The sequence below is a fragment of the Alligator mississippiensis genome, chromosome 3 (assembly GCF_030867095.1).
Source record: "Alligator mississippiensis isolate rAllMis1 chromosome 3, rAllMis1, whole genome shotgun sequence".
NCBI classification, from domain to species: Eukaryota; Metazoa; Chordata; order Crocodylia; family Alligatoridae; genus Alligator; species Alligator mississippiensis.
The window spans coordinates 126,360,512-126,608,810 of record NC_081826.1 but is presented as its reverse complement, the minus strand read 5'-3'; the positions used below and the strand labels follow the sequence as shown (position 1 = coordinate 126,608,810).

Here is a 248,299-nt window from a genome sequence, read left to right as displayed (position 1 = left end):
AGGCCATAATTTCTTTCTCTGTTCTCTTCCCTTGCCTACCCAGATGGATTTAAGCAATATGGAATAGATTGGCAAAGCTGGCATTAAGTTATCTGCCCCACCTTCTTTAATCATAAACTGTAAAGTAGGGCCAATCTTTTCAAAGATGTAATATGTGCTTTGCAATTTTATTAACTTCATAAACCAGAATTCCCTCTCAATCATTTCCCAGTGATCTATGAGATTGTAGGTGACAATTACTAGAGATCTCTATTCTGGACAATTCCCCCTTGCACATCCTCTATCTGTCTACCCTCTCAGACCAATCTAGGTAAAGTGGGAATTGGAGCAGCCACTGCTTCCCATGTCTTCCCCAGAGCAAAATCTCCCCGATCTGGAGAAGGCATGGAGACCAGGGCAGAGGGGGCAGGTGCAGGCTAAATGCCTATACTGTTCCTTCTTCTGGAAAAATTTTAGCTGTGGGAACATCTCAGAAATGTCCACTGCTGGAAATGAATGCATTTTCAAGCCTTAGTTACAATATGCTGTCATTAGCACTGGTAGAGGATACAGATGCTCCCTTCCCCCTCCCCTCCTTGACTGACTGATCTGCTCTTACTATGACTAGAGACCACTGATGGTCTCTGGTCTTGGGCTGCCTGCAAGTCCCACTGGTAGGCAAGCAGCCCCAGCAGTTTTTCCTCAGGGCTTCTGTGGGGCTTTTCCTTGGGGTCCTGCAGCCAATAAATTGGCTTTTGCTTGTGTTTTTAATTGCAGGGAAGGAACTTCTCACCATGACTGTCAGAGCATGGGTAAGAGCCTATCCTCTAGCACCCCTGACAGCACTGTGGGGGGGCCCTGGCCTAGACCAAAACACCAGGAAGGGGGGCAGTTACATGGCCAGCAGAGCTAGAGTTCTTCCAGTGGCATCACCCTATTTGATCTAACTGGATCAGCAAGACTGAGCAAGGAGCCGCGTGCCTTTCCAGGGAGCCAGCCACTCCCTCTCGCTTCCTCCCTCCCTCTTGAATGTGGGAGCTTGAGGGATGCTGGTGGGCAGGAATACCTGTCCAAACATTACATTTGTGGTGGATATGCCATTTTGGGAAAACATCTGCCATTTTATTTTATCCCATGACAAACAGTTTAAAGAGTTAGGTCACTGTTGCAGGAAACTGGCATATGGATCACAAGAAAAGTAACGTTTGCCAGGATCCACCCTGTATTTTCTTTTTCCCCTGTACTATCTTGAGTGCGACCTGAAGAATATTCTGCATTTGAAAGGTTGTGTAACTCTATCCCAGCTAAACAGTTGGTCCAATAAAAAAATACAGCCCTAAGAAATACTTGCCTCACAAATAATTTCTGCACCATCACAGCTACAACATCACTCTTACACTTCCAATTCATGACAGATTCCTTGTCTTTAACTCCCCTAATATCCTGGTTGCAGTTTGTCTGTCAGCTTTTCCATTACAAGTACCAGTTCATGTACTTGGCAGCTATAATTCCCATAAAGTGGCAAGTTCTTGCAGAGAGGATGACAAAGGCCACACTAGTGAAAACTTGCTATGGCTCTTAAGTGCCAAAAAAGCAAATATTTTCTTTTTGACCTTCTCTATCTTTGCCCCTTCTTTAGAATTTACCTCTGATTAAAACGAAAAAAGATGTCTTTACAAGCACATATGTTATATTGTCTTTTATGTGGGTATGTATATATCCACATTAATAACCCTAAATTCATCTATATAATGAAGGAATGAGGCCGTGGAGCATCAATAACATGTATTTGGAACCATATGGCATAGGAAATCAAAATCGCCCTATTTAGTCCTGTTACAGTTAGCTTTCAGTATGTACAATTCAGTGTCCACAGATCTTTGATTCAGAATGTGCATTCTGGTCTAGGCCTGCATATTGCAGTGGATCCCAAAGAGAGCATTACATTTTATTTCCATGCAAGGCTAGCTACCCCACCTTTGAGAGGGTATCTTGACAGACAGCGATGTCTTCTTCCCAGTCCATCAGTTTTACTTCTGAAGCAGCAATAGTTGATAATATTCTTAAAAAGCATTGCGCAAGGTGAGGAATATTGTCATTTTCAATTTTTGCACCTGAGATCTTCCATAGAGTGATTACTTAGGCTGTTTTCTATTCTGATTCTCTGGATTGTTAAGTGTTTCACCTTATTCTGGGGCCATTGGTGTTTGACTTTCAACTACCACAGATATCAACTGAGTTTAAAAAAAAAAAAAAAGTGTTTGTACAGAATCTACAAATACTGACATCAGTGTCAGCATTGGTAGAAGGTGCAGAACTCTAGAGCTCTTGGTTCTAAGAAATTGGGGGGGGAAAATATCTTTTGCGATTTCTTAGTTGGTCTAATAAAAGGCATCATCTCTGAACCAAAAGTTCTAGAGTTTTTTTCATTTCTTTTTGGTCTCAGACTACCACAGCTACCAAATACATCCCTGAAACTTGGTGAAAGGTGTACATTTTTGTCTTTCCACCTTTTAAAACATGTTTATTCCATGCTTACACAACATCTGACAAAGTAGGTCACCTACAAAATCTTAACATGTTTCTGAATGAGTTAGTCTCTAAGGTGCCGCCCTGCCTTCTGTCTGATTCTAGACTAACATGCCTAACTGCCTTTCTTTGTGCCTAAGTAAATAAACATTGGAGAGGGACAATTCATCTTGTCACTTACAAGAGAAAATGGTTTGATAATGGATTTTTCCCTTTACTGACATTTAAGCAGCAATCTCTACCTGCCTTATTCTTTTAATGCAGGGGTAGGCAACCCCCGGCATGTGCGCCAGCGAATGGCATGCAAAAGCATTTTTCTTGGCACACGTGCCTCATGGCAGATAGCAGGGGAGCCGCAAGGGACCTGATCCTTGTTGTGACAGTGCAGCTCCAGCTCCTTCCCTGCCATCCACCTTCCACATGTGCATCTGCATATGCACTTGCCACCGGCAACAAGCCAGACCGGGACTCCTTAGATCCTGGTGGAGCTGCTTGCAGCCTCTCTGCTACCTGCTGTGAGCTGCCCAAGCTCTATGGCAGGCAGCAGGGGGCTGCCCAGAGTCTGGCCCAGCTTTGACAGGCAACTGGGAGGCTGCAAGCAGCTGCACTGGGGTCTGCGGAGCCCTGGCCCAGCTCATTGCTGGTGGTGAGTTCACATGTGCCTTGGGGTAGGTGGCAAGGAAGGGGCCAGGGCTGTGCTCTCACAGCAAGGATCAGGCCCCTTGTGGCTCACCTGCTGTCTGCCTCTGGCATACCAACATTTTACAAGCCAAGGTTGTGGACGTTGCTGTTAATGTGCTTTTAATGTGTTAATGTGCTTTTTTAAATTAATTTTTCTTCCTCGCTTTCTTCTTTCCAATTATTCTGTCTTCTAGCTTCATTTTCTACTGTTGCCTCCATGCTTCTGTTTCATTTTCTCGATTTTTTTTTTTTCTTTTCTTTCTTTTTTATGCTATATAGTTGGTCCGATAAAGGTTATCGCCAAAAAAACCTTTGCTTCTCTCAAAATTCCTAGCCCACTACACCTACAGCAGTACTCCAACCCATTCTCTTATAAGGCAGAAAAAAGGAAAAAGATAAACAGGGAAATCTCTGTATTGTTTTATCCTTCAGCTTTATTTCAAAGTGAAAGATTTTGTTTTTCTTTTTCCTATTGCTATATTTTTTTCCTTCTTTTTCTATTGAACTACAAGCTGTGAACAGAAAACTAGAAAAAAGAAAACTATTTTGTTTTGGTTTGTGTTAACTTTTTTTCTTTCAGAGTTGCAGGGCAAACAGGTACTTGAAATCTGCTCCTAGTCATTAATTAACAGCAGCAAATGTAATGCTGCTGATTTGTTTTTCTACCCACTTCTATTCTATACAGGCTGTTAGTGGTATCAATTGTTGCAGAGTGGAAACAGGTAAATGAGAATTGTAAGCAGCTCTTGCTGTTGTTGTATATAATACCAATACTAGTACTGCATTGGGAGGGAACTGTTTACAGTACAGTCCCTGGCTTCCTACCTCTTCGTGTTTAGGTTCCCGGTTGGAGGAGGGTGAGTAAATAAGCTGTAAGAGTCTCTGAATCAATTCCCACTTCAATTAGGTAGAAGCAGCTTCTAGTCAGTGGATACTGATCCCTGCCATGCAATCTTCAGTAACCAAGATCCATGTTGTATAACTGGAACTAGGAATAAGTATGTTCTTGCCAGCTCTCTAGGTATTAAACTGTTGCTACAAGGAAAAGGAAGGAAATTTAACGCTTGTCAAAAACCTGAGTGAACAAAGCCAGCTGAATCTTTTTTTGGAAAAAAGACTTTTTGCGAACTTGGCAAACAACTGGGAGAAATAGTAGTACTAGTGCTTCCAAGATTTCCAAAATATCTAACTGCAAAGACCGCGGAACATTTGGAGAGGCTGGCATGAAACCACATGGAGAATGAGTAGTAACCAGTTCCAGAGACACAGGAAAATACATTCTAGTAGGACAAGGGTGGCAATCTCCAGCCCACCAATTAATCCTATCCTGGCCCAGCCCTGGCTGCAGCAGAGCAGAGTGACATGAGACACAGCCCTCCCTCCTTAGGCTCTCAGTGGTGGCTGACGGGCCAGATAGGATCAATTGGTACACCCAAGCCCTCAACAGCTCACCAAAACTCATGAAGTGGCCCTTCAGTTCAAATAATTGCCCACCCCTGTAGTAGAAGCATGAGGACAACTGGTGGTTTCTAGGCAATTTGGAAATTTTAAGAGTACAGTAATACACACAAGAATGTCAGCTGGAAAAGGCAGGTTTTCTTTACAAAAAAAACAAAACAACTATTTGATGCGACCACAGACTTTTGAGATCAATCATAGGATTTCTTAGAGATGTTTTATTGAACCAACTGCATAGCTAGAATAGAGTTACAGGCTTTTTTGAATGCAAGTTCTTTTTCAAGTCTGAGGAATAGAACTCAGCACAGTACAGTAAAAAAAGAAAACAATTGGAAGAGGTAGGAAAAAGCAATTTCCAGAGGTAGCAGACAAACAATTAGACGAAGAAAAGAAGTTGAGTACTGGAAGATCAAGGCCTGTCAAAAGGCAGAAGAAGCCATTCTTTCCTTCCATGCATAAGAATAATTCAGGATCGGGTCAGTTTCTTATGTTCTATAAAAACCAACATCAGTGTTGAGCCTTTGGTTTTTAGTGTCCAGCCAGCTTGTGCATTTTTGTTCCCGTATTTGCCCTGCCCTTTAAAGATGTTAGGTGTATTTGCCTTGAGCACAAAGATAGTGAGGTCAGAGAGGGAATGGTGGTTCTGTGAGAAATGTGCTCCTAACAGTTTGTGTGTGCATGTTCTTTATAATTTTTTTCTGTGAGAATTCCTTTGGGTGCATAGTTGTGTTTAGTTTTAGCTATGTAGTTGCCATGAAGGTATAGTGCTTTGGATCAGATATCACATGTGTAGGAACCATGGATTTTACTGGCTTTGTTATGGGGTTGTTGATTGTAGTAACAGTCAAGATGTGTTAGTTATCAGGTTAAGCATTTCTTGCTGTAACACGGTGAATATTAATCCTGTTCCTAAAGAGGGTTTGCCAAGGTGAGGTGAGTGATCAGGTGGGGAATGCGGGTCAAAGACGGGGCAAGGGCAGTTTAGCACAGGGACTTGGTCTGGGAGCACACCAGGAAGCAATCACAGTGTAGTGATCACACCAGTGGCTGGTGGGGATAGATAAAACAGACTAGGAAAGGAGCAGTTCTTTGCCCCCTGGGGCACTTCAAGAGAAGAGAGATGCAGCCAGTAAAAGCAGCAAAGGAAAGGAGGAACCATGGAGAGTCGGCAAGAAGGAAACGCTGTGTTGGGGCTTACTAGGTGAAGTAGACCATGGTGAGACTCACTCTGCAGGAGGTTAGAAAAAGTTTTACTTAACTTCATAGACTTCTGAGGGCATCATGCTTCCTTGCGGAGGGGTGTCACGCTGACCTACAAAGGAGAAAATTAGGGCTTATAGGCTGCATGCCTAACAGGAAAACCAAGGGAGCAGGAGAGATGTGAATGTGAGTCTGGTTGTTTAATTACTGGCTGCCAGAGGCTTGTGGGAAGCACCATAATAAATCTTCACTCTTACCTTCCAAGTGGGATGAGTGATTAACCTATATCTCATTGCAGAATTAATTTTCTCAATTTTTCATCACATTAAGGTACGGCAGGAAAGTCCCCAGGGAGAGATTTTGTTAATCTCCCTGAACCCCCGCCACACTTGCCAATGCAAGGCTGTGTGTCCCACTTGATATCTGTTGAACTGTGGGGAGTTTGCTTCTGATGGTAAGTTGGGCACAGTTAGGAAGTTGTTTGAAAGCCAGGAACCTCTGACGGGGAATATTTCTCTCAAGATCTGGTCTTTGTTGAGTCTTGGATATAGTTGTTCAATGATTCTTCTGACCGGTTCCAATGTAGGGTGTTGGGTGACAACCAGAAGTGTGGTCAAGGGTGGGTAGAGGGGTTCCCTTTTTGCATTGTAGCAGCTTACTGCAAGGCATTTGGATAGCTCTTTCAAATGTATGATCTGTTTCTCTACTGGAGTCTTGTTGTATAAAAGAAGATTTTAGGTTGGCTTAGATGGGCAGTCATGGGTGTTCTCTTCAAAGTAGATGCAGTGGTATCTGGGAGGCCTTACAGCTTATTTGGTGAGCTTGGGGTGATTGTTGGTCTTGTAGAAATAAGGATGGTGGTTCATGAGTTTTTTGTATATGGTGGTTTGTAAGGTTCTATCCTGGATGTAGACTGTGGTATTTAGAAAGCTGATGGAAGTTTGATCAAGGGGTCATTAGTTGTTAAACCTGTGGTGAAAGTCAGTGAGCAAGTCCAGGTATTCAGTCCAGGTGATGAAAATACCAGCTATGTAACACAGGCATAGTTTAGGTTTGATTCAGTTTTTTCCAGTTCTGAGCAATGTGGATATGAATTTGCTAGCAAAAGTCTAGGACCTGTCAGTTTTTGAGATGGTCACCCTGAGGCATGTTTTCCAAAGTTCTGATTAAAACAGCAATATTGTGATGAGTTTAACAAATGTTGACCATTTGCTTTCTGTATGAATAGTTGCATGAATAATGTAATAGGCAAAAGTAAGTCCCAGTAGAAACAGACTGTAAATCACGGGAAGTCAAATTATAGAAATTATTCTCCAAAAGCAGTCCCAGGACTTCAAAAAATGAGCATGAAGTTGCAGAAGTGTTCTTAAATGTGAAAAAGAAGAAGCAAGAACAGGGGGCTGAAGTAAATAATACAGTATTTATTCATATACTACATGCATCTTTCCTATTCCTTCCCCCCCCCCCCCCGCACCCAATTGGGGTGTGTGTCTTAAGCAAGGAAGCTGATTTTTTGTCCAGCATAGAAGCATGCCACTTTGATTCCTGCTTTACCAGGTAGCAGCAGTATTTCTATTCAAGCAGCTGAGGGAGTCAGTTGACTTAAAACTCTCTGTTTTTTATTCCACAAGTGTTAACAATCATCTCTCCTTATATATATATAATATGCATTAGTGAAGCATCAAGACCATTATATATGTGGCTATATATATAATGGTCTTGATGCTCCACTAGTGAAACTAACCTTTCTTCAGTAATTTTGTTGTCTGCTGGCTGCACCTGGACTCTTCTGTTCCACAGTCTGGGAGACTCTTGAGCTGTTTTCAAAATCAGAGATTCACCCAAGGAGACCAGTCTTCATCAGCAGCTAGGGATCCAGCTTTTAGTTAGGGGGAAAGAGGATAAATGAGCTGAAGATTCTAATCTGCCCCTGCTCTGTGCAACCATAACTCTAGAAAAACCTTTTCTTTTCTTCATTCTGCCTTCCCAAAAGCAGTGTGTATGTCTTATTTGGGGTCAAGTCGTATGCAAGGAAGTATGGTATTAAAATACGACCCATATCTGTAACAAGTTGATAGTACCCAGGTAAGTGACAGGGGCCAGGCCAGACTTAGGAACAGGGGGGCGGCACGGGTACCTACAGTACACCTCAAATGCCTCTACACAAATGCTCAAAGCATGGGGAATAAGCAGGAGGAACTTGCCCTCCTGCTAGGTAGCAGAAACCCAGACCTAGTGGGGTCACGGAAACCTGGTGGGATTCTACCCAAAACTGGGCAGTGGACATCGAGGGATTCAGGCTGTACAGGCGAGACAGAGCAGGGAAAAAGTGGGGGAGGGTGTAGTGCTATATGTCAAAGAGCAATACACGTCCTCAATGATCAGGATGGGGTCAGAGGAGGAGCAAAATGAGGCGCTCTGGGTAAGAATGTAAGGGGGGCGTGGGGAAAGGGACTTGATAGTGGGCATCTACTACCGACCACCTCACCAGGGGGACAAGCTGGACCTGCAATTCTCAGGTCAGCTCACGGAGGCTGTTAAGTCAAGGGATGTGGTTGTCATGGGTGACCTAAACTACGTAGGTTCCTAGCCCAGGGTACAGGACCTCCACCTAACCCAGGAGGTGCATAGTCCCAGCAGAGGAAATGCCTTGCTGGACTTACTTCTTGCCACAGGCGATGACCTGGTGAGGGGTCTGCGGGTACTCGACCACCTGGGCGACAGTGATCATCACCTGCTGGAATTTACTATCCAGCGCAAGGTGGTGAAAGCAAGCAGTAATGCAAAAGTCCTCGACTTCAATGAACTAAGATTAGTAGGAGAGGCATTGGGGTCTCGGAGCTTCAATGAGATGGGAGTCCAAGATGGGTGGTTGTTCCTCAAGAAGATGATCCTCCAAGCTCAAAGGCAGTCAGTCCCAATGCGCACCAAGGTGGCAGGTGTACTAGGAAGCCCCCGTGGCTCAGCAAAGGCATCCAGGGATGCCTGAAGGCAAAAAAGGAAGCATACAAACAGTGGAAGCAAGGGGCTATCACCAAGGAGAATTACACCTCCGTTGCTCGGGACTGCAGGGAGGCAGTGGTCAGGCCACAGTTGGAGTACTATGTCCAGTTCTGGGTGCCACACTTCAAGAGGGATGTGGCTAGCACTGAGAGGGTCCAGGGGCAGTGGGGCAGGCCCTACGAGGAGAGGCTAAAGGGCCTGAACCTGTTCAGCCTCCACAAGAGAAGGCTGAGAGGGAATCTGGTGGCTGTTTACAAACTCACCAAGGGGGACCAGTGGAAATTGGGGGAGGCTGTGTTCCCCTGGGCACCACTGGGGGTTACTAGGAATAATGGCCACAAATTGTTAGAGGGAAGGTTCAAGCTGGACATCGGGAGACATTACAGCTAGGGCTGCCATGCTCTGGAATGGGTTCCCAAGTGAGGTGGTGCTCTCTCCTACCTTGGGGGTCCTCAAGAGAAGGGTGGACAGATATTTGGCTGGGGTGATATGACCCCAGCACCTGTTCCTGCCCGAGGTAGGGGGTCAGACCTGATAATCTGTCTAGGTCCCTTCTGACCCTAAGTACTATGATACTGTGGAGCTCAATCAACACTGTCATGCCCCAGCTTTGAGCAGCTTGAGAAAAGTAAATCTAGATGGCTGAAATTACAGCATAAAATAATGGGATCATTACATTTTTCTAGTGGCTGGATTCTGTACTAAGGATATCCTGAAATTTCACACAGCATGAGGTTCTGAGATGCTAAATATAATCCATATTGCCTCTATGGATATTTAAATGTGTAAGAAGAAAGCCCATATTGTCCTATTATGCGAGAAATACAGGAATCATAATGACAAAAATGCACAGAAACTATAAGAGATTCCAGATCACTCATGGTCCAGGTTTGAGTCCTATCTAAATTGAATGAGTAAGATCACTTTTCATTAATAGACTGCTATTTGCTTTCTTTACAATTGAACTGTTACTGAAGATTATAAAATAACAGAAGCATATTGCAGATTACATTTTCCTCACTATCAGATTCCAAGTGAACTAAATAAATGTTATGGTGCATCATTTATGACCATCTTACTTTGGAAATTTTCTTTGAGATATCTGTTCCAACATATTATGCCAAACCCTTACTGTAGTCGGCCGCATGATTTTGGTAGACAAGTCAAAACAAGCAGCAAAGCACTTGATTTATTAAGGATTTCCAGTTCAGAGACTTAGGGCATGAAGAATAAAGTAATTTCCAACTTCTAACAGGCTTTTACTTAAACACGCTTACCCCAATGTACTTACAAAAGAGCTACATGACCAAACAAGCTGAGCATCCCTGTGCTAGGACCACCATCTTTTATTTTATTGCTACCTTGTGTTCTGCTTGCCTGTTGTATCTTATACTTGGATTGTAAGTGGTTTGGGAAGGTGCCATGTTTTTGTTTTATAACTATATAATTCTTGGGATCCAGAGAGGGTGGCAAAGACTGCTCTGGCTAATTCAGTCTTACATAGCATACAAAGTTAGTTTTCAAAAATAAAACTATTTACAACCTGCCATACCAAAGTCATATTATAGCCACCCTTACATATTAGTCAGACAGCAGGTAGAAACATCTAAATAAAAGTAGTTGCTACTCATCTTTAGGACTGTGAAGAATAGTCTGTAGATACCCTAAAGACTCAAAAACAAGAAGGTAAATCAAAAGCACCCAGCATTTGTTATTTTCTTTTTTAATTTCATGATTGTTAACTGATCTTGTGACTTTTGGTGCTGAACTCATGCCGCTGAGCATTTAGGGCTGGCAGCACTGCCTTAACCTCTTTCCCAAAAGTCTTCAGTATTTTTTATTAGTTGGTTATATTAGTTGCAGTTATTATTTTTGGTTTCTGTTCTGTCTGAATTCTTGGCAGTAGCACTGTATCACTATTCTTCCCACAGAGATTGGGGACCAGGAAAGGCAGCCAATGAAAATTGCTAATGAGGACTGAAAATCTATATACCAGGGATTTGTCTACCATTAACTCCAGCAAGGGTCAAAAGTCCACATTTAGAAAAACAGATATAAGATTTTTGTAGACTTGATCTATTTCATGTGAACAGGACAATGAAACAAGGATGAGACTTATTAGTACTCCTGTATATTGCACTGTAGATATTACAGTGAAAAGAAGGAATGACTGCAAAGGTGGGGGAAGTACAGAGCCATTTGGAAAAGCAAGAACTAGGGAGTTGCTCTGTAGCAGTTGCTGTTGCCTTTTGTTGTTTTCTTGCAGTTGGTGGGATCTGGCTGGATCCACGCTGTAGCCTTTTGGAGGAGAAAGAGAACATTTGTTCCCTATTTATTTTAATTTTTTTGGTCCTATCAGTAACATATTGAAGAGGGAGAATAGGTAGACGCATCAGCAAATCTTTCATTTTCCTACTTGCATTCTTAAGGATCTTTTCCTTCCCCTAGAGAACAGATTGATCCAAAACTTCCCATATGTATTGGGTTCTATTACAGGAGGATTTGTTTATCAAGAAATATAGGATATTTGAACTGGTGACTACTTCACTTCCCCAATACATCACTCCATGCTCTTATTTAGTATCAATATAATCCCTTAAAATTTGCCAGCTGTTTGTGCTCACTAAAAACAACATATTTGTTTACATGTTCTTCAATCTGCATTATCTTTTTTTGTTGTTTGGGGGGTTTTTTTGCAAGACTCAGGTTCATAATTTAAATGCACAGATTTAAAGAGAAATTGAAGTTTGGTGTCTCATTTAAATTCTTGATTGTAGCAAGCCTTTTCATAGTCTTTTGTGAGATTCCCATTAATAAGCTAAAGCAGAGGTTGTAGCTGGGCAGTTGTACAATGCCCAGGGCACCCCTGACTGCCACGATGAGGATTGCAGGTGCCCTGGTTACCACCTAGGGTGACCTCCCATTCCTAATTGGGTCCTGGAATGGGAACCTCAAGTCCTGGTCCCAGGTTACAGAACTCCGGGACAGCATTTATCCTGGATTCACAGAAAACAGCAGGTTTCCTCTTACAGGCTGGCAGCATTCCAACCTGCAAGTGGCTACTGGGAGTGGGACGCATAGGGTGCTGCATGCATGTGCGTGCCCACACGTGCAGGTGGCTGAAACAGTCTATGGTGGGGGGGAGGTGTAGAAGAAGACAGGAGAGGGAGTGGAGCAGGGGCTGGGGTGCTGTCCAGCCAGGGTGGAGCATGGGGCTGGTGTACAGAGTGGGGCAGAGCCCCCAGATTTGTGCATGCTGTGGGGACAGATGCAGGCTGCCCACTGAAGGCTCGGGGCTCCCTGCCCTGCTGCCTTACACCCAGGGCCCCAGGCTGGCTATGCTGCCATGGAGAGGTGCCCCCTGCCTGTTCGGCAGCGGTGGGGGTGGTGGCAATGTGGAGTTGTACCCCCTGTTGCTGCTGGATGGGGGGCATAGCCCGTGCGAGGCTCCCAGAGGAAAGGCAGCAGAGTGGGGAGCCCTGAGCCTGCAGCAGGCAGCCTGCATCCACCCCTGCCCTGGCCTGTGGTCCAGCCATTGTGGTGGGGGGAGAGGAGGGGAAGGCAGGCATGTGTCCTGCCTTTCTCTTTTGAAAAGGTGGTCACCCTATTACTGTGCCCCTCCCTGCTTAGGTACACTACTGAGCTAAAGAAATAAAGACCATGGGTGTCAAACTCAATTCAGTAGGCAGGCCATATTTATTGCCAGTATCAAGGGGATTAATTAAGAGGTCTTGAGCCACTCTACTACAGCTGCTGCTGCCACTCACCCCCATCGCTGAGTGCCTCATTAGTGACTGAGAGTACGTTCAGAGTGATTAAGTATAATAAGTTCAGCAGTGAGAAAAGGGCCAGGGAAAGGTGGGGGTGAGAGCACCCCTGCTTTTACCAGCTGCTCCATTAAACCACTGGGTGTTGACTAAGCTGACACAGCAGCTCCAGCATCCATGGCAAGAAATTATGACACCAGGGTCATAAGACCTTGGAAAACATGGCAGGCCCAATGACCTACCTCCATGGGCTATATAAGAGGTGAATACGTAAGTGGCTAGATTATCATGCCTAACAGTAGGCATTAATAGCTTGATATCTAGCTAGGAGGAGGTATGTATTAAGGTTCTCCAGGGATCTGTCCTGGGTCTGGTATTGTTTAATATTTTCATTAAAGAGTTGCACAGTTCACAAATTTGCAGATTACATCAAGTTGGGTGGAATTGCAGACACTTTGAAAGTTAAGATTAAGATTCAGAATGACCTTGGTATACTGTACAAACGGACCACAGTTCATTGAATGAAATTCAGCAAGTGCAACTGTGAAGATTGTTGGACTGGCACAATCACATGCACAAATACAGACTAGGGAATGACTGACTAGGCTGCAGTGCAGTAGAAAAGTACCTAGGGGTTACAGAGAACCACAAACTGAATATGAGCCAACAGTATGCTTATGTTGTAAAAAAACCCCAAAAAAACAAAACAAAACAAAAAACCCCAATGCCTTATTGGGCTGTGTTTAATACAAGCATCATTTGCAAGTCAGGGAAATGATTCTTCCACTCTATTCCACACTGATGAGGCCTCACCTGGGGTACTGTGTCCAGTTTTGGGCACTGCATTGCAGGAAGCATGTGGATTAGGTTTTGGTAACCTACGGCCCATGGAACCACTGGATCCAGCCTTTGGAGCTGGGGTTTCAACAGTGTCCAGCTTTGTGCATGCCATGCTACTGTTAGGCAGCAGGAAGCTTGTTCTAGGCTGCAGTTAGGTGGCAGAAAGAAGCAGCAAAGACACCAATGGCTGGGTTGTAGCACTGGCCTACTGCTAGGGAATATTGTTGACCACTGATCTGGACAAATTAGCCCAGGACAGAGTTGCAAAAAATTATTAGAGGTCTGGAAAACATAATCCCAGTTCTTTCAGCCCTTCCTCATAAATTATTTAGTCTGGAGAAGATAACATTCAAATACCTGAAGCATGTATATGAAGGGTATGGTGATAGTCTGTTCTATTCTCTGCCCTGTGGCAACAGAGAAAACAATGGTCTTAAATTGGAGCAAGAGAAATTTAGGTTGGATGTTAAGAATTTGCCCACTATGAGGATTTTGGACAGGATGCCCAGAGAGGTTGTGAAATCTCCATCCTTGGAAGTGTTTAAGAGCAGATTAGAGAAATTTGACTGAGATGGTTTAGTGAAGGAATGATTTTGCCTTGAGTAAGAGGATGGACTTGTTGACCTATTGAAGTCCCTTCTAGCCCTGTTGTTCTATGATCCTCTTTATGTATCGCCTTTGACATTGGAGTTTAATTGCAGGGAACACATGCCATTGGTTTTACCTATTTTACAATCTTACTACATGCTACTATTAATAATTTAATTAAACATATCTATATACAGATGAGGAGAGGCTGGCAGGAAAGAGATTTCTGGTCTTTCACTGACCTCATTCATGCAGAATGTAGAGAGGTTTCACTTATTTATTAACATATGCTTTATATGCTATTTCCCTCCTTATTGCAATGGAAATGACTCTGTTTACATGCTACCACACACATCTTCCCAAAAATTCGCCTTCCAAAGTTGGAGTGCATGTTCTAAGCAGGGAAGCTGATGCCTGTGCTGGAACGGAAGCAGAGATTCATAGATGTTAGGGTCGGAAGGGACCTCAACAGATCATCGAGTCTGACCCCCCTGCATAAGCAGGAAAGAGTGCTGGGTCTAGATGACCCCAGCTAGATGCTCATCTAACCTCCTCTTAAAGACCCCCAGGGTAGGGGAGAGCACCACCTCCCTTGGGAGCCCATTCCAGACCTTGGCCACTCGAACTGTAAAGAAGTTCTTCCTAATGTCCAATCTAAATCTGCTCTCTGCTAGAGAGGCATTAGAATGGCTGTCGGGAGCTGTGGTTCCTTCCCAGCCAGCACGCAGCAGGGGTAGAGTCCATTCTTCAGCATTGGAACTAGATTTTTAACTCTCTCACAGCCACTGCTCAATTGGAAGTAGGTTTTGGCCAAGCAGACAAAAATTGCTGCTAATTCAGCAGTAACTGTGAGCTGCTCAGCTAAAAGCCAGAGCCTCCAGAGAAAGGCAAGCAATGCTGAAGAGTAAACTCTTCCCCTGTTCCATGTGGTCAGCATTCAGCCTTGCCTCTAGAAAAAGGTTTATGTCTTTGCTCTGCAGTCCCAAAATACAGTATGTGTCTTATTTCAGGGAGTGTGGTGTGCAAGAAAATATGGCATATAGGTTGGTTTGCTTTTAGGCCATCATGTTCTAGGTGCTCTATGAAGGCCAGATAGGAATGACAGAATGTATTTCTGCCAGACTTCCCAAGTAAGAACTCCTAAGATGTGGGTTAAAACCTACAAACATATATCTTTAACTTGTGGGGATCACACTTTTGGATGCAAGTTTTATAAAGTGCGTCCTCCTGACAATACAGAGTTTTCATTTTGCTGGAGTTTAACTGCAGACACATTTTCCTATCCACATGTGGATCTCACGTAAGCATTACACTTATGCATATGAGTTTTGACATTATTTTGTGAAGGATGGAAATGTGTTTTATCACATACTGCTGACACTTGATCCAGTGAAGTTACATTTTTTTTGTAATGAGACCATTCTGCAACTGAACTGCCACTCCAGCATCAGTCCAGTGGCGGCCTGAGACCATTCTGCAACTGAAAGTCCAGTAGCAGCTGTATAATTTCCATCCATAATTCTCTGGGGACATCCACCTAAGAAAAGTGTAATTTTTGAGTGCATCTTCTTTGACTCCCCCACCTCACTCCCTCAGTTAGTTTGGTTTGATCATGTTGAATGTTGCAGAATGTCCAGGGATAAAGAAAATACATGTCCGTCTTCCATTCATCAACAGCAGACAATCTATTCCACTTGAATTGGTTTCTGACCAATTCATATTCTATCCTGAATCTCCAGTGAGCAAAGCAAATAGTGTCATCATTGTTTAATTAAGCTTCCTTGAAATCTCAAGTAAAAACCGCTTTATTTTTGTTTCCAGATTCTTTCTGAGCCTTGTGATTTCTTCCCTGTGTATCATAACTAATTAATTCCTCCCATTAAAAGCTTTGTCATCACTTTGGCAGTTCTCATCTTAATTATTGGTATTTCCTCCTCTCTATTGCTTCCTTATAGCTTTATCTATGCTCTATTCTACTCTAGATTAATTCCTGGATTCTTCCTTAATTCTTCACCTTCCACTCTAAGCCCTTCTCGTATCTCAGCACTGACTTCTCATCTTTTAGTTCATGGGTCAGATTCCACACCCTCACTGAAAAACTTAATAATCCCTGCCCGCAGCTCTGCTCCAGTTTCCTCCTACTCTCTACTCCTAATCTCTTCACCATCGTTACATGCTTTTGCACTCCCTGTTGCACCATGTGTTTCAGTTCTTATTTAATTGTAATCTCTTTGCAGCTGAGGCCTTGCACTGTGTATGTTATAAAGTACTGTGTGTAATTTAAAAATAAATGTATATTAATAATATGAGAATCCAAGGGAGGTTCTAAATTATGAAATAATAATTATATCCTTTGCTGAGTGAGATATGTTGGAAGCAGACTTGTTTATACTAAATAAGTTCCTAGGGCAAAGCCTAGGAAGCATTTAACCCTGATTGTCTGGGCAGTTCTGTTTTTGTTCAACTCTTGAGAAATCAACACTGTAAACAAGGCCCTTTTGTTTACAGGAGTAGTTACTAAAAGCTCTATGTTGTTTTTCTCACTTAATAATCAGCCAGTAGAGGTCTACATGCTCCATAGCATAGTCCCTGATTTGCAGAAATGCTGAGCAGCATTCCCTCCATCTGACAGCAAGGGGCTCTCAGCACCTCTGGTAGGTGTCCCAACAGCCCCCCACTGTTGCCAAAGATATAAAATTACCATTCCTGGAAACAGGGTCCCAGTTCTGACTCTACGTGACACCCACAAGGAGCCAGACCAGCCTTGAAATGAGAAGAAACAATGGATAGCAGCATCGTTTAATTGCATGTTATTTTTGCCCCAGATCCATTGGTTGCAAGCATTTTCAAGGAGATTTTGCTTGATGGCAGGAGCTGTTCTTCATGGGGATAAGGCTGGAGAGTGGTGGTTCTCCAGCAGGGGCACTTTGACAGGTCCTGCGGCTCATGGCAGGTGTCAGGTTGGCAGGGGCAGATCTGGAGGGTTGTAGTGATGCAACTGCACCTCCTTTTGAGTGTAGATCTACTGCAAGTTTAAAACCAACTGACTGGCAGTGGCAACAACACTTCAAGAGGGAATCGCCTGAGTTCGTGGCTCTTTGCAATCTACCCGATTCCTTCTAAACTCTTCAACAACTCCCTTTTCCTTCATATTGTTTTCCCCCAAAATGGGTTTAATGTTACGCTAATCAAGCAATTCTTTTTTCTGCAATTCTGCTCTTTGCTGCTCCTTTCACAGCCCCGCAGCCTGATTTTTAACTCCAGATAAAACCATTGCTTCAGGGGTGGAAACATTAATTCTGGTGACCATCAACCCAGGTGTGAGAATCGTTTCTCAGTGGCGCACTGGATGCAGTGCCAGGGGGTCCGGGATGGCTGGCTTTCATTTCAGGATAGACAGTGAAGGATGGTTGAGTGTGAGCAGGGCTAAAGCGAAGCACTTCTGGGTCAGGTTTTGCACCCGGGGGGGGGGGGGGTTGTGTTTCTGCACCCAATAAAGGTTGTAGCTTCCGCTAGGGTTTGGTGTGGGGGCGGGATCTGAGACTGACTTTCCCCCCGGCCTCTCGGTGAAGCTTCTAGCTTCTTTTTACGTGGAGAAAAATGTGCGGTGGAGGGCGGCTGCACCCCTCTGTCTTGGACCTGCCCCTGCAGGCGCGACCTGGATACTACAGCCCTTGTCGCGCGGGCGGTATAGTGTCGTCTCGGAGCTCCCCGCTAGGGGGCGCCCCCTTCCCCGCCGCGCAGCAGAGCGGCCTAGCTTGGCGCTTCCCCCCTCCAGCACAGCTGTAAACACGCCCGCGGCCCAATCGGCGGGCATCTGCCACGGCGCTGGCCAATCCCCGCGCGGGCTCGCCTCCCGGCACGGCCGACCAATGGCTTCGCTCGTCCGCGCGTCGCGGACCAATCGGGAGGCCACGGCACTGCTATCCCCCCCCTTCCCTCTGCCCTTTCCCCAGGCCGCGACTGACTCCTGCCAGTCGCCTGCGCAGCTCTCCGGGCGTGAACCCGCTGTCGCCGCGCGCTGCACCCCGCGGGCGCCGGCACCGCCCCGCCCGCGCCATGCTTCTGCTGCTGGCGGCCGCGCTGCTTGTGGCCTTCGTGCTGCTACTCTACATGGTGTCGCCGCTCATCAGCCCCAAGCCGCTCAAGTTGCCCGGCGCCCACGTCGTGGTGAGCAGAGGGCTGGAGAGGGGGAGGTTTGCGGGGGTATAGCCGTTCGCGATGACGTATGTGAGAGGGGAGGGGTGCGCGGACTGTTCCATTGGCTAGGGGTAGGGGGTCGTGGTGACGTATGTGAGGGGAGAGGGCTCGCGGTGTGTTCCATTCGCGCGGGGGGGGGTCGTGATGACGTATGTGAGGTTCTGGGGTGATGTATGTTGGGGGAGGGGGGCACACAGTGTTCCATGCGGGGAGGGTGGTCGTGGTGACGTGGGGGGGGGGGGGTTCTGAGGTGATGGGGAGGGGGCATGTGGAGTGTTACATTTGTGGGGGGGTCATGCTGTCATGGGGTGGGCACGCAGAGTGTTCCATTTGCTCAGGGTGGGGGGCAAGGGTATCCCAAGAGGGAAAGCTGAGGGGCAGGAGGTGTAGGAACAGGTCTTCCAGCAGCAAAGGGACCTGTCACTTCTGTGTTCTCCGCCTTGTCCAGGGGTGAGGACTGGGGATCTTATGGCTCCTAGGAACAAAAGAAGCTCTAGTAACAATGCCCCTTGGTACCAGGCTCCTGCTGTGGCTGCCCGGCTGCAGGGTGTTCCCTAGGGAAGAGCCCCATTGCCTCTCTGATGCTTCTGCCCCTCTTTAAGGTGGCAAGCAGCCAAAGGGGCCCACAGCTCTTGCCTGGTGCCTCTCCTTTTCAGACCCCTAACAGTACTGAACCCTGACTGGCGTCCCTGTAAAGGCCGCCCTGTGTCAGGACAGGGTTTCAGAACTGTGACCAGGTTCTTGCCATTAGTCATTGCTCTGAGGCAGCCTTCCAGTAGACTCTGAAAGCCACAGCAGTGGTATCAGTCCCTCAGCTGGGTGCTGCTGCTCCCTGGCACGCCTTTGGAGCCTTTCAAGGATGGCCCAGGGTGCCACGCAGTGTTAGCACCCTTAGGGCCCTGCTACATGTTATGCTGTGAGCTGCACACAAGTTGATCAGTGTCAGTGCTAGCTTGAGTTTGGAGTAGTTGCACGTTCAGGTCAGCAGGGGCCTGGAGGAATGAAAGGTAAGATCTCTGCCCTGCTCATTTCAGGCTTCTCCCCACGGCTCCCCTGGTGTGTGTCTGTGTCCCCTCTCCCTTGCTTAGTTGTGACTGCCTGCACTCTCTGTCCCAGGGGAGCAGGCCTGCCTGGCCCCTGCTGCTGAGCTGGTGCTCTCCTGGGATGAGCCTGGCCCAGGGAGTGGCAGTGAAGTGACAGCCAGGCAGGCAGGTTAACCCTTCCCTGCCTGCTCCCCCATGACATCATGGGCAGCCACAAGTAAGCAGGGAGGCAGTGAGCTGGGATTTGGGGAGAGCAGGGGGCAGCAGTGGGCCAAATCTGGGCCAGCAGGGGAGGAGGGTGGGGAATGGTTACACTAAGGTGTAGCTTAGAGTGCCCACAGCTTTGTAATACGTATTGGGTGGGACAAATAATCCTGCCCTACAGCGGCATAACTTTAAGCTGCCTAACAAATGCTTAAAACCAATTGCAAGCATTCATGTGTGAACAGTCCAGGTTTTAAGAGCACCAGGAGCCACCCAAAATTGCCACGTGACAATGTTTGTACATTTAAGTGTGCAAACATGATTATACATAAGGTAAATCCAGAGACTTCATGTAGAGATGCATAGTGTTAAAAATGTTCTGATCTGTTATCTTTCTGAGCACTTTGCAACAGAAAAATTGCTGTATAATTTTTCTGTAGTCAAACATCAAGTGAAAAGTAAGAGCTGGCAGCTGGAGTCTGAAGTCTAAAAAGGATGAGAACCACTGCCCTATATTGTACTTGACAGAGATGTCTGCTGCTCAAGGCACCAAAATTTGTCAAGTGCCATAGTACTATGGAGCTGCTACCTTGTTAAGCAACCACAGATACTGTGTCCAGTTGAACGAACAGATCATCCAAGCACATTTCAGTAATACCTTAGTAACAGTACATATAATTCCAGGATTCATTACTAGTTCCTTTGCTAATGTAGATCCTTTGGATCCTATAATAATTGTATACTGGACACCTTATTATACATGTTCATTTACGCTTACAACATCGCTCCCCAAGGCAAATCTTGCTGCCATTTGGAGTAAGGTGAAACAACTTCAGTACACAAAGCTCCACCTCGGTGCCTCCAAAAGTTAGGTGCAACAGCCTCTTACCTCAACCATAAGGTTGCCAAGGAACTGTTCACTGGCACATCTTGTGGTCAGAAGCTCTGAAATGAGGTCAGTCCAGTGATCTTGGGTTCATAGACGGTGAGGCTGGAAAGGACCTTGGAAGATCGAGTCCAGCTCCCTGCCCCAGGGGCAGGAAGTCAGCTGGTGTCAAAGGATCTCAGCAAGATAAACATCCAAATGTCTCTTAAAGGAGTCCAGAGTAGGTGTTTGCACCACATCTGGAGGCAGTCTGTTCCAGGCCCTGGGGGCTCGGACAGTAAAGCAGTTCTTCCTTATATCCAGCCTGAAACAATCTTGGAGGAGTTTGTGACTGTTTGACCTTGTCATCCCTTGGGGCACTCTGGTGAACAGGCGTTCCCCCAGATCCTGATGTACACCCCTTATAGGCAGCTGCCAGGTGCCCCCCGGGTATAAACTTTGATAGAAACTTTTACTTAAACATTCATTTGAAAAAGGCATGCACAAAAATAAAAGCAAGGACTAACTTTATTTGAAAACTGAAAGGCACAAGTTAGGTGTTAATGTACCTACACTTCTTAGAACTACTCTGGAACTGATATTCTCAGCTGCTGAAAACTATGCACAGTTCTGGACCAGGAGCAATTAACTGGGTGTACAGCCTAATGCCATGCTGAGAGAATCTTAGCTGGAATATTAATCATCACTCATTCACTGGTTTCCCACTCTGTTACATTGTCCCACCCAAAATATGCAGTGACAGAATTCATGCATTCATCTAAGCCGTGGCCAGCCTCAATTTACCAATGCGCAAGACTCCCTAGAACTCTCTGAAGATATGCCTCATATCTCAGTAATCATTTTGGGAGTGGGGTAAAGCTCTTAAAGCTTTTTAATTTAATCGTGAGGTATGCTGCCAAGAATTCTGGGATCATGGTCATGTACCAGACAAACACCTGATTGCCAGGCCGTGAAAGAACTTCATGTAGCAAGCTACTCTAGAAATAGTGGTTGAACAATATCAGTTGCAGATATCTGATATCTCTGGAAGATGAAAGAATGGACAGTATGACTGCAGGCATCAGTCACAAACTGGGCCACAATGAAAATTGCTGCTGTTTTTGACAAGTTTGCCAAAAATGCACTTGGACTTGCACTAAAATGTTTCTGAAATTCTTCTGGTTCACCAGTCTGGATTTTGTCATTTGAATGTTGGTGATCACCTCTCTTGCTATGCAAAAGAAGAAAAAAGAATTCCTAGCTCCGCATACGGTTGGAACAGAACTCTGCAGTTCTGACTCTGAATTCTTTTTTGTTTCTATGCCTGGGATACAGGGAAAGCCTCTCTGTAAAATCAAGGAATTTTACATGTTGATAGAAGCAGGTGAGGTGGCAGTACAAGCCATCAGGTAGAGCAGTAGGTCCGTTGATTGCCAAAGCAATGGTAGGTAGAGCAAGCAGCAGGACCTAGAGTAGGTCCTTTGATCGCCAAAGCAGTGTGTTTCTATCCTGGACCTTCTGCTAATTAGCTCTACACATCCTTTTTTTCCTTTTTGTAATACTGAAGATATTTAGTGCTTTTAGGATCCCAAGATGGAAAGCACTACATTAGAGCTAATTGTTTAATTTTTAAGTCTGAGAGCGAAGTTGGATGGAAGCAGCTTTCCTGTTAATGAACCTCAAAGTTCTCTTTCACAATTCTGTTTAAACAAACAAAAAAAAGGTAATAGAAGAAATGGGGGGGTCTAACCATTTTGACAAAAGCTTAGGAAAACTGAAAAAGCTGAAGTTGTGACACACATTTTACAGCTTATGATGAGGACAAAAAGTTCTACTGAGTTCAGACACTTTTTTAAATTCATTTTTTCTATTTATTCTGAGTGACCAGAAATACTAAGAACTTAAAAAATGTATATCTTGGTTTCTTCTAAGAATTATAGCTGCTTAATTCAGCCTGTTATATAGTTTAAAAATTACTATGACAAGAGGTAAATATAGACAAGGAGTGCAAAGAAACAAAGAGATTTTGTTGGCTAGAGATTCTGTTGGTCTAGTGATTTGCACACCAGCAACCTAACCACTGTCAGTTGGACTTTGTTTGCTTGGGTTGTTTGTTTGTTTTTTAAGCCCTTGGTTTCAAGGAAATTTGAACAATATGTCCCTATGAAGAAGATTTTTCAGACTACTTACAGGAAGGTCCTCCTAATCTTAAGGTGCAGCATGGGGAAAAAGCACAGGGTTTTTTAGTTGTTTGGGGTTTTTTGTTTTTGTTTTTTTTTTTTAAACAAACATGCAGGTAAAGGAGGCTGGTATCATGGGCTGATCAGCAGGAGGGTCTTTTTGATACTGATTAAGAGACATGGCTGAGGTTGTGAAATGCCTTGGAAGTAAAGGTGGGTAACTTGTTGGATGCAAGCAAGAAGAGGGTGTAGTGGAGCAGTGCAGAGAGATGTCAAAATTAAATGCTGGGGTAACTTTGCAGCATCATTCTGAGGGTGCAGACACAACAATTGAACTGCTTCAAAATGTCACTGGTTGTGAACTGGTTTACAGTTGTGAAGTTCTGTGGTGGTAACATCAAAGGGCTGAAAGGTGAACATCAGGAGGGATGGGTAAGTTTGGACCCATGCTTTTTGGCTCCTAGGAGCTTGGGGTGCAGAATGAGGTGCTGTGGCTAATAAGGAATGAGGATGCAGCTGACTTGGTAAAACAGCTTTAAGTAAAAAGCAGTACAAGGAAGCTTATTGATTTTTTTCTTTTTTTTTCTTTCTTGTAAGTTGGGAGTAGACCTCTATCTACAGACCAATGGCAGTTGGGGGTGGGGTGCAGAATGATACAGTGAGAGATTCCCAGAGGACTGACCAGACCCATGTCACCAAAAGCTTGATATCCAGTCATAATGGTGAACAGGTTCAAAATAATAATAATGCTTCTCTGCAGAGATGGCATTCATCAACAGTCCTGCATAGCTGATCAGAGGAGTGCTGCCCATTGAAATAAGCTGCAGCAGGAGCTGGAGCACATCAGTGGTCCCACACCGCTGTTTGCTGTGGCTCTGCATACCCCTGACTTGTGAATAAAACCTAATCTTTCCAAGGGGTAGCCCTGCAAAAAAAAATGTCTGGTTTTGCGCAAGCTGGTGGTGGTGTCTCCAATGATTTAAAAAAGACAAATGAGGAATGATTAAAGATGTTAGTTATGTTGATTCTTGACCTGTGGACTTGGCTTCTCTGAGATATCAGACAAGCAAAAGTTTTCAGTTTAGACGGAAGGAGAAAGGTCTGAGGCAGGTAGAGAGGTGTTGGTTGAATTTGTATTTACCTATGAAATTATATAGAATTCAGGGATAGAGGAGACATGACCAAGGCCAGATTGCTGGAGCACCTAATCAGACAGCTTGGAGGAAGAAGGAATCATTCAAAGGATACCCTGAAAAAACTGATTAGAAAGCTGGGAAGGAGAGAATGCTTGACTGCCAAAGACACGTAGTCGGTTATCAATCTGCCAGTTCAATTCAGTATTAAAAAGGTATTTTGAATTACAGGCATTACGATATAGAAAGGCAGCTTCTATTTTGTACCAAGATTTCCTATGTACTGTTGTCTTCACATGGAAACTTTTTTTATATCAATTTATGTAGTTCAGTCGTGGCACAAGTGAGTTTGACCAAATGCATATGCAGGTACATAAGGGACAAGCAAGAATATCATCCTGGAAGGAAGTGGCTTTTTTGGAAACGACTAAAGATCATAAATATGTTAAGATTTTTGTCAAGGTTGCAATAATAAATATTGTGTATTATGTATTTGTACAACTTGTGAAGTATTTTTAGCTCATATTGTATTATATAGTCAATATTTCTCATACTGAATTCTGCTGTGCATTTTTATTTTCATTATTGCATGAAGTATCATTCTGAAAACTTTGGTTTTCAGGATTTGAGGGATGAGAATTATGAATGACTGAAACTGCTGCTTGACGTGTGGTTTGTTTTTTTTGTTTTGTTTTTGTTGCTTGTTTTTAGGTAACTGGGGGTTCCAGTGGAATTGGAAAATGTGTTGCTATTGAATGCTATAAGCAGGGTGCATTTATAACTCTCATTGCAAGAAATGAGGTATGTTATACAAGTTTACTAAAAAAAAAAAAAAAAAGTGTCCTGAAGCCATTAAAGTACAACTATGATTTTTTTATTTTTTTTTTAAAAGACAGTAATTAGTCATATTGTGTTTCTGGCAAACACTCGCTAAAATCCATTACTATTTCTTTGTCCAAGCAATCTGGTTTAGTATCTTAAAAATGTTGACTACCTCCCCACATGCACACACTTTTCTTGTTGCAGCTCTTGCTTTTAAGAGTGACATCTTTTCTTAGTGGGTGATGTCTTTCTTTCTTTTCCCCCATTGAAAAGGTTTTGCTGCCTTTATGTCTTATGGAATGTACATTGCTCTTATTCATCAGAGATGGTCCTGGTGCAGCCTTGAGAATGACATTCACTTTATTAATTATCTGCTTGCAGGGTTAATAGCAGAGTCCAAAAGATAGGATCTTCAGTTTCTTTATTGCCTCATACAATATAGAATATATATCAATATAGAACAAACAGTATCATTTGTTCTGTGCTGCCTTGTACACTTAATACATCTTAGATTTAAAACATAAGAACCTAGAATTCTGAGAATGCTGTCAGGCCTTTTAATCATCACTCCATTATAAGAAAATATGAGAATTATGGTTAGTTTTTTGTTTTGTTGGGTTTTTTTTGCTTGTTGAAGCTAGCCAAATTTTTCATCAAAACACTTTAATGCAAAAAATCTTTCAGAAAGTTTTTCATTTTGGTTACAACTACCCAGCTTTCCCCACTGTATTTTTTTTTTTTTTCAGTTCCATTTGGCAGATTTTTAACCAAAATATTCACTTATTGTGGAAGTGTAAACAAATTTCTCAAGGAGGCAAATGGCATTTTTCAACCAACAGTTGTGCCTGGTAATCTGTATATAATTGAAAAAGTCCCTTTTACAGTCGTGAATACAGTTTACTAATTCTTACAGTGCTAAGATAGTTGCATAAAGTAAATAAAATTTAAAAAACAGAAAAACTGCCCCAATTTGGGGGCAAGCTGAGTGTGTACAATTACTGCAAGTGTTCAGCAGAATAATTTAGAGAATAGTATATAAACAATTTTATACAAATCAGCATTAGCTCCCTAAAGTCTTCCTGTCTGTTACTGAATAAAATATTAATTGACATGTTTGTTCTTAGTCCTAACAGCATAGTAAGGGCTTGAATGCTGGCATTAAGCCTCTAGAGAGTGTAAAAATCTAATGTTGTGACTTCTGAGAGCTTAATGAAGCTAACAGTTTTGATTTATAATTTTGTCCATGTCAATACACTAACAAGATATAGCCAGTTTAAAGACAGACTTTTTACAAAACTAAAATAGCTATCCTCAGCTTCCTGAAGCTTTTTAAATGTTGTTATAATATGAAAGAATAATGCTTGAACTATGGTATTAATTTCAGAACAAGCTGTTGCAGACAAAGAAAGAGATAGAAAAATACTCTGTAAATGACAAACAGGTAAGATTGTTGCTACCACTAGCTACTCAAATGTTAGTGTCTGTCCTACATATAATTACACTTTTAAAAGGAAAACTCTTTGGGTCATGAAATATTAATTTTACAAATTTGAAAGACACTTTACCCGGCTAGATGCAAGTTCAGGCTTTTCGCATCTTTGTTATCATTTTAACTATACAGAGCTCTACGTTCCACAAATGGAAGGGGTTTTTTTGGTGTAAACATGTTCTGAGTGAGTCATGTATTGTTATGGCTTATGATAAATATAGAACCCTGATTCTGGATCTTGACACTTAAGTACAGGAAGAGCTAGTATCTTTTTCTTTTGCAAATCCATTCTTTAAATTGTTTTAAAATTAAATCATTAGCGGAATCATCAATTTGGGAATAGAAATAACTTAATGTTCTTTTCCATGAAATGATTCAGTACAGGCTGTGAGTACATAGTTAAGTCCATTCCTGTTCAGCAAATCACTGAAGCAGATGTTTAAATTAAGCATCTGAAGCAATGGTACAGGTTGAACCTCTAAACACTTCCTTTAGTGTTCTGTTCAATAGGAATGTATTTAAGCTTAAATGCTTTTACTCAGTCTTAGGCAGACAGGGTTCTTTGGGTGAATCTGATATCTTTAATTAGACCAACTAAATAGTTGGAGAACAATATTTAAGCAAGCTTTAACCTTCCTGACAGCTGACTTCCCAGGTACTTCTCCACTATTCATCCCCCTTCTCTCCCCCCCACCCAGCCTATCTCTTACCCATTGACTCCTCATTCTCCATTTTCACTGACTGCCTGTCTTGTATGCATACCAGCCCAGGGTCTGGCTTTTTTACTTTTCATTCCATCCAGGAAGAGCACACACCAACTGCTGAAGCTTCCTTAGCCTGACGAAGGGTTTTTGAACCTGAAAGCTTGCCTGAATATTGTTTTCCAACTATGTAGTTGGTCTAATAAAAGATATCAGATTCACCCAAAGAACCTTGTCTGCCTATGTCCTTAGACCCAACACAGCTACAACCTACACCCCTTTACTCAGTCTTGGGGCTTCAGAAGTGTTTTTAGAGCTTCCTGCCTTTTTCAGTGTAAACCAAATAAAATTACTGTGTTCAAAATGCACAGAACTCTTCCAAATAGAGAATTCTAAAAATTATTTCCATTCTTTTTCCTTTTTATTGTAATAATGAATGAAAAATAGCAGAAGAATCGGTGTGGTGGAGTTGGTTACTTCCCCTCGCTTGTGCCTAGAATTGCTATTAATGACTGGCAGGATTTTTTTATTTATTTATTTATTTTTTATGCTGGTAAATCCTCATTTACTGGCATCTATGCTAGCTGTAAAGCACTGCTTCTGTCCACAAGCGAATTAGTTGACAAGCTGGGTATTAAGTAGAAAAGAAGCAGTAAAGCTCACAAATAGAGGTGGGATTGATGCTACCATCTGATATTAAGGTTACCCAATACCATTTCCAATAACTTTTTCTCATTTATAACTTTGTCATAATCTCATAACTTTTGGGCATTCATTCCTCAGAAGAATTTTGAATTAAGGCACATATATTTTCCCATGGTTTTGTTGTGTCAAAATTCTGGCAATCTTTTCTTTGATGTTCTAATGCCCCCTTTCTTTGGATCAAAACTTGATTGGGGTGAAGCCTCTGTGTCAGGGATGTCCTCATGAAAAGCTATCAAAATTCAGTCCAGTCTAATTTATAGGTCTCTCTTATTTTCCCTCTCTTTAAGGCAGGTAGCACATGCTTACAGAGACTTGTTAGAACTTTGCTGCTAAAATCTTTGACTGTACCATCCTTAGTAGGCATCCTGCAGCTCAGGACTGAGTAGGACATTAATTGCTACCTCAGGCAGTGGTGGGATTGGGCTCTAGAACTAAGAGCAGATAGCTTACCTCCCCTATACTCAGTGCTGCTTTGGCTGGGGGCTAGGCAGTGTATTGAAAGAATGATTTAAGTGTAAAGGAAACAAGGGATGAATCTGGTGAGAACAGGAAGCTTGAGACCAGCAGTTTGGGACTTGGTTTAAGGGGGAACACTAGGACTCATTGGAAGCTAGCATAGTAAGAAAGGGAGGAGGCCTGGCAAGAAACAATGTAAAGTAGATCTGTGGCTGACTGGTGGTAGGGCAAGAATCAGGGAAGCAAAGATTGCATGGAAAGAATAGTATTTTCTCATCTAAAGCTATCACAGTGCAGGGTGACTGATTAGGATTGAATGGGCAGAATGAATTCTGGCATTTCCTTGCTTTTCCTGGCATAATTAACACAACTTTTTCATTTATTTTCAATGTACAGAGCCCTAAACAGGTAATGTGTGCTAAAGGGAATAAAATCTATAGAGAGCTCACAATGTGGGACTTTTTCCAGTTACTTCAGTGGGAGTTAGATTGCACCTTTTAAAGCAGAAGAAGCTTCATTAGTGAACAAATGCAATTTGACCCTCTTTTAGAGGAAAGCTGAGGGGAACTATTAGGGACAGTTTAGAGGATTTATGGTGTCATTTCTTCTGGCTCCTGCTTAATAAAAGGAATTACCCATATTCTCTGGAAGGTAACATTAATGATCCAGGGAAAAAGGAACTCTTAATGATTTAGTGATGGAAGTAGAGACCTGCATATACTATCTGATTGTCTTATCAGAGGTAAAGAATAGCTTTGGCAGCTGCTGACTAAAGTGACTCATGTTGCAGGCAACTAACCAATTGTTTAGATAAGTAATCTTGCTCTGAAGTGTCTGCTGTTGCTCTGAGGTTTCAGTTGTTGCAACCCTCTGACTGATCTGCCCTCTGTATTCAACTAAGACAACATATTCTTCTTTTAATAGTAGGTTCCCCCCGCCAAATTCTAAAATGTAATAAAATTGATTCATCAACTCCAAGAAAGTAGAACTGAAGAGAACATAAGTTCAAAGCTAAGCCTGGCATCTGTACAGGTAAACCTGTAAGGATATTCAACCTTTCTATTTCCCCTGCTGTTGTAGTCCATGCTTGTCTTCTATGATCATACCATAAGGCTGGATTTTGGAGGGTTAGCAAGAGGATATTTTGGACTGCAACTTCTAGATTTTTTTTTTTTTTATTATAAAATATACTTGTTTGTATATCTGTAAGTCTCAATTGCTTCTTGTTGTGGAATGAAGACCCACTGTTTGTGCCAGGGTGGGTAATATCCAAAGCTTGAATAGTCTTGCAACTCACTTACCTAAATACCCTACAAATGTGGGAGCTTCTCAGTCTGCAGTTGGCTCATCTTGCAGTTATTTTTATAAAATTTAGTACAGATAGTGTTTTATAAACAAACTAGTTAATCATCTGAGGCCTTGTGAGAGAGTTTCAGTATTTGAAAAATGAAGATATGTACTTAAGGCACTTAGTTGTGAGTGTTTTGTAACCAAACAATCCATTCCTCTGACCCATTTGTAAAAACATAGGCATTAGGCATTGCCTCTTTTGCACCTTTACTTGTCCATCTTGTTCATGTGCCAACTGTAACAGTGCCTTTGGGAGAATCTCTGGGCAGTTATCCTTACTGTCTCCCCCATAAAATGTTCAGAAGCCCATCTAGTGTCACTGCAATTTGTGGGACTGCTGAGAAGGACTAGTTAACCTGACAAACAGGATTGGCTATCAGCTTCTGTTTATACAGCAAACAAGTGTTACAACCTTACCATAGGCGGATAATCTTACTACCTAGGCTTCTGGAAAATTTGGCAAATAGTTACCTGCCACAGTTCCTTTGTATTTTATGCATCATAATGGCAGTAAAATTCATATTGAAACTTCATTTGAGAGAGTACTTTAAGTGACTTGACCAGAGCCACAAATTAGCAATTGGAATGCTAACAAGAATGCAGGAACAACTAGTCGTTGTCATTTGCTGGAAACCCTGTCGGTGTCAGGAAAAATTGAGTAAATCTTCAACTTCAGCCATTGGTTACTATACATTTTACGGATTCAGAATCATTGTAGAAGTTTTCTTTCTTTTAGACCTAAAACTAGTGTTCATACTCCTATGAATTCCCAATATGAAACCATGTGCTTCATGGTTCCAAAAGATTAAAGGTCAACCATATTGTGAAATTACTTTTTGCATCTGTTATGTGAAGAGATCCTCATATCTTAAATATGTCACAACTGTAGCATTAGTTACTCATGGAAATGTTTTCAATTCTATCAGTTGCAGCTTTCCAAATGAAGCCCAATAAAGACTTAACCTGTTTTATAAAAATAGTACCAAACTTTTACATGAGTAATGTCCTATTGTCAGAACAATCTGTTGAAAAGAATAGCATAGAGAGACTATGGCACTAGTATAGAATTAAGTAAAATAGTGTTTGTTATTTAAGACACTTTTTTACTTGTAATAGTAGTATAATCGTAAATTTCTGAAATAAGGTTCTGCCTTTATATGTGAATAAACCTGACCTCTCAGTAACCCAGTAAGGTGGGTATTGTCCTCATCTTGCATTTGGAAGCATGTGAGGCACACGCAGACCACAGAAAGTGCCTTCTTCATCTGCTGAAAAGATTTGTTCTTTAAAATCTTCTAAAGAGTTGGACTTGATTCTTATTCTGCTGAATGTTACAGCCCCTCTTCTTTTCATTAGGTTGTGCTTTGTATATCTGTTGATGTGTCTAAAGACTACGGACATGTGGAGAACGTCCTAAAACAAGTAAGGAAGTAATCCAATTCATTTATGTTCAGAAAGCACTTTCTCATGCTACAAGTGTGTAGTAGAAATAGTTTCTTGTAAATATTAACATTTGACTTGCCACATCATAGGAAAAACACTTTCCTACCTATTAATATAGATCAGGGTTGCCCAACCGGTGGCCCACAGACTGTATGTGGCCACCAAACAGTTAGCTTGTGCCCTGCAAGCTCCCAGCGCAGCTGCCACTGCTGCTCCCCCTCCTGATTTGCTACTGCTATGGCCACCAGGTTCTTTGGGTTCCTTTAGCTTCTGCTTACTGCTCCTGTTCCTGGGGGTGGGCCAGTGTAGCAGGAGAGGGTGGGATGCATGTGCTGCTTGAGACAGGGGAGACATTTGGCCCTTGCATGGTGTACAAAAAAGACAGGTACTAGGCTGCCAACATTGTGGGTGGACATGTGGCCAGGAGGGGGGGAGGGAGCCATGTTGTTTGTACCATGTGAGAAGACTAGGGTGCCCACATGGCAGGGGAGAGCCCTGGCACTGCCTGCATGGAAAGCATCCCTCAGTCTGCAACACATCCCTCATGAAGCCTCCAGAATTGTGGCCTGTGCGGCTTGTGGTCCCCATCTGCCTGGAAGTTGAACAGCCCTAATACAGATAATGTTTTTCCCTTCTTAGGCTCAGGAGAAATTGGGACCAGTTGACATGCTTGTTAACTGTGCTGGAACATCAATTACAGGAAAATTTGAAGATCTTGAAATGAATTGTTTTGAAGTAAGTTTACCACATTCCCTTACTTCTATCGGATAAATATCCTGAAGTCCTTGCAGACTTGCTAAAATTGTATTAGTATTTCATGAAAACTCTTAAAACCTTTTTCATGAGGTCAATTCTACTGTGAACTCAATATATAAATTGAAAAAATAGTGTGCGCCTTATAAACAAAAGACAGTCATGGGCTTGAAAAATTTCCTAGAAGATATCTTCCATATTTTGAATAAAAAAGAAACTACTACAGGAGAGCTGAGAAATATGGAAAATTTTTAGTAGCTTATGGTCAAGTATTTTGGGTATAAAATACAGCTAAGTTGGTAAAATAATACTCTTTTCTGTTTGTCATACATGTTTGGGTTTTATTTAGAGCTCTACAAAAGTGTTAGATAGCCTGTCTTCCTGACTGTTCACATTTTGATCTGTTGGGTATCTTGCAGGATACTTTCTCTTGGCAGCTAATCAGTTGTAGTTTATGGTTGTGTGTGGATTGGACTCTAGTTAAGGGCACCACTAAGTTAGTTGTATACTGGCAAGAAGTCCTTAGCCAAGGAAATGACTGATTGTCCTCAGTCACGGGGACTGTTTCCATGTGAAGATGGAAAAGCATTGATAGGCAAGATTTGATTTCATCCGATTGATCAAAGCATTCATTGTCTTTCAGCTGAGGGGTGCTTGTTTACAGGTGAAAAGCACCTAGAATAGAGTACTCGGATTAAGTTCTTTTAAGAATGTATTTCTTAAAACTGTACAGTATATTAAGGAGTAGGATTTGGGTTCATTTAAGTCAATGCGAGTCTTTCCATTAACTTTAATTAATACTTAGTATAAAAACCTGAAGTGCCTAAACTGGTTCATCAGCAGGCTTCTTGCCTTAAAGCTGTAAGTATATTGTGCAAAGTGTGGTCCATGTTGTTATTATCAACAAGAAATCTAACAGTCTGTCAACACAAGTTGAATTCTCCACACTGTAAAACCAGCAACAGCTTTCCATGGTGCCAGACAGGCAGCAGAATAGATTGCCATCTCACTTAGGTACAAGAAGGTACCATTTCAGTTTACTATAGGCAAATACTTGAACTTGAAATCTATATTTAGCTTACTGTCAGTCTTCCTTTCTGTGTGGAGGAAAGGTTGGACTTCTGTTTTATTTGGAAGTTGTATATATATTGGTGGGGGGGAGGTTGTTTTGTTTTTGTTTGTTTTCCCTTTTCAGGGAGTTAAACTGTATTATTGAACTTTACAAGTACTTGCGGTCAATTCCTGCAACTTGTGTTGAAGGCTTCAGACACTGACACCTGCTGTGTTCCTGCTATGCTGAATGGGTGAAGAGTTTTCCTGGTGGGGTGGGGATGGGACTTCCCACCTAGTGTGCTGTATACTGCAGCTTTATAATGTCTTACTGTTGTGGGGTGTACAACTCATGAAAGTAGCTAGTTGACCAGTGTATTCACTACCAAACAAATAAATATAACACAAATAATCATGCCAGATTTTCTAAGATAACCTCTGTTTTTGGGTCAATGTTCCCAGTGACTCCCTGACTTTCAGACTAGGTAATGTCCTGCAGCATCTACTAAAAAGGCTGTCTAAAATGTGGCCATAGGCTAATTCTCAGCCTGGAAGTGGTGTAGCTGTGCCCGGGCTAATTTGTTCTACTCTTAGTAGAGCTAATTACTACAGCTATTTTCATGCTGTTCTGAAGTGTAGAGCTATTAGCATGCCAGTTTTTTGCACTACTTTTGCTATAGTAGCTGGAGCAGATGTTAATTACTCCTAGCTGCTGGTTTGTTGCATTTTGCCCCCCAAAGCAATAATTTAAAATTGTTAGCCTGTTCCTGCTCTGTTTGTCCTTATAATCTGTACTTGTTCAGTACACTAGTCTCATAACTAGGAACCTACTTAAATCAAGGTGAGAGAGGGTTTTTAATAACTCACAGCACACACATCCGATTTCAAGGACATTTCCTGATGGCCCCACTCCTTGGTGCTGATTGGTGGAGATGCCCTGGCAGGGGGAGGAGGGATGAGGGGGTAGCTGCTATTGTCTGCTGTCCTTTGTGCCACCCAGCCAGCTGGTGCCTTCCCCTTGTGGCAGTGAAAAATGCTGGCTCCCCAGAGTCTTGTTGTTGTTGATTCTGTGAAATCTGTTAAACTGTGAATTGAGTAAGCTGCTACCTGTAACACAAAATTGTAATTGAATTATAGATTATGAAAGGTCACGTTTTTTTCTTCTGTAGAGGGGAGACAGACAAAAAACTTTGCCCTACCCTGCCAGTAACTGGATGATATCCAAAATGTAAATCATCAGACTTCTGACTCTTGTTTTGAAACATGTAAAACTGTGTGTGACTTTACTTTTAATTCCTCACTGTATGTTTGCATATAACCAAATGCTTAATAGTTCTATACACCAGGGGTTGGCAGCCTATGACAAACAGGCCAGATCCAGCTGGTGGAGCCATAGATTTGGCAGCAGGGGTCTCTGCTGGTACTGTGGCCACAGTCAGGTGACATTTGTTCCACTAGAGAGGGGGTTTTGCTGCAAAGTGGCAGGAATGGCAGCCAGCTCCTAATGCCTGCTCTCCTTCAACCTGAGCTGGGTTATTCTGACTGCTCGCCAGAAAACATTGGCAACCCCTGCTCTACACAGTTGCAGAAAGGGTTTTTCTATATTAAGGTTCAGTAATTGAAAGACAGTAAACTTTCTTTTTCTTTCTGAAAGAGAGCATTTTATTTCAAGGTATTTAGTATGGTAAGTGGCATTAGATAATTTATATTGAAATATTCATGCTTGAGGTAGGCATCTTGACCACAAACTGTCCTAAGGTTTAGAATAGAATACAGTTTTATCTTCCCTAGAGCAACTGAAAGAATTAATCACAAGTCTTTTAAGAGTTATGATTTGACAGATTTTAAATATGGATTTTGAGAAATGTCTGTTTGACAAATAGTATATAATTTATGCAGAACTTAATGGCCATCAACTACCTGGGTAGCGTTTACCCAAGCCATGCAGTAATTCCTACCATGAAGGAAAGAAGGATGGGAAGGATTGTGTTTGTATCATCTCAAGCAGGACAGCTGGGGCTGTTTGGTTACACAGCTTATTCTCCAACAAAGTTTGCTCTTCGAGGATTGGCTGAAGCCCTGCAAATGGAGGTATGACTCTATTTCTCATATATGGTGGCTTAAGGAAAAACATTGTATCCCTTGCATGCTTGTGTATGCTATCACGTACTATATTACAAAAATGCTTCTATATAATAGAACCAATTAATAGGGCTTTGCATAACAGCAGTATTCGATTCAGATTCAGAGATTCGACTGCCGAATCTCCTCTGAATCAAACACGTGGTGGCAGGGGCATGGCAGTGGCAAGCAGAGCCCCATCCTATGCCTGCTCCCCCAAGGCTGCTCTGCCCAGCCCCAGCATGCCGGAACATTTTTTTTTAAAGCCCTGCACTCATCAGCTGCAGCAGCAGCAATTGGGCCTCTGGGGGCTTGTGGCAGAGCCCCCCTGTACAACACAGGATAGCAGGGATTGCCTCCCCTGCCTGGCACTGGTGCAGCAGCTGTCAAATTGTGCAGGTGCCACGCACTGTCCTGGAGCTGGAGTGGCTCCAGCAGTCGCCCAGAGCCCAGCAGCACTCAGCCTGAGTGGTCCCAGCTCCCGGACAGTTCATGGAGCCGCGCTGCACCTGCACGATGCAGCAGCTGCCGCATGGGTGCCAGGCAGGGGGAGCCAATCCCTGCTGCCTCGTGCTGCACGGGGGGGCTCTGCCACAAGCCCCGAGAGGCCCCGATTGCTGCTGCTGCAGCCAGTGAGTACAGGGTTTGTTTTTTGTTTTGGGGTTTTTTGGGGGGGGACAGGGGGTTGCCCCAGAATGCTGGGGCCAGGTAGGCGAACCATGGGGGGGGGGGCAGGGCAGGTGTCTCCCCACCATGGTCCCCTCCCGCCCCGCCCCCCCCCCCCCCCCCCTTACTCACCGGCACAGAGCCCGAGTCCAGCTCCCTGCAGCAGCAAGTGGGGACCGCCCAAATCTCCAAATAATTTCAGAGGCTTCCGATTCAATTCATACCTTTTAATGGGTCTTCGGATTCAGAGAATCCCCTCCAAATCAAATAGGCTACCAAAGCTTCGCATAGCCCTACCAATCAAGAACAAAGTGATAGTATTTAAAAAATGACATGTCATTTTCATTTCACAACTCTTCTGACAAATCCTAAGTATACTTCAGGACTGAAAGACACTTCAGAGGTCCATGTTTGTCAGTAACTTTTGGATGAAGTGTTTATCTTAGAAGTAAAAAAAAAAAAACTTTTCTAGTTGGTACTCCTGCAAATTATCAGTCAAGTTATCTTCTTTCTGTTTTATGCATCATTGCTGATAACAAACAGTAGTGTTCTATTAGATCTTTAGTGGGATCTAATTGCTCTTTTATAGGTTGCCTAAATTTAACTGAATGAAATTTCAATAAAGAATTCTGACAAATGGGAAGGAGTAGAATTGGTTCATTCTTAGACTCAAGAAGCCCACACAGCCTGAAGTAAAACAGTGAAAACTTTTTTTTTGAAAGTGGCTGTGATTATGAACAAGAAGAATCTGTTGAATTAAGAGAGACCTTTCTAATATAGTTGTTTCTAGTGCAGTTTGTTTTTTAGAGTGGTATTCTCTCAAGTCTGTGAAAGGTGTCAACTTGTAGTAAACCATAATGTGTCTCTTGCTTTAAGTTTGGGTCAGGCCCAGTGGTAAACAGTTAAAAGGATTTGAGAGAAGAGGGAAAAGCAGTCATGATAAGTATATCCTAATAGGCACCCAAGTAAAATGCATTTACAAGTTTAACAATTTCATCTAATTACATTTAAAATATAATGTATTTTCCTTTTGATTTATAGATCAGCGATTCTCAAGCAAGGTGCAGCAGCACCCTGGCTGCCATGAGATCTTTTCAAGGGTGCTGCAGGGTGCCATGAAATGTTATTACTGTTAGGTGTGCAAACATGATTTATACGGTAGTCCCAGAGGTTTCAAACTGGAATTCATAGTGTTACAAATGATCTGCCCTGTTGTGGACTTTGAGTTCTTTGCAACAGAAGAATTGCTCTATTATTTTTTCTGTAGTCAAAAACAAATGAAAATTAAGAGCTTTCATTTTCTGAGCAGTGTCTCGAGTTTTAACGAGGTTGAGAACCACTGCTAGACCTTTGTTCCCATGGTTAGGAGTGCTGTAGAGATGGGGTATACTCTTTATATAGGTAGGGCGTTTTTGCACATGTTCCGGAGGAGGCACTTCAATTAGAGCGGCTCTAAGAGCCACTATAATGAAAGCAACAGGAGCATCTCATGTATCAGCATCCCCATGCTTCAAAATGGCAGCAGGGACACTAGCTAAAGCTCGTCAAATGACCTTTAGTTAAAGTGCCCCCACCACCACCTTGAAGTGGGGATGCTGATACGTGACAGGCTGTTTGAGCGTAGTAATTACCATGCTCCAGCAGACTCGATTAATTGAGATTTGCTTCATTGTGCTGTAAAATTACTGTGTATCGAAGCAGCCTCCTGGCTTGTGTACAGGCACCCCTAGTGACTGGGGTATGTGAGGGGGATGCCTCTCTCCACTCCATCTGTCTGTCTAATGGCACCTGAAGGCTGTTGGCTCAGACTTCTTGAACATAAGGTTAGTCATTTGATTTCTTAGGTGGCCAATGATTTTTGCTCACGTCTAATTCTCTACTCTTTGAGCATCTGAAAGTTAGATGGTTCATCATGTGGATTAATACACAATACATAAGAGGAATAAAATTTATGAAAGGTATTTTTTTTTGTACTCTAATGTTGCTTCTGAGTTCTCATACTTTGGATGTGAGTTTTGAATCCTTGAGCTTATTTGTATTGAGGTAGTTTATCATAAATTGGTACCTTACTGTGTGTACTGTACAAACATCTAAAAAGCTAATCCTTGCTCGGGATTCTTTCTTCTTTCTTTCTCCCTTCCACATTTTTTGTTTTGGGCATAATGTTTTCCCAGTTTTCATTTTCTTGTGATTTCTATCAGTTGTTTTTTTTGTTTTGTTTTTTTAACCCTTCAGATGGCATTCACCAGTCCCTTTTACTAACAAACCTCAACCTTGAATTCGTTTGTACTGACTTCTTCAACCTCTACTTTTTAACATCTTTGCCATCAGTAAATGTTTATTCTTACCTTTAATAATTTAAATTTGTGCTTGCCATAGATTTTGAAATGGTAGTAGGACAGGGGTTCAGCTATGTTGCGAATTGCTCATATCGTTTTTATCTTGAAATAATTTAAGAATTAGGAATCGGGGCCAGGGAAGGGGGAGTTATGTTGTTCCTGCACTTTGATGCTCCCTACTTTGCATTTAGCAAGAATTTTAACTATTGTATTTTGGAATGAAAGACTTTAAAGACCAGTTATATAAGTTTCTTTTGCAAATCAGATATTTATTATGCTTCCTCATGAAAATTTAGCTTTATTCCTGAAAACACTGTCTGTAAGATTACTCGGGTATTTGCAGATTTGTAATGGTGGGGGGTTAATATCTTATTTGTACAACAGAAACTCTTATAAATATGTGACTGCTTTAAAATGTCTTTTGTTTAAAAGTGTTTGTTTTTGGTTTTTTGAACAAAATACAGGTAAAGCCTTATAACATCTACATAACAGTTGCCTATCCTCCTGACACTGACACACCTGGCTTTGCAGAAGAAAGTAAAACTAAGGTAATTTTAATTCTTAAAGAATCTTGTACACATCCATAAGGTTTGTCACTTAAAATTGTATGGTCCACTATATTCACTGACACGTTTCTGAGATTAGTATGCTAGAAATGTTTAACATTGAGTACAGTATACTATTTAACTTCATCAAAAATTGATCAGTGCAAATGCTCAGTTTGGTTCAGTGTACAGTTTGAATCTTTTGAGACCTAGAATCATAGGGAATTAGGGTTGGAAGGGACTTCAGGAGGTCATCTAGTCCAACCTCCCACTCAAAGCAGGACCATCCCCAACTATATCATCTTAGCCAAGGCGTTGTCTACCTGGGTCTTAAAAACCTACAAGGATGGAGATTCCACAACTTCTAGATAACCTGTTTTAGTGTTTTACTACCCTACTAGTGAGTTTTTTCCTAATACCTAACCTTAACTTCCCTTGCTACAACTTGAAACCATTGCTCCTTGTTCTGTCATCTGCCACCACTAAAAACATTCTAGCTTTATCCTCTTTGGAGACCCCTTCAGGTAGTTGAAGGCAGCTATTAAATCCTGTCTCAGTCTTCTCTTCTCCAAACTAAATAAGACCAGTTCCCTCAGTCTTTTGTCTCAAAACATAACCCCTGGCCCCCTAAACATTTTTGTTGTTCTCTGCAGGACACTCCAATTTGTCTACATCCTTTCTGTAGTGGGGGGCCCAAAACTGGACACGGTACTCCAGATGTGGCCTCACCATAGCCAAATAGACGGGAAGAATCACTTTCCTCAATCTGCTGGGTTACTAATGCAGCCCAGTATACTTTTAACCTTCTTTGCAACAAGGGCGCATTGGCTTATATTCAGATATTGTCCACTGTAACCCCCAGGTCCTTTTCTGCAGAGCTGCTGCTCAGCCACTTGGTCCCCAGCCTCCACCATTGCCTAAGATTTGTTGTATCCTAAGTGAAGGTCTTTGCACTTGTCCTTATTGAACTTCATGAGAATTCTTTTAATCCAATCCTCCTATTTGCCTAGGTCTTTGAATCCCAGCCCTGCCCTCAAGCATATAGTTTTCTAGAGTTGGAAGGGACCTGGTAGATCATCGGGTCTGCTACTTCCCTGCCCCTTCTCCCTCCCTCCCTCCCTCCCTCCCTCCCTCCCTTCCTCTCGCCCTGCCAGCTTGGTGTCATCTGGAAACTTGCTAAGGGTGCACTCCATCCTATCTTCCAGATTGCTGAGGAAGATACTGAACAAAACTGGCCTCAAGACCAAACCGTGGGGTACTCCACATGATACTGGCTATCAATTAGACAACGAACCATAGATTACTAATTTTGAGTCCGATGATCTATAGCCAGTTTTCTATCCACCTTACAGTCCATTTATCCAACCCATATTTAGCTTGCTTACAAGAATGTTGTGGAAGATTTGCATCAAAGGTCTTGCTGAACTCAGGTGTGGCTGATCATTTTGTAGTTGTCCAGTTCCTCCTCCTTCCTTTTCCTAAAGATGAGCACAATATTTTCCCGTTTCCAGTTGTCTGGGACCCTCCTAATCGCCATGAGTTTTCAAAGATGATGACCAGTTCTTCAGTTGCATCAGCCAACTCCCTCGGCTCCCTTGGGTGAATCATGTTTGGCCCCATGACTTATACTTGTCCAACTTTTTCTAATTAGTCCCTAACCTGTTCCTTGGCTATTGTTAGGTGCTCACCTCCTCCCCAAACTGTGCTTCCAGGTGCAGTAGTCTGGGAGCTGACCTTGCCAGGGAAGACTGAAGTTAAAAAGGCACTGAGTACTTCAACCTAGTGGCTAAACATTTTTCTCTACAAAGTCTATTAGTAGAGAGACACACTTCTTTACAAAGTGGTGCTGGAAATGTTGTGCAGAAAGATCAGTATTAACAGCTAAATGTATCTAAATTTCTTTGCTGTTGGTTTAACAGCAAAAAGTATTGTTTTAGGGGTTTTTTTTAAGTAGCTTTTGATTAAAACAAACCGAATTTTATTTTGCCCTTAGTTACAAACGTGAACCTCTGACATCTAACTACTTTATGTGGCTATAATGGAAGGCAGAATATGGCCATAGTCCAATATTAAAATAGGCTGGAAACTCTCTTGCATTAAGTGTCTGCCATACTAATGCTACGCTATCGCTTTCCAAAAGTGTACAGCAAATAGGGGCTTTAAAATCCCAGAAAATAATACAGGATTAATAGCTTCTTAAATAGCTGATCAGCACAGGTCACCAAACAAATTGTAATTTTTTTTAAAAGCTACAACATGACTGGAGCTCATGTTCATATTCCAGTATGAACTGAATATTTAGAAAATGAGATCCCCTTTTATAACAGTGTAGTGAACCAGAAACTCGATATCCAAATTGTTTAACCTTTTTTAGAGCAGTTATAATGTTACATCTAAGGGCAGCATGTTACATGTGAAAGGAAATTCCATTTAGTGTTGAATTTCTTTTTTTCTTTTTCCTCTCTATTTTTATAAAGGATTCAGAAGTGATGTACAACACAATTCCTGTGTAATAAGAATATTCTTGTTTAGTCACTTTCTTGAGGCAGTTGACATATATTTAATCCCAAATGCCTTTCCCCAACACAAAATACTAAAAGGGGAGACTGAGAATCTGATTTGCAAAAAATTTATTTGCAGTTTATAAATTCTAGTTGCCTCTTGTTTGGCACCTGTTGTCTTTATTTTTCCTCATTTAACAAAGTAGTAATAAACCAAATGAGGAGATTCAGTGGAATTTTATTTAGTAAACAGGGTTTCTGAAGTATTGTTAATTAGAAGAAATCTAAACAGTTAAGAATTGGTTTTATTTAAGCAAATCTTAAAAATTTTCATGTGGCTTCTTCCCTTCAAAATTAGGTCAGTATGCTATATAATCTTTGCTTACATTCTGCTTGGGGTTGTAGAGTGAGCATCACAGTTCTTTGGTTATTGTTCGGTATAATAAAGACAAAGTGTGAGTGGTCCTGGATATCTTAAAGTTGAAGGGAATAGTTAGAATCCCCCACCATCTCATGTTTAATAATTAAAAGTATTATTTAGATGACAGTTCTCACACCATAGCTGTGATGGAGGCCTAGCATGCTAGATGCTCTATGAATGTGAGTTTGATGTTCAGACCTTGGGATTCATGTTCAAACTGATTAAACATGATAATGAAGTATTAGAATTATTTTCATAATAAAACTTTTCCATAATGTTAGATGCTCACAACTGTCTAAAACACTTACCTTGTGCTTAATATCAGACTAAAGTTATTTTGGCTTTTATGGTATTTGACCACAGCCCCTTTCTACATCTATGGGTAAGAAGAAGAGAGCATATTTTGGCAGGATTTAGTGAAAATGGTTGAAGGCTGCAAATAGGTGTGGAAAGGCCGATTTCTAGTCTTGGATTGAGAGGGAGGTAGAACTGAGTGTTTGCAATGGCGGGGGGGAGAGAGAGAATCTATAATTAATTGACATGGACATATATCTATCTATCTATCTATCTATCTATCTATATCTATTAATTATTACTTGTATATTATATATTGTATTTTGTCTGATATATCATAATTATACATCATTAATTATATATAATTAATTATATATCAAATTTTAATAGTGTGACTTGATAATCTATACATATAATATATAGATAAAGCCACATTATTAAAAAATAATAATCAGTATTAGTGATCTATATCAGCAAACAGAAAATCTTGATTTTAATTTTCCAATGTATTTGTACTTCATTTATTTTCCTAATGAAGGTTTTTCATCAGCTGGCCAAACATGTGGACTTGTAATCAAATAGCCTCGAAAATAAGAGACGGATTGTATTCCATCTATTAGGTGCCTAAGCGGGCTTTGACTATGTGGGATCATATTCCCCATTCCCTGCTCAAGTCCCTGAAAGAACAATTTATGTAAAAGTTAGATGGGTTGTCCTCCTACTCAGTTTTTTTTTTTTTTGTTTATATGTTTGTTTTATCTTGTTTTGCTTTTTGGTGGGGCAGTGGGGAGGGCAGAGGGAGGTTGTGACTTCAGTTTTAAGCTTAAGATGATAGCTGCTTAATTTTTTTACATGGGCTTAAGCACAGGGTGTTACAGTGTCATGGTTAGGCATCTAGGTCCACTTTGGCATCTAATAGGTGGAATAGGATTTCCCCCTACATTTGGTGCTACTATTTTTTTTCTTAAACTGAAAGATACACTGCATCCATGCATTTATGAAGCTTACCATATATTCATATTTTAAATTTATGCAGGGAAAAACAAATACTGAATAATGTTTCTTATTTCTAGATAAATGTTTACCAGGCAGTCATAGGCCACTCCTTGCAACCTGGCCACCTACCGTGGCTACAGATCTCTGCCCTCCTCCCCACCCTCGGCCATAGAAAGGCTGAAAATTTTGAAGCACTGTAGGAACCAGAAAGGAAGGGCTGGGCAGTCAGCAGATGCTATGGAGGAAATAGACTGTGACAATCAGTCAGACATGGGGCTGCAGCAAGCTGTTGATTTCCCAGCCTGTCACAAGTTGTATCCAATCTCTTCACTGACCAGATTCTGCCTGCAGGCTGTGGATTGACAATGCTTGGTTTACTGAGTGCCAGGATCCATTTGGACTGAGATTTAAATTTCAGAAATGTACAACAGCAAATTCCAGTTGTTTGTTTGCAACAGATCTGTTGGATCAAAAATTATCTAAATCATGGGGGCTCAGCCTTTTGGCCCCGTGGGCCAGATGAGTGATTTGAGGTCAGTCTGCTGGCTGGATGGAGCCTAGCACTGCCCTCTGCCTGGTCCCACGTGCTGGGACTGGGCCCCTGAAGGTCTGGCACAAACCCTGCAAGCTGGGATTGGGCATTCAATCCAGCATGCAGGGCCCAGGGCTTCCCTTGGGTCTGGAAATTTGGCTGCAGGAGAGGGGTACCACCACAGGCCAGGGATGGAGCGCCTCTGATCTAAATAAGAGACTTGAAGTTTATATATTCCTTAAGGCATTCAAATAGAACATCAGCTGCTGCAATTTGTAATGTCGTCTTATGGGGCAGTAGAGACGGCTTATATTAATTCACTTAAGCCTTCAGCAGGCAAATTTCATGTCACAACGAATAATGGTAACTTCAGTATTTTTGCTTCCTGTGTGCTGTCAGTATAAATAATACTTATTTTCTACTACAGCCTCTAGAGACCAAACTAATTTCGGAAACGTCATCTGTGTGCCAAGCAGAACAGGTGGCCAGAATTATTGTCAAAGATGCCATAGTAAGTTAATTAATTAATTAAAATCTTTGGGAGGGGAATGGAATATGAAGGGGGTTCATGAAAAGCCTGTAGAAAGGTTTAATGGGACAACTAAATATAAATATAATCTATGTGGCATTTTACTTTTTTATTTTTCTAGGAATGTGAATATATATTTTTCCCATTAAACAATAAATACTCCAGAAACAATCTTTCACTTAATCCCCTGGAGCTAGTGTGTACCTGGAGTTCCTACTCATAAAATAGCACTTAAACGATACAGCTGTGTCATGTTAGAAAAAGGGTCTGACCTAAATTATGACGTGTTCTAAAAATGGAAATCCTGATGTCTTGTCATGCATCAAACATAATACAAGGAAATTGGCCTAATCCATCCCATGAAGAGTTTCCTGAATCATTCATTTATCTATTTTAGTTCAATGACTTTTTATCTGACTCTTAAGACAAGGTATTCTAGCTTGTTTTGAAAACTTGAGTGCCTGTTTTGTGAATGATAATACAAAAAATACTGGCATAGTAGCCATCAGCTTTTCCAGAATCTCTTCAGTCCCTGGGACACCTTGTGCCGTCTTCATATTTAAAGAAAAAAATGGGCATCACTGGGGACGGTGTCAAACAGCAATTACTGGCAAAGGTGTCATGAAAATGCTTCTTTATGTTTGCTTGCAGCCACTTAAACAATTAAACAAATATGAAATTAATATATTCATAAGGTCTGGGAACTTCAATCCCAAGAGTAATTATTTTCTAATACTAGATATAAGCCATTTTGCTCTATCTTAAAGCTTGATATGTAAACCTAGAGATGGTGTTTTAACTGTGGGTTTTTGTAAGTGTTTGCCAACATACTTTATGATTTTGCTAAACTTTCGGATAAGTGTGAATCCTGTGGCCAGAAAAATTAAACAGCTATCTTTTTTTAGGGTGGAGGGGAAAATATTTGCACTCTGTCACATTTAAACTGTTATGCATGAGAGTTATCCAGAAAAACTTCAGTAAAAAAGATAGAATGTTCCATTAACCAGTTTCCATTTTTTTTTGTATAAAGAGGAATCTTAATCATTCCGTTACAGTTCTCTCTTTAGTAATGCTGTCTGACCCAATCTTACTATTCTGTTGGATGGGAGATTTTTTTTCATGCAAATGAAATAACACCGTTCTCAATGTGTCATTCATATAATCAAATTGCATCCAGTATTTATAGATAGGGTGGACACACGCTTGAAAAGCCTGAATCTTCTAGCTGTGTTCTACGTGATCAATTTGACGTTGTAATAGTTACTGTAATACCACTTAAAGGCTGTGCCCTGGAGCTGGGAAGGGATGGGGGACATAAGTCTGTTTTACTGGTGCGCATTTTAAAAGGTAGCCTTGCCTTTGGTAACTTATCCTTAGATCTTTTTTCAGACTTCCCTGAGATGGCCTATGCACTTTGGGATCTTGTGTTCTTCTTTGTTTTTCTTTTTATGCCCCGTTTGCCCACCTCTAGTTATGCTACTGCGTGTGCCCAAAACTTGCACATCAAGAACTTCTGTACTTCTTGATGCTGCACCCAGACTGTCTCTTGCCACACTTTCTGGACAACCTGTGTTCCCAGGAGGTTTTACCACCATTTCCCCCTCCCCCTGCCTACACTATGCCTTCCAAAAACCACCAGGTATATATTTTAGTCTTAAATAATCTGGCAAAGTTAGAGAATTCCAGTGCTATCTTTCTAAAGTATGTTTACAAGCAGAGAAAAACAACTTGAATAATTGTGATTATGAGGATTTCTTTACTACGTGTAAACTTGCTCTGCTTCCAAGACAGCATTGGATTCTCCTACCTTCATTGAGTTTTGTTTTGAACAAATCTGTGTGCACTTGAGCAGACGTTTCTCTTTAGACTAATTGATTAGTTCACTGAATTTGAGAACTTTTTCTATAATAATCCTTTTGTTGTGCTACAGTATAGCACAGTGCAGTCTCAGCAAGAACAAAATAAAATAAGCCTGTTTTGTATTGATAACACTTTTTCTTAAAGCATAACTTGGCATAATGCATAACTTCCTGAATTTATTTTTTTCCCCTCCCACCCAGCAAGGGAATTTTAACAGTTACATTGGTTCAGATGGTTACATGCTGTCAATACTGACCAGTGGAATGTCACCAGTAACTTCCATTACTGAAGGGCTTCAGCAGGTAAGATATAGAGAAGCTGTGATTTTTCTTTACCTGTATTTATTTACTAGGAGAGAATAGTCTGTATTTTCAGAATACTTTTAAACATTTTCTTCTACCTTGTCAGAATAATAGCTATTTATATATAAAGAATATGTAGCACAGGGAAATACTTCCTTACCCCTCAAAGCCACAAGTTGGTACCACAGCTAAGTTTAGCACTTGGATGGTTTTAAGCTGTTTTTGCTACTTACTCTCCAACCATTATGTACAATGATGATGATGTCATGAGTCTTCAGTAAACTTCTATGTTAACTTTTTTTTCCATTTGTATTGCTTGCTTGCCTGCAACAGCACTGTATTATATACAAGTTATTACAAAGGGCATGTTGAATAAACTGAAAGCTGTCTTTCTCTGTACTTGCAGATGGTTTGCATGGGCATTTTTCGCATCGTTGGTTTGTTTTACCTAGGAAGTTTTGATAGCATAGTTCGTCGCTGCATGATACAAAGGGAAAAATCTGAAAGCACAGATAAAACTGAATAACTTTCCTTGAATCAGAAGGTCACATAATATTGGACAGCTTGCTGCTAAATTGGACTCAATTTCTCACCTGAAGACTTTAGAATAAAGGCATTTGGATATGTGATGGATGAGTTCGTGTGAAAAGCAAATGAAAGAAAACAAAAGTACAACCCCAGAAAATGCCAAACTATGCAAAAATATGAAAGAGAACTAGATTTTAAAGATTTTTTTTTTTTCCAGTGGTTTGAATTGCAGTAATGTTTGAGGTTTGTTCAAGAAGAGTAGAATTTCATAGTGAGGTATTGCTGGTAATTCTGGACAAATACTTAGGTTTTCTTATTTTGGTGGTGCTTACAGGTAAGAATGAATACCATGACATACTCAACTGAAGAAGTTTTGAACTCCCCTTGCTAACTTGGTTTAGTTTGTGAACAGACTTCCAAGACCACATTTTAATTTGAATGATAACTTTTTCTCAGTGACAGTAAATCTGTAGATCTGTCTGTCAATAATGGCTTCTTTTGCTATATTCATCGTGCACCATTATGATGGGTATGTGAACCTTAAATGGTGGAAATTCTTGTATGATCCAAGCCTTCTCAGTGTGGGAGTAATTAAGAGGTATGCTATACTGATGCATACTCTCTAAAGGGAGATGAAGAACCCATTTCCTACAGAGAAATGCTAGGAGATGCAATTTTTTCTGACTTTCTGATGTATAGCTTCTTAAAAATAGAAAATCAAATCATTAGTACATAAGTGTTTTAAAATGGCCGTGAAAGTCATAATTGTTTGAATACTTATAATCTTCTAATTTATTCCCTTTCCTTTTGTTTTGCCAGTTTTGCTCTGGAGAGGAAGGTAGCTTCCGATGCTGCCATTGTGCACATTTTTAAAAAGACTGCAAACAGTGAGCCAAATGACAATAGAATTGGTTGTAATTAAAGTGTAAAAATAGCAGATACTCTTCCAGTAGCAGGAATGTAGCTTTCACAGTGTCAAAGTGGTATTCTAGGTTAATTGTTATTCCTGGATAGGAATACACTTTTTTTTTTTTTAGGATGGCAAGGTCTGGTTTAAAAGTACACTCTCTCTCTCTGTTTTAGCTGTTGCTATATGCACATTGTAATGAGTCAGGTTTGTTCTACATCTGTACCAGAGGACAGTGAACACAACAGTATCTTCTAACAATTTAGTTTCCAACATTGAAAATGCTTGGTTTATAACAATGATGGTATAAAAAGGGTGCAGTATATACTGTTCATTTAATGGACAATTACAGTAAGTGCCTATGACGAGTCTTTTTGCAAAAGCTGCATCCTTCATATTTGTTAGCACTGCTACATCTTAGATGTCAGGTTTTCCATGATCAATCAGAAGTCTTAATTTAAAACTGCTAGTAAAATTTGGTATTTGCACTTGACAAGAATTGGTTTTCTAACCAGATATTTGACAAAATTGCTGATCTTTTTAATGAGAAAAAGAGCATTTGCATAATTCTAAACCCTCTTCCTAAAGAATTGTTTAATGGGATGCTGTAGGATAACTTTGTATTTTGATCCTTTATTGTGGAAGAACTTCAAAATGTAACTGCAAAGCTTTTCCTCCACCCAGTGTAATTGATGCATTTTTACTTTTGGGTTTTTGGGTTTTTTTGCACTGGCACAGTTCATTTTACAAGGTTCATTTTACAAATACATAGGAGAAAATTCACACTGTCCGGCAAAACATTTAAAACCATTTCACTCTCCTTGGGATGTAGATTAGGTTTTGTGAGATGTTTACAAAGCCTAAAGTTTGGGTCCCTGCCAACTAGTGTCTCCTAAATAAATATGTTTGAAGTTGTGCATGCCTCTAATCATATGATTAGTTTTGAGAATAGTAGGTGTTGTTGCATTTCTAAACATCTGAGTTTCTTACAGCAGAATAATCTATTCTGCATGTACATTAACTATTTTATGCTGCTTAATACAGACTGCATATTACAAAGCATTTAGGATAACCTCTGCAATTGATGTCTCCATGGTTATTCAAAGCCAACACAGCTATGCTGTTAGGATCCTATGATCTCTCTTATTAATGTGTAGGTTTCAGATATGAATCAAATGCATGATTTATAGAAATGTTTTTAAGCCAATTACTGACTTGGTGAGTTAATGTTTTCTATCAGAACTAAAGTGCATGTGATTTGCATCAGAAGCATAAATGCCAAGTTTTTTAAATAACTAGAGAGCCCAAGTGCCTCAGTTTCTCAATGCTGAACTTGACATAGTAAAGAATACTTATTTTTCTAAAGAAAGTGCTGAGAGCAAATTTAAAGTTTCTCAAGCTGGGCACCCTTGACTAACTAGTTACTTTGTAAATCTTGGGTATAAATGATGAATTATGAGGCAGAGGTGTTTTAAGAAGTAAGATACTATTGGATGAATTTGATACTATGATCCACTCATGCAGAGGCTTAAGCTTATATGTAACACTGCATATTCAGTAAAGCTTCTTACTGTATGGAAGTCTCTATAGATTGGATCTTCTGGCTATTGTAGTTGCTTGAACCAAGTTTAAAAAAAAAAAAAAAAGCCCTCAACATCTAAGGGTTACTTTTTTTGCTGGTGCAAACTACTGCACTTGGTTTACTTACTAATTGACAGACTTTACATGCATTAGTATTATGACATTTTGTAATTGAATGCAGTAATTGGTTACAGCAGGGGTGTCAAACAGATGACCCTTAGGTGGAATTCAGCCCATCGAGCCAGGTCTCCTGGTCCACAGACTTTGTCCCAATCCTGGCTGTGATAAGGGACCTTCCTGGCGCAGCAGCCAGCCACACACCCAGGTAACAGCCACTGGGCACAAGCCCAGTATTGTGGTTGGTTCCTGTGTCAGCAGCCAAGCACCCATGATACCAGGCTTCTTTCTACAGTGCTGAGGCTTGTGGCCAGGTGATTGATTGTAGCTGTGGGAAGAAGCAGCAGTGCCAGACTTCCCACGGTGCTGCTGGGGCTTCTGCTTGGCTGCCAGGCACATGAGTGAAAATAGTAGCAGTGGAGCTCCAGCAGCACTACAGCTTGTTCCTGTGGCAGTAGCAAAGTACCTAGGATGCCAGGGTCTTTCTCCACTGGGTCCCTGATGTGGCACCTGCTCTAGCCAATGTGGCGTCTTGTCCTAGACCAGTCCTGGACCAACCAGAGTGGGCACTATGTGTACTGGATCTCATGTGTGGGGCGAGGGGAATACATGGGCCTGACCCAGCCCACAGGGCTGGTCCCACACCATTCATCCAGCCTGTGGACTGGTCCCAAACTGCTCATCTGGCCTGTGGGGCCAGATGACTTTTATACCCCTGGGTTACAAGAATCTAAAATGTTTTAACCCAAATTTCTGTTCAAGTTACTGTAACAAATACTAACCTACACATTTTTAAGGTGGGAGGGAGCTGAAAACAAGAATACTATGCAAACTTGCCTACAGATTCTTATTTGCAGCTAAATTTAATAAAGAAACCTGAATCTAAAAACTTCAGTAGTGAAATTGATCTGTGAAGAATCAAACAAACCTTTTACCACCTTTTGTCAAATGACCATAATTTAATCACTAGTGCCATAACTAGTCAACATCATATGCCTTTTTTTGATCAGTTTTCAACTTGGTTTAGGTTTGAGAGTTGAACCAAAAATGTTTCTCTTCCATTCCATGTAGCTTCTAATTACTGTTTTAAATACAGACTTAATCATAACATTACACAAGCTATACTTTTCTGTAGGGTGTTTATGTGCAATTTAAGTAATTTAATATTTTACTAAAATATAATTGAACTGTAAGGTGGTTTGCTGTGAAAAACTCTAGGCACTTTTAAATGTTAACAATGTATAGGATTATTTTTAAAACATTCCATCTTGTGCTTGTTCATAAGTACTTTTTGTGCTGAAACTGTAAACTAATTTTCATATTTTGTATTTCTCAAAATAAATGGAGGACCAAGAAAGCATATCATTGTGATTTGGGGTTTTTTTGTATTTCCTTCCCCCCCCCCCCCCCCCAAGGAATGTTCACGTTAACGCATGGGCTGACAACCTTATATTTTGGGAGGTGAGGGTTGAGCCTCGGACTAGAAGTAGCCAGCCCCAGCCCTGCACAGGCCTGGTAGCTTCCATGGTACATCATCAGCAAGGGGGTTTTCCCTGCACCCCGGCTGAAGCCGCACAGCTGGGAACTGCTTCCGCACAACTGCTGCTGCTTCCAGCACCCTCTGCTCCCTGGCTGCAGTATGAACCCAGCTTCCAGCTGAAGGAGCTTCAGTGGGGCCAAGCTGGGCAGCTGGAAACTGCTCCTATGTTGCTGCCTCTTCTACCCCTTTGCAAGCCCAAAGCATACCTGCATGCACATGTGAACACACACTCACACAGGATGGGTAGAAGTGGCAGCAGCATGGAAGTAGCTTCCAGCTGCCCAGCATGGGTACCTCTGGTTCCATGGGCTGGATGCAGTGGCTTTGCAGGCCACACACAGCTGACCCCTGCCTTAAGCTGTGAGAGAAATTACCTTTTCATGTAACAGTAAAAGCATTGCGCAAGTGAAACTTAAAAGGCTGTTCACTATACAGATTTTTTTCAGTACATTTGCATGCTGTTTATTGTACCAAGTTCACATTTTTCATATGTTAAATGGATTCTAGGAGCAAATTTTGATTAAAAACTTAGATAAGTTGTTGCAATGAATGTCTCAGGAAATATGGAGAAGAAATAGCTTTCATGTTACCAATTTTATTATATAATGTGTACCTTCTCAACATTGCTAAAACATTCTATAGGCCCCACAATTGGAGAAACCATTTTGCAGGGGTATAAGTGTCTTTTTTTTTAATCCCAGTAATTTTATAGGATCTGATTCATGCTAGTGGAGCTGAACGCTGGACTAGGACAATCCTTTGAGTACAGGTAGTCCTCAGACTTGACACAATTGGTTCCTGAAAACCATGTTGTAAGTCAAACACTGGGGCAGGGGGGTGCAGGACGAAGGAACAGCTTGTCTGGGGGGAGGGGAGGCGGCTCCCGCTGCTGCACACTGCTGGTCTGGGGGGGGGGGGCACAGGGTGTGTGCCCCTGGATCTGCGGGGCAGGTGCGGCTGAGGCTGTGCCATGCTGCCCTCTGGGCAGGCCCTGGGAGTGGGGGCTAGGCCATGCCACTGCTGGTCCAGCTGGTGCAGGACAGAGCTGCTGCGCTACCTCCGGACAAATGGTGCACAGCAGCAGGAGCCACCGCACCCCCCCCCCACCCCCGCAGCCATGGCTGGGTCAGTGGTGGCAGGCCTAGCCCCTGCTCCCAGCGCCACCGTGCCCTCCCAGAGTGCAATGCAGTGCAGCCCCAGCCTCACTCGCCCTGTGTAGATCCAGGGGCACATGCTCCCCCCTCCCCCCCACCGTGCCCTCCCAGACCCACAGCATGAAGTGGTGGGAGCTGCTCCATTCCTTCCCACACCTCTCAAACGAGCTGCGCCTTCATCCCACTACCCCCCTACTCCAGCTGGGTAGCACTTGCCCCAGCCTGAGTCCTTCTGCTGCTGGGGCATTGATTTGCCTCCTCCCCTTCCACCACGACAGACTTACCAGCTGGATGCAGCTGTATTGAGCGGCGTAAAGTTGAAACCTGTGTCAGAACCTCAAAACAGTGTCCATTAATAAAGGTTGTAAATGCCGTTCGTCAGAACTCAGTCGTAAGTCAAGGACTCCCTGTATCATCAAGCCAGCTGATACTTGCAAAGCATTGGGTACTCTTGACTTTTCATGGCCCAGCTAGACATAGATGATCAACCTTTCTACCTCCCAGAATTATCTTTTTGAGTGCAAAGCAAAATTCTCTGATTTTTAAGTGACAGCCTACTTTTGGATGCTATGAATGGACTTGCAGAGAGCAGGTGTACTAAACAGAAAGTAGTCATTTAAATATAAAGGATAGGTGGAGATGGCACTACTGAGAGGGGCTAAGGTGGGTTTAAGAGATTTCAAAGCAGATAAAGAAGCTAGGATCATCAAACTGCCTAAATATATTTATATGAGGGCAGAAAGGTCTTAATGGACACTCCTGGAAAATGATGGCATATCTAATTAAAGTAGCCTTGGAGGACCAGCCTGCCTTGACTTGCAGGTAACCCACCACCCTCAAAGGATCTCTCTGGCAACACATTATCTTTGCATTCCTGAACAAATCGGTCTCTAAGGTGCCACCCTGCCTTGCCTTCTGCCTGAGTAACACAGCTAACTACACGTCTCTGTTTATAATTTAGTCAGTCATAGATAATTCGTTGTCATTACCAACCTCCATGGTATTGTTCAACAGTAAAATTGAGTTAATTAAATTGCAGTGTAGGTTGTGACATCCACAGGTAGAATGGGCTGACTCCAATAGCTACGCTTAAAATAAATCTCAAATTCGAAACCTGCCTTCCAAAACTGCTCTCCCTAGTGGCATAAAAATGACCCAGCCAGGCACTCAGGGCACAGCAGCAGTGGTGTCTTGATTAGTTACCATTATGTGAACATATAGCTGTTAGCATCAGCCCTTTTTTGTGCCTCCATACCCCTCTTCCCCCACCAACAACCCCAAGTCAGTGCCCATTGTCCCTGTTGCCCTGCCCCACTTTCTGTGCAAATGAAGTGTCTCAGTACAAATGTGGATTGAGAAAAGAACATGCTGACAATTCTAATATTATAAAAGCTTTATCTGTATGCCTGCCCATAACGCTTTATTTGCACTCTGATTGGCTGACAAACGACAAAGGAATAGATGGAATGGGGTGGGGCAATGCCACTGCAGGCCTTGGCCCCCCTGCCCTGCTCCCTGCAGGTGATGATAATGGAGCAGGGGGGAGCCAAGGCCACCAGAGCTGGCCTTCCCACCCACCTTGCTCCTTGGAGGTAACAGTGGCAGCATGGGGGGGGAGCGGGGTCAGGATGCCATGGGGGGTGAGGCCACTGGTGCTGGCCTTGGCCCGCCCCTACTTGTTGCTGCCTGCAGGGCCAACCCGGCGGTGGTGGGGGGAGGAGAGGGCCCGATGTGAGCAGGGAAGGAGTAAGTGTGCCGCAGCAGCAGCGGTGGTGGTGGAGGAAGGGGAGGAGTGGGTCCAGGCCCGCCATGGGGGGGATGGGCCCACCACAGCGATTGTGGGGGGGGGGGGGGGAGCAGTGGACCCGGCCTGACAGCCTGCCACAGCTGTGGCTGGGGGAGGAGAGGAGTGGCCTTCTCCTCCCCCCAGGCCCACTCCTCCCCCACCCCCCTCCCCTGTGTCAGCCCCAAGCTGACTCCTTCTGTCTCCCATCCTCAGGCCCAGTCCTGCCCCGTATTGGGCCTGGGGCTCCTTCTCCCTTTCCCTAGCCACTGTGGCAGCAAGGGAGGGAATGGGCTGGGACCCCAAGCAGCAAGAGGGAAGTAGGGAGCGGGCCCAGATGCGGGGGGGGGCCATGGGCCGCTCCCCCTCATCATTCTTGACAGGCAGTTGACTAGTACTGTAATACTGACTTAAAGAAAGAAAAGATCATACTGGAAATGAGTTGGAGAATTCTGTCATCAGAGGTGAGACTCACAAAAAAAATTAAAATAACACGCCAAAGCAAAAACTAGAACAAAAATGAGGACAAAATTTCATTTGAAAGGTTGAGTTCTCTGACAATCTCATGAGGGTCTTTTTCCAATAACTGTTAGAGCTACTTGACCATCTGAGAGCAGGTGACAGTGATCCAGCATCTTCCAGGGCTGGTAGTAATTAAGAGGTCTTGTTAAGAGGTCAAGTTGTGATAGGAAAAAAGGCACATTAAAAACCAAGAGAACTGATGAAAATTGTGGGTTCCCCCTTGCCTCTCCAATACAAACTATCAAGATCTTCCTGCCCTCATACAAATATAGGTAGTTTGATGATCTTTGCAAGACTTATAATTTAATAATTTACTTCTGGGGATTTCAGTTCAGCATTTTTTTATGCTCTTAAGGGGGTAGGGGGAGCAAGGATTTTTGTGGGTAATATCTTTTTATGGCTTAGATAAACAAGCTTTCAAATGCAGTTCATTTACTGACTAGGGGAAAAATTCCTGAAGCTGACCCATGCAACTGGAAACAGATACACTCCAGAAGAGCATCAATAGTAAGGGCTTGTCAGTTAGTAAACTTGAATCCTGAACAAAAAGCTATACAGTGGCAAAACTGATACTGAAAAATTGGGCAAAATGATCCGAGATGTCTTTTAAACTAAAAACAAATGTTGTGTTTTGCTTGCAAGGAAATTCCCATATTAATTTAAACCTTTTTGAACTTCATGGTTAGTACTGTAATATGTAAAAACAGTGGGTGCTGCTAAAACAATTAGTGTAAATAAAGAACTAGGTCAATAAAGGTGAAAGGGTTGAACTGAGGATAAAATAACCTAACAAACGATAAAGGAAGAGGCACGACCTATTTGCCAAAGTGAGATAATAAATCAGTGGAAAGATACTATTTAACTTTTATTATATGTGGTAAGTTAAAAGTCCTGCAGGAACCTGTGAGAGGTGCTCCTGATAACCTCCTGTCTCAAGACACATCCTTGTAAAGGTAAGAATGGACCTGGAAGAACTGGTTAAACCAGTAATATATTTTTTTCCTTTTGTCTGAGAGAAGATTAAAAGATAAGGAAGAGATCCTTCTTACATAAAAGAATGGGGGTGAGGTACAAGAATTCATTTGCTTCTGTATAAAATTCCTAGCTACAGCTAAATCTGTTGGATATTTCTTTGAAGCACCAGAGGTTTCTCACAATTGAAACACAAACAAAATTATAATTTTTAACTATTAATTTGGTACTAGCTATATCAGTTTGAAAAGTATAGGTAGTGTCAGTGAACTTAAAAGTTTACTCCACTCCATACTAATGCTACACTAGATTTAAACCTGTGTTGTTACAACTAATCCTTTTAGATCTATATAGGCAGTATTATGTGATCAGGTCTCTCCATTTGAGACATTCTCCCTAAGACTTTTAGGGACAGGCATCACACACAAACCAGTTTAAGTGATAAGAAACTGGTTTAAACCTGCAACAGAACAGATGTTCAGTGCACATAAACCAGTTTGAAAATGGCTGAAACCATTTCAAGATGTAGTTCATCAGACTCAACTGATTTGAGTCAAACCGGTTTGGGAAATGTTTGTCCCAGGCCTCTTCCTGGTTTAAGTAAAACCAGACTCCTCCAGCATCCTGGCATGCTCCCCGGGCTGGGCAGGGCTCTCTACTCCACAGCAGGGCTGGCCCCTCCCCTCTGCTCCCTGTCTGGAGCTCCCGCAGAGACTGCAAGCATCTGCCTGGCTTCCCCCTGCTCCCTCTCTCCCCTCACTGCTCCCTGCTAAGCAGGGATTCCCTGCTCCCCTCTGCTTTACACAGACACCTCTCGGCATTAACTAGAAGACCACATGCTGGCTATGGTCCATGCTGCGGCAGATGGGACAAAGGCAAACTAGACTGTGTCCTTTTTGGAGCTAATCAGCAGGTAGCTGGTAATGTCCCATCTTGGAATGTTCCCTTCCTTGAAAAAAGTTGTTTAAGAAGAGCTTGAACTATTGCTTTTAGATGGGGTGTTAAATGCTGACAACACAGCTGATAAATGCTCTGTTATCGGGAGGCGGGGCAGAGAGGAGGGGGCTCCCTAATCAAAGCATCCTGCTGGGGCCTGGCCATGCCCCCCCCCCTCAGTTCAGCAGTGTACAAGGGACAGGAGGGCTGCTTTAGTGCCTCTGGCCTTCTAGCCTGAGCCACTGCTGCAATGTGGCTGTATTTCTGGGATGTCTGTACGGTTACACACTGGTTTAGCCTAGCCAGGTTAGATTAATCTGCAAAGATTGAATCAATTCAGGCTTTTTGAATATTTGTCCCTAGCCCTGAAACCAGCTGGTTTGAGCTTAAGTTTTTAACTCCATAAATGACCCACCATGGCTGTTCTTATGCTGTTAACTGGGAAGGTGTGTAGCATGGACATTACATTTGAAGCGTTCCAAGAATGTCACTGTGAACTGGTTCCCAAATGTCCCTGCACAGAAGTGCACATATACCCTGCTAAGGGTTTTAAGTAGGGCTGTTGAACCATTAAAAAATTTAATCGCAAGATTTAAAAAAACAGTTGCGATTAACTGCAATTTTAATCACGCAGTTAAACAATAATAGAATCCCAATTATTATAAATATTTTTGGATGTACACACATGTGCACAAAACTTAGTTCCCAAGACCTGGCCTTCCAACGCCTGCCTCTCCCCACCCTTCCTACATACACTTACCTGCATCCAGCTGCTGAGTCTGTTCCCAGGGGGAGAGGGAGAGCAGCAGCAGCAGCGCCCAGCAGCAGCAGCAAAGGGGGATGAGCCACTTTTCCCCCAGCACACAGGCATATAGTACCAAGGGGAGAGGGGCTGCTTTTCCCCCAGCACACAGGCAGGCATACAACAGAGAGGAAAGGGGGCACATTTCCCCCCAGCATCAGCAACGATTAATGTGCATTACAAAAAATTAATGCAAAAAGAAATTAATGTGTTAATCATGTATGTTAACTGCAATTAATTGACAGTCCTAGTTCTAAGTAGAAGTAGATCTTTGAGTCTTGTTTGCATCCAAAAACAGCTCCATTGACCAGGGGCTTCGGGAGGGTGTGCAGTTTGGGATGCCTAGAGGACTGACTAGGCCCTGGCATACTCTGGGCACCTATACATGTGATAGAGCTCTGTGCTGATGCGGGCTAATTAGCACACATTGGAGCACCCACCATTTTGAAGTGTGGGGCACTGAATACGTATGATGCTGCAGGTGCTTTAATTAGAGTGTCTCTAAGAACCACACTTAATTAAAGCCCCCCTTCCCACTCCACCATGGAGCACATGTATAGATGCCTTCTGTGTCTACACATAAAACACTGAACCTGTTCAAGGTGGACTGGCTCAAAATGGTACCTGATTTTCCCAGTGTATTTTTGTAACATTCCAGGAAAGTTAAACTGGTGTGCAGTACATCTAGGCTAGGTACAGACATTACGCTTTTAATGGTATAAGTAATTGGAACCCAGTCTATACCTGTAATAACACCGACGTTTTAGTGCATACAGACCGGTTTTAAAATGGCAGAGCCCTGTCTAACCTCCCCGGGAAAATGTGTATTCTGTTCACTACCAATCTAAACTACACTGCTTACAGAAAACTGCATAACTAGAGTCTTGGGGCACTTACCCACATGCAGCAAGTCTGCTCCGACACGCTGGAAATTCAGCGCGTTGGAACAGACTCAATTAATGGCGTCTCCTGGAGCAGTAAAAGTGACAACCCCAGTGCTTCATCAGATGCAGGTATACAAGTGGCGCAGCACACGTTAGCACTGAGAAAATGGCAGGCAGTGCACTTTGAACTAAAACATGTTTGATGTGTTTTAGTTCAAAGTGCACCACCACCACTTTCTCAGCACTGATACATGCTATGCCACTTATACACCTGCACCCTATGCAGCGCCAGGCACTTTTAATTAGCGCTAAAAGCACCCAGTGCTGCATCCAGAGCACATATACAAATGCCTTTGGGGTTTAAAGTGTATTTAGAACATTTTAAATGTGATGTCTGTCCACTTATATCCTTCCACTAAAACAGTGGGGGCCAATCTTTTTGGCAGATATGCCACAAACAACTCCAGATCCTCCCCAAGTGCTACTCCAACCCCCACTCCTGCTTGATATGCCTCTCTGCTTCCTGCCTCCTGCCCTGGGCTGCCTGTCTGAGCTGCTGCTCTGGTTTCTGCTCTGTGCCCTATCTGCTGCTGTGCTGTCTGCCCCCTCCCTGATTTGTAACATGCTGCCCACAGAGGTTGGCCACCTTTGCTCTAGTCTAAAGTATGCATGTTTGCCCCTGTGAATATGTGAATAGGATACTAGGCTTGAGTGTCCTTGGGTCTGATCTACTACAGCAAGGCTTATATTCTTATCTATGTATTTACAAAAATGGTGAGACTCTTTTCAGAAGCCCTGCAACCAGCATATTTCATTGAAGTCCATGATAGCTGCTCAGAAAGTTTGAAAATTGGTTTGTGTGTATTTGTTAGGTTAAATATGGAAAATGTATTTGTCTGTCTGACCTCAGTAAATAGGTTGGCGAGTTAGCTACTCCTTGTTGAAAAACACTCAAAAGGTTGAAGGCTTGGGAAGAAAACAGTTTTATAATTCAAGTATTGCAGACTGCCAGTAGAGCAGCATTTAGATGAATAAGCATAATTTATTACCAACAGTAGGCTGGCTTCTGAAATATAAATAAAAAGTGAAACAAGCAAAAGCTGTAGTTCTAATACCAAAATAATTTGGAAATTATAAAAAGGCCTGTCCTATAAAACTTGACAAGGATTTTTTTTTCCTTTACACTTAATGTTTCCTGAAAACTTTTTCCCCCTCCTACCCATCCCCAGCATAATGGTTCCTCCTTCTGGAATAGGATAAGCTTTGCACAGCACAGTGGAAGGGAGGGCCTACCTGTATCTGTAGCAGCACAAGCAAACCTCCAGCTGTAATGCAAGATTCCTTCGTGAGCGACCTATCCAGTAATCACTTTGAACTCTGCTGTTCAGGGTTTATAGGAAATGGATGTCTTCAGTTTTCAAATGTCCCACCTGGTCTTCACACCTTTGATTGTTTGTTTTGGTTTGTATTTTTACCTGTTAATGTGTGTGCTGAAGCATGGTTCATATGCCACAAAGTTAGTGCTTGAATGTCTTTTGTAATGGGAGGGACACAAATATGTCTAGGCTCTGCCACCAAGTAGCCTAACAAGAATAGTTAAGCAACTTGATAAAGGAAATGACTAAACTTGCTACTCCACAGCAGTGGGGACCAACCTTTTTGGCAGGCACACCATAAATTAGCCCTGCATTCTTTCTGAGTGCTACTCTGATCCCTTTCCTCTGTCTGATCTTCCGCTCCATTTTTTGTTCCTTCTTTGTACTCCTTGTCCAATCTCTTTTTCTGCCTTCTGCTTCCTGCCCCATCTTTTGCTGTGCTATCTATTAGGCCTGTGCAAAGCAGCTAGTATTCGATTCGGATTCAGCTGATTTGGGGGACAGTGATTTGATTTGGTGATTCGGATCACTGTCCCGAACAGATTTGGCCAAATCGAATTCGAAAGATTTGGCGCTGATTCTGTGTGATTTGGTGATTCGGTCATAGATTACAATGGGGAGTCACTAAAATACCTATAACTTTTTGTCATTTTTTGAAGAATTGGATGAAAACAGCAGGGTTGGGAGCCCCTTCTGAGGACATAAAGCCTGCCAAGTTTCAAGGAGATAGGTGCAGAGGTTTCTGTGAAACTGTATCTCAAACTGTTGAAAGCAAAACTCGTGTCGTGTGTTAAGGCACAGTAGGATGAAAAAGCAGGGATGGTAGCCCCTTCTGAGGGCATGAAGCCTGCCAGGTTTCAAGGAGATAGGTGAAGGAGCTTCTGTGAAAGTGCCCCTCAAACTGTTGAAAGCAAAACCATGAATGATGCATACCCCCAGAAGCTGGGGAGGTGCGGTGGTAGTGGTGGTGGCAGCAGGGGCATGGCGGTGGCAAGCAGGGAGCTCCCACAGGTGGCTGAAGTGGTGTCAGTGGGGGAGGAAATGGTGAGCGACAACCAGCAGTCAGTGACCACACACAGACGCCATCAGCCATGGCCAGCGGCAACCGGTGACCACCTGCAGATGCCGCTGCTGTGTCAGTGGTGGGGGTGTGGTGAGCAGTGACCACTCACAGGTGCTGCCAGCAGCATCGCCAAAGAATAAAACTCATGTCACTTGTGTGTGTTAACTGGGTTTCTGGTTCTAGCCATGTTGATCTAAGGAACAGGCAGGCAAGGTTCTTTAAATAGATGTGATATCTTTTATTAGACCACCCAAATAGTTGGAGAAATATACCTTGGCAAGCTTTCAGGTTTAAAAAACCTTTGTCAGGCTGAGGAAGCATCTGCAGTGGGTGTGTGTGCTGTTCCTGGATGGAATGAATAGTAAACCTACAAACTGCAAGACATGCAGCAGTACACCCCAAGTAAGTACCAAGGGGCCCTTTGGGCATCAGAAAGTGGGGGGCACCAAAGGCACCATTCGGAGGTCTCAGCTGCCTCTATACTAATGCTAGGAGCATGGGGAACAAGCAGGAAGAACTCACACTCCTGCTTGCAGACAATAACTTTGATTTAGTGGGGCTAACGGAAACCTGATGGGACCCTACCCATGACTGGGCAGAACACATTGAGGGCTACAGGTTTTACAGAAGGGACAGAGCAGGGAGGAAAGGGGGCAGGGTTGCTCTCTGTGTAAAAGAGCATTATACATCTACCTTAATCAAAATGGGATCAGAGGACGAGAAAGTTGAGGCATTGTGGGTTAGGATACATGGAGGTTGAGAGGAAAGGGACTTGGTGGTGGGGGTCTACTACAGACCACCACACCAAGAGGAAAAGCTAGACTTGGAATTCTTGAGGCAGCTTTCAGAGGCCATACAGTCTAGGCACATGGTTGTCATGGGGGACCTAAACTACCCTAACATCTGCTGGGAGGAGCAGTCAGCCAAATACAACTGTTCACGTAGGTTCTTAACCTGCATTCAGGACCTTCACCTAATGCAGGAGGTATACAATCCCACTAGGAGGAATGCCTTACTAGATTTGGTGTTGGCTATGGGGGAGGACCTGGTAGGGACAGTGATCACCTGGGGGACAGTGACCACCAATCAAATACACCATATGGCATAGGGTGGGTAAGATAACTAGTAGGGTAGAAGTGCTTGACTTTAGGAAGGCTAACTTCAGTGTGCTTAGAAGTCAATGATGCACTGCAGGATAAGAGTAATGGTGAGATGGGAGTCCAGGAAGGTTGGTCGTTCCTAAAGGAAGCAATCCTTCAGGCCCAGAGGGAGACTTTCCCAGTACAAGGGAAAAGGGGGAAAAGAAGCCAACAAACCTCCTTGGCTAAATAGGGAAATCCAGGGGAGCCTAATGACATAAAAGAAGGCATATAGGTGGTGGAAGCAGTGGGAAGCTACCAAGGAGTATTCCTACTTGGTCTGCACTTGTAGGGAGGCAGTTAGAAAGGCCAAAGCAACTACAGAGCTGAGGCTGGCAACACAAATTAAAGAAAACAAAAAGTCTTTTTTAGGTATGTAGGGCATAAAAGGAAGGTGCAGGGCAGCATAGGACCCCTACTAAACAAGAAGGAGAAATTAATGACAGATGGGGGGACGAGGCTGAATAATTCAATGAGTTTTTTTGCCTTGGTGTTCCTGAACAGGGGTCAGGATAAGTCTCCTAATGGGTTCTTAGATGTGCATCAGAGGGACACCAGCCCACCAACTGTCAACGCTGACTTGGTGCAGTCACTTGGATAGACTGGATGTGCTTAAGTCAGCAGGCCTGGATGAGCTGCATCTGAGAGTACCGAAGCAATTGGCTGGTGTCATAGCAGAACCACTGGCATGGCTGTTTGAGCACTCTTGGTGCTCAGGTCAGGTCCCAGAGGACTGGAAAAGGGCCAATGTGGTCCCTATTTTCAAGAAGGGAAGGAAGGAGGGATCCGAGTAATTATAAGCCAGTCATTCTCACCTCCATCCTTGGAAAGGTCTTTGAAAAGATTATGAAGGATCATATTTGTGGGAGTCCAGCAGGAAACATAATGCAGCAGGGAAACCAGCATGGATTCATAGCAGGTAGATCTTGCCTGACCAATCTGATTTCATTTTATGATAGGGTCAAAAAATGCTTAGATTCAGGAGTAGAAGTGGATGTCATTTTCTTGGAGTTTAGCAAGGTCTTTGATGCAGTATCTCATCTCTTTCTCATAAATAAATTAAGAGATTGTGACATAGACATTTACACGGCCTGGTGAGTGAAAAAATTGGTTTAGTGGTTGCACCCAGAGAAAGGTAGTAGACAGGCCGGTATTGACCAGGATGGATGTGGGCAGTGGGGTCCCACAGGGTTCAGTCCTTGGACCTGTACTCTTCAGTATCTTCATCAGTGACTTGGATGTGGGTGTGAAGTGTACTCTGTCCAAGTTTGCAGATGATACTAAATTATGGGGCGTAGTGCACACTCTGAAGGGTAGGGAATGATTGCAGGCAGACCCGGACAGTTTAGAAAAGTGGGCAGTACACAATAGGATGCAGTACAAGGACAAGTGCAGAGTGCTTCACCAAGGGCACAAAAATATCCAGCACACCTACTGGCTAGGAAGTGACCCTCTCAGCAGCACAGAAGGGGAGAGGGATCATAGAGTTATAGTGGACTCCAAGATGAACATGAGTCATCAATGTGATGAAATCATCAGCAAAGCTAACTGCACTTAATCATGCATCTGCTGATGCATGACAAATAGAACCAAAGAGGTGATACTTCCCGTCTATGCAGCATTGGTCAGACCGCACTTGGAGTACAGCATCCAGTTTTGGGAGCCGTACTTCAAGAAGGCTGTTGATAGACTCGAGAGGGTCCAGAGGAGGGCCACTCGTATGGTTAGGGGCTTATAAGATAAGCTCTATGAGGAGAGACTGAGGGACCTGGACCTCTTTAGCCTCTGCAAGAGAAAGCCAAGAGGTGATCTTGTGGCCACCTACAAATTCATTAGGGAGACACAGGAAGGGATGAGAGATGCTCTGTTCACCAGGGCATCTCTTGCGGTAACAAGGAACAATGGTCACAAACTGACAGAGAGTAGATTTAGGCTAGATATCAGGAAAAAACTTCATGGTAAGGGTGGTCAAAATCTGGAATGGGCTTCCAAGGGAGGTGGTGCTCTCTTAAAGACCCCCATGGAAAGGGAGAAGGCTGGATAGACATCTGGCTGGGGTCATCTGACCCTGGCATTCTTTCCTGCCTAGGCAGGGGGTTAGACTCGATGATCTGTTGAGGTCCCTTCTGACTCTAGCATCTATGAATCTATAAAGAAGCCAGAGGCTGGTATGCAGGCAAGAAAGCCAGTCAGTGAAAATGTAAATTGAGGCATCAGGGGGTGAGAGACAGGCTGGGAGACAGGGCCAGCCCACCATTCGGGGGGGGGGGGGGTAAGAAGAAGCCAGCCATGGAAAAAAGTCTGAGGGGGGCAGGGAAAGGGCAAAGGGGCCAGCATGCCACCCCTCCCCTACAATGTAGGACCCTTTGGCTGGGCTGCCATAAGGCAATGCCTGCTTCTGCCCTGTGTTTGCAGGGGCTGAGCCCATTAGCCCCCCACTTCCACTGCCTATGCACAGGGGACCCCTTAGCTGCGGGGCTCCCTGTGGCCACAGGTTTTGCAGTATAGGACGGGTCGGCTCTGTTGGTAGGGGGGTGGGAAAGGGAGATGTAGCAGCCAGGTAAAAGTGGAGAGGTACCTGGGGAGTCAGATGTCAGGCAGGTTATAGTGTCTCAAATCCAATGTCCATGAACTTTTGTATCGAGGAGGTTGACGAAGAGAAAGTCATAGGCCCATCTGTGAAGTGTTTTGTAAATTCAAATAAGCACTGAACCTTACTAACTTCATCACCAGAAGCAAACTTCCTCCAGCGCAAAACACACTGAATGGATGCCATGACAAGAAATCCAAAAACTGCCAACATATCTCCAGTACCCCACAATTACTACACCCCACAACAGAACCATCACCATTCCTGGATCTTACAGCCTCACCTCCAGAAACGTTATATATCATCTCATCCAGTGTACCAAATGCCCTGATGGAAAATATGTAGGAGAGACCAAACAACTGTGCACCAGAATGAATGCACACTTGACATCTATTAAAGACAAGGACACCCTGTTACCAGTGGGGGCACATTTCTCACAAGAAAACCACTCTCTGCAATCTCTCAGTCCTGATCCTCAAAGGGAATTCACAAAACACCTTTTGTAGACAAGCCACAAAATTCACTTCATAAATCTACTGGATATAAACACTCATGGACCCAATACAGGCATTGCATTTATGACACACCATAACCTGCCTGACATCTGACTCCCCAGGTACCTCTCCACTTTTACCTGCTACATCCCCCTTCACTCCCCCCCCAGCCTGTCTCTCACCCCCTGATGCCTCAATTTATATTTTCACTGACTGGCTTTCTTACATATCATCGCAGCCTCTGGCTTCTTTACTACTCATTCCACCCAGGAAGAGCACACACACCAACTAGATGCTTCCTCAGCCTGACGAAGGGTTTTTAAACCCGAAAGCTTGCCAAGAAATATTTCTCCAACTATTCAGTTTGTCTAATAAAAGATATCAGATTGACCAAAATAACCTTGTCTGCCTTGTGTATGTTAAGGCAGAGTGGGATGAATGCAGCAGGGATGGTAGTATGTAACACGGAGACTTCCCGGTGCTGGTTAGATCTTGGCCTGCCCACCTGTTTCTGGGCCAACCGCCCACCCCTCTTTCTTCTGCCATGCCTTGATGGAAAACTGATTCAGATGTTACCCAGGTGGGAGGCTGCTCCTTTAGGCCCCTGGTGTCTAGGAGTGACATCCATTCCAGCTCCATAGGCCAGCTCTGTACTTCTCCTACACTCTGTCCCATGCCTTGCAGATGGCATCCCAGGCAGCTAAGCTCACCTTGAGCCTCAATTCCACATTGGCAGTGGCTGTGGTGGAGGAAACTGGCTGGTGCTTGGAGTGCTGGCATGGAACAGTGGATCCCCCTCTTCCATGTCCCCCTGTCTCTGCCCTTCTGCCTCCCTGGCCCTGTTCACCAGCACTTCTGTCCAGTGATGGGGTGCTTTGCTGCTTGGGTTGCACATGTGCACGAGCAATGGATCCAGCCATTTTTTGATGCGCTTCTTCAGCCACTTCACCAGTGCGTGCATCTCTGGTGACAGCGGCTTGCCCCAAACAGGAATGTCAATCCTCTGGAACTTCTCCATTTGATTCTCAAGCTCCTTCACTATGGGGATCACCTGGCTAAGGAGGGTATTGCCAGTGCTGAGACTTTCAGCCTCAAGGAATGGCTTGAGGGCCACCAAGATCTGGGAGATGGTATCCCACTCAGATTTGTTAAGAGAACCTGTGGACGAGTCCCTTTGTATATGGTTCGACCAGCACCATGCACCCCTAAAGGGGTACGCTACCTCCTCGGAGCACTTGCCTGTCATGACTTGATGGTAATAATTAGAGAATTCTCTCCCTGAGAAAGAAAAACTGGCTCTGCCATCAGGGTTCATAGATTCATAGATGCTAGGGTCGGAAGGGACCTCAATAGATCATTGAGTCCATCCCCCTGCATAGGCAGGAAAGAGTGCTGGGTTTAGATGACCTCAGCTAGATACTCATCTAACCTCCTCTTGAAGACCCCCAGGGTAGGGGAGAGCACCACCTCCCTTGGGAGCCCATTCCAGACCTTGGCCACTCGAACTGTGAAGAAGTTCTTCCTAATGTCCAATCTAAATCTGCTCTCTGCTAGCTTGTGGCCATTATTTCTTGTAACCCCCGGGGGCGCCTTGGTGAATAAAACCTCACCAATTCCCTTCTGTGCTCCCGTGATGAACTTATAGGCAGCCACAAGGTCGCCTCTCAACCTTCTCTTGCGGAGGCTGAAGAGGTCCAGGTGCCCTAGTCTCTCCTCATAGGGCTTGGCCTGCAAGCCCTTGACCATATGAGTGGCCCTTCTTTGAACCCTCTCCAGGTTATCCACATCCCTCTTGAAGTGCGGTGCCCAGAATTGCACACAGTACTCCAACTGCAGTCTGACCAGTGCCCAATAGAGGGGAAGTATCACCTCCTTGGACCTGTTCATCATGCATCTGCTGATGCACGATAAAGTGCCATTAGCTTTTCTGATGGCTTCGTCACACTGCCGACTCATGTTCATCTTGGAGTCCACTAGGACTCCAAGATCCCTTTCTGCTTCTGTTCCACCAAGCAGGTAATTTTCTAGGCAGTAGGTATGCTGGACATTTTTCCTCCCTAGGTGCAGCACTCTGCATTTCTCCTTGTTGAATTGCATTCTGTTGTTTTCTGCCCATTTGTCCAACCTGTCCAGGTCTTCTTGTAGTTGTTCCCTGCCCTCCTGCGTGTCCACTTCTCCCCACAGTTTTGTGTCACCTGCAAACTTGGACAGAGTACACTTCACTCCCTCGTCCAAGTCGCCAATGAAGACACTGAAGAGTATCGGTCCTAGTATCAGTTGTGTTCAATAATCCAAAATAATCAGTTGTGGCCTGTAACAGAGCCTCACAGGGAACTCCTCCAACCCCAGTACCCCCACCACAGTCCTCCAGGCTTAACTACAGGCTCCTGCTGTTAAGGCGCCACAGCTAGGAGCAGCTCTCAGTACCTTCCTGGATGACTCCCAGGAAGCTTCTGCAGTTTGTTAGAAACAAAAATATGGGCAAAGGTATCCCTCACCCCTGGCTCTCCAGTGCCAGATTTTCCCTCTCACTACTGCTTTTGGGCTCTCCACCCTCCACTCCCAACCTATCAATACTGGTTTTTGGTCCCCAGCTGTAGCTCCTCTATCCTGTATTGAGGGAAGACACCTGGGCTGAGTTAACAACAAATGACTCCTCCCCTGATTTTCTAAACAGCCTGGGCTGTTCCAGCCCTGTCCTCTTAGTGTTTCCAAATAGGGCTTTCTCTTTGCAGAGGTTCTGTTTCCTAGTGGGAACCTTTGGGGGCTAGACCGTCTCTGTGTTCTCCTGGGGCTCTCTGCAACACAAGTTTTTCCCTGTTGTGATACTTCTCCCCTCTGCTTGAGAGTGCTCTTCAGGTAAGGGTTTGGTCCTTTCAACATTCCCAGACCTGTCTAGGGGCTTCTTCTGTTTGCTGCCTCTGCACAGGTTCTGCAGTTGCCCTGTTTCAACTGCTCCTGTGTCCTGCCCCTTTACTGTTGGGGCTGCTTGACTTCCAAATACTAAGGGGAAGGGAGCGAGCATAGATTTTCCCCCTCCCACTCCCCTACTCTTCTACAGGGCCACTGATCCCAATCTCCCCAAGCAAAGCCATCTCATGGATGGCCTTCTGTTGCTCCACCAGCCTTTCCAGCATGAGGTATGTGGAGTTCCACTGAGTCTCCACATTCTGCATGATTTGTGCTGCAGGACACTCACCTCTACCTGTTTGTCCCACTGCATCTTGCCTCCTTGATGCTCTGGTGAAAGTAGCTTGCCTCCTTCCTGCATTTTGAAATGAGCTGGCTGGTCATGGTAGTGATGGCAACATCACCGGCAGCCCTGTCCCCCTCCAAGGCGTCCCTGATTTTGAGGTGGAACTTATGTGCCACACAGCAGATGCCAACAAAGTTAGCATCATGGACCACCTTGACCATATTGGCCCTGTTGTTGGTGACCATGTTCCCCTGGGTGAGCTCGCTCTGCCCAATGAGCTGCCCCTGCACCATGAGGTTCATGACCACCATGATCTCCCTTGCTGTGTGACACTCATCTATCACTTTTGCTTGAAGGAGCCCCCACTGACACCCTGACTGATCGCACCAGTGAGGGAGAGGTAGGCATGATCTCCACTCCAGCTGCTCCAGTTGTCTGAGGTGAAATGTAAAGCTACCTCCAGCCCTGCCTTGCACAGCTCCTCCCTCAAGTACTCCCTGCATGCCTCATACAGGGAGGGCACCACCATCCTGCTAAAGTTGGTGCATGTGGGCACTTGGTAAGATGGGACTATGAGCACCATGAGCTACCTGAGCCCTGGACACTCAACAAAGGAGAAGGGCTGGCCATCCAGAGCAAGCATCTCTCCAATACTCTGGTTGGCCTCGCTTACCCTTGTAACGTGCCCTGCTTTGTCTGTGGCTTTCCCCCACCAGTCCAGGGTGGCCTGCCTCTGCTTCACAGGGACAGGGGTTTTGGAGCGAGAGGGGGACTTCTTTTTTGCCATGCTCCCACTTGTGCCAGGCTGAGGAGGAACAAGGGCAAGAGGGTGCTGCCTCCTGAGATGCAGCAGCATCTCCATAGTGGCAAAGTGTTTCACATCCTTGCCCCCAGCTGATCTGCCTTTGGCAGTGTTAGCAGATGGCATACCTGGGATCATCTGTTAATTCAAAATGATCCCACACTACACTACCCCCCTGCTTCTGGGTTGAGGGTGGGGTTCCTGCCTTATCCCTCTCCTCAGCAGGCAAAGGCACAACATCAGGGGAAGCTGAGCCACTTGCCCCACAACCTCCTTTGAAGTGCCTTCCAGAAGAGACCTGCCTCTAGGGGAACTTTGAGGGGTGTGGAGCACAAACTCAGATTCCCCCTCCTTCCCCAGAACATCTTTAGCTATGGCACTCAGCTCCTCTGCTTCCAGATCCAACTCTTCCTCTGGCACTGGGAGGCTCATGCTGGGAGCTGAAATTGGAGTGAAGAAGACTGTCATGCTGGTGCTGGTGACTATTTCTGGTGTTAGTGGAGGTGGTGCAGGTACAGGGACAGGTACTGCTCCCAGTGGTAGCAGAAGACTCACTGCTGCCAGGAAAGAGGATGCATCTCTGTTTGTTGGGGGGGAGGGGACTTGCAGCTCTCCCCCTACCCCCTCTCCTCCCTTGCCAGAAGACCTGGCACCTGCCTTTCCAGCATACTTCATAATGTTTGCTGTGCTGGAAAGTGTATGTGTGTGTGTGTGTGTGTGTGTGTGTGTAAAATATATCTTTTATGGGTGCGTCCACATATGCAAGCATGTGCACTTGAAGCAGCTCAAATAGAAGCAGTGCAAATTTGAGCTGGGGCTTTTTGTCTCAGTGCACATGCCCAGACATGCACTTTGTTGTGAAGCAAATTGTGCCACTTGAAGCGAAATAACCCTGCCTGGCTCCTCCCGGATCTGCAGCCAAGGGGAGCTAGAGCCCAGGGTCAGCACCTTTGCTGGTCCCAGCAGTATAAAAACCTGGGCGGGCCAGTAGCTGAGGGAAACTTGCCCTCAGGACCTTCTGGAAGGAAGATAGCTTTGCCCCTTCCTGTCCCAGGAAGCTGCTGCTGGTTGCTGCAAGCTTGGTCTCAGGAGCTTCTGGGAAGATGACCAGACCCTTTCCTGCCTCTGGCTACTGTTAGCTGCTGGCTTGTTCTCAGAGCTTTTGCGGGTAAGTTGGCTGCACCCCTTCCTGCCTTGGGCGGTTGCTGTTGCTGCCCCCCCCCCCCATGGGAGGGGTCCTCTTCTGCATGCCACTGCCCCCTTTGAAGTGCCTGTTGGGTGCAGGCCCTGGCTCGGGTACTGGGGGCCCCCCAAGATTGTGGCAGCCTCATAGCAAGGGGGTCTTTTTCCTTGCCTTGGAGGCCACTGCACAAAAGGTGGTATGGCGGGGCTTGTGGTGGAGGACAAGTACATCCCCCTTGAGTCCCTAGAAGAGCTGGGGACCAGGGTGGTCCTCAGCTCCATCCCTCCCTATATCCCTAATTGGACCCTGCTCCCCTAGCTCCAAACTCTCTGGGGAGCTATCTCCCCAGTGGTGGCCCTCTCGCTGGGGTGCTGAGACCCCGGCCTCTGCCACGTCCCCTCTTTCTGTCATCAGGTTATGATCCAGCTGATGGCAGGAGCGCAGCTGGAGGCTGATGGGTGCCTCACGATTCCTTTTCAGGGGGACCTGGTGAGGGTTTTTTATACACTGGGGGACTTCCAATACTTCCAGTGCTGCCTCCTGGGGCACTTTTGTCATGAGTGCCCCATGGGCCAGGAGGAGAGGACATCCGCAGGTCCCACTGGTGGGAGGGGTGACCCAGGAAAGACCAAATAAGTGATCCCCATGGGACCAGGTTTTGGGGCTGCCAGACAGCCCTGAGCAGGAGCCCATGGAGAAGGCTCATCACTCCACTGGCCAGAGCCTATCCCCTGAGACTATGAGCACTGAGGCTGAAGCTGACCCAATGAACGGTCCATCAGTGAGGCCCTCCCCCTCCAATGATCTAGGGGAGACAGGGGTCTGGGGGGGTCACCTCAGTGAGTTCTGAGGGAATACCATCCCAGTGCCTGATGAGTCTCCTCCTCCTCCTCCCCACTCCCAGTCAAACTCCACTACTAGCCCGCCCAATGATCCCACACCATAGACGGTTGGGGTGGGGTCCCCAGACCAACGGTCCGATCTTGTTGGGGATCCCATGCAGAACCCCCAGGGTTCCAGCTCTGCCCTGCCATCTTGTGAGGGAACCTTGCCCCAACCCCATCCCAAGGGACTTCAGAGCTCTCCAAATCCCAGTCAGAGTCTGGGGTCTTAGCAGACCAGGGGAGGAGGGCGTTCAGATGGTGCCTAAGGAGCCCACTGAACCCCAGGACCAGGAGGAGAACTCCTGAGACCCAGCAGGCTTTGTGGAGTCTGTGAACCTCTCAGGCCTGGCGGTCCCAAGGGGCAAGCTACTTGTGCAGTGTCAAGAAATGCAAGCTGGTGAACCCCACACTGGGCATTGAGATGCTCAAGGCCCCTGCTGAACTGTCTACTCCACACCCTCAGCCATGAGGTCATTTAAGATTGTGACCCTTGATGTCCATGGTTGCAGGAAGGGTCTCCAGAGATGCCAGGTGCTCCTTCCTTCAGGAGTGGGGGTACCCCATGGTATTCTTGCAGGAGACCCTGACGACTCTGGCTGATGAGTCTAATTGGTGGCTGGAGTGGGGAAGCATGGTCTTCTTTAGTCACCTCTCAGCCACCTCTTGCAGGGTGGCCACTTTGTTCTCCCCAGGCCTGCAGGTCAGTGTGGGTGACCGGGACTGTCTGGAGGCTCCTCTCACTCTGGCTGAGTTTTCAGCTGCCCTCCACCTGATGCCTGGCAACAAGGTTCTGGGCATCAATGGGCTAACCTTGAAGTTCTACCAGGCCTTCTGGGATGTCCTTGGCCTGGACTTTGCTGGAGCCTGGGCTGAATCTGAGGGAACTAGGAAACTCCCCTGTCATGCGAGAGGGCCATGCTGACTCTCCTGCCAAAGAAAGGAGATCCCCATGACCTGAGGATCTGGTGCCCCATGTCCCTGCTCTGTATGGATTACAAGGTAGCAGCAAAGACCATCTTGCTGCACCTGCAGTCTGTGCTGATGGATGTGAACCATCCCTACCAGACCTACACAGTGCCCGAACGTTCCATCCTTGACAGCCTGTACCTGGTTCAGGATCTCCTGGAGCAAGTGCGCCAGAAGGACCTATCTTTTGCCCTCTTATCCCTGGACCAGGAGAAGGGTGGCAGGTGGGCTCATTCCCATGATATGCCTGTATCATAAGTTGGCCACCTCCACTCTAGAGCAGTGGCTCACAAACTTTTTAGATTGTGGACCAGCAAACTGCGGACCAGCATACTGCAGACCAGAAGTGACAGGCATACTGTGGACTGGCAGCCAACTCTTTTTTTTATACTCAGTATAAAAAAAGGTTGGCTGCCCGTCCACAGTATGCCTGTCACTTCTGGACTTCTGTTCCAGCAGCCAATCCTCCTGTGGACAGGCAGCCAACCCTTCACAGCCCGGTACTGGGCCGTAGCCTGGGGTTTGGGAACCTCTGCTCTAGAGATCAGCCCCATTGTCATGGAAAAGGAAAATAGAGATGCACAAAAGTGGATGAAAAAAGAAAAGAGAGTTGCAGACCCACTCAGAGTGACCCATGGCTTTATATCCACACATCATCTCCCATTGCAGATATTTCTTATCTAAAGTGAAGGAAGGCTGCCTTTTCTTCCAACCCCCATCCCTTCCACCACATGGTGGGTGAGAGCTGTTTGGGGAATGACAATGGGGATGGCCATGAGGTTGCTTAAAGCCAGGAATTGTTTGATACCCCTGGATACAGGTTGAATGCAGGCGCGGCTGGTGAACTCTGAGACAGGTGGGGTAGGTGGAGCATCACAATGTATCATCCAGTTTCAAATCTTGTTTTATTTTATTTATTCAATTTTTGTTTTTCACAAAAGCTGCAAACCCCACCCCCACTCTCGACTGAAGTGCCCGCCAACTGCAAACCCCTGGGTCCTGCCATCCGGTGTAGGACAGGATGGGCTGGGCCAGGTTGGGTCAAGTCCTGTCACGCTGCACAGGATGGGATAGGCCAGGCCAGGCTGGGCTGGGTCGTGCTGCACCAGTGAGGAGAAGTGGGGGCTGGGCCGGCTTCTGCTGTGCCTTGCACAGTTCCTGGCCTTGCAACCTGGAACTCTGTGCTGCTGGGGTGGAACAGGCGTGGCCATGCAGGTCCTGACCTTGTAGCCAGAAATTGGTATGCTGCCAGGCCGACCTGGGCTGGCTCCTTGCCACCTGGTATGGGTCTGGCCTTGCAGCTGGCAACCACTTGCTGCAGCCAGGACAGGACAGGCGGGGCTGGCTCCTTTCTGTGCTGTTCAGGTCATAGCCTTACAGTCAGGAACTGCTTTCCATCAGAGCCATGAGCGACACAGTGTGGGCTGGGCCCCGGTAGGTACATGGGCAACAGCCATGCCGTGTCCCCCTAGGACGCACAGTGCTCCTGCTGCAGTTACTGGCCCATCCAGCCCTGGTGGTGTGTTGCCTGTGACTTCCAGGCCTCTTGCTATGTGCTGGATTGCAGGCCCCATCTGGTTATCTGGCCAAGTTCCCCCAAACACCTGGGCAGCTGTTACAACAAGGACCACCTACATGACTGGTAAGGACAGAGGCCAGGGCAAAGGCAATGCCCTGAGATGTTATGGTTAAGTGACATAATTAGAAAAGTTTAAATGGATATATTTTTTAATGATCCCTAATATCACCACTCCACAGAAAAATAAAAATTTGGATATGAGCACATCAAAGAAGAGGAAGGTAGATACCAAATGCCAATTATTCAACAAAGAATGGACCTCTAAATATTTTTTTACCGATATGAGTGGAAAAGCTGTGTGCTTAATTTTCAAAGAAAGTGTGGCAGTATTCAAAGAATACAATTTGAATTGGCATTTTGAGACCAAGCATGTGTCCAAATATGAGAAATTGTCTGCCAGTGACTCCAAATACAATAAATTGACTTGGTCTTGAATTCTTTTCAGCAATCCAACATGTTTGCCTGTCAGGTTTGGGCTTCCATCAGTGGTCATGCTCACCAATTTTTTTCTAGTCCATGCTTAATTTTGACACACATTGTTTTACTGTCTCTAATACATTTTTTCTAGTTGTTGTGTCTTTCATTGACTGCATCAATGCCAATTCTTCTGTGAGCTCAAAATTTTCAGTGGTTACTCGAATGAAAATCAACATCTCGGATGTGTCTTTGATGTAATAACTGTCATCAAGTGCCAATGCAATATATGAGAAATCGTTTACCTTACTTTTCAACTGCTGGTGCAGGTTCTCAGAGAGATCTTCAACACATCTCACAATAGTTTGCCTTGACAAGCTAACATTCTCAAACTGCTTTTTCTTGTCTAGGTACAAAATTGCAGGAGATTTGACCATACATTCCTTTACAAATTCTCCTTCAAAGAATGGTTTGCTCTTTTTGGTGATTTTGTGTGCAATCGCATAACTCATTCTCAGAATTCCATCCTGTGTTGCCAATGCTTTTGTGAAAAAACTTTTCTCTTTTTGCATTCCAGCAACCATCTCCACAGCTTTCTTTGCTGTTTCTTGGGTATCCAAATATAAGAAATTGTCTGCCCAAGAATTTATCGGAGGCAGTAAATCAATGTGTGCCAAAATAAGGAGCAGACTAGAAAAAACTGGTGAGTGTAACCACCAATAGAAGCCCAAGCCTGACAGGCAAACATGTTGGATTGCTGAAAAGAACTCAAGACCAAGTTAAAGAAACATCCAGAATAGAAAAATATTTTTCTACACTGTATTATTCATCAAGAGGTTCTCTGTCAAAGTTTTCTAAAACTAAGCACTGTCGTGGACACAGTTACAAAAGTGGTCAACTGCATTCAGGCAAGCGGATTAAACCACAGGCAATTTGTAACCCTGCTTGAGGAATCTGAACCTCAGCACACAGATGTTCTGTATCATGCCAATGTAAGATGGCTTAGTATGGGTAATGTTTCGAAAAGAGTGTGGGAACTGAGAGTTGAGATTTCCTTTCATGTTCAAAAATAAACCAAAGATTTGGATCTCCCACAGCTGAATGATGCGGACTGGCTCTCTAATTTTGCATTTGCAATTGGTATCATGGGCTACATGAACGATCTGAATTCACGACTGCAAGGGAAGGGGCTTTTTGCTCATGAATTGCATTCCAGCATCAAGTAATTTATGATGAAGTTGCTCCTTTTCTCCTGTCAGATAGGAAACAAAGATTTCAGCCATTTTCCTACATTGCAGCAGATTACTGTTTGTGATCAAAATCTAAAAAACCACCTGTCATTACTAATGGATTTGCATGCTGAATTTTCTTGCCCATTTGAGGAATTTTGAATGATAGAAAAGACCTGTCTGTGGTCTCCTTACCTTTCACATTTGATGTTGACAGCGCTCCATGTGACCTCCAACTTGAGCTAATTGACCTGCAGTGCAATTCACTGCTTGTGGAGCAATTCAAATCAGTGCCACTTTCTAACTTTTATGCCTCTCTCAATGAACAGAAGTTTCCATAAGTCAAGGCTCATGCCTGGAAGATGCTTGTGCTGTTTGGATTAACATATGTATGTGAGCAGACATTTTCTGTAATGAAAGTCAACAAATCAAATCTTAAATCTTCGCTGAATGATGATCACCTTGCAGCAGTGCTCCATATTGCAACAATGGAGATGACACCTGATTTTGATTTTCTGGTTAGCGCTCATCAGAAGTTTCATTCTTCCCATTGAGTGAGTTCCTTTGTTTGTCTTTAACTGCCCCCTTACTAGAGAGGCTGGGATGTTGATGGCTTTCTTGCACTAATACCTTTTCTACAATGTGAGGCCCCAACTCTGGACACAGAGGCAGAGGAACAGCGGGACTCCAAAGGGGAAGGAGCTCCCTGTGGAGATGGCAACTGACTTGAAGGAAAGCCAGATAACAGTAACCTGGAGACACCCGAGCTGGAGAAACCAGCAGAGATACACTAAGGAAGCAGATCAGTTCCAAGGCTTTTTGGTTTTATTTTTAGTTGTGACTTGAAGCAAGCTGCCTAGGGGGAAGTAAACCTGTGGCAGGGTATTTTTGTGTGTGAGGGGCTGGCTAAGACCTGAAGCCTGTAGTCCTGAGAAGTGGGCTCAGAGCTAACAGGGGCAGCTAGAGCAAAAGTGGACAGAGGTGGAGGGGACCCCATCTAGACAAGGGCCAAGTCTAGACAACTGAAAGTCTGCTCCTCCGATGAGACGGTCCCAGGTCAGCTTATTCCATCAAGTCACGGCAGATAAAACCATTGGCAGGAACAAGCCAGGGGAGGAATGGGATGACCAATTGGAAGAGGTTTGAGAGGTCTACTACACTGCACCTATACTTTGGGCAGCATACAAGAGTAAGACTTTATTTTGAGCTATTATTCAATCATTTCTACATACACTACTCAAATTAGTTTTTTTAATACAAATAAAATTTTCTATAGTAGATGTTTGATTTCTAATATATGTTTTTTTTATCTATACTTTGTTGAAATAATTTCTGCTGAAAGATTTTGTGTGTGCAGTCCTTGACCCAGTTGGTTCGGCTCTGTTCTCAGGGAGGTCCAATGCCTCTGAAACCCCCACCAATTGGTTGAGGGTGATAGGGCAGGATATTAGAGGGGTCACAACCCCTTGCTACCTGATACATTGTGCCTGTGCCTCATATCCTGGAGGGCAGAACTCCTGGGGCTGCAGGGGCAGGCTATGCACAGTCCTGTGGAGGGGCAATGTTTCCCAATCAAGGAGTAGACCTTCTGATGTCAGGCACCATGTGATGGGGGCAGGGGATTCTGGGACCAACATGGACAGTGGGGCAAGGTTTGGTGTTGGGTGGGTCTTATGTAAGAGACCATGTGATGGGGTGTGACTTCTGGTTCCATAAGCACACCCCTTCTCCCAAAAGGAGTACTCCCAGAGCACAGAGAGGGACTTCCGGTGCCAAAAGTTAGGGGTGATGGCAATCTGGGGCAGGGCAACTGTCAAGTGGCGAGGACACTCATGTGGCCCTTGACTGCTCAGCAAAACTCGTTAAGCAGCACTCCAGATGATATAATTGCCCACACCTGTTTTAAGGCATATAGCTTTGAGAGGCGTCAAAAAGAGAAACCTGTGTGCTGTGCTTAAATTCAGGACCACTTAGTGCTTGGCATTATTAAAATGGAAAGCCGTAGTGAACCGCAGCTGCAGACATCATGCAGGTCTGCACTACAGTTGGCATAGAACTTTAAAAAGAAACAGGATGTGGCATAACTGGGAACAGCAAAGCAGGTGATCACATCACTGGCACGCTACCAATGGTTCCTTGGGCTACGCTTGGAGCAGTCTGTTGATTTTTTATTTATTTATTTTTTTTAAACGTGCACAGCTTCCTGGTCTGTGGGCACAATTTCACAGAATTCTTTCAGCAAGAAGTATTTAAGTTTTGCTCAGACATTTTAGGACAAAGGGGTGCTTTGCCTGGCCTATGCCTATGTGGTATTTAATAATGCCAATTTATTTTCAGCAGAATTGCATGGCCATCGCTTTCAGGCTGTTCAGATTTAGTGAGCCTGTTCACCTCACTCATCTGTCTGGAAAATAAAGTCTCGCTCTTGTTCTCACACACATTGCTCGGCAATAACTGTAAGGTTTCCTGTACTGCGAGTGAAGCTTGTTGACAGCCACTGCTACCTGCCTTCTAGCCTCCAAAAGACACAGTCCACATTAATTCTACAGCAGCTTAGGTAGTAGTTTAAACTTTTCCTCGCATCTGTCCATCTTATCCATTGATGGCTTCAAGAACCAGTGAAAAAGTGTAGGTAGGTCTTCAAGAATAACAATTAGCACTAAAATGCTGTCAATCTTGACAAAGTCCAAGAGAAATAGTCTCTACTTTTAGCTTCTCTAGAAGTCTAGGTGTTGTAGGCTTCTCAAAAACAGCCAACACATAGCAATAATGCACCCATTGTAATTTATGGAATCCTGTGTAACCACTGGGAAATATCAGAATGCACTGAATTGTGATGTGTCCCATCAGTTTCCCCCATGCTGTTACATTAGCCCATCTCAGTTAATCCATCTGTTTCATGCACAGTATTTTGCTTGACATGCTTAAGCAGAAAGACCCATTTTGTGATGTACACTTCAAGGATGACCACCCACAGCAGAACACCAGTAATCTGTTACCAACTGGCTGCCAGCAGCCTCAAGTAACATACTTTCATGTGGCAATTGCCTCTTGCTTCTCTACGCTACCGGCAACTTTTCTCTTGGTGCCATGGCAGGTTTTCAGCCTCCAGGAATGTCCCTTTATCTATTTGAAAGTTCTGGGGCTACAGCTAGCTTCCCCAGGTATGCACAGTGATTTAGTCTTATCACTTGTTCTCTGTTTGATAGGTCTAAACCTGTGAATAACTGGAACAGCGTAGCCTCTGCATTTACTATACAGTGATTAATTAAGTCAGCTTCTATGTTTTATCTTTGGAATAGTTCTGTTCTAATCTGCCCCTTATGATGAAGAAGAGTGCTGCAATCCTCTGCACTGCATCCAGGTTTGTGCTAAGTTTGTACCTGGTATGCAAAAGCAGTTGATTAGAAAGGAGTAAAGCATGAGTATTTGGATCTCACAATTCCCTGAGAAGGTATCCCACAATTCACAGCAATTGATCTGTAGTGTCCAATACTGTAGCAACTTCTCATGATGTAACACACTTGAATGCAGGGTGCAAAGGTGCAGTTGCACCCCTCACCCCTTTCATTCCTGCTCCACCCAAACTTTAAAACCAACTGCATGAAGGGAAAGCAGCATTTCTATTCAGTCATCTATCTCCCTAATCCCTGTTAATCTCTCTCCACTTCACAGGTGTTAATGACACACTATCCTTTTTAATGGTTTTGATGTTCCGCTATTCAAACTATCCTTTCTTCTGTGATTTTGTCTGTTAGCTATTCCTCTTTCCTATTTCATACTTCTGCAAACTGTTTTTGCCTCTAGTTAAAAACATTAACTCAGGTGTGCTACTGTTAACTCAGGTGTAGTGAAGCATTGGAGGCACTGTCAAGATGCTCAAGAAGATGGGATTTTTGTTTTTTGAATCTGAATAAGAGACATACATGTAATTATAATGACTGCAGGACTAATGACATAGTATCTTTTGACTATTTTGACTATTTTTTGCCTAGTTTGTTGTGTTTTTTAAAACTTGATATATAATCTAGCAAATTAATGCTCATTCCAATAGTTACATTGTTTTTGCTTTGATCTTAAACTGAATAATATCGGGCTAGCTCCCTACCATATTGGTAAAGCTTCTAGTTTCTCTCTAACTAGAGAAAAAACTGTGTTATATGTTAAGATTTGCCACACCAGCTGCACCCCTCTTTTCTAAATCCTAGATCCACCCATGGCAGGCTGGACACCTGAATGCCTACCAACAGCACAGAATGCTTTTCACCCATACAGTTTGGTGCTGTGTGGATGCAGTGCACTAGCAGAAGTGGCCTAATGTTAATACCCTTTTCTATCAAAGGGCATAGACAGAAGTGCCACTCCCCTCTGTAACTGAGAACACTTTGCAGGAAGCATTTGGAGTTACAACAATCCCCCCCACCCTCCCGGACCAAACATAAATTCACTGTTGGTTCAGGGGAGGAGGGGAATCTAGTTGCTGGCTGCAGCCGGTTTCCCCAGCAACAACCTCTCCTCCCAATCAGCCTGTCCCCATTTCAGAATGGAAGGGGGGAAAGGGAGCAGAAAGCTCATTCTAGAGGAGGGCTTCAATATACCCACCCCGTATCTTGCAGCAGCAGCTAAAAAACCCCAGAACAAATTCCCTCCATTCCCTCCCCCTCCCCAATTCTGAAAACAGTGGTAGACTGGCAGGCAGCACAGACAGAAGTTACATAAGATGCTTTGTTTTAAAACTTCTTCATGCAATGAGGGTTCAGATTTTTACCCAATCAGCCATTTTTGAAGCAGTCTACAGCCATGTGCCTGTGTTTGGTCACGGCTATAGACTACCTTCTGTAGTCAGATTGGGTGCAGACAGAAGTGACAAGTTTTGCCCAAAGTCTTGTTGGGAACCCTGAAATCTGTGATTATTCTGACTCTGGTCTAATTCTTTCTCATGAACTAAGTGCATGCTATTCTTAAATTTGAAGCTACCGTGCATTTTATTTTGTTCTTTAAGTTCTGCTGTTATTTCCTATTCTCACTAATCAATTTACCATGTTTAACCAAATCTAAGACTACTTGGAATTTAAGGTGACCTCTGCCCCCCAATAACTAGATTCTAAATATAGAAAATTGCTTGATAGAATTTAGCTACTGGAGGGTCATGTTAAATTCACTGTCCCCCCCCCTATTGCTACAGCAGGGAAATCAGTCGCAGGGGGTTGGATGGCTGGGGATGGGCAGACAGCCCCGTTACCCCTTGCCCTCCTCACTTCTTCCCCCTGGAGCTTGCCTGGCCCCTGTAGGCTCTGCCCTGGCACCTACTCCCCACAGCCTGTGACACTGCCCGCTCCTCACACCCTCTACCCCTTCCCCACCCCCATTCCCCAAAGCCTCAAACCCCTTTCCCCTGCCTTACTGTCACACATGGCTCCAACTCTGCCTCCATTCCCACCTGGGGCAGGAAGCACATGGAAGTGCGGCCCCTATCCAGCCACACAGCTACATCCTAGGGCTAGAGCTGCACCACTGCTGATTGGCTGGCAGAGGACAGAGCTTTCACATGCTCCATGGCTCAAGGAGTAAGTGGAGTTGGGGCTGGAGCCACATCTGACTGTAAGGAAGGAGGGGAAGGGACAGAGGCTGCGGGGGTAGGTTACGGAGCAGAAGCTGCAGAGAGCAGGTGGAGGGGCAGGCAGGTGACTGCTGAGACTCTGACTCTGGCTCTGAACTAGAATTGGGACTGAAATCAGAACCAAAGCAGCTGCCTGCTCCTCCCCACCCTCCCCCCCACTCTGCCTTGTAGTTGAATCCAAAACAAGGGGATTTTTCACCCATACTGGATGGGGGGAAAAAGCCTTGTCCTGGGTTTGAGTAAATACAACATATATATAAACTGTCCTCGTGCTGGTGCTGTTCAATGTGTTTATTTAGATGCTGGCATAGAAAGCTTCTTGAACACGTTCACAGACAACATGAAACTGGGAAGGGTTGCAAGCATGGACGATGCAAGCGCAATTCAGAAGGATCTCAATAGATTATAGAGCTGGGCTACAGCTAGCAAGTTGAAGTTCAATGTGGACAAATGCATGGTGCTTCACCTCAGGATAAATAATGAAAAACACAAATACAAAATGGGTGACACCTGGCTGGATGGCAGCACTATGCAAAAGGACTTGAGAGTCTTAGTAGACCACAGACTCAATATGAGTCTGCAGTGTGATACAGCTGCAGAAAAGGAGGATGTGGTTATGGGATGCAGCATGAGATGCAAGACACAGGAGGTGATGGTGCCTCTCTACTCAGCACTGGTTAGGCCTCGTCTGGAGTACTGGGTGCAGTTCCATGTTAAAAAGGACATGGAGAAGTTAGAGAGGGTCCAGAGGCAGGCAACAAAAATGATAAAGGGCTTGGAAAGCAAGTCATATGTAGAGATGCTGAAGAAGGTAAGCATGTTCAGCTTGCAGAAAAGGTGCTTAAGAGGGGACATGATAGCAGTCTTCAATTACCTGAAGGGCTGTCATAAGAAGAGAGAAAGCACCTTTTCTGTCTTGCTGAAGAGATGAGGATATGGACCAATGGCTTGAAGTTGCAGCAAAGTAATGTCAGATTGGATATCCAGAAAAACTTCTTCACTGTTAGAATAGCGAGTCAATGGACTAGACTGCCTGGGGAAATTGTGGACTCTCCATCACTGGAGGTATTCTAGAAGAGGTTGGACAGCTGCTGGTTGGGGATGATTTAGACATAGCTATACCTATTCTACTATGGGTATTTCTCACACTTTTGGGCTTTGCTTGTTGCCTCCACCCCCTTCCTCACCCCCTGCCCTACATGTACCAGGGTGTTTTTAAGCCTCCCTCAGAGGTATTAGGTGTTTCCTACAACCAAGGTTGGGGACTTTGACTGGGGTGTACCAATGTTCCTGCTGGGACTCAGCCTGAAGGTTCCTGGCTAATGGATCTTGCTCCTCTGTTCAGGGTTAGACTGATCATCATATTTGGGATGAAGAAGGAATTTTACCCCATGGTCAGATTGGTATGGACTGTGAGGGTTTTTGCGTTCCTCTGCAGTGGGAGGCATGGTCTTCTACCAGGTATTTCTTGAGCATATATTGCCAACATTTCATAGAAAAAGGATGTTGGCTGCTGTGGTTCCCCTGCTTTACCTGTGGCAAGTTAGGGTGTTAGGTCTCTGTTGTGCCAGGGTTGATAGTAGTCTTATGTAGACTTTAGATCATGAATTGTATAGGATGGTTTGGACAGGGATGCACTAGATGATCTCTGGATGTCCCTTCCAGCCCTACTTCTCTATGATTTTATGATAAAGCAGTGTTTTGTTTACCTATTTCAAATCTTTCCTTACAGTTAGGGGACTCGGACACTTACCATACACCCATTAACAGTTTGATAAGTGCTTGTGTTGACTGGTTGTATCTATTCACTTCTATTCCTTTACCTAGATGCTAAATTAAGATATCTCATAAACTGTCATCACCCTACCTTGTACCATAGGTGTCTTCTCTAGAGATTGGACAGGCATTTGTCTAGGATGGTTTTGTTGGGAATAATCCAGCTTTGAGAAAGAGGCTGGAATAAATGGCTGTTTGTACATGCCATGGGGGTTTATTTTGGTTTAATTCTCCTTAAATTGAAGCGGTGTGTCTTTAAAAACACAGCTTCAATTTAGGGCGAAGTAAACCCCCATGGCACATACACAAGGGTTGGGCCTGACCCTTTCCTGCCTCTTAGGAGCCATGGAGGGAAAGACAAGCTGCTGGCAGGTTAAGCAGTCCCTGAGCTGTGGGGGGTAGGGGGCTGGTGCTTCCCTCCACAGCAGCGGTGGCACCCCCAGGTGGCACCCACCCACAAGCACCCAGCCTAAGTTGTCCTGGAGGGCACCGCTGCTGCGGAGGAAAGCACTGAGTCCCCACGCAGCTCAGGCAGGAAGGCAGGCTCCAGGGAGAAATGAAATAAAAAGATCAGGCTCACCGTTCGTTTTTTTTTCTTCCTTCAGTGGAGCCTGCCTGCACAGGCTGCCACCAGGCTGCCTGCACAGCCCCTCAGATGCACGGGGCACAGTGCTTCCTTCTGCAGCAAACTAAACCACCTCGGAGATGTTATATTTTGCTGCGTCCCAAAGTCATTTAATGCACATTATGCCACTGACGCACGCAAACAGCCCACCATCAAAGAGCCAACAAATGCAAACAGCTGCACCACTAAAATGGTGCAAAAGGGCATTAAGCCGCTTTAAAGGCCAATTTTGTGGCATGTACAAATGGCCCTAACCTCATGTGGTCCTTTCCACCCATTCCTATGATCCTATGTCCAGAAGGGTTTGCTAAATTATTATTTTTTTTATTGCAGAAGACAAATGTTGCTATGCTTTCTTAAGGTGCTACAGTTTATTTCTTTCTTATCAGGGTTTATTCATTCTTCCAGTTTTCTGTATTAAAATCCTTAGTCTCCAGTGGTGCATCTACATATGCAGGCATGTGCTCTTGCAGCAGCTCAGATAGAAGCGGTGCAAATTTGAGCTGGGGCTTTTTGCCTCAGCACATGCGCCTGGACATGAACTTTGGTGTGGTGCAAATTGTGCCACTTGAGGCAAAATAACCATGTCTGACTCCTCCTGGATCTGCAGCCAGAGGGAGCTAGAGACCAGGGTCAGCACCTGTGCTGGCTCCAGCAGTATGAAAAGCTGCCCTGTCCTGGCCCCAGTAATATAAAAACCTGCCCAAGCAAGCATCTCAGGGCTACTCACTCTCAGGAACTTCTGGGGCCCAGCCAGTTGGTATCCGGGAATACTGGCCCCTTGTGTCAGCTGGACTGCTGCAGCAGCATCCCAAATACATTTTTTTAAAATACCATACCCCAAAATCTATATTCTTCCACAATTAGAACAAAAGACCACTATACATATCCCCAGCTGTCTCTCTCTCTCCCTATATATACATAACAGCTGGGGATGGCTCTGGGACTGCCACGCACCTGCCCCCCCTACCCAGCGCCTGCAGCAGCAGGCAAGTGGGGCTGTGGCTCTGCTGTAGGCACAGTGGTCAGTGGTGCAGTTCCGTGTGACCCAGGCTTTGTGCATGCTAAACAGACCTGGCCCATCCAAAGCCATGCACTATCAGGCCGGGTCAGGTCTGTTCAGCATGTACGGAGCCCGGGTCACACAGAGCTGGGTCACCATCTTCTGTGCCTGCAACAGAGCCACAGCCTTGCTGCCTGCTGCCGCTGGCATTGCGGGGGCCGTGTGGGGGGCAGGCATGTGGCAGCCCCTGCATGAGCCCCTCCACAAACCCACCCACTGGGACATTCCCCACAGCTTCTCCCCACACCCCCGCAAGCCCCTCCACTCCCAACACCACCCCGACATCCCCTGCCACTCCTGACACCCCCCAACATCCCCCTGCCACTCCTCACACCCACCCACACCCATAAACCCCCCACCCCACATCCCTAACTTACCCTTGACAGCACCGGGGGTAGCAGGAGCACCACAGAGACACTCTGGCCAGAAACCAGAGCATCTCTCCTGGACAACTGACTCCGGGGTTGCCTCCCGGGACTGACTGTCCGGGGCTATGCCTTGCCCTGCTGTTCTGCGGTGTGTTTCTTTTTTACCCCTGGATATCCAGGGGTCTAACTTTGCCCCCGTGCTGCAAATATGCACCATGGGGAATGTTTTTGTGTTCCCACACATGCATCTTACAGCATCTCAAAGGGGTTTAAGAAGCTGCAAGATGCACATGTGCACTCATCTGGACATGCCCCAGTTGCCTATGCTGTATTATTCTGTGTTCTCCAGGCCATACAATTCTTATCCTGGGAACTGTTTTACTCATGTTTCATCTATCCCAGGTCACATTACTGTGTCTTCCTTTATCCCTCTGTTCCCCAGATCTCTAAACAACAAGCAGGAAAACACAATTAAAACAATATAGCAACACAAACTTGTAAAACTTAAGCTGATTTCACAGTTACCATCTACTGAAATAGCTTAATAATTCAAATAAAAATGCCTCTCTCTCACAATACTAAAAGCAGGTCAAATGCAAAAACATCTCCTATGTCATCGCCTAGGGAAAAAAAACCCACCGTAACAAGTGCACCAGTTTTTAAAGAGTCAATTCGCCATTCTTCATATCACACTTTTTATTTCCCCTGATTCATTCTTCTTATTTTTGCTTTTAATGAACACTTATCTGGATTTTCCATAGCTTTATTTCTCTTATATTTTTGTATTGATCTCGATTTTAGTACAGCTTCAATTGCTGCCACTCCCCTTCCCTCCCCCCCCCCCCCCCAAGTTCCAAATGAACAATATTTTCCTTTTAAAACTCAAAAACAACTGCTGCGGAAAGCCCCAGCTGGGTCCAATATTTTTCTATGGTAGGTCTTTGAAAATAGATCCTGTGGTTTAAAAAAATATTCTTGGTCCTTTTCTAGCTGAATAGCACAATTCTCACAAAGCTTTGTAGTATCTATTCCTGCAAGAATCCTATAACCATCTGTCTTGTTAACCTCTTTATATACCCTTAAAACATTCTCTACATTTAGATTGCTCCTTTTATTTCTTTGCAGAAAATATATTGAAATGTTCTGAACACATTCCATTAAATCTCTATCTCTGACTTTCCTTCCCCAGATCCCATCAATTTTACATTTTCTTCTCTCTCTATTTTCTAGGTCACCAGTTCTCTACTAATTTACATGATGCTGGACCATAAATCTTTTCCCACTATGAATTTCAGCCATATTGTGCTGTTTACCAAACTTTCTCCAACATCCAAAAAAAACTCACCTGTTTTTATTACTTACCTTCTGTGACTGCTTGTAGTAGGTCAATTTCCATATTTTTCTGCTTCAGGAGCAACCAACCTAGTAGTTGATGCAGCTGATTACTCATCTTTTGATTTTTTTCCCCTCTCTCTCTTGTTCCTTAAACTCAGTTTGTTTCCAAAGAAATTTCAAGGGAGTTTGTGTTTCCAAAACACACTTTTTTCTCTCTCTCACTGTAAGGAAGTCCATATTGTCTCATAATAGTGATAAATGAGGAAATATTATATTGAGGAGATGATCTATTTGTAGGACCTGTTTTTTTTTTCAAAGGCCCATAACTTTTCCTGCTTGACTGGTTTCTACTGGATGTTAGTAGCATAAGTAGTTATGCGAGTACAATTAGGCCTGTTTGTGTTTGCAGAATTAGGACCTTAGGACACATCTGTTTTGTCAGTAATCTGTCAGTAAAACCAATCCACTACTGGATGCTTTTTCATAGATGACAATTTGGTTCTTTACAACTGTGGCATCTACCCCTGGTCTGAACTGTAGATATCTTATACCAGCAATTCTTAGCCAGGGTGTTGTGAGATCCTTTTAAGGGTGCCACAGAGTGCCATAGAATATTAGCACCATTAGATGTGTGAATACCTATATGATTCACAAGATAAATACAGAGATTTCAAGTGGGAATTCAAAAACTTTCTGACCTATTGTGGTCTTCTGAGTTCTTTGCAACAAAAGAATTGTTCTATTATTTTTTCTATAGTCAAGAAATGAGTGAAAGTTAAAAGCTGGCATTTTCAAAGGGGTGCCTTCAGTCTAAAAAGGTTGAGAACTATTGCCTTAAATGGACTTACATGGATAATGAATTATTCCTTTCTGCATAACCATTGTCCATTTGGCTTCATTTTACTTGCTCTCCTATATACTGTTTTCTTTGTATCCCTTACTACATATATACAGTGAGCGCATCTACACATTAATTTAGATGGTTTAAATTTAATGCACATTCAACTAATGTGAATTAAGAGGGTTTTGGCAGGTGTCTACTTATGGTGGGACTTGGGACTAACTTTTGTCTCAGGTCACTTCAGCCCTGCCATGTACCCCTGTGGTCATGGGGGGGAGCTCCAGCCTCCAGACACATGGCTGCCAGCACTTGGCAGCCATGCTGAAGCCAGAGCCAGAAGCCAGCATTCAGCAGCCATCTTGGAAACACACTCCTGCCCTCTGATACCTGGCCAGCCCCTTCCCTACCCAGGAGCCATGTGCCCAGCACAGGGGCAGCATGAAGCAGCTCCCTCTTTGCCCACCCTGCCTCCCTGCACCAGGGCTGCTCCTGCCCCAGCCAGTGATGCCCAGCACCCCAGTGCTCCAACCCAGCCCCTGCCAGTGACAACCAGTACCGCATGCTCCTGCTAGCCTTGGGGCTGGCCGTGCTTGCCCCAGCAGGCACTCCCCTGCCCAGGCCCCAGGAGAGCAGCACACCAGTTGTGGGAGGCCCTGGCTGACCCCCTGCACTTCCCACTCCAGCCTGCTGCGCACACAACCCTTACCCAGTGCCCACCCCCAGCACTACTGTCAGGACATGCATATAGGTAAAACAAAAAAAGTTATTACCCTTACAACCCACCCCTTTCTCTCCCCACTCAACCACCCTCCCCACCCACCAACAACAAAAAATCTGCTTATAGACCTGGGGGAGGAGAGGTGCCCAGCCAGGAGCCTGGGGATAGGCTCTGGCTGGCCTCCTAGTGGCTGGGCAGACCCAGGAATAAATTCCCTGAGTTAATGCAGAATAATGCATTACACATGCGTTAATATGCATTAACTAATCCCACTTAAATGTGATACTTGGTTTGGGCAGGTATCAAATTTAGGCTCATATAGCCTAAAATCACCATTTCTAAGCCATATTAAGGGCGCGCATATGTAGACCTGAGCCCCTAATGCATCTTAAATTGGTCTAATCCACATACAGGGCATTTATAGACATTAGGGCTGTGCGAAATTTTGCCGGCTGCTTCATTCTGACTCTTTTTCGACCAATTTCAAGGTCAAAACAGCAAAACTGGAACAAAGCAAAGCCTGTTGAAATAGCCTCGAAACAAAATGAGGCTGGTTGAAACATTTTGACTTTTGAAATGTTTCGATCATAGGCTGGGGGTGGGAAGTCAGTCCAACTGGGCTGACTTCCCATCCCCAGCACAAGATCTGGCACCCCCATCCGCTTGATCGCACCGGGGGTGGAAGGCAGCCCACCTGGGCTGCCTCCCGCCCCAGTGCTATGTAGCGCTGGGGATGGGAAGTCAGCCTAGCTGGCCAAGTGAAACTCGAAACAGCATCAAAACAGCTTTTCTGTTTCGACGGAATGGAATGAAACGGAACAGCTGTTTGGACTCTAAATGAAATTCAAGATGAAACACTTCCCTCAAATTGCTGAAACTTGAGGTGAAACTCAAAGAGATCCAGTGGGTCAGAGCAGACTTAATTAACGAAGTCTGCTCCACACATGAGCTCACGCGTACTGCACTGCTTCGCATGCAGTTGTATAAGCAGTGAAATACACATCAGCATGCAGAAAATGGCAGCAGTGCGCTTTTGAATTAAAACATCTCTGAACTAAAAGCACGCCATTGCCATTTTCTCAGCACTGACACGTATTTCACAACTTATACAATTGCATGTGCTGCAATGCCAAGCGCTTTTAAAAGTGCCTGGTGCTGTGGCGTAAGCATGTATACAAATGCCCATAATGACCATGTGTAGAAATACCCAATGACATGCTTCTTATCCTAACATAAATTAGCAGTTACTTATCATTGTCTCACTGCAAAAAACCCCCAAGCAAACAAAATAAAAAAACCAGAAGAGCAGAACCCTACAGTATCCATCCAGCTTGAAAAGGTCTCATATATGTAACAGGGGTGTAGGTAAAGAAGATTGAACCTGTATTTACAAACATAATTAGCTAGTGCAATACTTGGCCATCAGTTCAGGATTTTAAGTTCTCAAGCTTTGTTACTACTTGTCTAGGAACAGATTTTGCATTTGTCCCTGGGCAAGTTGTGCCTGTGTATGTCCCAGAACAGAAATATCCCAGGAAAAGAGCAATAAGGAAGCAACTGATTAGCCCTTCCAAATTATAGTAATATCTTATTTATGTTGAAGAATACTAATGATAAAGGACAGTATTAGCTGAAACCCCATCATTCTGATTTCTAAAAGCAACAATGCTTACTTAAATGAATGAGAGCAAAGAAAATAAATGAGTAATCTGGGGTTTTTTCTGGCTTGTTTACTTGGTACATTTGACAACGCTATGTACACACAGTTCCAGAATGAATAAAAAGAAAGTATTGTAAAACCAAAAACTTCACAGAGATACTCAGTGGGAAATGCATTACCTACAGATGCTTTTAATTTACTTTTTTAAACTTGACTACATTTTAATCTGATTGTGTCCCTTTAGACTAAATCCTAAAAGCCACAAAGAAATATAAAAAGTCTAGAGCAAGCAGCAGCCACTAGGTGGCAACAATTAGCAAGAAAACATTTTGCTACTAAAATGGATTGGTATTACAAATATGAAAAAGCATGAACGGTCAATGACAAATCATCAGTATTGCTACTTAATGTAAGGAAACACTAAGAACATATGGTGTGCTACTTTATAAAATCCTTTTAATTTGTTAAAAATCCCTGGGAGGATGGGATAGCAGGTTGGAAAAAGCAGTAACTATTTTGCAATATTCTCGCTAAGTGTAGGGCAGAGTAAGTTTAACTTTATTTGTTTCATGTCTTTCACCTTAATGCATTATGACAACAAAGTGAACTGGTTATTTAGTTCTGCTATAGTATCTATAAGTACCTCTATCGAAGTGTGTGTTGCTGTTTTATAATTTTTAGAGCAGTGGTTCTCCACTTTTTAGATCTGGACCCACTTGTAAACACTGATGGCCAGTCCTGACCCAGTGCCCCTCATTCCCTCCCTGGTGCCCCTCACCCCCAGGTCCCAGCCTGTGTGGGGCAGGGGGTGGGGATGAGGGATTGGGTGGGTGCATGGGGGTCCCCAAGTAGCCCCTTGCAAGCTGGAACTCTGCCTGCAAGGGAAAAGCCATGGTTTCTCATATTTTTCTCCTTTAAACGATATTCCATTTTTAAAGCATGTTGATCCATTGTTAAAGTTTGTTTGCAACCCTTTCATATATTCTTGTGACCCACTTTTGGGTTGCAAACCATGGACTGAGAAATGCTGTTTTACAGCAAAACTTCTCAGTGAATTTTAACTGAGATTCTTGCAACACCTACTACAAAAGCAAGAAAGAAACTATGATACTACTTACTTCCATGCTTCTTAGTAGAGTGAAATCATATTCTCCTGATTCATGACTGTGTTGCCAAATTAGAGGACTTGTAAATATGTACAGCTAGCATAATTTGAACCTCAAAGTGCCAACTTTAAAGGTGAGGTTTACAGAATCATAGCACATTGCTTTAACACCTGATAAAAAAAAAATCATAAAATCCCTCCCCTGATTTTAAAATGCTTATTGGGTACTTTTGTTCTGTTTTCCCCTTGGAACATAATTACTCACTGAAGAGCCTTGCACTTCAGTTGCTCTTAGTTGCTAAAACATGAATGTATTTTTTATGTCCTACCCTTAAGCAGAACACGTTCAAATTTACATCTAATTTCAAAATCATTTCCCCACCTCTCAATTCAAGTTAGGTAATGTGAAGCAACACAACACATCAGACGAATTCTAGCCATCTGTTCCTCCTCCTCCTTCTCTCTCTCTCTGTTGTGATGATTGTTTATCCTGTCCTTTCATACTTACGTCCCAACAGAGGTGCTGAGGATCTTCAGCTTCCATTAAATTCAAGCCTTGTCTATGCCAGGGATTTAACCCAATGTTGCGATTGACATTCAGCTATCTGTGGTAACAGGGAAAAACAAGTCATGATTTTTTCACCAGTGCAGTTTATCCTGTTTTCATGAAAGATGCCTGTTGCTTTGAATGGACTTTAATCAAGTCCTAAATTAATCCAAACTCAACACAGTTCATTTCCTTGTCTCCCCAATCCAAGAATCTGGGCTGATGCACAAATTAAAGTCCCATTCCTGCCAAGGCTTTTTTTTTTTTTTTTTATGTACTTAACACATGCCACTAGTCCCAGACATTTACAAGGCTGGTCTCATGCAGAAAGATACATTGGTGTGTAAGTATTTACAGAATCAAGGACTATGAGCCCTACAAACATTTTACTACAAAGGATGGGGCTCAATACCACAGGGTTGTGGTCACACAAAGTACTATAAGTTAAACCAGGGTAGGGATTCACAGTGCATCAGCTGCTTTGGAGTAAAAACCTGTGTTTTCTTACAGGGGGGGTAAATGAAAGCTGATCCACAGTCATGAAGCTGTCTTTCATTGAAAGTATGTCCTGCTCTCATTTATTTCACAGTAACTTATTCATTTCCTCATGCCTACAATAGTTGTGTTAAGTGGGTCTATTACAGTATGCACAACATCAGAGTGGGGCCTAAAATTAAGTGCACTAGCCTCAAACATTATGTTAAAAGGAACAATAGAGCAAAACTACATGTTGGGTTGATGAGAAAGGAGGTCAAAAAGGTCACAAGTACCATCTAATACAATGAACATTTCAATAGATCAAAAGGTCTTACCCAGTAAGCAAACGATTACTCTTGGTACCCTATTGGCAGTAAAATGTTTCACAGGTTGTTGGGAAGAAGACAGGGTGGATTTGCATCTTATAGAGTAACTCAGTAGCTGGCGACCTTTAGCAAGTCACAGGCCAGAACATCTTGGCTCCAGTTCAACACAGGCTGGGTGGCTTTAGTGACACATCAATAGCAGGGGGCTTTTCCTGCAGCTGTGCCAGGCCTAGGCAGCTGGGAGCTGTGCCTACACTTCCCCCAGCCCCTTGTTCAGCTGGCAGGGAGCTGCACTGGGGCTGGGCAGCTGCATCCTTGCTGCCATTGCTTCCTTCTTCTCTTGCCTCCCAGCTGCAGTGCAGCTCCCCACTTATAGAGGCTGTGCCCAGTAGCTGGGGAGTGGTGGGAGGAGGAAGAGGGCATTGCTGGGGGAAGTAGTGGTGGTTTGAGCTTCCAGCTGCCCTTCCCTAGTGCAGCTCTTTGTTACTTGGACCCAGCATGGGCACAGGTAAACCCTGTGGCTCCCTGGACTTTTATGTTGCTGATCCCTGAACTAAATCAAAGATGTAATTACATGCTGTTGTCGTTCTCGTCTCTGTTAGGGATGCACATACTCGATCATATGCTGCCCACCCTGAATCCTGACAAACAGGTGCATTTGGCAATAGTGACCCACACCCCACGCAGCAGCATCTTCAACCCTAACAGAAAACAATTGCTACAGAAACATGTGTTCCATCACCTGGGACAGATCTGAGGGGCAAAGGGAGGGTGCAATGGTGTACTTGCACCCCTCTGATTCTTGGTCCACCCAAAGTTTAAAACAAACTGCCTCGCAGTGGCAACAGTACTTCTATTCAGGCAGCAGCGAGGGAGTCATTTGACTTCATAGCTCATTATGATCTACCTGATTCCTTATAAACTCTTCATTCCATAGATGTGAATGCCCCTCTCTCTTTTTGATGGTTATGTTCCACTAATCAACCTATTCTTTCTTCTGCAACTCTGCTGTCTGTTAGCTGCTCCTCTTAATGTAGCTCCTATTTCACAGCCCTGCAGACCAGTTTTAATCCCTAGCTCAAAACAGTAATTCAGATGTAGAAATAACTTTCAGTGAAGCATTTGATGCACTGTGAAGACGCTCAAAAAGGCTTGCTTTTGTTTTATAAACGTGAAAGAGGTGTATAGTTAATTCTAATGACCACAGGACTAAAGAAACAACATCTTCTGGTTATTTTTGCCTACTTCGTTGCATTTGATATAGCAAATGTCATCGGCAGTGACAATTCCTCAATTCACGAATGATCTCTACCACAGCTCATTGATAGGTTTTGAGGTGGCTTAAGAGTTCAATCCTTGAGCCACAAATCTGTCTGCAGAAGTTGCAGGTCTTTCCACAGGGGAGAGTAGGCTATAGGCTGGGATTCATACCCTTTTCCTTCCTCTGCTCTCTCTTCTCTGCTTTGAAGGCAAGACACTCCCCCTCACAAAGGGCTGCTGCTTGGTTGAGGCTGTAGCACCGTTTGAGCAAATGTATAGTATTTATATTGGAGCATCTATAGCAAATGTAAGGTATAGCAAATTAGTGCACATTCCAACACAGCTATATTTGGTTTTGCTTTGATCGTAAACTGAATAATACAGCCGTAGGCCCCTAGCATATTAGTAAAGCTTCTAGTTTATTTTTTACCTGGAAAAAATATTGTTGTGTTATATGTGATGATGCACCTTACCACCTGCACCTTCCTTTTCAAAATCATAGATCTACCCATGTCCATGACACTTTATTGCAACCTTGAAGGTTTTCAACCCACCTTTTCCTCTCTCAGCAGTGCTCCCTCTCCCTAGTCTTTTCTTCCCCTTACCCTATCCTTTACATTTCAGTGGCTTCAGGCCTTTCTATTTAGTCCCCCTCCTCTCTGCAAGCAAGTCCATTCATAGCAGCTGACCACCTTGGCTGGTGCCTACCACAGCTGATGCTTTTTGGAACATTGGTCTCCAAGACCCCTGCTGCACATTGCATATATGACACAATTCACTGGTGAATCGTGCAATTCACATAGACCAGCCAGACCTATGAAGTAACTATCACACAATTCACTGGTGAATGGTGCAATGTACATTGACTGGCCATGTGTACTAAGTAGTAACCACACAACTCACTGGTGCCTCGAGCAATAAACATTGACTGGCCACATGTACAAACTAATTATCATACAATTCGCCGGTGAATCACGCAATAAATGGCGACTGGCTGCATGTATAAAATAATTATCACACAATTTGCTGGTGAATTTTGCAATAAATGTAGGCCAGCCACACGTACAAAGTAATAATTGCACCATAAGAAGAGACTAGCCAGCTATAAAAGAGCCAGCCAGCTACAAAGTAAGTGTTTGAAAATGTGCAGCAACTCTCTGGCTGGTTTCTATCCAGCTTTCATTAGAGCAAGGGAAGTCTAGGTTAGACATTAGAAAAACTTTCTCAAAAGGAAGCACTGGAACAGGCTGCCCAGAGAGGTGGGGGAATCTCCATCCTTGGAGGTTTTTAAGGTCCCTCAGGGAGGCAAAGCCTTGACTGGGATGAGGTAGTTGGGGGTGGTCCTGCTTTGAACAGGGGTTGGACTAGATGTGACCTCCTGAGGTCCCTTCCAACCCGAATTTCCTATGATTCTATGAATACCTAGCAAAGCGCTGCCCTGCGCCAGTGTCAGACTGCCCCTGCTCCCACCTTCCTTTCCCTAGGGCCTGGGAAAGGGCAGAAACCAAGCGGATTTAGATAGGACAGGAACATACTGCCTCCCTGGACTGATTTATTGCTCAAGTGTGTGTGGGTAGATGTGTGCATGTGTGTGGGGGTAGGTGTAAGGGTGTATAGGTTTGTGTGTGTAGGTGTGTGTGTATTTGTAGATATATGGGGGGTGGTGTAGGTATGTGGGTACATAGGTTTGTGTATGTGTTTGATTTACAGGTTTGTGTGCGCGGCTGCGAATAAGCATGTGGGCGTACAGCTGTGTGGAGGTTTGCGGGGGTGCCGCGAGGGCCGTGCGTGGAGCAGACAGGGGTGCCGGTCCCGGTGCCGGCCGGGCGGCCGCCCTTCCCAGGCTGCCTCGGCTCGCCCCTCCCCCTCGCCCTAGCCGTTGGGTGGCTGCGGGGCGGGGCGGAGCCGCGGCCGGGCCGCCCGTTGGCTGGAGCCGGCGGCTGGCGCCCCGCGCCCTCCCGCAGCTCCGCCCCGCCCCGCCGCCCGGCCGAGCCTTTGAATGTGCTTCCCCCGCCGGCCCGCGGGACCTGCCCCGCCGCCGCCGCCGCCGCCGGGACCCACCGGAGCCGCCGCTCGAGCAGCGCGGGGTGCGGGGTCCGCCCGCCCGCCCGGGCCGCGCCGCGCCGCGGGGACATGCCGTTGTGCCCCGCCGCCCAGCGCAGGCAGCCGGCGCCGGGCCGCGGGGAAGAGGAGGAGGAGGAGGAGGATGCCGCGCGGCGGTGCGTGGGTGCGGGGCCGGGGGGCGGGCGTCAGCCCCGGGCACCACACCTCGGCGCCTGAATGAGCCCCGCGGCGCTGCCCATGCCGTTGCCTGCGCCTCCCCTGCTGCCTGCGCCGCCCCGCCGGGCGCGGGGGCTGCTCTCCATCCTGGGCCTGGCCCTCGGGAAGCCGCTGTGGATGTAGTATTACTTCCTCCTCCTCCTCCTCCTCGGGGCGGCCCCTCGCCCCCCGCCCCGCCTTGCCTCGCCTCGCCTCGCCGCGCCGCGCCGCGCCGCGGGGGTCTGGTCTGCCCGCGCACCCCGGCCAGCGGGACGTCTGGGATGCTGGCTGGGTCCTCCTGAGAGGAGCGGATTTCGGGTCGGGGCGGTCTCCTGTGGGTTTCGCCCCCGGTGCCTGGGCTGCGCCTTCACTCGGCGGCGGTCCGCAGCCTCCTCACAGGGTGGTTCAGCACCCGCCCGGGGAGGGGAGAAAGAAAAGGATGAACAAGAGCGCACCTGGTCTTTTTTCTTTCAACTGCACGTGCTTCGGCATCGAGGAGGAAATGGGTCTGAAGTAAATTGTCTCATGGATGCTAAGGGTGCGCCTGGGAATAAAACCCTCGCAGCCTCATCGTGCTTATTTGTACCGGGCGTCGCAAACTGAGGAGGGAAACGCTGAGAAGAGGAAAGTACCTCTGAGAGCTCCCCGCTCGGTCATGAATGAAGCCGCATCCAATGCAATAACTGGATTATAATTGCTGTTGTTGTTGTTGTGATTCATATTACTGGCTGCTTTACTTTTGGGGGTTCGCCCTGCTCCTCCTCTTCCTCCTCCTCACTGGTTCCCTGTTGGGAAGTATGGCTAATCCTGGGAGAAGGAGCTATGATAACCGGGAGATAGTGCTGAAGTACATCCATTACAAACTGTCACAGAGGGGATATGACTGGGCTGCCCACCAAGACAGAGCACGGGGTTCTCCGAGTCTCTCTCCTGCTGCTGCTGTTGCTGCTGCTGGGACTTCCTCTGACCATGCTGGGCCGGTGTCTCTGCATCCTGAGCCTGCTGGCTCAGCTGCTGCTAGTAACGTGCCTCCTGGTAATGAGCCTGGCCCAGCCCCACAGGCTGTCCACCTGACCCTGCGCCAAGCTGGAGATGATTTCTCCCGCCGCTACCACAGTGACTTTGCCCAGATGTCTGGCCAGCTGCACTTGACCCCCTTCACAGCCAGGGGGCGCTTTGTGGCGGTAGTGGAGGAGCTGTTCCGAGACGGAGTGAACTGGGGGAGAATTGTGGCCTTCTTTGAGTTCGGTGGCATGATGTGTGTGGAGAGTGTCAACCGGGAGATGTCGCCCCTCGTGGACAACATTGCAACATGGATGACGGAGTACCTGAACAGGCATCTCCAGAACTGGATCCAGGACAATGGAGGCTGGGTATGTATCCGTTGTTTCTTTCCCTTTAAAATACAGTGCCGATGCCTTCTAGCCACTCTTGGGAGGTCAGCAAACTGGATGGTGTGCAGGGCACGAGAAAACAGAATACAAAAAATTCCAGTGTATGCTTTGATTGGGACAAATTAAGTCAGGCAGTAGTTTGGCTTGGGGCACGGGAGCTCGTTTTTAAGGGGCTGCCACTAGCCAGCCTTTGACTAACTCCCTTAACGTTGAGTGTTGGGTCATGCAAGGGTTAAAGTGAAGCAGTTTCACTGTGAGAGTGTTCACGGCCTTTCCTTCCCTGCTAAGCATTTGAGGAAACTGTGTTTTCCTTTCCTCCTTACCCCGCCATTCTCCTGGATGGGTGCAGGGAGAGTTTTCCCTCTCCTCTTCTTCAGTTTACTTTAACCATTGACATGATACAAGCGCCACACAGTGCTTGATGGTAGCATGGGGTCATGGAGCAGTGTGGGAAAAGAAAACAATGATATTATTATACCCAGGAGTGATGCTGCTGGTGCGGAGTGGAGGGATAAAGCAGAGAAGGTACGTGTGCATAACTGCTCACGTATAGTGGGTGACATTTTAGTCATAGACACTTTAAACAGGTGAATTGCGTATTAAAGAATGGAGTGAAACATTGGTCAGGACTGACTATCACCTGCCTGTCGTAGCCACAATGATACTTTAACTAGATAGTTTTGCATATGGTTCATTTTTTGAACTGTTTCTCTCCTGTGTTTACACTGAGCAATTTTCAGTCTGGAAGGAATAAATGCTTCTCAGAGGCCAGCAGAGGAACTTACTGTGGGATTTTTCTGGAAAAAATGTTGTTTATTGTAACCTAGGACATTCCTAGGCAAGCAATATTTTACAAGTCCCACAGATAAAAGTTGCGTCTAGTTGGAATGGTTGTAGCTTCATCCAAAGGGACCTGAATTTCACCACTCACAAGGCAAATGTGCTGTTTTCAACTTTTACAGTCAAATTTACTCTCTTTCTGTCTCAGAAAATACCCATTTGATCGGTGGGTGTTGGCTTTCTTTCTTCCTTCTATACTAATCAATTGACAGTAAGAAACATTGTGCCCCCAAGCAAAATTCAGGTCTCAATTCAGTCTTGCCGCATTCATAAAGCCAATTATGTATGACACATCTGTAATGTATTTGCGTACAGGAGCAGTATACTGAACTAAAGACATGTTGAAGAAGAAACTTTTATATATAGGACTGGGAAATGCTGTAAGTTGTTTAAAAGATGAGACTGTCCTGGCCTGGGGGAATAGTAGCCCATAGTCCTGTCTCTTACGAGATATTTTTAGAGAGCAATCACTTACATAACAGAGTTTCTAAAGGGAGTAATGTTTCCCAGCAAGTGCTTTGATTTATTCCTGTTATTTAGAAAAAAAGTCTTTCTAGAATGTTACTGTCTCTTTCAGCATCCAGAATCATCTTAAATTAGTGTTATGTTTTGTGGTTTGCTACCTGTGCTGTTTGTCTCTCTCTCTAAAGGCTGAGAGTTTCCTTGTTCTGTCATACCCACAATGTTGGGGCTCAAGAATGCCTGTGGACTGCCACACTGTTTAGGGTAAGATTTTGGAGAATTGTACTGTGTTTGTATTCGATTTCCAAAATTAAAATGTCAAGAACAGTGATTTGGACAATGGCCTGTTAACTGAAACTTGGTGGGAAGAAGAGGTCATCTTACAACGGACATTCAAATGAACCTGAAGGACAATCTTCCAAGAAGATATTTCTCTACACACACTCCTTTTTTTTTTTTTTTATAGGACAGCAGTTTGCACTGAGCGTAAAGAGGAAGCAAGGAGCAGAATTTGTTGGATAATATATTTTAGTACACCAACTCTATAGTTGGGAAAGATGTTCTGCAAGCTTTCAAGCACAAAATGCCCAAAGCTTATCTAACAGCTCTCCCAACTATATAAAAGATAATACCAAACAAATCTTGCTTCTTGCATATTCCCTGGACCATCATAGACACAAAGACAGTAGGTAAGGGACCAGAGCAATTAGATTTTCTGTCTAGGAAATCAGGAGCTAGATCTGACAAGGGACTCATGACTTGAGGGCTGGGGATGTTAGGTGCAGTATCTCTTCACATGCTACCTCCTAAACCAAAAGCAGTGCAACAACATGACTGTCTAACCCTGTAAGTAACAGACTCACCTGCAAGAGGAGCACCTGGGCTCTGTTTCCTATGCCAAGGATTGTTTATCCATTTTACATGAAACTTATACTGGATAAACTTGATAATCTATGGAGCAGGGTCTTCCCTCTCAGAGGTAAACACACCCATCCCTGGGCTGGAGTTATGTTTCTGCTTGGTCTTTGTCTTTGGCTGAGAAGCTTGAATTCATTTTGCTAAGTGGCAGAATTTCAGAAGGAGATGTAGCAAATTGCCACCCCTTATTTTACACCCCAGAACAGCTTATAGTCTGGCAGTTACTAGGGCACTGTCCTGGGAGGGGAGAGTTGTGGTTTGATGATGGCATCAAACTGAAGTCTTCTATATTCTGGATGAGTGCACTAACCACTCCACTGAGCTGTTGCATAAAGAAAAAGAGCCTTGCCCTCTTCCAGCTGTGGGCTTAGAGCACATCTGTCAGATTGTGTCCTCTGGAGAGCTATGTGAAGGGGACCCCTATTTCAAGAACATCTAGAAATAGGGACCAGATTAGGTAACCCTACCAAGGTAGCAGTTGTTTTGGGCATGCACAGAAGCACAGCTCTGGGCACCTTGGAAAATGTATTGTAAGAAATGTACAGAGGTATGGGTTCATATCCCCCTCCTGACATGTAGTGATCACCAAGTTCAGTAAAACCCAATCAGACATGAGCAAGAGGAATCATACAATAACTTTTATTGTGGAGCAGTAGACAAGTCTCTGCAGACTTTTTGTCTCTCTTTAACTAACTAGCTACTCCCTCACTCAAGGACCATCTCCCAGTTCCTGATGTCTTAGTCTCCTATGTTAGGGAGCATCTATAAATTAACTTCTATCACTACAGGCATCTAAGACATTGGAGCTGCTGAGCTGAGGATCACATCTAAAGTTTGTCCAAGTTCTTTTGCTGCCTGGAACTTATGACTTACTCCATGGTCCACTGAAATCACTGTAGACTACAGTTCAAGCCCTGATTTTATGTTGTATGTGTATTCTAGTAATAAAAATGTAAGGGATTAATTTAAATTAATATTTTTAAAAGAGAAAGGTGTTACTAGAAATACTTGGCCAGATGAAGCAAACAAATGGAGGTCATTTCTTGATATTTTGAAATTTGGAAGAAAGTAATTTAGAACACAGATAGCAAGAGCCTTTAAAAGGCAAGCTACATCCTATGGATACTATGTAAACAAAGGCTGATGATTTGATGCACTGTAGGCCATATTTTTGGTGTGTATTTATGTGTAACGCACAGATGAGGGCAGATGTGTGAAATATCATCTTATGATGCATTTACATTCATTTCTCTGTTAAGATTATTATGACTATTAATGGTTGAAAAACTTGTATGCTCTTACAACTAAAATGAAGTTTCAGATGCAGCTATTGGAATCCTCTTTCAGATGGAAGAAATCCTAGATGGCACTTGGCATAGGATTTGTTTTTTTCAAAACATGTTAAAGGGAAAACATGCACTGGGGATAATTTACTGAAACTCAGTCTTCAACTTGGCACTTATTCACAATGTAGGAAGCATATACTCTTACTATAGTATGATGAATGTCTCTTCAAAGTAACTGCTTGTAAGCACATTTTATGCACACTTTTTTATATAGTGTAAGCATAATTTAATATAATATCAGTATTTTGAACAGGTACCTGTTACAGCTACTGTGTTACAAGTTCATACTTTTATACTGTTTGTACTTCTGCTTGCCATGGTAATGATCCAGTGTGTAGTGCTATGTTATATTTCCGTACTGTAATGTTGCAGTATAATATTTATGAAAATAATGTCATTTTTATAATTGTAAGAACATATTCTCTGTCATAAAACGGCAAACCAATTGCTCAGTATACCTTGCTCTATTTTGTGAGTATACTTCAAGTAACTTTAAGTAACTTGAAGTAACCACAAGCTGGTGACAAATTGTATTTTTAAATAAATCTCTATTAAATACAATCAAAATACTTTCAAAAGGACATATATTATTTATTATTTTATAAGGAAACCAAAGACAGAGAAGCACAAATAGATGAGCCAGAAAGGGATATCACTTACAGAGCAGACATTTTAATGATTCCTGTGTATCCAATAGTAATGATGTCTAATGACTGTTAGATTCCTTAACATTACATTGTTTAATGATTCTGTTGGAATTTGAGACAGAAAACAACATCATTTAACTGTTGGCTGTATTTTCAGTTTACAGTTCTGATGGGAAATAAATACAGCTTACAAAGATTTGCATACAGGTCAGGATAGCACACTTTAACTTGATTAAAACTTCTTAATTGCATTATAAAAGAAAAAAGAAGAAAAGTAGGTCATCTCTACAATTTCATGGTACTTAATATATATGTGTTGTGACTGTTGATAAGTTAATGGCTTTTTTTTTTTAATGTCTGCCATTTTAACTGCAGAATAACTGTCTCAATAGCAGATGAACAGACTAGCACAGTTTGTGACTTACGAGTATGAGCTGGAAATATTAAATGTGAGGCATTTTGGGGGAATACCCGTATTTGCCTTGAAATAATTCTTCCTTTTAGTCAAGTCTGGAGCCCAGACCCAACACCAGTGGGTTCTCAACCTTAGACTCACGACAACCCTTGTTAGATTCAAAGCACCCCTCAGAAAATGCCAGCTCTTAGCTTGCACTCAGTTTTCCTCTGGAAAAATAATACTGTAATTCTTCTGTTGCAAAGAATTCAGAAAGACAGTAACAGGTCAGGCTGTTTTTGACTCTGTTCCTATTTGAAATCTCTGAGTCTATGTTGTGAATGAAGTGCAAGTGTTTGTACTCCTAAAAACACCAATATTGCATGGCATACCATGACACTTAAAAGGATCTCACAAACCCCACTTGAGAATCAGTGGTATATACTGTAGATCAGCAGAGCTCAGCCTTGGGCTGTTCATAGTCCTAACTGTAGCTCTTCTGGTGTTTAAATTTTCCAGGAAAAAGGTCATTTAAAACAAAAAATAATTGGGGACAGCAAAGGAGACACAGACATGCTCATGCACATTTAGACAGATAATACTTTATTTATGCTAGTAACCAGCCCAGAGAAATGAAAAAAGGTTGCTTTGATGAGTTGGCTTTGAAAAAGTTGCTCTGAAGGACGGTGATTGATTTATGGACAGCTTGTGAGATTCTTACACATACTGGGGACATCTACACGTGTGCTTCCCACCGAGTAGACTAATTGGCTCCACAGTAAAGCCTCACTGTCTTACATACGCACTGGTATTAGAGTGCAATATACTAGTTAACTCTGCTGTAATATAGTACTATAACTTGCAGTGAAGTACTTTACTGCACTGAAATGCACATGTAGATGGTGACTGGGAGCAGAAATTGTGCACAGTCAGTCCAGGCAGCAGGGGGCCAGAGCCCTGCCTGCCACCTAGTCACACAGCTCTGCACATTCAGCACTCACATGCCCCAGCCAGCCCCTCCGCACCTTGACACTGCCCGGTGCTCACCCCCCAAGCTGCTGCCAACCTCGGCCTGCTCTGCCCTGACTTGAAGTGCTGCTGGCCTGGGTGCATGTGTAGACATTGCACCTGGGAGCAGTGTACTATGGCTCAGAGTGCTCCAGAGTTTATTGCTTTGCATTAATTGCACATGTAGATGCATCCAGTGAGTTGTACCTTACCCTCCTCCCAATGGCTTCAGTGTGACATCTTATAATATGAGTTTTACTACTCAGTAAGGGTATCACAATCTTAGCTGTTTTGATGAGTGCATTAGTTATTACTAAATTAATTATACACTTTTTTGGAAATACTAATATGGTGAATTCTTGAGTCTTTCTTTGACCCCATGTAATAACTGAGTTCCCAGTGCATAAAAGGACTTACGTGCCTAAGGAAAGACCCTAGCATTCTTTTGGGCATCTAAGTCCAAAATTTTTATTCTCAGAAATCCTGCTTAGTTAGTTAGGTGCCTAAATTTTCACCAATAAAATTTCCCAGGCACCTGCAATCCTACTTTTGCATATGCCAAGCTATGTCTACCTTCACAAAGCTGAGCAGCTTGCCCTATACTCCAGGGGTTTTCAACCTTTTTTAAGGAGTGTACCCCTTCTGGGGGCTTGCATGTGGCAGTGGTGGTGCAGGGTGGTGGATGGCAGCGGCTGCTGTATGAAAGCTTCCCCCCGGTGTCCAGCTGGCCAGGTGGCACCTGTGCGGCCTGCAGATGGGAGCTGCTGCCCTCACCCCGTTCCCAGCCCTGCTCCTGGGAAGTGGTGGCATGGGGTGTTGGGTGATGGTGCTCCATCCGTAGCCCCTTTCCAAGTACTCCTGGGGATACATGGACCCCCAGTTGACAGCCCCTGCTCTACTCAATCCAGATACTTCAATTATCCCCTCTTCAAGTGTTCTAGCATGATCTAGAAGGCATGCTGTGAGACATGCCTTATACATGGCTAGAGGATCAGGATGCACACAGTACAGATCCATGTTCGAATATTAAGAATCACAGCTGGAGGAGGTGCCTCTCCCCATCCTTTTAGCCAATCGCTTGGTAGTTGGAACGGCAGTGTGCTGTGGAAGACCTGGCTTTCAATGTCTTTCTCAACATGAAGGGATTCAAACCCATCTTTTCAACCTCCCAGAAGCTGCCCATCCCACAGCACTGTCAATTGTTCTGGGATGGCAAATGATGCTCTTCAGCTCTCGTTTTCAAGCTGTGCAGATTTGCACAAAATATTTTGAGATTCACTGGGGCAAAATTGAAAGTACAAGGGAAGCACAGCTCTAGTGTTGTGATTAGGGAAGTCACGTAGGAGTACGTGACTGTAAAATACAAAACAGTCCTTGGAACATGGGTCAGAGCCTAGGTTTCTCCTCTCAGTGCGTGCCCTAAGCACTAGGGGCACATTTACACATGCTCCAGGGGTGGGCACTTTAATTAGAGCAGTTCCAAGAGCTCCTTTAAAGTGCCGCAGTGTCTTGTGTATCGGTGTCCCTACGCTTCAAAATGGTGGCTTCAAAAAGTGTGTTCAGTGAACTCCACCAGACTTGATTAATTGAGTCTGCTCTGATGTGCTGTAATTATAGCACGTTGGAGCAGCCTCTGCGCTCGTGTTTAGGCACTCTAGGCTTCCTGTGTCTGGCCTAAAGTGGCACAGTTCAGGAAGAGAAGCAGAGCATATCTCCACCTCAGAACAGCCAATTTGGGGCACTATCCCAGGAAGTGAGGAGTGAGTTTGAATTTTTGCAGGCTTTGGACCCAAGTTACCTGCTTCCTCGGTAAATGTTTTAACCTTTGAGACCTCAGATGGAAGAAGGGCAACAGCACCTCATCGGCCAAGTAAAATAGTGGCACCAGTGCCATTTTTATATGGAACAACTTAGCAAATTGTTTCCTAGTTCCAGGAAACAATTTGGAATGTGAATCCTCATCTGATATAGGTACCTCCTTGTAGCCCTGAGTGAGGCACATGAGGTCTGAAGAACAGCTGGATTTGAAGGCACACAACTCTCTTCAGCATTTCCCATTAGCTAGTCTAGTCAATGCCCTTACTCAAGGTCTAGCTCTTGTGAATTGCTGTTCTGAAGGGCCTAAATCCTCACATACATTGTATAGGAGCTTGTGTCTAACTCAGGGCTGTGGACTCTGTTCTGAGAGCCAGGTACCTCAAAGTTATGTGCTGGAACACTTAACATTGCAAGAGCCATCTGGAAGTCTTGCCATAAGTTACCATTTGACTGTTAAAAGGAAATTGTCAGTTTGAAAATCTGTTCTATTTAAAAGCGGATTAGCAGCAGTTAATCAGCAGGTATGGCACCTTCTGAGTCATTAGTCAGTTTGTGTGGGTCTGTGGTTTTTAAAATCACATTTTCATATTTATCAAAATATTTTTCTGTCTGCCAGTGCTGACAAGAAACTAATTTATAGGGAAACTACAAATTCAAAATGTAAACAACAGAAAAATAACAATGGGAAAAACGCAGAGAAAATAATTATTTTAGCCTTGTTGCTGTAGTTTTCAATCATCTTTGACATTACCTGTGAAAATATTAGTAAAGTATTTTCAGAGAGAAGCATTTTTTGTTCTTAGGATTTTTCTTATGTTAATGAATGTGTTGTCATTTACACATAACTGCCTCATTGTGACACAATACTGTGATGGTCAAGCATCTGTAATATAGGATGGCCTATTTTACACTTCAGAATTGAGAAAAACTATTAGTCTTGTATGAAATGGCGTGTAAAATTGCGTGTTGTGTGGGAGTCTTTTCCCATCATGGCCCAGATTTTCCAAGTGGTACAATCACTTTGTGCTGCATCACTGATGGAGAGTGACCTTAAAGCTAATTTTAAACATCCTCAATATAAGAGTGGCATTTGGTGGTGTAGAGCCTTTCATCCTCAGAGCAAGGAAAAGGAGATATGGCTTCAGAAAAATGTGGGAGGGTGAGGCTGGGATACTACTTTGGTTTTCTACTGTGGTTTTGATCTCTAGTAATTGTTTGTGTAAAACAAGAGTCAGCATTAGGCTTCTGTAGTACAAAGTTAGAGCAGAAATTTGAGGGAAGTGCAAAAGTAGATTGAGTAACATTGCCTGGTGGAGAAGCCACTAGCCTGGAAAGTAGGAGAAGGGGGATTTACTCACTAATCTAAACCAGAGGTGCTCAACCCCCAGCCTGCAGGTCAGATCCAGCCATCCGGTGCCGGGTTATCTGGCCTGCATGGCTCACCACAGCTTGGTGGGCTGCCTCATGGTCTGTGGCCCAGTGCCTTAGGTCCAGTGTGTGGGATGGCGCAGAGCTAGATCCCAGTGTGCAGGGGTGGCACAGTGCCCCCCAGAGCCCAATCCCCACATGTAGGACCAGGCTGAGGTAGCTCAGGACCTAAGGCTCAATCCTAGCAGGCAAGGGCTACACAGAGTCTTGGGGCCTGATCCTGAGGCATGGGGTCTGGTCTGGTCTGTAGACCAGGCCCACAGCCCTCATCTGGCCTGCAGGAGCAAAAAGATGAATGCCACTGATCTAAACTATTTTGTAGATTTGAAAAAGATCATTCTTCTTCCTGGGCCTCTGTTTTCCCTCCAGCTGTTTGTTTAGGATCTCTTAGACTGTCTTTCCTCATGTGTTTGTACAGTGCCTGACACACAGGGAATCCCATCTGCTGGGTTCTCTACAGCACAGTAATGTTATTGCAACCACTGCTCCTGCTACTAATGCCAGCAAGCTGCACGCTTATCTCTGGCCTGTGTTCTGTGCAGATTGGCTCTGCTACCTAAACTGGGTCAGCAACCTTGGCAGTAAAACAATCAGTGCCAAGAACATGAGAAATCAGATTAAATAATGAATCTTCTCTAGGAAATTGGATTTTTGCAACCTTTTGGTGACTATTTTCATCCTTTTCTGTAATTCAAGTTACGGGTAAAATGCAAAATTGTGCATTTATGAGAGTCGAGTCATTTTACCAGCAATGTGCTGTCTGGTTGCCTGTTGTTGTTCTGTTTTTAGTAATTCTTTCTCTCTTCTTATTTCTAGTCCTGACTGACTGCTTTATGCAGTCCCCAGCTTTCTGTCATGCTTTCTAGTCATACTTTTAGTAACCATTTCCTAAACTGATGCAGTTCTAGTCTTTTAAATGTCAACACTGTAGCATGAGCTACAGAGAAGCCAAAACCATAACTTCAGTTTTCTTGTGTTCTTTCCCATCTAAGTTCACAGATGAATGATGAGCACCCCTTTCATAAACAGTGTGTGTGGGTGCCCCATGTTCAGAGGTTTCTACCACTCAGCACACCCACAGACCCATTCCTAAGCACATTAATCACATGTTAGCAGTTGTTTAGCAACTCTAAAACAGTGCAAAAGCACACTGGTGATAGAAAACAGAACTGTCTTTGTATTCTACATTTTAGAAGATTTTAGAGATACATAGCATGTCTGAAGTTCAAAGTTATAGCTAGGTTATCTATCCATGCCTTTTCATACACAGTCTGATCCAGTGCTCATTGGGAGGTTTTCCACTGACTTCAGTGGTCACTGGACAAGCTCCCGGAAGCACAAAACTAACGGGACCTTGCTTTCCATTTGACAGGAGTGAAACTCGAGGGCAAGAGTTAAAAGTCAGTACTGTAAAACTGGTGTGTGGTGGGAGAATCCAGCTTGTGGTTTCTTCATCACACAGCAATCTCTAAAGAAATCCAGCAAATTATCTTGCACTAATTTCCTTGTCTGACTTGAAGCCCATTGAGGTAAATGGAAAAAATCCAAATGAGTTCAGTGAGCTTTGGATCAGGCCCTTAATTACTTATCTGTTATCTTCCAGCACTGCTTGGAATATTAAATTTATTCTCTTTTTTTTAATTATTTGAACACAATGTATGCTTGGACCTAATAGTTCAATAGTAGTTATTATAGTAACTGAGAAGACAGTCTTTACTTTGTTGCAGCAAAGTACAGACTCTTTCTGAGGGCAGTACTGGGAAGAGGGTTCTTTTTATTTCATTCCATGGATGGAAGAAGCTATGTGGTACTCTTAATCAGGGATGGCCAACCTGCAGCAAATGTGCCACAAGTGGCACACAAAGCTGCTTTATGTGGCACATGGAAGATCTGAGAGGGATCAAGAAGAGCTGATCAGGAAGGGAGGAGAGGGACTACGTAGAAAAGCTGAATGTGAACAAGCAAGTACAGGGGCCGGATGGGATGCACCCAAGGGTGCTGAGGGAGTTGGCTGATGTGACTGCAGAGCCATTGGCCATCATCTTTGAAAACTCATGGCAATCAGTAGAGATTCTGGATGATTGGAAAAGGACAAACATAGTGCCCATATTTAAGAAAGGGAAAAAGGATCTATGGAACTACAGACCAGTCAGCCTCTCCTTAGTTTATGGAAAAACCATGGAGCAGATCCTCAAGGAATCCATTTCTAAGCACTTGAAGGAGAGGAAGGTGATTAGGAACAGTTAGCATGGATTCACCAGGGACAAGTCATGCCTGACTAACCTGATGGCCTTCTATGATGAGGTGACTGGCTCTGTGGATGTGGGGGACCGGTGGATGTGGTGTACCTTGATTTTAGCAAGGCTTTTGATACAGTTTCCCACAACATTCTCGCAGGCAAGCTAAGGAAGTAAGGGCTGGATGAATGGACTGTAAGATGGATAGAAAACTGCCTGGAGCATCAGGCTCAGAGGGTAATCAATGGCTCGATATCTAGTTGGCAGCCAGTATCAAGTAGAGTGCCCCAGGGTTCAGTCCTGGGTTCAGTTTTGTTCAAGGTCTTCATGGCATAGCCTCAGAAAACACCCTCAGCAAGTTTCCAGATGACACTAAGCTGGGGTTAGTAGTAGATATGCTGGAGGGCAGGGCTAGGATTCAGAGTGACCTAGACAAACTGGAGGATTGGGCCAGAAGGAATCTCATGAGGTTCAACAAGGACAAGTGCAAAGTCCTGCACTTGGGACAGAACAATCCCATGCACCAGTACAGGCTGGGGGCTGACTGGCTGGGCAGCATCTCTGCAGAGAAAGACCTGGGGGTTACAGTGGACAATAAGCTGAATATGAGCCAGCAGTGTGCCCTTGTTGCCATACTGGGCTGCATTGGTAGGTGTGTTGCCAGTAGATCAAGGAAAGTGATTATTCCCCTCTATTCAGCGCTGGTGATACCACATCTGGAATAGTGTTCAGTTTTGGGTCCCCCACTGCAGAAAAGATATGGAGATTTTGGAGAGAGTCCAGCAGAGGACAACAAAAATGGTGAGGGGGCTAGGGGACATGACTTCTGAGGAGAGGTTGAGGGAACTGGGCTTATTTAGTCTAGAGAAGAGACTGAGAGGGGACTTAATAGCAGCCTTCAACTACTTGAAGGGGGGTTTGGAAGAGGATGGACCTAGACTGTTCTCAGTGGTGGCAGATGACAGAACAAGGAGCAATGGTCTCAAGTTGCAGCAAGGGAAGTTTAGGTTAGATATTAGGAAGAAATTTGTCACTAGGAGGGTAGTAAAACACTAGAACAGGTTACTCAGAGAGGTGGTAGAATCTCCATCCTTGGAGGTTTTCAAGACCTGGCTAGACAAACCTTCAGCTGGGATGATCTAGTTGGGGATGGCCCTGCTGAGGTCCCTTCCAACCCTAATTTTCTATGATTCTATGAGAGAGCAGAGCAATGGATCAAGCAGTAAGAAGAGTGGTAGACAGGACAGGGATGAGAAAGAACAGCAAAGGATTGGGCAGGGGAGGAGGATCAGAATGGCTCTTGGGGAGAGGGCAGAGCTTACCTTGTGTCATGCCTAGCAAAAAAGTTGGCTCCCACTCCTCTAAATAAGGGGTGTCAAATTTTTCATGGCTTCATGGTGTAGGGCTGTTCCACGGGCCAGATGAATGACGTGTGGCTGGCCCCTTGTGTTGGATTTGGACCATGTATTACTGCAAACGCTGTTTGAGTTCAGAAGCATCATTGGATTTGAGAAAGTGTTAAGTATTTACATTAATAATGAGAACATCCACCCTTATGTTAGACAAGGTAAAAATAGCTTAGAAGAGAGATGAAATTTAATAAATGGGAGATAAACTGATATGGAAGAAACTTTGCCCATGAGTGAGTTAATATGTAATGATTTGATTTTGGCCACTGTTAGAGACGAGATACTGGACTAGATGGACCACATACCAGCACAAAAAGGTCTATAATTCTTTTTAGCATCCTTATAAATATAGAATAACATATTTTGTAAAAGTGTAATTCATTGACTGCTCAGAAAATGAGACCTCACTATAATACTCTCAAATATCCTACATTGAGAAGAGGGGATGAGACTTCAGGTTACTTTTGTGGGCTACTGAAATGATTATTACTGACATGTTTACTCATTTTGTACCTAATATAAAATGATAGCCTAATCATGATGATTTAACTGAAAAGATAACTTATAACCACTAAATAAGCGGGCTTCAGGCTATTTCTATGTACAATTTTACGTTCAGAAATCATATATAATCAAGGGAAAATGTTAAGAAATGTATTAGAAAGCATCTTACTATGTAGTTTTGGTATACATTTTTTATAAAAGTTATTTATTACTGAATCCAATTTATCAAGTAATTAATTTAACATTTAAGGATACATCCAACGCCCTAGGGTATAAATAAAGACATACAGTGGATTCCACTTTATAGAATCGCTGGTTAGTAGAATCAGCCACTTATTTGAATCAATATGAGAAAACCAAAACCATTTGTATATTATTACATGTAAAAATTGATCATATTAGAATCACAATTTTTGGTTTTTAGAATAATTTAACCAGAGAAGCCTGGGGATTTTGCAGTTTTGTGAGGAGCCCTTTGCAGGCTGGCAGAGTTCCAGCTTGCATGGGGCTGGGAGGGCGGTCAGGCAGAGGGTGCCATATACATATACAGGCAGTCCTCAGACTTATGACAGAATTGGTTCCTGAAAATTGCGTCTTAAGTCGAAACGTTGTAACTCGGAACCGATGTTCTCATGGGAAACACTGATATAAATGGGGAATTGGTTCCTGAACCAAGGCCCGATACCCTATTTTCACCAAAAATAACCCAGAATTTTGTACTCAATCAATTATAGATGAGTAATATTGCTACATTAATGTATTTATATTGTACATAGCAATCGTATTGATTTGGAAGGACTTCATTGAGGTGACTTTGCCGGACTTTTTGAAGGGGTCTTGGTTGGACTTTTTGAAGGGTTCTTGGCTGGAGTCTTCTTAGGAGTCTTGGCTGCTTCTTAAGTGGCCAAGGAAGTTTGGATAGATGTTCTCCAGGGAGATGGGTGACGCAGCAAACTTGTTCGCTGGAATGGCGTGGTGTCGGATTAAGCGTTGTACAGTTGAAACTGACGTCAGAAAGTTGAAACAAAGTTTCGACTTATAAATGTTGTAAGTGCGAAACGTTGTAACTCGAAACGTTGTATGTTGAGGACTGCCTGTACTGTACATGCACATGGCCCCAGGCAGCTGGGAGAGCAGCTCCCACAGGTAAATGGGGGGGGACTGAGCCCCCGTAGGGAGGGAGGGAGGGAGGGCTTGGGCCCCAGTGGGGAGTGGGACGGTACTGTGGGCAGCAGATCTGGGGGGCGGGGGCTGGGCTCCCTGGTGATGCGCCCCCTGCGTGCGCAGTAGCTTTAAGGGTCACAAACCTGCGCCACTGCCCTCACTGCCTGTGCCCGCCCCCACCTCCACCTCCACCCCATGCACAGATCTGGGGGTGTGGGCCCCCCCCCACCTCTGTAGTAAGCGCACTGCCCCAGGAAGCTGACCCCACCCCCTGTGCCCAAGCCTGCAGTGGGTGGTAGCAGGTTGTAAGCTGCTGCAGCAGCTTGCTGGGAGAAGGGGACTGTGGACCTGCATCCCTGGCCCCATAGCCCTGGCTGCTGGGGGGCAAGGGGCACCTGCAGGGCTGGCAGGGGCTGTGGCAGGGAGGAGTGAGAGGCACAAGCAGGACCAGGGGGCTGTGGGGGAGGAGTGAGTATCTGTGTTCTTAAAAAAAAAAAAAAAAAGTCTCCTTTTCATGGAATCAGCTGGTTAGCAGAATCAAATCACCATTTCCCAAGGTGATTCCAATAGGAGGAATCCACTGTATTTATCTCCATCAGTAGTGCTTTCTTAACCCAGGTGAAGGTCCACAGAGGTGACTTGTGTTCTTTTCTTCTCTTCCTTTCAGTCTCTGACAGCTTCTTTACATTTCATAGTGGCATACATGCTGTAATGAAAAAAAAATGTTTCACCAGACTTAATATTTGCCAAAATATTGATTTTTGTTTTTGTTTTTGTGTTTTGTTTTGTTTTTTGTTTTTGTTTTTTTTTGTTGGTTTGGATTTCAACAGTGCTAGATAGTGTTTATACTGCGGGAGCTGGCCAGATCCAGAAAGTTAATCAGATTAGAAACAGACCTGTGCTCAAATTTAACTGAGTGGAATGGTGGTGAGGGGAACCAAACCCAAATGAAAACCAAAAAAGTTAGCTATGTCAAAGTAAATTAGATTAAAATTGTTTTAGCTTTAATATTTTGTATTAGGAATGCAGATAGAAGAATTTTCTATTCAATGGAAAAAGAAGGTTATAAAGTAAGTTATTTTGGGGGTTGTTTTTGTTGTTTGTAGATACTATTCAGAAAACTAGTGGAACATTTTAGGTATTATAGTTTTCAGCTTTAGGCTTTTCCCTTGCGTGTAAGCAGGGCTTTCCTGATAAGCACTTAACAAAGGGAATTTGCCTTCCTTCTGATTCTTATTATGTACATGTATTGGAAGCTACTTACAGCTACTTATAGGAAGTCTCCTCCCCAGTACACATGTGTGTATCTGCATGGATGCATGCTCTTCCACTTCCACCTGCAAGGTTTACTGGGAACAGAGCAAAGTTCAGGTACAGTCAGACAAGGACATCTTAGCTCAAACGTAACATGCAAAATTACTAAGACCATGGCACTACTCAAGAGTTTAAAGTTAGCCACATGTTTAAATATCTGGCTGAATTTAGACTTGTTTAGTCATACTGGGTGTCCTTGACATGGACAAACAGGATATGAACTCAGCAGGACTTTTGCCTAGGTCAGTGGTGTCCAAGTCATTTGGCCATGTGGGCTGGAAAAGTGACACAGGGCTGGTCTGCGAGCCAAATTTGGAGTGTGGGCTATGTCATCTGGTCCGTGGGTTTGGAATTTGGTGGTGGTAGAGTTAATTGCTGTGGCTCCTGGAACTGTGGCAGCTGTTGTTCCTCCTACTGTCACATTTCTACTCCCACGGGCCGGATGACATGGCTCCATGCTCCAGATTCAGCCCATGAGGCTGGAAATTTGCTGATAGGATAAGCAGCAGCAGGATTCATTGCTCTGGCTCCGGCTACCACTGCTTACCACACTGCCAGGCTTCTACAGCTGTGGGGAGCCCTGCAGGTTAGATGAAGTGGCTGAATGGGCCAGATCCTGGTCACTCCTGGCCTACGTAGTGACAACTGGATCTGAGCCTGTGGCTGTAGTACAGTGAAATGCCTGTTATAGCAACACATTCTACCTGACAAGCTTTTAGTGTGTCGTGGTGATCTGTTAACTTTTATCAACTTGATCTAAAGTTACCTTTATAAGTGACCTTTTTCCATAGGAAAACTCACTGAATACTTTGAAACAATAATGTGAAATTTCAGAGTGCCTTATTTCTTATTTGAAAGAAAAAAAGGATTATTTCTATGGAAAAGTAATTTATCTTGAGTTCTTCTTAGTCTCTTTTTAACTTAGAAGCTATGCTCAACTACAGAAGCCTCTCATGGATCATGTACACAGTTAATTCACTTAATGACATTTTAAAAATAAAAGTTAAAACCTCTACATTCTGAATAAAAATAAGTCTTGGACTGTTCTCTAAAGATCTGAAAATTTAGGTTCAGACAGACACAGTCAAGAATTTGAATTTTCCCTGGAAACTCCTCACCTTTGACATTCATTTTAGGAGCTGCTGACAGTAGCAGATCCTGGACAGTGTAAAGATTAAGTTGTAGTGATGGTGGGAGCTCACTTCACCCATATAGCAAGCTTATGCACATGCATCTAGTAGTTGAGACTGAAGCTCTTTGCAGTGAACCAGCATTGAAGGTGGGTTGTTATGGCACCATCACACCCCTCCCCATGCACTTGCCCAGCTCTTCTCCCAGCTGCTGACTCAGTGGGCCATGGAAGTCTTTTGTATAACTAGGATTCAAGGCACATCAGACGTTTAAGATTAAAACATTGTACTTGAAAGCAAATTGGAAGCTATATGAACATGATTCCAAACCCCTCCCGATCTTTTTACACTGCCAGGGGCAAATCCCCAGCTGGTGTAAATTGTTGTAGGCTATACCAGTCTACACCTGCTGAACTATTGTGCCCTACCCCACCACTCCTCGGTCTATTATACAAGGTCCTCAGTGTAACTGAGAATCAAGCTTAATGAGTCCATCGTTTTGAGACTGTCATGTGACCTACTCTTCCTTCCCTGCCCCTGTTCTATTCATCTTCAGTAGTAGATAGTAACATTTTAAAATGTTAGAATTGTACATTTTAGCAGCAAGAATCACTTTACTCTTGACTGAAGAACTTCTGGAGTGGAAGGTAATAACCATTTAATGTGTGCACCATCACTAAACAAAGGCTTAAGGATTCGAGATAAAATTTACAATATTCATTTAAAATGTCAGGTGCCAGGAAGAATGTAAACAAAGGTCCCAACCTGGAGTTTAATTAGGCAGTTAATTGTTGCCTTCAAGATGCACTAAAATTCCACAACAAGGAGTTAAACAAGGGGATGCATGTGAGGGGTTCTGGAAATAACATTGGTTCTAGAAAAGCACCCTGAAATATTTTGACTGTAGTACGTAGCCATTCATGTGAAGGAGCAGATGACAGTGGAGGTTGTCTTTTCTGGTTTTCTTTGGTTGCATCTGATCTTTAAAATAAATGGTCACTGTACCTTTTTGATAGATTACATAGGGAGTTCTTGGAATATGCTGGCTGAGGCCAAAACTGGTGAGTAGCTTAATTGTTGGCGTATTTTTCTGTGGGTCTACTCTCTTATTTAGTGTAAGGATTCTGACTATTAGAGCATTGTTTCTGTCTCAGATAATAATCAGCTGATGAAATTCTTTGATGCATTATTGTAGTGAGTCAGAACCATATGACTGCTCTTCATACTTTGCTTCAGTATGTCTCTTGAAAACAGTAGGAAACCTATCAAGTCATCACCCTACATCTTTTCTAATCTGCCAGGAACATTTTTTTCCATGGAGAGCAATATCATTTTTTCAAGAACAGATTTAATCTGATGTTTTTGTTTTGTTTCCCAATAAAAATATTCAGTCAGGGCAGCAGTTGGAGGTAAAGTGCAACAAATTCTATAGGATTGTGACCTCTGGAACGAACTTAATTAGTCAAAGGAAAACCACAGCATTACCTTAGTGCTGTGCTTTGGACATGGGATCATGGTTTGGCTTACATTTATTTTATTTCTTCCTTTCATGCAGACTACAAATAGATCGTTCTCCCAAACCAATCTGTTAATTGTAATAAATTGCCTAAAGCTAAATCTGACTATGGGTTGTGACCTGTTTGGTTGGTAGCTGGAGTAGCCTACCTATTTGATTGCAACAGACAGCCATTTCAGTTGTTTCTAAGAGCATTTTAATCCCTATTTAAAGAAAATCTCTAAGTATGAAAAGAGCCAAAATAATCAGTAGTTGTTATTGTTTCCTATTTTAGGGTTGTCCTAATTATGATGGAGCAACATTTTGTCTTGTCCCTCTCTCTTCCTGTATTTCAGCTTAGGTACCCAAGCTTCTTGGCTGTCACAGAAAAAGAGATGTGCATCTCCTGAGGCTATTTCAGGGAGTGAAATTTCAGAAAAATGTAGGAAACAAAACCAGATGCCTGAGAAGAAACTTGGGGGCCCTTTATAAGCAACTCTTCTCTGATCAAATTAACCAACTGATATTTCTAGCACTTCATAAATAACATATCACACTCTCTCAAAGATGTGGCTTGAGAATTTAAGGTGGTTGTAAGTTAATTAAAGATGCCTTATTCTGCCCCCAGATCTATAAGAAAAAAAAAGTTCTTCTGGCTTTATCGCTTTCCAACTCAAAAAAAAAAAAAGTTGATCCCTCTCTTCATCTTTCTCTTTGGTTTAGGTATTAGTCAAGGTCTGCCTTATTTTAAATGTACTGCCAAACAATAGTATGTTACCCTTGAGGATTAAAAACAATATATGCCATTGTATGCCACCTCTTCATTGAAAAATGGCTTGGGTTGCCATTGTAAAACAAAAATTAACCATTTATGTAACCCTCTCAAACAAAAGCTGTAAAATATGCAGAGCTACAGTCCATCTCTTTGGCTACTTTGGCAGTAAAAAAGCTCTGGATAGAGTTAATATGATTTAGTCTCTTATACTCCTTCCTTGCAGTGCCTTGTGCCTGGAAGTGGGAAGAGAACAGGGCTGAGAGAATGGTAAGGCCAGTTCATACTGTGCCCTAGCAATCTATGGCTGGCAAGATGACCTCTTGGCGGCTGCTACCTTCCCAAATGCTTTAGTGCAGTCCACAAGCTCAACTTGAGTGTTCTTAGGGAGGGTACAGGGCTAATTTGTGGCATGCCTGCCAAAAAGATTGACTCCATTTCTGCATATCAAATATGTCAGTCAACCCAAGGATCAGGAAGTTGTAACAGGTTCCTTTGTGACTCTTCCTCTCTGAGTTCACCTGCAGGTCTAGCCTATGGGTTTGATAATGTGAGATTTTACCATTTGAGGTTTTCTTAACATTGGAATCTCTGACTCAGATTGTTTGTATATTTGTCACTATTTGTCACCCACATGAGTTATATGTTTTGAGCTTGTCTTTGAATTTTAAGGTTTCTTTTCTTTTTGTTATTTTGACATTTTTTGGCAACGAGGTTGAAGGATTGTCAAGCTTTGGGAATGGTAAACATTTTATAACACCTGGTTTTTCCTTTGTTATGAATACCTTGTTATTAAAGAATGGATTGCAAAAATAAGTGGAAAACACTGCATGTACTTACACACAAGTTGTGGAATCTTCATCCCTGGAAATTTTTAAGAGCAATTTAGATAGACTCTTAGCTGGGATAATTGTCACAGATGATGCTACCTTGAGCAGAGGGCTGGACTAGATGACCTCTTGAGGTCTCTTCTAGCCCTGCTTTCCAGTGATCCTTTCCTATAGGTAATACAATTTGAAACAAAAATTGTTTAGCAGTGTATGGACCATTACTATTTTATTCCCAGTAGCAAAGGTTTTTAATCTAAAACAATTATAGCAAATTATGTTAAAATAACTGTTTACAAATAATTTAATTGAACACATGGGTAGTGTTAAAATTACAAACAGATACATTTTGAAAATAAGAAGGGTTGTTCTGTCTTTTTAAACATCAAATAGATATGTCAGGACCCAAGTTCAGTTTTTCGTGTTTCTCCTAACAGAATTGCTGACAACAAATTGTGCCTACAGCACAGAAAGGCACTGTAATCCATATGCTGCTTTCACTGTTATATATTCAAGGACTTGACATTACTAATACATTTAACACAGGTCCTGATGGATAAATAAGAAAAAATGCTGTTAATTTTAATAAATTAAATGTTGTATTTTATTTCAAAATGTATTTACAATGTGCATTATTTAAAATTGTAGTCATGAAGTTTGCTAGGCTCCGATCTTGAAAATGCATACGCTTTATTTATATAGATATGTAATGTTGTAAGAGCATGATCAGACAATTGAACCAAAAAGTGAAACTGGCTGGAAACAAAAGTGCAACAAAGAAATCTGTACTCAGTTTCCAAATTGAGTTTCAGGCAAAAAATAAACAACTAGTATAAATGGGTAATGTAGGACAGCATTAGGACTCGATACAAAGCCCACTGTAGAAAGAGTCACCCTGACGTCACTGGATTTTGTATCAGACATATACTGTGACAGGGGAGGATTTTTCTTTTTTTTTTTTTTTTCTTTTTTGGAAAAAAGAATTTGAAACCTGACGGTGTCACTTAAAAATATGGAAAATTCTCCAGTTTTACCTCCTACATGTTTCTGTTACCAAGCAGTCACTGATCTTATTTTAGATATGACCTTAGTGTTCTTTCCACAGTACACAGGCTGAATGACATGTTATTCAAGTTCTTATACAATATTATGATGTATCTGTTTTTATATTTAGCTGAAACCTTTATTCTCTTTATAAACAAACCCACCTAATGCAACCACCACCTATCCAGGGAGAGTATTTCCATTCCCTCTGGTTTAATTTGAACAAATTTGGCATAGAACCATGCAATATTTCCATAATAACATTTGAAACAGGATGCCTGCTATATTGACATGCATGTCTACAGTGAGTTTTACCATGTGCCAGGAAATTGCATTCTTAAGAAAAATCCAGACATAAATTTTGAGCAATCAACACTTAAATTTTGAAAAGTCTGGCAGTAAGCTGCTACATATCTCAGGGGGATTCAGTTGAAATCTTTACTTTCTAAGCAGTGCATTTCCCTCACTGGGGCATGGAGGCAGAGCAGATAAAGTGTCTTACTCTGCATTGTGAAGCATTATTTCAGGCCTTGATCAGGACTCATGCTGAAACCCCTATACACTTGACCCAGCTCAGAGCGGGTACCTGGTTGTTCCCAGGCTGGAGAGTCAAAGGCAGATAGCCACATCGAGCCACTTCACTCCATTGGCTACGTACAGACATTTGGGGAGGTTAAAGTGGTTTCAAAATGGCCAGCCAATTTAAACTTTGCTCATCCCAGTGCTGACATTACACTTACAGATCCAGTCTCAGTGGCCGGAAATCAATCTAAACCTGTAACATTACAGAAGGTCCACGTGCATAAGCTAGTCCAAAAATTGCGGAACCCGATTTAAGATAAACCTGGATGGATGTAGTATAAAATTTACTTGATTTTGGTCAAACTGGTACATGGAACATCTATACAATTTCCCTGTGCAGCTCTGGGGCTAGAAAAGCCTAACCACTAGCCGCAGCCCTGGGGCTGTGCTTTTCACCCCCTACCCCACAACGGGATATTTTTTGCTCCCCGGTCCCTTGCCCCACCTCCTGACCAGCCAGGCTTCCCAACCCATATCCTGCAAGCTGTTCTGGGTGCAGCTGCTCTTATCAGCATTCACTGCTGCTGGAGCTGAGCAACTAAATCCTGGTAGGGGGAGGGGTGGGAAAGAAGGCAGATCAGCTTGCCGGGGGTGGGATTGGAGGGCTAAAAAAAGCCCCTGGTCCTCCCAGACCCCCCCCCCCCGACCCTGCAAGCACCCCAGTCCCACCAGACACTCCCAGGCCCCAGCATCACCCCACAGGTCATGCCTGCCCTCCCCACCCCCACCCCCCTTCTGGGTCTCTCCTGCCACCCCCACCTCACCCGTGGGTCCTGTCTGCCTTCCCTCCCCATCCCACGAGCAGGTTGCACCTGTGCCCTCATCCTCCAACAGACCCCTCATCAGCCTGCTTGTTCCTCTCAACCCCCCTGCCAGTTCCCCCCAATCACAATTTACCTGATATTGGGCAGCTGTTTTGAATTGATTTAACCTCCCCATAATGCCCCCAAATGTCTGTACTTAGCCCTTGTGTGCTGTTGGCTACAGAAACTCGCATGTCTTTGCCATGATTTCACTAAAGGCTGCTAGGCCTGGAGTGGATCTTAAGTCTCCTACATTCATATAGGCTCCATCCCTCTCCTGCTAATCTGGACCCAAGGTGGGAAAGGGAGAAGAGGAGGCTATTTCTTCCAGCCCTCGCCTGTCACAACTGGGGTGTAGTCTGACCACAGAGTAAATCAGAGTAACTGCAGGTTGAATCCACACCAGATTGTACTTGTTGGTGAAGGGCTGTTATGTCAACAAGGAATTGTTGGACTCCGTGTGCTCCTCCCTTGCCGCCCTAGCATACCACATTGGTCAGATTGGTAGAAGATGTTAAAAAGGGCTACAGTCCAGCTAGGTAAACCTGACTTGAAACCAGCTAGGAATTGCCTCACAATGAGGTAATCAGTTCCCAAAAATATAAAGAGACTGTGACAGGTACCAATATCTGGTCCACAAGGTCCTTGAGGGGCCCTATCTCCTGTTAACTTCACTGGGTGTGGGATAGGTTTGGCACATCACAAAGTGCATGCAGCGTCTCGCAGGTGCTGCTCCTTAGAAGCCAACAGGCATTGGAACATTAGATGACTGATGCCATATATGAGCATGAATCCAAAGTTGCATTTAGTCTAACTGAAATCAATGGTGTAACTGGCAGAGAGTTACAAAAAGCTTTCAAGGATCCTTTCTGAAGTTCATAGATTCATAGATGTTAGGGTCGGAAGGGACCTCAATAGATCATCGAGTCCGACCCCCTGCATAAGCAGGAAAGAGTGCTGGGTCTAGATGACCCCAGCTAGATACTCATCTAACCTCCTCTTGAAGACCCCCAGGGTAGGGGAGAGCACCACCTCCCTTAGGAGCCCGTTCCATACCTTGGCCACTCGAACTGTGAAGAAGTTCTTCCTAATGTCCAGTCTAAATCTGCTCTCTGCTAGCTTGTGGCCATTGTTTCTTGTAACCCCCGGGGGCGCCTTGGTGAATAAATACTCACCAATTCCCTTCTGTGCCCCTGTGATGAACTTAAAGGCAGCCACAAGGTCGCCACTCAACCTTCTCTTGCGGAGGCTGAAAAGGTCCAGTTTCTCTAGTCTCTCCTCGTAGGGCTTGGTCTGCAGGCCCTTGACCATATGAGTTGCCCTTCTCTGGACCCTCTCCAGGTTATCCGCATCCTTCTTGAAGTGTGGCGCCCAGAATTGCACGCAGTACTCCAACTGTGGTCTGACCAGCGCCCGATAGAGGGGAAGTATCACCTCCTTGGACCTATTCGTCATGCATCTGCTGATGCACGATAAAGTGCCATTGGCTTTTTTGATGGCTTTGTCACACTGCCAGCTCATGTTCATCTTGGAGTCCACTAGGACTCCAAGATCCCTTTCCACCTCTGTGCCACCCAGCAGGTCATTCCCTAGGCTGTAGGTGTGCTGGACATTTTTCCTCCCTAGGTGCAGCACTTTGCATTTCTCCTTGTTGAACTGCATCCTGTTGTTTTCTGCCCACTTGTCCAACCTATCCAGGTCTGCCTGCAGCTGTTCCCTGCCCTCCGGCATGTCCACTTCTCCCCATAGCTTTGTGTCATCTGCAAACTTGGACAGAGTACATTTGACTCCCTCGTCCAAGTCACTGACGAAGACATTAAAGAGTATCGGTCCAAGGACCGAGCCCTGCGGGACCCCACTGCCCACACCCTTCCAGGTCGAGACCGACCCATCCACCACGACTCTCTGGGTGCGACCCTGCAGCCAATTCGCCACCCACCAGACTGTGTAGTCATCCACATCACAGCCTCTTAACTTGTTCACCAGTATGGGGTGGGATACCGTATCGAAGGCCTTCCTGAAGTCTAAGTATACGACATCCACCCCTCCTCCTGTGTCCAGGCGTTTCATAACCTGGTCATAGAAAGAGACTAGATTGGTCAGGCACGATCTGCCCGCCACAAACCCGTGCTGGTTTCCCCTCAGCATAATTTGCCCTGCTGGGCTCTCTCAAATGTGAGCCTTGATAATTTTTTCAAAGACTTTACCAAGGATGGAAGTGAGACTGACTGGCCTATAGTTGCCCGGGTCCTCCTTCCTCCCCTTTTTGAAAATGGGGACCACGTTAGCCCTTTTCCAGTCCTCCGGGACTTGGCCTGTGCACCACGAGCGTTCGAATATTCCCGCCAGTGGCTCTGCAATGATGTCGGCCAATGCCTTCAGCACCCTCGGATGGAGCTCATCCGGGCCTGCCGACTTAAAGGCATCCAGTTCTTCCAAGTGACTCTGCACCACCTCAGGATCTACGTATGGAAGTCTGGCGCCTTGCTGCTGCCTCTCTACAACCCCAGTGAGAGACTTGTCGTGTCCCTCACTTAGGAACACTGAGGCAAAGAACTCGTTGAGAAGTTCAGCCTTGTCCCCCCTGTCTGTCACCAATTGTTTCTGCCCATTTAGCAGGGGTCCTATTCCTCCCTGGGCCTTCCTTTTACTCCCTATATATCTAAAAAACAATTTCTTGTTGTCTTTTACTTGGGTTGCCATCCTCAGCTCCATGGTAGCTTTGGCCCGTCTAACTGCCTCCCTTCTGTCTTGATGAGGGTTGATGTATATTGCTCACTGACATAAAGTGCAACCCTCCCCCCTTCTTCCCCGACCTGTCCTTTCTGTACAATCTATAGCCCTCAATATGTACCGCCCAGTTGTGGGATGAATCCCACCAGGTTTCTGTTAGCCCCACTAAGTCATAGGTGTTTAGTGCAAGCAGGAGCGCTAGTTCATCCTGCTTGTTCCCCATGCCCCTAGCATTAGTATATAGGCACTTGAACCCTGCGACTGGTGCCTTTGCTGCTCCCCCCGCTCCGAGTCCCAAGGGGCCCATTGTTTCTTACCTTCTTGATTCTTACCTGTTCTGTAGTGCTGGTCTCCCCATGGCTTTCAGGTTTCCAATGCTCTCTTTCTTCAGGCTAGTCTGTCCTTGTGAGTGCCACATGGTTTGGTGGTCCACAGCTTCCCCTGCCCTCGTACTCCCCTCCCCCCAACGAGCCTAGTTTAAAGCCCGCCGGAGGAGATCCGCCAACCTAGAAGAAAACACACGCTTACCTTTGGGGGACAGGTGAAGCCCATCCCAGCTGAGCATGTCCCTCGTCGTGATGTGCGGGTCATTGTCCAGGAAGCCGAAGCCTGCCTCGAGACACCGCTGCCGAAGCCGCCAGTTGGTTTCTCGGATGCAGTTCTCCTGCCGTCTTCCTCATCCGGTCACTGGTAGGATGGAAGAGAAAACCACCTGTGCACCAAACTCCTTCAGCACGCCACCCAGAGCACTGTAGTCCGCCATCAGGTGATCGGGGGTTCTCCTGGCCGCATCGTTAGTACCCACATGGACTAGGACCGTGGGGTAGTAATCGGTGGGCTTGATCCTGGCCTGGATTACCTCCGTCACATCCCGAATCTTTGCTCCAGGGAGGCAGCATACCTCTCGTGCCGAGGGGTCCTGGCGACAGATGGTTCCTTCCGTACCTCTCAGGATGGAGTCTCCTATGACGAGCACTCGTCGCCTCCTCCTCTGGGTCCTCATGGATCTCTTGACCTGTTCGGAGTGTGAAGAACGTGGTGTTTCTTCTTGCCCAAGGGTTTCCTCCTCCCCTTCCATCTCCTGCAGGGTCGCCAGGGCCTCGTACCTGTTCACCAGTCGGACTGGAGAAGCTGGTACCGATTCGCTGCAAGCTGCTCCGGTCCTGGCTGTCACCGTCTGCCACTCTGTTGTGGAGGGCACTCCCCGGGCTGCTTCTTCCTTCGGTGCCTGGGCCTGCAGGGAAAGGAAATAACTGTCAATTTCATCCTCCGCCTCCCTGATCCCCCTCAGCCTGCTGACCTCCTCCCGGAGCTCCCTCACCTGTGCCTCCAGAGCCCTAAGACGGGCACCTGCCGGACAGGTGTGGGGGCCCTCAATCTCTGCCCCCCCCAGCCCTGCTGGGGATCCCCCACAGGCCAGGAGGTAGGGGGACATCAGCTCCCCCATGGGCTCGGTCTGGGTGGAGGCCTCAGACCAGCCCCGGGTAACCTTGTCCCCCTGGGCAGAGGCCCTAGCAGCACTTCTCGTAGACACCATTCTATAAGCTGCTGTTTGTAGACCTGTGTGGTGTCTACGCCCTACCCCTACAGGAGTCTCACTCCTGGCCCTCCCGGCCCGCCTGCCGGCGCAAACACCTGCGCAAACGCCGGCGTGCTCTTACAGAGCGCGCTTGTTTGCACGCTCTGTTCGCGCCGCGCGGCTCGGGAGCACAGCTCCCTACCGGCTCAGCTATATGGGACCCGGGGGGCTTCCCCTCCGGATCCGGCTCAGCTGCGCCGGGTCCCTCCGCCCCACTTACCTTCGGGGGGAAGTGTGCTGAGGTAAAGCAACAGCAAAAAAAGAGGGTCTTTAATAAAGTTCACCTGAACCAATGAAATTTGGCCATAGGGAATTGTTACAAAACTAACAGAACTCAGCAGTCTGTTTGTAAAATTCATCGGTTATGTGACAAGTTCAGTAAACAGTCAGTTTAAGTATTGGTACATTCAGAGATTTTTAAGAGTGAGGCAAAGAGTTGGACTTTCACACACATGGACTTGTAGCACGACTAATGTGGATACTAAACCATGTGAACGGATCCCACTGGGAGAGGTTTGCCAAAACTTGAGCCAGGAAAAATCATACAGCTCTATAAATAGCTAAATTTAATTTATTTGCATATGTGCGTGTGTGTGTGCACAGATGCATACATGGAGTTAGTTTTTTTAAATAAATATAGTTGTTCTTAATGATTTTTTTAAGTAGGAGAAAATGTTTTAAGTAGTTTTTCCTAGAGGCAGTACATTATGTTCTCACTTTAGGGCCAACAATGTGTACTGCCTATTTTCATAAGGAGGCTTACAGAAGAAGGAAGGGAAAGTATTATGAAGCATCGTGAGACTATGGTAACCATTTGTCAATGATATATGGCCAAGCAAAGAGTGCGGGAGAAAAATGAAAATGTATCGGGAGCAGAAAATAAGATGTGTGAAGTATTTCCTTTTCCTTCCACACATTTATGACAACTAAGCAAACAGTTTCTCATGGCATCAGAATTTAACCTCTTACATTTGCTAATAGGATGGTACTGAAAAAGTGAGTAACAGGCAGAGTTACATGGAATAGATGATGGGATAGGAGGTAGGGGGACTAATTTTACTGACTAACTGCTCCCTTAAAACTTAAGTTAATTTGCAGTACATTAGATGCCTTTCCCAGTGCACAAACAAATGTGAAAGGAAGAGCAGGGTACTGCTTTAGATATTCAGGCTGTAACATAGTTGAAATGAATCCTGGCCTAAGTGGCAGCCAGCATGGAGCACAAAGTGTTCTTAGACCTGTGTAAATAGTTTGTGATATAGGGTCTGACTTTCCATTGAGCTTCATAGCCTTCAGATCAGGATCATAAGACTATCAAATTGCAAATCAATTTAATCCTTAAAAGTACCAATCTTTTACAGGATTTTTTTTTTAAAAAGCAACAAACCAAACCTGAATCCTTTGTTTGCTTTTGTTTCATGGTACCTTCGTTTCGTATTGCCTGGGAATAAATGGTACATTGGATTTTTCTTCCCTTCTTTATTTTAATGTTCATGATAACATCAGTAATTTGGTAACGGGTGTAATGGGTGTTCAACCAGGATGTTGAGCACAAATGTTGCTTGGTACACATGATTATTTGATATGTCTCCTTAGTGCCTTGGTCTTTATACTTAGACCAGGGATGTTAAAGATACGGCCTTTGGGCTGGATTCAGGCTGCAAAGCCGTATCATCCAGCCCCTAGTGCTACCTGTGAGTCTCCCACGGGTAGCATGTGTAGCATACATGATGCCCAGTCCAACACACATCCCAGAGCAGCAGAGTGGATACCAGCATGGTTCTCTAGGGCTGTGCTACTTGTGGCAGCCACTGTGGGGCTGTGCTGTACAGGCATGAAGCAGCCACCATGTGCAGCATAGCCCTAGAGTGGTGGAGAAGCTGGACCATGCTGTGCACAGCATCCCCTCCAGCCACTCTAGAGCACCCACTGGATCTAGAATATGGGGCTCATCTGTGGGTCTGATCTGGCCCTGCTCCAGTTTGACACCTCTGACAGACAAATGATCAACATGAGTCGAAGTCACTAGAGAGTGCAGCATCACGCACTTAATAATGTACATGCTTTATGCCACCAGTGAATAATGTAGTGCACAGCCCTCTTTCTCCTGAGGTTTATGATCTTTCTCACTGCTGAAATGATTTCAGTAATTACTCACCATGGATAAAATGCCCTCCTGTGTAGAGGTCAAGTGCAATGTCTAAGCATCATTCAGATTCTCAGAATAGGCTTTAGGTGGGATTTAAGTGACACATGAGCTTTTTACTGGCCTTCTGCTGAAAATGTTAGTTTTATACTGTGATCAGATGATATTCTAAATAGTTACTCAAAATAACATTAATGACCTTTTTAGCCAAATAAAAGTGATAATTATGTTGCTCATATCAATATGTTTAAGCAGATATTCTTGATAGTCATGTTATATTTATTTCATTTTTATTTGAAATCATCTTGACTCCATATACACAACTGAATTTGTCATTTCCAGAAACTAAAACAGTTTCTTTAAATGACAAACCTATTTTTTATACCAACCTTTTTGTTTAACAGAAAAGTTACATGAGAAAAGTACCAGTTACAGACCAGTGCATGTATGCTAGCAAATATAGATTCCTTGAGAAAAAGTACAACAAAAATGTTTTGTAAAGAGGGACTGTAACTAAGTCAATTCTGTCTCAGGTGTGAGCTTCACTATCGATTCAACTTTGCTTTTAAGGCAAGGATTCTTTGTAAGGAGTGATGTTGAAGAGACTGTGCAGCTGTAGCTTTTCTTGAGACCCTGTCACATACAACATTACTAGACTTGGAATCTTCTTCTTTCATGAGCTTAAGAACTGTGAGTGGGCCCCAGCTTTGCTCAGGACAGCTCTCTCTTCCATCTGCCCAGGAACAGGTAGAGCCTGCCATACTAAAGTCCATTTTTCCTTGGGGTTTTTTTTTTTTAACACTTCATAAATGACAAGACTGGGATTATATTTCTGGATCTCCCATTTATTAATGACTGGCCTAGAAAGGGGACAAAAGCACTACTCCCAGTAAGCTAATGGTGCTTATATCTTGGTACAAGCAGTAGAAGGAAATAGGTTTTTAGTGTGGAAGATTTGGTTCTGTTCCCTATGCCATATGCTTGCAGTTAGTTAAAAGACTGTGCTGCTTTATGTGTGTATGTATGATCAAAGATTATTGGAATTTAAAAAGGAGAAAGGTTTCCCTGTAAGTAGCTTGAATTAATTTAAAATTTGTTCCCACATGCCTCAGACTCTTGATATAAACAGTGTTAAGTTGGGAAAAGTAGGCAATTCCATCTCTTACTTTTTAATCATATAAGGCACTGTAAATTTATAGTGAATGCACTTGAAAAAGAAAAAGTTATTGGTGCTTCATTTCTGTTCTCACATGACTTCCTAAAAAAAGAACTGCAACTGAACTCTCTCCTTTTTTGATTATGGAAATAATTCAGAGGCTATATGCAATTAGAAGAAATACTAACTAAATATAATTTTAGGAGTTTTTATTTCGTTTTTTTTGGAAATGAGATGCAAAGCAACAAAAACCAACAGGAATGCAGTTTGTTTCTTACTTAAGATATATAGGAGTATCTTTTTTTAAGAGATACTTTCAACTAGAATGAAGTATTTTAAATACAGATGTCTTAAGTACTGGTAATACTTAAATTAATTACAAATGACAAAGATAAAAAAAAATTTATCTTTTTCCTCATTTTATTTATTTTGTACATCTGACAATACTTTGTATGCAGTCCATTTCATGCTTCCTCCTGTCTAGTTAGTTTCCTCTGTTGTTTGTCTGTTTGTTGAAAATTGGGAACATTTTGCAACAAGTGCATTTTAGTTAGTTCATTTTAAAAATGACTACATTTTAAGAGGAACATGTCCCTTTTAAATGTCTATCTGTTTCTTCCATCTGGTCCCATCTATTAGGTGCTGAAATTGCCTTCTGTGCAGAGTGCTAGTACAATGCTAGTGTACAAGTTCTCATTTAGGCAAAGTATAGACAGTCAGAAAGCCTGAGGCTGAATCAATTCAGTCTTTGCAGGTTAGTCAAAGATGCAGAGGTTAACTTGAGAAACAACTGGACGCACCTCCACTTTTGATTCAGGAATTTCAGCCACATGCCTGCAGTGGCTCAGGCTAGAAGCTGGGGCAGGGGTGCTAGAGCACAGCTCTGTGGCACATAGCCAGCATGGGCTGTGTATTCATTACCTCTTCCTGCTGTCCCCAAGGTCTCTGGTATTTGTGGTCCAAAATGACAGAAGCAGGACTCTGCAGGGTTGTTCATCACTTCTTCCTGCTTCCAGGTTTCTCTGGGACTTGCTGTCCACAGTCTCAGCCAGCAGTAAATTTCAGTAAGCTTAGTAGGACAGCTCTGTACTCAGGGGAAGGGGCATTTGAAACTGGTTTATGTGTACTGAACTTCTGTTCTGTTATAGATTTTAACTAGTTTCTGATGACTTAGAAGTTACGCATAAACTGATTTGTCCCTAGCCTTAAGGTTCAAGTAAAACTTACCTGGTTCATGGATTTCACAAACCTTTTAGACTCACTAAATAAGATATATAGGGTATAAGCCAGGGGTGGGCAAAATACGGCCTGCCAGGCCATTCTGTCCAGCCCACGGGGTCCCTAGAATTTTTTTTTAAAATTAATATTTATTTGCTTCTGGCTCCTGTCAAAAGTGACAGGAGCCAGGGGCTGTAGGACCCAGGGGAAGCCACAGGAGGCTCCTGGAAGAGCAGGGCCCACCTTGCCCCACCCCCCGCAGCTGGAGGGACCATGAGGCTGTCCCGCCCTTGCTGGAGTGGGAAGCTTAGGTAAGAGGGGGTCGGGGGGCACACTGGTCCCCATCTGGCCACAGGGCTGGGCCGGGAGGCTGGGAGCAAGAGGGTGCATGGGAGTCAGCACTGGTGGGGCCCTGAGCAGGGTGGCTTCCTCTCTCCCTGCTGGGGCAGCCCAGCTCGGCTCCATAGAGGCCAGCCAGATGCACCCTGGGCTCATGCCACCCTGCTCTGGGCCCCGCCAGCACTGGTCCTGGGGCACCACCTGGCTTTTGCTGGCTCCCAACCCCCGTGTCCAGCCATGGGGGCAGCACGGGGGGCACCTGGGGCTGCTGGGGCTGGCATGACCAGATGGGGATGTGGCCTGGGGCATGGGGAGGCAGCGCAGAACTTCTATCCTGTGCCTGAGGCTTGGGGCAGCAATGGGCTGGCTGCCCCCCTCCCACCTGGGAGGCACCAGTGGGTGCTGCCACCCTGGGGGGAAGACCCGGGCACCCCCACCCTGCAGGGGCCCAGTGGCAGCTCGCTTCCTGGCCCCAGGATGGGCAAGGAGGCTGCGACAGAAGCAGGAGAGGATCCGCGGCTGCTTTTCTGCTTCAGAAGCTCTTGTGGCTGCAAGGAGCCCAGGGGCCCTGGGGAAGCTCCTGGTCAGCCCTGGGGGCCCCTAGCCTCCTGGAAGCTGCTCCCAGGGTCTGGCCAGGAGCTTCTCCGGGGCCCCTAGCCTCCTGGAAGCTGCAGGAGTCCCAGGGCCAGGGGCAAGCTGCTCTCAGGCCACCAGGACCCTGCGGGGTGGGGTGCTGGATCAACTCCCTCGGGGGTGGCAACCCCCGGGGCTGCCCGTGGGGTGGGGGGGCAGCCAAGCCTTTGCTACCCCAAGCCTCAGGTGCGTGATGCAAGTTCTGCACCACCTCCTTGGGCTTCCCATGTCCCAGGCCACATCCCCACCAACTTGTGCCACCCCCAGTGGCTCCAGGAGCCCCCCCGCAGTGCCCCCCAAACCTGACAGGCCCTTCCCTGGCAGCCCCCGTCCTCCTGGTGGCAGCAGGAGCCGCCAGAGCACAAACGTGGCCCTAAGGCTTAGGGCAGCAAATGCCCAGCTGGCTCCCACCTTGCAGCCCTTCCTGCAAACCCCACAGCCACACCCTCCTCCAGACATAATCACACATCCCACAAATACCACACACACATGCACACACCCACAGCTCCCCACAAACCCCACATCCATCCACCCATACCCCCCAACACCGCTGAACACCCCACACACTATACAAGAGTAAGAGTACATTTTGAGCTATTATGCAATCACTTCTACATATAAAGCACGAACACACAGGTATCAGGACAAAAATATATTTTTTAATTGAATTAAAATATAATATTATAGGTATTTGATTTTCAGTACATAATTTGTTTTTTTTCCCAGTTCTAAGGTAGCAAAAACCCTCTTCTCTGAAGGAGTATTTCCAGGGGCAAGGGGAGGGACTTCTGGTGGCAAGGGTCAGAGGTCAGGGGCAGGACTTCCAGTCCCAAGATGGCGACCAGGAGGTGGGGCACCTGTCAAGGGGCGTGGTTACCCATGCAGCCCTCGACAACTTGCCAAAACTTGCTAAGTGGCCCTCTACCCAAAATAATTGCCCACCCCTGTTATAAGCTTTCGTGAACGCAAGCCCACTTCATCAGATGCTAGGAAAGGGCATCCTGGAAAAGGATGACCATTTTAAGGTAGCCTTGGGGATCAAACCTGTCCTGTCTTACAGACAGCCCTCCAACTTCAAACGGCATCTGTCAGGCAACAGAATAACACATTTCCATTTCCACTGAGGCACCAGGCCTTGCAGTAGATTCAAATGCCTGCTGTGCCCCTACATCAATGTAGACCACATCATCACTGGACCAAGTAACAAGAAGTATAAGATCTGAGGCTCATTCACCTGAGAGGCTGCTGATGTCATATACACCATCACCTGCATACAGTGTCCGTCTGCTGTCTACATCAGACAGACAGGGCAGTCTCTCTGCATAGGAATGAATGAACGCCTATCTGACATCAAGTCCAGCAAGACGCAAAGTCCTGTAGAGAATATTTTAACCTCGCTGGGTATTCCATTGCTGAACTTTGAATTGCTGTTCTCAGGCAGCAGTTTTAAAAACCAGTTTGAAGGGGAAATTGCAGAATAAGAACTCATCCACAGACTAGATTATGTTAAGCATGGTTTAAACAGGAACTATGGATTCTTATCCCATTACCTGGATTAGTTTTTGTGACCCTTTGTTCTTATGGGTTCCTTTCCTATATGCCTCTCCCAGCACTGTGTCCTTCTATCCTTCCTCTCCTTTCCCATCTTTTTTATTAAAATCATTCACTCCACTTTATATACTGCTCTTCGCTTGTCCTTTCACAGTATCTGATGAAGTGAGTTCAAGTTCACAAAAACTTATGCTTTCTATATATCTTTTTTAGTTAGCCTATAAGGTGCAGGTCTACCCTGCCTGCTGCCTGACTTCAGACTAACACGGCTAACTACTTCTCTCTGCTCGTAGGCTTCATGCCAGCCCTTTGCACAGTAGCGAATTCCACCAATAAAGCTTGCAAGTCTGCTCTGTTCAGGCACAATAGCTAAACTAAAGTTTTTCCCCTGACTTTTAAAGTTAAGAGATTAAGTTTAAAGAAATATAATTATGTAAATAAGAAATGTTTTTTGCCTCTTATATATTAATGTTATGCTAAAACAAAGGAGAGTAACCAAACTGGTCTCATTAATATAACCCTCTTTATATTCTGTGCTTTGCTTAGTACTCACAGCAGCATCTCTGAGAGACTTTCATTGTTTTTTGGCTGAATGCTATATAATGCTGATAGGGATAACGCTGTGCATTTCAGGATGTTTGCCCATTATACTAATACAGCTGAGATATTAATCAGATTCCACATAATTGTATGGGTTCCCATCCATATGGCACATGACATTTACAGAATAACAAAACACTTTTGTGGGTGTGTCAAAAAATGAATATAGTTAATACAAGGTAGCAGTTCTGAAAGGACAGAGCTGTTTTTGATTGTGGCACCTTGTCATGGGGCCTGACTTCTGAAAAACTGGTCATGTTATTTATTTAGTATTTCCTGTTCTTTCTCTTGGAAATAACTACTGTGAAAGTTTTGACTTTTGAAAGTCAATGGTCTGAAATGTATCATTTACTTTTGTAGATGTGGCATTATAAATTATGAACTGGAACCAGTTTGAATTGATTTTGCATCATGAAAAATTTTCATTTTTTGACTTCCTGCATTCTCTTGGTTCTTACTTGCATATACCAGTTAAAAATTGTATATTTAAAGAAACAGCCTGTGTTTCACATTCCAGTGAGACATTTTGCACTTCCCTTATGCAAAGCTGGTATATTTGTATATACTTAGCATACTGATTATGCTTACAGCACAGTAGAGCTGTATGTCTGTGTCTCTGTGAGTCTCCAAATGCTGCTTCTGAATGTGAGGAATGTCACTGCCAAACTTAGTTGCACAGATGCAACCTGTAGAGGATTTAAACTCTAAGGAAGAGAATGAAGAGGACGTGAAAACACAGCCACTGACTTGTCCCAATCAGCAGTTTCAGGATTATTCTAAATGGCACGAAAAATATACTCACAGGTAGGGTTGGGAATCCACTGGCTAGGAGTGTATTTCATTTTATTGCTTGAGATTGTTCCATGCCAAGAACAGTGTAGATTGTGTCAGATTCTAATTTGCAGCTGGATATAAGCTTTAACACTAGCAAAAAAGCATGTGATAAATCATCAAGGCTTGCTTGGGATGCCAGAGAATATTGGCGTCCCTGGCAAGATAAAACCTAGCAATCTGGGGATTGAGGACTGCAGGAGGTTCAACCTGTTGAGCCCTCCAGTTCTTTTTATGACCATGGAAGCGGTGGCAGCTGTCAGATAGATAGATATGTAGTTAGCTGATAGATATGGTGCCAGTAGATGGTGCTGAAGAATGTATAGCATAGTTCCTGGGCTCGGTAGAACAGATGAAACGCCTGGTTGTTGGACATTTCAGGTGGCTTATTATGGTAAGTTCTTTATATGGAACTTATAACATTGCTTGTGTGTGCCTTGGGATCTGGAGTTATGCAGGATTTGGCCCAAGCAGATCACTGGGAATATCACAGCTGATCACCACTGCAATGATTATATGCATCTGAAAGTAACTAGTGGTGTTACCATAATGTTCCCTGTGCTAAGTATACTCCTAATGCCTGCTGTGTAGGCCCCAGGGGCTGCTCCTGATCAGAGAAATGTCAGCATCTGTTACCTGCTATGCAGATTACCTTCTTCACAAACACATTTCTCTTTTGTACTACTTCTGTTTCAGTAACAGTTTGCGGTTGTTATGGACCTGATACAAATTCCATGAGACTCCCACTGGCTTCTGTGCATCAGGTCCTGCCTCCCTGTACCTTACAGTGCATTGTGTTATGCTTGCTGTTTTCCCACAGCTAATCCAGTGTAGGAGTTTTCATAATTGGTCAGTAGATCCCATTGAAAATTAGAAGCTATTTTCCATTTGCAGAAGGCAAGCATCTGTAAAAGGAGAAAATACTATTATTGACATTGATTCTTAAAAACAGATTCTTTGTTGTAGTAAAATACCTATTTAGGAAAGAGCAATTAATCCATTTTTAGTTTTGTGTACTGTTAATGTTCTGTCTAAATTAGGCCACTGGAAAAGGATGGTCAATTTTCAAAGAAACAGGTTGATTGTGGTCTTTATGTTCATGGAAAACATCTGTGGGTGTAGAGATAGCTGTCAAGCTTTGTTTTTCACAATATATAAGGTTTGGGTATAGGTTAGATACTTCCATTTCATAGGAGTGTTACATGGATGGACACTTTTATAATTGCCTTTGTACTGTAAGAAGTGTGTTAGCCAGTCAAAAAAAAGGAAGGGCACAAAGAAAGAAGCACCCTGCGTTGTGCTCATTTTCAACCCTTACATCTCATAATATTTTCATGGACATGGTAATTATTGCTAAGATAGATACATTCTTTTCCCAGTGCCACCTGCCAATTGAAAATTATTTATTCAAGTACATAATTATTGCTCCTCTGATTGAAATACAGACTTATCCTGAAGGATATAACATCTGGGAAGCATGCTATATGTATTTAGTATACAACGACTAAAATAGGGATATTTTAAGATGAATCATAGAATCATAGAACATTAGGGTTGAAGGGACCTCAGGGGATCATCTAATCCAACCCTCTGCTCAAAGCAGGACCACCCCCAACTAGATCATTCCAGCCAGGGCTTCATCAAGCCGGTCCTTAAAAACCTCCAAGGATGGAGATTCCACCACCTCTCTAGGAAACCTGTTCCAGTGCTTCACCACGCTCCTAGTGAGAATTTTTCCTAATATCTAACTTAAACCTGCAACTTGAGACCATTGCTCCTTGTTCTTTCATCTGACACCACTGAGAGCAGTCTAGCTCCATCCTCGTTTAACTACCCTTCAGGTAGTTAAATGCTGCTATCAAATCTCCCCTTAGTCTTCTTTTTTGCAGACTAAATAAAGCCAGTTCCCTCAGCTTCTCCTCATAAGTCATGTGCCCCAGCCCCTGAACCATTTTTGTTGCTCTCCACTGGACTCTGTATCTTGTCCATATCCTTTTTATAGTGGGTGGCCCAAAACTGGATGCAGTACTTCAGATGTGGCCTCACCAGTGCAGAACAGAGCAGAGTAATTACTTCCCTCAGTCTGCTGGCAAGCTCCTACTAATGCAGCCCAGTATGCTCTTAGCCTTCCAGGCAACTAGGGCACACTGCTCACTCATATCCATCTTATTGTCTACTGTAACCCCCAGGTCCTTTTCTGCAGAAGAAGGTATGTGGTTAACTCCAGTGGAACAGAAGTTTTTTGAAAGAGCATGTAGTGGTCACTGGATTCAATAAATACAGGCATATAATGAATGAGAAGAACCAACAACAGTAAACTGTATTGTGTAACAGTAGGCAATCTCTACAGAACCTTGGTCTCTTTCTCACTAACCTGAGTGATCATCTCCCAGTTTCCAATTTCCTTTTTCTTCTAAGTTAGGGACTGTCTCTAAATTATAACTTTGCATACTGCAGGGCATACCAGAAGAACCATAAATATTATGCTTAAGTACTTTCTAAATTCACATATTTGAGAAATATTCTTGTACTGTATCTGATTCTGGAACTAAATTTTAAAAATGCAGTTCCTGCGTGTGTCTATAGTTACTTCGGTATACAAAGACAATTCTAAATGCCAAAAAAGTTGGATCAGTTTGCACATGAATATAGAATTTAACATGTAAAATAAATCTTTCCTCATATATGAACTAATTTTTTTGCAAGTAAAATTCTACCACATGTGTTGTTTGATGAGGTTCAGATAATAACAAGTGATGTGCAAGAGAGGAGATTCTTTTGAAAATTTTGGGCCAAACTCTGCTAACAGAACCCAATGGAACTCGTATGGGAAATCAGCGGAGCTCTGGCAGCAGAAATGTTATCTTTTGATCCACATGGTAGTTCTGATTAATGCTCTGCTTCTGATATACTAGCATAGTGGAGGCCAACCTTTTTGGCATGCAGCAGATTAGCCCCCAACCCTCTCTGAGTGCCACTCCAGTCCCTTTTCTTTTGCCTGATCTGTTGCTCTGTTTCTTGTTCCCTGCCTGATCTTATTTTCTGGTTTCAGCTTCCTTTCCAGTGCTCCCTGCCTAATCTGCTCTGCCTTTTGCTTCCTTCCCCATCTGCTGTTGTGCTGCCTGTCCCCTCCCTGTCCTACACACAGGCTGCACATGCTGCTTGTGGCACTTGTGCCGCAAGGGCCATCTTGTATTAGCAGGTTTTGCCAGAGGTAATCACAGGACATTGACTTAAAATCTGTCCTCCATGTGAAGATTGCCAATCACATGACTGACTGACACCTTAGTAGTCAATAATTTCAAGTCTTTGGCTGTACAGATTTCCCAGGTCCTGTGGTGGTATGCAAGTTGCTCAGAAATAGCTATTCAAAAATCACCTATTCCTGAGTAACTGGACAATTGCATACTGGAGTAAAGGTGTCTGGTTCCTGTTTCACTATGTGAATATCAAAAGCAGGTTAAGCTAAACAGGATCCAGGCTCCTTTGTACCAAAATAAGAATGTCCGCACAACAAGTTGTTCAGCAGTAGCTGGTCATGGATAGCTCCATGCATGGACAATCCCTTAGTCTTCCAATTACCACAGTGGTTGTAGTGCAGGACTTGGTTTGTGTCAGGTATTGTTTTCTTTGTACTTGCAATCAACTAATACTTTGATTCAATTTTTCCAAAGACCTCTTTTAGCCTGTCATTATATTTCACAATTGTCCATGCACAGAAACTTCAAAATTATCTATTCTGAAAGGTAAACTGAAACTGTATTGTTTAAATAGGTAATCAAATATAGAAGTGCGCTTACATGCTCCAAATAATAATAATAAAAAAATTAAATCAAGTTATTAGGTTTTTAAAAGTTGCTTCCTCCTTTATTTGGCTGCCAAAATATGAATCCAAAGACCCAAGTTTCTCCAGAAAATGAAGTATACAGGAAAGCAAAATGTTAACTAACTGCTTAAGCAGATGTGGCTTGTTTGGGACTGACAGTTGCTAGTTTGCAAATGGCAACAGAACCGCTAACTTTGACCCTGCAGGAGCTTGGATTTCCCTTGCTAATGGATGTTAATGTCACCTAAATCAGTGTAAGATATGAGTAGCTACCTGCACTGGTTTGGTGTTGGGGATCATGTCAACACTTGTGATGTAAATGTAGTTCACTGAACTCTGATCTTAGCCATTCAGAAGCCATTCAGTCCACCTTACAACATGAGCCAAACTGGTATTTTCATTTCATACTTTCTTTTGGGTGATTTTTCCCTTATGACAGTTGTTGCTGTATAGCTGCTGTTTCAGCAGAGAAAAACTCACAAAGTTGTTTTCTGTGTAGGAATTACTATGCCTTTCTTATACAGCAATGTCTGAATCCTTTGCTCATGTTGATCAGTATTTTATTCTATAACAAGCATTCCTGGCCTGGAATCAATGTGTCTATAAAAAAGTAACTATTTGGTATGATTCACAGTATTGGAGGATGTCCACATATTAGGACAACAGTCAACTGCCCCAAGTTTTACTAGTTTCTTTTTTAAAAAAATATAACATAAAAAACCCGAAAACAAAACAGTATCTGCGCTTTCCATTTTTTCTTTTTACTTTATTTATTGGTACTTCCTAAGGTGAGCCATACAGATACTAATTAGTTGACCACAGGAACAGGAACTATAAAGTCCTGAAATCCAGCCACAACACTGACTCACTGTTTGAGTCTAATAAGCTAGTTACTTAATATTTTCCCTCAGCTTCCTCTTCTCCCAAATATGAATAAATTAACTCCCTCCCAGAGCTGTTTGCAAAGTGCATTGAAATGCTAAAGATAAAAAGTGCCAAGATCTATTATTATTGTGTAAAATGTTCAAAAGCACTTTTTTTTAGTCAACTTTTCAAATGTGACTTAAGAGTCTAAATGCAATGGCACCAAAATCACTTTTCAGAATGGGACTTTGGACTCTAAAATACGTACAGGCAGATTTGGATTGGTTCTGTAGGTGTCTGAACACTGCCCAAATCTCAGAGTGCATGTGGTAGGCTGTCTCATGAGATGCACAGTACTACGATGCCACATGCACTTGTAGTGTGGCATAGCAATCAGTGAGACTGCACAAATTGATGGTCCTGCAGTGGAATATAGTTTGCATATTAAAGGGTCTTTAATTCAGCTATCCACAGAGCCCCCAACACATTACATTTACGATGCAATAAACAAGTTAATCAATCATACCTTAAATGGGTCCTTACCCTCCAACCAACCATTTAAGTTTAGTCCATAAGTAATGGATTCTATCCTGGCTAGCCCTGCCTATACTATCAGGCCATCTCTGCCCCAGTCGTTTTCGCATCAAAGGGTCCAACCAGTTGTCAGTAATATTGGTATTGTATGTACCATCAGAAAATTTAACATCTGGAATGCAAAATGTATTTAGTAGGTTGTATTTTCTCGAGCAGTATGGATCAGCAGTATGAATAGATATAGTTCTGTTGGAAAGAGTGAATCTGAGCCAATGTGGACAATGGAGAATGCACTAGGAGTCCCATTTAAATATTAGAAAAATATAAAAGGTACTCAGTTTGAGCCAGATTTATGCCTGTGTCTAGCAGCCTAGTGCCCCTATTCTGGCTGAGGTTTCTAGGCACTGCTGTAATACAAATAATATGTAATTACAATAATAATGGTATTAATGGGCTCAACTCCATTGGCTGATGCTGCTTTTGCTGTTGGTGAATTTGGCCCGTATACTTTGTAATCTGTAAAGATGTCAAAAGTGATTTATGTGCTGTTTAACAATATAGGGCCAAAATAGCCAGAGACAGCAGAGAAGCCTTTCTATTTTTCTTTACAGTTGTGCTTTTAAGAACTTAGAAGTGTCATTTATTTTGACACCTGGTGTTTTTCAGGCCATGTTTATGTTTGGTTGTGGGAATAACATCAGAATATATTCAAAGCAAAAGATCCTGGTATCTGAAGTTATATTAAGAGTTTGTAGTTTATTGTACATTATCACAAGACTACAAATGACATACATTTTAAAATATGAGACTCAAAAACATTGATGCATTTTAAAAAGCTTTACCGGCTGCAAAATGGCATTGAATGAAATGTACTGTTAAATCAGCATTTCACAGAGATGCTATTTAGTCGACTTGGCCTGAATTTAGAAGTCTAAGAACCAAACTAATAACACCCCCCCCTTAAAAATTGTTGCAATAATTGAAGTTGTTTCATCAGTAATAAGATATCTATAGCAAAATAACACTGCTGTAATTATGAGAGTTAAGTCCCAATCCTTTATCAGGACACACATACCCACGTGAAGATCTCTTACTTAGGCTAGGTACGGACATTCAGAAAGCTCGAGGCAGAATCAGTCTAAGTTGCACGGTTTTCTGTAAGTGGAGTAGATTAAATCAGTAGCAAACAGAACATGTGTTGACTCTTTGGTTTGAGGGGGTGGGGTCAAATCTTGTACCAGGTTCCACCATTTTAAAACCAATTTATGGATGCTGACCTTCTGTTCTGTTACAGGTATAGACTGGTTTCCAGTTGCTTATACTGGTAAAAGTGTAATGTCTATACTCGGCCTTAAAGAGAAATTCTGTGAAACCAGGCCTCCTATCTATATCAAGGTATATATTTTTTTCTCATCAATGACCAAAAAAAGTCAATGTGGGTCTTTCCCCTTAAAATTATTCAGACATACGGTAAAGATTAAATAAGTAAAAGCAATGTGGGCAGCAAGGCTTGTAATTTCTAGCAAAGAAAGAATGTAAAGTAGTCTTAAAAACAGTATTTTGTATTCAGTGACTTATGAAATTATGTCACTTACCACATTTTAAAACAGTCAGCGCCAGTAAATTATCACTATTCAAGCTCTTTAGGCAACTCTTCCAGTTAACCAGTCTAAAATGTTGCTTTTACTAACTGGTATCTGCTACCTCTCTCATTTCTATGAAATGAGCCTCACCATCACTCTTTATATTGCATAAGAAGGAACAAACACAGGTTAAGATGGGAAGCCTGTTGTTTTTGCTGGCCTGCTTGTCTTCATTAGAAATTTGCTGATATTGTAAGATTACTGGGGAAGAGAAGGCTGATTAATGCTATGACCTTTTTAAACCAGTACATGCCCCAATACAGATGCAGTTATGTTGGCAAAATGAGGGTTTTTTTGGGGTGTACTTATAGAAAGAAGCTGCCATAAGCTATGTCAGCAAATGCTGGTATAGAGTGCACCTATCTATCTTAGGATGCCTTGTCCATCTTATTATACTGGTATAGCTCTCTCGGCATACTTTTTCTAATATAGGCTGGAGATTAGCCTGCACAGCTTCAAATACAAGATGCACTGCAGATGAGAGTGCACATAGGTGAATAGTAGCATTAGTGTACCAGAGGAGAGCACACAGGCTTATTGTTACATTTGGGAGGGGAATTTAAACTGTTAGTCTCAAAATCCTACAGCAGTATCAAGGAGATGCTAGGAAGAGTGTAGAAGAGGGAATGGGCTTCTGAGGGTAAGTGCAGATGTTATACTTAGATCAGCCATCTGCTCCAGTCCTGGGGCTGTGCTTTTCCTACCCTGTACCCACCCTAAATCACCTATTTTTAGCTGCCCAACCCCTCCTCCTGTACAGGCACTGACACCTGCCCCCCCCCCCCCCCAATCCCTCCTGCCCTGACTGACTTAGATGGCGTATCTGGTGCGGCTCCTGGCACCTGTGAACATGTGCACAAACAAGACCCGGTCTATGATCATATGGCTTAAAGTAAGCTGTGTGATTGTAAATTGGGTCCTGGAAATGTCTGCATGTACCCTCAGGGTATTGCAAAACAATAATTAATCAAAGCGCAAAATTTCCCCTTTATGTTATACTTAGCAGTCATTTCAGACCGGTAAAGAATTATTTTATAATGCAAACATCTATCCTGCCTGCTGTCTGCTACCCCATCAAAAATAAGCCAACAGAAATGGTAAGAGTAATTCTCTAATTAGGTCCCTAGCTGCTTGTTGGACTGATTAAGATTTTTTTTAATAATACAAAGTTATTTTGTTAGCGGGCATTTACTTTCCAAGCCTTTCCCCCTTCCAGCACCCCTAGGTACAGCTCTACTGGATCAGTTACCATCTGCTCCAGTGTTTGCATTTAGCCTTCAGGGCCTGTGATCTCAGAAATATTTCCTGTAAATGGAATCCCTCATGCCAGGCCTGTCACACAATAGAGATATAATTGGATAAATCCTAAACTGGAAACTACAAACAATAATAAGAAAACGACATACATGTACTATGCATAGGGCACGTGGTCCTCCAAAATGGGATGAGTTTTCTTGTTTTCATCTGAAACTACTTAAGTACATTTTCCTTCTTTACTCTTCTCTGGTTTTATTTATTTATTTATTTATTTTTTAACAATAATTAAATTAATTTAATGGCTGGACTTGGTAGTGCATTTTTTCCATTTAGGATCTGACCCAAGCAGTTTGCAATGTTTTCACAGAATGGCATATCTCCAGGAAAGACAAACGTACTTAAGTTTAAGGCTCACTCCTGGTCATAGGCACACAGGTGGACATCATTCTGCATCTTGTGAACCAATTAGCAATGACATGAACACACAGGTCATACCCATGATGTTTATAAGTTACCAAACATACCTCTGTGTTCTGAGCATGACTGATGGAGAAGAAACCCAGGCTGCCCTTTCTGCTATTGAACAGCAGCAAAATCTGCTTAAAATTAAAAAGCAAGACCCACAACAGCTCATTGTTTGCTCTTTATTTACTTACTTGTTTTTAAATGAGATTTTTAGTCTTTGTGGCATGTGGCAATAAGAAACTTTGGGGACCAAAGCCCTATTTTTATTATTCATGGAAGATAATTAGCATGGCACTGACGCTACAAAGGTTTGGAGTTGGCCCCATTAATGGGGCATGTTAGGGCACAGGATAGTTTAGATTTCATACCCTTTTGTTAGACTTTGCCGAGACTGCCAGCAAAGGACAGATTGTTGTGAGTTGTGGGCATGGGACCTTTTTGACCTGGACAAAGGCTGTGTATGAATAAGAAACTACCCTGCCTCCATGCTGTGTACCATCCTCGCTTGTGAATGACTCCAGTGACCATTTCTGCTAAACCTAGTAGCTTTTCCAGGGAGATGCAGCATGAAACTGATCTGACTGTTGTCATACTGATTTCAATCTGCTGGTACCTAAGAAAGGCATAAGCAGCGGCAGAGGTACTAGTGCCATTAGTTTTCAGACTCAACAATACAATGTTTTATTAGCCATGAAGTCTGTAGGTGGAAACTTAATTTTATAAAAAAATTTAAAGTTTAAATACTGCAGAAATTTACCAACTGATAACTCCCTACCGACACGGGAAATGTTCTTGCTGACCACTTGGGGGAATGGATAATAATAAAAGCTGTGCTTCTGCTGCCATTCCAGTGGCAGCAAGCTTACAAATACATTTTCTATTTTGTTTAAGGGAGTGAGAACACTTGTGCTCTTAGTCATAACATGCAGGGGCAAGTCAGAGAGGGCAACTCAGAGAAGCACAGCAGAATATCAGAAAAAAATTGAATTTACCTTCAGTGATAGACAATAATTGTTTTTTATGCTTAATAAAAAATCTTCATCCAGAAAGCTCATTGGTCTCTGGCAGATAAAGGAACTGAGTTTGGATTTGAGTAGTCTTGAATTAGTGTAATAATAAAGGGAGTGATTTATATATTTTTCCAATGGACTCCTTCATTTATTATTCTATTTTTGGTTTATTTATGATAAACTGCAGGCAGACACACCAGACAAAATAAACCATTGAATCCTTTTTAATTCCAGAATAAAAAGATTATATGTTATCAATATAGTTTATCTCTTAGGCTCTCTTCCTGCCTTTGTTCTTGCATGCCTTTTTGGAGCCATAAAAAACTTTTTGTATTTTATTTTTATCATGGCCAGAACTTTCAAAATTGAGGCTTCGTTGAAGTCAACTGGATTTTTACTAGTGACTTCAGTGGCTCCAGCATTTCACCTGTTATGCCTTAAGTTAGGATCTTAAAACGGCATTCATTCCCTAAAAAAGAAATGGCCTGATTTTTCAGAGGGACTGACCATCTGAAGCTTCCACTGACTTAAGCTTGAATTTAGTTATCAGGACTTCTTAAACATAAGCCAAAATGTTTAATATGACGTGGAATCAACCAAAATTGCATACCATTTAAAAAAAATTGAGACTTAAAGCTGGATCCAAATCAGTCTTGTAGGCAACTCTGCTTAGATGTCTTCCCTGAAGAGTTCCCTGACACATTGCCAGGGTTACGTGCCTAGCAGAGCTATCACATATGTGGAGACCTGGGTCCCTCTAAACAGTTGATCTAGAGCACCTAAGTGCTAAGTAAGGTGGTGCCTAGAGCTAGGTATGAAATATTAGGCATGGGGCATATCTGAACTCGTGTTCCTCCTCAGAATTTAAGATGCTAACTCAGGCCAGTGAGGAAACCACTTCTGTCATCTTCCAAGATCCAGAAGACCCAGAGGAGCATCTCTTACCTAACAGCAGTTCCCAAACTCTGACAGATTGTGCACCATCAATTAAAATGATACAACTTTAAAATGTTTCAGTTCAGTGTTAAGTACCACCAGCAAATTTTTGTTGTATAAAGTAATTATAAGACATCTGTTAATGTGTACCACTGACAAGTTGTCTGCATACCACTGGTGGTACCACTGAAACTGATAGCATGTTGAATACAGCATAAAGCACAGCACCCAGCATCCCTCTTTCCCCCATTATACTTTGTTCTTAAAATTGCTGGTGGTTGTGTCATTCACCTTTTGCCCAATACCCTAGCAGTTAGAAAATTTCGCCAAGTGGGTTCTATGCCTTTCTTCTTAGGAGACTAAGGATGCTGTCCGAACTGGCTTGCTGCTTGAGCTCCGAGGGGCCCAATCCTTTTTTCTTCTTCTTCTGGAGCCTGTCCCTGCTTGGGCAGCCGGACAGATATCACCTGAGTTCCAAAAAGGATCGGGTCCCTCAAAGCTCAGATGGCACCTGTCTGGCAGTGGCGTGGGGGGGCAGAGGAAGAGGTGAGCTCCAAAGGAAAAAAAAGATTGGGCCCCCAGAACTGGAACACATGCCCCAGTGGGGCTGGGTGGCTGAAGCAGAGCGGAGCTCAGCAGCTGGAACACAGCAGCCTGAGGCCAATTTCTGCTGAACCTGCACTCTGCTGGGCTGTGCAGGGTCCAGCTGCTAGCTCCTCCTTCCTGGCTTGCTCAACAGCAGCTGCAATTGGCAAGTGCCTGAAGCCCCTGAAGCCCCCCAGCAGCTGGGTGACTGGGCATGGAGTGCATGGCTCAACACTACCCATCCAAGCTGAGGCTGTACAGAGCAGGTGGGGAGGCTGCACCACTTAGAGCTACCTCTCAAGCCTGGCAGGGCCAGGAAATCCTGTCCCTGTATCACTCACTTCCCTCCTGGGGGTTCAGGGGCTTCAGGCACCTGCCAACTATGGCCACTGCCAGAGGAGCCGGCAGCCAGACCCTCCCCAGCCTGGTGGAGCACAGGGCCAACGGGAATCACCTTGGGCTGCTGTGCTGCAGCTGCCAAGCTCCACCTGGTTCCAGTGGTCCGGCCCTGTCGGAACACGTGTTCAGGTCCTGGCAAGGGATGCGCTGCAGCAGAGCATGGGGCTGGGCACAAGTTCAACTACAGGTTAGCAGGAGGCATAAGCACCAGTCCAGGAGGCACTGTGGCTGCTGGGTGCTCCAGGGCTGTGGTGCTGGCTCTGTCCAGTGGGAGCAGCAGGACGGAGGCACTGTGCCTAGCTCTGCTGTGCCCCAGTGTCCTCGCCCTGACTCAGGAGGTGCCACTGCATCCTGGTATGCAGTGGAGGACTTCAACGTAGGCAAAATATTTCTGGACAGTGACCACACGTTAATGGAACAGGAGCAAAATTAGGCAAACTAGAGGTAATCCTGCCTTGGCATGGTGTAACGTTAGGGCAAATAATAAGTGCTTTAAGCCACTTAAAAGATATTAATGTGCAGCCAATCCTGAGGTTAAGAGCTCCAGAAACTGCCTAAAATTACCATGTAACAAGGTCCTCAAGCCCATTATCAACTGCTTCCTAGGGGAGTGCCACAGCAAGGCTTGGTTAGTGCCCTCTCCACATCTCTTGTAGAAGCTACCAACTAGGTAGCCAAGAGTGCAAAATTTACAGGACAGACAGAGCAAGCAAAAAGAATCATGACTTTGTTGCCTGGTGGTTACAGCAGTCCCCTGGGAGGAGAGAGTCCTAGGTCCTGGCGCCCTGGTGCCGAGGTTGTTTGTTTTTTTCACAATGACTAATATGAAACACACAAAAAGTATGGGGAACAGAGGCAAAATAACTCTTTGTTAGCCAGACCCACACTGAATTTCCCTGGAGCACCTAGGCTGAAGTGACTTGGCTGATGTCACGTAAAAAGGAAATGGCAAAGCTGGGACTCAGACTTTAAATGCCTGAGTCTTAAGCCGATGGCATCAGACTGTCCTACCTTTACAGAAGAACCTCTCCCACTTGCAAAAAACAAGAACAAGCTAAAAAGTGTAAATATTTTTTCTTGGTTTATTTTTTTTAAGTTTGAGAGACATTCTTCCTAAATTTATTTCCCATATACGTAAAATCAACTGGATGACACAGGGTATCATGCGTTGGTTCAATTTTTCTCCTTGTGTTTACTGTGCAGCTATATAATCACATTGCTAGGACTGCTCATAAAACATCTGCCTGTGTTAATTAACACATTTATCTCCCTTAAAAATGCACTCCCCCGGGAAGAGAACTGAGTACTAACTTATGCCTTTTAATTAGCTGGTTTCAAATCATGCTGTCCTTGACTGACTTGTTCATCAAGGAGGTTGCATTCTTACTCTGCCAGAGTTTGGTAATCTGTACTCTCACACTCTAGTTAGCACATTTCCGTGTTTCAGCGGTTTGGTCATTTCAGTGTCTGCTTTGACTAATAATGTGGTCTAGCCATGCAATTGGTTGCCCACAAATGAGCAATCAAAAGTTGCATACTAATACCTGTAGTTGGATATACCCAAATACAAATTTCCAGGCCTGTAATACATTTTGGTCATCCCTCATCTTTCCTTCAACTACTTCATAATCTTAACATAGTTTCTAGTAAATTCTATGTGTAATTCATGTATTCATTTGCAAGTACCGGTAAATATAAAGTAAGCATTGGAAAGTACCAATTGCTAGGGACTTCTCCGGATTACTGAACAACAAATAATTGCTTAAACTCCCACTTGAATAAGACAGAAACTCCAGCAGCCAGTGGGGCTACATAGTGATTTGAACAATGTGTCTGTGGAGAGCTGGAGAAATGTTGTTCTTGGGTAAGGGGAGGTACTTCTGGCCTCCTCAGAATAGGGAGGTGGGGATCTGTCAAGGAAGAGCCAGAAATGGGCAGACTTGGCACTGCTGTCCAACGTGCTTGCCAGCATAGTTGAAACAGTGCAAGTGATGCCAGACAGTTTGCTGCTAAGATAGGATGGCAGCAAACTGCCAGCCACCCTTTATTATTGCTCTTACAGCATAGGGAGGGAAGGGAATCGTCTCAGCTGGCACAATGCTTTCTGGGGCTGCCATACCACTGTATGCTGCCCTCCTTCCCACCCTTGCTCAGGGATGTGCCTTGGGACAGAATCCAGCCTTAACCCAATTTTAATTTGGAACCACAATCTTTTCTCCTTGAAGTGAATGCATGTTTGACATTGATTTATAGGGAGCAGGATTGGACCTTGAAATTATAGCTATATTGTAAATTATGCCATTACTTACTATAAATTAGCCTCTGCGTTAAATGCAAAGTCCAGGAATAAATGGACATAAATACACACAATTGAGAGCAATATCATCGTCACTAGACATGTAAGTAAGGATTTTATCCTGGAGTTTAGAAATACCACTTATCTCATCCTTCTGGTTATTTTCACTGCCCTTCTAACTTGGAAATAAATAATCCTTAATGGTTTTTTTATGTGTTTTATTTCTTTTTCCATGATAATCAGATCTGTTCTGACTGAAGATGAAGCCAGTTATCAAGAACAATAAATAAAAAGAAATGCACATTGCTTTCTCCCCACTGAAAAAGAGGAGTAAATTGAGACAAAACAAAGTTGATTGCCAAGTCAAAGAACTAAAGGCAATGAGGAATTATGCAGGCCCCATCCTAATTAAAGAGATCTAAGTGCAACAAAAACGTATTGTACTGATGTCATACATTAAAATATTTACAACTGCATAAAAAGAATTATGGTAGATTAAAACACTTACTGAACACACCAGTCCTGGGAGTTTGGGGGGAACATGACCAAGAGAAAAAAGATTTTTATACTCAGACCTGCATATAATGAACATTTTATACATGATGTTAAAGGTCTTTAATTCTGATTGGGGCTCCTGGAAGCTGAAGGTGCTCCCTGCATTGTAGGAGTATTACTGAAACAATGAATCATGTTTTTATTAATTTCCTGATCTGAAATTTAGACAAAGACCAAGCAAGCCATTCTGGTTAATTGGAGATTCACTACAGTTTATTAATGGGAATATGTGACCAGGCCAAGTGTTTGGCTGGTAACTATGCAAATGGTACCTGGGCTTGTAAATTCCTTTAGCATTTCATCACACTGAACCAGCTAAGAGCTTCATGGGCAGGATTTTTGAAGAAAGGTTATAGTATCAGTCATGGATCTCCGTTTCTTTTTACTCTGCTCCTATAATTCATTGACTTTGGAACCAGTGCAGTCATTAGGGAATTATGTGCAGTGAGAGAACCCTTTTATATTGGTACATGTTCAACATGCAGTCCGTAACTGCTGGAGGAGGGGGGAGCCTTGTTAAAGGAATGAACATGACAATTTAGAGTGAGGAAGGTAGTTAAAAACACTTGGAGATTTCAAGGGTAAATCTGCCCTAGACAAGAGTCAGTAAATTAAAAGAAAACCATTGGCATATGCGAATGAGTGAGACTTTGGAAAACCTATGCTGTTTGCCACAAATCTCATTCGACAAACATGTAAGGGAAATAACGAAGACACAGATCTTTGCCATAGTTCCTTAGAAAGTAATCTGGAAAATGTGTAAACTGTACCTATTTCTCAAAGCTGTACACAATGGAGCAGCTGATGTATAAAATGCCTGGTGGCTTCTGAATGCCTCATAGCATTCAGGAGAACCAGCTGTGTAAGCAAGTACCTTTTTGTGGCATAATAAAGATTTTTTGGCTGCATATTAAATACACATTGCATAGGAACTTTACAAATGTAGACTATTATCATTCTTGTTTGCATCTATATTGCTTTATACTGATTGTTGTATTTTTTCCTTTTTCTTAGGAAAATAAAAAATATAACAACGTCTAACTTTAGTTTTGGTGTGAAAAGAGCTTTTTGGCAGTTTGTGAGCTGAATGGAGTTTCTCACAATTATAAATAGCAGTCTCACCTTACTTTGAAACAGGATCCAAATTTATGCATATATTGTAGAATCATAGCATCAATCGAGACAGGAATTTCATTTTATGCTAGAACGTTAATTAATAGCATTTTTACTGTTCTTGGATTTTTATTTTCCTCTTATTAGCACAGCTTTCCTCTTGTTTTTATCCTTAAAACTCTTAGACATGCTGTGCCTTTGTGTTTAACTAAACATTGTTAGCCCAAACAGAAACAAGGAATTTGAATGTTTAAAAACATGGCATCCATTGGATGTCTTAGACACAAAAGCAACATGCACTTTTTGTGCTTATCACCAGCACAGTCAAGTGATGTGATGTGATATGATGTATCCTCTGTGCCCATTACTAATGGATTTTGCAAATATGTATTCTGTTGTGCAAGCCAGGAGATGATAGTCTTTCTCACTTCTACCAATAGGTGTCAGTGTACAAAATATGTGTGTGGAAATCTGTACTTTGCATAAGTACAGGTTAGGTTACATCTTATTGAAAATCAGGCATAGTATGCCTTAAGTATTTTTGGCAAGCATATTATTTTAAAAATCCCAAATATTTCTGGGAAATTTTCCTTAGAAATTTCTGTATTGGTGGAAGTGGATGGATTCATAGCTTTTCAGAATGGACTGTTGTGTTTCTCTATAAAACAGGCATAATACATGCAGTTGTCCCCACATTTATCTGTCTCTGGTCTTGAATCTACATGCGAAAGATCCATCTTCATGGGCTGGCAAAGTCTAGGGCAGTGCTTTTATTCAGCTATTGACCCCTTCCTTAATTGAAAAAGTGGTTTTGTGGTGCGGATTCCTAAGAAGTCAATCAAGACTACCAATTCAGATCAAAAGAGCAACAGCAAATAATGTTGGTCTCTACTAATGTAGTCTGGACTTGAACTGGGACCCTAGAGGGGGAAAATCCCATATTTCACTATACAATATATTCTGACTTGCATCCGATCGACTAATATACAAAAATGTGTGTGTTGTAGGCTTTGTCCATTTATAAAACCAGTTACCTTTTATACTTTCTTTTTAAATTTGTATAACAAAAGTCCCTTCCAGTATGTTTGTGCAAGGAAGAAGAGAATTAGACGAATATATTAGCTATTAATAATTTACAACTACTAATCAGAGATGTTCATGAAGCTTTACAGATATGGAACAATATACACTCCTTGTGTTGGGGAAACTAAAAGAGCACCTCATCTTCATGTAGTTTAGATTAATGTTCTGTACAGTATTTAGCATGAAATTAGAATTGAATTTGTATTCCTATGGAATAGAAGATTTGTGCTGCATGAATATGAGACACTACACATGAGAAATTGGGAGGCAACAGTTCCTTTCTGTAAGGCTCTATTGTAACTGTGCTTGGAAAATTTCATTCACTGCTTGGCACTTTACTCCAAGAGATATATTGACAATTTGGAAGGAGTTCAGAGATGAGCTTACAAGCTAACTGAAAGCCTGAGAGATTTACTTATGAACAAAGATGTATGTAGCTTTTCTAAGCAATGTAGTGGTGGGGACATATACTAATAGCCTTTAAGTTTTATATTTTGAGGAAGCAAAGGAATTATTTTAAGGCAGTAGCCAAAAGTTTTACTAGTTTGACTAATGATGAAATTAAGAAAATAAAAATCTAGGCTGAATACTAGGAAAACTTTCACTCTCTGGCTGAAATCATTTAGATTGTGGAATTTTCTCTCAAAAGTAATGGAAACCACAGCATTTAAGATTTATAAAACTAGATTTCATTTTTAAAACAGTAAGACAGGGGTTGTCAACTAGAGGTTCGTGTGAGCAGGTGGGGATGGAGCGCTGCCTCCCAGGAGCAGAGCTGAGGGTGGGGAGAGGGCATTGGTACTTCTCTGCGGGCTGTGCAGAGGTGCCACCTGGCTGGATGGACACAGGGAAGTTGGGGGGAAGCTTGCATGTGGCAGCGGTTGCCACCATCCCATGCTGCCACTGCTCTGCGTCTGGCCGCCCCCCCCTTGCCGCTCTGCATCCTGCCGCCAGGGGTACACTTATTAAAAAAGGTTGAAAACCCCTGCAGTAAGCAATTAAGTAGAAGGAAAAAATCCTACCTGAGCAGGAAGTGGATGAATTATTATTTTAATATCTAGATCACAATGCTTTCTTTAAACCCAAAATTACTTATCTTGTGCCTCCACCTGTCATTTTTCCAGTCACTTTCCCTACTTAAGATCATTTTTCTGCTTGCATGCCTGGAGAACTATGTTAAACCATTGCACAGGTATGTTAGTGTAGGGGAGTCTTTATCCAAAGAGGTGGGTTTTATCTCTTAAACATGCCTCTTAGTCTTAGGGATATACATTACCCCATTGTCATAGAATCTGAACACCACATCATCTTTCATGTATTTATTCGTGTAATGCGAGGGTGGCCAACCCATGGCATAGGTGCCACAAGTAAATGGGGGAGTCTGTGTGTATGGCACACAGCAGATTGGGGAGGGAACAGGCAGCACAGTGGCAGATGAGGCAGGGAAGAGAAATCAGGGCATCAGATCAGGCAGGTAGCATGAAGCAGAAAACAGAGCAGGGTATCACATAGGGGAAATGGATCAGAGTGGCACTTAGGGAGGGCATGGAGTTAATTTGTGGCATTGTGAGGGCCACAGTTTCTGTTGTACAGTTTTTCTACATATTTCTACAGTACTGTGTTTAGTGACTGAAGTTTAGTAAGAACATAATTTGACTACAAGGAAAAACTCATTTATCCTCAACACTGGTATATAAGGCCTGTCTAGCTGACAGATTATTACAGAACAGGTTTTGAAGAAGTCATGAAAAGATTGCCAAATTTCTCTTTGTTGGTAATAGCTGTTATGGCATGAATTTGGCTTAGAGCAGCTATAACTGAAAGGCAAGTGCTAAAAGAAAATTTCTCATTACTTGCTTCTCTAATCATGTAAAATTAATATTTTATAACACTTTAATATGATACTCCTAGCCTTCCCCACTGCTGCATCAGCTGCAACATTCTGTAACTATATGTAAGGGACGATAATCACCAAGATATCATCTGTACCATAATTTACCTGGACTGATTCAAGTTGAGCTGTAGATGTGTAAGATACCCTTCTATGATAAAATGACAAGCACTGTGGATGAGAGGAGAGCAGTGGATGTGGTATACCTTGACTTTAGCAAGGCTTTTGACACTGTCTCCCATGACATTCTCATTAACAAGCAGAGGAAATATGGACTAGATGAAAGATGGACTACAGTAAGATGGATGATTAACTGGTTGGATCATCATACTCAGCGAATAGTCCTCTATGGCTCAATGTCTAGTTGGGAGGGGGTATCAAGTGGGGTCCCCAGGGTTCTGTCCCTGGTGAACCTAACTTAAAGCCCTCTTCACTAGGGTCATCTTTACACATGCTTTGGGGGTGAGGGAAAATGCTTTAGTTAGAGCGGCTCTCTAAGAGCTGCTCTAATTAAAGAACCTGCAGTGTCTCATGCATCAACACCTACATGCTTCAAACTGGTGATAGAGACACTTTAACTAAAGCTCCTCAAACAAGTTTTACTTAAACTGCCCCCGCAGCCATTTTGAAGCCCAGGGACGCTGACACATGAGATGCAGAGTCTGTTGGAATGAGCTAATTAGCATGCTGCAGCAGACTCAATTAATTGAGTCTACTCCAATGCACTGTAATTTGTAATTACAGTGCGTTGGAGCAGCATCCCTGCACGTCTACATGCACCCTAGGTTATCAGTTCTATATACAAAGATGCTCCTCCCTCTGTCAGGTGGACCTCATCTCTTCCCAGCAGTCCATCTTCCTGGAACATGACCCCATCGTCAAAGAAGCCAAAGCCCTGCTATCAACACCATCTGTGCAGCCATGTGTTGGTTCATTAATGATCTGGATGATGGGATTGAGTGCACACTTATCAAATTTGTAGGCAACAACAAGTTGAGTAGAATGGCAGACACTCTGGAGGTCAGGGCTAGGATCCAGATAGATTGGAAAAATAGTCCACAATCCATAATATAAGCTTCAACAAGGAGAATTGCAAAATCATGCACTTTGGATGGAATAACTGTATGCACAAATACAGACTGGGGAATGACTGGCTAGCCTGCAGTGCTGCAGAGAAGGATCTGTGGGATATGGTGGACCATAAGCTGACTATGAGCCATCAATCTGCTCCTGTTGCAACCCCCCCCCCCCCCCCAAAAAAAACCAAAAACCAAAACCCGCCAACCATATCCTGGGTTATATTAACAAAAGTGTCACTTGCAAATCAAGGGAAGTGATTTTTCCACTCTGTTCAGCATGGTAAGGCCTCACCTGGAGTACCTGGAGAAGAGAAGACTGAGGGGGATTTGATAACCATCTTCTAATACCTGTATTGGAATTATAGAGAGGATGAAGATGGACTTTTTCTGTGGCCATAGGAGACAGGACTAGGAGCAATGGTCTCAACCTGCAGCAAAGGAAATTCATTTGGGAGATTAGGAGGAACTTCCAGACTATGAGGGTGGCCAAGCATTGGAACTGGCTGCCCAGAGAAGTTGTGGAATCTTCATCCTGGGAAACTTTCAAAAGCAGATTAGACAGAAACTTGGCTGGGGTGGTTTAGGTAGGGATGATCCTGAGCAGGGGTTGGACTAGAAGACCTTGTGAGGTCCCTTTCAGCCCTACTTGCCTATGATCCTAAGATGGTCTGATTCAATATTAAGCATTGCCACCATTTTATGCGAGATCCATACTTTATAGTTATTCCATGTCTACAAATGCAGTTCTCATTCTTTCTCATCTTTCTTTTTATGAGCTGCACAAGTAGGGTGGGGAGAGTCTGAGTGAATAATACCATACAACTTTCTACATTTCTCACTCCTGCTGACTGAAAATAGAAAGGAAAAAAGCAAATTATCAGAAGCTGGATCGCATCATCATTCTTGGGAAAGAGTATCGTATTTTTGTTGTCTCCCCAGGTCAACATTAGGCTGCTGGGGAAAGTTGTGTTCAAGGTGGTGTGCTTTTCCAGAGAAGGAGATTTAAGTTGCTTAGAAAATGCTCACATTTAGTAAAAGCAAGCATTCATTTGTAGCAAACTCCTTTGTGCATGAGTAAATACGATTTCAGCAAGTAGTGTTTCTAAAAAGAAAGGCTCTCATCATGGTTCATATCATTTTTCCTTTTTTATCCTCAACATTTTTCCTGAGATCAGGATTAATTTTTCTGTATCTGATGCCTTATTTGGATGGTTAAATTAGCTTATTTTCAGACTAATTCAGTTGCACTGCTATTGAAATTAAATCTGCACCTTGTTTCTTTTTTATCTGCTCTTTCATCTATCAGTGTTCTGCAGAAAATGATTACTCCTTCATAATACTCTATAAGAGGACCAGGAGGGCAGGGTGTTTCTGTAAACTACCCCACTGGTACATTTCAGTGTCTGTGTATTTTTTTGCATCTATGGAAAGGAACTTTTTTTCCATGTTAGCTTGATTTTTAAATAGGGTTCATTTAGGAAAATCTCAGGTTCAGATGGATTGGCATAAGCCATGCATAACGTTGTTTTCCTTCCGGCCCTCACTGAAGGAGCTGGGACTTGGAACAGCTGGTAAATTTCTCAAGAGAATAATGCATTGTCTCTAAGCCCATTCTGTCTGCAGGAGCCTCAGGCATAACTCTGTAAGTGCACTCCAGAAATTAAATTAATTTTACAAGTGGAAGAATATACTGCTTTGCTTATTCAGATTTCACTTACAGGGCTCAGTAGGACTGCTACTCTGTTTTCAAGATTGTTGGGAAGGTAACGTATATTTTGGTCAGGATTAATATTATCTTTATTGGTCAATCAGCACTTCAGCAAAGCAACATCTTGAATGAGAGTACAGTTCTCGCGCCCTGGGCTTTCATGTTCCCATGTGAATGGAATTAATTCTGCATAATTTTAAATCCCAGCAGTTTGTTTATTAAATAATTTGGTATATTAGGAAATATTTTAGATCGCTTCTTTTTGTTATCTCTTGTCCAAATACTTTTCTCTACAACATGCTTTATGCTTAACCTTGGTCCTTCTCACTTATATCCGTCTATACTACTCTTTTCCTTTTTTACTACCTTATCTTATACCTACTGGCATTGAGACCCAGCTAATACTTGGAGAATCTGTGTTGGATATGCTGCCAACGTTTGTCAGTGGTCCTGGTTTAGGCTGACACAAGTATGTTAGTCCTGTGAGTTGGCCTAGGGAATCCAAAATAGATACGCTCATTTGTTAGTTTTTTTGCTGAAGGTTCATGCCCACTCACTTCCACTGAAGTCAAAGGGAATCATACAGTTACTTTCAACAGCAATATGATTAAGCTTTTAAAGTGAAAGGCATATTATGATCTACTCTTGAAAGCTTTGTTGATAAATCTTTACTTCTGGAGTATTTAGTATAGAAATGCCTTAAGTGGTATTAAAGCAACTTGTTAAGCCACCCTTATTAAAACAATATTTTAACATACTTAGGACATTTTGCTGTACTTAGGACCTTAAGCTGCTAAGGACAGAGCACCTGTAATCCTTTTCACTTAAGTTTGAACACCACCATTTTGATACAGCTTTCAGCCATGGAACCTGTTAAACGGCCTGTGTTATAAACTTGAACATAGCAGAAGCTGATTTTTATGTTTCTAGTTGTGTCGCTAGGAAACTATGCTAGATCTTGCACTGAGTCTGTTCAAGCAAAATGTTTTTCTCAGAAAAGTTACATACTGTAAACATACGTGCACACACACTATTTTGGCCTATTTTCCTATTAGACTTGGTTTAATCTGTCTAGGATTCCTGTGGGCTTTGTGTGTGTGTGCATGCATATGTACAGGCAGTCCTTGAACTTGCAACACAATTGGTTCCTGAAAACCATTTCTTAAGTCGAAACGTTGTAACTCGGAACCAATTTTCTCATAAGAAACAAGGTTATAAATGGGGGGTTGGTTCCTGAACCAAGGCCCAATACCCTGTTTTCACCAAAAATACCCTAGAATTTTGTACTCGATCAATTAAAGATGAGTAATAAAGCTACATTAATATATTTATATTGTAAATAGTAATTGTATTGATTTGGAAGGACTTCTTTGGGGTGACTTTGCTGGACTTTTTGAAAGGTTCTTGGCTGGAGTATTCTCAAGAGTCTTGGCTGCAGGTTTTTTCTGGAGTCTTGTCTGCTTTTTTAAAGAAAGTGTCCAAGGAAGTTCATCTCCAGTGAGATGAACAACACAGCGAACTTGTTCGCCGGTGTGGCGTTGCATTGGATCAAGCATTGTAAAGTCGAAACTGATCTCATGAAGTTGAAACAGGGTGTCAATTTATAAATGTTAGTGCGAAATGTTGTAACTCAAAACGTTGTGGACTCCCTGTATATGTATATATGAAAGAGGCAAGGATTGGTTATATAGCTATATATATACCAGCTACATGTGCATTATATATACATGTGTGTGTGTGTAAGCACATATGCACATACTGACATAACATATACAGAATTACACTGCATACAATTCCATAACATTAATACTATATCACCGATTTAGTTGTGGTCAAAGTGATATGTTGCTTATTCTGTAGATGCTTTTAGAGCAGGCAGTTGAATGGCATTGTTGATTTTAGAAAAAAAATCAAATGAGGGAATGCATCTAAGCAACTTCAAAGCATACCTGATACCTAATGTCATTGTGCTGGAACATCTGAAGTTTGGGCTTTTGATCTTCCTCATCATATATCTGAAGGTAAAGTTAAAATACATATATATCCTGTGAGAAAAGGTAACTAAAACAATAAGAAAGCAGATGTGTAAGAGTAAATGCAGCCGTAACTGAATCCAGATACTCTTTTCATGTAGGACACGAAGGGAATGTTCCAATAAAATTCACATAATAAAAATCTGAACCTTTTTTTTTCCTTGGTTAAACTTGGATTCACATGTGTAGGATTCCTGTGGACTTTGATGTGGCTTGACGTTAACACCATACATGTATGGGGAGAAAGATATTTAACAGACTTTGGATACTGGAAGGCAAATGATCTTTGGAGACTTGCAACTCTGAATAGGAAAAACACTTGCTCAGTCTAGACTTCAGATAACCAGATATTTAAATGGTGTGATCACATCAGTGGTACAAATGCATTGGTTTAGAAACAGGACAAAAATAGAAGGAAAATTTAAATATATTTTTTTCCTTATCTACCACTGCAGTTCAGATAATTGAATATTGGATTCATTTTCCTCAGCCAATTGCTGTTGCACAGTAAAAGATCACACCTTTTATTTCTGACACACACATACAGCATAAAAATAAAACAGAATGCAGTTTGCATTATATATTAGCCATTTTTTAGTGATAGTAAATAGTGCCTCCATCTGCCTATGGGCAACTTAAATCCTCTTTGTGTACAAATAAGATTTCATTGAATGCATACAAACTGTGTTTGCATTTAAACTTTGTTTCTCTTTCCTAGAATATATCAGGAACACTGGTGCATTGTCCCAATGAGACATCTGTAGTACTAGCTTGTTCCTTCATATTATGTTCTTACTCATTCATCAATAAGTCCCTTCTCACACACACAGCAGAGGACAACAACATTTTGCCACAGAACATTGCTGGCTGTTTCTAATCAATGTGGTTATTATTCCTTAAGTGTTTGGAGGGCGCCGGGCTTATTAAGGCTGTATAAGTCACAAATCATGCTATAAGCCAAGGAAACCTCATCCAGCAATCAGTTCAGAATGTGCAGATTTTAATAGTACATGATGAGTGTATTTGGTGAGACAGTATGTTCCCATATAAGGCTCTTTTATGAGTCTGTCTCTGACATAAGATTATTTAATTACTCCAAACTCCATCAGACATCTTTTTGCATAACAACTTACAAATAGAGGTGCTTGGTGAATTGTATGGACAACCTAAAGAAAACTGTAAGCCTTTAAGGATGCGTGTCCTGTCTTTCCTATGTTCTTTGAAGCAGTATGTACATTTTCAACTCCATATAAATGTTTATTGAGTGTTGAAGTGAGCATTTTGAGCTTAGTTAGGCCCTGCCTTAATCTGGTTGATCTTATTGGAGGATAGAGAATCAAAAGGAAGGGTTATTGCTATTTGCTTGCCATTAAAAATAATTTGTTCTATACACTGCTAATGAAGGGAAATTAATGATCAAGGCCAAAAATATGTCTTGTATTAAACCAGGGAAGATTATCTGTATTGATTTAAAAATTGTAAATATATAGTTATAAGGGTGTCATCCAGTATATTGTTGGAAGAATTTCCCTAGTTCTGTCTGAAAGGTTTCTTTAATGTAAATATATAGCAAATACTTCCTGCAGTTCTTTTATTTTTGTGCTGTATTTAGGCCTATTTCATAATACTTTAATACTGAGTTGAACTGTATGCTATCTATGGGCATTTATACACGTGCTTCGGGGGGTAGGAGGAGGCGCTTTAATTAGAGAGGCTTCAAAAGCCGCTCTTATTAAAGCGCCCAGAGTGTGTTGTGAATCAGCATCCCCATACTTAAAAATGGCAGCCAGGGTGTTTTAACTAAAGCTCATTGAATGAACTTTAGTTAAAGTGCCCCGGCCACCATTTTAAAGCACGGGGATGCTGATATATGAGACGCTGCAATTACCATGCTCCAGCAGACTTGAATAATTGAGTCTGCTCCGACACGTTGTAATTACAGTGTATTGGAGCAGTCTTAGTGCTCATGTATAGGCGCCCTATTATTCAGACTTCTCATACAACGCAGTATCACTCTGATAGATAGGATAATAATGGTATAATTATTAATAACGGTACCATTATTTTGTGCTGGACTCTTAATTAAGCAAATGAGGGTGTTACTCCTCTCAGAACCCAACCCAGGGAAAGGATTTTTAAGGTGGTGGGCAACTCTAAGCAGGGTATTCGCTTGCTCTTCTGGGGAGTATTTTTGGGGGAGTGTTTGGCACATATTGAACAGGAATGGATATGGACAAGATGTATTTTTTAGTGATGCCCCCTAGTGAAGTTAGAGGTGAGGTGGACATATTTATAGAGAATGAGTTCAGTATTTTCAAAAACATTCACTCATTTGTAGTGCCACAGTTGCGACAATTATGGCTTGATCTTTGGTGCCAAGTATACTGGCAGTTGTTCATCTCCATTCTAGCTGCAAGTGTTCAGCACCCTTTCCAGTTCAGCCACATGTGTCTCATTCAGGGTCCCCAGAAACTTTGATGCTAAGAATGTAGTGAACACTTTGAAAATTTTGGCCCCTGGCACTGTTTGTTCACGTTGGACTAGAAATCCATTCCCTAACTTTGTGCTTTAGTCATGGGGCAGGTTGGCATTTGTGGCTTTAGAAAATCCAGACATTTTAAATTTAATAAATACAACCTAATGCTAATAGTGAAAAGTTAATGAAGTTATTTTCTAAAAATGTAGATCCTTGGTTAGGTACCCAGTGCATAGATAATGAGCACGATTTCCCACTGTACACAAAATTTCCAATTCAACAAGCTTATTAAGCAAAAACAGTAATTAAGCATGTAAATAATCTTGGAGATATAAAAAAATCAGGCACATGCTTAATTTCCAGAGTTGATAAGGTTTTAGGTCATGTCACATTCATTTTGCACAAGTACACAAAAATAAGGGAGTGGGAAACCAGGCTTAATTTATGAAATTAACTTTTGGCTTATTCTTTGTGAGAAGTAGGGTTGGAAGGGACCTTGTAGATCTTCAAGTCCGACCCCCTGCTTGGGCAGGAGGAAAACTGGGCTCAATTGAACCCGGTCAGGTAGGTATCAAGCCGCTTCTTAAAGACCCCCAGGGTAGGAGCCAGCACCACTTCCCTTGGAAGTTGGTTCCAGATCCTAGCTGCCCTTACTGTGAAGTAGTTCTTATGGATGTCTAATCTAAACCTACTCTCCAACAACTTGTGGCCGTTATTCCTTGTTTTCCCAGTGGACGCTAGGGGAAACAAGGTCTCCCCCAAACCATTCTGGTCCCCCCTAGTGAGTTTATAGACAGTCACCAGGTCCCCCCACTTCTCAAGCAGCACCACTTTGATTTTTGCCTTGGTTCACCTCGAGCCAGTTCTTCATCAAAAACCTAATTTTCCTGTTGGCATTCTGACATTTTAATAGTGTCTGGGGTTACACAGCAGGAAAGATTGAAAATAAGACATAAGTGTCACTGGCAGGCAGCTAAGCAGGTGACCTCTCACTCTCTCTCCCAGTCATCTCATGTAGACATTGTTGAGAAGTAGGGATAGTGTGGATCCCTGAGGGACCCTTCAAAGGGAGTACCTGCAGAGAAGAGGAACAATTACTGATCACTTGCTGGAGAGGAATGATTGGAAGCACTGTATTACTGTACCATCTGCACCTGCTGTTGTCACTTCATTAGTCTACTTTGTGGGTCACTCTGTAAAAGCTGTCAGAGATCCAGTAATACAAGCCTGGAGATCTTCCCTACCTCCATGGTCAAAAGGTGGTTGCCATTTAGGGCCAATCCAATTCAGTGCTGAGCCCCAGATGCATGAATTATTTGGAGGAAAAAGCAAGGATGTCCAAGGACAGGCTGTAGATAACTTTGTGCTTTCTATTTATAGTATAGAAAAAAGAAAAGTGGTGATTTATGAAGCAAAAGAGAAAGTCAAGTAGTTGAAATCTAATCTGCATAGACAATATTTATTAAGAATGATATCATTCATTATAATTTAATAGCTATTTTGAACAATGAAAGGAAATAATGAAGGAGCCAGGATTTACACATTTCCTTGTCTAAATTACCCACTGACCTTTTTGTGCCTGAGAGCAATGGGAAGAAAGAAGAAAGAAAGAGGAGAAAGAAAAGGAAAAATTGGGAAGCAAGTCCTAGGAAACTGAAGAGGACATACGAATAGTACAATGAAAAAAAATTAGCAGTATTTCAACAGCTTCATGGTTTTTATGCAATATAAGCCCAAGCAATTTTTTTTGGTTACTGTTCATAGCCACAAAAATGTGTATTATTTCCTCCTTGTCCAGAGTGTGCTAAGACTCCTCTTTCCAATTTAGAAGTTAATTCCAAATAATTTCATCACCCAGAACAGTGAAAGTGCCCTCAGTTTTTATTTGCTTTCTACTTCTATCCATGTTTTAATATCATATGCTAGTTTTAGAATTTTAGAATTTTTCAGAATGCACTCTGTCTTACTCTCCATTGTAAAATATTTGCTTTAGCAGTAATTCTCATTTTTTCCATTTCACATATTGTTTTTCTAATTCTATAGTGTATATTACAAACTAGACTCTGAAATACATATACTAAACATAATTAGGAACCTTACAAAGGAAAACAATTACTGTAAATGGTAATGGTCTTCTTTGATCAGTGCTTAAACAGATAACGATTTAAGAACCCCTATATTTTCACTGGGGGCATCTACACATGCATTTACTGTGCAGTAAGTGTTTTTTAGGCCGGCATCTACATATGCAGCTATTAAAGTGTAGTAACGCTGTGTGTGGACTGATTTGGGACTAAAGTTAATCCCAAATCAGTCCACACACAGTGTTACTGTGCAGTAAGGCATCTACACATGCATTACTGCACAGTAAATAACCAGGTGTACATTTGCTACCTACACAATGCAGGTATCAAATTTACACCCAAGTTGGCTTAAGTTGCCATAGCTACTGCGCAGTAAGGTGTGCACGTGTAGACGTGTGCCCCTACTGTGCCATACTTTTCAGTTACTGTTCAGTAACCTAAATTACTGTGCAGTAGATGTGCACATGTAGATGTGCCCACTGATTATATATAAATGTTAAAATCACTAAAGTTGGTGAAGAACAGTAGTGCTGTGCACCAGCTGACCCCATCCATGCTCACTAGCTCCATCCTTTGATCCAGGTTGCTGCATGTTCCATTAATATGGTTTGCAGTGAAATAATTAGCAGTATTATGATTTAAATTGTTAAGCTACAGAATTACAACACACATAGGGCATGGACACATACTACATTTATAGTGGTATGTATGCCCTTATAGTGCTGCGATAAAACTAATGTGTATGTGTTCAGTGTGTCTCTAGCACTACGAAGATAGTGGATCTGTCAAAAAAAAAAAAAAGGTGCATCTAACACACAAAGGTTCTGTTTGAAAAAGGAACTTCTTTGTAACCCTATATTTTGTAGCACTCCATAAAAGATGTGGACAATTGCACGGGGAGTAATGAATAACAAATGGAGATAATGAAGGAGCCAAGATTTACAAGACTTCATCGGGGCTACCTGGATCACCCCTGCATCAGGTGGCTCTCCATACTCCCTCCCTCCCTCCTCTTCCAAACCTAACTGGGGAGGTTGTGGAAGTGAGGAGAGCAGGGGAGGACTCTCTTTGACAGCTGCTGCTTTCCAACAGCTTCCAGCTGATTGCTAACAGCCTGTCACCTTCCCCAGGGATGATCAGACTGGGGGCATGGGGAACAAAGGAGCAGACTCCTGGCTGAAGAGCACACCTTTGAGGCAACTTGGAGCACTCCAGCCAGGAGGGCTATGAGCATAATCTCGTTCCCTTGCGAAGGGGTTTTGAACCCAAAAGCTTGCTTAATAAATATTCTCCAACTATTTGGGTTGGTCTAATAAAAGTTATCAAATTCACCCAAGGAACCTTGTCTGCCTATCTCATTCCCATGGCACTTTACTTTTGCAGTGCTACAAATGAGCATGTGCCTGTAGCCTCAGTGATAAATATGAGCAGTTTCTACCACTTACCACTGTCCTGGTCTGTCCCCTTTCTTGTAGATTGACAAATATCATATTGCATAAGATCACATTTAAGTTCATTCAGTAAATTATGCAGTTTAAAAATTTAATTTTTAAAACTAATGAAGAAGATATGCAACAGCAATCCATTTCACACCAGCTCATTTTGACCCCAATGATATAATTTAGGCATATTTTTAAAGCTGGCAGGGAGATGGGGGGAAATTTGGCTCCTTCTGTTTGCAAAAACTCAAACTGCTAACAAGGCAGTTGAGGCATATGGATTCATGCAGGGTACCCACAGCTTTAAGTTTAAATGACATTTCCATGTACCAGCCGGTAATGTCTGAATTTTTCTTCTTTAAAGTACAGCAAAACAAATACAATACAGATGCATAATGCCCTTGCTTTCAGTTTCAGTCACTGTGTTTTTCACCAATAGACATTCATATCTGACTTTAAAATACTTTGAGAAAAATCCCCAAGCTATACAAAACCTCCCAAGCATCCATTGGTTGTTATCTGGTATTAGAGAGCGTTACCCTGGGGATTACCCAAAACAGTAAGCTCAGTTATGAAATAAAGATTAATCATTCAATTTTGAAGCAGTCTGTTTGTTGACTTTCTGGTTTAGTTACCTTTACTATACTTCAGGGACCTCTAAGGCAGGAATCTGAGACCTTTCGACAGCATTTCTAAGCATGTTCTGATGGCCTCCTGGATTTCATCTACTGATACTTTTCAGACTACTTTGCAATTGTATTTCCCTGGATGGTATTGCTAACTCTTGTGAAGTCTATCATGAGTTTCAGTGGTTGATAGTTTTCTTCAAAGTCTCGTAATGTGTTGCATCAGAATCCCAACTTTCATTTTTTTAAAGAAAATTTCTAGCCTTGGCTGCTGACAGATTCGTGAAATTATGATACCTTCCCTCAAGAATGGGGCAATCAGGGAAACCACCTCAGGCACCAACGTATAGGTGTGGAAGGGTGCAAAAAAAATCTAGCTGCTGCTGGCAGCCATGCAAGCATGCAAGTGATGCTATGGCAACCAGAAGTTGATACTGCCCCTGTGCCTTTGGCGCCCGGCTGTGGGGCTACACTGTTGAATTGATCCATGTTCTTACAGGCAGAATCTTGTTGTGTAGCAGTACATGGTCAAAAAAGAACCTATACAGCACATGATTGAAGAGGTAATACAATTTTAAATTCAGGCTTTTTCTCCCTTCCTCCCCCCCAAAAAAGATGGAAAAAGCATTAAAAACAGCTAGAGCTATGGAACAAGGCAGATTTCAGCTATAACATTACCTATTGGGGTTTTTTCTTCTCTCTTTGTATTGCTTCAGTGATGGATTAAATTGAAGTGTTAACTGCTGTGGTATTGTGTGGTTTCAAACAGATGTCGTTTTTGTCTCAGGACCGGCTGTGCTGGGGTGTATCATGGCACAACTGATCCAGTTGATTGACAGGTACAGTTGTCACCTGGGGCCATTGCCTTGCAGGATCAGACTCCTCCTGTTTGGGCTTCCTGTGGGACTGGGTGTCTGGGTTTCTGGCCTGGGTGCCTAGTTCTGGCCTGGGGAACCCCATGGGGTTCCCTTGTTCTGCAATGTGAAACATATGCCCCAGAATTGCCTGCACAGGCTGGCTGGAGAGCCCAGGAAGCACTGATTTTTGAGGATCACACAATAAACAAATAGACATACTCCACATTAAGGCATGATGAACTGTTACCTGGAATTGTCGGGCAAGCACTTTTGGGCACTTGGAGTGTGACAAAGGGCAAAAGACTTCTGTTTGCAACTTGTGCCACCATAAACATGTTTATGGCAACACAAGGGCAATGTCTTTTTGCACCCTGCATGAAATAGATTCACTTTTCTTTTCCTGACTATTTTCTGCTAAAAGGAATGGCCCTGTTGTTTATGTTCTTTTTATGGTGAATATTTAAGATTGCGAGAAATTGGCAATTTAATGTGGAAATTAAATATAATTCATCCACAGACAGTGAATACATGGATTATATCATGAGGTTTTTACCCATCAGATAAACCTCATAGAGTGTACCCTTTAATTTTATTGACTAGAGGTAATTACCTCCATCATCATCACTTAGCACTGAGATCTTTCTAGACCTTCTCCTGGGATGGAAATGTGTTCTTGTAATTAGAGCAAGAAACTCAGAGTGCTAACTCTGCCACTAATTATGCCTTGCGACTTTGGGAGTCTGTCTGTTTACCTTTTCATGCTAGTTTATTCCCATCTATAAAGTGGGTATTTACCTACTGCATCAATCTTTATGTCCCATAATTCACAAATGCTGATAATCCTTAGGGCAAAGATGCTGTATATTCAAATGCATATACATATGCATATGTAAAGAACTACTATTGCTATACAGGAGGATTGCTAACTAAATAAGGATGAAAAAGGATGACAAATATGATTTTTTTAAATTTCATTTAGCATTTTGGGAGAAAATAAGAGTAAGACTTTCCATGGTAGAGTAGACCTCTCATCTGTCTTTCCACTGTAGCAGTTAAGAAAGATTAAGCCAGTTCTGCCTGCAGATAACGTAATACAAGTATTCAGAGGTGGGCTTTTAGCTTAGTAACTCCAGCTGGTTGGGCTGTTGAGCCATTTATTTGGCGAATCTTTGTAACTGACTGAAGTGGATCATTGTTTATGTTCCTTTTCAGAATTTCCTTCTGATTTTTCAGATACAAAAACTGTAGAATTGCATCTATTTTTCAATGTAGCTACAGCATAGAACAAATTTATGTGCTTAAAATACTCTGCAGACCTAATCAGAACTCATTTTATAGGGGACTGGAAAATGGATTTAAAACAAGCAGGCTAGACAATAAAATCCAAGGTCTGATCCAGTGAGCTATGAGTCCATTAACTTGCATGCCTTGAAATAATAGTAACATCTCTAGTTATTTTTTCCTGTGAATCTGTATTGTTTTCTAAATACTGTGCCTCAATGGAAATCCTGCGTTTGCCGTTTAACATATTGATCAGGCATTAAGGTCATCTGCTGTAAATCAGCATAGCTCCATTGACTCATGGGAGCTACATTAGTAGAGGATATATCCCTGTGTTTCCGAGGAGTCAACAGTAACATATTTTCATAGAATTAAACCTTTCTCATCCTTTAACTACAAATGAACAGGGACTCAATATTTCTGACAGTCTGAGGATCTGGGCTTGCCATATTCAGACATGGGCTATTGGCAAAAAACCTTTGCTAGAGCAAGGAAACAGTGACAATTCTGAGGGCCAATATTTCATAAATTATTAACAACAAATAACTTACATCTCTGAAATACTGAGATTGCTGGGCTATGGTTGCAACAGTATAAATTATTTGTTTCTAGTCCAACTATATCCTAAAATACAGTAAAAATATATATGTGCAAGTACAGACACACACACGAGATAGATAATGCTTGTGATGTTAATTCAAATTCCAGTATGATCACTGCATCCATTGTGTCAAGGTCTCTTTGATAAATCAAGTAATTCTTTATATGCTCACAAAGTTTGGAGTGCTAGTTTTCAAGTGATACAGAAGAATGCTTTAACTAGTGATTGCTTAAGTCATGCTGGATTTATAAATGATGGTGGAAGAAGAAGGGGGAATTCAAGATGGTTTTCAGTATCAGATGTGACTGAAGTTAACTATTTTGGTAGACCAAGGGCAATGTTTTAAGAACCACTTAGACTTCCTGGACCAATGATAACAAAATGCAGTCCTGTAAAGGGGCAGAGAGAGATAGCTAGCACATTAGTCTAAAGTCTAGCAGAAGGGAAGGTAGATTTGTACCTTATAGTACCATTTAGTTTTTAGATTCATAATAATATTTTTAAGGAGCTAACAAAAGAGAATGGTATTTTCAGGTCAGGAATGATCTTTATACCAATGTGTTGTATAATCTTATAAAGTAAGATTATTTCTTCATAATTCTTTCCACCAGATTTTCATTTCACAGCTGTTTGGAAGCAGCAAACCTTATGAAATTACATAATCAAATTTGGCTCTCATTTTCTTCTATTCTATTATTACTATTGAAATTAGTAGGGTTGCATTGATTTATAGTTCTCTATTTCAGAATATTTATCATTAATTTTGAAAGTTATTATAATGAATCCAAGTTGGCATGATTACTTTGAAAGTGTGTTTTGCTCAGCCATGTTTGAGTATTAAATTTGCTTACAGGTTTTGCTTCAGTAATTATCCTAATGTTAAAAAAGGAAGAATTGCATCTTACTGAGTATTAAAATGTTTTACAATGTGTTACAAAGTGTATATTCTTTGTAGGTCAGTTTCAATTTACTTAATATTTTGCAGCTTCTAGGCAGGCAGGTAGGTTACATTTTGCTTTTATGTTTGCAGCTATATAAGTATTTCTTTGACCTTTTCTTATTTACAAAAACAACCCAATATGCCATCATCTGTAAAAAGCATGAAATGCCTGGCATCAGCCTTGGAACTGATTGATTTCAGAGGCCCCATTGTCCTCAAAATACTCCACCTTATTTCTCTCACAAATATTAACTTGTTACACTTGCACTTACACCCACAATACTTGTAACAGAAGAAATACAGAGTAAACGTAAATTTTAAATAATGCACTTATTTTTGAGTAAAGAGCTCCACTGAAGTATTTCCACAAAAGATTAAGGGCATTATTGTATTCCACAATGAGGGGATATAATACACAGCAAATGACAACATACTGTACATCTTTTCCAATACATTTAATAGTATAGGTTGCCTTAAGCTGATATTCTTTTGGGGTATGGCTTTATCCCTTAATACCAAGAGAGATCATAATCACAATCCAGAATTTAATATGGCTATGATCTGGTTTTATCTGTCTGTGAAGAAGATTTAATTCCAGATGGTAGGAGTTATAATCCAAGCCTGTTATGTTTACCATGGTCACCAGAATGAACCAATTGACTAAAAAAACCTAGTCTGACTAGAGTTACTTATTTCAGAGCATACTAGAGGTAGTCATCTTAAGACATAGAGAAAAGAGTGTTAGAAGTATATCAGAAGGGATTTAGATGAAACTGTTTGTGACGGATTGAGAAAAAGGGGTAACAAAGCAGAAGGTATACTACAAAATAATGCAGGCCATTTTTGTAGGTCATAATTTCAAACTGGCTTCTGTACTACCTTGTTATTGCCTATAAGCCATATGTTCCCTTCTCATATAAATCACCCTGGGGGATTCAATGACTGTGAAAAAGTACACCAACATGAGGCATGCCGAGTTGCAACACATGCTTTGCCAGTCACATTGTCAGACTCCATAGGGGGCATATAGGAAAAGAGAAATTGAACTGAAGTAAACTGCAGCTTATTCACCACAGGGACTTTTAGGATCATGTCCCTTAATACACAGACCTGCATCAGCTGGTTGAAGACCCAGCCATGCTGGACAGCATTGTTTTCAGGCTTTTCTATTAATTAATATTTATATTATTGTATTGCTTATAAGCCCGGTTAGGATATGGGGCCAGTTGTGCTAAGAGCTGTATTAAGATACCCTCATCCTAAAGAACATAGCTCCTAATATAGATTGCTGCATATACTTTCAACCTATATTAATATTTAAGGCTTAGTATAAGCGGTATCTGCAGTAGTTTATGTGATGTTTCTTAATAAAATTAGGCTGCCATGTCCCCTTGAATTAGAAATGTGCATTTTGAACTGTGTGAGAGGGCAGCTGATATTTTAATGTTGACCTTAGAACAGATTCATCTTGATTCTACCTAGTTAATTATAGCATATGAAATGAGCAGCTGTCCTCCAGCCTGGATTGTAATGACAGGGATAAAAATTACATATAGGCAAATACGTGATCATTATTATCAACAATACTTTTCATCTGTAGATCTCAAAGCTCTGTATAAATGGAGATAACCATCATTACTTTACTGGAAAGGAAACTGTTTCACACAATGGCTTAGTGCCCTACCTAAGGTCACATTTAATCTTACTTGGACAGGTTACGGAACCTGGAAACAAGCAGATCGCCTCATTCCATGTCTTGTATCTAGACATCCCAGCCTCTCCAGTGCATTCATTTCCAGTCAGTTAGGGGATTACCAGTAAACAGAGTTACTTCATGTAGTCACATGCCAGATCCTGAAAGGATTTTTTTAAAGTATATGATTTATAATAATCACTTTTGAAGGACTACCCGTGCTTAGGTGAGGTTAAACCCATGATTATTCTGAAGTTCTGTTTTCAGTGCAGTCTCTCTGGATGGCTGCTGATTTTGTTCCATTTAAAGCATTTTGTGGCATGAACTCACTTTGTTTCTGCCCACATCACTGCATTCCTGGGATGTTTTTCACAGGCCTTAGCAAGATCATCTGACAGCAACTAGCGAGGTCAATGAACTTTATACACAATTAAACACTTGAAGCTAGGAGAATTAATTATTATTTTTTCCCTCCAAAGTTAGGAAAGAATACATGGCATGTTACATTCTGCTACAAAGTGAATGTTATGTGTGGCAATCAAGCTAGTTTCACATGATTTAATGCTGAACAGCATAAGAAAATGATTGCATCCTTTACATGGGCCTCACAGAACAGTCACCACCCACACTGTTTATTCAGACTCGGAGCTCTGCCATTCACTGTTCAAGCCAGAGAAGGGGGAAAAAAAATCCCTTCATGAACACTTTTGAAACCATGTATTCTCAGTGCAAAGTGGAGTTAAAAAAATCCAAATGAGGGATTTTCAATTGCTGCAAGTTTCAAGAAGAAGTAATTTTCTCTGAACACCCAACAGGATAGTTAAATATGTTATGATTAGGATATAAGGTTAAATCTATTTGAGCATTTGATGATGCCTCTAAAATTGCTGTAGTTAAGTGGGTGGCTTTTTCTCTTCCTTCACTGTCTTCTAGTACCTAAAAAAGAGATAAAACCATTTAGGAGGTGATACCATTTAAAGAAAAGTTACATAGTGTTAAAACCTAGATATTGTGATATTCAAATTCATCAGTAGTGAAAGTGTTATTATCCTCAGTTTTCTTGTGCCCTGTTTCTAGTGATATAAAGTATTTGGACCTGACTCTCCCTTTTGCATCTACCTATCTATGGAAACGTAGAGATTAGAAGCATTAAAATTAGATCATTTCTCTAATAGTCCAACTTTAGTGCAGTAAAGTTTTAAATGTGTCAAAAGAAGGGATTTTTTTTCTCTTACATGGGCTAAATAGAATTTACAAAGATGCTTTTCACAAGAGTTGAATGTTAAATTTCCTAACTCGTTTATTATGTGAGTAATTCATCCCCCTCCCTGGTATTTGTACTTTAAATATTTGAAGATTTAAGTCAGTTCCAGCTGTTGATTAGATAGGTTATGCAATTTAGTTTAGAACATTTTAAATCTGTTTTTGATGTATTTGAGGTAATAAGTGCTGTGAAAAAAAACAAACAGCATCCATTCTTTTGGAGACTACAAGAGTGGAAAACATACCTCACTGAATGCAGTCATAAACTTTTCTTCTTTTTCCTCTCAGTGCCACCTAGTCAATGTGGCAAGCAACAATTGGTTAGTCCACAGTCTAAGGACCCTGGCAGACATTAAAATAATGGTGCCATTTGGAGCTGAAGAATTTTATGTCTCATCACAAATAGTGTGTCTCCTGCTATGCAGGACACACAATGAATTGGGTGAACGTGTGGCACGTTTTAAATTATCATGCAATTTAACGTATTAATTGTGACATAAGTATAATGAGGACTGAGACTGCTGTCAAGAGTCAGCTTCACTTCCAAAACTTGCACTGTTCAGCACATTTTCAGTTCTGTTTGGGAAATGGTGATTTTTCCCCTCAATTTTTCCATAATAATTTTTTCTAATAAATTGATTTTTTAGCGGTGTTTTGCAAACAAACAAGTACTGTGTATAGAGGTAAATGTTTTTTATACTCACTGAGCCATTTGCTTAAAATTTACCATATACGTTCAATTAGTATCTATTGAGGCACTTTAAGACATTTAAGGACGCACCCTCACATAATGTAAATCCATGAACCAGTGTTGATATAAATCAACAGCTGGCAACCTTTAAAAGCCATGGGCTGGAACAACCTGGTTTAACATGGCCCAGACAGTTTCAGCAGTATCAGCAACAGGGGACCAAACATCTGGGAGCTGTACCCACACCACCATCGCTCCTCCCTGCTCTCTGCTCCTAGGCTGCAACATGAGTGCAACTTGTAGCTGGTAGGAGCTGTGCCAGGGCTGGGTATCTGGAAGCTGCATCTACACTACTGCTGCTTCTCCCTGTGCCCAGACTCCTGGCTGTGGGACTGGTGCACTTGGAAGCTGCCTGGGCCCTAGTGGCTGGAAGCTGTGTCTACGCCCCAGCTGAGAGTTAGAGGGAGTGGGAGACGGGGAGAAGGGGCAACAGTTCAAGTGCAGCTTTCAGCCTCAGCGCAGCCCCTCACTGTCCAGTCCCAATATGGGCACATGTGCAGGGCAGATCAAGTCTGGATGCGAGTCTGGATCAAGTCTGGATGCAGTCTGTGGGTTATATGTTGCCAGACCCTGGTTTAACTGGCTTAATGCCAAACTGCCCCAGCTGGAGACATTATCATTTCTCCCTTTTGGTGCACTTCCCAGTTAAAAAAATGAGATCCATAATGGTAAATTAATTTGTTTTTGTTTTTCCTTCATGCAAACGATTGTTTCTTAAATTCTACAGTGAGTACAGTTTTGCTAGTCTGAACTCCAAAACAATCTACTCTTTGTCTTCCAAACAGTGCCTTTTAAATTCATGCTTTGTAGTGACAACTTACTGCATTTTTTCATTCACCAAATTACTAAAGAGGTGAATTTATATCACCCTGGGCATATTAATGCACATGAATAAACTGGAGCTTATTGCTCTGGAGTTTATTGCTCCTGGGCACTGTCTTCACATGCGACTGGGAGTGCAGCATGTTGAGCCAGGTTGGAGCAGCCCTGGCTAGCAGGGGGCCCAGGAGGTCAGCTTGCCAGCCTAGGGCTGCTCCCCCCAGCTCACATACTGTGGAGGGGCTGGTTGGGGCATTAGGGTGCTTCGGTATAGGGCTAGTCAGAAGGCAGTCCCCACACTGCAGCACTCTCATGCCCCAGCCATCCGGGTCAGCATCTACACATGCGCTGCTGTGGAGTTTTTTACTGTGGGGTTTTACTGTGAAGTTTGCTGCAGAGTTTTTAGGGCACACATGTAGACGCCAAGACATTTACTGAGCAGCTAATTTGTCTACTGTGCAGTAAACATTTCTTATAGATTTGCCCCCTGATTATAGTCAAACACTGTGAGCATAATTCTTCTTTGGGAAACATAGGTAGGAGTCTCACTGATTGCAGTGGGAGCAGTATCTGCAAATGACCAGAGCAAAATTTTTCAAGGCACATGAAATTATGGAATTTATGTAAAGATTGTTTCACTTACTGTTTTCTTCTTATTCAAAATGTGTACAGAAGTCACTGCATAGAGGGAAACCAGTTATGTATTACCAAACAAAGTATACTTTAGATTGTGTGAGTCTTGTTTATGCAGTATTTGTACTTCAAGCACAGCAGAGCTTTCTTGAAAGTATCCCTTTGCTGCTTCTTTCTCTCAATAAGTATATGATACGAGCATTACTTTCTTCTCACCAAGTGACAAGTTGTGACTAGATCCTGGAATTATTATGCCTTTCCTATCCACAGTCATTTTGTACAATTTCTCTTTGTCTCGTTTAATCTTGGTCATCCTCCTTGATTTCTTATTCCATCTTTTTTCAGTTCAGAGTTGTTTGTCCTGGTTTAGGTATGATCTCAGATGCCAGACTGTTTTAGCAAAGCTGATGGGAGAAAGAAAAAATCTGAGCATACTTGACATGGAAGTCACTGTGGGTGGTCCCAGGATCCCAGGGAGTGAGGGTGGGGTGTGGCGCATGCAAAGCTCAACTCACTGTGTGACCACATGCCACTCAGTGCGATCCTGGATGTTAGAGAGTTCACCAGCCTATCAGCACAGTTCCTGTCGCAGCTCCGCATGTGCCATGAGCACTGAGCTCACCAGCTGACTGGTGCATGCTCTGCCTTGAGCCCCTGCTTTCACACAGGTTTGGAGCCAAGGTGAACATCACCATTGTTTGCCATCCCTTCCTCTTGTTCCCCACTCTTCTTTTGGCCTACTGCAGAATTCAGTAAAGAGCAGTGGCAGCAGTGCTCCGCCCCTGCTTTCACCTGACTCCGGAGCCTAGGGGGTGAATGTCAGTGGGGAGGGCATGGGTAGAAGGGAGAGTAAACAGCAGTGCCTCTCTGGGCTCTGGAGCTGTGTGAAAGCAGGGCCTCTGTCTAGAGCCTGTGGTGACCAGCTGGTGAGCTCAGAGCTCTCAAGCCATGTGAAACTCTGGCAGGAGCTGTTCTGACATGGTGGTGAGCTCAGAGAGCTCACTGCACATGCAGTGCACCCCCCTGGAAGTTACAAACGGAGAAAAAATATCACTGTAGTTTCTGTTCCATATCCATTTGATGGTTTCCTTAGGCAAAGAACAGTTTTGCTTGCTACCAGCCCTGGAATCCGAATAATGATAATATTGCTTCCTCTCTGCCTCGCTCTTCATAATCAGCAGCAGCAGCAGGAGCTCTCAGGATTTTAGAGAAAAGTGTGGCTCCACTAAACTCAGAAGGGTTCTTGTCCTGGGCCACGTAAGTGGAATCAGGGTTTTTCCCTTTATTCTTAAATTTTAGCTGTCAATATTGTAGATTATATGTGAAGCTGTAGAATCTGACCTACCATTCTGTAGGTATAAGAAATAGGAAATACAATATTTGTTGTTGTCAATGACAGAGGCAGACACAGAGACGGGTAAGTGGAGTTTGAAAGTCTAATTTTTATGTAGTCAGTTTCCTGTCTACCCTGCAGTTCAAATTCTGTTCTGTTTGGTGTTGGCTCTGTGTCAGTTTCTACCATGTCTTTGAGTTGTTGCTAATGAGTTCTTCTAACAGCATGCCAGCTGCTCTTTTGCAGATTCCAAAACTCCTGTACCCTAGGTTGCCTTTTTGGAAATTATACTGGCAGCAGTTGCTTATTTAATGCAAATGTTCCCTAACAGTAGAAACTTATCTTTGAAAAACTGATTTAGTCAATGACAGTGAAGGTATCTGCCTTTCCATTGTCTTAGTTATGAGCAGCCTCACAATTCTGCCTAACTCATGACTAAATCCACAGAGGATTTAGGAGACCAGGAATCCCTGTCTGCCTTCTTCAGGTAGACCTGTTCTCTGTCTGATGTGGATCTGTCTGTGCCCAATTTCTACAGCCTTGGGTTGGCTGTGAAGGCCTCTCAGAAGTTTCTTCCATTACAGCTTTCATTGTGGCTTCTAAGAGTGGCCAATCAATGAGGGCATAGAACACGGATGTCCTGCATTCTGTGCTAAGTCCACCATGAAATATGACATGGCGGACTCAGCACAGAGTATCCTGGTGTTCCTATTTAAAATGCTTTAATCAACAGAGACATTATTGCTGACAGGGACCACAAATGAATCTCTTAGAGGCTTGAGCCAGGCCATTCTCATCTGAGGAGCCTTAGCTGTGCAATTTCCTGTTATGGAAGTTAGCACTGCATTTGAGTTAGGCCTAATGGAAAGCATAGCAGGTTACTCATTATCCGTTGTTCTCTTGTCAACAGTAGAGAAGACTGGATTTAGTCAAGTGGTTGGATCTATCCAGTCCATTAATACAGAACCGTTCAGAGACTGTCAGCCCAGAAAAGCTCTGTTCCAAGTTAGGCTTAACTCATTCTGTTAAGGACAGGAAGAAATCTCCGAGTTTTGATTCTTTCTTTGCTATAGTGACCACCAAGTCAAGATCAATGGAATTATCTCCATATGTGAGCTAGCTAAAATCCAGATTACGTGGGTTCAAGTTCGTCTGATTTTGCATTGAGACGAGTGGCATGGAAAACCTGAGTTTATGCCATCAGCCTAGAGCTAAAAAAGAAAGAAGCAGTCAGTCCACCTGTCCAGCTAGGATTTGGGCCAATTAGTTACAAAGAAGCTTTTGAAAATTCACAGAATTTACTGGCACCTCATGACATCAGAGTGACTTAAATCATTTTTTGACTGTGCTGAAGTGCTTTTCTGAACGTGGATGCTTTGCTCGGAGGTTCTATGATTATAGTTCTTTTGAGCACTACTGACTCAAAAAGTCAATAAATGGAGGAGACATTATACATGCTTTCAATTAAATAGACCCATGGAAAAAGGGCACAGGAACAGGGCACATGGAAAAAGGATTTGTATTTTACATGATCATGGCAATAACACCGAGGCCTAATGAGGCCTAATGTGTCAAGAGATAGTGTTAAGAGACTGAAGCCCCATACTTACCTCTCAAAATCCTTATTTTTAGAGGGGGAGCAAGACCCTTTCAATATATGAACATAGTTTTGTGGTTGAATGTGAACATCAGTCAATGTAGCAGTTCTGTGGTTTATCATTTACTGAGAACTGTGCTTTTCTAAGAAAATGTTCTCTTCCTGGTACATATCTCAGCTGAGGCCTTTTCTCTCATCTTGTTAACTGTAAGGATACTGTTTAAAATAACTGTTTGGGGTAATAAAGCTAAACAATTGCTGCATTCACACTGCAGGTGACTCAAACAGAAATCATATTGACTAAAACAGTATTAAGCATGACACCAGCGCTGTATTTGAGTTTTTGCCAAAAAAAATCTGAAAGTGGCTGAAACTGGCTACAAGGGTAAGGGATTAGCCTGTACTTCTAAGTCTGTAAATAAGGTCCCCAGACGCACTTTCCACTTGGAAAAGTGAATACAGACTATTTTTAGTTAAAAACAAAAATTATATTCCCCCTAACTGTAGAGTCAGCTGTTCATTTGTCCTGCTTTCAGTATGTGGGTCATTTGATGTTCTCTTCTAATAAAGTGCGCATGGTGCAACTTCTCTTTTAAGCAGTGAAAGTATACAGGATTTTTATTTCCACCATTATTTGTATGCTATATTTTTCTCAGAAATCATACCCTAAGGTAAACAGAGTGACTGAAACTACAGAAAAATGAAATTTTAAAGCGAAACAAAATACAAATTCCTTCTATTCATGTTCAAGATGTACCATTTTTTGAGTCAAGGTGATGTATTTTATTTGCAAATCATTTGGTCTTGTAATTTTTTTAAACAACTGGTTAGAGTAATGAAATAATGAGTATATGCCCTATCACGTCATATGATTTAAGTGCAAAAAGCTTAACTTTCCAGACTATTTTGGTTTGTAAGCATGGGTGTTCACAATAGCTGAGTAGTCTATAGCACAATCTACCATGGGTGATCATAGCAGCTGAGGAGTTTATAGCACAAGCTACTGGTATTGTTCTTTTGTAACTACATCAACAATGCAGAAATACAAATAAATACCAATTATAAATCATATAATTTGAAATCTATATTTTAATTTAAAAAAATGCTTCCTGCTATAAGCATTTAGTAAAAGCCAAAAAAAAATTCCTATCACAACTATATCACTCTAGTTTTATGCAGGTGCGACTCCATTAAAAGCTATTCTTACACTTGATTGTCAGTATGTGTTTCTTTCTTTTACAATATCCATAGTGGTTTGTTTATTTTCCATCCTGTAGCATTATGCTCATGTAAAACTTAAATAATGAGTTGTTGAATCAAGCAAAGCATCAGTGTGAGGGATAGATGGAGGGTCTACAGGGCTGGCTGTAACTTACTGGTTCAGAGCTATGTAAGCTGCACAGGAGCAGCCTTGACTTTCACCACTGGTACAGGGTACACCAAGGCTACTCTCACTCCTTCCTTCCTTACATTGAGAAAATTCTTCATTTGTTATATATAGGCATTTTTTAAGGAGAGCAAAGTGACTTCAGCAGAAATGCAGCCCTTCTCAAACAGGATGGAACATCTGTCCATTATGTAAATTACCTACTTCTTCCAGTAAGATTATCTTTCAGTAAGACTACCTTAATTTTGCCTTCTCTTAATTTTTGAGTGTTTGATTTTGGCAAACTGAGGGCCAGCTTCTAATCCAATTAATTGTTAGGTACATAAGTGAACTGGATGCCTAAATGTTCATTCCACCCTGCTCATGTCCCTGAAAAAATAGTTAATGCAAAAGGTAAGCATATCCTCCTCTCTACTTTTTATGATTCAGTTTTAAGGGTTAGATGAAGGTGTCTTACAAAAGTAGGTGCACTGATGAATGTTCAGGACTTGAACGGAGTGGAATAGAATCACACTCGGGTGCCTAAGTCTATTTAGACACTCAATAGGTAGAAGAGAATCTGACAATATTCTTTTGAGATGGTTATTTTTTATGTCCAGTTGGTATAGCTGGTGACTGCTTTTGCATTAATAAAAGAATTTAAAGGCAGAATGAAAGAAAGTAAAACCCATGCTCTCCTTTTAAGTTAGTTTTAAGGGTGCACAGGACTTGCCATAATTCTCTACAAAGCAGTGAAGCTTACAAATGGCATTGAGGGCCCAAAGCTTGGAGATGCTGAAGGCCTTCCATTCATGCTGGGTGAAATGCAACTATTTGCAGAGACCTACCACATAAAGTCCCCTTCAAATAGAGTGAGCATAACTATAGTTTTATAACTAGGACATGTACCAGAGGTGGGAAAATCCCAGGTTCCATTCCATGGTCAATTGAATACGTCAATATTTTATATTTAGCATTATTCAGTGGAGTAGATCCATGTTAAGAATAGTGGCTTTTTTAGATCCCATTCCATGGCCTCTCATTCTTCCCATGCATTATATAGTGATCTTACGTTCTCCAGGTGGCAAAGCACCTCAAAGTTAAGTATTGCAACACCTAAATATTTTTATGAATCTAGCCCTGAATTGCCCCAGCATTGGTGCTGCAGCACCTAACTCATAGGTGCTCTGCAGTCCAAAGAATTCAAAACCCCAGGGTACTCACCCAGCTCCTTACGTCATTCATAGGGAGAGTTGCGCACTTTCATAATGCTTTGTATACATTCAGGTAATACAGAAAGGAGTGAACAGTATGCTCTCCCTTAGGGATGTCGTTTTTATTGTGTTCTGTGAATTCATGCTGTTGCCTGTTAGGTTTTCCAGTTAAACCCTTTCATAGCAAAGTTATTGTCTGTTTTTTCACACACACGTTATTCTGTCACCAGGGGAGTTTTCACTGTATCATGAGAGGTGTCCACCTGTCAGTGGGTCATCCTTGGACCAGTCTTCTGTTCACTTCCTGTAGTTGCACTGAGGCAATGACAGCGAGAAGAGATGTTCTGGGAATCACTACTTTCACTTTTGGTTGGAAATAGCTACTGATATACTGATATTAGCTCCTCTTCTATCCATGCTATGAGAACTGAGACTAGGGATTCCTTCTTTCCCTTCATGCTACAAGGATAGCTGCAATTTCCATATGACAATCCATTCTTAGTGCCAGTGTTTAACACCTTGGTGCTGGTTATCCTTAAAGGGATTAGCAGAATCGAACCAGATTGGAATGGAATGAAGTTAATTATAAAGCCCCCAGTCTTTTAACATCAAAGCAGTTTGGGGCTTTCACTGCATCTCAGTGTAAGTGAGTTCCAAGGTATATTATTTATCTATGAGGGCTCTAGCCAGTGCAAAGATAGCTTTAGATCTCTGTCTGTTACATTTGGTTTCCTGTCTCTCTCTAAGAAAAGTATGTAAATAGCTAGCAGGGATTCCAATAAAAATGTGGGTTCCATTGTACTATATTTATTCAGCGAGGCTGCAGCACCCTGACTCTAAGAATACCGGTAGTGGTATACATCTACATTCTAAGAATTCAGGGAGGTGAGGTTTGTACAGAATTAAATCATCCCGTCACATCTATGAGGCTTCCTGGAGAAAAAGAAATGCACAACAAAAAAAAACAAAAGGAAAACATCTGAAACAAATAATCTTGTTTCACCAACAACTGTTTCTGTACCATGTCTTGGTAAACATTGTAGAGCAGTTAGACCATGAAGCTTGGATCCTCTTCACATTGCTTTTAGAAGCAACTTTCTCCTATAGAAATGAATGTATGCCATTCATCATACATTCGTTTTTACATTCAGCGGACTTTTAGGGGTAGGCAGTATAGAGAAAAAGATAGAAAAGTTAAATAATATTTAGTGCCAGGGTTTCCTGTTACAGTAACCATATTATGCTGGGTGATTTACAGTACCAGAGTGCCCCACGGAGTTCACAGTCTAAGTTTAGATGTCATATAGACTTGTCCAACATGGCTTACCTTACTTAGTTTCCTTTCCCTTCCCTAATTTTCAGTTGCACAGGCAGCATGCTCTGTATTGGATTGTATCTGCATTTTTAAGGGAGTGATTCAAGCACAGTGAATCTATCCTTAAGCATGTCTGTAAGCTGGGTGTCTTTTTAGCAGGAAGCCTGTAGAGGGACAAGGAGCATGTGCATTCTGCTGTCATGTTTTCAAAATATTACATAAGTAGAATGGAACAGCTCAGATATGGGAGTACAGAGCCTTTCAAATCTACATTGTTTGTCTGTATCCACCCCAGTTCTCCATAACATACATTTATTGGCACCTGAGTGACATCTAGTAGCCTGTGTGACATGAACCGAACTGGTCACCTGAGTCAAGTTCCTTTCAAATATGTGTCTGTATCACAGAAGCTATGACTACACTTGGCAGGCTGATGGCATGTCTGCATAGCAAAATGCAGTGCCGGGTGCTGATCCTCAGGCTGGCTGGGAACAAGCTGACTTGAATACTGGAAGCATTATAAGCATTCCATCAAGTCTATCGAGTCTATCCATCAAGCATTCCATCAAATATAGCACTCCATCAAGTCTATTGTAGCTTGGGCAAAGCAGCATGCTAATGCAGCTATCTATTGTGGCTCCAGTAGCTAGGTTAGGTCATTCAGAGCTAACTTGCATGTTACCATGCACCACTGTATGAGGTTAAGGACTGAATGAGTTTAAATTTTGGCCCTCCCTGTCATAGCCTATCAGCAGTTCCCCTAAGGAAAGGTAGAAACTTATTTGTATGGCAGGGTGGGGAAGCTTGGACTACTGCTGGACGCAACTGATGGATATAACACTTTGGTTTCCCCAGCTGTCAGTAGGGCCTGCTCCATGAGACTTGAACTCCATTTTCTGTAAGTACTGTTCAGTATGGTGTCATCCTTTCCTTGGCAATTGCTCCCCAGAGTAAGCAAGACCCCAATATGATCCATCTCTGCAGGATCTGTACAGGTGTGAGGCAAAGAGGGCCTCCTTATGTACAGGCCTTTATATTTACACAAGGCCAAACTGGAGTCCATCCTTATTAGCTCATATCCTAGGGACTACAAAGAGGTATACTGCATGGTACTAAGCTGTGGGCTGCATCCTGCTCTTTTGAATGTGGCACTTAGCAATGCTTATCTTGGATTAGTCAGTTGTGGCCCCTTGTACGTTTTTGCCAGCTGACTTTCTAAAATATAAGACAAGTGTTGAAAGAGCAAAGGAAGGCCCAGCAGTGGAATTATGATATAAATATTGAGTTAGGAGCCTGTGAAACAATTTTAAACCTGTGACCTACTCAGTTGGGCAGTAGTTTTATGAAGTAAAGTCCCAGTTCTTTGCGGGTAGCACCTTTGGGACAAGAATTGAAAATGCCTGTCTCTTGGGAATGGAGTCATTTCAAGTCACCAAAGCTCTGCTTATTCAGAATAGCTGCCTAGTCAAGTGAAACTAAGGGAACATGCCTGTCTTATCCTGTTATATATACAAAAACAGAGCAAGTCCTTGATATCAAAGTGCAGTCAGAAGAAGGTGGAAGATTTGGTTATTTTGTACAATAGATAGTAATTTTATACCAAAAACATATTCTGCTCAGGGGAAACTCTTATCTCTGTAAACTACCTGAAGACCATCAGCTAGTTTTTCTTTTCTTTTTTCCAGGTAGAGATTAGAGATTAGTTCCCAGGTTATACACAAGGCTATTCACACGGAAACGCTCACTGCAATTAAATACCAACAACACCAGCTTATAAAAATATGCTACAATCTGTGGGAAAGTCTTTAAGTTTAACTGACCTAGGCAAAGTTTAGTATTTGGGAAAATGTGGACAGGTGGATGATGACACCTAGATCAATCAAGGTTGTCCCTTTTAACAGTGTTAAATGAGGTGTCTCTTTTAACAATGTTAGTATAGTTCCAAGTGACTGCAATGGGTTCAACCCTCTTTTGCTTTGACTTTGGGACCTTCTTCATTTGTACCTCCCTGCTAAGCACTGCTTTCCTTGAAAAGCGCTAAAAATATTTTCCCTTCACTTCCCATAACAAATTCGAGCTGCACCTGTGTTTAATTAGATATTGGATAACCTGAGCTGTTGTATTAAGTACATCTAAGGCAATAGCTTAGAAAAACTAATCAACCTTAAGTCAAAATTTGTAGAGGTCCAATTTCAAGCCACAGGAAGCAATAACATGTATGAAGCGTGAATGTTAACTTATATCAAGAACATTTTTTTTTTTTAAGTTCATATTCCTTGGCTCGTAACACATTCGTGATGGCAAGGGAAAAAAAATTGAACTGTAGTTCTCAGAGATATATTTAAATGATTACAGGTTTTTAGCTATATATATATATAGCTAAAAACCTGTATCTCCTCTCTCTATATATATATGCTCAAAAAGGAAAGAAATAAACAAGAATAAAATAAAGTACAGCTATATATATATATATATATATATATATATATATATATATATATATATAGTACCATGCAGTATACCTCTTTGTATATACCTCTCTCTCTCTCTCTATATATATATATATAGCTTTACTTTATTTCTTTCCTGTTTGTTATTTGAACCACATGTTTGTCTTGGTTTTGGCCAAACAAGGTATTTCATACCTAGTGGCATCTCCCTAGGGGAGACAATAGGGGTAACTTCCTTGGGCACTGACTTGTGGGGAGGAGAGGGGAGATAAAAAATATCTGCTGCTGGCAGCCGTATGATCATGATCATGTACTGAAAGTCTCTCCTTCTGCTTTGCCCTGGGTGCCTAGCTGTATCCGTGCACTGTTGCTCCTACCACTGAAAGCCTTGGATAAATGGAATTCCAAGGTCTCTATACCTTAATGGAAATTTAAATATATGATTTCAGTTACTTGGACCTATAAATCACACAGCTCTACACTAACCACTCCAGTGTAAATCACCGCCATTTCTATAGCCATGTGTTAGGATACTTAGCAGTTGGGAGGAGGGAAGGTAGAGGGAGATGAAGGAAGACCCATCTTCCAGCCCCTGCTCCACTGGATCATCTTTAGTAGTAAGTATTAGGTGTTGTTGTACACACTGGAACTGATAACTCCCATCCCTCTTCCAGGTGAAGACTCCACCCCACTGAACTATAGGATTATTTCTCTGCCTCATATCTTCCAACCCCCTGTCTGGCTCCACAAATCTTACACTAGCCCCTGAAAATTGATACAGCTTGATCATTAAGGCATTCTCCTGGTACACCCCAGGGAATTATGGGCAGAAAAAATCAAAATTCTGCAAAATTAATTAGTTTTCCTTTTTTTTCAAATTAAGCTAAATATAACACTGTTTTAACCTTCTTTAGAGATATATGCAGGTACCTTCTATAGTGCGGGGCTGGGCATGGGGTGTGTGTCTGGGGTGTGGTGGGGGGGTTGTGGGCAGGTGTAGATATGGGAATATGTGGGGTTTGTAGGCGTGTGTGGTGTGGAGTTTGGGGGGGGTGGGTATGGGAGTAGATGGGGTTTGTGGGGAGGGGTTGGGGGTGTGAGTATGGCAGTGTGTGGGATTTGTGGGTGGGTGTGGGCCTCCCTGCCACACGCCCCTCCCCCTATGGTACGCAGCAGGCCCTTGGGGTGTTCATGGCCGCAGCAGGCAGAGCCCCCAGCAGTGCACAGCTCCAGCTGAATCCTGGGGGCTCCGTGTGGCAACACGGAGCCAGCCTGGCCCAGCCAGCTGGCATGCACCTTTGGACCAGACCAGGCTGGCTTCATGCCAGCATATGAGGCTTTTGGCACTGCAGGTGGGAGCCACATGCCTTTGGGCCAACATGGCTCCATGCCTCCATGAGCGGCTTCCAGCACTTTAATGGGAAGCTGCATGTGGAGGCACAAAGCCATGTGCCATCAGACTGGCCTGGCTCTGTGCCTCCACATGTGGATTCCCGCTCGAGTGCTGGAAGCCCCACGTGAAGGTACAGAGCTGGCCAGCCCAGCCTGACGGTATGCATCCCACATCCACCCACACACCCCCCAACCTCCTGCTGCCCACAAACCCCACACGCATCCACCACTCCTGCAGGCAGGAGCTCCCCATCCTACTTACCAGCTGTCCAGTTATGCGCCACCATGCTAGGTGCCTCCACCTGGGGCTCTCAGCTGGAGTGCCAGGAGCCCTGCGGATATAGAGGCACAGAGCCTGCCAGTGTTAAATTAGGCAAAATTATGCAATTATGTATGGTCATGCCTTTTATGTGATAAATTGCATGGGCACATAATTGCATAATTCCCAGGGTATATTCTGGGAAGTCAGAGAGCCGGTTAAAACAGAGGAGAGAATTGATCTTATGTGATCCATATTCTGAGTGATGCTATGACTATTTTCAATGAACTGACCTTTTCCTTTTTGCTCGAAAGGAAGGGTTTCGGTATCTAACTCCAAGAGAAGCTCAAGGCCATCAGCCATCCATTTAATCCCTAAGCTTAATACCTAAGCTCTGGACCTTAAAATAGTCCCTTAAAAGATGCACCTCTCCTTTTGGCATTTCCCACTGGCTAGCTTAGATGGCTTCCCACTCAATGGATGGGCTTCTGTGGACCACTTCCTTATGTGCCGGACATTCCCCATGCGTTCTGTAATGAGCCTAGAAACATAACTCACGGCTGGGTGTTCCTGAGGGTAATGATCTTTGCAATGGTGTGCAAGTCCCTTTGTGGATTTAGCCCTAGATAGCTCCAAGGGCCACAAGGCTTCAATGCACAAAGCCAAGAGTAGACTGTGTTTGGAGACTCTGCTCTTAGGAATATGGAGAGAGGGTTTAGACATGCATCGAAAGGACAAGGACTCTGTCTACTCAGAAGGCTTCCTTGCTCTAGGATTTCCTCTTTGTAACATTGTGAACTTGTTTGTGAATAGTGGCAGGCTCAGAGAAGCCCAGGCTGCCTCCACAGTTGACAAATCCACTTCTCAGTTACAAAAGTTCCTACATTTCCCCAGATTTCAGGTACCAAAAGCTATGACTCCCCTTGCCTTCTCAAAATCAACTTTATCCAACCTCATCATAGATGATGCGTACGTGTTGATGGGGGGGAGGGGGGGGCACAACTCCACACTGCTGCTGCCCCCGCTATTTCTGGGTGCTGGGTCCAACCAGGCTGCAGCCCCATGTCCCGTGGTTGGTACAGAAATCGCACTGCTGCTACCCCACCCCCACTGCTACTGGGCCCTGGCTTCAGCCAGGCTGCAGCCCCATGCCTCACCATCAGCACAGAAATTGTGGGGTGGGACATGTTCCCTGTGCCTCCCCACATATCACCTATGAACCCCTGCACTCACTTGGGTGGGTTTCTTACTCACCCAAGTCTCACGTTTCTGCCTTTCGGTTGCCAAAATACCCCCTAGTTCATTTTTCCCTTGATGACAAGAACCCTAGTTCAAGCTATGGAAACTCTGATAGTACTTAATACCCTTGTCTCCTCTCCCACTCATCTCCCTAATAACATGTAGCCACAAGCTAGGCATTAAACTACTAAATGCTCCTTTCCTGAGCAGAGTGCTTTGGGCATTAGCAAAGTCTCTTTGTGAGCTCATGTATCTTCACACAGAGCCTTCTGAAAACAAAGCAAATGCCATGTATTGTGCTGTTACTATCTAGTCTGTGGTCTGGCTAATTTTTACTTTCAGGTGCTTGTGTTATCCCTCCCACCCTCACTAATTAGACCCTGCCTGACACCTGTACAACTCCACTGCTGCTGAATTAGTGCTGTACTGAAACCTGTGTGACTCCATGGTTTTCTGCTCTCAAGAACACGGTCCCTTGCTACCAGTTGGTTTGTACAGATGTATGTAGTTAGAACTTAGCTGCATTTATGACACGAGAAAAAACAGAATTTTTCCTATATTCATACAGTTTGAGGTCAGAATGGACCATTAGTTCATCTAATCTGACCCCTTGGATGTCACAGGGCAGTAAATTTCAGCGAGATACCAGTGTATCAAGCCAAAAAAGCTATAGCCTAGAAATGTTTCAGTATTTAAGAAACCAAACAGTTGGCCACAGGCAGAAAGCAGAAGGAACCGATGTTCCACCAATGCCAGAAACATCTTCAGTGGAAGGGAATAACCAGGGGAGGGCTCCCAGCAGCTAAAGCACACCTATAGATACAGAGAGAAGCAAAACTCGGACTTTGGAAGAAGGAGTGTCAGAGGCAGTGCTAGAGAAGGAAGAGGACATGGACTCCCAGGAAGGTGGAAGTTTGTGACCTCTGGCGGCAAGCAGAAGTCTTCATCTCCACCTGCAGTGTTTTGCATAAAGAAGAGATATGGAGCCCTAGCAACGGAGGAAGGAGAAGCACATTCTGTTGGTGGAAAAGGCCAGGACGGGCTTCCCGAAAATTGGAGGCTTCAAACCATTGCCATCAAGAGGAAGTGACAGGTGGTGGTGGTTGGAGACTCCCTTCTGCAGGAGATGGAGGCATCCATCTCCTGGCCTGACCTGTTGATTCAGGAGGTCTGCTGCTTTCCTGGAGCCCGGATCCAAGATGTTACAGAGGGATTACCAAGACTCATCTGGCCCTCTGCCTAACTACCCCATGATGCTCGTCCATGTAAGCACCAGTGATACTGCCGGGGTGACCAAAGTGACTATAGGACTCTGGGTTCAAGGGTGAAGGGTACAAGAGCTCAGGTGGTGTTTTCTTTGATCCTTCTGATCAAGAGGAAGGGCCCAAGCAGGAGCAGGCATATCCTACAGGTCAATGCATGGCTGTGCAGTGCTTTGGCTTCTTTGATCATGGGCTGTTTTTCTAAGAGGAAGGATTGCTAGGAAGAGATAGGATCCACCTGACGAAGAGAGGGAAAAGCATCTTCACAGACAGGCTTGCTAACTTAGGGAGGAGGGCTTTAAAGTAGGTTTTCCAGGAGATGGAGACCAAAGCCCTGAGCTAAGTGGGGAAATGGGTGACCTGGAGGAAGCACAAGCAGGAGGGAGCAACAGGGGAGGCCTTCTCGTTATTCCTGAGAAAGTAAGGCAATTGGCTAGTTAACTCAGGTGTCTGTACACAAATGCCTGCAGCCTGGGAAACAAGCAGGAGGGATCAGAAGTCTTCACACAGTCCCAGAACTTTGATGTGATTGGAGTAACAAGAGACTTGGTGGGATAGCTCACATTACTGGAGCACTGTTATGGGTTGGTATAAACTGTTCAGAAAGGACAGGCAGAAGAGAAAAGGAGGAGGAGTTGTGCTTTATGTAAAAGAGTTATATGATTGCTCGGAACTCTGGTATGAAACTGGAGCTAGGCCTGTGGAAAGTCTCTGGGGTAGGATCAGAGGAGAGAGTAACAAGGATGATGATGTGGTGGAGGTCTGCTGTAGACCACCAGACCAGGAGGATGAGGTGGATGAGGATTTTTGAAAACAGGTAGCAGAAGTTTTCTAGTCACAGGCCCTGGTTCATGGATCACCAGGCCAGATACCACACACACATGAATTTCTACCAGGAGCTAATTTAAAGCATAACTTTTATAAAAATACCTACTATAATTTTGTCCTAAAAATTGCAAGTGAGTGTGAATCCTTCATCTTCTCAGTAAGCTGTTCTGATATTCAGTAACCCAGAATACTAGGAATCTGTGTTTTATTTATTTGTGTAACTTCAGCTTCTAGTCACTGGTGCCTGTTGTTATGCCTGTGTCAGTAAAGCTGATGAACTCACCCCCCCACAAGTAACTACTTCCCCGCCATGAACAGACTACTGCCCAACCTGCTGTTCAGAGCTGAGTAAACTGGGTTTGTTTTCCAGCCACTTAATCATTCACTGTTGTGGGTGTCCTTTGTATCCTCATTATTTTCCCATCCTTGTTGAGCTGTGGCCAACAAAAAAGGCCAGCATTTTAGCAGCAACCTTGCCCAGGCTACATGCAGAGGAAACATCATTTCACTACTGCTTCTTGTTGTTCCCCTTTAGATATACTGAAACATAGCATGAACCTTTTTGCCACACCATTGCACTGAGACATCATATTGAAGAGTTTTCTACAATGACCACCTGCCCTTACATTCTTTGAGATGCTGCTTTTCCAAATAGTCTCCCTTCCTGTAATTATTGTGTGGGCCGGGGGCGAGCCGGGCCCGTCTTTGTGCACGTGAACTGTGGCCAGCAGCCCAGGCACGCGGGGCCGGAGAAAACTGCGCGGCGGCAAGGCACGCACGGGCTAGAATTAGTCACAGAGGCGTAGTGGTTGATTGAAAAGATTATTTACTTACACCCAAGATGGTCGCGGTGTAGGCTGGACAGTTTTCCAGGTGCAGCTCCGCTTAAATCCTCGTTGGAGGACTCCGACAAATTCGGTTCTTTGGCCCCGGAGTTGTTTAGGCTCCGCGGGTTCGGCAATTCTTTCCTCACGGAGTTGTCGAAGCTCCGTGGGTTCTGTTCGGTTCCCAGGCCCCCGAGCTGTTAAGACTCCGTGGGTTTGAAAATTGGGTATATAGGATAGGGATACGTCTAGGATTGCGCTCGGCGACGGGGAGAGGCCAGAGGCTGTTTAGACCTCTGTTGCCTGCTTAAGAGAGGCGCGTTGGGTCCGCAAGGGTCCACATCGCTTAGAGATCTTCACACAGCGCGAAGTCGTCTCCTCCTCCTGGCGAGTTCTGTCTCTCTCCAGTTTTCCTCTCTCTCCGACTTGGGCGGAAACTACCCAAGCCTTTTGTACGGCTAGCAAGCCAATAGCTAGCCGCCACGTATGCCTTTATTCAGAACTGGCCAATAATGTGGCACGAATCTAAATACAAATGGCGGGAACTCCTTTGCACCGTGCATCTCTGAGATGCAAAAGAAATGCACCATGCAAAGAAGCTGCAAATTGGTGGGAAATTCCCCGTTGCACCGGAGTTCTCTCCAGCAGCAGAGAACTCGATCGTGCAAGGAAGCTGTAATTTTAGCGGGAACATAATTTAGCGTTGCTGAAGCGCACACAAACAACAAATCACAACTTTGGGTTGTGACAATTATAACCTGCAGTCTCGATCCCCATACATATTACCTTTCATTGGGTTAAATTAAAGCCTGTTCTGTTGATTTCTGATGATTTAACCAGGTAATTCTGGTTAATTTGTAGCATCATTCTATAGGAATAACCTATCCTCCTCATTATTTAGTATCTCACCAATTTGTATCTCATCTGCAAAATTTCGCCAGCAAAAATGTTATTTTATTTTCTAGGTTGATGATAAAAATCCTAAAATGTCAGACACTATTAGAGACATCCTGGTTCACTAACATCTTCTCACTAGCAACTCCATTTTGAGGTCTAAGTGAGGCACTTTATAATCTGTCTAACAGGTGTCCTGCTAACTCTCTATAATGCATGGGGGGCGGGGTGTTCAGTCATGTGGTACTAATGCCTTGGATAAATCAAATGTGCAATAGCAAGATAGTGGCCTGTAACCTTTTCAACCCCCCTCCTCCCCCCCCCCCAAAAAAAGCCAAAGCAATAACCCAAAACAAAAACAGACCTAGTATATCTTTAGCCTTTAATTCTTTACTAATAAAGTCCCAAATTAACTTGTGCATTCTTTTATGGAGGACTGACAACAGCCTAAGTGACCTATAGTTCTCTGGGTCTCTTACGCTTTTTGTGTATTATAAATACATGGGCTCCTCCAATCCTTGGGGATTTTCCAATTTTTCTGAGATGTGTTAAAAGCTAACAGTATTGGCTCAGAGAGCTCCTCAGCTAATTCCTTTAAGATTACTTCTACCATTTCCCTCTAGCAATCACCTGACCCATGCGATACTGGTATTTTGGTCCTCACATGTTTTTAGGACTGTCTTCTTATTGTCTTTACCCTATTGGCCATTTCAGATTCCTTTGGCAGTCCTTATCAGACACTCATATATTTTAATCTGTAATGTATATTTCTTGCCATTTACTTACACTTTTTACCATCTTTTATTAATTGATTTTCTTTTCATGCTTTATCACTGCTCCAAGATCTCCTCTGACCAGTACGTTGTCTGACCTGTCATTATCGTCACCCATCCTTGATTTAGGGGCTGATGGCACTGTAAATCAGTTTTTTCCACAGTTATCTATTCACTGCTAATCCTGCTACCTCATCAGATTCCCAGTTTGGTCCTGTCTTCCATGATCTTTATCCGTGCTTTTAGTCCTCTTCTTCTTTTTTCTTCCACATAGCCTCGAACAACCATCTTCTCTAGGCAGTAACCTGCATTTCTAACCACATGCCCAAAGCATTTTAACTTCCTTCTTATAACTGTTGTCAAGGTCTCTTGTCACACCAAACATAACTTTCCTACCCAATGTAACCTTTTCTTGTGCCTGTGGAATTATGGCTTTTGGGGCACCCAGTAGGCTACCCTTGAATCATTTCCAATTTTGTTTTAACACTTTTCACTTAATATATGCTCACAGTCAGTTATGCCAATAATTACTTTAAACTTTGGAGAACTGGCCTTTTAAAGTTTCCAAATATACATATTACTAATTGGTGCCATATTTAATTATGTTAAACAAATATAATTAGATCATGATCGTTGGCACCCAGGCAACCAGTAATTTTTAGGTCAGAGATTAACTTTTCTTAAGCCATCAAAATGAAGTCCAGTATTAAGTTTGCCCATGCTGTGTGTGGGGCATTGCGTGAAGAAACCCTTGGTTTTTTTTAGGAAGCTCCAAGGAAGGATTGTTACTGGCTGCAGATGTCCTCAGGTTAAAGTCACTCATAGTGAGTTTTTCTTCTTACTCATTGCAGACAGATATTAAAGGAACAGTTCATCCTGTTCACTTTGTGAGATTAGGTAGTGTGTAACAGATGCCCACCAGATGCCCTTTTCTGCAATGCTGTGTTCACTTTGCAAAGCTAACAAGATTAAGAAGTTGTTAAAATTGATTTTTGTTACTAACTTCAGGAAATCTGACTTTGAAAACACAAAGGTACAAGCTGGCATAGCTCTGATTATAAATCAACAGAGCTGTACCAGTTTACTTAATCTAGTTGTAATAACAGATCTCTTGAGTAAAAACTGCTTTCTTTACAATTTCTTTCAGAGTATTGTAAAAGCTGATGGAGAGAAGGATGGGACTGACATAAAATACTGCCTAATCAGGATGACTGTCAGTTTAACACTGTAGATGGTTTTGGAAATGCATAGCTCCTTGGAAACCAGAATTTACTAGGCACCTGATAATAAGCCTTTTCTGTCAAAGAGTCTTTTTGCAGTCACAACCCACAAAAAGTAATAAGCACTTAGTTTTCACCTGTAATGATCAGGAATGAAAGCAAAACAAAACAAAAAGCCTTGCAGACTGAAATGCTGTACTGATCAAAATCTGAAATGAGCTCAGTGTTAAACTATGGAAAAATGCAAACATGTATTTTGAGAATCCACAGTTGGTCTTCAAACAATCAGATGAGCATTAAAAATCCCAGTAGTTTAAAAATAACAAGTCTACTGCATGGCAGCCATAAAAGGAAATTTTAGGGAAAGCAATAGAAAATCATGCCAGACTAACACAGAAACAGTAGTTGTTACAGCATAATGAAAAAAGTACATGGTCAGAAAGAAAGAACATGGTACATGGTCAGAAAAAAGAACTTCTGAAGTATTCACAAAAAAGTAGTAGTAAAAGAATAAAATGTGAAGAGTCCAGGGGAAAGCAACGAGCATTGTTAGAGGACAAGAGAGCAGGCCTTATGAGGAGCGGCTGAGAGCTATGGGACAACTCAGCCTGGAGAAGCAAAAGCTCAGGGGGGACTTGGTGGCTGCTTCTAAGTATATCAGGGGTTTGCATCAGGAAGTGAGAGAACATCTGTTCACCAAAGCACCCCGAGGGAAGACAAGGTCTAATAGTCACCTGGAATAGACTCCTCCCAGAAGTGGTGAAAGCACCTACTCTGGACACCTTCAAGAAACACTTGGATGCCTATCTGGATGGGATAATTTGACCCCAGCTGACTTCCTGCCCCTTGGGCAGGGGGCTGGACCTGATGAACTTGTGAGGTCCCTTTCAGCCCTTATGTCTATGAAATTTCCTGGACCATCATGGCTAAAACAGCAGCCCAGCCCTGTTATTTTTATGTGAAACAACCCCATTAAAAAAAATCTGCATTCTGTGGAAAGAAGAGAATTTGGAATAATTAACTTGCCATTCAGAGTAGTTTGTAGATTCATAGATGCTAGGGTTAGAAGGGACCTCATCAGTTCGAGTCCAACCCCCTGCCCTAGGCAGGAAAGAGTGCTGGGGTCAGATGACCCCAGCCAGATGCCTATCCAGCCTTCTCTTAAAGACCCCCATGGAAGGGGAGAGCATCACCTCCCTTGGAAGCCCATTGCAGATTCTGGCCACCCTCACTGTGAAGAAGTTCTTCCTAATAATCCCTGAGGGACCCAGTTCAATATTTTCTCCCAGTTTCATGTTGATCCATTAGTTACAACTCATTGCCTGTCATCTTTCAAGCAACTGCGTATTCATTGTATGTTCATTTTTTTTCTAGTCCATGTTTCTCCAGCATACAGCGCCTTCAAGAGAGTTTTGGATGTTTATCTTGCTGGGATCCTGTGATCCCTGCTGACTTCCTGCCCCTGGGGCAAGGGGCTGGACTCGATGATCTTCCAAGGTCCCTTCCAGCCCTAACGTCTATGAATCTAATGTCCAGCCTAAATCTGCTCTTTGTCAATTTGTGACCATTGTTCCTTGTTACCCCAGGAGGCACCCTGGTGAACAGAGCATCTCCAATTCCTTGCTGCCATCCCCCACCCTGCCCAAACGAATTTGTAGGCAGCCACAAAATCACCTCTTAGCCTTCTCTTTCGGAGAATGAAGAGATCCAGGTCCCCTAGTCTCTTCTCATAGGGCTTGGCCTGCAAACCCTTAACTATAAGAGTGGCCCTCCTCTGGACCTTCTCGAGGTTATCCACATCCCTCTTGAAGTGTGGCACCCAAAACTGGACTGAGTACTCCAACTGCAGTCTGACCAATGCCGCATAGAGGGGAAGTATCACCTCCTTGGATCTATTTGTCATGCATCTGCTAATGCATGATAAAGTGTGGTTAGCTTTGCTGATGATTTTGTTACACTTCTTTTTTCCCCTCCTGCCCTTCCTCATGTATCTCTTGTATATATTAAGCTACTTAATGTATTTTAAGTGTGTGTTTCCTCATGGTCTCCTTACTCTGAGCTTCATTTGTGCTTAGTTTATTAGTATAGGACAGGCATTTCATCAAACTGGTTACATCATAATCACTGTGATTTTACTCACTGTTTTGCAGTGACCTAGTAACCTTGTTGCTTCTTAACAGTGACCTCAATCTAGCCTAGTAGGTGTCAACCTTTATGAACTCAAGCAGCCCTCTAAATGTTGTGAATTGAGTGGCACCCAATTTAAAAAACACAAATGTATATGTGCTTATATCACAAATGTGCTTATCTCCTTGCAGAAGGGTGGGCAGCAGGGAAGATAAGGAATTGACTAGGCAGAGACAAGGCTGAACCTGCATTTATATGCTTGGCTTATTTGCTTATCTTGTCCCATCACATGGCACCCTTCAAAGGATCTAGCTGAGTTGAGAATCACTGATCTACCCAAATATATTAACCAGTTTCCAGAACACCTTCTTCTAAAGACCTTATGAATCACAGATCACCAGACAGTTGACTTAGTGAACAAAACATTCAGCCAGTCGTAAAAGTCCCACCCCCATCTAAAACTATAGTTTGTCAGCTGCCCAGATTCTAGGTTTCTTTGAAGAGTGAGCATGTACAAACCTAACTGTGGGCTACATAGTCCTTATAGTTGGGGGGTATTTTTTTTGTTTAATCCTTGAAAATAGGGTGTACAAAGGATAGGGAATCACACTTTTGTGGCCTAAGCATGTAGAGAGCTGCCTATAAAGGCTAAATTTGATTTTGATGTCAGCTCTTAAGCGGAGAGGATGAGTGACCATATGTCCTGTAGAATAGGTAGTTTTGAGAGATTTAGTAATTTGAGAGGTTTAGTAAGTTAGAGTGGCTGGGTGGCTTGAGGAAGCAAAACATTTGGGGTTTTTTTTCTCTTCATGTGCATGGGTTTTTTTGTTGAATTGCTGGGTCTTTACTCAAAGTGACCTTTAAATTCATGTCCCTTGCCCCAACAGTGAAATCTATCTGCATAAGTTGCACTATGAGAGAGTTTTGACCCAGCCAATAAAAAAAGAGCCCTTCATTATGGGGTTACAAGCTGACTAACAAAATTGTATGGTCAGATTCTCAGCTACATCCCTCAAGGGAAATTTTGCCTTCACCTTTTCTTTGAGCACAGATCCTTTACAAAGCAGCCACAGGCCATCTTCCATATGGTCTTATTTTTACCTGGATCAGGTCCTTACTTTCCAAATCAAATGGAGTAGAACTTTAATTTTAGCCATCTGTCAATCAGCCACCCAAAGACAATTGAGCTAAGAATCCTCTCTCTTTCTCTTTTATCTGTAAGGAAGGAGAGGGGGAGGGAGAACCCAAAGTGCTGGGATTGCCTTATAGAAATGCCTAAATTGAAGAGCTGGATCATTAAGTGCTGTGACTCACAGCAGAAAAAAATATCTTCATAATGCAGCTTCCTGGATTTACATCAGGTGAAGGAAAACCTGGCTCACTGTTTAATTGTAAATCCATGCGAGAGCCATGACAGTGCAGATAAGTAATTTCCACCTGGTGTCATGATCATGGCATGGTGCTATAGGCAACCCTGAGTTTATTGAGATTAGTATGGCTGAAAAAGAGCTCTTAAAGCTTTCCTTGATGGCATTTATTTTCTTGTAAATGAAAGTTAAAATGGAATCTTGGCGGTGATGCTGGCCCTTGGGTCTGATGCATTATATTGCTGGATTCCAAGGCAGTGTTATGATGTCTCAGGAAAATAACTTGTACTTACTCACTGCTAATCTGTCACATTCAATGGTTTTTCCTTCACCGTGGAATAAGAGGCAAGCCATTTCCTATCATCTCTACCTGTCAGCTGAATGCCTGTTCCAAAAGTGTTAGAGAAATGCTTGTGTCATGGAAAGAAACACAGCATCTGTGTACCTGTGAAATAAAGAATGGAGATATGGTGGATCATGCTTAATTGAAAATGTAACTAGTTCAGACTAGTTTAGGCTTACATTAATTGTGAACCACTGAGCCCATCCATCCTGAACAAATGTAGAGCATGTCAGGTGTACAGAGAAATACACTTAAGCACAGTGTTCTTTATTATGCAAGCAGTAACACTTGTCTGCTTGTGCAGTTTTAGCCAGAGTTACACTCACACACCATGGCTACCTTAAGAGGCTATTAAACCAACCAAGTGCTGCTTTGGGGAAGCTGTACCTCTAGTCTTAAATTCATTGAGGAGAAAATGTTAGCTTGACCCCACTGCAAGTGTAGGCCAGAATGAACCTGGGCATACCTCTCTCCTTTCTGGTGTTTGTCCTGAGTCCCAGGCTTTTGAGAGGTTTCTGAGGCTAGTGGGACTTCAAGTGGTTCTGCAGCAGAGAGTATGTTGTTTCTACCACCACAGAAACTTAGCTGTGTCTGACATGTTATATTATTTCCAAATCCTGACATGCTGTTTTGGCATGTTGCACGCAGAGGGATGACTTGTATCAGAATGCCATCATAAAACATAAGAACAAGGTGACACTTCAGAAATTGTACTGGGATGGGCCCAGATACTGCAGTCAATAGCAAGTGCAAATTCCAGGATACTTAAATCTACGTTGATTGCAGACTAACAACTTCAGCATCTTTACCTAAGTTCCTGCTTTTTCACTTTTGCTATGCTTGCAGTTTTGCCACTCCTTAAACATACATAGGCAAGTCTTTAATGCTCTGAGTAGGGTTACCATACTGCACCTTCCCTCCTTCAACAAAACAAAAAAAAAAGTGCATTGCATTTACATGGCAATTGATACTGGTGCTATGTTAAACGGCCATAGTACACTTCCCAACCTCACTGTACTTTGGGTAAATGTGGAATTCTTTAAGGGGAGCTGCAAAGAATAAATCTAAATTTAAAAACTTGTTTAAAAATTATGGTGACAATTGCTATGCTGCTTTGGCAAGCGAATTTGGAAGATTACAGCTCAGCCTTTTCTGATTTGCAGGGAAATCTTTGTTGTCTCGGTTTTCCTCAGATACAGGTGGTAATTACAACAATGCTGGTTGTATGCTTCCTTTTATTGAGTCCATATGTTGCATTTTTTAAGTAACTTTAAATATTACTTCCTGCAGTCTGAAAGTGTTATCTCAAGGGGTGCAGGGTAATAGATCCACAAAAGAACAGAAGTGCCGAATGTGGCAGCACTTCACTTGTAGGAGCTTTGTTACTCAGTGGCATCCAGAGCTCTGACTGATGCCTTCCTTATGTAATGTCACCTCCTAGAGCCATTTCATTTTACATGCAATAATTAAATAATCACTAGGTCAGAGAGTGTGAGAACGACGCTGTGGCCTGGTGGTAAGGGCACTTACCTGAGGAGGACAAACCTGGGTTTCAGTCCAGATTACTTAAATACTCTATATAAAACAGAAGAGCATCAATAGAAGAGACAACTACTCTATAGCCTAGTGATTAAGGCAGTCTTGTATGAAATGTGAAAGGAGTCCTCTAGCCCACAGGTCTTTTGGGTAAAATGGGGAGGGTAGCACCCTTACGATAATGGTGACATGTTGTGAGGTCTGCTATGAGAGATGTGCTCTGAAAACATACCCTAAGTTGTACCACAAAGGTAACACTGTCTGGAGAATATCTAATTTCTGAACCCCTGGGTAGGTGTGAGCATCATTTGCTAGGCATTTAGCTGCTCTTTGGTGGCTGGACTTAGGTGGTTATGCCCTGAAGCCCACAATTATGTAACAGTAGTTTCAAAATAAAACCATTTTGTGTGCAAAGATCATCTACAGGCCCACATCACTTCCCTGCACAGCCATAATCAATGGGTACATTCAGCAGTGCCACCATTGCTATTCTCCATTTCTGTGTAGTTTCTCCCTTAGTAGCAGACATAAAGAGTGGGAGCCATTTTGACATTACTTTCTGAAACACCCTTATATATAGTAGTGAGAAATGAGGTCTCTATGGACTTTAAGGCTCTTTGGTATGAAACCGGTTGGGTTTTTAAGGATCTAAATGTTAGGCTTAGGCATCTGAAGTAGCAGTTAAGCACCTAAGTCCTTGCATGGAACTAACCCTGACATGACATTGACGGGAATTGGAAGCACTCAGTGCTTTCCTAGTTGGGGCCGCAAGCTTCAAGAGTGTAGGCAAGACTCATTAAAAATTAGGATGATTGACAGCCTTAGCCTGAAGCAGAGTTAGCTGAGCTCAGACTGGGAGTTAAAAATTGATCATGCAGGCTGAAATTTTGGGCCAGAACTTTGGGCATGCCTGTCTTGTTGCTTGTATCAGAACAGACCAGCAGTAATTCTGTTTAAGGTACTAGAGTTACACAAGTGCATGAGAGGAGAACAAAGTGCACAGTGTTCAGGTGGAATCAGCATGGGTTATAACATGATTTTCCTTCTTAACCATTTTACTAGCCTTTCAAAAAAAGTATTTGTCACAGGCCTAAGGAAACTGCCTGTGATATGATGTGCTCAGTGAGCAGCGGTGACTGCAATGAATATGTAAACAAACTGCAACCATCTTCAAATGATGGTGTTCCCTTAATCCTGCAAAACAGTGATCTAGCACAGTGCTTCTTAATACACCTGATACAGGCTCCCCAGTATTTGGAACACATACCGTAGGGAACTTAGCAAGGAAAAATTGACACTGGGGATAAAAATACTAATTCTTTTCCTTATTGTTAAGACTGTATAAGCTAGGAATGACCTCTCATTAAGAAAAGAACTCTGGTCCTCCATGGGCCCTGCATTGTAATCTGCAGAGCAGATTGTTGTGCCTTAATCAAGCTTAGCTGACTTTGGTGAAGCTTCTGTCTACCCACATGGGTCAGAAATCAGGAAAGAGGCTTCATCCTGTTTAAATTTACAACTTACCTTGCTACGAGAGTCATCAGTAGAGTGGAGGTGCTTCCTACCGCTGAAGAGTCTTATATCTCCATGTATGGAATGATGCTGGCATAAGGGCCTCTGCAGCCACAGGGCAGACCCTTGTGGGGCCACTATTCTGGCTCCCCTTGTAAATCAGCATCCCTGTTTGGTGTCCCACCACTAGTTAAGCTACTGTGCTGAGCAACTAGTCTGTCTCCAAATCCAGTTTCTAAAACCAGAGTGAAACTGTTTTTCAAAGGCAATGGAGGGGAAGTTAGAAAATCACCCTGTACCTTGGAAAAGGAGATCTCCACTGTAAGCTTTGGACACCAACTGGGTGCATGAGATGTTTACTGAAGAACTGCCTAATTAGCTCTGCAGTAAACATCTCAGCATCTACACGTGAAGGGCTATTAGGCTGGAATAAACTCATAAATTCTGCAGCACTGCTCATATAGATGCTGATGTGGCTGGCTGGGGCACAAGAGTGCTTCAGTGCAAGGTCTGCCTGCTGGCTAGCCCCATGCTGGAGCACCCTCCTGCCCCAGCCAGTCCCTCCACAGCACATTGAGCCAGGCAGGAGCAGTCCCAGGCTGGCAGGTTGACCCCAGGGACCCCCTACCAGCCAGGGCTACTCCAGTCTGGTTCAACATGTTGCAAGGTCTGCACGTACACTTGCAAATGGCACTCCTGGAAGCAATAAACTCCGGTGTGATGAGTGCTAGAGTTTATTGCTCCACATTGATTGCATGTATAGATGTGCCCACTGAAAGACATTTTAGGTCTTCATAAGCACATACACTGATTTTGCAGGTCCACTCTTCTTTCCAAGGAGACCTACATGGTGGCCATGTCTACATGAGACACTGACTGTGTAGTCATTACTGCATAGTCATTTAGTACTTGTAGAAACAAGAAACTAAATGACTCCACAGTAACCAGAGTTACTGCGCAGTAGCATCACAGAATGGCTTTATCATGACGCTGACTGCACAGTAGCTTGAGACTACTGCGCAGTAGCATCGTGTCATGCGTTCTGCCACGTTACACTACTGAACAGTCAACCTCTTGTGTAAACGTAGCTGGTGTTGATTTATAGTAAGCGCAAGATACAATTTTTTATTTATTTTTTTGCTCTAAGCAAAACAGTAGGATTAGTTTTGTAAAACATGGTGGGTAGCAGCCCTTTTGGAGTTTGTAGTAGGCAAATGTCCTTGTAAATGCACATAAAGAAGTGTAGCAGATTCTTAGAGAAGGTAGAAATAAGCGTACATATATGTATTCTTAGTTCTTTCATGTCTATTTACAGTGAGAAAAAAATCTCCCCAAAACTTAACAGGTCTCAAAATACTCTTCTCCAAATTTGTTTTTTGCTCTTTCTTCCAAATTTGTCAAGACCAAGCATTTTCAACCAAAGCTGTGTAGGTTTTTAAATACAGTCTCTCTCTTGTTCAGCATAGGTACGTGTATGTATATATACACATGTGTATGTGCATGCACACGCACACATTACAAAAAGAAAAAGAGAAGGAACATTTTTAGCTTTGTTAATAAAAATGGACAAGAGAAGCCAACCAAGGCAGACAGAATATTTTCTATATGCCAATTTGTTCTAAAATCAGACTCTTGTCTATTATTTTAAATTAGTTTCTCTGTGTGAGAAATAGTGAAAGCAATTAAATGCAGACTTGGTAACATAACTAGCGCATATTTTTATCAAAGGATGTTTCATGCTAGCTATCATCCTAGTTTTTCCTGTACTTGTTACTTTTCTTCTTCATCATCTTCATTTCTAATTTACTAGTTATAATGGATTCTTTTTAAATGTCCAACATCTGTTCAGATCAGTGATTCTTAACCAGGGTGCTGTCACACACTAAGGTGCCTTGAGAACCTTTCAAGGGTGGCAAGAGGTGCCACAGAATGTTAGCACTCTTAGGTATACAAACATAATTTACAAGATAAAACCAGAGATTTCAAAAAGGAGTGCATAGTGTCAAAAACATTTTGCCCTGTTGTGATTTCTGAGTTCTTTGCGTCAGAAGAATTGCTGTATTATTTTTCTGTAGGCAAAAAACGAGTGAAAACTAAGAGCTGGCATTTTCCGAGGGGTGTCTTGAGTCTAGAGTTGAGAGTCACTGCTGTAAACACATTGAGTAAATGAGAGAGAGTGCATGTGCACACATGGGTATGGACAACCTGATCTTCAGAGTGTTTATGTACTGAAGAGGCAGCTCAATCCACAAATTTCCTATATATTTTTTTTGTTCAGCTGCACCTGCAGTTACAGTGACGTTTGACTATGCTAACTCCATAGGCGGAGTTACTCTGCATTTGCAGTAGTGTAACCAAGAAGAGAATTTGTCCCGAGGTCTCTAATATAGGTTCATTTTTCTTGTACCGTAAAACTTTAATCTACTGTGCATGGTCCAAGGCACAGGTTGCTAAGTGTTCTCATTTCACCTTATCTAAATATATTGATCAGTTCCTTCCAACTCTTATCTGTTTGCTTAGCAATGAGTCGGTTTCATTCACACTGTGAGTGTCCAGGAGTTGAATGGATCCTACTGTATGAAATATATCAATGGGCTATTTAAAACCCTATGACACCTTGATTGGCTCCTCTTTTATTTTTCTAAGAGGCTGAAAGACTGTTTGTTTGACATCTGCAGTCTTTTATCCATTAAGTCAGCAGAAGGAATAGAATGGAAACAGTGCAATATATGCAGTAGAGCCACATGGTGCACAAACAGCACAGTAAAGTTATACCGACTGGTACAAACAATTTGATTATTGAACATGCAAGGAAAATGCAACCTGGAAAACTTATACTATAAAAAGGAAACCCTAAGCTGGTAAGAAGACATGGACAGTTTCAGATTTGATTCTCCAGCCCCCTGACTTCCCAAACAGACAGAGAACATTTAAAAAAAATGACATTTCCTTCATGAATATCTCTGGATAGAATCGTCTTATCCATTTTTTGCCTTCAGATGAAATATTGTTTTTATTCAAAATACAATGCATATAATTTTTCTAGTATTTGTACCATTTTTCACACTGGAACTCTACTGGACCTGGTTCTTAACTGGCTAGGAACAGAAATTACACATAAACTGGTATAAGTGGTATCAGTGATGAGAAACCGGCTCAAATACGTAACTCAACAGAAGTTCAGTGCACATAAACCAGTTTCAGCCATTTGAAAGTGATTTAAGATAAACCTGGATGGATGTGGTATCAGGTTTAACTGATTTAGGTTAAATCAGTTTATTGAACTTCTGTCCTAGATGTCCCCCAGATTCAAGTGAACTCACAGTCCCCAGCATCCCCGGATGCTTAGCACTTCCCCCCTTTGCAAGTTGGGTAGGCTAGCCTTGGCCCAAACTGTCTTCTCCACCTGAGCAGGGAGGCATGCTCTAGTACCGCCCAGCTTCTGGCCTGAGCCACTGCAGTCATGTGGCTGCATTTCCAGAATCAAAAGTGAACATCTGTTCAATTGCTTATTGGTTCAATTTATGCATTTTAAACTAACCTGTGAAGATTGAATTGATTCAGCCTCAAGCTTTTTGGCTGTCTGTACATAGTCAGTAGGACCATTTAGGTTGATAAGCAGTCCTGAAATCAAAATATCTAGCCCTGCAGGATTACTTTGATGATATACACCTGCCACAATGGTACCTGTGCCAGCTCCATAATCCCTGTGATGAGTATATGGACATAGCTGAGAAAGGCAAGGGCTGTGTTCCTGTCAGTACCCATCTTGGGGGCTGGGGACAGCATACAATGGTTTCAAGATCAGGGAAAAACAAGGGATTGTTTTAACCTCATCGTTGTGCATACTGTCCTAGGTTATGGATTCCTTCAGTTCAGATGAAGATAATCTGTGAAATCACTCCTAATTTATAGTGGTGTAAAAGTAAAACCAGGAGCGTTGTTAAATCAAGCCAGACTTATTTGTGCTTGGGGCAGTGTATGCTGATTGATAATAGTTAAGCACAGTTGCAAAAACAGCTCTGGACAGAACACTATCAGTGGATGTCAAATTTGTGGCAGGCAGCAAAAGTTTGGCTTTGAAGAATTAGTGCCTCATCTGTAGTATTGTGACTCGGTCAGAAAGAATTCTGTTCACATTTAAGGGATTGATTCAAGGAAAGTTTCTGGGGCTGGTTATATAACCTTCTATATACTGCAAAATGTTGGGCAGACCTTTTTGTTTTTCTTTCCTTTCTTTTCTGTGGCATTCAGTTGAGGGTCTTTAACCTTGTTAACAATAACACTTCCTCCCCATGACACAGTGTAACATTTTAAGTAGCTAAAATGCATATGGGTCCAATATAATCTTGTCCCATCCTCATTCCCTGAGGGAAGAGTTTCCTCTTCTTTAACACAATATGCAATATTTAGATTCACAGGTGTTTGCTATGAATATAATTAACTTTTATGTCATAGGCTAAGTGCAGATATTTGGAATGGTTAGATCTGGTTAAAAATGGCCACCCAATCTAACTAAGTTTGCCCAAGTGCAGACCTTGCACATAGACCCAGTCTCAGTGATCAGAAATCAATCTAAACCCATAACTGTACTGAACTTCTGTGCATACAGACCGGTCTAAAAATGGTGGAACTCAGTCTAAGATAGACCTGGTTCACTGTGCACTCAAACTTAATCAATCTAAATTAGATGAATGCATTGAACTTGAGTACAATTACCTGCACAGCCTCGGGGCTGGGAAAGCCCAGCCTCTGGCCTCAACCCTAAGGCTGCACTTTTCCTATGTGCTTCCCAGGCACCAGACGGTTTTTAGCTCCCCAGCCCCATGGACCAGCCAGCTCTCCCCAATCTCCCATCCTTCAAGCCATTCCAGGTGTCAATTATATCAGCATTTGCTGCTGCCAGGAGCTGAGAAAGTAGGTATTGGTGAGGGGAGGGGCTGGAGGGATGGGGGGGTAGGTTCACTGTAGGGGGGTTGTGGGGCTAAAAATAGACTTGGGTTCCTACCCTCCCAGACCCCAGCAACCCCCCGCAGACTCCGCCCACCTCTCAATTCCCCATATCCCTCCTGTGGATACCACCTGCCCTCTCTCCCTGCCCCCTATCGCTCCTGCGGATGTTGCCTACTCCCGCATCACTGTCACGGATCCTGCTTGTCCCCCCCATTGAACCTACCCCCCCATCCCTCTTGCACCCCCCCCAGCCTGCTTGCCCCACCATCCCTCCAACCACCCCCATTTCCCCCCATCCTGACTTAATTTAGATCAGGTGGCCATTTTTTATGCGATCTAACCTTCCCCTAACCCTCCCAAATGTCTGCACTTAGTCTTAGTGCTCAGGAAAGCTTGGAATTTGGCAGCTGAGCAGGTGACAGTGGAAGGGATATCCTAGATCTCTTAAAAGGACAACATTCATCCAGCTTCAGTTCATACCATTCATTTATCTCATTCATCTATCTTTAGTTTTTTTTAGATAGATGGAGCTGCATTCACTGCAGGATACTAGGGAAAGTTATATTCTGCTCCATCTGAATGCATTGGCTGTGTGGTGGCAATAAGCAGAGATTAGTGGGAGCCAGAAAGCAAGGCATGTGGACTGGGCACACTTAGATGCCTGGATAGGCACTGGCTAGGAAAACTAGGAAAGTGCTGAAGATCCCAAGTTGTCTCTAAAGTTCTCTGCGTTCTGAAGTACTGGAGACACTGCATTGTCTGGAGCTAACACAAGACAGTTAGGTGTGCAGGGGTCCTGTTCCAAACTTTGCCACTGAATTGCTGCATGACTTTGGGCAAGTCATAAAACCAGCCTCGCTGGGCATCCATCCCTGTAACACAGAGGGGAATAATACTTTCGTGCTGCCCCGGGGACTGCAAAGATTTAATAATTAATCTTTACTGGGCACATTCACATCACAAAATGAAAGGTGTTGGAAAAGCATTATTTATAAGGGAACAATTCAGACTGTTTTAGATTGGTTTCTTTCAGATGCAGTTCTTTCAGTGTGTAACTGCTTTTCATGTCTCTGTGGAAACATATCACTTGAAGCAAGCAGGGGTTTTTTGTTCTGTTTTGTTTCAGATTGATCTTCACTGAGGGCCCAATATAGAGCGCAGTGGGGTCTCCCTTTGACTTCAGTGGACTTTGGGTTAGACCCACACTGCCTTATTTTTTGTGGCCTACTTTCAGTAGTTTCACCTGTTTTACAGCAGCATTATACTAATACAACATTGCACTATTAAAAGTTGTCTGCCATTTTTTCCTTCTTTGTTTCTCTGTTGTTAAACTGTTTTCTCGGTTTCCCCCAAGCGTACTTTCTGGTATTGAAAACAGAACTAGCCAGCTGCGTAAATTAACCTGCATCCTCCTTCCCTCAAAAGTCAATCAGCAACTAGAGACCACCAAAATGTACCAACTACATATTCCAGCAGAACTGACTATGAGTCATTTTTACATTACCCATACAAAATAAAAAGCCTTAAATACCCACAGAATTTGCTTATACTTAGGGGTAGCCCCCGGAAGGGTGAGGGCCACTTCCGCAGTGTTATTGTTTGGAAATATTGCCCACATGACAACTGGTAAGTCCAGCAGTCCCTACTAGAGGAAATATGCAAAAAATAAGGAAAAAGACCCAAGGGCAGATCCTGCCAGCCCACCACTAATAAATGATGTGGTGCAAGGAGTTCACTTGACTTCAGTAGGCCTGTTCATGATAGCTGGGACCGTGCCCAGTCATGTTTGCAGGACGGAATAGTTTTTCCTTTATGCAGTTTTAAAGAGTAGATTAGCATCTTGTCATGCACTAGTGGTTATCTCCGTACTGAGGTACTCTTGTTTAGAAAATGCAAAAAGTGCATCCAAGATGTGAATCTCTGCCTACCCATATAACTCTTCTGTCTGTCTACCTGTCTCCAACTCTTTCCGTTAATGCAATATAGTCCACACAGTTTAACCCAAAACAACAACAACAAAATCAAAGGAACCATTACCAATCTAGCAGGGCAGGGTGGGATGAGATGTTGCTGTAGAGAAATACAGCAACTCCTTTTAGATGATAGTGCCAAGGGAGCCTGAGGCAGTGCTTGTAGGGATTTCACCAAATGCAAATGAACAATGAACAATATGTATGACTCAATATATCCGCTATGCTTTCAATGTGCACTCAGAGGGCTGCTTAAACTGACCTTTTAAAGTGATACTTTTTAAACCACATTGTTATGATCAAAGTGTTCATTTTAGAATATAATATTTGGACCTAATCCCATTTAATATTCTCAAATATAACTTTAAGGCCCAGTTAGTAACTGTTTCAAGAAAGGATTTTCAGGCAGCTCCTAGGAATGTTATGCTTTTATCTATATAAGCAAAGGCTGAAACTGCAATGTGCTCTCTGTTCTGTAAAGCCTGCTATACACCTCTGGAATATAATAAGCCTTAGATACAATTGACCAAAATAGGTATGATAAGTTTTTGTGAGTCCTTCCCAAGTACCAAAAATAGTCTCCAAGAACAATGCAAGAAGAGAAGTATGTGTTACCCTTTAACCTCAGCTTCCTCAGTCTAAAAGCCAGTCTGTTGTTAGCTACCTCAGCATAAATTCATACCATCTCTGTTGAATTCACTGCAGTTATTCCAAGTTTACTGAACTATAACAGAATAGGATGTAGTGTCAGAAATAAATTTAGTTGCAGGAGAGGCAATACCAAAAATCTGATGCAGATATTATATTACACTTAATTCTATTCTAACATCATCACCACCAATAACTATTGCACAATTTAGATGATGTCTCAATGTCTGCATCAGACAGCAAGATTAATTGGAGACAGCCCTGTAAAGTTAATGACAAAAGGAATCAAGCCTAACATGATCCTTAATCAGGTACCACAAAAACAAACAGGGAAAACTGAGAAGGAAATAGGGTTATGTAGCATGGTTTCATGAAAGTTTTCATGAAGTGAATCATTACACATAAATATCCTGGGGCTGATTCCCACCCACCCATCTTGCACATCCTTTGGGTACTTAATAGGAGTGAGAAAAAATGACTGTTCTGATCAGGATCAGATAGCATTTTACGCTTCCCTTGCACAGGTAGAAATGGCTACTCCAAAGAGCAAGGCCACTCTGACTAGAACCTTCAGTCTTGTTCTCAAACAAGCCTATTGGAATTTGAGACAAAGTTGAAACAAAGCTTTAATCATGAATTAATACTGATGCTCAGAGGCAGGTTGGAGAGCAAAGCTATGAATTAACATCTAAAAGGTACAATTATTCTTTCTTGAGTTGCAGATTTGTTATTTCTTGGATGTACGTCAGACATGCAAGCATGGGAATTCCCCAGGTTGGTTTATGTCAGTTTGCAAATTTATTTCAGACAGTTTCTTTTTTCTGACAAATCAGCCTTTTTATAATCATTGCATCTTGAAACTTGAGAGGAAGGGAATGGAGGGGTGAACTGCTAATATCAGTGACTTCTGGAAATTCCCTTCGTATCATCTCTCTTTTTTAGCAACTGTACTTTTTCTGTTGCTTTTGTTGCATTAAAAAGTTAAAACACTTACCCTTACTTTAAAAAACATATTTGATCTAACATGGAATATATAAAAATATGTAAAATATGTTTGCATAGTAAAGAGTAAAAATGTATTTTTCTTTTTTCTGTGCTGCATGGTATCTCTGTTTCAAATATTATTTTAAAAAGCACATACATGGCATTTAATAAAGGGCAGATGTTTATTGTAAACAATGGTATAAATTCAGTTTTTTAAATCTCTCTTTAAGATATGGTAATATAGTTACTAATTTAAATTGCATCCATCTGGATATGCTTACTAAAACTAGAAACAATCCATGTCTATTATAAGCCATTTGCAGCCATTACCACCCACTGGTCAGGGACAAACCTACCCTACTACTGACCCAGATCAACAAATAGCCAGATTAAACAGCCACATCTTGCTACATATCCAGTTCCTTCCTATATGGTAAATTGTTTATAATGCAAAAATCTGGCCAGCTTTCCATTATTACGTTACTAATTTTATATTAAAAGTTAAAAGAGGCTATATTAAAAGAAAATGTCAAGGGCTAAAAAACAAAAGATCTTAAAATAGAGAAAATACATGTGTTTAGGAAGCAGCAAACAATGATAAATGGGGAAAGAGACAAATAATAATAAGGACTATGTCATTTTCCATTCTTATGGTGTCTATCTGTATTGTAATTTCCTGGGAACAAGTCTCCAAAGTGCCAAGTTACTCTTTTGGCATTGCATGAATAAATAATAAAGCAGTATTGTTAATGTTAGGGAGTTACTTTCTTTAAGAAGGGTCAACAGAGATTTTTAGAGTATTTTAAATGAGAGTTTAGTCAAATCATTAAAATAACCTAAGTGCTGTTTGAACTTTGGAATATTTCAAACAAAAAGCCCATGAGCAAATAGTATTAAGACGATAGGTGTTTTCCAATCCTTGCCACAAAAGCAGCCTAAAAAGGAACCATACAGACATTGTAACCAAAACAAGCTATATAACAACAATGTCTCCCACACCACTCATTGCATCTGCAACATAAAAGAAAATGTTTTTCAGATAGGAATCCTAATAGGCAAGGGCTCATCTCAGATTTAACCCAGTCTGAGTTACCTTGCTCATATAAGCAACTGTTTTTTGTTTGAACAAATATAATACAAACAAACACCTTTGCACTCCTTCCCTTTGAATAAATATAGGGCCTGATTAGCCTCTCAATTACACAGCTTTTAAACTAGCCATCCTTTCAATGGAGTTCCTCTTAGTTTGCCACATTGTAGGCAAAGTGAGAAAGGGGCCCATGAATTTTGGCTTCATGTGTCTCTGTACTGACAGGGGAATGCAGTTCCCCAGAAATGGTTAATCAAAGCCAAAGAAAGGCAACAAACAATGTTTTTTGCTCTGCATCTTTAGTAACAGAGAAGGAGGAGAAAGACCTAGCAGAACAAATGCATCCTTTGTTTTAAGTTCTTTGGAACAATTCTGTCAGGCAGATTTTTGTTTTCATGTTTAGTTTCTCTTTGTTATGTCCCCATCCAGTAAAATTCTGCAGTTGTCTCATCAAATTGTTGTCCATGTGAGGTCACAAACAGCTTCTGTCCTAATGAAATATGAATCCCATTAGTTAATTGAATCGCATACTTATGTGTTGTGAATGGACCAAGCACTCTTAGATTCCTAATACACAGTGAACATTTTATTAGACTAAAGAATGCCTGGACACATGAAATGCTGTTCATCATTCTTCACCACACAATAGGGAGGATTTCACTGAAAAGCAAAACTTTTAGGATATATTCATTAAAGACAAGAGTTGTAAGATCTCACACAGGGAACTTCTAGCTGAGATGAGTTTAGCTGTTTCAAGACTTACAGTTAAATTGTGATCCCATGTACAAAGCTGGTTTACTGTATGTTATTTTATAAGACAGGAATCCTCTGGGAAGGATATCAAACACCTACAAACTCCTCTGTATGGCCTGTTGCAGCCTACTACATATATTTTGGCCAGTCACTCCTCAAATTTGCACCCCCACTACCTACATCCCAGTTAATCGTGCTATAGTCCAGAATTGCACTGAGAAACATTCTCCACCTTGCCTCTTCACAGCTGATGCCCTCGCACTTACTCCAGCAACTCAAATGCCCTAGTTTTACAGATTTGAAGATTTGGGCAAACTAAGGGAAAGCTTGTTTTTTTGTTTTGCTCATTGAAGACCTGACCCAAAGTAATCAGGGTCAGGTCTTTTGAATCCTTCCATTGACTTCAAAAGATTTAGGATTAGGCCCTTCTTGAATTGAATGCTCATAAAACCTTTAGATCCTAGTCGAAGACTCCACCATCATAATGGCCAGAATTGACAAACCACATCTGCTGTGACTGGATGTTGGACTGTGTTTATTCATTTAATCATTTCTAGTGAATGGTCCCCCGCTGGCAAAAAAAAAGTCTACTGGAAACTGAACATTGTGTCTTGCCAATGTTCTTGATCTTTGGTTTGCTGTCTCTCACTGAGTGGAAACCCAATATGTTTTTGTTTTGCATCCAGGTTTTGTTTACAGAAAAAATGTTTGAGTGCTTTATAAAGACTGGGTTTTATTCTAAATCCAAATCTAATACTCCCTAGTTATTCTGTAATTTGACAAGTGCTGACAGGTATCTATTGTTCTGTTGATAACTGGTGCATACATGGCTTGAAAGGACAGAATAATTTCTTCAGCATGCAACCGCAAGAACAGTCCTGTTACACTCAAGTAAACTCACCAGACACGTTGAGGAGGGTGATGACAACGTCTTACTTGCTTTCTTAAAGATCCTGATTTAAAATGATGCACAAGTGTAGGTGGGGGCCTTCATTTTAACTGTAGCAACCTAAAATGGGACTAGAAAGCCAGATAAATTAAAAGGTGGGGCTAAAACTGATTTCTACAAAGCAGAACATAGTAACTTTTCTCATTAATTACTTGGGGGTGAGTAACACATCTCCTAGGTCAGAGCTGAGTTGGATACTCTCTCGCTGGACCTTACTCCTCTCATGAAGAAGGCAGGGTGGTAGCAATGCTAAGAGGACAAGTGCCCCAGGGTTGTTGTAATGGCCAGTCTTCAGTAATGCTGCCCGGCCCACCAAGGGAAATATCGTCACCTCCCATTTATAAATGGAGTTTAGAGAGGTTAAGGGCCTAACCCAATTTCACGCAGGAAGTCTGAGACCAAGGTAGGAATAGAAGTCTCTTGACTGAAGGATTTTCTAATCCTATGCCATCACCACAACCTCATCCTTCCTCTCTTTGAATTTCCTGACCTGGCTGTGTTGTGAATCACGGTCTGGGCACCATTTACTGTCCTGGTCTGCATGTGTGAGAGGTGAGTAAGAGTGGTAGGTGTCTGAAAGAGATGGCTTAGTGAGAAACAGGCAGATCAAATGACTGTAGTGGGCAAGTGACTAAGAGTGAAAGTGGTGGGTAAAGTGTGAAAGGTGAATGACAGCATCAGTTCGCGGTGTGAGTAAGGCAAGTGAAAGTACTGAATGTGTGGAGAGGGAAGCTTGGGACATGTGGTTGAGCATGAGAGAGAGAGAGACTGAGGAACATTACCAGTGGAAGGTTATAGATGAAACCTCTGTGCAGGATGGCCTCTATAAATGCAATGTTCCACTTGTAGGAGAAAGGTGTGAAATAGAAGTGGGAGGAATAGTTAAGAAGGCCTGAAAATGAAACATGAAGATTTGGACTTGCCAACTCTCTGCTAATTCCACAGCATGCCCCAGGGCTCCAAGTGAGCTGGACTCTGTGTCATGTCATGCTGTGTCCGTGGGGCTTTCCAATACTGGCTGCACTCACTCATTCCTGGGCAGTAGAACGTCAGTTCTGAGGCCCTGAATTAATACAAAAGAGGCAGCAGGATTTGGTTCTTTAAAACCAATCTATATTAGAGCATTTGGCCCCACTGTAACAAAATTCCTTTTTAAATCACTTTAGTTTCACCAGTGCACAGACTGAAATAATTAAACAAGGTGCCCAGCCACCGCAGAACCAGATCCAGAAAAGATGTACTTTTATTATTAATTGAACAAAGAACATGGTGAGCTCAGTCTTTTTAAATGTTGTTATCATTTACTGTACAGTTCCTGATTGTAGTCTCTCTTTTACAACATCTTTCTTAATAAACTTTTCACTATAATTTCTTCCACTGACATTGACAAAAACAATTTGCTGTTTCAGTTTATCTTTTCATCATATCTATATAGTATCATAAAGCACAAATATCTAAATACATTTTGTTAAATTAGAAAAATTAAAATTTAAATGTATCATCTTCCCTGTTTACTGAAAAGCTACACATTCCTTTTGAACTTCTTTCAGTAGCACTGAAATCTGGATAATCTATAACTTATACCAATTTCCTAGAACATTAAAAGGTATACGTTAGTTTTTCAAATAAAACGGGGGGAAAACTCATTATACTTTCTTAAACAAAAGGAATTATTCAGGGCTTTCTTACTAGCCAAATAAGTTACACCCCTCCCCCCCCCCCCTCCTTTTTAATGCAGGACTCCTGGTTTGCTATCAAAATCAAAGTGATTTTTTGTGTTAAATGAACATGTATAACAAGAGTTTAAGCAATTTTCTTGGAAGCTTGAAAAATCCAATTTCCTCAGGCTCAGGTAATATATAGGAACATAAAGGTATACAGTTTGCCATGATTCATCAGAATCATAGCATCCTCGTACGCGTAAGACCCGGATACTCCTCTAGCATGCTATCTGACAGTAGCCAGCACCAGATGCTTCAGAGGAAGGTGCAAGAAACGCTGTAGTGGGCAGAAGCGTGATAATCTGTGATCTTTGGAAGCACAGGCGACGTGTACGAAGGGCATGTCCCCCTCCCCCCGAGACTGGCCACTGCCAGCTTCTGCAGGTGGTTGCCGCTTGCACCCGCCCCCCTACCCGCCTTGCTGCCAATGCAGCTAGCGGCAGCTGCGGGCAGTCCCTGCTTGCTGCTCACTAACCACCCCCCTGCCATCGCCACTGGCGCCTTCAGGCAGTCTGACTTGCCGACGCCAGCAGCTGCAGGCGGTCCCTGCTTGCCGCCATGGTGCTCCCCAGTCTCGGGAGGCACCAGTCATTCATGCTCAGAAGATCTCATCCTAATCCTAACTAGTTGCAGATTATTTTAATCTCCAAAGCATGAGGCAACTGATTTTTTTTCATTAATTGTTCTAACTTTGGGTATTTTTTTTTTAGATAAACACCCAATCCCTCTTTGAACCTTAATAAAATGTTTTGTTTCATGAGCCTGTGGCCATGAATCCTACAAATTATGTGACAGAGGAAAAAAAATTCTCATTTTCTCAATTTTGAACTTTCCACCTTTAAATTTAAATGGAATGGTCCCTTGTTCTTTTGTCACGAGACAGGAAAAATAAAAGCATTCTACCTAACTTCTCTATGCCACTTGTTATTTCATGTCCTTTGAGTCTAGTTTCCTTTTATTCATCTTTTTGTTGGGTAAACCCATCCTCCTCTTTTCAGTTTCTCTTTTTCTGAATGTTTTTCTTGTTACCTTTCTTTAAATCCTCTCAAATTCTTTACATTGCAATACACTCAAATATGACTGAAAAGATTTCTTCAGATTTTATTATTTTTTTAATCACATTGCACAAAAACCAAGAAATTTTTTGCCTAAATGGTGAGAGATATGGAAAGTTTTATAGCTAAAAATTTAAGTTTCCATGTGTGAAACTTAATTTCCTCTGCCCTCATCCAAACAGCAGCATTACAAAGTATCACTTAGACCAGGGGAGTTAGAGATATAGCCCATGGGCTGGATCTAGCCTGCAGAGCCACATCATCCTGCCCACAGTGTTTTCCCTGGGTCTTGAGTGATCCACATGCCACACGTAGCACTCACTAGACCAGATCTGCATGCGGACCTGAGCATGCGCACACAGCTGGTCCAGGAATGCCACCACCCCCCCCCCCCCCCCACATGCTGGATTTAGCACCTCTGGCCAATCCAGGATATGAGCCACACATGATGCCTGCTCCAGCGAGTTCAGGGTGGGCACTGCATGCAATGTAAGTCCTAGAGCAGGCACAGTATATGGCACAGTCCTGGACCAGCCAGAGTGAATGCTGGATCTGGCATGGGGGGGTCTGTGGGTCCTCTGCATGCCAGTTCCAGCACCTGCTATGGCCCATCAGGGACTGCACTGCACACAGCACCTGCTCCAGCTGGTCCAGGATCTGCTCTGTACGTAGCACCCACCCCAAATCAGTTGAAGCTGGTTCTATATGCAGTGTATGACCCAGACCAGCTAGAGCAGATGCTGTAAGCATATAGGGGGATGGACCTGGATTCACCTGGCCTGTGGATCAGTCCCGTGGAATGATTTTGTTGCTCCTGATTTAGAGCAAGATTTTCAGACCCAGGAACCTATATTTGGGTTTTTCATGTCACATAACTAAATAACTGAATAAGCAGTTCCTACCATTGAAATCCAAGTTATTTCTTTAGGTGTCTAATTATACCCTTAAAAGGCTATGGATTACCTTTTTAAAACATGGGGCAAAGTAATATATTAACACTGCTTACTGAATGAGGACCAACATCTTTTGGTCACTGCACTGGCTGATCAGAAGAATTTAGTGATAGATATTTGTCCAATCAAGATTCTTACAACTAATTTACCCAGCCCTTCAGCTGAGGAAGCCAGTCTTACAATGAAAGAGCAGCCAGGTGAAATGGAAGGACAAAAAAACTAGGGACAGACATTCAAAAAGCCTGAGCTTGAATTTATTCAATCTTTGCAGGTTAGTCTAGCCTGGCTAGGGTAAACCAATTTGTAAATGTAAAGACATCCCCTCTGGACTGAAAAAATGCAGGCACATGGCTAGAAATCAGGGGTTGGGAGGTAGGGTATGCTAGAGCAGCCCTTCCTTCCCTCTCACAGTGTTGAACTGAGGGGGTTGTGCCAGCAGGAAACTCTGATTAGGGAGGGTTTCCCCGCCACCAGCAGTCCACCATGGAATTGATAACACAGTGTTTATCACCCCTAACTCAATATTTATCAGCCCATTAAGAAAACAAGAGGGGGACATTACCAGCTACCCATTGATCCTGACTTTGTCCTGTGTGTCACAGTATGGACTGCAGCCAGCATATGGTCTACTAGCTAATGCTTTGTGCCTGTGTAATGCAGAGGGGACAGAGGAGTCCCTGCTTGGGGCAGGGGGAGCAGAAGCCAGGCAGATGCCTAGAGTCTCTGCCGGAGCTGCAGCCAGGGAGCAGAGGGGAGGGGCCAGCTTAGCTGTGGAGCAAAGAGCCCTGCCCAGCTCAGAGGCCATGCCAGGATGCTGGGGGATTCTGGTTTATCATAAACCAGCTAGGGGTCTGGGACAGATAATGCATAAACCAGTTTGAGGCAAAGCAGTTAAGTCTGTGGTGCCAGAGGACTGGAAAAGGGCCAATGTGGTTCCCATTTTCAAAATAGGGAGGAAGGAGGACCCAGGAAACTATAGGCCAGTCAGTCTTACCTCGATCCTGGGTAAGCTTTTTGAGAGAATTATCCTGGTGCATGTCCGCGAGGGGCCAGCAGGGGAGATTATGCTTAGGCACGACCAACACAGGTTCATTAGAGGCAGGTCCTGTCAGACCAACCTGGTGGCCTTCTATGACCAGGTCACAAAATCCTTAGACATAGGTGTAGCAGTAGATGTAGTCTTTCTGGACTTTAGGAAGGCCTTCAACACTGTCTCTCACCCCATTCTCATTAAAAAACTAGGAGACTGTGGCGTCGATACCTACAGTCAGATGGGTCACTAGTTGGCTGGAGGGCCGCACCCAGAGAGTGGTGGTGGACAGGTCTTATTTGACCTGGAGAGATGTGGGCAGTGGGGTCCCCCAAGGGCTCGGTCCTCGGGCCCGCACTGTTCAACATCTTCGTCAGCGACTTGGACGAGGGTGTAAAAAGCACCCTGTTCAAACTTGCAGATGACACTAAGATGTGGGGAGAAGTGGGCACGCTAGAAGGGAGGAATAGGCTGCAATCGGACCTAGATAAGGTTACAGGGGTGGGCGGATGATAACAGGATGGGTTTCAACACTGACAAGTGCAAGGTGCTGCACCTGGAGAGGAAGAACCAGCAGCATACCTACAGGCTGGGGAACTCCCTTCTCCTCAGTGCAGAGGAAGAAAAGGATCTTGGAGTCATTATTGATGCCAAAATGAACATGGGCCAACTGTGGGGATGCGGTCAGGAAGGCCCAACCATACCTTGTCATGCCTCCACAGATGCATCTCAAGCAGGTCCAAGGAGGTGATCCTCCCCCTCTACGCGACACTGGTCAGGCTGCAGCTGGAGTACTGCGTCCAGTTCTGGGCTCCACACTTCAGGAGGAATGTGGACAACATGGAGAGGGTCCAGAGGAGGGCCACCTGCCTGATCAGGGGTCAGCAGGGAAGGCCCTACGAAGAGAGGCTACAGGACCTGAACCTGTTCAGCCTCCACAAGAGAAGGCTGAGGGGGGATCTAGTGGCCGTTTAAAAACTAGTCAGGGGGGACCCTATTCCTTCAAACACTACCATGACAAGGAATAATGGTCACAAGCTGGTAGAGGGTAGATTTAGGCTAGATATCAGGAGGCGCTACTTCGCTGTCAGGGCGGCTAGGATCTGAAACCGACTTCCAAGAGAAGTGGTGCTGGCTCCTACCCTGGGGGTCTTTAAGAGGAGGCTAGATGAACACCTTGCCGGGGTCATTTAACCCCAATACTCTTTCCTGCCATGGCAGGGGATCGGACTTGATGATCTGCTCAGGTCCCTTCCGACCCTACCAACTATGAAACTATGATACTACATTCAACCAGGTTTATCTCAAACCAGTTTCAGCCATTTTCAAACTGGTTTGTGCGCCCTAAACGTCTGTTCTGTTATGAGTTTAAACCAGGTTCTGATCACTTAAACCCATTTACATGTAATGTTTGCCCCTAGCCAAAATGTGGGCAATCTCCTTCTGTCTGGGACAAAGGAGACAGACAGGTCCTTACAAACCAAGGTCACTCCAGGAGTTGGACTTATGGTTGGACAAGTACAGACTGTGGAGTTAGGACAACAGTTGTCAGTAATATAAAGAGGTGGGTACCTGGTTATTCCGAGAGCCCTTTCATATTTATGCAGGGCAAGAAAGTGGTGCATACCATACAACACTTAGATGGACTTCCAATATCCGTGATGTAGGAGAAAGTGTCTGGAATCTATAAATTTAGACTACTAGGGGGTCAGGACCTCAGTGGTGGCTTTCCCTGAAACACTTCCCAATCCACATGTAAGTCCAGCCAGGATAAAGAGAACTTCATGGTATCTGATACTAAGAGGTTTTCCAGTTTTTCAGGCCAAAGAAATGGGAGTTTGTATAGAGGGGACCAAAATGGAACTAGATTGCCAGCACGTAAAATAAATAAGGCTTTGGAGGAGCTGGAGACTACCAAGAGGAACTGTGAAGCACAAAAAGCATACCTCTGTTTAAAATGTCAGTAATACAACAATTTCGGTATATCCAATAAAAGGTAGGATGCAGGTTACAACTGAATAAGGGTAAGGACAGGCAAAGAACAGAGGGAATTTCTATAAAGCCAGCATAGTGTCAAATTAAGGTGTTAAATAAAATAGGTCTTTAGTTGAGAGCAAAATTGTCTATTTACAACTAATAAGAAGCTTAATAGAATGAAAAATAATTACCCAGCAGGATACCATAATATCCAGTTATAAGACACAAGCATATAACCCAAAAATGTGGAGGTGTACCAGTGTGTCCAAAGGATTGCATATCTATCCAACTAGATAAGAATTTTGAGTAAAACAAAATCACACAGTTACTTTCCAAATACAAAAGTACAAATCCTGAACTTATATGATAAATGATATGTGATAAAGGTATTGGTAGGATTTTGCTGCCAACCTCCAGGTCTAGAAAAGACAATGGAGTGCATGTTGTACAGAGGAATAAAGTGGCAGCAATATCTAGCAATAGGGTAGTACTAATGGGGGACTCCAGCTACCTGCATACATGCACGTGCATGGCAGGAGTGCGATTGTTGGGCTCAAAGCTCACATCCCAATCACGTCGCTGCCGGTGCAGAGAGCCTGGGGCACAGGTTTGGCAATTCCTGCCTGGCAGCTACAAAACCACAGGCTTGTGCCTGGACCCCAGGATGAGGAAACTTTACCAACTGCATATGTAATTTTTAGAATACCTGGTGCACTGAGACCTTGAATGCACATGTGAAGCCTAGTTCAGCACGTCAAATGTTCAATTCCAAGTGCCATATAAATGAGCCTAAAGATGTTCTACATTACATGCAGAATGTCTTTGTAGTTCATTTGCGATTTTGTGGCATGATAAATTGAGTGAACATGAGTCATGTTGCATGTTTATTGTGTGATTAATCAATTCACATGATAAATGTTACATCTGCCAAAAGCCTTAAGTAACACATAAGAAATAATTCACGTAGTGAAGGTAGCTGAGCCACTAAATGCTGGTGACTAGATGGACCTTTGGCCTAATCCAGTATGGCAGTTCCCGTGTACAAAGTATCTGACCCCTATTGTACCTGAGGTAAGATTTTACCTTTATATCTGTGATGTGTGTCATATTTTGGCACCTAAAAAATTCGCCAGAGAGCAATTTCATTTTCTCCCTTCCTACCATCACCTTCAATAATTCAGCACAGATTACTTCCCCATTTCCCCAAAATCCCTCTGTTAACACCAGAGATCTAGATGATGGTGCTCCCAAAGCCCTTAAAATATACTATTTATGAAAAAAGCAACTCAAGATCACACACAAACATCTCTTTTGTAAGTAATAAATCCCGTCAGTTTTCTTATAGACATGTAATAGACCTGAAAAGTCAAGTTCAATCAGGCAGAATTCCCTTTCACATTCCATACATATAAGGAGTGCAGGATCAGACCTGAGTTAATTTTTCTAAAGGGGGAACTCCTAGTGTTCCTGTTTGCTAAGAGGCTTAAAAACCCCAATCTTTTTCCTATAGGGTTTTTTCCTCCTTACCTAAAATTTTAGTTGGTAGGTAGCTGAAGTCTCCCCTAACATGCTGAGCAGTTTAATATTTCTGTTCTCTGGAGGCAAGTGTAAAGGTAAGGAGAGAAATGCCAAATATATCCTCATGAGCTCCTCTTCCTTGGAGGCATGTCAGCCTGAGAGCCATCAGAGAATCTCTTGCAGCTCCACAGCAAAGACTTCCTTTACCAGTGAGATGACTGACATAGTACAACAGAAGGGCTGGAAGATCCTTCTTGCAAGCAACAAGACAAATGCTCCTTGGTATGATTTATGCTGTATGTACAGGACACCCACCAGTTTCAGTTCCTCTGTCATGGTTTTACATTGGCATCACAGTATTCCAGATAACTGTATTAAAACCAATATTTTAATCCTATCATCATAATTGGCAATCCCTCACAATCAAGGATGATTATCTTCCATGATTGCCTATCTGTGGGTCTGAAGATGAACGACAAGGCCAATGCAGGACTGACAGGGTTCTGTTGCAGCTTGGGCATGTTTCCATGCAGGATGGGTGGCTCTGCATTCTTAGTTCAGTCTGTGACACGCTGTTTCTCCCGCTCCCATTTTTTCATCTCCTGTTGTCGTCATGAAGTTTCAAAGTACTGAGATCCTTCCAGCAGACCCTTCTTCCATTTGGGACGGTCCTAGGTGATAGTCTCCCACAAGTTGATGTCAGTGTTGCATTTTTTCAAGTTAGCCTTGAGGACATCCTTGAAGCGCTTTCTGTGCCCTGCTCCTGCCTTGACTGAGCTGAGAATATAAAACTTGCTTAGGGAGTCTGGAGTCAGGCATCCAAATGATGTGGCCAGCCCAGCAAAATTGATGTTGGATGATAATTGCCTCAATCCTCATAGTGTTTGCTTGTGAGAGGATGCTAATTTTGGTGCATCTGTCTTCCCACTGGATTCAAAGGATCCTCTGCAGGCAGCATTGATGGTACTTCAGCGATTTGAGGTGTCTCCTCTACGTTGTCCATGTCTCACCTTCATACAGTAAGGTAGAGATCATGACTGCTTGATAAACCGTGAGCTTGTTTTCAAATCTGATATTGCAATTTTTGAACACCCATTTGCTCAAGCATCTGAAGGCTGCATTTGCACATTTGTGGCGATGTTGGATTTCTTTCAGTGTCAGCCTTCTGTGAGAGATGGCTTCCAAGGTACAGGAAATAGTGTTTTCTAGTGTCTCACCGGAAATCTGAATTAGCGGAGCTGAGGACTGTTCATTAAGAGCTTATTGATGGAGAACTTTAGTCTTCTGAATGTTAAGTGTTAGTCCCATTTTCTTGTATGCCTCAGTAAAGATGTCAACAACTGCCTGAAGACCTGCTTCTGAGTGAGCACATGCTACCGCATCATCAGTGCACTGGAGCTCAATGATTGAGGTTGGAGTAGTCTTGGTTTTGGCTCAGAGTCAGATGAGATTAAACAGCTTACCATCCATTCGGTAGTTCAGTTCCAGTCCAACTGGAAGCTTGTTGGTGGTCAGATGTAGCATCATGGTAAGGTATGTTGAGAAGAGTGTTGGAGTGATGACGTAGCCTTTGTTAACTTCAGTCTTAACCTCAAAGGGATCTCTGATAGATCCGTTACTGAGAACTACCGCTCGCATACCATCACAGAGAAGGCGAAGAATGGTGATGAATTTCAGTGAGCATCCATACCTCAGAAAGATCCTCCATGGTGCTTCTCAGTTGACAGAGCTGAAGGCTTTTGTGAGGTCAAAGAAGGCCATAGAGAGAGGTTTAAGTTGTTCCTGGTATTTTTCCTGCAGCTGGCGAGAAGTGAAGATGAAGCCGGTTGTGCCTGTTGATGCCCTAAATCCACACTGGTTGAGGTGTGCAGGCAGTGGATTGCAGCTCTGCCCCGGCTCCAAGCCACGCTGCCACTGCTGCAGGATCCCAGCCCTGGCACTGGAGCAGCTCCCTACCCATCTGTACGCCCTGCTTCTGGGGCTGGTCTCCATAGAAATCGTGGCCCCCCACTGTCACAGCCCTGCCACTGCTGGGGTCTCCGTGGAAACTGGCCGCAGCCATGCAGGCAGGGGCTGCAGGGAAACTGAGTCTGGCCACCGGCCAGATCTGCCATTTTTCCCACCCCTGGTATATAGGCATCTAAGATAACTAGCTTGTTGCCTCACTAATTTTCCTTTTATAAATTTATTCCATATACCTATATTTCATTCTCCTCAGCATTTTTTCTGATCTCTCTCAACCCCTTGTGGACTTTTATCACTAGCCTCCACTAGATGTATTTTAAAGGCCTCCTCACTCAGTTAGCAAGCCTATGATAGATAATCCCCACTTTGTTAGGTGGAACCCATCTCTCCCTCCAGACACCTTCTGACCTGAAGACTACCCTATGGGTACATCTACATGTGGCCATATGGCACCTTTGTTACTGTGCCATTTTTTAGTACTTCCTTTTGGTTAGTAACCCTAACCCTTTTGGAAGTACTAATAGATGGCACAGTAACAGCCCACACTGCGCTGTGCTGGCCACACGCCATTATTTTTGGCCCCTGTGTAGCTGTAGCAACATGCTATAATGAGGGAGCACGTTGCTACAGTGACATAGTGGCAGCGTCGTGTTTTTTGCCAATGGACACTACAGTGCCATAGCATCTTGTGTAGACATACCCCATGGCAGGAAACGTTATTTAGATAACCATACACTGATCGCTATGATGTGCCTGTCCCTGCTGTCTGCAAACAGAAGTTGACCATAAGGATGAATTCAAACACAGCTTGAGCCCCTCCCTCCTTTACCTTCACTCCTAGAGACCTGTAATTACTCTTGATCTGCTCAGGTCTTACTTGGCAGCATGGTTAGTGCCCACATGGATGAGTAGCATGTGGCAGTAGACAGAAGACCTAATAAATCTCTGCCAGCATCTCCCTTTTGGTAATGTCTTAGATTCAGGCACCTAGCAGGCACGTCTTGCAAGACAACAGGTTGGCTTTTCTGATCCCCATTCCCCAGAGGAGGAAGTCACTCCCGCTGCCACCTATAGCTTATTCTTGGGAGTGGTGGCTCTGATCCTCCCTGCCTTTTGGGTACATGGCTTTGCCTCTTCCTTGTGCAGTGCCAAGGCTGTATACTTGTTCTTCACTTTGATGAATGGGGGCTCAGAGGTGGGAGCACTGTCTGCTTCAGAGGTGACCAGCTGCCACCTTCAACCCTCCTAAGTAGCCTCTTTCCCAGATGCTACCACCGTCTGTTCTAACCAACTCTTTTCATCAGTCTCAGATGTCCTGTCATTTATCACCTATCAACAAACTAATGTTCTCAGATGCTTCTTAGCCTGGCCAGTTCCTGGTTTGCCTGTTTCCTGAGGGAATCCAAAAACAGGCATCTCTCATGCCAGATTCAGTCCCCTGCTTGGCTACTTTTGGCAAGAATGTACAGACCACTTTCCCTGCAAACCAAGAGCAGGACCTACGTGGAGGTATCCGAGGTCAGGAGCCCTTGTCTTGGCAGAGCCTCCATAGACAGGTGGTGGTGATTTAGGTGATAAGACAGTGCTGCTTTTACTGCCCCTATTAGAACAAAACATGTTTCTGTATCTTTCCCTTCCCATACACAAAATTTAGCTAATTTAACATTAAAAACAAGCCACAAGAAACTCTCCCTCCACACTCCCATTCATTCTTCAGAGCATGCCTTTTTAACAGCCACAATTCACAAAATCTGACCATGTTCTAACACTACCCCATTAACACAGTGATACAATGACTTTGCAGTCAGTGTAGATAAGTTACACCAGTATTCAGCATTATGTCAGCCAGTTTCAACTTACTGGGGACCAGAATGTATTTGTGATTTTACTGGGAACCAGGATTTACCTGTGATGGGCTAAGCAAGACACTGAAAGCATCTTTGACTTAATCTTCATTGATTGCAGATTTGTAACCAGATATGGTCAGTGCATTATTACTAGGGGGAAGGCCTAACTGGTGCACTCACTCAAGACTTGCAGAAATTTCTAAGGGTATCACTGAGAGAGAGATGATGAAGAATAAAAAAGAAGGTTAAAGATCTGAAAAAATGTGCCAAGAACAGTTGAGGGAAATACACGATATGGACAGAGGATACAGGGGACGGAAAAGGGGACTAGAGAGGGAAGGGTGGAAGCTATTGATGTAGAAATTGGAGCAAATAGGGAAACACAAAATTGGGAAATACAGACAGGAGGCAGACAAACATTGTAGCTGACAGTAATGTATACCATATTTTCACTATGATCCCCATGTTGGTGGGGGAAGGAACCATTTTAATGGAAGCAGAGGAGATATGCTTTTATCATGGAAAATGCTGAAAATCATGGACTTTTCTGTCATTACACCTGTTACAGCCCTAATTTGACCTGACCAGCCTTGTACAAATTGTCTCTTTCTATGTCAAAGTATTAGAACAGATTCAGAAAATAACACCCCCCCCCTTACTCCCCACCTCAAAATACTAAAAACAATCTTTGAGGAGCATGATCTCGAATAACCAAATTCACCGACTCCTGCAGTCATTGCCTCAGTTCACTTTGCTTTCCTTCCAGAAAGGAATCTAAATGTAATGTTTTGGGATTAAGTAGGAGGAGAGAAAGAAGGGTTGGGTGGGGGGGGAGGGAATAGGTGAATGGTAGATTGTGTGCTTGCTTGCTTTTATGATTTTATTAAAGAACTGCAAAACCTTTAAAAGCTCAATCTCTGAAAAATCATTAACCTGCAAATGCTTTCCCTAGTAGCATAACTAGGGGTGGACAGTTCGGGGCACCCTGCTTGTTATACCTCTGGCTTTCCCCACTCTTATGCTCCAAGGCCTGGTCTATACTTTACCTGTATTACTATATGCTTAGGGAAGATATTTTATTTTTTTTAATTTATACCATTTGACAGGCATAATAAGCCTTACTGCAGATGCAGTTATACTGGTGTAAAGGTACCTCATACCAGTCTAGTTTGCTCCACATCAAGAATCAAAACTACCACTTTCCATACTGCTGTAACCAGTTTGACACTTGGAGTGTGAGTGGATGTGTTGTCATTTTATTGGTACAGTTAAAGCAGTCAAATGTTATAGTATAGACAGGCTCTGTGCTTTTTTCCCCTCATCCCATGTATGCTTTTAAATAAAGCAGACTTCCAGCTTAATTCAGAAAGAATATTTTTTAAATGATCTCTAGTAGTGCTTTTCCAGAAAAATGCAGCTGCATTTAATCTCCTCCCACCCCCAAAGCCCTGGTCCCTTTCCATCTTTTTGCCTTGATGCAGATGATAATAAGAAAAAGGAACATTTAAAAGTATCTTTAAGGGAATCGTCTTGCTCCTATTGACAATAAGAACTGGCTCAAGCCTCAAGGGGTTTTTTTCTTTTTTTAAAAGACACCCTGAAAATAGACTCCAAATTTTTAAACTAAGATTTTTATTGACTATGAATTAAGAAAGCAGTGATATTCCAGCCTCCAGTGAAGAACCTCCCAGGCAGACAGACACAAAGAAAATCAAGTTCAAAATGAAGTCTTAATGCATTGATCTGCTTGGAAATGCTACAATAGCATTTTGGCAGACTGGTAAGCTCCCTTGGCTCTCATACTCACAGCACTTTGAATTTCTCTTTTGGTTTAGCATGATGCTTGGCAAGTTTACTGTTCTCTGTTCATGAATTATCTGGGAATGCACCATAATAGAAGCCAATAAGGTTGGGGAGCTTTTGAAGAAGCCCCTTTGCTAGGGTTTGTTTCTGGCAAACAGCTGGCTGCACATAGGAACAATACGATACTTAGATTGCAATTTATAGTGCCCGCTAGCAAAAAGGCTTAACTGAATTGCATCCAGGCACTAAGATGCTCAGATACCACAGCAATGTGTGTGGTATAAGAACCTAGATAAGGAGAGATCAGATAGCGAATCAGAAAATTTTGCACGTGATTTCCTGAGACTCACTAAACTGTAACAGTAACAGTTAATTAGAGGTGGTCCTAAAGTCAGATTGTGGTGGTTATGTCACTTATTAGCTTCCAGCCATATAGAGCCAACAGACAAGTTCTGTCATGGAGGTAAACTCCCCATCCAGCAGAAAGCAAACAGAAAAAACCCTTGTGCCAGCCCCTAACTTTGGTGTTGTGATTGGGGAGATGCAATAGCAGAGGGAAGTACAGGCTGCTGGAGACATGCTGTTGGGTATATAGCAGAGCTCAGATTCAGGGGAGAATTAAGGCCTTGCCCATCATCCCAAGTGTGGTGGCTCTAACACATGGCTACCAGTAGAACACATCTGTGTCCAACCCTGTGTGTAGCATTGGTTCCTCTTTTTCTATCAGCTGCGAATCCCAAGGACCTTGTGTTCATTTTCTTCAGTGTTTAGCAAGGGCAGTTCTTTAACCAAAGGCTGAACCATGTTTAATTCTTGTGGATACTTCAGAGAAAGAATTTATGTTCCAATCATGACTGCTAGTGCAGAGCTCACTTTGCAGGCTGGTGAACAGAGACGGTATTCAGGTTCTTTCAGCAAGAAAAATGATTAGAGGTCTGGGAAACATGGCTTCTGGGAAGAGGCTGAAAGAACTGAGATTATTTGGTCTGGAGAAGAGAAGACAGAGAGGAAATTTGGTAACAGTCTTCAAATACCTAAAGAGTGGTTATACAAAGAATGAAGATAGACTGTTCTCTCTGTGTGCAGGGGATAGGACAAGGAGCAATGGTCTTGAATTGCAGCAAGAGAAATTTAGTTTGGAGATTAGGCAGAACTTCTAAGTAGGAGGGTGGTCAAACATTGGAAAAGGGTACCCAGAGAGGTTGTGGATCTCCATCCTTGGAAGTTAAGAGCAGGTTAGACACATGCTTGACTGAGATGGCTTAGTCTTATTCTTCTGTCCTACTCAAGTCCCTGAAAAGCAGTTAATGCAAAAGGTGGATGAGTCCTCCTCCTCCTCTACTGGTACTTTTTGTGACTTGGTCTTAAGGCTAAGATGATGGCATGCTGCGAAAGTAGATGCGTTAATGTGTTTTTAGGGACTTAAAGAGGAGCACACTTATCCATTTAGTAAATGGAATAGTATCAGGCCCTCAGGGTGTGTCTACACTGCACAGTACATCAGTGCCATGAAGGGGTATCCAGCCTAGCTCTTTTAGAGGCAGTCTAGTCATACTAATTTACTCCACAGGGTAAGCTCTTGGTAGAGCACTGGACTAACATGGCCATATGCTTCCAGCACTCAAACTAATTTATTTAGAGATAAGATTAAGGTACCTTTACATGAAACTGCCTTGTGCCATGTAAACTTGCCCTTCATTACATAGAGTAGGAATGAAAGGAATCAATTTCAAGAAGCAGTCACTTTTGCTTTACAATTATAGTTCTTTAAAAATGTAGTGACCCCTTTCATCACTATCTTATGTATATTAAATGATATTTGGCACTCCTTCCCCCCACCTTTTATTTTCTTTTGAGGGTTTGAGATTCTGTGCCTTTTCCTATTCATTGTGGTAAAAAGAAAACCCAGACAAATAAAATAAATAAGAGTGTTTTCCCCTCTGGGATCATGGCCTTCTTCCTAGTCCTATGAGTTCAAGATCACAAAGATTGAATTCATTATTTTCAGAAATGATATAATAAAGGGCCTGATTTTCAGAGGTGTGGAGTCCCCAGTACTGCCACTGATGTCAGTGAGAAATACTCATGCTTGTTTCTTTTGAAACCAAAGCTGTAATAGAGTCCAAAATTACAAAAAAGAAGTGGTTAACCAAACAATGTTCCTTTAGTTTCTATTGTGACAGACTAACCATAAGAATTCGGTGGGTGGTGCTTTCCTTCAGAGCTCCCAAAGATTTGTACATACACTTTGCCAACAGTGACATGACAGTGGTACATTGCAACTGGTACTCTAATTGCTGTCATTGTAGAACAGGACCCCCCTAAGCCTAGGCACTAGGTGAACATAGAAACAGGCATTTCCTGAGTCAAAGGATTTGGACTTTAAGCACCCATTTTTTACCTACTGTCTCAATCCTGTAAGTTTATATACACCCTAAATTCCCATCTTAAACTCTATTGATTACTAAAAAAAACAACTGAATGAATACTGATATTGCTAATACAGCCCATCTTTATGCGTGATAAAGAGATATGATTGCATGAAAAGTGTGGGAATTGCTGCATTAAAGAACTCTGATTCGTAGAAATAGTTGGATACACAACTCCAACTGACTTAATGAATTACGGCCAATGATCTGCACCTCAGAAAATCCTAATCTTCAGCTTGTGCCACAGTGTAAGAAAAATTTTGGGTGCTTGAGGCACATTGCATTTGTGATTAAAGTAATTTAGACTGCTTTGAGCAATGCTACATAAATGCGTACATGCACAGAAAGACAGAGGGCCCTGGCACACGTTACATTTGTGGCAGCCTCTATGCTGCTGTCCTGCAACAAAAAACTGCTGGCCAGACGTTCAAGCTTTTTGTTGTGGAATAAAAATGGCAGATCCATCACATATGCCAACAAGAGTTCTTTGGGCAGCAGGGCTCATGTTACTTGTGGGGTGGCTTAACTCTACTGGGCAAAACTACTTCTTTTGCTGGAATAAGCTGCATCTGCACTATGGGAACAACCTTACCAGCAAAGCCTTGGTAGTACAGTTCAGTCCTGAAAAATACTTATTTCTTTGTCATCTTTATCATCATTTCACTTTTGAAGCTTCCATTTAACTACAGCACATGAGATGTGTGCTATACAGAAAAATTAAAACAGATATACAGAAAGCAGGGTCTCTTCTCCCCCCTCTCTCAGCCCTTCTGGGACTGTCTGGGAGCCGGAGACTGTCAGTCAGTCCTTTGCCTGTTTGGTGCTTCTGAGTGGGTTTTTTTTTTTTTAAGTCTCTACATTTTATATTTATGCAGTGCCATTTGAAACAAGCCTAACTGTCATAGTTAATGGGTTACAGCCATCTATGCAAATTATTTAGGAGCTGATTTAAATAACAAAACCAAGTCACTCAATCCATTCATTAATTTTATTCTTGCCTGAAGACCTTGCCCTGGTTTTCATATTGTGCTCCTTCCTGCTAAGGTTTGGCAAGGAACTTTCTGAAGGCACAACAAAAACAGGATGTGCCTACCATATTTTCCCCTCTTAGCCTTGCTGCCATGATTAAATTAGTACATCCATACTACTGCCAGAACAGGCTTTGGTTCATTGTGGCCACACAATGAACCAAACAGTTTTCACCTGAACTGTAAAATCTGCCTCTTTTAACCACAAGAGTCCCACAGGCCTCATTGTACAAGGAATTTCCTACCTCTCCTTCCACCACTCTGCAGGACTAAGGACAGACAGTCAAAAAGCCTGAGGCAGAATCTGTTCAATCTTGGCAGGTTAGTCTAAGCTTCATAGATTGAACCAATAAGCAAGTGAACAGACATTCACTTTTGACTCTGGAAATGCAGCCAGTGCTTGCAGTGGTCCAGGCCAGAAGCCAGGACGCGCTCGAGAAGACAGCATGGGTTGAGGTTAGCCTGCCCACCCTGCAAGGGAAGGTTTGCTGGAGAGGTGTAAAGCATCTTGGGATTCTGGGGGACTATGAGTTCACTTGAATCTGGAGCGGATCTGAGACAAAAGTTCAGTAAACCAATTTAACCTAAATCACTTCCGTCTAATACTACATCCATTCAGGTTTATCTTAAACTGTTTTCAGCCATTTTGAAAGCAGTTTATGGACACTGAACTCCTGTTGTGTTACAGATTTGAAGTGGTTTCCAATCACTTACACTGGTTTATTTGTAATTTCTGTACCTAGTGCAGGTGAGCAAACCAGCAGCTTCTCTCACCATGTTTCCTGGCTCTCCTGGTTTTGTGCAAGTTACCCATGTTATGAAAAGTAGAAGAAACATGCCAGGACAAAGACAACCTACTTTTTAAGTAGATGTAGACCAGGAAGGCTCCCCATTACATTTTTCCCTTATCACTTTAGTAAGAAGAAAAGATAAAATTAGGGAGGCAAGGCCAATGTGAGTTTACAGCTTTCTACCAGGCACTCTGAGACTGAAGGTCTTCTATATCCTGCATTTCCAGCCTTAATATACACAGTGCAAAGAGGCTGACTTGGGGGGTGGCAAGGGAAAGGAATCACTAGAAAAAGAAAGCACCTTTCCTTTTCTTCAGACCAAATTAACTCTCCTTTTCTTCAGATCAAGTCTTTCCAGGTTCACATTACCAATAAAAATGTAGTTGCCAAAGAGAAACCTAGTGAAGAATGTCCTACATTCAAAAGCTTGCCTAACTTTATCTCAATTAAGTAGTTGGTCCAATAAAAGATACCACCCTAGGAAATCTTTGTCAAAGAAAACATGCAGAAATTCAGATTTTCCATACTGCTGTTGGTGGAGGTATAATAGCCCAATAATGTCTACTGGGCTTTATTTGGCTCAAGCGTTCTTAACTCTAGTTTGTTAAATTGCAACCATTCCAGCACAAAACTTAAGAGTTTTTTTTTTCCCCCTCAGAGTCAGTTGACAGTCACAAGATTGAAAAAAAAGAAAAATCTGTTGTAGGTCATGTGAGGAATCTGTGGTATTTCTAAAGAAAGTGCTAGTGGCATTGCTTGAACTTTTAACAGAGTTTTGCTGCCACGGCACAGAGTACAAGGTATGCACTGGAGTAGAACAATGAGTTCAGCTCCAGTTCTGGATAACTGTTGCTCAAGGCTATGGGCAAACCAGTCAAACCAAAGACAATTGGATCAGAACTTAGACTCTAGCTGGGAGGGGAGTGGGGATTTAATATTTCCTTCAGAGGTGTTAAAAAACAAGAGGCAGAGAATGCATGACCGGACCCTCGTGCCATTCAGCTGATGGTGCAGCCAGTTCAAACCAGTTCCATTTCACCCTTTTCACTCTGAGGTACTGTTTTAGCTAGTTCCGAGACCACTTGGAACAAGTTCCTAGTAGGAAACTAATGCTCTTTGTGTACCTTTTTTTTTTTTTTTTACTTCAATCAGCACTTGCTGATTCCAAGTAGCCAGGCTCAGGTCTTTGATGCAGTGTAGCCAAACGCATTGAATAAACACAAGAGCCTGCACTGTGGAAGCAGCGTGTTGATGACAACACCTAAGTCGCGTTACTTGGAACATTTAACAAGCAGCTACTTTCAGTTCCCATTTCTCATACCGTGGCATGAATTAACTCTTCTGAAGCAGTCTGAGAAAGACTGGCACCGGCAGCTGGAACATGCAGGGAGCATACTGATTCACATATTAATCGTTTTTTGCATTAGTAAAGCTGCTATAGGGAACCTGATTTTAAGACATGGGCTCCTGAATTAGGTAACCCAGTTCATCACATGACCCGATTCATTCACAACATGCTTCTAACCATAAGAACTGAATTTCAGGGCCTAAGTGCAGAATTAAGGAACCTGAATTAGGCCTTGATCCTACAAGAATACTGGAGGGGTCTACTCACCCCAGTAAAGCAAAGCATGTGGCAGGTATTTGAGGACTGGGACTTTAAGCAAAAAAAGTTTGAAATAGAGGCTTATGTTTGTCTTTCAAATTCATTTTTTTGCTTTCATTTCCATTTTTAAAGTTATTGTACAGATTTGATAGTATAATTATCCCTAATGCATCTAACTTCTCCTCTTTGAAGAATATAGTTATGAGTAATTGTACCAAGATTTTAGTTAATTTTATGTAATATGAGAGTTCAGCTAGCAGTTATGTGGTTTTTACTTATTCCCTATTCCAAAATGAAACAACTGAACAACATTGACAAGCATTTGCCAAGAATATCATGCTACACAAAGTTAATTTCCTTAAAAATAGTTAAATACCGTAGTTTGGCCAGGAGAGGAAGATGGGGTTAAAGTTGAGTTATTCTTGGTGGACTTAAATTTCTTGGAAACACAGATCTCTCTTTCATGTGTCCATGTGTCTACCCACTTCGTGATTAGCATGTGTGTTCTTATATATGAATTGCACATGTACTGTAACATTGTACTCCTGTGCTGTTATTTGGGAAGTTCAAATTAAGGCAGGCAAATATGAATCTGAATTAATAGCAAATGAATTGAAGGATGTTACTCAAGTGATTAGGCAGATTCAGTTCTTTAGGTAAATGTGAGCTCTTTTACTACCAACCCACTGAGTGTAATTATACACTTGCACAAAGAATGGTAAAGCAACAGAAATTCTGCATTAGCAGGGAAAAAGTCAAGTAAAATGTTCCCAATCCATTTGTCAATAAGTCAACTTGAAAAATAGGAACTACTCTGAAAACCCCACTGTAAAGGGCTTGTTGCAAGGAGGGCAGTTCTACTTCCATTGTTTGAAGGTCTCTGATGATGCTCATTCAACCTCCGCCCCCCCCCCCCCACTTAACCCAGTTGTTACTGCAATTCTCTCTCTCAATAATTTGAAATATTCCCACCTCAAAAGAGGTGTCACATCACCAGATACCACCAGCTGGCTGATGTTGCTGTTCTGATATTACAGCTGCATGCACGGTGCCAGAAGCATCTCATTTTAGAGTTGGTCTTTCCAGTAATGAAAGGAAACCAAAGCAGCCCCCCACTGGGTCTGGGTTTTTTGGATATAGCACAACCATATGTAAATGAATTAGCTGGAGACTCCAAGACTAATTGGTGAAACATTTCTCATGCTGACTTGGCTTAAAAAGAATGCAGCCTAGACTGAACTGGTAGAGATTTCTGTGCAAGTTGACTTATCAACACTTTACTAATCATATGGTTAACCAAGCTGAATTAATCACTCACCCTTACTGAGCTTCAATGTGTTTTCTCTCACTATACCAGATGAAGCAGCCATTTGCTGATAGCCTCACCGTATGAGAGAGGATAGGAACAATCTTGGCTGTTAAAACAGTTACTGTTGTTATTCTTTATATGGGTCTGTCAGTGTACACAGTGCTTCACAGAATCTGGAAGGAATTCAAAACAACAGCAGTAACAACAGCAGTTTTGCAGCCTAAGGGCCATGTCTTTCAGTCTTTCCTCAGGCTGTTTTCCATGGACCTCATTCATATGGACTTCAGTGGGAGCTTTGCCTGAACAAGAACAGCAAGACTTGTCCTTCCTCAGTCCCCTATTGTGGGCTTGCTAATGGAGGTATTTGCTCAAACAAGTAGTACAAACAAGGAATCATAGTCATGCAAGGCCACCATAGGGGCAGCCATTCTGTCCTAGAGGTTGTAAATTCTTAGTCTGATCTTGGGTTTCATTACAAGAACAATAGATTATGTAGCTAGAATGTAATTAATCAGCAATAGGCCTAAGGAGAGAAAATTGCGGAGGTGAAGGTGCAAGTATAAAACTGGTCTATTTCCACTACTGGGCTAGGGACAGACATTCCAAAAGCCTGAATTGATTCAATCTTTGCAGGATAGTCTAACTTGCCTAGATTGAATCAGTTTGCAACTGTAAAGACACTCCCTCTGGACTGAGGAAATACAGGCACATGCCTGCAGTGGCTCAGGCTAGAAGCCAGGGGGCACTAGAGCAGCCCTTCTTTCCCTTCCACAGTGCTGAGCTGAGGGAGTATATGGCTAGGCCCTGGCAATACCTCTGATTAGGGGGGGGTTTAAACCCCTATCCTGTCTGCAGCCCCAGGCTTTTCCCTGCCCACTGCTTAAGGGGTGGGAGTGTTGCCAGCTCTCAGCCCCCAGCTAGGACTCTGAGGCAAAGTGAGGGTATGCAGTGCATGCATTTCTTGATGATACTGAGCTTTTCAATCTCCCTCTCCCTGCTTCTTCATACTGTCTGCAAACCTGACAGGTGAGCGTGATCCAGCAGGGAGCTGATAACACAGCATTTATCAGCCCATCAGCAAAACAAAAGCTTTTCTCATTAGTTCAAGCTCTTCTTAAACAGCCCTTTCCAAGGAAAGAACAGAGGGACATTACCCATCTACCTGTTGATTAGCTTGAAAAAGCCCTAAACTAACACTGTTCTGTCTGCCTGTCGAGTGAACTTGGACACACACACACCTCACAGCATTAACTAACATACCACATGCCTAGGGTCTGTGGGGTTGGGATCTATGGTGTGGGAGATGGGAGGGAGGAAGCAGGGGGATGGAGGGGAATCCCTGCTTGAGCAGTGAGTGGCAAGGAGGGGGTGGGGTGGGGTGCGGTGCAGTGGGGTAGGGGGGAAGCCAGGCAGACCCTGCTGTGCGTGCAGTCTCTGCCAGAGTTCTGGCTTGGGAGCAGAGGGGAAGGCCAGCCCAGCACAACCCAGAACTTCAAAGCATCTGGGATGCTGGGGGACTCTGGTTTAACTTAAACCAGGAAGGGGGCTGGGACAAACATTGCGTAAACTGGTTTGACCCAAATCAGTAGTGATACTACATTCAACCAGGTTTATCTCAAACTGGTTTTGACCATTTTGAAACTGGTTTATGTGCACTGAACTTATGTTCTGTTACAGGTTTAAACCCATTTCTGATCGCTTAAACTGGGTTATGTGTAATGTCTGTCCCTAGCCCTGGAGAAAAAGGAGAATGAAAACTATTTACCTTGGTGTTTGATGTGTTGGATGGAGGCTTGGACCAGAATTGCAAATTCAGGGTACACAAAGCCACTCCCCAGAGGGTTGACTACTAGTGATCAATGCAGATTGCGTTGATAGACATTCTGCTGCTTTACGGTTTGAATCGATAAGTGCTCCTTACTGACTGCCAACATTTCATTGTTCCAGGTATAAAAATACCCGCCTTTGCAAACATCACAACCATGGAACACCACACCCTGGCACAGTGCGGTGTAGGGCCAAGCTGTCTTTATTTGCATATCATTCTATGTTTGAATTAAAATCCACAAACTTTGCCAGGGCGGGGGGGGAGGGGAAACCTCACAAACAACACAGCTATAGATTTGTCTACTTTTCACATTCCTGAACCTTTCTTTTTATTTGCAGGGTGACATTTTAATGAGGTTTCATTGTATAAAACACAGGCTGATTTAACCAACTCCATGCACATTCCCTTCTCCAAACCTCTCCTGAAATGAATTGCTATTCAGGAAAGAGAACATTTATGAGAATTTGATATGAATGAAAGACAGGGAAGGAGGGGAAAGTCATTCAGCTGCTAGCTTTTGGCTTGTTTCCCTGCTTGTTCTGTCCAGACGATAACGCTGTGTCATTCAACTCCAGGCAAACTGTCTTCAAAAGCCTGGAGGTAATGTGTTGTTTGTTTGTTTGCATTCAGAGTCACAGAGAGGGCAGCGTAAAATAGCTACCAGCCGATTGCATTTCAGCAAAATGGAAGCCTCACAGGCTCTTCATTCAGTACAGTGTAGCTCAAGAGGATATCCTGTCAGTGATAATGAGGGAAATAAAGTCACTTCCTCAACAGCTGCTTGAATCAGGTAGAGAGAAAAAAAAAAGGAAGTCTTTAACTTCCTCATGGTTGCTCTACCCACCACCCCCTCACTAATAAATGCAGAGCACATCACTGAACCTGGTTTTCCCTTTTTAATTTTCAATGAAAGGCACTTGTGTTATCAGTGTGTCACTGGGCACAGTATATGGGAAGTACAGTGTAGAAACTGTGCGCAGCCTCCCAATCAAGGATGCAGGTTGTGTAGCGATGGTAATGAGCCTTAAGAAATGTACAGTAATGTTACAAATTCTTAAGTAACGACTATGTGGTGAATGAAAGAGCTATTTATTGTGAAACAGATTCTGTCTCCGCCCCATGTAAAAGGGAAACAGAACTGTCATGGGGTACCCCCACAAACTGGCTGCACAGACAGCTGGCAGCTTGGAAAGTTTGGTGTTGGCTTGCAGAATACCCCAGGGATCTACCAGCCAGAGCACAGCGACGGTGTGGAGATTCCTTCCCTTCCCTTCCCTTCCAGAAAAGAGTACTGTGGTAAATTCTGCTGGAAACTAATAAGGTTTGGGCTTTGTATTAACAGAAGTGAAACAGGATTCTGTAGAAATTACCTTTAAAAAATCTATAGGGTTTTATAGAGGACGAGTTCCCTTCTATAGAGTTCTGTAGCATGGATGGTATTTTCTATTAAGTTTTATAGGATGGCTTTAAAATAAAATTCTGCTGAAGAGTTGCTATTCTCTGTTTAATTGTACAGGACTTTTAATTAAGCATGACCTGTACAGAACTGTCCTGCCCACTTAACAGGCACTACTCAGGGTCTAGGCCTGTGTGTTTTTACTGTGAAGAGTGCTTCTCAGCGGACAGCAAACATTTTTAGCCATATCTGTGCTAAAAAACTCCATACAACCCTTATTTTAAAACGATCAATTTAAATTAAAAACCCAGTTACAAGTATAGTAAACATGCAGAGAAGGAGATACAGTTTCTGAACATTCAACATACAGTTAGGGTTCCCTTGGCATTAAAAATCATTTTCAACAGTGGGTCCCCTCTGCATCCCCCCCGCCCAGCACCTTCGTTGTTTCAATACATAAAAAGACCGTGTGTTTATTTAAAACAGGTTTGAAACTTAAACAAATAGTGACAGGCTGTTCAAACAAGCTTCGGAAATAGGCCTAATCAGGATGTTTGAGAAAGCAAAAGCAAGAAAAAGGAAAAAAAGCAGCACCCATAAAGAGCTACTTGTAACAGAGTGCAGACACCATTAGGTTGGGTTCATGTTATTGTTGTAATAGTCTCAATATGAACAAGTAAGTCATGCTGTGTGTTTCTGCTGACATTCCTCTTCTGGAATCAAATCACTCACTCTACTTTATACACTGCTCTGCGCTCCTTTCACCACTTCTGATGAAGTAAGCTCAACTTCGTGAAAGCTTATGCTCTATATGGGCATGTCTACACGTGAATTTAAGTACGCCTAAATTTAATGTGCATTACCTTAGTGCACATTAAGCAGGTTTAGGCAGGCATCTACATGTGCAGGCATTAAAGCACATTAATGGTGTGTGTGAACTGACTTGGGATTTAAGTTAGTCCCAAGTCAGTCCACACACACAGCGTTAGTATGCTTTAATGCGTCTACATGTGGGTTAATGCACTTTAACTATTTGCACCTAAATTTGATACCTGCATTTGCAGGTATCACATTTAGGCACAGTTAGCCCTGAATCACCATTTTTAAAGCACATTAAGGGCACATGTGTGTAGACACGCGCTGTAATGCACCTTAAATTTAGGCTAATATGCCTTAAAGTGTCTCATGTAGACACACCCAAAGTATCTTATACTTAGTAAATCTGTAAGGTGCATATCTATCTGCCCTGCCTTTTGCCTCACTTCAGGCTAACATGGGCAACTATCTCTCCCATTCCTCTTCTTCAGCCACAAGTTATGCCATGCTTTTTCATAGTATTAAGATGCTAGCACCACAAGCTGTTTTGTGGTAGTAGAAACAGTCTCTGTAATGTATTGGATGAAGCATTCCCAAATTGTGAGTGGGAGGAACAAGCCTGTTTTGATACTGATATAGGTCATGTTTCTGTTCCCATTAATGCATAAAAGTCAGATCACATCCATAGAAAAACATCATCAAAGCTTTACATTAAAAGGTTTTGTGCCAATTGTTTCTCTCTCTAGTTTTTTCTAGTCTTTCCCATAGTTTTGTTGTTGTGTCCTGAACTCTATCCTGACTCTATTTTATAAGGCCTGATCTTGAACTCTCCAAAGAAAAATCTCCTGGCTGAAGTCTATACACAGCCTATGGTATATACTTCACAGGCCTATGGAAAAAAAAAAAGCAGCAGCTTTTTTGGGAAAAAAAATAACAAATGTGTTTTACCTTCCACCTACCCCAAAGCCCTCAGTAACAACAAAGCAAAATGTAAGGCTAATGTGTTCAAACTAAGGTACCAAATTTCTTCAATGGCCATAGCTTCGACTGAAAAATCAAACCACTTCTTGAAGTGCTCATATATAGGTTTCAACACGCAACTTCAGAAACCCAAATTTGAAAATATTAGACAAAAGGAATAAATATTGAAAAATAATATAGGGAGAATGCATTTGCAGTACACACTGAAATCAATGCGACTTCTGTCTTTGTAACAGCTGCTGGATTTGGTTCAATATATCTTATTGTAAAGAAAAACTGTGGAAGTAAAATAATATTTTCTACATTGAAATACTTCAGCAGCTTCCATGGAACAGGAGTTTGAACAGGAAGATGCAAAAACCTCACATGCCCTCTTGTGGCAAAGGAAAGCCTTTCAGTTCTGACTGACAGTAGCCATCAGTGAGAGGAGACTGAACAAGGACAAGTGCAAAATCCTGCACTTTGGATGGAATAATTGTATGCACAAATGTAGACTCAGGAATGAGTGACCAGGCTGCATTACTGCAGAGAGGGACCTGGGGCTTACAATGGACCATAAGCTGAATTTGAGCCAACAGTGCTCCCTTGTTGCCAAAACAGCCTATAACATCCTACGTTGTATTGGCAGGAGTGTCACTTGTAAATCAAAGGGAGTGAATTTTCCACTCTATTTAGCACTGGTGAGGCTTCACTTGGAGTCTTGTGTCCAGTTTGGGGCCCCACACTTCAACAAGGCTGTGGGCTGTTTGGAAAGAGTCCAGCTCAGAGCAACAAAAATGATCAGGGGCCTGGGAGACAAAACTGTCGAGGAAAGGCTGACAGAATTAGGGTAATTTAACCTGGAGAAGAGAAGACTCATGGGAGATTTGATAATAGTCTTCAAATACCTGAAGGATGATTATATAAAGAATGGAGATGGTTTTTTTCTGTGACTGGAGGGAATAGGACTAGGAACAATGGCAGCAAACTGCAGCAGAGTAAATTTAGGGTGGAGATTAGGAGGAACTTTCTGACTACAAGGGTGGTCAGGCATTGGAACAGACTACCTAAAGAAGCTGTGGAATCTCCATCCTTGAAAACTTTCAAAAGTACGTTAGACAGACACTTGGCTGGGATGGTTTAGTTGGGGATGATCCTACCTTGAGCAGGAGGCTGGACTAGATGACTCTATGAGGTCTCTTCCAGCCCTATTTTCCTATTACCTTAAATGGTATCTGATGAAAAAGATATCAAAGCCTGTAACATCTCCTTTCCCCTTCTATTGTTCTAATTCATGACTTAACACTTATTTTCAGGAGGCCATTTGCCAGACCTTTGTTGCTGTTTGTAGTATTGGAACAGCAGCAGGACTTTATTTGTGCCACACATCATGTGAAAAGATGGTCTTAAAACTACAATTTTATTTTGTCCCCTGGAGTTGTTGCCAAATTATCTGCACGTACGTCTGGACTCCATCTTGAAGGTTTCTTTTGCTGCTCTGAGTGTCTGTGAAATGGGTGTTTTTCATTGGTCATTCTGGTTTACAGAGGAAATAATTTTGTCATCTCCATAACATACTGCTACAATTCTGACTTTTGTTTTCCTCCCAATGCAGGACGCCTTCGTGGAATTGTATGGTAACAACATGAGACCTTTGATCGACTTCTCCTGGATCTCTTGGAAAACTATCTTAAGTCTGGTTCTGGTGGGAGCTTGCATCACTCTTGGCGCTTATCTAGGACATAAGTGAAGTTGACCGGTTCATCATGGATTACAAAAGTCTTACAAACAGTAAAATAATATGACTTTTGTTTTCTGTGGCACAATGCTATTTTATGAGAAGAATAACTTCCTGGCTAATTATTAAATCAGCTATTACTGCCAAAGGGAATATCATTTATTTTTACATTGCAGGAAAATATTTATTAAAGATATTTACATTTAACCTGCTATTTTCATAAACCCTACAAGTTATATCCAAGTAGCACATGATGATGTTGTTATGCATTTTAATTAGCCCTAAAGACTTTTTTTTTTTTTTAATTCAAGCACCTGAATGGATTATTTTCTTTGAAGAATATATATACTGACAAAGACCTACCTGATCACACTTGGAGAGGCAGTTTCTTGGGCTGCTGGAAGCTGTGTAATGGTGTTGGTTTTGCTTGCATTCTCTTGTATGGTGGAGGGCAGTCCTAAAAAGCCCAGAGTGAATGGATGTAAAATTATTTCCTGCTGCCATGGACTGACATCAGTATCTGGTTCAATATGGTACATACTTGGAGTCAAAGTGGCAACTTCTTGAAGGATGTTGTCCATAGGAGAATTCTCTACAGGACAACAGCATGAAGTCTGATTGCACGAAAAAGTGTTTTAACCTACAAATTTTGCCATCCTGCCACAATCGCCACACTATCATCTGGTACCTTAAAAGAAGGATACGTCAATTTAACGTCTCTTTATAGAAGCATGAAATTAAATCCTTTGGACTCAAAGGAAGTTACTGTTCTAATGATTTCCTGAGCAGTAACATGTCTTTGCAGCTACCCGTACAGAAACATCAGGAGACCATAAGTGCCTGCTTTTACAGAGCAGAGCTGGAGTCCCAAGTTCCTGACCTGCATCCTATTTTCATGGGCTCACCTCTGTAACCAGCCCCATTTACTGAGCTTCTCAAGTCTTTGAAGCCAATTAAGTTTAGTCGTGAAGTCCCTGAAAGTTGGAGAAGATTTAAAATCTTATTTGGCAAGAAATAGACCTCAGCTTAGTTACGGATTATCTCCAACTATCCATGTTTATCAAACTGGACACCAAAATCAAGTTCATTTTCATAACAAACAAACAAAACAAGCATTATTCTTACCCCGCCCCTAAAGTTATGCCATGCTAATAATTTCATAGGACTGTCTACACAAAAGAGCAGAGAATGAAGAACATTTCCAGATCCTCAGTACAGACAAAGGCTCACTGACAACCAGATTCCTTAGGTGCCTGTTGTCATTTCAAGAGAAAACAGGGTGGGGAAAAGAGGGACTGAATTCTCTCTCCATGCCATAAATACAGTTTAAATAAGATTAATGCAGTATGCTTCTTACATAGCTTTACAGCAGCATGAATTCCAGAACTAAACAACTGAGACCTGTCAACGGAGTTTAAACTATGGCTTTTACAAGCTTTTGAAAGGATCAGAAGTTCAAACAAAAAAAAAATAAAATCAGAAGTAGGTATCATGGACTGTTTGGATTTATATGAATGTCTACCTTAAAACCTCCAAGTCAAGTATTTTCATTTTTTTTTTAGCTGTTGATCTTTCAGAACATGAGATCTGTCAATATCTGTACATCCAGGAAGGGAAGAAAGTTAAAAAGCTCTGCATCAAAGTACATTAACAATTTACAAGTACTTTAAGAGGGGAAAAATATTGAAAAAACTGTGTGAAAAAACCAGAATGAAACAGAGTGGAAAAACTCGACATTTCAATGGAATAACTTTGTGGCATTATATGCAAAATAGCTCTAGTAACTTGGGAATGTAATATGTTCATTGTTAAGGCTATAGTTGATGTCATGTCTTCAAAGCTGCTTTTTTGTTTAGATTTGTGCATCTCAGCGTTTTTATTGCTATTTAGCCATGGGACCTACACTTTCTATGGGCAAAGATGGAATGAGCTTTAGTTTTCATATTTGAAACATTTTAATTTATAGAAACATTTAATGCAGTTCATGTTTCTATAGAAAATGAGATCTAAACTTTGCCGAGTTAAAAATAGAACTGCCTGAAATATTATTTAATAGAGCTCCTGTCAAAACTAGATGCATTTGTGCAGGATACTTATGAAACTATTTAAAATAATAGGGAACCACTTGTGTATTGAGTGTGGGCTTTGTTTTTTCTGCTATCAAGTTTAAGTTATATAAAGCCAGTTGCAAAGCTGAACTAGAATTGTCTGGCACTGTGCTAACATTTGAGTCTTCATTTCACAATCCAGCCTTCATTTTAATTTGAGCCCATAGCCCCTGTCAAAGTTAATGGCTTATTTGACCTCAAACTTTTTCAATATTGAATTGTTTATTTTGTTAAAGGTTTACAGTGTCAAAAATATAAAAAGAGTAACTATAAGTTCCTGTGCTGCTATAGTACCCAGATAATTTGAATGGGGTTTATTTTGTAATACTCTCTATTAGCAAGATTTTTAAGCTGCTTTAGAAATAATATGAAGTAGACACATTTCTGACATTTACGTAAATACTGCCGATTTGTGTTCTATCGTGTCTATTCACTGGAGTGCCCAGTGTACTAGTTAATAGCAAGCAGAAAAATAAAGTTAAGATGACTGAATGGTTTTATTCTTTTAAACAAATAATAAAGCTTTCCCACGCTGACTGCAGAATTGTACAGTATTGTGGCTGCATTAGCTGTAATGATAGTTGATGATGCATTTATATTAATAAACATATTAGAAACATTGAATGTATATAATAGCTTGAACTCATTTAAAATTTCCCCCTACCAACCCCATTTATTTTACAATGATTGCAGCTTTTCCACTTTCTTTGTTAGAAAATAAAACCAGACATTTTTCCACAAAAATGCAGGGCCTTCAAGATATTCATTTTAGTTAAACCCCCTTTTTCCCCTGATGGATCAAACCGAGTGGCAAAGCCATAAACGGAAGCAAAAATGTCAAATAGATGCATTTCTGAAGTTGCTTGGCAGGGATAACAAGGGGTTACAAAAGTTAAATAGTGAAGAGAGATGATAGATCATTGAAACATCACCATGATTAAAGATAGTAATATATAAGGGATTTGACCCCCTTTCCTCTAGTTAAGAAGAATGACATGAAGACAAGCAAAGCAAAAGATTACAAAGAGCCCAGAATTTACTCTTCACTGTGAAAATCTGCTACTTCCAACAGCAGTCATCTGCAAGCCAGAAGATACTTAATGATTTGGGTAGAAACATAAGTGTCATATTTGATGCTCCTATAACATATTTATTTCCTGTTCAGTTTATTTTAAAAAATAAAATAAAAACAGGAATTGTGATTTTTTTTTAAAGAAAGGAAAACATCAGACGATCATCTGAGTTATCAAGCTAAATCTACAGATCAAATCGAACAGGAGACAGTAGCCCCAAACTGGTTATTAAAAAGCCAGATCGGATGGAAAGGACATGTCTCAAACTAGTTTGGGTGTTTGACTCAGCATGGAACAACATGTCTTCTGCGGTAACTAAAGTTGCCGGATTGGGAAGTAGAAGTCAGGAAAGCATTGTTCGTTCGAAAATCCTGCATCATATCTGATGCAGCAGCTTAGCTAAAACGCTCTGAGCAGTAACTTTCAGCCATAACCATCTACTCACCTGTATATCATTAGTGCATAATTGTAATGATTATTTTAATAGTTTGCTTGTTTTCTGTTGTGAACTGTGACACTGCAGCCTTCAGAGCTGTCATAAAGGTAACAGAGAATAACTATTAAATAATTCCTTTGGGAACAAAAATGCTTTGTGTGAAGGTCAGTTTGGGGTGCTGTAACTTGAAAATTACAGACTCAAGACTTGTAACACTTTGCACACATGTGCATCTACACATACCATTTCTGTGGGAGTTAAGCATGCTTAAGGACTGTATCAAAAAAGATAAAATTCTCTGTGGACCTAGTGGCCCACTGGGTTAAGTGTGGTTAAGGTACATCATTTTCTGTAGCCAACAGCACATAAGGGGGTGATATGGTCAGCAACACATCTGGCCACCTTTGAATCCCCAGACTGAATGAGCAGGTACTCATGTACAGCTGGGCTGATTTGTGCCTTTGGCACGCGTCCAGATGGAGCTGTGGTAAGAAATCCTGTGACCACAGACCCAGTAGACAGGGCCAACCCTAGCGGGTGTGGGTCCTGGGGCAAATCAGCCTGTGCAGGGCCCCCTGGACACCGTGTAGGGCCCGTGGGACCCCCACAAAGGCAGGGTATGGGCTGGGGTCTCCCCCACAGTATGGGACAGAGCCCTGCAGGAGGGGCCGTGGCTGCTCCACCCGACTCCATGGGGTCCGGAGCAGTCGTCCCGATTAATTGTACCCTAGGGATGGCCCTGCCTGTAGGATTGTCTGATCTGGCCTTAAAGCATGACATTGTGTTTGGCTGTGCATCTACATAAATTCGACAGGCTTATTAATAAAAAGCATGGTAAAATATAGGGCCTCATTTACTAAATTATTTTATTTTATGAAGTAGCAAAATGGATCACATTATAAATTAACCTCTCAATTCTATATACAAAATGTTCAACTTGTTTTGCTATATAGGGGTATAAAAATTCTCTGCTACCAGTGAAGTTCAGGTTTGTGTTATATTCCTCTCAAACAAAATGAAGCAAAAAGGAAGGAAGCTTCATCCTAGAATAAAATTGTTTCCACCAGGTTATAGAGTATTAAAAATACCACAAAAATTAAACTATATTTTTATAATTTAAATAGCATATTTTTCTTTTCCTTCTGAATATTTGAATTCTAATTACCACCAGCATTGTTGTACATAAATAGGTATAGTTTATCCATTATCTTGGATGATGTATGTAAGTAGTTTGCTATTTTATTATTGAATAAAATTTCATTGTTCAATGTCTTTAAAATGTTATAAAAACATGCTGCCATTAAACGTTATATGTCTGTCTAGTTAATATTGTGAAGAAATAATAAAGCACACTGTGAGTTATTTCTTATGTATTTTTTAAGGGTTTGATGGTAAACATTTTAATTTTCTCTAATCCCAACAATATTGTGCATATATTAAGCAATATAGAATATAAAGTTTACCATATGATAGTTCTACTCACACACAGCCCTCCCTATTAAGACCTTAAAGCTACAATGAGTTCTGTGAAACCATTGCTAACCCATTCCATTTTAAAACAACGCTGACAATATATTTGATGATCGTCTTAGAGCTGCATGAGCATCCCAACTTTCATTAAAATAAGGAGTTCCTAGCCTTCATGGTAGCATAGAATGGCTTCAAAACTTGAACCTTCAGGGCTCACAAGCCAGAAGACAAAAATTTGAATTCCAAAAGTAAAATGATTAATAATGATTTGGGGAACCCAATTTCATGATTTTTGAATACTGACATTGGCAAAACTAGGGTGGATATCGATACTCACACCAAGCTCCTGCTATATTAACAAAGCTCCCTGAAGGCACAGTTGTCCACCAGAGTTCATTGTAATATTGGGGTTTGTGCATTTGCAAGACTAGATCTTAAGTGAGTTTACTCAAACTCAGCAAGTAGGTCAATCCATGTTTCATATTTTGGCGCCATCCTTTACCCATCTGAGTGCTGCAGCTGCACTGAGATTGCTAACTGCTTCTTTCTTGAGCTACTTTATCCCCCTAGTACAAAAGGAAAGGATATTAGCAAGTTTTAACAAGGCAAGGGAGCAGAAAGCACATGATTTTATTATTCTTACAGGTTTCTTGCTATTACTATTAGCTTCCAGCTCATATTTAGATACTGCACAGCTTAAAGGATACAGTTTGTTGGCCTTCAATTTGCACTTGTTTCCTGTTAACACACCCATGATATACCTAAGCATTTACCCAGCTTCTCAGGCAGGTTTTGCAGCCTATATTGAGCTGTAGACTCCTGTGACTCCTAATTGAAAGCTATAGTTCAGGAATTGTGTTCCTGCAAGTTCCTTTGAGTGCAGTTCAGATATACTACCCTCCAAAGAGCAAGAAGCATCAGCCAGAGCATGTAGGCAGGTAAGTCACAGAAACAGCAGCACAGAACAAGCTCCTGTATTGGAGGAAACAGAATTGCAAGACAGGGAGCAAGACCAATAGTGGTTTCTGCAGGTCTCTCTCTCACAACCCTAGAGTCACCACAGCTTTTGCATTTGCTCCACTCAAAGGTAGGAGACAAAGGTTAGAGGAGGCCTCAAAGGTATCTCAGCTCTAGTGAACTTTTAATATGGGAAGAGATTATTGTGGAAATTTCTCATTCAAGAGGGAAAAAGGATGATGGAGAAGTAGGAATCTGGCTTAAGGCTTGCCAAGTTTTAGACCTGGTAACAAAACTGGGTTTTGGCTGCCTGATCAACTTGATGATGTGACAGTAAAACGTGCCTAAAGAAAAACCTCTTAGAGCTACAGCTTCAAAAATGGTCTTTCTCCCTGCCCTAAAGTTGCCCATGAGTACGTAGGATTCAGCAGCTCCTCACAAAAAGGACCTATTTTACCAGGAGTACAGCAGATGCTTCTTTCCCTCCATCGTTTTTTTCCCCCTGTAGCTTCTTAACCTATTCAGTACCCACAGTTATAATTCTGAAGAGTAAATTCTCTCTGTTCCCTCATCTTGGAAATCAATCAATCAAAAGAAAGACTACAAATTTTACAGGGATTAAATTTACTCGTACGCAAGAGCCAAAATTAGGGACGAGTGCCACCGAAGGACATAAGCACTAAACGTAAGTGGCAGATAAAACTGGTGTTGGCCTTCTGCATAGCAGAGAGTGTCACCCATTTCAGCAAGAGCATGCTCTCAGCTTATCAGACAGACCAAGGACTGGGAAACTGGGAGGTAGACCGTACAGAAAGATGATCTGTCCATCTGGGCAAGCAACAGAAATCAGCTCTTGAAACTTCAGATACCAGTGAGCAGACTGATACACTTGGAAAGGGAAGTCAGGATTAAAAATAATACCCTAAATATTCAAGCTCAGTAGAACTAGTCAGTTCACAGCTTACTATTAAACCACTTATTTCAGACATATCCCCCTCTTATATTAACTAAAATGTAAAAATGAAGCTGCTCATGGATCCGCTCAGTTGCCAACACTGGCAGATTACACACAAAGAATTAAAAGGCTGACCAATGTCTTGACGCAAGAGCGCACATTGGCTTCCATTGGGGGTCAGTCTTTTGGGGTGCCAAGAGAAAACACCCTACAAGTCCTTGGTGCTCTTCAGGAAAAGCCATGTTCTCATAAGAATTTGGCACTGAATTTGAGAATCTCAGATGAAAACTGATAAAAATGATCAGGCACGAAAAAGCTGGCAAAAATCTCACGTGATACATTGAAAATTTTATGACATTTGGAGAGTAAACTGTACCTCCTGCAAGGGAATACGAATGATCCTCCCTTTGAGAAACCATCATGGGTCACTGCTCTTGTACATCACACCTCCCTATATGAACATTATATTCCCACTGCATTATCACTAGGAAAACATAGTATTGCAGTTAAACACGTTTTACAAAGTTGTAGGGTTTTGTGTTTTGTTTTTTCACCTGTTCAGTCTTTGGCTACACCCTATTAAAGTTTTAATCCCACAGCCAGACAATCCAGCATGAACATCTAATAATGCAAAACCGTCCACACAACCTGAACAACATTTGTCGCAGCCCCGCTTGTAGAACGTACGCAGCCTGGCACCTGTGGCAGACTGGCAGTCCGTGCAGAAGAGCATGTACTTGCTACAATGAGAACACAGGGAAACTTTGCACTGAGCACTTTGAACATAGATGAATCCCATAGTCCTTTGTGCACCTCTAGGTTGCAGCCTGGCTAGAAGTCTGAGCTGTCTAATTTCACCACACAGATGGTGTGGCCCCAGCTCCGGCCCCGGCCTGGAAGGAATTGCTGACGGCACTACCATGTCCTCATATCATTATGCTTTTAGCCAGGACTGGCAGAAAACCAAGGTGCTCTCTCATGAGACTGTAAATTAATGTTGCTGAGGGAAATTGGCTAGAAGTTTGCATGGTTCGGGGTTTGCTCACCATCTGGAGTCTAACTTTGAATTCCCTCTACTCCCAAGGATAAAGCAGGTGAGGTGTCTGCCTGGTCCCTTCTCTACACCCTCTTCTCATTAGTAATTTCCTTTCGTCCAATCCTTTAAAAATCCCTGATCTCACTACAGCCTTTTTTTTTCTTTTGGTCCTTTAAATGCTTCAAGTTTTCTGCCCTCACAAAACCAGCTGTTATTTCTTGAAAGGAGCATGTATGCTTTGCAAACGTTTCTCCCATTATGTCATTGAATTGCTGTTAACAAAATACAGTTTCTCTTGACAAGTGGCTCTAAGAAATACTGCTACAATTTACACTTTCAAAAGAACAAGTGATCCATAGGAAGAGATTCAAACACTGTTACCTTTATCTCCTCCTCACCCCTGAAAAAAATATCTTCCACATTTCTGCACCAAACCCATCTACTCTTCACTGCTTAAAATTGCGTGTTATGTTTTTAACCTCGCCAATTTAAACCAATCTTTAACTATAAATAGGCAGCCCAAGTACCAATTATATCTGAGTCACAATTCTGAGTTGAGGTCTCAAGGCAGGCAAAATAAGAAAGACCAGCTAATAAACCGCAAAGAAAAATTAGGAAATTTGAACGAGAAACTAAAAGTGTGTGGGCCATTGCAGAGAAGATGTGGGAAGTATTTGTGCTTCCAAAAAATCTGTTTTTGCTTTTCAAAACATATTGCAAACTTTGCAGCTTAAATATCTACCTACAGGTTTTCAACAGCAAGAGAAAACAATGCGTCTCAATTTAACTGCTTCTCCACAACCAGAATTACTACTGCTGAGCTGCTCTCTAGAACAGGGCCGTCCAACGTGTAAGCGGCTGAGGGCTGAACGCCCCCTCCCCCCCGCGCAGATGCCCCCCTCACCTCTGCATTACACCCATACAAGCCCTGTCCCCTTCACTGCTGCACCACCTGCCTGTGGCCACCCCACTCCCCCCACAAGGCCGTGTGGCCCCAGGCTCACCCTCCAGTGAAAGCTGGAGGAGGGAAAGGGAGCCTAAAGACTTTGGCTGCTCTTGCAGCCGCAGCAAAGTGTGTGTGTGTGGGGGGGGGGGAGGGTGACAGCTGGGTAGGAGCAATTCCCTTAGAGATCACATGTGGCCCATAGGCTGACAGCTGGACAGCCCTGTTCTCAAATCACCCTCCTGATAACAACATAGCACGCTCCTTTTCTCCTTACTTCCAAAAGTACCTTGCCTCCATGGGACTAGCACTAAATACCATGAGAAATATATGTAAAGTAGTGGAAAGGAGCATGTATGATGTATATACCATGAAGGGAAAGGGGACTGAGAAGTGGGGGGTTTGCTATACACAAACCTACCTAGATACTTACCTAGGTGCTGTTTTCTTGCCTGCTTGGTTCCCAGATGATATTCCACCTCGTGCTTTCCTAAATATTTATTGAACTGCTCTGTTTAAAAATCTCATGAACAACAGTAGAAGGGGAGGGGAAGGACCGAGAAAGAAGTTAAGATGTTGTAGTCTTAATTCCCTTTAGACATTGAATGGCTTCTTACGGTGATGGTTTCATAAGGCCCTAAACAGTCTGGGCCCCACATAGCCAGAGGGAGATGCCCCATCCCAATTCCTGAGGTCAGCCGAAAGCAACCTTGGGCAAGTACCAGCAGTGTGCCACGTTTGCCCGGCAAAATCCCATGGGAGGTGGTTCCCAGTAGTCAACCCCGGGTTTGGAACTCCCTCCCCTGCAAGGTGTACCAAAGCCTCTCCAATTCAAACCCACCCAGTTTATCTTGGAGGCATCCTTGACCAGACTTTAACATATAAATAGGGCCATACCAGATTCACAGCAGAAGCGAGCTGCCCTGCAACTCCATTCATCTTGAAGTTTCCCCTGCACACTCCCCCACCACTGGTTGGTGGAGGGGCCCCCACTTGCGGCTCGCTCCTGATCAGCAGGGAAGCAAAACACCCTGGTTTTAAACTTGGCACCATTTTTGCCTCCCTGCTGAGCAGCAGCAAGCAACAGAGCTGCCGGGGTCCCTCAACTAGTCAGCAGCAGGGAGACAAAAATGGCTCCAAGTTTAAAACCATGGTTTTTGCTTTCTTGCCGATCAGGAGCAAGCTGCAAGCGGGGCCCCTCAACCAGTCAGCAGTGGGGGGGGGGAGGGGGGGTACATGGGGGAACCTGCATGATTGAAGGAGCTGCAGCACTGCCCACTTCTGCCACGAGTCCAGTAGGGCCCTACTTCTAAATTACATCTCCAGAAAACTGCTTTAAAAATCAAAACAAGGAATAACCTATTTGGCACCAAACTTTCAGGCTCCACTTGGGCTGCCAATGACTCCACACTACGTTCCTCTGCCCTCACACTGTTATTCAGCTGTAGAATACTGTGACCCTCTGCTGGCTTGTTCATCGTGCAGCAAACTAATGGAGACCCAACTGCATGCTGCGATGCATCTTGTGTCAAACACACTGCACCCCACACTCCACTCCCATGGCTACCAGTCCTCAGTAACATTGCTCCTCCGCATCTCCACCGCACAAATGCTAAAGTAAATTTACAAACCAGACTCCGTGATAATCCTACGCTGTCAGTGCATTGGGACATATTCCACCTACCAATAGCTTGGCTCCCCTCAAGATGTCTAGTATGTTCACCCTTTCAAAACCCTCTGACTTTTCCTTACTTGCTCGATGGCACAAAGAATGGTCAGCACAAGCACCGATCAATCACCACATCATCTCTGACCCTACGGTCAGTCAACCAGGATTTAACTGGCCTTGCTGTTATTGGGCACTTCTCAACTGTTTTTGGACCGGACATGGTCACTGTGCCTTAGACCTGTACCAATGGGGCCTTTGCAATGACAACAAATGCCCTTGTGGACAATTTCAAACCATGTCCCACATCATTGACTTGTGTCCACTTACGATGCTACCTGGTGGCCTTCAAGCTCTTCACATTGGTGATGGCATTGCCTTATGATGGCTGAAACAATATGCTGAAACCACATACACTAAATAAATACATTTCTTTATTATTGTCAGCCACCTTGACTCTTGGTTTGGGAAGAGGAGAATTAACAGAAATAGCACTTTTGGGGAACAGGAGCAGCCATAAAAACAGAATTATCTAACATCTCATTTTAAACTTTACAGCAGTCCATTGCCAGGTCAGGCTTTTCCATTGCCACAGCTGGCTATTGCCCACATATCTATGATGCCAAAGTTTGCTTATAAAGACACATTCATGGCCAGGAGATGTATGACAGACTTCAATCAATCAATAGTTGTCAACATTGCTTCATTTCCGTGTCTTGTGTGCTTACTGTGCGAGTTATTTCCCCTTTATAAACAAACAAAACTATTAGAAAGCAAGCATTTTTCTCCTGTCATCACTGCTTTCAATAACTGTGACCATTCATTCAAATGGGAGTAAAATAACTCACCATTTTTCTTAATCATTGGCGACTGAGGCTGCTCCCAACAAACACAGTCCACAAGCTCAAAGCCACACTTGTTTTTATTTCCAGAAGACATTTTTTTGTCTCATTGACTAATCCAATTAAACAGCATGATTCACCAATTGGGACTGGGACAGACACACATTCATGACACAAATCCTGTCAAAACATAGCAAAAATAGACCAGAAAAAGCAAACACCACTGGTACTGCCTATATATCTAGAGAGAGAGAGAGAGAGCATACATGCACAAAGAGAAAATATATGTGAACTCTTTTAATAGATAAAGCATTTCCTATCTTTGTATATTTAGAAGGCACAGGATGGCAAATGCCAGTCATAAGAAATACATTCATGAGTGAGAAGAGGCTTCCTAATACGTTTTCCCACCTGTAAAAATAAGTGTCAAAAGACCTCAGACAGCTTGTTTTTTTTCCAGAAATGCTCAGCACCCTTGACAAAACGTCACTTTGCCTACGCAAGTGGTGAGCTCTTGAAAATCTGGAGGGAGAGAGTGCTGCATAGAGAGTGACAGATGTACCACTTTAATTTTTCCACCTAGGTTAATTCATTGCTCACTTTTGTGTTATGCTCACCTTTGCAATCAAGTGTCAAACCCATTGTTAGGAAGAACCATAATCAATCTGCCATATGAACTCACCTCTAAAATGTCTGTTTCTATAATCTGACAGGCGCACACACATCTGGCATCTGCATGTTAGTGAAGTTAGGAGAGGACCAGAGGACCAAGAAGAATATGATGCAGGCATTACTTTTTGCCCCTGCTGTCTCCTCACATATGGGCTGGATCCCAAAAAGTACTGGACACCTTCAACTCCTGTGAAACCCAATAGAAATTGTGGGTTTTCAGAACCTTGCCCAACTAAGTGCTTATTGTGCTACCAAGTCAAGCTGCAGTAGTTATACTAATTCTCAGAGTACAGAAGGGCAACTGTTGGATGAAACAGCCTCTGAGATAGAGAGGTCCTTATGAAAAAAAAATACCTTCATGTCTTATGAGTTCAAGTCCACCATGGGATATTCACATACACTTGCTCTATGAGCCTGTTCTGTAAAAAGTTTGAAGCGTCTGCAGATTTCACAAGCTAATTTTTCACAGTAAGTACTGCAGTTTTCCTATCTGAATTGGCTTTTGTACTCATACATAAGTTATTAACATCTACTATAAGAATATTTTACCATTGTTCATAACTCAGGAATATGCTTTAAGTATAAATCAAATGAAAGCATCTTTTTAAATAGTGTAATTGAAAAAAAAGTATTTTAGTTGTGTATTAATACTGGAACAATCTGCCTTTTGCAATATACTGTACTGTTAGCCACTTCTATTATTTAAAAGTATGCCAATGGTAGCAATATTAGTGCATTAATTGAAAAATGTTCTTTAGTTATTTATTTTCCTGCAGAAATATAGTGTGGGTATCAATGATGTGGCTTCAAGGGCTGGATCTGGCCCAGGGGGAGATATTCAAGGCCCTGCTGTCCAGGACCAACACCTCCCCCACCCCCAGCATACTGGATCCAGCACCTGGTCCAGCCAGTCTGGGACTAAGCTGCATGCAGCAGCTTCTCTGGCTGGTGTCTAATACAGGCATCATGTGGCACCCTCTCCAGTCAGTCTGGGATGGGTGTCATATGTAGCACAGGTCCCGGACCAGCCAGAGGGGGGCACTGGATCTAGCATGTGGAAGGGGAGGACAGACTTTGTGCATGCCACATACCAGATCCAGCATCTGCTCCAACCAGTCCAGTACCCACGTGGCGCCCACCCCAGACCAGCTGGAGTGAGAGTCACATGCATCTCACTTCCTCATTCAGCCATGTGGGCAAATGAAAAAAAGTTGAAAACCACTGATCTAGTATGTAGTTCTTTAGCTTGATAATGAGACTGTTGTGGGAGATGCTGTCAAAAACCTTGCTAAAGGTATCACTGCTCTCCCCCCATCCACAGAGCCTCTCACTTTATCATCAGGTTGGTCAAGCATGTCTTGCTCTTGGTGAATCCATGCCAGCTGTTCCTGATCCCCATCTCTTCTAGGTGTTATACAGTAGACTTTATGATCTTTCCAGGTATCGAGGTGAGGCTGATTTGCGTGTAATCCTCCTTCTCTTTCATAAAGATTGGCACTATATTTGTGTTTTTTCCAATAATCTGGGACATCCCCAGCCTCCACAAGTTCTCAAAGAAGATAGCCAATGGCTTTGAAATTACCTTAAGCAATTTTGTACATAGGGTCCATCCTACCCAGTTCTGCTGCCTTGAATGCATCTAACTTCTCCAAGTAGTACCTAATCTGTTCTTCTACTACTATAGGCTGTTTGTCTCCTTCCCTTTCTTGGCTGACAACTGCACTCATCATCTGACAGCTGCCCCTATTTGTGAAGACTAAAATAAAATTAATTAAACATGTCAGCCTTCCCTGCATCATCCATAACTAGATTGCATTCCACGAGGAACCAATGGTTTCACTGGTCTTCCTCTACTTCGGACATACTTGCAGAATCCCTTTGTATTGCCTTTCATGCCCCTTTCAAGCTGCACATTATATAATGTCTTGGACATCCTAATTTCTCCTTGCATGCTCATTCGATGCTCTTATATTCTTCCCTAGTACTACAATAAGCCTCTGTGCCTCCCTTCAGCCTTCTCCTTTCTAAACTGAGGAGCCCTAGTCTCTCCTGGTATGGCATACTGCTCTTTTTGATTGCCCTTCTCTCTGCTTTTTCCAATTCGACTACATCCTTTTTCAGATGCGGAGACCAAAACTGCCCACAGCTTGCAAGATATGGATGTCCCATGGATTCATATCGTGGTTGTTCTTAGTTTTGTTTTCAATTCCTTTCTTGAGGATGCCCTACATTTTACTGACTTTTTTGGTTGCCACTACATATTGACTGTACAGTGACTATGAGGGAATCTTTGCAGGAAACAGAGCAACAAAACAACCCAAGTTTCAGAAAAGGGAAGGAGGAATGTTGTTTAGTTTTTAAAACATTTTTCTAAGAGGGTCTGAAACTACAGAAGAAACCTTGAGAAAAATTCAGAAACTTTCTAAAAGCAAAAATGCAGCATTTTGATTAAAATATTCATTTTTCCTACAAAAAAGGTTTTGCAGTTTGGGCTAAAATGCAAAAACCTAATATACGTAACACAACCTTAACTGTGAGGCAATCACAGAATCCAAAATTACAGTCCCATCTAGGAAAGGATGTTGAGAGTTGTGTGGTTTATTTCAGATATAAAATATAAACCAGCACCAGGTGTGTCAGAAAAGATAAGATTTCTCTTCTACAAAAATTCCCTGTAAAGATTCGGCTTTTGACAGCCTCCAAGTCCCCAGTGTCATTTATAGGTGTAATGATTAGCAAGACAATTCCAAGTCAAAATGAGGGAAGGAACCACAGGGAGAGAAAATTTGGGCATGTTTTAGCCACCAGCAAAATGGTCTGAGATGGAGAGAGCAAGAACAGAACAGCTATTAACTTGAGACTAGCCTTCACTGAGACTGTTGTTACAAACTTCAAAGTACAGCTGCATTTAATGAGTTTGGGAAAAAACAGACATCGTACAAACT

At 42.8% G+C, this 248,299-nt stretch overlaps 2 protein-coding genes and 3 long non-coding RNA genes across 7 annotated transcripts in view; 2 read left to right on the top strand and 3 right to left on the bottom strand.

The window, feature by feature from the left end:
* The first annotated feature begins 17,984 nt into the window (after positions 1-17,984).
* On the top strand, positions 17,985-50,038 carry KDSR (3-ketodihydrosphingosine reductase). The gene is made up of 10 exons (XM_014606972.3): positions 17,985-18,215; positions 24,382-24,471; positions 25,877-25,933; positions 30,550-30,615; positions 31,276-31,371; positions 34,339-34,530; positions 38,030-38,113; positions 43,282-43,365; positions 45,444-45,545; positions 45,952-50,038. The coding sequence occupies exons 1-10, from the start codon at positions 18,105-18,107 to the stop codon at positions 46,069-46,071; spliced, it is 1,002 nt and encodes a 333-aa protein (XP_014462458.2). The 5' UTR covers positions 17,985-18,104; the 3' UTR covers positions 46,072-50,038.
* Positions 50,039-87,704: 37,666 nt separating this feature from the next.
* Positions 87,705-94,034, bottom strand: LOC132249377 (uncharacterized). The gene is made up of 3 exons (XR_009460855.1): positions 93,969-94,034; positions 92,079-92,203; positions 87,705-89,902 (listed from the first exon to the last, which is right to left on the bottom strand). It is a non-coding gene; the product is annotated as an uncharacterized LOC132249377 (long non-coding RNA).
* Positions 93,895-238,175, top strand: BCL2 (BCL2 apoptosis regulator). Of its 2 annotated transcripts, XM_019490401.2 has the most exons (3): positions 93,895-95,539; positions 97,051-97,126; positions 233,074-233,163. In XM_019490401.2, exons 1-2 carry the CDS (start codon positions 94,964-94,966, stop codon positions 97,123-97,125), a joined length of 651 nt encoding a protein of 216 aa, XP_019345946.1. In that variant the 5' UTR covers positions 93,895-94,963; the 3' UTR covers position 97,126; positions 233,074-233,163. The 2 variants fall into 2 exon arrangements, with proteins under 2 accessions (XP_019345946.1, XP_006269233.1); XM_006269171.4 differs by lacking the exon at positions 97,051-97,126 and having other exon boundaries at positions 93,904-95,539; positions 233,074-238,175.
* On the bottom strand, positions 164,385-178,443 carry LOC109283855 (uncharacterized). Its single transcript, XR_002091144.2, has 2 exons — positions 169,239-178,443; positions 164,385-166,698 (listed from the first exon to the last, which is right to left on the bottom strand). It is a non-coding gene; the product is annotated as an uncharacterized LOC109283855 (long non-coding RNA).
* Positions 238,176-244,252: 6,077 nt separating the features above from the next.
* LOC106738334 (uncharacterized) overlaps positions 244,253-248,299 on the bottom strand; it is an 11,832-nt gene continuing 7,785 nt past the window's right edge. The window contains exons 3-4 of one of the 2 annotated variants that reach the window (XR_009460854.1): positions 244,689-248,299; positions 244,253-244,585 (exon numbers count right to left, since the gene is read on the bottom strand). The exon at positions 244,689-248,299 is cut by the window's right edge and continues 4,021 nt beyond it. This is a non-coding gene — a long non-coding RNA (uncharacterized LOC106738334). The other variant, XR_001373364.3, reaches the window with a different exon arrangement.

Coding starts and splice junctions, on each gene's coding strand:
- KDSR (XM_014606972.3), top strand. CDS start 18,105: ATGCTTCTGCTGCTGGCGGCCGCGCTGCTTGTGGCCTTCGTGCTGCTA. Junction 31,372..34,338: donor TTGAAATGAATTGTTTTGAA/GTAAGTTTACCA, acceptor TAATTTATGCAG/AACTTAATGGCCATCAACTA. Junction 38,114..43,281: donor CAGAAGAAAGTAAAACTAAG/GTAATTTTAATT, acceptor TTTCTACTACAG/CCTCTAGAGACCAAACTAAT.
- BCL2 (XM_006269171.4), top strand. CDS start 94,964: ATGGCTAATCCTGGGAGAAGGAGCTATGATAACCGGGAGATAGTGCTG. Junction 95,540..233,073: donor TCCAGGACAATGGAGGCTGG/GTATGTATCCGT, acceptor CTCCCAATGCAG/GACGCCTTCGTGGAATTGTA.